This window comes from Phalacrocorax carbo, chromosome 6, assembly GCF_963921805.1.
Source record: "Phalacrocorax carbo chromosome 6, bPhaCar2.1, whole genome shotgun sequence".
Lineage (NCBI taxonomy): Eukaryota > Metazoa > Chordata > Aves > Suliformes > Phalacrocoracidae > Phalacrocorax > Phalacrocorax carbo.
This window is the reverse complement of record NC_087518.1, coordinates 55864306-56096354: the sequence shown is the minus strand read 5'-3', so window position 1 is coordinate 56096354 and position 232049 is coordinate 55864306. Positions and strand designations below refer to the sequence as shown.

Here is a 232049-nt window from a genome sequence, read left to right as displayed (position 1 = left end):
CTCCTTATACAGTGCTGCGAATTGTGGGTTTTAGGGGTTCTGCGCTGCAACTGTGAAATGCGAAAGGTGAAGGGAGGACTGTGGGGGGGCTGATCAGCTGGTGTGAGATCCAGCTCTGGAAGACTTGCAGTTCGTTTTAGTGGGGTTCATTCCCTCGCTTTACAGCAGGGTAAGTTCATTTAGCATATTTTGCTCTTTTAAAATGTTTGCATGATCTGCTCCTGCAGCCCTTATTCTCCTAATGGTGCGGTTTTCTAGCGAGCAGATTACGGAACCACCCCTCTGCGTGATGAGACATGGGAAGCCCGAAGTGCAGGTTATAAAATCCAGGGCCTGGCTAGTGCCACACTTGAGGCAGGAGTTAAAGGGCCGCTTTTGTTCATATACGGTGTGGGTGTTACAGGCGCGCTACGCGTGCAGTACAGTCACACGGATATGTAATTTTTCAGGGAACTGCTACTTACGTTGGTTTGAAGATGGGTGTCACTCAAGTGTGACAGCGGGGGTGCCGGGGAACGCGCGTGCAGCTGCCGCGTGTCCGTGAGCAGAGTCTTCTGGTCCTCGTCCTCCCTCCACGCGGTCACCCGACCTGTAAACCTGACGGTTTCTCAGCGAGCGCCTGGGGTAGTGACGTGTTCGGTGCTAGATGTAAGTAGAAGCCAAACAAAAGCGTTTCACTGCGTTTTTACACTTTTACTGTCAACAAATATTGTACAGACAAGTTTAGATACAGCTGAGCGTGGCGGCCAGGTGGTGAATTCCAAAACAGCTCAAGTTTTGAATGCCTTCGGGGAGAGAACGTGACTGAGCAGAAGAGAGGCGGCTGTAATTTCTCAGGCAAAGCTGCCAGAGATGAGCTTCTGAGATACTTGGCCATTTATTTCATTGAAATATTTACGTCTAATTTAATAAAAAGTTGACTCTCAACCGCTTCTGCAGCTAACTCTATGACACTGGGCGACACCCCTTCACAATTCTAAAGCCCCAAAAAATCAGGCGCGCTTTTTATGGTTTCTTTTATGAGAAGTAGCTTTCTTACTGAAGGCTGCGGGAGGGTATTTTGCCAGAGAATTAACCAGTGACAAGGAGGAGAAAAAAAAAAATCCAAAACACAAACCCTGTTGCAGGTTTCCCTTTGGTCGCATCTGTAGCACAGCTTTACACTAACCAGCGTAGTACGGATGTTTGATGCTGCTTTCTCAGCTCCCCGTTTCATTTTTCCAAATGTCAGTACGACTCCCTCGGTTAGCCAAATGTCATCTGTGTCCCACAGGGTAAAGCATAATTACGTATTTAAAAAGTGGGGAGGTGAGGAAAAGAGTGGCTGCTTTGCCTTTTCCTCTATTGGAGAAGTACTTGAAATTCCTCACATTCTTCCTCTGTTAACAGTATGTTTACTTTTCATCACTGGGTTATTAGGATTAACAAAAGTCATTGCTTCAAGCTCATTTAATTTGAATTTAGTGAAAGCAAACTGCCTCCTGCAGACTGTAGGAAACATTCTTCTGCCACAGAAACGTATTAATTTGCAAAAAGCAGCCACCAAAAAATACGTGAGACCTGAGGACCACTTCCACCCCAACGTGTTCAGCATCATCGCCCTGCATGTGCTGCGTTCTAATGAAGTACCTTATGTTGCAAATTCCAGGCCGGTTTGAATAATCTGACAGTCTAATTCACATCTCAGCCTCTGTCAAACATTTGCTTTCAATGGTAAGAAGCTTTTTCTGTATATCCTTTCCAGAGCATGGGGTTGCAGACTGCCTGCACCCCTTCGCAGTGTCATTTACCCAAGGAATTAGACGCAGCTTTCTAGTTCACTGCTGCAGCTGTAGTAGAGCTTGGTTTAATTTTCCAAGAATCTAAGCTTTTCAGAATTCTGAGTTTCCACAGAAACCTCTTGCATTTGCTGTATTTAAGTCTGTTGCCTACCACAATGCTCTACTAAGAGTAGTTAGGTAAATATTTCTTTATTAAATGATTAATTCCATAAATAAATTCTTTTAATTCATTGAATATAAAATTAAAATCATTTACAACTTATTCCAGTATTACAGGGGATGGAAGGGGGGGAAAAAAACCCTCAAAGGAAAACAAACCAAAAAAAAGCTACAGTTTGATAAATAAAATACTCAGCTTTAAAACAACTGATTTCTGTTTGCCATTAAACTACAGTTGGTACATAATAGCTGCCACTGTGAACACCCCACAAGTGCCCACCTCAGGAAGGAATGTAACTTCCAACTTGGTTGGGAAAGGGTGGGAGGAGATGGAGGGAGGGGGAAAGAAGCATAGTGTTAAATTGAACAGGATAGGAAAAAAAAAGTTTTCTTAACCAGAACAAAACATTTAGCTGATCACTTACAAACAGAAAACAGTATATAATTAGATAAGGTGCTCCAAAAAGAAGCAGTGAAGTTGCTCCAGTACTATGAAGCTTTAAGTATGCTTAAATCTCTGTTGCATTAGTGTCCAGTTGCACAGTGCACTCTCGTAACATCTCACCGTTGCCCTCAAATGGGCAGGGCACCATTTCCAGAGGTCCTTCCTCCATGGCTGGTTACTTCAAACTCCTCTTTGGCATCCCACCCCCAACACATCTCAGTCCCTAAATTTGTGAATGTCATTGACTAGTCTGTAGTAGGGATAGGCTTCGTTTGCATGCGGACAGTTGTAGTTGCATCGGCAGGACTGGATCATCATGACGTTCTTGGTGAAGGTTTCTCCATCATCGCAGCGGAACCTGATCTTGACAGTCCTGGTCTGCTGAGGCGTGCAGCACCTGCCATCCACGCAGGAGCCACAGTACTTGGGGCGGTACTTCTTCACGCTGGAACATCCGGCGTAAGTAAACTTCACTGGGGATGGGGACTTCTTAGTCTTGGTACATTTTTTCCCCTTCTGTAAAGGAGAGGCAATAATATCATTAGTAGGAGGTTCCTTCTCCAAACTTTACCCTCTACCCAAAGCACTTTGGAAAGAGGAGGAGCGCCAGAAGAGTCTGTATTTACCTTTAGGGAGGCATAGCTAGGCTCGCCACATGGCCTCACTTCACATATCCTGGTCTCTTTGATGAGCTTGCAGTCGGGATTGTCGTTGGTAACCCTTGTAGAGATGCCAGTTCCACATGTCTTTGAGCACTGAGACCACGAGGTTGTTTGCACGATGCATTTGGGACTCTCAAAAGCTCTGCTTTGTGGCTCGGATCCAAAAACTGGAAGAGAAGAGGAGGGCTTAGCCTAACTACGTCGTCTCACTGGGTTTCTTTCTTTCCGTCAGGGTCTAAGGAGTCGTAGAGCCATCCTCCCACCCCCTCCCCGTAACTGTCACCACCACGCCAATCAGCCCGTACTCACCAGGTAGCATTTTCAGGCCTCCTTTCACAATGGCAATTAGCTCGTTGTTCCTGGTTAGCTCGCCTTCGGAATCATCCAGACCGAACTCTTTGCTGAAGAAGCCTTCCAGCTCGTCCAGCGCATCCTTGCGTTCGTCGCAGACCCACTCCTCACAGCACTGCCCGGGGACTTTGACCAGCCTGGGGCTGGGACAGCCCAGGTTGGGCAGGGAGAGCTCTTGCGGGCAGAGCGGGATGCAGCCCACAGCTCCATCTATGCACGTACACTGGTGTTTACAGTTCGGCTGGAAGCTTTCGCCGTTCTGGTAGATTTTGGAGTTATATTCGCACGGTCTGCCCTCGGACTGCGCTGCAGAGATCAACAGGGAGGGAAAGGAGGGGGTCAGCGGCGGGAATCGCTCGTTCAAGCGCAGGTTATTTGCTGGTCTGTTAAATTCAATTTACGGCGAGGCTCCCTACAATCCCCCGGAGACGCGGGGCCCGAACAATAAGTTAGTCAGGAATCACTTTTCCTTATGTGCGTTTAGCGCAGCTCAGACATACTGAATCGCATTCCAGACTGCTGAAGTCATGTGCCTTTCTGCCAAGCTACCAACAACAAAGCATAACCATACATGGACTCGAAATTACTAAACTCGGGCGCCGCGGGGAGCGGGGTTTTCTCCCGGGGGAGGCGGGGGGCGAGCCGCTTACCTCTGCAGATGCCCCTCAGCGCGGCGGGGCTGGCGCCGAAGTTGCACTCCAGCCCCTTGGTGTGGTCGCAGGGCTGCGTCCGGCTGCAGTCCTCGTTCAGCTGCTTGGCGCAGACCTTGCAGCAGCCGCAGCCGTCCGGCACCAGCCCCACGCCCGGGGCGCACTGCGGCACGGCCGCCGGGCACTGGCAGACGGCGGGACACGGCGAGCCCAGAGCCTGCGGAGCGGAGCAGAGCGGCGGCCGCTAAGCGCCGGGAGGGGAGCGGGGCGACGCGCCGCCGCCTCCCGCCCCTCTCCGGGCAGCGCCGCGGCACTTACCAGGCGGGCCAGGCAGAGGAGGGCGGCCGCCAGAGCGGGGCGGGTGCCCGCGGAGCCCATCTCTAGCGGCGACGGGAGCGAGGGACGGCGAAAGGAGCGGAGCGGAGCGGGGCCGGCGCGGTCTGAGGCGGCGAACGGCCGCGACCCGCCTTATATAGGGGCGCGGGGCCGCCGCGTGCGCTGCGGCGCTGACGTCGCGCGTTCCGGGCCGCGGCCGCTTCCAGCGCTCGCGGCATCCCAGGAATGCGGCTGGCGCGCGGCGCGGCCGCCCCGCCCCGCCCCGTCTCTCGCCCGGCACCGGCGGCGGCACCGGGGGGTCCCGCCGCCCCCCCCCCCCCGCGGCCTTCCCCCCCCCTCCCTCCTCCCCGCCCCCCCCCCCCCCACCGTTATCCTCCCGATGGATGTAAGAGAAGGCGCTCGGTGCGCCGGAGGCCGCCCTGCGGGAGACCCGGCCCCGGGCCGCCCCCCGCGCTGCCGGCAGCTCGCATCGGTCCCACCGCCCACCCCCCGCCAGCTGCTGCGGCACCGAGCGTGGCTCCGCTTCGCCGGGCTGCGCCCCGCTCGGTACCCACGGAGCAACCCGGCCGTGCCGCCGCGGGGTTTTGCCGTTACCGCCGCTGGTCGGGGGCGAAACCAGACATTTTGCATCACCGCCCAGGCCGGGCGCCGGGCCGGGCGCGGCGTGCTCAGGCCGGGAGCGCGGTCCCGAGAAACCCGGGGCCCGCAGCACCCGGCCCTGCCTCAGCCCCGCTCCCCCGCGGGCTTCGTGTCCCCCCACTCAAAGTTGGGCGTCCTCAAGGAGCGTTTCCTTGTTGAAGCTTAAGATTTGGGGTCGGGAAGGGGAGTTTAAGCTTCTGTTGTGGCGTCTTTTCTTTTCGTGCCTCTAAGTATTTCCAGATGGGGATTTAGACACCAGACGTAACAATATTTCCATATTTGGTATAGCAGTAGCCTGCATTTTTCACATTTTTCTGCTCTGTTATCCAACCACAAAGCATTCTTGACAGCTTCAGATGTTGTTAAATATAGCCTTAACTTCTGTTCCCAGGGCAGGAAATTCTTTGGAATTCCTGTTTTTTCACGCAATCTGTCTATCATGATTTAGGAGAATTGCGCTGGAGGAGCCAACTGGCGTTATACTGCAGTTCGCTCCTTTATTGAAAAAAGCCCAGCAGTTGAGCCTGCTACCCAACGGCGTTGCAATAAGTCCCCATTCCAGGGATTTTTCTTTGCAAATTAGGTTATTGTTCCTAACACAAGTCTGGGTTGGGGTTTTTTGGGGGGTTTATTTTTTATTATTATTCTTTACCGTCGCCTTCAAGGCTGGAAGGCGGAGGAGCGGATTTGGAGGAGATGCAAAACTTTGCAAAAAAAAAAAAAAAAAAACAACAAAAACAAAAAAAAACCCCTCCAAAACCCTTGAAAAGAGAAGGGGGAGGGGGAGAGGGAGACAGTGGAGAGGGAGGGGATGCGAAGAGGAGGGGGATGCGATTAACCTGTCCGCGTCGCCTTTCCATGCAGTGAGTGTCTGGGCGCGCCGCTCCTCACGGACGGGCATTTCGGGAGGGGAGGCGGGGGCAGCCCCGCCGCTCGGAGGAGCGAAGCCCAGACGTCTCGTCGCCTGCCCGGTGCCACGGCCGAAAGGGTTACAGAAAGGACCGTTTCCCGGGAGCCGCGCACATGGCCGCGGGTAAGTGCTGCCGCCGGCGCTGCTCCCGCCGCGCCGGGGCCGGGGGACGCGGGGGACGCGGGGGACGCGGGGGACGCCGTGCGCCTCCTGCCCGCGCCGGGCTGGTTTCGTACAGCTCGATACCGGCAGGAATAATAAGGCAGCCTTGTTAAGGAGCCGCAGAAAGGGGGGGTGGGGGGGTGTTGTTGCGTTGGGAGCGTTGCTCCTGGACGTGGCTTTGGCCGGAGGGGTGCGGCGGGGGGACGCGGCCTGCCAGGGAGGCGCGGGCGACGCCGGACGGGGCGCGCACAATGGGGCCCCTGTCCTCGGCCCGGCCGGGCGGCTGCAGCAGCAGCCTGAAGCCTTAACGGCGGGCTTTTCCAAAAACATACACCGTTTTGTTTCGCCCCTCCGCCGTGCATCCCTCCCGGAGCGGCTCCAGCCCCGGGCTCATGGAGACAGCCCGGTTTTGTCGCGACAGCGGCACCGGGGGAAAGCGGCGGCGGGGCGGGACGCGGCAGGGGGATGTCGCGACCCGCCGTGAGGCGGGGGGCAGCGCCAGGGGTGTCCCCGTCGGAGGGACACCGCTGCCGCTCCCGGCCCGGGCTGCGGAGCCCAGCCCCCTCCTCCTCCTCCTCCTCCTCCTCCTCCTCCTCCTCCTCCTCCAGGGATGTCCCCGCGTTCCCCGTGCCCAGCCCCGCCATCCCTCCTGCCGGCGGTGGCCAGCGTGCCCAGGCCCGGCCCGACGGAGGCCTCCCGTTGTGGGTTTCTTCCCCGCCCCCCGCAATTTAAGCTCTTCGTGTTTTTCTTGTCATTCATGTAAATTAGATCCACGGTTTACTTTGTGGTGGTTTTTGTGGTTCGGGAAAGGTGATGGGATGGAAGCTCCGGGCCCTCTTTGCCCAGAACTTGCCCTACAGAAGGCGGCAGTGGTTTTCTTCATCACTCGTATGCCTCAAAATTTGACCAGAAAGGACAATAGCTGCAAGGGAAATTCAGGCTTCTGTTACATGCGGCTATCTCCCGAGACTGCCAGTACGTACCATTTAGTGCCATTTCTGATGACAGGAGTTATTTTATGTGTCCATTAAGAATTGGACGGAGACCACCGGCGAACTTAGATGGTTGCCAGTACTGGTAGTAACGACTTTCCATCCCTACTGATTTGGCCGAGCCCCAGCTGGTGACGAGGAGCAGCGAGGCACGGTCCCATTCCCAGACTCCGAGCTATCCGGTATGCCGGGCTTCCCTTGGTTTTGTAGATGTATGTTTTTATCTGTTGTACTTTAGTTTTAAAACTCTTACCAGTGGTTTTTAGATGGAGAATCTGACTGGTGCTTTTTTCCCCAGGATGACTTCTTTACATGGCAGCATTGTGATCAGGAGGAACAAGTTTGTGATTCAACACACCTCGATTAATGAACATTTTGAAAATTTTTCGAAAATTTTTCAAAAATTTTGAAAAAAAGCAGAAGGAGCTGGCGCACCAATGCGCAGTTAAACTGGCCAGTTTTGCTTTTCAGGGATTTATGCAAACACTTGTTTATTTAATTCCATCTAATTTAAGGACAGGCACCGAGCGTTTCGCTTTGATCTATGACTTTCACAACATCCAGCAAATGCCACAGGAAAAGTCAATGAATAGCGCCTTTTCTCACTTGGGTTTGTGTCTTACCACACATTCACACAACTTTGGTGGGAAACTGTAACCGAACCTACCTTTGCTCAAAAAAAAAGGTCACTTCGAAAGCTTTGAAGCACCTTTTAACAGACCTGTCCTTAATTTCAAGTAGTTGACAACACTTGAGATGGGTTGAGTTTCTCTGGAGTTCAGGTTAGACTGTGACCCTTTCATAGGCTTTCCCTGCACACGTTTCCCTGTCACAAGCCGTGACCCAGCATTTACCTTCCAGGCTGTGCCTACACCTCCCGGATGCACGTCAGGAAACAGGGAAAAGTTTGGAATATCTTCCTTTTTAGATTTTGTTCAGTGTAATGTGCTGTTCCAGACCTTTGTTGTGCTAAGTGAACTGGGAAACACTCCCTGCTTCACGTCATGAAGAGTATTTCACTGGCTTCTTGCTTTTTGTGCCATAGGCAATCGCTGTCTGTCAGGTAAAGTCTGCTGGGAGCTTGGCTAATGCAAAGCAGGGGTTTGAAACAGTTGGCTTACGCAGCAGGTATTACACATTTACTGAGTATATCCTGTCATTTTCACAGGCCTGCGTCTCTCTGGGGAAAGGACTTTCCAGCAAAACAAATCAAGAAAAAAAAAAATAATAACTGAGTGGTTTATCTTCCCTCCGCCCAGCGTCAGCTCTCGTGGCCATGCGTAGGGACCGCGGAGCAGCGTGAAGTGCCGTGTAGGACGGAGGCTCCTCCGGGTGCCGGTGTTCCCACTGATAGTAAGTATCCAGCACCAAACCAGAGCACACCAGAGGTTTGCAGCCACATGAATTCTGGGGAAAGATCTTACTAAGCCCAGTGTCCAGCCTTTATTTGTACTGTGTTAGTCTCCTCTTTCTCATTCTCTTTTTCCTCTGCCCATCCTTTGCCGCGCGTTTCCTCCATCCCTCCTCCTCTCTCCTCTCGTTTTCCCTGTTCCAGCCTTTTTCCCTGTGGCCTTTCCTCTTCTAATGTTTACCTACCTTGGGCTGGGCCTCTCCTGCAGCCCCTGCCAGGCCGCTGGTTCCTGCTGCACTAAATCAGTCCTCCCAGAGTCAATGGCTCCTCTCAGTCACTCACAGGAGGTGCAAATCCAGAGGGGCAAATTAAGCATAGCGACGCGCAGGCAGAGCGGCCGAGTAGCCAGAAGGCTTCAGCAGCTAAATTTCAAGTGGGTTCAGATTTTTTTTTCCTTACTTTGATTTGCTCAGAGTTTATGCTGAATTCTCTGAGCATGGCATTTCCTATTTGTTTTCTTCCTCTTCCCTCCTACCCTCCTTTTAGCCGTGCTCGTGCCTGACAGTTTTTATATAGTCTGTGCCTTGTCTGTGGTTTCTAATATTTGGGGCGTTTTTGCTTTGCAGCATTTGTGCACTGAGAGGCACTTTGCTTTGTAGGCATGCTGCATTTTCCTCTGGCTGCTGTCAAGGTGTCGCAGAGGTTCCTGTTGTGTGAAAGTGGAAGGGGGACTTGTGAGCCGCCTCACTCTGCAGGGAAACAGGAGGGAATTTGGCAGTAATATTCAGTCATGCTCATTGCTGCTTTGGTGTGTGAACTGCACTGCTACACAGATAGACCTTACACAGCCACGAGGGACGCAGCAGCACAACAGAGGCAAGAAGCATCCCTGCCGGTGCTCAGCGCGCTCCTGTTGACCGGCTGACCGGCAGTACGTGCTGCCCGGCTTTCTCACCCCAAGCCGGATGCAGAAATGCAAAGCAGTTACAGCCAACTCCTGCTTAGTTCTTCTTTCCCAGTCAGAGACTCAAAATACCTTAGTCACAGTCATTCAGGATCTGGCATTAACTTTATTTTAGTACCAGCCACTGCAGTTTCCCCAGTAAGACAGGTGGATTACTCAGTATATACTCACCTACTCTCGTGCATGTGTACTTCAACACTAGGCTACATTCAGAGGGTGCAGTTTGCATCAGCCACATCCCTATAGCTGAAGTTTGCAATGAAGACTATTACAGGCTTCAGCTTTCCATACCACAAAAACAAACAAACAAACAAACAAAAAAAAGAACAGGTGGTCCTAGCTAGCACCTGGCTGCACCTGGATTTCTTAGTCGTGTCTGTTATCCCATGCAGTGATGTAGCTTGCAGATGATAGCAATATAGCCTGAAATCTCTTTATATATTCTAGAAAAAAAAAAAATCACAGCCATGTCTCCTGAGTTCCCTGAAGGAGGCTGGGGCATCATCAGCATACTTGTCGTCTTTCTCAGTGTCAGCTGAGATGGTCTCGGACAGGGATCCCACCCCAGAGAGTTCATCATCCCAAATGACCTCAGTAGAGACTTCTTTAAACCCTGCTTCTCAGGGTGCAGCATTTCCCCGTGGAGCAGTGCCTGCAAACTGTCATCTGTTAAGATGAAGTGAGCAAGTTCAAGGGAAAATTGCTCGTGATGGCAAGGAGTTACTGGAGCTAGCTGAACCTGATTGCAATCAGTCAGGTTGTGCCTGAGAAATCCTTGATCAAAGCCCACTCCAGGCTGTGGTCCATAATGGTTGTCAGCTGCTGTCCGCCTCAGCCTACAGCGTAACCACACCTTGGAGGCAACTGTTCCTGCTTTTGTCTGTGTTGTGGGGCTGTGTGCCCCGGAACGTGCTTCCTTCGGTATGTTCAGGTTTGTTGCTTGTTTCTTTTCTTTTTTCTACATTTGAAATACATGGCAAACTCTTGTTTCTCCAGAAGTGGTTTGTTTCATTATAGCTAATAATCACAGCTATGTTTCCTTGAGGTTAGTCTGTGTCAAAGCTAAGGGAACCCTCTGCCTTCCTTTGGGTGCTTTCCCTTCCTGCTGTTTGTGATCTGATGGAACAGTTTCTTGTCGCTGATATAGGGACGTTCAAAGGGCTTGCCTAGCCTTTGGTTTTAAGAACACATTTTTATGGCTATTTTCTTGAAAAAAAAAGAAAAAAAAAGTTTTGATTAATATCCTTTTTTGTTTTTTCCTTTTGCTTGCAAATAGAAGGGGAGGCCTGATCTGGCAGGGTGCTGAACATGCTCTGCCACACAGTGAATTCTGTCACTTACTGTGCTTTCCAGGCTAGCTGCTGGAAATGTCACAGGATTAATTTCAGAATCCCTTGAGGTCCCTGTTGGCTTTGTCCAGAATCATTACTCATTCTCTGCTACGTACACAAGCTTATTAAAACACGGTGAGACCTTAGTTGTGTTTGCTGCATTACTGTTTATTTCCATTCTGTTCCATCTGGGCTCTCACCCTTTGCTTTCCAGTATGTTACATGAGCACCTTGCAGTGGCAGCTGGCTGAGTTCTCTTGTGCATGGTTATTTTATGGCACACATGAGCTAACCGACGCAAGGAAGCCAGCCACGACCTCCTCCAGGGCTGCTCTGCTGCTGGAGATCAGTCACTTGCACCCTTCCTTGGCTTGTGCCCCTTGCTTCTAGTCTGTGATAGAGTAGTGCGAGAATCAATAGCAGACAAATAAGTAGACACGATGTCATCCTTGCAGATAGGGAGGACTTGCAGGCAGCCAATAGATCGTGTATGTGCTTTAAGAATGTTTGTGGAGACGGAGTTACAATCCAAGAATGCGCAAATAGCTGCCCATCCCAGTCTTGTGTGCCTGCAACTGGGGAGAAGTGCTAACCCATCTCTAGGCTTGGTTAGCGTCCAATCTGAAAGATGTCTTGCGCTGTGGAGCTGGTTGGGGTGATTTTTCTGGGGGAGTGAAGAAGAAACTATGTGAATGGAATCTCTTCCTCACCTTATCTCTGCTGGGGGCTAAAATAAAACCGGAGGGAGCCAGGTGGTGAGCGCTGGCGGGCCGCTCTGCGAAAGGGTCTTTGCGTGGGCTCCGTCCAGCAGCCCGGAGCAAGGAGCCCAGCGGCTTGCGCTGCCCCACGGGGAGAAGGACATCTCTGAGTCAGCCAGGAAGCCTGTCTGCTGCCTGCTGTTTTCCCAGGGACTGATGTTCTCGGGAAGTAAAAGGTTAGCAGGGGCTATCAGCAGACTACTTTGGTGCGGAGACTTTTTTACGATTGCATTAACATATCTTTTCCTGTTGTTGTACAGAAATTATGACTCCTAGTGTCAATGTTGAGATGAAAGCAGGAGCTCTTTTGCATAGGGCAAGCATGAAAAGCTAGCTGTTATGTTAATCATAAAAGAAAATTAGTGCTGGCTGGCGGCTATTTACTTTCATATAAATTTGCTTTTGTGTTGTTATTCTTTTAACTCTCTGCACTCGTCTGTGTCCTTTTGTACGCAGCCAACCACGTGTCTGTCGCTGTCCTGTCTTACTGCCTAACCTCGGGTCTGCTTCTGAAACCCCACGAGCTCAGCTTTTAGACCTACGGGATAATTTGCATCCGAGCAGAAAAATGGGAGATAGGATGGGTCTTTCAGGTGAGCGGTGTGTGATAACACGACAATGTTTGTAACCCGTTGAGAGGAGAGCCTCTGGTTTCGAGGAGCGGGCTTTTTCAGGATGTACCCATACAATGTTTAACAGTGCCATGTCAAAATAAAAATCACTGATTAAAAGTGCTCCTTTCTTGTGCTGCTAAAAACACTTCTAGATTATACATGCTGAAAACAGTAAATATTTAAGGTACAGGTTTACTTTTCTTGGTTTATAGAGGGCTCAGTGGGCCTGACAGAGCAGCTAGACAGATGTGTTTATAGCGAGCTCCCCAGGCGGGTACAATGCTGCAGTGTTCGGCCTGCGAGCACCGCAGGGGCATGCTTAAAAAAATAAGTGTGTTCCATTTACATTGGGGGAAAAAAATCCTGAGAATGTTTCTATTAATATTAGCTGGTGTAAAACCCCAAATTCTACATTTCAGGCCTTACATATTTCAAAAATAGAGGCCTAGATGGTGGTTGGTGAGGATGTGGGGTAAGAAACGTTTCCTCGCTTACGTAGCCGGTGAAAGGGACGGTTAAGGCGGCAGTTCTTGCAGAAGCAGGGGGTTGTGGCTGAAATGTCCCCAGTGAAGGTCGGGTGTGAAATGAGCAGCAAACCCTGCGCACAGGGAAGCGTGAGTGGGAGGGGGCGCAGGCCAGCGTGCAATGCCTGTGGTTTTCCCCAGACGAGGAGCGGGGGGCTCAGGACCAGGGCCGAGAGCCTGGACGTTATCAGCAGGCGTGTTCCCAAAAGGTGAGAGGGACCAGATGCTGTGGGGAAATGAAAATGTGCAGAGCCCTCCCCACGCAAAAGGATGCACACACCTCCCACGCCTGCGAGGTGCTGACGGGGAAACCCACTTCCACGTTCAGGGGGATTTTGTACACATTAGCCTTGATCTTGGCTGAAGTCTTATCTGAGCACTACCTTCTGATCTCAATTATACTGATGTTAAAGCTGATTTATGTGGTCAAAATTACTGGCATGAATTCATTAGCGCACATCAATTAACTGAAACAACGGACATTTGAGCTTCTGGAGAGCTCCTAAGGAATGGGTGGCTGCATCTGCCTCTCTCTGATTTCCTCAGAAGTTATACTTGGCTGAGAAGTAAGTTTATTTTGATTATCTGATTAAACAGCTGGCAGCTTTTTAACCCTTGAAGGAAAAAGATTAATTTTTAAACAGGGATTTTTGGGCTGACTAACTTCTCAGGAAAGTTTTCTGTTGAAGAAAAGTAGAGTTAGGGAGTGGAAGCCTGTATTAGGGCTGGCTAAGCACTCTGTGATCAAATATGGTCATATATAAAAAATGTAATAATCTTCTCAGTGTGTGAATAAAGCTAGGAGTCCTTGCGAGGTTGTGTCGCTTTCCCACCAGCTTCACCCGCAGATGGACGTCTTTCCCCGGCTGCAGGTGACTTGCCATCCTGGTGACAAGGGGGGATGGGGCCATCCCATGGGTAGCCGCTCAGCTCAGGACAGCGTCATCCTGGTAAAAGCAGCTCAGCACCTCTCCTTACTGGGCCCTTCCAGCACAGGGGCGCTGGGCTGCCTTCGCCCTCGAGCCCTGCCTGCAGCTTCCTTGTCTGCCAGCTCCTTTTCTGACAGGTACTACTTTGGCCTTGTTCCTCTACCCACGGAGGAGCTAGCTGGTTTTCATCCAGAGAAGGACAGAGAAGGCTACTAAGGCACGGTGAGGGATTGTTTCAGCTGAATTCTGCTTATCTGTGGGAAGGGAGGTGTTTGCCTGGCAGCTCGGCCGTAACCTGCTCCTGGAATTGCCTGGCCACAGGCCCCCCTGTTGCACCTGGGAGCATCACGGAGCAAGGGTTCCGAGAGAAGGAGGATCGTATAGTGAGCAACAGCGCTAGGGGCCATTGCACACCCAGAAGGAGAAGCGGCAGAATAATGCAGCTCTTTCTTAGCAAGCTGAATCACAGGCCGTGATTCAATATGTCCCGCTCGCACCTCTTTACTGCGCGTTAGTTGTGAGCACTGATTCAAGCAAGCCCAGGCATCTTAGACCCAAACTGAGATTCATTGATTCCAGCAGCAGCACTGGCCTGAGGCGCCCTGCTCTGCCGTGGCTGCTCCCCGGCGCCCCATTCCCCTGCATTTATGACCTCCTTTTTGCTGTTAGAGTGGCACACGGGTCTGCAGTAAAACAAAGGCTCCAGCCCGGGTCTCCCAGGGGTAGCAAACCAGCCCATTAACCCACCGTGCGACCTGGCAAGGACTTGTGACTCTCTCTGGATTTTATGGCAGGATACCCTTGCCTGAGTGTTGTGCATTTAGGAGGCTACACAGTTGATGCACAGTCAGCTCCTGAAGGGCAGCTGGCATGATGACAGTAGACTTAAAAAATGAATGCATTGTCAGCTTCAGTCTGGATGTCACCATCATTTTAATGCTAATGGACTCTTTCCTCAGCCAGCCTCCTGTCTGAATGGGGAGCACAGAAACATCCCGATATTTATGGGATTTTAACTAGATTAGTTACAAACCTATAAAGCAAAGAAAGAGACAGTTCATCCACTATTGGGGAGGGGAGTGTTAAAAATGCCACCTCAGATAAAATATTATGGGAGTTGAGTAACTGTAAATAAGAACCTCGCCTATGAAATAGCTTCTTATGTGAGCTTGGGATGAGGGCCAAGAGAACGTCTAGGGCTTGGGGAAATTTATTAGCCCAGATCAACAGGATTTCTGGGACTCAGGAGATGGGGTGGCAAAGAATTTGCCTGTTGGAGTCTGCACTTCCTCCATTCATGCCTGCAGCAGGAGTTTCACTTATAAAACCTTCAAGATGGTTCATTTGCATTTTTTGAATTTTCTTGGTTCTCATTAGCAGCTGCAGTTCTGTCCTGGGACTTGGGAGAGCTTGCTCCAAGCTCTGGGTTTCCACAGCCTGCCAGTGTGGTCTTGGACAAGTCATTCATCTCCCTGTGCTTCAATGCCCCTCTGTAGAAAGGAGATAAACACTATTTCCTGACTCACGGGGATGTCAGGAGGGTGTGCCAAAGACGAGGTGGCACTCAGATACCTGAAGTACGAGTGAGAGTACTATGGGTGCCTACGGATTGCAGGAGCACGTATGGAGCAGCTACAGTGGGCAAGCTGACCCCTCACAGGGGGAGGAGTGGCATTTTGGTGGGGGGTGATGGGTCTTCCCTTTGATCCCGGTCATTTTAGTCACTGCGTCATTCTCCTTACTCAGACACTTTATGTTATACCCTTGCCAGTGCAAGGTGGCTGCCCTGATAGGGTCACTGGTGTCCTGATGATACTAGGATCATCTTGGCTATGCATTCCCTTAGAAAAGGGGCACACGCGCATCAATAGCACACAACTTGGGGAACCCGCCGCCTTTTGTCTGCCCCGCTTTTCCTCTCTCTCATTTCCATTCGCACCCTTCTGCTGCTCCTTATGCTATTCCTTACCTGTATGCAGCTTTCTGTCCAGGTTCTTTTAGCGCATGTCTCTGCTTCTGCAATCACTTCGGTATTTCTGCCTCCACCTCCATCCTCACTCCCACATTTTGTCCACGTTTTATTTTTCTTATCTTGTTTTTGGAACCCATCTTAGCCTCTTCTATGTATTTCCCTTCTCCTCCCTTTAGTTCCAAGAGCTTTTCAGTAAACAGCATCCCTCTTCTATTCTGACTCATTGCCCGCTGACAGTGGAAAGATTTCATCATGAAAGCGATGCAAAGATCTCCCAGTTTAGAGTGCGGCGTAGGTTAGGATGACCTCGCTCTGCCTGGTAAGCGAAGAGCCACGGGGTCCAATTCCTCAGCCGATGTTTATTTGCCAATTTATCTGACGTGCAGTTGTTCTTCGTTCCCACACCAGTATACGTACCTGTGTGGGCTGGGGGGATGCTGTATCGTGCCCCGTATCATCCCGCTCCTGTATGATGGCCGAGAGTACCTCAGCGGCTATTGGTAATGTACTTAGCTGAAGTGTGGGAAAACTCTCAGACTTGAACTTCGCTTTGTATTTTCATGCCATATGAAACTCGTTGAATGTTTGTCCTTCCCTTCACGTGGCTGCTGCCTGCTCTTGTATTGCATTGACATATGTGAAATCTATTTGGTTCCTGTTTTAATATGCTGCTTACAGTATAAATACAAAAGCAGACAGTGCTTCTGAAGAGAAATAAATGTAATTGTGGTGGTGGTTGTTGTTATAAATAGTGCAAAGAATTTAGAAGCTATTTAGTCTTTTGGGCAGGAATCACAAGTGTTGCGTGTAATATAAACTTAAGGCTCTCGTATTTAGCTATAGAAGTCTTCCCAGTTGTGATTGGCCCGGTTCACTCATTGCCGCTTGGCTTCCGTGCAGGATGAGGATGCTCCGCTCTCGCCGGGAACGAGGCTTAGCCTCCAGAAATGTGGTGTGCTAGATCGTATGCCCGACCTGTACATGCATATAGCGCTGTTATTCACGCAAATCCAGCATTTGCATGTGCAGCCGGCCCGCTTGCATAAAGAGCCGCGGTATTTCCACACACAGATTTTTGAGGTTGGTTCCTAAAATCAGCGCTGCATTTTTCCTCTGCTGGAGTGAAATGCAAATATTTATTTATTGACAGAGCTGGAGCTGATCATTCTCCCTGTCCAGCTCTGAGCTGTCTGTTCCTTCAGATGAAAACAAATAGTATTCTCATTTCTTTTTAGAATGCATTTGTTCATAACTGGGCTAAAAACAATTGCTGCCTGCTCTCTGCCAGCCCCGGTAGAGTGCTATATATATTTGTGTGTGTATGTATATCAAAAGGGGCTGAACGCCCAGAAATTCTCTTGGCAGCCCTGCTGTCTGGTTAGAAAAGGAAGTGAGCTACAAAATTTGAACATTCAGTTCTGAGACTTGAAAGCTTTCTGGATTTTATTACTGACTCAACAGGGTTTTCATTATGTATGTGGCCAAGAGGGGAGGTTTACGCAAGAGAACATATTGTAGTTGAATATGTTTGTAATTTTACACATTGTTAAATAATTGAGATAACTAGAAGTCTCCTAAATGGACAAAATAAATTAAGTGTTAGGAGCAGTGTCACTGTGGCACGGACAAGTCAATACAAAAGAGTGGCTGCCCCCCCATCCAAAAGCTGATTTCCAGTGCAGAGGGGTCCTGGTCCAGATGATTAGTGACGTTTTGCTGTTGATGTCAATGGGAGCCATCTTTCCCTCAGCATATCTGGAAGCCTCTTGCTGCCTGTCAGTCTCTTCTCTCCTACTCCAGATGATAGCATCCTCAGCTTTTTTCTTTTCTTTTTGCTTTTTAGTAACTCAGTGCTATTTAAACAGCAGTTTGAGGCTACGTTTCTTCTGCTCTCATTTTCATGTTAGTTTTAGGAAGGAAAATATTTTGAGAAGCAGATTATCATGCAAAGAGAGAAGGTGTGGGATGCATGGGCTAAGCCGTCAATACAGACCAAGGCTGTGTCCTGCTGTCCTGCTCGCCTCCAGCAGCAGGGGATGTGCTGTCGGATCACACCCTGCGGCGGGTCAGCTCTGCCGCAAACCAGCTTGACAGCAAAGTGAATTCCAGTCCCACAGACAACATGCTCCCAGCTAATTTTGCACTTGTTCATGTGATGGGTATTTATTCTTCATTGTCTTAAAAAGGTACTTATTTTTAAACCTCTGTGGTCTCTGGTGCCGTACAGTCTTAGTGCATGTGTTCTCACGAAACTACTGCCAGCGGGAAATGCTATCTATATGTGCCTTTGCATTTGACACGTGGAAAGCCAAGGCACAGGGAAGATGTAAGATCACTGGATAATTCAGGCTGGAATTCAGAACCCAGTCTGAACCTCTCTCAGTCCCATGGATGCCCAGCGTCTCTCCAGTGCACACCACTACGAGCAGCCTGGCTCTGCCTTCTACCCCGCAGGTGCCGGGGGCTGCTCTTGGGCCCCCCAGAGCCCTCCCCTGCCCAGGGTCACCAATCCCCCTTCCCTCAGCCCAGCAGGCTGATGGCCGTCTTTGCTGCTGGCTCGTGCCCGGTGTCTCTGCAGGGAGCCTGCGGCTTCACCGATCTTCAGTATCGATCTTCACCGATACTGCAGCCACCGAGAGTGGGGAGAGAATCTTTGGTTTCTTTTAGTGGGCACGGTGATGGTGCTCGAAGCTGCGCCGTGGCTGCGCTGCGGTCGTGCCGCTGCCTGCGACAGCAAACTCCAGGGCCACTAGAATGTGCTTGCCTTTGGTTTTGGTCTTTTTAAAAAATTATATAGCGTTAGGGCATGTGACACCTCTGACATTGTAAATCAAGCTGGGTAGCCTCTCATTTTTGCCTTTGATTTGTTCCATTCGTCCCATTGTCTGTCTTCACGGAGAAACATCTACTTTTACTGTTCTTGCAAAAGATAATGTGTGAAGTGGTGTTTGTTGCAGGAACAGCCGATCTGTGGCACTGAACCGCATGCAGGTCAGCCGAGTTCAAAGGTGGTTCCTTGCCAGTGCTACCTAATTAGCCTCACTGAGGGTAAACACATATGCAGAACAGATCCACTTTTAATGTGGGAAATGCAACGTGCACCTGCCCAGCCGTGCGTACCAAACAGAGGAGTTCACCGGCTTTTTTCCGCTTGCCCTCTGTTGCTGCGCTGGGCGACCGGTGGCAGGGCTGTGCGGCAGTCGGGATGCTCGCTGATCCTGCGCCCGCAGCGGGAGGTGGGAGAGCAGGGACTGCGCTGCGGGGCTTGCTGGGGACACAGCGGGGGGCCCGGGAAGGTAACTGGGAGCCCCTGCAGGGCTCCCTCCCTCCCTCGCTGTCCTCAGCTCCCGGAGGTGTGTGGAACATGCCCGGTCCCTCCCGGTCTTGAGAAGGTTTTCATTTGTGGCTGCTAGACTCAAGACTCTGGGCTGGTCCTACTTTATAGTATAATGTTTTTATAACATTGTTATGTTGGCTTTCTTATTAAATGCATTTTTTTAGTCACTTTCACCTGCTAGTTCGCCCTCTATTTTTGAGTCCATTGGATCAATTTCAGCCAACCATGAGAAGAAAGTATTTGTCTCTGAGGGATTAAGGCAGAGGCAGAGCCCAGGAAGGCAAGCGGTGGGGGGAGAAGGGATACCCTGCCGATGCCCTGGGAGAGCCGCCGCCTGAGCACAGCTCTGGTTAGAGGCCGGAGGAAGAATCTGTGGTGGGGAGGCTGAGGGAGAGGCCGTGAACACCCTGACCACAGAAAGTGCCTCCTTGGCGCTCGTATGGTCTTCAGACACCGGAAAGTCCAACCGCAAGGCACAAGTCCATAGGAAATGAGGTCTCATTAGTTCCACTGCCCACAACTTGCTCATGGCTCCACCAGCGCTTCCAAGCGTTCAGTTTGGTTCAAAGGCTACTGGAAACTGGGCAGGCGTCTTCCCTGAGTCACCCTGCCTTTTCACCTCCCTGAGGTCGAGGTGCTTTGCAGGCCAGGGCGCTGCTAGAGGAGGCGATGTCCAGCTGTCCATCGTCATACAGGCATTCAAGCTGCGCCTGGTGTGCTGGCACGCTGAAATCCATCTGGATCTTCTTCGTGTTTTTTGCCAGAGATTTTACTAACCAGAAAAAGGTGGCATTATAAGACGGCTGTACCAGCTTGTTATTCATATCCTCTCCCTGGCTGAGAAAGAGCCAGAGAGCGTGTTTTTAACGTAGCCCATGGTCAGATGGTGTGGGGATTGCTGGAAGCCTGGGATGGTCTGGCAGAGAAATAATTTCCCCTTTTAAAACCACTGAACAGTCCTTGTTCCTCCACACTCCAGCTGGTTAGCTTGGCCGTGCAGCCCGGGCATGGAGACGTGGCCGGATCCACTCCTGATGCCTCCCAGCACCCCTGGGTGAGCTCTTGCTGCCGTGGGCGAGGGATGGGCTCTGCCCTGCCTTTGGCTGCCAGAGAAGAGGGGCTGGGGGCCCGAAGGGATGTCCTTTCCTCATCCCTTGCTGGCAGCTTTGCAGCTTATTTGCAGTGCAAAGAAATTGGGGGTGGGTGGGGAGGGTGTTAACGTTTCGGAGGGAGGGTGTGCGTTCGCACCGGGAGCAGAGGCAGCAGGGCTGGGCAGGGGAGAGGGTCGGTGGCGCTGCCCAGCGTTGGTGCTGCCCCTTGGGGCTGGGTTCCTGCTGGGGCGTTTGCTGCCGCTCCATCGTGTTGTCCAGAGGGGAGCAATGGGAGGTGGTAACGCAGCGCCTGGGAGAGGCCGTGTGGCACAACACACGGTTTAAAAGAAAAAATAGCCCTTCAAGAGCATCACTAGGGGAAAATTACCTGAATGCTCAGGCAGCTGCTATTCAGTACATGCTAACGGCAGCTCAGATTTTGTGGAGCTGAAAGCACTGCCAAGCCTTTTCCTCCTGCCTGTGTAGTGCTGCGCCTCTACCTCCCATCTCCCCCCTCCCCCGAAACACAACAGCCCTCTGACACAGAGTTTTCCAAATGCGATACATTTCTCTAAAATTGCTTGCAAATGTTGCTAGCAAGAAGCTGCCCTACTCATTTTGCCAGTGGCCCTGCATGGCCAGCGGCACCGTGGGTGAGCGTGGCGAGGCTGTGGGTACAGCCCTGGCTTGGCCGGCGGGGAGCTGCCGGCCATCATAAACACCGCATCCCCCAAAAGGCGGGGTGTTGCTGGGGAGGCACCATCAACGCCCTTCCCAGCACCGCCGGAGCCATCCTTTCTGGTTGGCCACCTCACTGCTGGTTTGAGCGCGGCGCCCAGCTAAAACGGGCAGCCAGCAGCTCGATGGCCAGCCGCAGCCCGGAAACGGCACATCTGGAAAGGGCGTTTGAGCTGCTCTTAGGGGTGAACCTGTACGTGTCCCAGGGCTGAGCCAGCACACCCCTGCTTGCAGGAGGGGTCCCCGCGCTCCCTGAGGATGGGGCGGTTTGGGAGGCAAGCAAGCAGAGATAACTCGAGTGAATCTGCAGAGCTCAGAGGAATTAGAGTGAAATGCCAATGCCATGCTGCGATGCTCCTGCCCTGTATCCTTTCCTCCTGCCTCTGTAAATAGGCTCCTTCTTAAACAGGAGAGGAAGGCAGAGCTTTGATACCAAACCTAGTCCATTAAAAACAAAGTGATGAAGGAGAGATTTACCTTCTCTGAGCCCACCTGTCAGTGTTTGCAGTTTTACTATCATATTTTCCAACATCTTCCCAGTGTTTTTCTCTCCTCTGTTGCCATAGACAGAGGCAGAGGAAACTTGCCTGTGCAGAGGAAAAAGTGAATCAGGCTTTCTCAGATGTTCTAATAAACAGCCTGAAAAAGCTTTACGCATTGATCCCATGCCACTTTAGTCATCAGAGGTCTTATTTACAACAGTAGCTTGCTTAAAAAGAAAACAAAGCAAAACACTGTAGACCTTCTGTAAGTACAGATCACCTGGCTGCCTGAAGAAAAAATCTCCAAAGAAAATCGTAAGAAGGATAAAAACAATATTAAAAAAAAACCCAAACAAACCATGAACATTGTCTTTTAGAGAAGAACGTGCCATTTAAAAATGCTAAATGAATGTAACAGCCCGAGCACCCTTTGCATATCACCTGGCCTCATTCCATGATGCTCATAAATATTTGAACCCTTTGGTGCATTAATCCTTTACAGCAAAGCTGTTAGCCTAGAAGGGCTGCAGCCAACTGAAACCTCACAGGATAGGCTGGTAGTTCACATATAGGGATTTTAGGAGTTCACTATTTTTTTTGTTAATTATTATGTTTTGCAAACGGGGACGAGTGGTGGGGGGACGAGGGGGATGCGCAGGAAGCAGTGGTGCCGTTGCGTAGCTGCCTGTCCTCGGCAGGCCCTCGCACGGCTCCTACCACCCTCACAAACTGCACGTGGAATTTCTCGTTTACTTCCACTGTTTGAAGGCAAAAATTACAACAGCTTCACTGGAGAGGACGGAGGAGATGGGATCCCATAGCCACAACAACAGCGTAGCAAGGGTGGGTTAAGCAGCCCCGGAGTGATTTGGAGCAGTGCTAAGGCTGCTCTGAATTATTCAGGCTATTAACAAATTGTAGGAGTTGCCGTCCTGGAGTGCGCTGGGGTCCAGCCAAAACCCTCTCATGTCCAGCGAGTTGCTGGCAGGTTCCCTGCCCGGCGATGGCACAGGACCCCCCTGCAGCAGAGCGTCGCCCTGGCGTGGGGCAGGGTCATCTACATTGACCACGTTGGCTTTCCCTGAAACTCCGTGATGGGGAGGGTGACGTGGGTATTTTTTGAAACAGTTTTTGTTCTAGTTGGTGGAAACACAAAGGTTAGAAGCCAAATGGAAATGGAAATGTAGCATCTCTCAAAAAAAGGAAAAAATAAAGGTAAGAGGATGAGGCGATTACAGCATGTTTGGAATCAGCCGTCACACTGAAAAGATCCAGCATGAGGCTCGGAGTTCATCCAGAGTAGAGAGGAGCAGAATTATATGCAAGTGTTTCATTTCATTAGGAAAATCAGCATCTAATCTATGTGGGTAATTGTAAACTTTGTTTCCACTTGAGTCCTGCTTTTTAAAATTTATTTGTTTGTTTGCCATCATACACATTGTGTTAGTTAAATAAAAGTATTTAAGTCAAAGAAAATATGACGCAGAAGATTCAGGGTGCCATTTGATAAACAATGGGCTGCAAGTTGTCAAAAAAAGAAAAAAAAAAAAAAAGAAAAAAAAAAGGCAAGTCTGGCACATGCTGAATCCGTTCCTTTCTGTGCAGGAAGAAAAATAACAATTTATTTCCCATACAGCCGAACTCTTTCACAATCTGCATTGCTCAGAGCTCGAGTAATGGCCATCAGCAGCAGGGACGTTCGTCTGTCGGGACGCTCATTGCAAGCAAAGGTAGGTCCAGCAGTAGGCTGCCAAGCTCTCGGTGGCCCTGCGGCTGAGAGAGGGCGTTAGAAGCGATATTGTCTGCACCTGGAGGCAGGGTTAATTAGTTTGCCCTGCCAGGTAGCAGTGGGCAGCGTCTGAAACACAGTGAAGGCTTTTCTGTTTGGGCCAGGTAGCCTGCATACAGTGCTGGTTTGGCCAGAGGTTGCTTAAGTGCCCCCGATGCCTAAAATGAGTTCTTTCACAGCATTACCGATTACCGACTCAAGATGGTGATACAAACAGTGCAAAGTTTGGATCTCATCTTTCTGGCTCGTGTTGGCTGACGAGTTAATCTTAAAATAGCCATTATCTAATGGGGAAAATCCCACAGATCTAGACAAGTGAATTATAAAAATAGCCACCCTCACTGGTAAGAGTCCCAAAGTCATTTCTGAACCATGCTGTGGCTCAGAGCTGTGCACGTGTACCTGTTATCAAAAAAAGGAGCAAAAGGCTGGCAGGAATACCCCTTTAATCTGCCTGGCATCAGTAAATACCTGCAGGTCAGCAGAAGATGTATTTATAGTTGTAACCACATGAAGCGAGAAAGGCTATGCTTGCCCTGTATTTTTCCATGAAAGAGGTGAAGTAACTCAAGGTTTGTGAATAGATCACTGTTCCTGGACCTTCTTTCTTGACCCTGATTCCCTTTATATAACAGTCTTCTGTTCCTCCTGTGGATATGGGTTTTTTTTTTTGCCGGGAAAGTTATTTTTGGAATGATGGTTTACAGCTGATGTTAAAGCATGCAGTAAGGCTTTTATATATATATATTCTGTGTGCTCACACTTACTTTATGTGATTGCAACCAAAATTCAGCCCATTTTCTTTCAGTTTTCTCTCCATGATTGCACCTGCTTTTGTTTCCTTCCCGTTATTAAGTTTTCCAAACATATTGTTGGGCATCAAGGACTCAATTCAAAGTCCAGAGCTGCAATAATATCTATCCCGTTCGTGCAAAAGTACTGATGTCTTAGTAAGTTGTCACATCATGTCATCTACCTAGGCCTTTCTTCTGAGGGGGGAAGCTAGCGAGCTATTTTAACATATTCATGTACACTCAGAAAGACAAGGTAATGAATGAATGAATGTATATTTAGGACCTACTCTGCTCCCCCTTAAACCCAAGAGGGGAGGGGTAGAGCAGGGAAAGAGAATTCTTTCTACTCAGTGCGTGGAAACCTAAATCTGGCCTTCCTACAATTAAAGACCAGCAATCCCAGCCTTAAAATACTTATGTACTGGAACAGCTGAAATTTTACCAGGTGGTGACTTCACAGCATGAGGCCACATCGTTATTACGTAAGAGTACTCTGGCTATCTTCATTTTCAGATACTTTCAAAACGCAGGGATGAAAATACATTCTGGCAGAAGGATGGAGACAGGAAACCTTTGCTGGGAGGGTGCTGTTGAATAGAGGCATGTTTTCTTTGCATCATTTCTCTACTTCTTGAAAAAAACAAAAATCTAACAAAGCTAATTTTTGCTGAGGGAACAGATACAAGGTCTTCTTGCAGAGGTTCTTCTTTTTTACTGTAAATGATACTCAGACTGGGATGCTTGCCAGTATTATTATGCTCCTAAAATCTTGTTTTGGCATACAATCAGGTTGGCCTTGCCTTTTGGAAGTATCGAGCATGTAGGTTTTCCAAATCCAATGTGGGCTTCTGAAGCCTTAAAAATCTTTAAAATTCTTAACTTCTGCTTAAATTCACTTAAGGCCTGAGCCTGCAAATGAAATGCGTGGAAGGCTCCACCTTGCTCCTAGTCAGAGGAATGCCTCTTTTGAACAAAATCAGGTTCGGTAACCCACGTTTGGAAAAGCCCTGGAAGCTGATGGCGTCGGTGCCTTGTCCTGGGGATGAATAGTGCTGGGGCTTGTATTGGTTTTCTTCAAGGGATATTTTTACCCTTGTTTTGTTTCCCGATTCAAGAGCTTTTTTGTGAATGAGATAATCTGTTATTTTCAAAACTACGACTAGGTACTTTTTAGACTGCTGATTTGATGCCATTTTTGGTACCCATTATGTCTTTCCTGTAACTCATTCCCAGATCTGAACAGATACTCTCCAACATGTGGTAAAGTAATTTTGTCTCTGAAGTGTATATAGATCATTACAGACTGCATCCCAGAGCAGGTGTCCATGGATGGGGATGACCATTTTCCATCTGTTTGTTTTATTCCCTGGCTTATTTGTCACTATTAAATGATTGCTGCAGTGACAGAACTCCCCAAGTATGCATTACTGAATTTCTATTTCAGCCGGGAAGCAAGATGATAGCCCTTTGGCATGCACACAGCCAAGGAAAGACAAATATGAACAAAGTGGGGCTTTCAGTTCCCGTATCTTTGCAAGATATTTTTTTTTTTTTTAATAACCTTGTAAGGCTTAGTAATGAGCCTCCGCCAGCGCAGGCTCAGCTGCAAAGCCATCGAGGTCAGAGGCGAAACTAAGCGGAAAGCGGGGCAGAAGAGGGGCGGCCAGGAGAGCTCTGCAGGTGACAGCGTGCCCAGGGACCGGGCAGGGGGGTGGACGCGGGCTGCGTGCGGGCGCAGGAGCTGCCTCCCGTGCTGCCAGGGCCTCCCCTGCCAGCGTGCCGGGCTGCGAGCGCAGCTAGCTCCGGGCCTGCGCTGGGGACAGGGAGAAGCAGGGATGGTGAACCGCATTCAAAGGCCAGGTGAAGGCAGTGAGCACAAGCTCAGAAGACCAGTTAAGTTCAGCTCAATGTGTTTATTACGCTAGAATGATCAGGCACAATTACCAAGCACTACTACTTTCTGGGTTACCAGTACTGAGACTGTTAATAGCATAAGCTTTACTTATAAAGTCTATTTTTATTCCATTGCTCAGTTCCATTTAACTATTATTATTCCACAGTCTTAAATAAATCCCATCAGAAACTGAAGTGCTGCTATAAAAACACGGCGTTACTAGGGGCACGTCCTGATCCCTTGTCCCTAAAAGCATTCAGTGCGCCCTGAGTGTCGGTAAGAAAGAAGCAAGTTACCAAAACAGATATCAGATTTAAAGAGTAGGCTTTCAACTGACACATCACTGAAATGATGGGGCTACAGGTTACAACAAGTCTAGGCAGGCCACCGGCTCGGCTGGCAAAGCGCTCCCCAGGAGCCGTGGGTCAGCGCAGCGTTAGGGCTGGGAGATCAAAGAACACAGGGGCAGGAGCCAGGCTGCTCTTATTTTTAGGGTCCTGACTCAGCACAGCCTGGAACGATAATGGCTGGGAGGTTTCCCATTGGCAGCTACTGGCTCCCAGTGGAAGAGTTGGCTGCTCCCCGTGGGCAGGGGCTGCCCTCCCGGGGGCCATGGCTGTGGCTTGTTTTGAGTCAGGAGCAAAGCAGCTCAGAGGAGCGTGACCTCTCCCGCATCCTGGTGCACCTCCGATGCCTGGGGTGATGGAGCTGGTGCTGCAGAATGGTGGGAACTGTTGGCCTCTGATGCCTGATGTATTTATGCTTTCCAGTGTTTTTATAACTCTCTTATAAATCTTAGGTTTTAAGAAATTTCAGTGTAAAGGTTGATCTCTGTGCAGCCACTTTCTTTGTGACCCTCTTCCATGCGCCAATGAGTGTGAAAGCTGACGGGGGATCCCCCGAGGTGGGTGCATGAGGTGGCAGGAGGGCTCTGGACCTGGGGGCTGGCATCGAGAGCAGCCATCTCACGCTGGTGGCCAGCACGCACCTCTGCCAGGAGAGCAGGGAAACGAAGGAGATGTGTGCCCTGGCACGCCATGTGTTAGAAACGAACGGCACTGGGGGAAAATTCACTGGGAAAGGTGTTTGCACAAAACACCTAGAAGCCTTTCAGGCATTTTTTGAGGTGGGGACAGGAAGGTATTGGGGAAAAAACTGTGGGTTGGAAATGTATTTCCAACTATTTTTAAAGTAAACAAATTCCTTTTGAAGTTGTGGGCTTGTTGCATAAATTGTGCATTTGACAGAGTAAGTGGTGGGATGTTATGGTAATTACTAATGTCCCTTGAATATTTGGTTAACCACTATATATAATCCCACAGGCAGTAGCCTTTCCAGGGAGAATTTAGATCTACCCTTTGGACAGGATTAACTGTTACTCTCTTGTTTCAGCAACTTTTCAATTATTTCATTCCAGCACAAGGAGTTTTCCATTTTGGGAAAAAAAAAAAAGGTGTCCTTTTGACATCTGACTTTTAAAAACAAGGTCCATCCTGTACCTGTGCGTGCTGAGCTGTGAGGTGACTGCCTGGGCACCGGGCGGGAGGGGTGGGAAGGCTGTCCCAGCTGAAGACCCTCGTTCTATTGCAGAAATGGATTTGACTTCTTTCCTCCTTAGACTCAGTCACACAGAAAATGCATTAGTGCAATGCTGAACTCTGTTTCGGGTCAGATTCTTGCAGAGACGTTAACACTCGAGAAGGTACCCATCCCTAACCCGCCCCTCCTACTGGCATCTGAAACACACCCACCCTGTCCCCGCAGTTTTTCTTCCACCTGTAACTTTATCCTCACCTTCTCAGTTCATCCTAGGAAAGCCTCCCTTGGTTCACACCCTGGAGCCTGCACGAACCGGGCTGCGGAGGCTTGAGGCAGAAAGGTGATCCGCGCTCCCCAGGCTCAGTTTTTCGCTGCCGGGAATGACATATCCTTGGGCTACCACCCTTGCAGGGCAAGTGAAAAAAACTGCTTGAAGAAACAAGCAAATGCGCTTAGGTGATCCCCTAAATCAGAGTTTTTCTTTGGTGTGTTAAAGTACAGGCACACCTGTGCTTTCAGAAGAGCTTCTACTCTGGGTCAGGTTGCCTAGGTTGGGTCTCTAAATGGTACCAGTACCTCTCTGCTTGGCTTCACAGCATGCTTTTATACATTTTATTTGTATCCAGTTGTTCTTATCCATTTTCAGCTCCTCTTTTTCTGGTTGGGATGCCTGTCTTGTTCCTCATTACTGAGGCAATCTTACAGTACTCTAGCCAGAGGTACGCGATGGCGTGGCTTGGATGAGCTTCCACTGAGCCCTCTTCCCACACTGCCTCGCTCGCTTTCCTACTGCTGGTGCTTCTTCCCCCATAGTCCATCTTCATGGCAGTTCATCTCGTACACGCACTCAGGCATCACCGGCACAGCTCCTCGCTGCTGCTCTGACACGAGAGGAGAAAACGTAATCTGTAATTGCTATCTCTGATACCTTGTTTTTCAAGGCATTAACTGCAAATAAAATAACACGTTACAGCCACTTACCAACAGAAATCTATATAAGCAAGTTAAATTAAGACCTTAGCTCAATGGAGTACAATTTGAAGCTTAGGCAAATGTCAGCCATAAGCCTTTGTACTCTTCTGTATAAAACAAGTCTGGGTCTAGTTTCCAAAAATTGTTTTAAATACGAATTAAATACATATTTCACTAGGGATAGGCCTTTTTATAACATGCAGATGTTACAAGAGCAAGCTTTAACAAGCTCTCAAATGTAAAAACCGTGACAAAAGCTCTGGTGCCTTTTCAGATCTAGAAACAGGGTAGCAGTATGGTGTGAGGCATTTCAGTATTCAGATATCTGCAACAGAAATCCAGTAGCGCAAATATTTCAAAATGTGTATAATTTCTTAATTAATTTTCCATCTTCACATGCTCACTTGAAGGCTTCCAGCTTTGGCTTTTTTAGTTGGCCCACGAGTCAGTCAGCTGAAATGATACATACTGCTAATCTTGCTCTGCAGAATTAACTGGGCAGAGGAACAGTGTCATTCCTAATCAGGGCGAGTAAACATTTATCAAATACTAGAAATTAATATTGCCAAATCCACTCATTTTCATACTATTTGGAAATAGAAATGGCCCTTCCTCTGGTAAATTGGCAGCGCCCAGAAACTTGCTAGGTTCTTTAAGGAAAATTCTCATATTGGAGATGGCACAAGTTTCCTGGCCAGAGAACTTAATAATCCAAATTTAAGCAAGACCAAGACCTGAGTGTTTCTGACAGAAGTGGGAACCAGAGGCACAGACAACATTTTTGGGGTCTGGTCACTGGCTCTGGATGGGGATTGTGGCGGCCACCATCTGAGCAGGGCAGCTGCGGGGAGTGTTTTGTCCCTCCTCAGCCTTCCCGGGTGCGCAGGGACCCGTCCCGTCCCCCCAACCAGCTCTCGGAGCACTCCCTGCAAGCGCCTGGGAGAAGGGTTAAGTTATACCGCAATGTTACGTAACTTCATGAGAAGGTAACACAAACCACCGGGCATTTCTTTGTTTGCTTTGTGAGCAGGTTGGTGAGAGTGAGTTTGAGGAAGGATTTGAAAGAGAAGACGTGGTAAGCTGAGCAGAAATAGCAGAACATTTCCTTATGGAGAGGTGGTGCAGAAGAAAGAGAAGAAAACATCAGTCTGGGTGAGCCTTAAAGGAGCACCAGGGATGTGTATATAAGAGATGGTATTAGAGTCTGATGAGACAAGGGCTGGATTTTCAAAGGAGGAGCAAGGAGTAGATCTGCAGATGTTAAAAACATTTATACTGAGGCCAGAAGGACCTAGGGCAGCTCCCACCGGCTTTGGGCTTGCTCTGAGAAGCCCAAACCTGATGAAGGAGCATGAAGAGCTATGGTTTTGAGGGATCCCAGAGTTGGGCAACTTCAAAAAGCAACGTTATGAGCCAGCGGAGTGGGGTGGCCATGTGCCAGGGTGGCAGAAGGGATGCTCCACTGCAGTCATGACCAGGTCAGCCCAGACTTCTCACTAGAGCTGTTGAGAACGAAAGATTGGAGCCTAGACACATTTTGGGAGGACAGAAGAAGTAAGGAAATGGAGGAGTCAAAAGTCATCCGACTATGAGTGCTTGAGTGGAAGCTTGAGACCACGGGCACAAATGGGGTGGGAGGAAGGGGGTTAGGAGGAATGTGAGGATTCAGTCTGTCGTACACGAGTACATCAGTGCTGCCTACCTGCTCTCACTCCTGCCATCACCTGGAAACCCTCCAGGACACAGACATCTCCGTGACAATTGGCACTCAGCTGCGTCCTCGCTGGCCTGGCCAGGTGGGATGAGGCCATTAGGGATGTGGGTAGCCGGCTGCCCCAGGGGCGGCTGCTGCTGCTGCTGCGGCCAGAGCACGGTGCCAGGAGCTGGGGACAGCTGCTTCCCGCTACTGCTCGCATGAGCTTAGTGGACTTTGGGTTCTGTCTGCCAACCTGTAGCCTTTCATCAGCTCCAAATCCAGTCATAAATCTTAAAATGTATTACGTGTCTCATATGGAAGCAATCCTATACCACTCTTTCTACATATTTCTAACTTTTCTACATATTTCTAACTTATTTTCTTACAAATAACAAGTTTACAGTGAGTGCTGGCATTCAGGCACATGTGTAAGGGAATTAGTCTCAACAGCTGCCCACAAAACCCAGCTGTGAAGGTGCTGCATCATTTAGAAGTGACATCCACTCTTTTTAACAGGAGGCAATCCCATGCACGCCCAGACACCGTGCTCGCAGCTCTTTGTCAGGGTACGCTGGATGCTCAAAAGTTATGATTACTCAACAGAAAATAATTCAACAATTTCAAAGCAGCTCTTGATTCTGGGTTGGGTAAAGGAAGCTCATTTACATTTAAATACCCTTAAGCCCCTGAAAGAGTTTGAATTTTTCATTATGTTTGGAAAATAGCTTGTGGTTCTTTTCTATGTCTCAAATGTTCTTCTCTTATTTACAACTGGCCCTTGTCATTTCACTGCAAGGCTTCTCATTCATGAGCTGGTCCTTTGCGTGTCCCTTTTTCTTTCCTAAGCTGGTCTCCTGTTTCAGAAGTCTACATCTTCTCATATTCAGCTGCGTCAGGCATTTCTATAAACTCCTTCACTGAGCTATGGTATGTGAAAAACATCACAGATTTTCCTAGACCTTTCCAAGACCTTCTTATCTCCATCACTTTTTCCTGTTTTGGTGCTGCTTGTCGTAGACTGCAAAGTAGCAGTTCGTGGGTGGAGTGTTTATCGTGGCGTATCATTTGCGATACGTTACTTAAAACTGATGTTTGCGTTTGCCAGGGTGATTCTGCGTTAACAGGTTTTTATTATGAAAAGCATAGCTGACCTTTAAAGTCCAAAGGCCGTATTTATGAATGACTCGGCCCGCTCTCAGTGCGGCCGAAGATTACAGTACGCAAACAAAAGCCGAAGCATACTCCTCCCATGTAACTTTTTGAGAAAGCAGTATTTGCCTCTGGCATTCACCGAGGGAGCTTTCCCTTTGTGTGCAAGAGGAAAATGGGACAGGCTACAATAAAAGGCATTGTTGGTCCCAGCATGCAAAGAATGATGATCCAAGCCCTGAAATAATAGAAAAGTGTCGGGAGGGAATTTGGTTCACAAACATGTCAGGATAGCTGCGGGCTTACTCAAGTTTTGATTCAAGCTTCTCATTCTTCTTAAATTCTTTCCAGGCCAAAATGGATTAAATAGTTGCTAATCTTCAATCATCCAGCGTTTCCCTGGGATCAGTGTTCGAGGATGGCCCCACCGTGCTGCTGTTCCAGCCTCTGGTTCCTTAATGACAGTAAACCTCAGGGAATCGCAAAGTATGTGCTTTTGTGCTATGATTAGGATCTGCCTCTTCATTTTCCATCGTTAAGGTCTCTGCAAGAGGGGGCTTCTTGCTTTGGGTCCTGGAGAGTATCTGTCACGACAGTCAGCGAGTATCACCAAGTATTGCACCCGACACGTACATAACAGGTTATAAGCTATCAGCTTTACGGAGCTGGTTTCCAGAGCAGAATATTGCCTGACAGCTGTGCTTACAAATCACTGCAAATACGAGAAGAAAACCGGTCTTGCTGTGACATAACTAGACAGATACTGCCAGCCCTGGACTTTAAAAAAGAAAAAAAAAAAATTAAAATTATGTCTTTTTTCTTCTCTTGCTAGTCTTATGGGGATGTTGTCCAACTGAACTGACAACAAAATGATAATAATAATAATAATAATAATAAAACATTCCCACATAGATATTATTTTTTTTCTTAAAACTCTTTTTTTTTAAATAGAGTCTCTTAAGAAGTTCACAACATGTTTTTTTCCCCCTCTTCCTCCTTATCCCTACTGAAAAGCCCTAGGAGCTAATGCCAGGCAAGAATTTGCGGTAGCAGCCAAATGTAAAAACTATGTAATTTATGTCCTGTGGCCCTATCAAATATAATTACAAACCGTGTTCAGAGCACTGCAAATTACACATCACTTCACCAGTGTGGGCGATGGCACGTTGCCTATTGTGATAGATGATCCCACACCTAGAACTGACTGGCAGCTTTTATAAAATAGCGAGGCATCCCTTTTGTGCCTGGCTGATGAAGGACAGATGGTCTTTTTATCCTTCAAGGAGAATTCCCATCAGGCTTTATTTGCAATAGTTTACGTGCATATTAATTATTTGTATTAAAAGAGAATTAATAGACATGGTGAACTATAATGTATTGAGAGGAAGTGAAATTTTTAACTATATTTCTTGCCTCGACAATAGTACCGGCTGTTCAATATTTTTTCTTTCTCTGATTATAGAGATAATTTTCATTAGCTTTAAGGCGCCCTTGTGCTTCTCTGGCAGTGTAAATTCATTTATACCTGCCTTTAAGGCCTCTCTGCCCTTCCAAAGCAGGATAAATGAGAATCAAAGTGCTATTAAAGAGACCAAAAAAAGCAAGTTAATACCCTTTAATGTTAATGATACTTGTTTTAACTTTCCTCTTCCTTAGAAGTTCACATGTAAATTGGAAGGTTACGGATGGCTCAAGGGGGATGACGGATTCTCTCTTACCCTTTCTTTTCTCCCTTGATATATCCCATAGCTTATTAGTTCTTTGGTGATTATAGCTGAATCCTGCTCAGCTAATCTTGCAGCTTAATTAAGATGATCTAACCATTTTGTGCAAACACAAGGTGATTTATACAGCACAATGTCTTGGGCATTGTGGTCTTGAGCTGCTGGGCTAAGTGGGAGGCTATTTTACCTTTGTCTTTTTAGAGCCCTTGCTCTTGGATCCACAGGTGCTTAATGGTTTTTCCCACTTTAATTCATAATAAAGTGATAATCATGATGAGAAAATAAGAGGCCTGTGCTTTTAGTGGCTTTTCTCTTCGGTATGTTTTGCACAGCTTCACTAATTGCATTAGATTCAGACCTGCATTATTGAAGGCTTCTGAAAAAGCCAAATATTTTGGTTAAGGACAATTAGGAGGAGTTCCTGGAAACTGTTTGCATTGCTCAAGCTCAGCTGTCTATTAGTTACTTTTATTTATACAGCACCAAAAACGTGCCAGGAAAATGAAAAATGTAAAGTTCTATGAGAAATTTTTGCTATATTTTTCCTTACAAGGGAAGTAAAAATCTGCTCTTTCCTCTTAGAATCCAGACCTGCCTCGGTGCACAAAGGATGGATGAACACCATAATGACAAAATACATAAAAGATAGGGCTTCACTTCCAGGAGAATCAGACCAGTGCATGGATGCCAAAATGAAACCGCTCTCCGCTCCATTTTGAACGCTGTCAGTGGCGTACGGAGCCAGTGACGTGCCTGCCTAGAAAGGCGGCTACCTGCTCGTGCGGGTGAGCCTTCAAAGGCGGCACCGGCGGGCGCTCCGCGTGCACCGTCCCGCACGCGGTTAGCCAGCACTGCGTCTCGGCCGGCGGCCCGTGCTGCCTCTCACTGTCTATAAATGCTGCTCCAAACGCGGCCGGCAATGCAGAGCCTGGCGGCGAGAGTGGTGGCTAGAGAGGATGCGGGGAAATTTGCTGCGAGTAAAACAAAGTAGACGATGGACGAGTAGGCGGGGGGCAATTCTTAATGGAAAATGCCCTGGGCAGGGGAGGGTGGGCTGCAAAGTTAAATGGGAGGTGGAAAACACTGAAAATGGAGTGGAAGAGGGAAGACATTGCCTAGAAGGGTCCTGTGAAAATCCCTGTATGGCAGCAGGGGCTGGCGGCCATCGCGGTGCATCCGTCGGGCTCAGGGAGGATCGCTCACTGGCGGAGCCGGGTGCAAGCAAAGATTGAGGTGGTTTTTTTTAAAAAAAAAAGAAACGTCCAGTGCCAGCAACAGCAGCAGGCCTGACTGTAATGAGCTTAATGAATGTGGCACAAGGGATGTTTCAGGTAGAAGGAGAAATGTGGGATTTCTTGTGTGTGTAATTAGGGCACTTGGCAGCTGGGTAAGCTTTAATTGCCATCCAGAGCTCCTGATCTTGCCAAAGAATGAAGAGAGTGAAGAGAGCTATTGATTTCCATCTGGGCAAACAATTTACTTCTTAGTGCTCATCAGCCTGATGTGTATCTTCATTCCCTGTCACTGCTGCGTGCAAGTTAAAGCTGCTTTCATCGGCAGATTTCAGGTGGGGGTTCAGCTGAATATGTGGCTAGAATTGCAAGGCGTTAATGGTAAAAACTGCCTGCCTTACCACGCTGTCAGTGCACAATGTGCTGTTAGTTTTGGAAAATCTCCACATCTCTAGGTCCTTATATAAAGCGTCTCTTTGCTGTAGCATCCAGTTGCCTCCCAAAAATAAAATGGGCACAGAAGGAGCCTTCTTCTCTCTGCTCAACAGGAGCAAGGCAATGTTTATTTTATATGATGCATGTTTGTTTATAAATGTGGTGTTACTGAGCAGAGGACAAGATCAAAGAAGTGGATTTTGCATTTCACTTTGAAGGCACAAATGTCCATAGTCAACATGATCTCTTTTGGGACCGGCTTCCAAATTTCATGGGCTAAATGCCACATTTTTGCCCTCTCGTTGGCAGTTTATTGTTCCAGGGGCACATAGACGGTGCAGGTCATGATCGTGAAAGAGAGACACAATGAGAAAACTCATATGCGGACACAAAGTGTAGCAATTTAATTAGAAAAAAAATTAAGTGGTATTTTGGGGGAAAAGGTTGAGAAGAGGGGGGAGGTAGAATTACCTTTGCAAAGCTATCAAAAACCAGACTTGCTGTAATTTACAATATGCAAATAGCATCATTAGGCACAAACAGATTTTTATAAAACTAATCAATCTAACATTGTGCAGGTAATGGAGATTGGCGTGGCCATGCAGGGTAGACGTGTGTATGGTTTTCTGAAATTAAAAAAATAAAGGTTAGAATAATGAATTCCCTTCTGCTGAGGAATGGATAATTAGTCAAATGGTAATATTCAGCAAATGCAACTTAATCATGTAGGAAATTCCATCCTATGGTGCCCCAGGGGCATTGGACACTACGCAGTAAAAATAATCATGGTCAATAGTAAAAATGGTTAGATGTACCCAATTCTAACAGAATTATTCATACACCAAATGGGAAGAAACATAAACACAGAGAGGGCTGGTTTTCCTTTTGCTCATGTTTTGATCTCGAGTGACTTTACTGGAATGACTCTGCACTGACAGCAATGATAGGGTGGAATCAGCCTCTAGGTTTCTAAATATTGAATAAGTGTGGTAAACTGAAGTGATGGCTTATAAATTAAAATGAAGGAAGTATGTGACTAATGTCTAAAAAGGAATCATCTAAAAGTAATATTGTCTAATAAGTTTTATATTGAAAAGTGACTTTTTCTGACTTAACAGGAAAGAAATGCCTAACAGGGATTAATATGGTCGGTGACTAGTCATATCTCAATTTTTTTGTTTGTCTTTGTTTAAGAAAGACTTAACTCTGTGAAGTAGGAAAAAAAAAATTCCAAATTCAAACAGGCCTTCTTGGAAACAGTGATTTATTTCCCGTTGACTTTAATAACTAATCCCATTAAAATAGCCTGTAGTGGAAAGCAAACCTTATATGTGGACAAGATAGCAGAGGTTAAAAAAGGCAAGTTTTAGATTCACACTTTCCGTTTAAAATAGGAAAATGATGCATTTTCGGTTGGTTGATTGGTTAGAGCTTGAATTCCATCTTGTGCTATTAGAGTATTTTTAAATCATGATGTCACTGCTGTGTTACTTTTTTATGTGTGTGTGTATATATCTCCCTTTCTAATCAGGAGATGACAATATACACAGCAAAAGTCACCTGGTACCTCGGACAGCTGTTAAAATACAACAGTTATTGATAGATCCCCGTTGTTTTTCAGTGTTCGATTATAGTCTCGTTTTTATACGCAGAGCAGTTCTACTCTTTGTCACCAAATACTTCCCACATGACACTGTCTTGTCATCTTCACTGCTTCTGGAGAGACTTTGAGAAATGACTCATGGTGTGGTATGCCCTACTTAGGATACTTGAGATGGTGCTTTTTCCGAGGTGCTTCCCCAAGCCTTTGACTGTCAGGTCTTGAAAGAAGAATACCCGTAAGTGGAATGTCTGAAACTATTAGTTATCTTTAAAAATATGTCTTTCTCTTGTGAAAAGTAAATAAATGAATGCTTTTCCCTCTGCTGTGAGAAGAGTTGTTTAAAATTACTTGTAGCTGAAAGGAATAAATAAGTATATAGTTCCACTCCCACCATTAACACATCTGTTCAAGTGAGCAGACAATTATACTTTAGAGCTATCTATCCTGTAAAACTATGACCATAATCATTAAATAATTATATTTTATCTAGATGCACAATAAAATTTCTTGCATCCTCACTTACTGTGCTCATTTCCATATGGTATTTCTTCTCTGATCCTGAATGGAATAAGATGATGAGCATTTTGAGGCACTAGTCTCTATGTATTTATAGCCGTAAGGAGTAGAACTGCCAAAATGCATGAAATATACTTTTCTGTTACTGCTTTCAGGGAAATCAATACAAGAGCTATCTGCTTTCAGTGTTGATTTTGTCTTTGCAGTTGTATCGTGAAAGGCATAACTGCTCCTCCTCACTTGACTTCACAAGCACATTTCAAACAGAACTGAATTTATGTGGTCAGCAAAGCTATCAGCAAACATAGTGAGTATGTGAACTGACTTCTCCTAGCAGTTTATTAAGACAACATTCATTCCTTTCCAGTAACGTGACCAGCAGTGTTTGTATGTCTGCCTAAAATGAAAGCGGTTGGATTTCCACCGAATATTAACTTGCTATCAAATGTAGAAAGATAGAGGTTTTGAAATATCAACAAATCAGACAAAAGAGTGAGCATCAGTGCAGAACAGTAATTTATAGGTCATCATCACAAGTCCTCAGGATTTTGGGGAAAAAAAGGGTTGCAACCATCGGTTTCAAGGCAACCCAAGAAAATGTGAATGAAATCTTTTACTGGTTAACGAGGCATAGTTCCCTGGAGCTGAAGACAGGTGTGTGATTTCCATGGTACTAAATGGGATGAGCTGATTTTTGGTAGAAATCCTGCTAATCAAGCAAAAAGATAGGAGGGTTTGTATTATATACAGAACGTTGCTGTTGTTTATAACAGCAGTAATTCAGTTTGATCTACCTTTTTGCTCCTTGTGTTTGGAATATGCTGAGGTGCAAGTCTTCATTATGAGTTGTGCCAATGTGTGGGAGAATTCAGATGAATCCTGTGAAACCTGAGCACTGGGCCAACAGCAACTTCATGAAGGTCAACAAGGAGAACTGCAGAGATTTGCAAAACGGTGGATCTCTACAAAATAGGAACCAACCGACCAGGAGCCGTGTGGAAAAGGATCTGAGGGTTACTATGGGCTCCAGATTCACAGTCTGCCACAGCATGCTGGGCTGCACTAGGAGGATCATGGCTCTCAAACTGGGGGAAATTATTATCCCCCTCTACTTGATACTGGTGAGGCCATATCTGGAATACTGTGTCCAGTTTGGGGCTCCCTGGTGAAAAGAGAGATTGAGAAACTGGAGATTGCCCTGCAGAGGACTACCAAGGTAATTAGGGGTCTGAAGCACGTGGCATGGAAGGAGAGATTTAGGGAGCTAGGCTTGTTTGGTTTGGAAAAGAGAAGTTTAAGGATGAACTAATAGCAACCTACAGGTGCCTGAAAGCAGTTACAAATACAAGGGAGACAAATTCTTCTCAATAGATGCAGAGGATAAATCAGGTAGAAATTACACCTTGAGAGGTTTGAATTGAACATCAAGAAAAGCTTTTGTACTACAAGGGTACGTGATCCTATCACCCAATACACGGAGGTAGGCCCTGATCTTACTGGTGTTCAGAAAGCAGACCTTGAAGTCCTATAAATGCTTCAGCTCAGCAGAATTCCTCAGAATCAAATGTTACATGGTATGAAGGGTGCCTCATCTCTTGCTAGTTCATCTGCTGACGGCAGTGCCCTGTGCTGCCTCTGGTCCCTGGCGTGCAGTGGCACTACTTGTCGGGGAAATTGCGGGGAGTAGTTCTGTCCCTTTCTGAACTGCACCTTAACTGCTCTACTTCTCCATTCTTTTTCAGCTGGTGAGTTAGAGGCATCCAGAAACCTCTTGATTATGTGATAAGGAACAGCACAAGTTCAAACAGATCACCCACTGCTTCCTCAAGCCTTCCAAGCAGTGTCACTCCCTCCGTACTACCTGCTTCCTATGGAAGCACCTACATGTTTTTCCCCTATAGAGGGGCAAACAGCTATCAAACATTTCCCTTTGAAGAAAAGATCATTTCACATCTATTCTGTGATGAATTACAGCAAGAGTTATTGCCACCAGCCTGGATACATCAATCTGTGCATCTTCTCATGTTTTATAGCTTCTTAACTCTGACACTTAGGACAGCATATTAATAAACTCAGCAAAAAAAAGCCAATTGGAAATCTTTCCCTTTCTTAGCTTAATTTGTGATGTATTAATCTGTCTGTTTGTCTCTAGCACTAATCTTAGTGCCAAGGAAGCTGGCCAAAGAACTGCTCGCTCTTTGCAGGCGCACAAGGGAAACCACGAAGTTGTTGACTCGTGTGCATACATATACATATATGGATGTGTGAGTATGTCTCCCTATCTCCATATTCTCTTTCTTGTGGATACAAAAGCTAATTCCACTTTAACAAATTTCACGTAAACATACAGTTTCATAGTTGCATTTGCAGGTTATTAACCAGGTCAACAGCAGAAATGCACCAAGCATTTACAAATCAAGGCAAAAGGTGCCCAAGTGATAAGAAAGGCTGGGAATTCATTCTTGAGTAGCTGCCTCCTGGAAGGAATGGGAAATGCAAACTAAGAGAAGCAAGGAATGCTACAGCCAAATGTCATTGCATCTTACTGCTGAGCTTGCAAGGGCTTTTCAGGCAATGAACAGGAAGGACAGCCTGCCTCACCTGCGGGGTGCTGCCAACTGGTCAGCTGGCTACAGAGAAAAGCTAAAGGGAGACTTAGGATAAACATTAAAAAGCAACTCAAGTTACACTGCAAAGGGCTTGGGTCCTTTAGAAAATATTAACCTGCACCGATCAGCATTTTTAAGCTTTTGCTTTTTTAAGGAATAAAGGTATAGTTTTGATGGAAGACTTGAAGGGGAGGAAAAAACCAGCATGTGCATTACTCCTCTTGTATCAGTGCAGTCCAGTTTAGCAGCCATGATTTACCAAAGACTTTACCCCCCACCTCCCTCAGGCAGCCTTTTTGTGCTGCCCACGGGGGCACCAGCAGCACCTCACCACAGCTGATTTTGGACTCATGAGACACCTGGAACAATAGCTGTGTAAGTGCGAATAGCATGAGCCACCCTCTCTTCTACTGCTGGAGCTGATGCTTTCTTGCCAAGCTGATAAAATAGCACAATTCATTAAAAATGCTGTCTGATAGCAGGAAAACTCTTATTGTCTCTTTTTCCCAGGGCAGCCACAGCAAGAACAATTCACAAGGCTCTTATCCTAGCCTGGTCCCCTCTTTCTCTCCTGGCTGGCATAGTATTTCTGGCATATTTCTGGGAAGTATGTCCATCAGGGAAACAAATGGTGTCTTTCCATTCTTTTCTGTAAAGAGAGATGTCAACTATTGTAATTCAGCATAAATTTCCATAGAGTACTAATCTCGTTTTTCAGTCGTGGACATCTGATCCTGTGGCACCTAACCCATGGGGTTTTTTTTAATTCAACAAGTGACTTTTCCCCTGCACAGAGAGAAGGGCAGAAATGGATGGAAGGCATGGTGAAGGTGAGGAGGTAGAAGCACAGGAGGCAAATAGTCCGAGTCCTGCAGCATTCTCCCCAGTGATCTGTTTGCTCAGCCAAGTGAATCCAAAAGTTGATCCTGGTTGTACTAGTGCAACCTATTGTAACAAAACGCGTGGGAAGACTATAAATGTGAGGAATGTCCTGCGCCTCTGCGTGCTGTCCAGGATCTTTGGTGCCATGTGTCATGGCAACAATGCTGTCAAAGCTGACTCTTAAAGAATCACCCTTTGACAGCTTTGTCTCCTAACAACTGCGTAGCTGTCAGCTCATGGGAATTCCTCTTTCTCCGGAGGATGCAGAATGCCAGCTGAGAAACGCCAGTTCATTATCCCATAGCAGACAAAACAAATATTGTGTTTCCCCTGAACCAGCTATATATAGAATTAATCTGACCCTGGTAAGACTTTGTGAGATAGCTCGGGTTCAACTCAGGCAAGGGCAAATGCTGCTCCCCAAAAGGATTTCTCTACAGGCTGGCAGATGCACTTGTTGAGTTACGTCTCCTCTCCCAGGAGTGATCTGTTACATAAAGAATAGATGGTGAGCTATATCTGTTCAGCATTTGGGAAATACAGAAACAATTGGGAGCTTGTCCGTGCAGTGGGGTGAAGTTAAGCGAAGTAACTTGTTGCCTAATGTCTTTAGCGCCTCTAAATGAGGAGCCCAGACAATTATTTAGTAAAAATACTGATTCACTGATTCACTGTGCTTTTTGTATTACAGTACTAGAGCAGAAATTGAAAACTTCTGTCAACTATCTGGGTGAGAACCCCTTTGAGTCACTTTTTGTGTAGCTAAAGCATGATTAAAGTCACATTTTTCTCTTCTATGGCTATGTGTAAGACCTGATCCTGTAGCTTCACTAAAAGAATGACCTGTTGATCATAATGGGAGCTTTTCCTGCAGAGCAGTGTTTTCTTCTATTATTAATGGCATTTGGCTGTGCAGTAGTTGCACAGTTTTCTATTAGAGGTGAAGAAATAATTCAAATTTGTATTCCTTTTAAAAAGCGACGCTCACTGTCTCTCCATCTTTCTGGTGCGGATTCCCATCATCACAGCAGGACGTGCTGGTGACTGAATGGCTCAGTTGCCGTCTTGTCCTGGCTTTTCACCGTCTTGAGTTTCAAGCAGCATTTCATTAATAGTGTGAGAGGTGTCCATTAAGGCTTTAGAGCCAGCGGTGTTGTTCCAGCATCTGCAAGCGATGCTAAGTGTGTTCAAACTTTGCAGCCGTCTAGCAGTCAGCCCGTGTGGTATGCATTTGTATTTGGTGGTGATCCAAATTCTCCTTTGTTGTGGTCACACAAACTGTTCAACAGCAGTGACCAGCCGTCACCTTCAGTCACCCAGTAGTGCACATAAAGGTTGTGCATTTGTTATCAGGGACATCAGACTCACCGTTAGGTAGCTGTTTTCACTAAAATTATCAATAATTTTCAGTGTAAAAAAGATAATAGGATCATAGGACTGGAAGGGAACTCTTCTCATCACATCCTTCCTCCCCACCTCTGGCTTTCTGCTCCTGGCAGACATTTCTTTAACTTCTGCTTTAAAAAAAAACTGTTATGGAGGCTGCACGCTCTTCCCAGGCAACCTTTTTTTCTGCTCCTTATTGTTAGAAAATTTTCCATACTTTTCCTTGCAATAGTTTAAGTCTGTTGCTTGCCTTCTACCTTGTGGAAATTGTTCCCTTCATCTTTGTAGCTGCAGACTGCCGGCAAGTCACAGCTGTATTAAAAAAAAAAAAAAATCATATCGATCTACTGCTGGTGATTTTGTCAAATAGATGAAATTTCACTCTGTGTATTGATGACTTTTCTGTCACAACTTTTAAACTGTATCTCCCTTTTCAGTATCTATTCCTTTCTCCTGAAAGCGAATGTGCTATTTACATATGCTTCCTCAAGTACATTTTGCAAAGCAATTTTCTTCTCACTGTCACTGCCAGCAGGTGACTCTGTGTAGCGTCAGTCACAAACCACCTGGGTTTGCATCCTTTTCTGTATTTTCTGTATGAAACATTTTCTCCTTTCTAAATACAGCTTTCTTTGAGAGTGCTTAACCAGTCTGCAGTCCATCTTCTGTTGGAAGCATGGTTTTCATCATCCTGCATTAATTCTGTAGTGTGACACAGCTTTTTTTCTTTGCTGGGGGGCAGCTTTGCCCTTTCACACTCGTTGCTCCAGCAGGACAAAATTACAGGAAAATACTCACTATAGGGCAAGGTAGACAATAAATATTATGTTGATGACTGTAACTGACCCATTTTGTATTACTGCATATGATGAATTTTACCATCACTCCCACAAGACCGCGTGAACACAAGCTATTATGTAATGTTAATTTGTGAGTAAACTGATATTTCGTTAATCTTATTAAAAATACGCACAGTTTTGCTGTGGCTGCATCTGTTCCTGGATTGTTAATCACGCCTTTCTTTTCAACATGAATAATAGAACAATCACAATCAGTAAACAGATCTTAGTTTGTATTTAAACTGCACCATTTTATACATGTATGGAAATACAGATGACTTTTTTTTACTGTAGTCGTTACTTCTACAACCTTGTCTAAATAGCTAACATTGGTACTTCCAAAACGCATTGTATTCGTAGCATACCACTGTCTTGTACCACTGCACCTCATAAAGAGACCCTCCTTCCTCCAGCCTTGTCTCCCGTAATGTGGAAACGTATTGAGAAGCTGTCAGAAGTGATACCTGGACAGGTCCCAGGGAGCTGCCGTGGCCACCTGAGGTCAGCCTGCGCCGGTGGCAATGCCTCTGGGGCAAACCTCACTGTCCTATCCTATCATGTGCATACAAGGAAGATGGCTGCGTGGCATCATCTCACATCTCATATTCCTGTCATCTCAGTAAGCTCTACAAAGTGTCATCAGTTATAGCCATAAAGTATTTATGGATGTAAAAAAAAATCTGTATTGACTAGAACTTTCCGATCCATTGGCTGGAAGAACAACTATATTCAATACCTTTTCAGAGAGTAACCCTGGCAATTTTTTAAATTACAGAAGGATAGTAGCACTTTTTCTTCTGGCTAAAAGTCACGCTAGCAAAAAGCAAACCAAAGCATGCCAATGGCCATATCCCAAACCTGTAATAAGTAAAAATAGGCTTTAACGACATCACACAGTATACCAGAGATGGTATAATACCATTTATAGTGGTTTCTCAAGAATTTGAAATGTCCCACATGGCAGAAACTCTATTACCTGTCCATTTGTTCTAAGGAGAATAATACTAGCACATAATTCAGTGAATGACAGTTATTCAAGTAACTGTACCTATGTATGCTACGTAAAGGCAGCCGTTACCAGATATTTGGAGAACATGTGGAAAATGCTGATGAAAATCTAATCAGCTGCCATTTCGGAAACACACTTTTCTATTTCCTTTGTGCTATTAATTAACCATATTCCCAAATGCTGAATGTGTGCTGATGTCTGTGACAGCATGGCCAAGGCAGCTGCTTGGGTTTTGTCTGAGCACAAAAGGGGGAACACGGAGCTAAATGCTGGTGGGGTCCCCACTGTGACTAGAGGGAAGACCACTGCCAGTAAAAGAAGAGCTGGAAGGAAAATTCATATTCCTCCTCTCTTCCTGTCTGCTCCGGTGAGCAGAGACCTCGGAGGTACCGGGGAGGGTGGCAACAGGAGCAGCGCAGCCCGGGGCTGGTGCTGTGGATGTCACCCACGGCGCGAGGTCTGGCCCAAAGCCTCATTTGCCTCCACACTTTGAAGCCAGTGGTGTGTGCTGGGAAGGGCTGGCCCTGCTTGGGATAACCCCCAGTCAGGATAAAACCTGGGGAAAATGAAATGGGGGTAAGTAAGGTTTCTTTTAGGGAAAAGAGTGGAAAATGCTCATTGTTTCAGTCCCCGGTGTGCCTTCAAAACGCTGGTGTCCCTTCCACCCTGCAGAGGTGGAAACTTTGACAGTGTAAAGGAGTGGAAGAAGGTGGACATGCTCTGCTGGCGAGTGGCCCTGTAGAAAGCCATGATGAGGGATTAGGAAGTGGTTGGGTTTGTTTCCTTTGCATTTGTATTTGGAACTGCCTTCATCATGGGATATTCTTCCTTTGGCTGCACAGACAAACTGCACAGCCTCTCGCTCTGCCGCCGGGGAAGCAGCAGGCGGCTGCAAAGGGCGTGCAGGCAGCCGGGCCATGCGCCCTGGAGCAGGAGGGGCAGGAGCCCTCCCCGCACCCTCGCCCAGCTGCAATGAGCGCGGGGATGCGGAGAGCCGCAGGTGTTTGAATTCTGTCAGCGCAGTTGCATGGTTATACATAACTACGTGAAATTACTACGTGAAACCACGCTGCCCCTCAAACCACGGCAGACACGGGCCGCCCCAGCGCCCTGCCCACAGGTAAGGCCTGGGGCGAGCGCCGGGGACGCCCCACGGACAACAGAGGCCCCACCGCCTCTCCCCGGCCGGGCCGCGCTGCCCCTCAGAGACCGCCCCAGCCCCTCAGGGCTGAGAGGAGGGCGCTGCCGTTCCCGCCCAGCCGCCCAGGTAAGCGGCGCCCTGCGGGAGGAGCGGCCAATAGCGCTGCCCGGCGGCCGCCGCCAGCCAATGGGAGCGCGCTTGGCGGCGGCCCCATGGAAATGTGCCTGGTGGGGAGCCAATGGGGCGCGGCCGGGCCGCGGGCGGTGCTTTATCAGCTGCCAGGGCCGGCGGCGGCGGCGGCCGCCCGTCCCTCCTTCCTTCCCTCCCTCCCTCCTTCCTTCCCTCCCTCGGCGCCCCGCCGCGCAGCATGGCCGGGCTGGGCGGCGGCTCCGCCGCCTTCGGGCGCTGCACGCACGCCGTGGTGCGGGCGCTGCCCGAGTCGCTGTGCCGGCAGGCGCTGCGCAGCGCGGCGGGCCCCGAGGTGGACTTCGCCCGCGCGGAGCGGGAGCACCAGCTCTACGTGGGCGTGCTGAGGGGCAAGCTGGGGCTGCAGGTGCTGGAGCTGCCGGCCGACGAGAGCCTCCCCGACTGCGTCTTCGTGGAGGATGCGGCCGTGGTCTGCGAGGAGACGGCGCTCCTCACCCGCCCGGGCGCGCCTAGCCGCAGGAAGGAGGTACGGTGCGGGGTAGTGGCCGTGCCGGGGCCGGGGGAGCGGTGTCCTGCGCCGCGCAGGTGGGCTGGGGGCGGCCGCGCCGTCGGGCGGGTCCCCGGAGCCGCGGGGCGGGTTGGGGGGGAGCGGCGGGGAGCCCTGAGGGAGCGGCAGCCCTCCTCGGAGGGACCGGCGCGGCGGCTCCGGGCCGGCCTCCTGCCCGCCGGGCAGCGCCCGGTGCCGCGGAGCCCGGCTGCGCCGGGGTTGGTCGGAGAGCGGTGTCCTCCTGCTCCTGGAAACAAGTGGACGGTGTAAGGCCATGACTCATCCTTTCTGGGGCGTGCGGGCTCCCCCTCCGTGCGGGCCGGCCCGGCTCGGTCCTGCGGGGTGCATCGCCAGCCGGCTGTGCGGGTTTGTGGCCGTGCTGCAGCGCTGCTCAGCCCAAACCCCTCTTCGTTACATGTCCAACTTGAGCCCTGTCCCAGGCAGCGCATTGCCGGTACCTGCGGTAACCGTACCCGCTGGCCTGCGCACAAGGGCTGGGGTTCGTTTTGGTGCGCTCAGTGATAGCCTCAATGCCCTTGAACCTGATGCCGCCACCGCGGGCTCTGTGGGCTTGAGGTGTGTGGATGTGCTGGGGATGTGGGCCGTCTCGTTGGAGAGAGGTGTGAAGGATGCGCAGCTGCAGGAGCCTTACTTTATATATTCTTAGGACTCCTAATATGCTCAGCCCATTCATAAACTAGTGCATGCATTGAAGTGCCACCCAATTATCTGCTCAACGAGCTGTGAGTAGTAAATTAAACAAACCTACCCTGTCTGAAGCTGCAAAAACTACTGCACAGGCAACCTGCCTTCCTGTAAGCAGGTTTTACCGTAATCCTCTTCCCATCTCTTCTGGTTCCCATCTTCTCTGTGGTACCATATCTTGTCTTGTGATCCTCAAGCACGTGCCATTTTGCCTGTGGGACAGGGCTGGACCACTCTGTGGTAATACCAGTAGCTGCTCTCGGCCGTTGAGTGCAATTGATGAGTGTCTCCACTTTGTATTTTCTATATAGTGCCCTTCTTTTAGCAATAACAAAGTTTACTTGAATTTCATCCAACAGTGTAACAGTCTGAGATACTGCACAGACCTTGTGTGCTTCCTTGCATATACCCATGTGTATTTACTCTTTGAAGCACATCTGAATGCTCTTAAAGGTGACAGCATCAGTGGGAAGTGTGTTTGCCACATGCTGCTCTCGGAAGCAGCTGTTTTTCAGCCAGAGTCCAAGTGAGTTTTCACTGGTCCTGCCTGTGACTCGCTGGTATGTAGCTATGCGACTCCCATTGCCATTTACACAATTTCCCCTTTAGGAGAAATATCTCAGTTATTGCACTTTGTGCAAATTCCATAACTGAGATGTTTTTCCTAAAGGGTAAATTGTGCAAATTCACAAGTGTGTGTGTGGAATCTGCTGTGGCTCAATATGCATTTTTTTTGTATCCCCCATCTTGATGTTTCAAATTGTGCCAACGCACAGTGAATTACAAGAGACTAGATACGACAGCAGAGCTGAATGTACGACTGCCTGTAACTATTTGCTGTACCATTTGAGGTGCCATAAGGAAATAAAAAAGCATAAAATGAGGGAGCAAAGCATGTGGGGTACTCTCTACAAAGAAGCAGGCTAATTTTATCTCCTCCTTCCTTCAGTGTCTCTAGTTGTTCTGGCTCAGCAAATGTAGCGGACAAAGACACAACCCAAGGCTGCAGGAGTAATGGAGGAGAGTTAGTGATGTGTGAGGCAGAGAGAAGGGGTTTGCTGGACCCTTGAGGAAAGGAGTGTAGGGTGTGAGTACCTGACACATTAGCCTTCTCCTGGGGTTAAAAACCAGATTACTTGTATCCTGCCTGTTATAAGTACCAGTCAGGTAAAGCAAAGCTTTTTTCTTTTGACAAAAAAACCCCACAAGATGTCACATTTACTTTTGTAATCCTAAATTTGTTAAATTTTTTAAAACCATAATTAGATGTTATTTCCCAGCATCCACAAAAATTAAAAAGATTTTTGCTGCTGGGTAGCGTATGGCAACAATTTATCATTGAATGACACAATTTATTGTCAGTTTGAGAAAAATGCAAAATCTATTCTGTTTATATTCTGGGGTTTTTTGCTTGGCCTGTGCCTGCTGACCAGGTTTCTTACTGATCAGCACTCCTTATTTTGCATGAAGTAGTGGTTCAGAAGTGATTGGAAGTAAAGCCTGAACATAGTAAATTTTTACTAGAAACAGCAGAACAGATTTACTTCTTGTCATGGGTGACTAGTCCAGGCAGAGTCATGAATCAAGCAGAGAGAAAAGCCTTTGAAGCATAATTTGAACCTTATTAGTTTCCTTGAATGATGGAGCAATCCCTCCTGTGAGGCTTCTGTGAAGTGAAAAAAAAAATAATAATTGAACAAACATCCTCTTAAAGCCATAACAATGCATGACACTACAGTGTAGCGCTTGTCTGAATGTGTAACTCTTCATTCTTTACAACAATTCTTCCTCCTGGGAGCATCATTACAGCAGCGCTTTGCGGAGAGGGAGAGAAGACGCATGTTTCTGCAGGATGGTGCCTGGTGCTCCTGGTCCTCTCCCCTCTGAGGCATCCCCTGGGGCAGCGTCCCCTCCTCAGCATGGCGACTGAGTCAGTTGTGTTTAGTTATTGTTTGAGTAACTTGTGACCAGGACGGTATCTTGAAAACAGTAAGATTGGTAAGGCTTTAAAAAGCAGAAATGACTAGTAGTACATGACTGCTTTGCCCAGAGCTCTGGTTGCTGTGGTGGAGGGCTTGGCATGTGCCTTGGACATCTTGGCAAACATCTATGATAACCTTGCTTTCATAAAGAGCCCCCCAAGAAGCAGCAGTGCTTCCTGTAGCTTCTTGAGTGGGTGTTTCCTATTGTAGCCAGTGCTGCTCTGTTCTTGCTGCCTCCAGCCCTGGTTCTGGAGGTACCAGCTGCAGGTGCTTAGGGTAGCCACAAGCCTCAGGGCCTGGACTGCCTGACTTGAGGGAGTCCAGTGCCTGCTCCTGACCCTTCTGCTCATTCTGGTGGATGGCTCTTGGCAGCCTCCCAAGGTCTTTTGTGAGGTTTATGTTCAATCTCTGAATTCCCCATAGAGATAATATCTGGAGACTGGTGGCAGGTAAAGTTGCTGCAGGGTCTGTCCTTGCATCTGCCCTCTTAAATGTCTTTATCAGTGACCTGGAGGTGATGGGGGCATCTGTATAGAGCTGTGAACAGCCCCAAACTGGGGCAAGGGTGAGAGGCAATACCCATTAGGTCTGGGCTGCTGTTCAGAAGGACCTTGTTGGCTGAAGGAAGGAGCTGACCCATAGGGATCTTATGGTGTTGAACTGGGACAAATGCAAAGTCCTGCCCCAGGGAAAGAAGGATCCCTAGGTGTGACTGAGTGGGTGGGGGACAGCTCTGCAGAAAAACCTGGGGGGGTGTGTGGTGGGCATCATGGTGGCCATGAGCCAGCAGTGCATCCCTGCAGTAAAGAAGGCCAACAGGGTCCTGGGCTGTATTAATAAGAGCAGAACCAGTAGACTGATAGAAGTGACTACCCTCTCTGCTTGGCACTTGCAGACCAAATCTTATCAAGAACATGGAACCAGGCTGTTCAGTTGTGTGGCAGGAGGGCAAGAGGCAACAGACATGAACTGAAGCATGAGGTTTTATTGGGATATAAGGAGAAGGTTTTTTAGTGGGGATAGCCAAGCAGTGGAGCAAGGGCCTGGAGAAGCTGTGCAGTTGTTATCCTTGGAGGTTGTCAAGGCCCAGCTGGATAAAGCAACCTGGCCATCTATGAGAACAGACCTTGCCTTGAGTGGGGGGGTTGGCCTAGAAACCTCCTGAGGTCCCTTCCAACCCAATTATCCTGTGAGCATGAAACATTGTATGTTAGGATACATGGAGTCAGGCATTTGTCAGCTGAACTGCCATGAACGAGATAGCGGACAGTCATTAAATCTGGATGGCTTCTGGTGTGGTTGATCCACTTCTAGAACATCAGAAGGATGAAGCCCTGTGAAATCAGTTTCTTCTTGCAGCCTTCAAAAGACTGTACTCCTACCTCAGCTGGCTTGGTCAGCCTGGTATGAAAGTGAACCAAGGCTGTTGTAGTGCATTGTCACTCTTATAATCAACTGGGTGACAGAGATGGAAGGAGGGTAGATGCAGTCTGTGTACAGCACCAGTTTCTCAAAGTGCAACCTCTTATTTTTTTATGTAATGTAAGCGCAAACCCATGAATATTTTAGCAGTACAGTTGGTGTATGCTTGGCTTAACCCAGTTAACATAAAGCCCAGCTCCTGAGCATGCACTCCTGACCTGAACCTCCCAGGAAGGCAGGACTCAGCCAGGCTTGTCTTGCTGATCCCTTAACTGTTTAATGGACTTCTGTACAGAATGGGCAGGAGCAGTGGGGGAAGGGAGGAATGCAGGGAAACAGGGTTGTAGGGTGCCATTTCTGCAAAGAATTAAGAGGGAGAGTGTGTCCATGAAACATGCCAAGAGGAGTGTGTAGGTCAGGCTCTGAAGCCTGGTTGGACCGGTGAAAGTTGAAGGGCACAGGGGGTGTCAAGGTCCATCCCAAAGACAACAGCCTGGTTGAATACGCAGCTGGAGCAGAGCTGTTTCAGGTGTGGTGTGCCTCCTGATAAACTGCCAGATGTGTGAACTGATCAGCACTGTCTCCATCTTCCATTTCATGCTACTGAAAACCCATAATGCAATATTTAAGAACTGATGCAGCATGTTCTTTCACTGACTAGACTCCTTATTAAGAAGGCTTGTCATCAATTACTGTAACACTGTATGCAGCAGGCAAATTTCTGCAGTAGCTTGTAATAGCATTGATTGAGCTTTCAGGCTTTACAGATACTGTTGCTTACCCCTCCAGTACCATTGGATTCTTTACTGGTTGTCTGTCTGGAGCAAAACAAAATAAAATGTGGGGTTATGTCTGTTCTTGCTCCAAGTTATTGTAGGGAGAAAAAAGAATCGAATTAAATTTGGTCACGTTCAGTCAGTACTGGGAAAGAGCCCAGTATTTTTTTAGTAAAGTTAAAAATTAGTCATGCATTTAGTGATTTGTTTGCAAGAGTCAGACTTATTTGAAGGCATTATCTTTGTTATCAGCTTCTGAACTTACTTTAAAATTCATAGTTTCTGGGGAGTTTTGGGTTTGGGAGAAAGGTAAAGGCTTTTGAAGTAAGCCAGAGGTAGATAGCTAATGCAGATAAGCTGGTGTTTTGTTTAGCTATGTGCAGTCACCAGTGTACTTGATGTTCAAATTGAGTAACTCCAATGGAAATGTTGTGATCACTGATCAGATTGCCATTTCCAGCACCTTTTGTTCCAGCACTATGTTCTCAGTTGTTTATTCCTCTAGTATAAACTCTTATGTCACCTTCTGAACACAACAGGGTTAGTTGAGAAGAGCCCTCATCAGCACATTGCTCTTACTGCCTAAGTTGTCTTAATGTGCTTGGGATAGCACAAAGCATCATTTCCACCATTTCTATGCTTATGCAGACAGATGGAAACCCAAAAGCTCAGCAAAATGCACCCACCAGTGACCTGGCTTCTTCTCAGCTGCTGCACAGGGAAGGGAGGATAGCTGGTGCTGGGAAAGCTTCAGGAGCTGCTGCAGAAGCTATCACTGTGCTTCCTTCCTTGGTTGTCCAGAGGGAACTTCCATGCAAGAGTATTGTCATTCTCCACCTGCCCTCCCAAGACCCAGTGGGGACAACTTCTGGGGCTGTATTCCTGTGATGGAAGAAAAGCAGTCCTTCAGTGGTGAGAATGGAATGAGCTGTAGAGGAGTATGTATGTTTGTCAAATCCTATCCTCTCAACAAGCATTGGAGAAGCCTCCTAATTGCTTTTTGAGCATCTCTGGGTACCTCTTCACAAATCTGCTTGCTGGGTGGCAGGACTTTGTCTGCAGCAGTGCTTCTGCAGAGCTTCTGGCTGTGCTGGACCAAGTAACCTGCACCTCAGTGTTGAGCACCTTCACCTGCTCAGCTGCCACCCACGTACAGCTCCTGCAGGGCTGTACAGATGTGTATGAACTAGAGCTTGCACCCTGTGCTGGGCTGCAGTCCCAGCTGCAGCTTACTGCTTGCAGGAATGATTCTCAGGCTGGCTGGTAGAGGCTTCTGAGAAAATAGAAGGCAAAAGGAGTCTATGCAATACGCGTATAACTTACTAGACTCGGGTAACAGCACATATCTAGTGCTAAATGCTAGACACTTATTAGGCTGACCAGAGAGGTGATAGAGTCGCCATCCCTGGGGTTATTTAAGATGTGTAGATGTGGCACTTCAGGGCATGGTTTAGGAGACGTGGTAGTGTTGGGTTGGTGGTTGGACTTGATTCTAGAGGTCTTTTCCAACCTTAAGGATTCTATGATTCTATTTCTTCCACTCCCCCTGTAGGCCTAGACAATTCTGTAGGATAATGATGTCTATTGTAAGTAAAAGAAAAGCTAGGTTCAGGAGAAACAGATTCCAGGCTCTGCTAGCTCCTGAGCTTAATTAGGTTATGGGTTTTTATTTTATAATACATGTGAGTACAAAAGAATGTGTATTTGTTGTCTAATCACTTAAATGAGCATCTCCCTGCACAACTGGCAAATATCTGTCTCATTTCCATGGAGGATTAGTGCTTGCTGATTACTAGAGAGGCAAGAGATTAAACATTTTATTACCACTTTAAATAATTCATTGTTCTTTAAACTGTCGTAACAAATTGTGGAGGTCTTGTACATTTGCACTGACCCCTTTGCGTGTCCTTATTGTGCTTTGCCCTTGATGTTACAGACAACTTTGGTGTTCTGCCTAGAAAGCTTATGATGTTACCACTCAAAGCACAGATGTTACCACTGTCATTGCTTAGTGCTTAAAACAGCAGGTGAGTAAACATGGACAAAAGCTTTACATGGAGGTTGATTTTAAAATTAGGAATGGCACTAGGTACCTTTCCACCCTCTTGTAAATTGTTTTTTTTCTTAAATACATTTCCCCACTGAGCCATATACATGCTCCTTCACCCTGTCCTTCCTTTTCACCATCTTGTGAGGCTAACCTCAAAATTAGAATTGAAGTGTGCTAGATACTGTCAGTGTATTGTTTTGAGTATGACTGAAAACAAGTTAAGAGGTACCAGTCAGACTTCAGATAAGATGTATACCTGAGTTTTAACATGGGTTTTGGTTGTCTTTTGCAGAGCATATAAATGTCAGAACTGAATGTAGTGATCTTCCACAGCATGTGTGGCTTGGAGGCTTTCTCCAGGAGCAAATGGGTGATGCCCATCATGGGGTACAGACGGCAACAGAGTAACTCTTGTCAGACTGGCATCAGTGTTTTCTTTAATATATTTCATTACCTTTCACTTTCAATGTTTCGGCGTTAGCATGTAAATTAACTGAAAAGCATGCAGTAGAGGAGAAAAGCTTCTTAAACTTCTCAATACCATTTAAAAAACAATCCTTTGGACAGTATCAGGTAGACCTGTGTCAGTAGGCATGAGAAGGGATGTTTAGCCTCCTAAAGCAGACTATTTCAAAAGCCGTTTGGTTTGTTTCTGTGGCTCTGCCCCTTCCACCTGCTTGGCAGTTTGAGTGCTGCCTCATGGTTTGGGTAGATGGTTCTTTGGTCTTGAGGTTCATTGCCGATGTAGCTCTGACCCTACATTAATAGGACTGACACTTTGGGTGAATTGGCTATGCCAAAAACTGTTGGTTTTTTAAATTTTCAATGTTGCTTCTGTGATCGCAGATTCAATGGAAATGTTAGGAAGTAGCTTCTAGTCAGATCAATATAAGTGGGCTGTATTCATTGTATTTGGTTTCTATCTATAGAACTGTAAAACAATCTTTAAGGACAGTCTAGGAGCAGCTTGGGTTTCATGCTTTTTTAGCAGAGGCAATATTTAGACCATGTTATTAAATTGCGATGTCAAGTTTCTCAGAAATATCTAAGTTGCTGACCAGAAGATTAAAAAAGGCAGGACCTAAATTAAATGCCTGTTTCTTTTAATCTCCTGTGGACACTTATTATTGTGCAAGCCTGATGTCAGCTTTTGTACCTTGTTAATCAGTGTTCCTTTAGCTGTGATAAATAGCCCTTGGTGAGCTTATGGTTCAGTGCAAATGCTAAGTGGTTAAAGATTCCAAAGGACTGTAAGCATTTCCTCAAAACAGTGAAAAGAGCCCTTTTTGCTGCTTTGACTTATACATATGGCTTGGAATTACCTGCTCCTTCCCCAAGAGATTTCTGCCCAGACTTTCAAATTGAATCTAAATCACTTTCTTTGGTAACTGCCTCACTTAGAAGCATTGTAAAAACTAGTTTACCACAGTCACTGCTGGAATTTTGGTGTTGAGATTGAAAGGTGGGCTTGTAACATACCCAATGTAGGATGCCTGATAAATTTTTTTTAATCCTATGCTCCCTACAAGCCTGCAACACCCTACACTCTCTGCAAATGAGAGGGCTGGTGTGCAGGCTGCAGTGCTGTCTTGCTTGTCGTGGGATCTGACAGCATCTCCTGAGTAGCAGAGCATGTGATGCAGAAGAGCTCCTGCATGCTCTCCTTCTGCCTGTTGGACTCTGAGATGCTCCTGTATGGAGAGGGAAGTGCCCAGCTGAGGTTTCCCATGCAGTACCAAATGGCACAAGCAGCAGCTCCTCCCAGTGCCATGCCAGGACACCCACATGCACAGAAGAAGCATATATCTTAATTTTCCCTCCTACATGCTTCTATTTGCAAACTCGCCTCCAGTCCCATGTCTCTCCACCTGGGCCTGTCTCTTGCCATCCGTGTCTCCAGGTTGGCCTCCCATAGCCCCTGTGTGCTGGTCCCCTGAGCCAGGACCCTAAAGTCCCCTGCCCACCACGCTCCTGTGCAGAGCACAGGCTGTAGTGCTGCAGAGCTGCACCGTACTTCCCATGGGAAGAATGGGAGCTGGGGAGGCATCTCCGCTGGCAGGGCCTACCTCTGACAGCACCTCTGAAGGGCTCTGCTGTGGTTGAGGGTAAGTGCAGCTGTTTGGTAATAGTGTGTGGAGGTGCCTGTCTGTCGCTTCATTGATGTTCTCGAAACTTGATTAAATTCCCTTTCCACTAAACTCTTCAGTAACTAATGCATTATAGGTTTGTATAGCAATCTAGTATTTCCCCTGAACGGTGTGATGCCAGGTCTTTTAGCTGATATGGAACTTTTGTTGTAAAGCACTCTGTCTTGAGACAAGATGTATAATGCTCATTTCAAGGTCCTTTACTCCACTTTCTAAGAGACATGTCTCATGTTTTTAAACAAGTTATTTGTCTAGCTGTGTGTATAACCCAGTGGAACGGATATTCTTTAATCTTTTATTCCTGTTATCTTTTAAATGTTTGTGTTTCTTTGCAGGCCCTTCTGGCAGTTGGCTTTATAAGAACAGTACTTTCCATGTTCTGGTGCCGAGTTCATTGTGCTCACTCGTTGCCCCAGTGCTGCATCTTGCCAAGCTTCCTCCAGTTCTAGGGTCCTGATTATTTTATACAAAACTCCTAATGCTGCATGTAAACAAGTGTGATTCCCTTGATGCTAATTCAAGAACTCAGCTCTGGCAGAGGACAGGCTGGTTTGTTGTAAAACATAATTACTTCTGATGTAGAAATAGAAGTGTGGCAGGGGCAAGAACCTCTGGTTTGTTACTATTTGTCCCAAGACAGGCGTGATCAACAAGGCCGGTTACCCTTAAACTTGCTGCCTCCAATTGTCTGTCTTGGTGAGGTGACAAGGGCATGTAACTCTTCAGCCAGCATGATTGGTCTAAACACTGACTTTTATTAAAAACTTTAATTTCTGCTTATATGACTGCTTATAATTCCCTTGCTGGTTTCTCTGGAGTGACCCTACAACAGGCACTCAGCCTCCTCTGCAGACACAGCATGACTCCAGCAAGGATGCTGTGGGAAGTGACTGTATAGCAAATCTTAACTCGCAATACTCAGCTCATATTGAGTATTTTGTGAGCTTAGCAGCTCAGATTAGCCCATGCAAACAGTATCTATGCTTCTGTGTTGTTCAGTTTTCAGATAATTTATTGTTTTATAAAATGTCTCCTGGATCAGAAATGTAGACCTGATTATTAAATGTCTAACCTGAAACACAGGTCACCTATATAGTCTTCACTGCCTGTGAGTTATCCCAGTACATACAGACATCTGTGTAGAAGTTGTTGCTTATGGCAGGCTTGCAGAGGTTGGTGGCTGCAGAGAATGTGTTCCTACCAGGAAACTATTGTCAGTAATTACTGATCATTAATTGCTTTTTTAAAAAAAATTTTTTTACAAGAGCATATGTTTAATTAATCAAGTTTATGGTATAAGAGTGTCACTCCTGGTATCAGATCTGGGCAGTTGCAGTTCTAGGGTGAAGATAGATGATGCACCCACAGCATGAGGTGACAATACCTTTTCTTGCTGCCTATTTTGTAGCAGTATTAGGAATTTTTCTTTCAGGAAAAACTAAATGGTTTATGGCTGAGATGTACAGGTCTTGCATTCATCTGAGGCCACTGATCACATACAAGCCAGCTGACCACACTGTAATGTGCCATTTTTCTGTCATTTTGAGTCAATAGCAAAACCAAAGTATTTAAAAAATAGCTTGTTCAAGACTTGCAGAACTCACTTTCATTTCAGTAGAGATTCAGTATTTGGCAATATCGTTTAAAAAATAATTGTGATAATTTGTTTCTGGAAGGCTTATGTATGTTAATAGTAAAGGAACTGGCTATCCATGTCTGTCTCTGGATGCCAACCAAAGTTCTCTGGCAAGATGAAATCGTCTGTCTCAGCTCAGTCCCAGCTGGCCACTGAAGCAAACTGAAACAAGACTGCCACATAATTGGACCCTATTGGCAGCACTGTGATTGATTTTTGGATTTCTTTTCTCTTTTTTCTGAGGCTTAATGCAAGAGCTGTCAGGGAAGCTGAATCCCATACCTCACAGAAAGGGTGATCTTACAGGGCAAGAATCCTGCTTGTGCGTATGTCTATGCACTTCAGTATGGTCGATGTCCTTTGAGTGGCAAGCCAGAGGCCATGGAGGTGGTCATCTCCATGCAAACCCAAGCTAAAAAGGCAAAAGTTGGAGATTGAGCTAGCTTTTAGCCTGCTGTCCAGAAATAGAAACCTGTGTTTTTTAAAATACTCTAAATCTTTATCAGTAAACTCCAGACCATGACTCTCTGAAAAGGTGAGAGACACTTAGCAAGAAGCTAAATTGTACTTAAAACAGTATTACTAGGTTGTGTTGTATGGTATATAAACTTCCTGAGCAACAGCTTTTTTATTCAGAAAGATTAGCTATTCTTTTCTCATAAATCTATGTTCATAAACATGTTTTACATTCAGTATTTTTAAATTAAATTTTGAAAATACTTTCTTTTCAAAATAGGTAGAAGTAGTAAAATATCAAGCCCTCCAAAATGTACTTGATTTCCGGATTAGATTGACATAGCATGGAAAGTTATACTAATTGTAGACCACTCAAACACTTATTTTTCAAGTTGTGCCATTAATTTTAGATGTTCTAAAGTAAGATGATATTCTAATATTGTATGTGAAGTCCCATCCTAAGTTATTAAGCAATTATTGAAAAATGAAGAAACAAGAATTACTGATAGAAAAAATAATATGCATTCTGTGAAACACAGAAAAGTGTGTATCTTCTGTAAAGTGACGAATCAAGTATCTCATGTCTTTCCAACACTGTACAGAGGAGAAGTGGCGTGGCTTTTGCCAGTCACTAGGTACTCACTGAAGTTTGATGTGCTAGTTCATGGCTTGGTGTCTGTTACAAGCCTCTGATGGGAAAGTAAAGTGTAATAGCAGGAGCTGAAGTGAGCAGTGCTGTTGAGAGGCAAATAGAAACTGATAGAACCAATAGATACTGATGGCGGATGGTATGAACTGGATACCCATATTTTTCCAGTAAACACTGAAGTCTTCTACAAGTTTATCTGTTTGCAAGGTGATATGGGGCGACTCCTGTAGCCACATGTATTCAGAAACTTCCAAATGTGGTGCTTTCCCGGAGTAGAGGGTGTTAGAGGAAGAGGCAGCGGTGGCAGCACAGGGTTGTGATAAACTCTTTTCCATATTCTTCTTGGCTGCAGCAGCTCAAAATGTGTGCAAAGAACAACTGGTTTTAGTGTAGTTTCTAGAAGAAATCTGGCAGATACTACTCTGCTGTTGGCCTTACTGATCTTCATTCAACAATTCTTGATCCCTTTTGTTGTCTGAAAAGCAGATTCATTGCCCAGTGTGCAATGAGTCAGTAATCACACTCTTGATCTGAAATGGTTTTAAGGAAGGAAACTGTCTGAAAGGTAAAACCCCACCAATGCAAGAAAAGTAGTCAGGGCAGAAGCTGGGATAGAAGAGGCATGCTGTCAAAGCCAGTATGAAGGAAAGGCAAGGGTGTGACCTGACAGTATGTAGGGGAGAGCCCTTGTCAGCACTTTATGCATTGTGCTGGATGCCGTGTCTTCACTGATGCTGGAATGTCCAACTGTGAAACTCTGATCCGTATGAAACAGAGCTTCAGTAGTGCCATACAGCAATCTCTTATTTTTGACCCTTCTTGTTTCTGTTAATCCTCCTCTTGTTCTGGGATGTGACCTTATTGTCACACAGTAAAACAACCAGCTTGCATTGACCACAGGGATCTGGATTAGGGCAGTTTCTTGTAGATGAACATTTTCAAAACTCTCTTAAGTGCTGTGTACCTCCAGTAGTGCTGAACGGCCATTTTTTGTCTGGGCTTAAGCTGATTATTCATCTGGACCTGAAATGCTGTGTAGGTTTTGGTTACCTATTCTGGAGATGCAGGGTAAGCAGAAAAAGGTAGGGGTGGACAGGAAGACCTTGCTGTGGTGCAGGACTGCTGTGTGAAGTGATGCTAATTAGATAAAAGCCTTCAGCTCAAAGTTATTTTGGGCAAGCGAGCAGAGAAATAGGAGAGCTCTACAATGTCTCAAATGGTATGGAGAAAATGAACTGGGAATGATAGTATGAAACTTGATGACATACAGAGAAATACCCAGGCAGCAAATTCAAGCAAAAGGAAGTACTTTGTCATGTAACGCACAACTGAACTGTCAGATTCATTGCCAGGGTGTTGCGGGGGCCAAAAGTACAGCTGGGTGTCAGCTAATGGAAGAGATCCATCAATAGCTGTTTAACACTTTGATCCAGATGCAATATCTGGCTTTGGAAGTATGTACGCTGCTTCCTATAATAAGCTGGGGAAAAATGTACTGGAGACGGCAGCACTGTATACTTGTCTTCTTTCTGTTGTTCTTTCCTTAAGCTGCCAGTGCCGTCCACTGTTGGAGTCAGACTACTTGGATATACAGGTCTCTGTGACCCACTTAAGCCCTTCATGTATTATGAATAAGCTGTAATACTGATAGCTGTTTAGCAGACTCATAATGAGTCCCTTGCTGTGATCCTGAAGGTCACGAGTTGTCCAAGCATTGCCATTGGGAGGCAGCTGCCCTGCCTTAACCTTGCAGAGATCTTGCTGGTGTTTCCATCCCACTGGGCAATGGGAACCTGCGTTCAGGCTTAATCAGGGTGTTTGATGGCATAAGATGGGCCACTGCTAGCACCAGAAATAGGTGCTCTGAGGTCAGATGTTGAGTTACTTGTCCTTTTCTGCCTCAGTATATCTATCCTAGAGCAGATGGTAAAAAATTGAATGGCTCCACTATTAAGACGGAGTTATTTTATGTCAACAGTATAATAGGAATTTTTTTCCCCCTTTAGCAAGTCAGATTAACCCTAAGAAACAGTGCACACTTTGTAAAGCAGAGATTTCTCATTGGGAAATGTTGTTTCTAGTTTTTCCACATCAGCTGTGAAAACATATTGCCATCCAAGCTTTGCAAAATGATTCTTAGAAAGGCCTAGCAATGAATACTTGGCATACAGAGGTTTGATGTATCGAGAGCCAGGCTTGATGTTATGGAAGAGTGTCCTAGAAGAGCCTTTGCAGAAAGGTGCTGGGGGAAGACAGTCTCCTCTGGGGTCTATGTTGTTGTGGGACAGTTGATGGCAGCTAATAACCTGCTGGTTTTGCTGTGGAGATGGACAGGCTTTTCCCAAATAGCCTGATATAGATTGAGTGAGCCTGAAAACATCAGCCTTGGTGATAGGAAATAGTTGTTCATTTTCAGAGTGTAAGGAGCCTTTTGGAAAAGGCGCTGTTCTTTTCTGCCCTTATACCCCTGCTTCACAACTGAAAACTTGCAAAGCAAAACTGCTGGTCTTTTTATGCCTGCAAACAGCAGAAGTGGGAGCTATTTCTAGGTGGGTTTGATGAATGGCAGGCTGCCAGGAGCAGCATCCATCTTGTTACTGAGATAATACCATGAGCAGCCTAAAAGCCTTCTCTGACAGAAGAGCATCAACCCAGCTGTGCGTTGCACAGGGCTGACTGGAGAGGTTTTACAGGAGCAGGATGAGAACTGGTGTGGCCACGGTTGGATGGCAAGCACTCTTCTGGCTGTGTTTCCAGAAGTCCTCTCAGCTGTCAGCCCATTGCATGGAAGCCTGGTGTGTGCCCATGGCATTGGTGATGCCCTGATCAAACGGGCTGTGAGAGCCTGGGTGTTACAGCCTGCCAGGCAGGGAAAAAGGGCTCTTGTGCTGCATCTCTGTTTGCTTTGGTGCCAGTTACTTGGCTGTAGTAACACTCCCAATAGGTTTGCCTGACCCAGTAGCTGGAGCTGTGGCAGCCTGGATTGCTGGGGCACTGTGTCCTGTCCATGCAGGATGACTGTAGAGTAGCAAAAGTAAATGCCAGGGAAGGTGAAACTAATACAAAGAAGGCCAACTGCTATCCAGGCTCTGACAAAGGCAGCTGGGTTTGTGGCACCAGTGGAAAAACACTCCTATGACAGTCCCCTCTGCTAGCTGTGAGCGTGTCCTGTCCCTCCTGGGGCTTGCTGATTCATGTCCTGGCTTTGATATTTCCCGAGCATGGCTCTATCTTTCTCACTTCTCCATCCTTAGGGGAACCTTGGCACAGATGTCAGCAGTCACCAGAAGCCGCCAAAAGCTTTTGTGCAGTTGAAATGTGCTCTGTCTGTGCTTCATCTTGAGAACTAAAGGCACTGCTTGTAATTCTGCACCAGGCTTCTTCAATTTTAACCTAGTTTCCACTTTGCTTCACTTCCTTACCCTCTTTACAAGATTGCTGCACGCAACCAGAAGCCTAATGGGAGCTCCTAAAGGTCTGCCAGCCCTCCGATGTGCAGCAGTATTCCCAAAACTTTTAACAAATGGGTTTGTATTCTCCAGGATGGAATGTAAACAAAGGGCTCCTAATAAAACAATATGTAAGGTCTTACTCAGATGTATGCAAATCCTGAGACCATGTCTAAAAATAGTGCCCTGTTTTGCATTCTTGAAAGCAGATTCACCGCATACCTACATCTGCCCTGAAGTGCTATGCTGGTAACGAACTGGACTTCTCAGGAGTGGGACAAAAATACTGAAAACCCATTTTAATTTTATTAGCTGTACAAAATACATATTGACAGTCATGTTAAACATTTTAAACACATGGAATGGACTGCAGCCTTGGTACTAGCCGGATGCATCCAGTATGGGGAAGGGCCTTGAGGTGTCCATCGGGGAAGTGCAAGTGTTGGCTGCCTGCTCTGAAGCTGGTGGGATCTGGAGCAGGGAGGAGTGTGGAGGAGCTGGGTGTAGATCTAGCTGATGATTTCAGTCCAGGAAGAATTGAAAGGATAAAGACAGGCAATTGCTGTGCATTCTATATGTTAGGATTCAAGGAGAGGGATTTTTAGCTTTAAAGCTTGTGCCTGTGACACAAGTATGTAAGTAGCTGGGGCTCAATCCTGTAAGGGGCCAGTGCTTAGCGCAGAGCTTGTAATCAGTCGTCTTAGTTTAAAGCACTTAAACTCTTTCCTGCCCTGTGTCTGCTTATTTACCATCTTTCTGAGCTGATCTCATGACCATGTTTTTCAAGAGTGGAAAGTCTGACGCAATGTAACATTTGTCAAGATGATATGGCTTTAGCTTTAAAATTTTTACCCTTAAGTACTGACTAGCAGATTTCAGTCTGTAGTGTGATGCATGTGAAAGCATGTGGTTAATAGCACAATAGAACTTGCATTCATAGTAATATTAAATATACCCTGCAATGAGTTTTAAGAACAAGATGTGAAGCATGGATCTTTAAAGAACTCTTAATCTTTGTGCCTTGCTTTCTGCATGCTCCTCCAGGGCTGGGAAAGATCTCTTCATTGTTGATGCATAAAGCATCTGACATGCCTCCCATATGCGTTGACTGCTCTCGTAATGAGATTTTCTGTAGGTTTTCCCCTTTGTGCCTAGTAGAAAGTAGATGTGTTCATTTAGCTTTTGGGGAAGGTGCTCCAGAGGAGATGAGGAGGTGGCTGCCGTCAACACCCACTTTCTTTGTCATGCGTACCCTGTCTGGTGCAAAGCATTAACCCCAGCCCTGCACAGACACTGGTGTAGGTGATAACTCCTGTAGATGAGATCAGCAGCAGAATCTTTTTAAAGTATTTTAACATGCCTGAATAACTGCTCACACCGCTGTATGTGTCCTCTGACCCCTGGCCAAAGCCCTGAATGGGAAGTACAGGCTCAGCGGCTCTGAAAGGCAGGCTCTTTCCTCCTGAACCTATGTGTGATTTAAGAGCCCAACTCAGCTATAGGTACTTGTACTGAGAAGTTTGGGCTTCTGTTTCTAAATTCATCCTTAAAACTTGAGTTGCCTACATGCTAGCAGTGGGGGTTATGTTTTTTACAAAAGGTGTTCTTGACCCCCCCCTTCCCCTGCTTTTGCTGCTTTAAGAAAAGTAAGCATGAGGCAGAGAAGTGTGCCGTTGCATGCGGCAGGTAGGAAAGGTGTGTTTGAATGTATCCTAAGCTGTGACTGCAGGTTCTACCAGCAGAGGCTGTAGGAAGCTGTGTTTCAGTGAACATCTAGAAGAACATCTGAGGGTGGTAACCCCTGTTGAAAGGAGCTGGGGCCCTCCACAGTGTCCAGTGTGGTCCTTACTTCATGCTGGTGGCATAGGCGTGCGTTCAGGCTCTCCTATGAGACCTGGCGTGAGGAGAGGGGCTTTGAGTGCATCTGTATGTGGCCCAAATTCTGAATTTCCAGCAAGGCTTTTTCCCAAGCTGATCTATCAGTGGGAATTGTAATGACCCAGCAGTGATGCCGAGAAGGATGCTCCCTGAAGTACAGGTGTGAGCTGTAGCTGCCTACAAGGGGCTCTAGCAGCCTACAAGTATCTCAACTATTTACTGGGAGACTTTAGTCTCACTGAGAAATGGCCTTGCCCAGCTGTAGGGCAAGCTTGCATGGTAACTCAGTAGAAGAGACCAGAAAACGTGGAAACTCTGGTTTCCTCAGTCCGTCATGAATTGTACTTTTAGGAACACACATGAAAGATCTGTAGGTCTTGCCTGAGGCTCATATGCAGAGTTTTCAGCAGCTAGGTCATCTTGATAGAAATGCTGGAAGTACCCCAGGACTCGTGGAAAACCTAATTCAGTGTAGTTGGAAGGTCAGTCATTTGTTCTTTCCATAACACTTGCTTCTCTGGAGTATACTGCTCTGATGCCCTACTGTGGTGGTGTCTTACCAAGTTGTTTTCTGGGAAGCAAATTTTTTGGTGTTACCTTCAGCACTGTAGTTTCCAAATCCAGTTAATCTCAGTGGAAACAGTCTTTTAGCATGGAAGCCAACGAGACACCCACAGCAGCAGAGGGAAGAGCTGAGTTATTTTAAAATTCTAAAAATTAAAAAGTGGGTTTTTTCACTTGCATTCCTGGGTCTTGGCCTGAACCAAGGAGTGGAGGTGCCAAAATACTGCGAGAGTGTCTGTTGTTGCAGTATGTCTGGCCGAACCAGAAGCAGGAAATTCTTGTGAGAGTCTGTCTCATGAGATTGCCAGCCAGCTCTGAGTCTTGCTGGTTGCGTGTTGTGAGTGTGAGCTGGTGAGGTGGGAATGTGATTGAGAGAGAAATATTTGAAGGTGGGTAACATGGTTCGTTAGAAGTGATAGCGGAGTATGTGTGCATGGAGGTGGTGGGTTTCTGTTTTGAACGTAAAAGCAAGAAGGGAATACATGAAGCAAACTTGCATCACCCTCCTTCTTCCAGCAGAGGAGGAAATAGGGAAAACTCACTCTGTGGGTTGAGTGCTCCTCTGCCAGAGCTGGTCCGCCTCTGTGCTCTGCCTTTGGGTCTCCCTCTGGTTTGAAGGGGGCCAACTCCAGCCCCCTGGTTCACAACATCCTTTTTAAAACTTGTAGGTCAGGAATTTTTTCTTACCCTAGACTAGACTCTGCTCTAAAACTTTCCATGTTGTCGTGTGCAGAGCTGCCTTGGCAGGAGCAGGGATGCAGGCGCTGCAGTAAGAGCCCTGGTGCTTTAACCCCCGCTGTCCAGTAGACTTATTCCACCTTGGCTCCATTTCAAGGCTATTTAAAAGGCTGTAGCCAGTCTATGCTGCCGTTTTCAGCATTATTGCTCCTGGTGGAGCTGTAACAGTGGGAAACTTTAAAGGAAAAGGACATAATGGAAACTGATTAGAGAAGTAGAGAAAGTCTCTGGCTATAATAAAGCATTGCCTCAAGGAGGGAGGGGGGCGGGTAAGGTGAGGCCTTAAAAGGCATGTATTCGATCACAGCAGGGCAGGAAATAGCTTTAGGTTTTTTTCTTCGGTCCATTCATAACCTGGTTTGTACCTCATTAACTTTCTGTTAGTGCTTTTTTCTTCTGAAATCCAGGGTAGCTTATTCCCACTGAAGTCAATGTGAAGAGTCATTCAGCACCGACTGCATGAATCCTCTTGTGCAGATTAAACAAGAGAAGCTCCCGGTGTTGCTGTCATCCTAAAGGGATGAGAGGCACGTTGAGGATGTGCTGATGATGCATGCTTTATTTACTCCACTTCCGTGGAGCTACAGTAAGCTTCCCAGAGGTGCCTTTTTTCAGGGCACTTGCACCATTTTTCTGTAGCACATTGAACGTGCAAATGACAATCCCTGTGAAACAGTGCACTTTTGCCACTAGTTTCATTAAGCCTGTTAGATTGTTAGAAGTGCTTGGTTTATGAAGGAATTGCCATAAGTTGTGTGGCTTAATGTGCCTTGATTGTTTAAGGTCTTGGAGATTTTTCTTTCAGCTGTTCCTTGCTTACCTTACAAACGCTGGTTTTGCAAACTCTTGTTCTGCAGTGCTAAGATTGGATTCCAGGTATTTTAAACTGTGCTTCATTATATCCTTTAGGAAAGACAGCTGGGGTTTTGTCTTGCTGATGAAGCCTAATTTGAATGACTTTCCTCATCAAGCCCATTTAATTAAAGATTCAGTACATTCTGTGTAGTGTAACAGTGAAAATGCAGAAGTGTCCCTGGGCAACCAGCTGCCAAGAGGGAGGGATTAGCTATGGCAGAGGGGGTAGGATGTTGTGGGATTAAACTTCAGTGAGCAAGATATAGGTTCAATACTAGGGGAAAATGGGAGGGGTAGTGGAGTGTTAGAATAGGTTGTGTGGCTGTCCAGGGGCTTTCCAGTCCTGGAGAATAGGGTAGGTGTGCATCTGTGGGATGCACTTATCCTGCCTGTGCGTAGGAGGGTAGACCTCTCACTGTCCTCTGCTGCCCTCTGAGGAGGTTTAGTGTAGACAGCAGAAAAGAAAGAGGATCAACTCTGGCAACCTTTTGCAAAGCCTGTATGGTTTCACAGAATCACAGAAGATAGGGGTTGGAAGGGACCTCTGGAGATCATCTTGTCCAACCCCCTGCTTGAGCAGGCACTCCCAGAGTAGGGGGCACAGGACCACGTCCAGGCGGGGTGTGAATGTCTCCAGGGAAGGGACCCCACAGCCTCTCTGGGCAGCCTGTGCCACTGCTCTGGCACCCTCACATAAAGAAGTTTTTTCTCATGCTTAGGTGGAACTTCCTGCGTTCCAACTTGTGCCCATTGCCATCACCCATTGGCCTGTTGTTGCGCACTATTGAAAAGAGCCTAGTCCCATCATCCTGACACCCTCCCTTTAGATATTTATAGGTATTTATTAAATCCCCCCTCAGTCTTTTCCAGGCTAAACAAACCCAAGTCTCTCAGCCTTTCCTCATAAGGGAGATGCTTCAGCCCCTGATCATCTTGGTAGCTCTCTGCTGGACTTGCTCAAGCAGTTCCCTGTCCTTCTTAAACTGGGGGGCCCCAAAACTGGACACAGTACTCCCAATGTGGTCTCACTAGGGTAGAGTAGAGGGGGAGGATAACCTCTCTCAACCTGCTGGCCACACTCGTTTTAATGCACGCCAGGACACCGTTGGCCGCCTTGGCCACAAGGGCACATTGCTGGCTCAGGGTCAGCTTGCTGCCCACCAGCACTCCCAGGTCCTTCTCAGCAGAGCTGCTTTCCAGTAGTTCAGGCCCCAGCCTGTACTGGTGCATGGGGTTGTTCCTCCCCTGGTGCAGGACCCTGCACTTGCTTTTGTTGAATTTCATCAGGTTCCCCTGGGCCCAGCTCTCCAGCCTGTCCAGGTCTCGCTGGATGGCAGCATAGACTTGTGGTGTATCAGCCACTCCTCCCAGCTTGGTATCATCAGTGAACTTGCTGAGGTTACACTCTATCCCATCACCCAGGTCATTGATGAATGTGTTGAACAGGACTGGACCCAGCACCCTGGGGAACACCGCTAGTGACAGGCCTCCATCCAGACTCTGCTCCATTGATCACAACCCTCTGGGTTCTGTTGTTGAGCTGGTTTGCAGTTATTTGGGTCTCATTAGGGAATGAGGAAACAGCAACCCAGAACATGGAGAATGGAAATCCATGAAACGATGCAACAGTTTTGACAGGAGCACTGTTCATACCCCTGCTGCTTGACTTAGTTTTTGTCCCTGTATCACCACTGTGCGTGTGGGGGGGCAGAGGAGTGGTTTCTCAAGTAGCTGTTCAGCAACAAATGCTTCCAAAGACCCACAAAAAACCACATTTTGTGCCAGTATCCTTGGTGGTGGTCGGCTCTCCACTGGGGAAGTGCTGCTGTGATTCCCCCAAGGGTTTCTTTAACTGGGTAGGGTATTCTGTGCTCAAGGCAACAAAACAGTGCAGGTTCTAATCTAGCATGAGTTTTGTGGCTTCCACTTGCTTGGTTCCTTAGCATTTGAAGGCATTTAGTTTCTCTGTCCACTGCAGCCACCAGTTGGTGGCCAGGCTCCCCCTTGCCAGCTCTGTTCCAGCAGAGCTGTGCCCTGGCACTGCTGTGCCATGTGCCGGGACCCCAGGTGGTAGCAAAGCACTGGTGGGAGCCAGGAGTTCCCCTGCACCCAAAGGGGCTCCCAGGAGCACCCGTAGCTTCCCTTGGCTGAGCAGAGATGCACCATTTTCTGTCCATCCGCAGCACATAATGAAGCCCCTGAGCTGCAGAGGTGTGGGAAGCAGTCATTAATTTCTGTAAGAGCACTTGAAAGCTGTTTTATGTGCCAAGTGTTTGTTGATGTGGCTCTAGATTTCAGCTGCAAGTGGGAATGGAGAGATGCAATTACATCTTGTTCTGTAATCTGAGCCTTTCACAGGTGCCTCTGTCAGGGCTCCTCTCCTCTCAGTATTTCCACATTTTTTGGGATGTGTACCTGCACATGAGATTTATTAGGTTGATCTGTCTGTTTTTGCAGTTAATCCAGAGGGGTCCCAAGGCACTGTAGTCTGCATGGCTTCCTGCATAACCGGGCTTTGTGTGGCATCGTCCCCCTCTGCTGAGCCAGACTGCATCCGAACACATTCACAAACCTGAATACTGCAGGGCCTGTTTCTGCAGTCCTGTTACCTTAGTGAAATTCCTTAGAAATAATCGTGTGGAGGGACGATACAAGTGGTGAGCTCCTGTGCTCTGCTAGGCACAAGTCCCTTTTGCAGGATAGCTTGATATGCACCAGGATTGAAGTGTAGAAATACTCTGCTCAATACATGGAAATAAAGGAGTATTCTGGGTTTGGGTTTGCTTCCTGTTGGATCCACGGTCTAGAGCAGCTCTGCTGTACCTGGTTTCTCTGGCTGAGCTGAGGGTGTGCACAGGTTCTTCAGGGGCCTTAGGATCTTTTGGACACTGGGTGACAGTGTACAGTTTGCTCCACACTGTTTTTCATGCTGTAGTAGTTGGTATGTGGGGTCTGATTTGCTGTAGGATGAGCCCCAGTAACTCTGACAGAGGGCAACGCGTGAGCTTGTCCAAACACAGCAATTCTTTTTTTTCCTCAAGGAAAAACCATGTAGCATTTCTTAGCCAACACTGAAAATACTGTGTTGGAAAGTTTAACCCTCCATATGTTTTAACTGAGATTTTCTTGTGTCCCAGGCACAAGCGCTGCTCTGGGTGCTGCTCCCCAGCAGAGCAGGAGGTGAAAAATTAGGTATCTGAGACTTTGCAGGACATGATCTGAACTTACGGATTTTACTAAGAGTACCTGGCACTCAGAGGTAGGAAGAAGTGTCCTAAATGATGACCCTAGCTAACTCTGAAATAGCATGGTGTTCTTGCTGCCCATCTTTCTCTTTCATTCTTCTTCCTGACTCTATTCCAGGACATCTTGTGGAAAAAGGAAAAGTAATTTCCCTTAGAACTGGCTATTTTTCTTGTTCCCATAGATGTTCCCCAAGTTAAATGGGAAAACAAAGTATGCAGTATTTCTGCTGCAGTTAAATATTGGTGAAGATTAAGATGCATTAAAAGACTGAGGAAACTCATGGGACAGGAATAAAAATAAACAAAACCCAGAAAATTAAAAAAATGTTCAAGTGCATGAATAGCCCTTTATCTTTCTACCTTCCTGCCTGACTTCCAATAAAATTTTTCAGCATCTTGATGCAAGCGTTCCAGTTTCACTGAGCTGGGGACAAGGAAGTGCTGTACAGTAACAGTTATGGGGGGAAAATGTTCTGTGCTGTGTTGGTCTTGGACTTCCTCGGAGTATTTTTGTTCCAGATGTTAAACTGTTATTTTTTTCAGAAGCCTTGTTAAGTTGCCAGAACATTAGATTTTTTGAAGGATTTTCCGAACCCCAGCTGATTATCACAACACATGAGAATCCAAACTTGTGCTTGGCTTTGCTGTGCTGCAGCAGCTGCAGAAAATCTGTGCAAAGGCACAGGTTCCTAGCGCCATCATCAAATGCCCTTATAGGGTAAAACAGGGAGTGAGGGAATTCTGCTCTGCTGCCTCATACAACATGGGGATTCACGTCAGCCATTGAATAACATCGAGTTCCCCAAAGCAGAAATATCACTACACGCGCTCTGCGGCCGAGGCCGTAGCAGAGCTCCCAGAACAGCTGCAGCAGAGCAACTCTGGGTTGGAAAAAATGACATCTCATCTGCCTCCATCTAGGCAAAGGATAGCCTGCTCAGAGCAGAGGCAACATCAGTCCCCGGTGTATTTTGTTTCTAGATATAACGGTGCTTTTTTTAGCTGGTGGTATGTGATGATGCTGGTTGTACATGGCACAGACCACATGTTGCTGCTTGATTCAAGGCAAACGCCGGATCCCCCTCCTGCCTGTGGCTCCCTCCCCAACCAAGGCGCCTGTGCCCCAGCTCCCTGCGGCCCCACTGCTCACATTCTTTTCAGCCCTTTGATCTAATCCTCATGGAAATAGATGGAAAAGCCTCCTAGGCTCTGGTTTGTCTATTGAGTGTTGTCAATAGGAAGCTTATTTTTACAAAAGCAATAAATGTATAAGCACCTTCTACTTTGTACCTGCTCCTCTCCTTACCTGCCTAATTTGTGTTTTTGTGCCTTTACAGAAACGCTCAGCTATGGTGTTTTTTCACTTAATGCATCTTCCTGACACTTGCTGTACCTCCCCTGCTGCCTTCGTTTTGCTTTGAAGGGTCATCAGCCCATACGAGCGGAAACCTGTGACTATCCTAGTATTAAAGACACTGTGGAGCTCAATGTGTTCAAATTCCTTTCCCTGACCACAGCCCTCTTTTCAGAGGCAAAGCCTGCCAGCCGACTCGGGTGCCCTGCTCTTCCGTGCCAAAGAAAGCTACTTATTTAGCCAAGCATATCTGCTTTACCTGGAAGAGGGCTGCTCGAGGCTGCCGGAGCGAGACTCCTGCCTGCAATGGGAGAGATCCCCAGGCTTCTGGTGGCTGGGCAGCACAGGGCTGCCAGGGCGTGTTGCTGAAATGGTAAACAGATTTAGCATGCTGCAGCTTTTCATTGTCTTGGGTCTGTGCCTGGTCTGTAAGGACCGTGGCGTTCTTTCCCGGGAGCGATGTGGGGTCAGAGCACTTGCATGGTGCCTGCATGGAGCTAAGGGTGGGTCTTCCACTGGGTGCCACTGAATCATTCCCCACCTCCAGAGAGAGCTGGAGGACAAGACGTACTGAAAAGATGGCAAAGAAAGGTAGCTAAGATGTCTGTATTTTCAAATGGGGTTTCATTCAGCAGGTACCAAGCGATCAGTGGCTTGAGGCAGTTAAAGGAAAAAGGAAAGAGTGTCAGCTCTCTTCTGCTGTGAATGTTGATGTCTCAGGGAAGAGGTGATGAAAAACAGGTCAAAATGAAAGGTATGAATAGACCCAATGGTTAAATCACCATAAAATAGTGAAAAGCTTTTCAGACCTCTAGAGCTGAAGTTTGTGCCAGAGATCCAAAGGGACTCTTTACTGTAATGACATTTATATGAGGCTGGGATGCTGGGAAGGGGCTGTCCTTGTCTCCTGGGACTCAGGAGGGATTTCACTCTGGTGTCTGTTGTGCCACAGGAGAAGCTCTAGTCAGGATTCACTGTTGTAGCTGAAAGGGAAGGGTCTGCGACATATCTGCTGTCACTTGATGCCCTTGCTATGGAGGACTAATCACAGCAGTGCTTTTCTGGTTCTGTTTATTTTTTAAATAGGATTTGGTAAAGGATTTTCTCAAGACTGTTTTTGTGTATGAAGATACCCACATAGAGAGTATAGAAGAAACTCTTCCAAAGCAAAATCTGAAGCTTGGAGTGAAACTGGTCCATGAAGGCAGACATTTAGCTGTAGAAATACAAACAAGCTTGTCAGTTGTGGCAGCTTGGTGCTCAGCTAGGCTTTGGAGGGCGATAAAGAGAGTATAGCAGTGTGTCGGGATGGATATTTGCTCTCTTGTGCTGCTTCCTGCTATTCTCCTCTGACTCACAGATTGCACAGGCATCTCTTAAATATTTTAAATACCAGTGGGCCTTGCAGCAGTAGGTGGGAGATTAAGCCCATCTTTTAATTGGTGTGACTTTGGATAGACTGTCTCCATTAGTGTCCTCCAGGCTCTTCCTTTTCCCATTTCAGAGCAACGGAACTGGAAGAAGTCATTCCTTATTTACACAAACTGATGGATTTTAGCAGTTTCCTTTGAAATGTGCCATTATCCTAATTAAGTGAAAACCACCAAAAAATCTTGGTTATTATAAAATCAAGATGTTGCAGTCCAATTGTATTTCCAGACTCGGGCGAGCTGCTGGAATGCATGCAGTTTAACTTTCCTCTATGATATAATAGTTTAAAAGAGATCAGGGTACATTTTACCATAGTGTCTAGCAATGTGAGTTTATTCAGACTTTTGGCAGGCAGTTCTGCACACTCTTGCTAAAACTGTGAATCATCCATTGTTGGCTGATTGCACTCTAGTTGCTAAGAGATCTGTCAAGTGCATACTGAGGCTTAATTCTACATTTGCTCTAAGAAGGGCTAAATGTATTAAATTGGAACATGTCACATCCTTCCTAAACAAGTAATTAAGGCGCTGCTATGAGCCTGTCTGATGGGGAGAAGAGAAGGAGCAGGGAACAGCTGGAAGATTTAACTTGGGTTGAGGTGGGTCTCCTCTGTCTGGGAACACTAGACTTATTGCATGTTAGATTTTCACAACCTGATGCATAGTGGAAATAGAAAGGGGAGGGAGACATTAAAAAAATAGAATTTGCAAAAGGACTTGTTTTTCAGTGTCCTTATATAAACCTCTTAAAATGATCTAATGCTCTTTCACAAAGTGTAATTTTTAGTAATGGAAAGACAATACGTCAGTGTTTCCCAAGCTGCCTTGCCCCCCGCCCCCTCCCAAGTGAACTCTACCGTTCACACTGCTCCTCCCCAGTTATCCCATCGCTCGGACGTGCTGCGATACGTATTGCAGATGCTGCGTGCTTTCATTCAAGATCATACCGTTTAATGTTCCTGTTCACTAAGTACACCAGCAGAAGTGGCGAGTAAGTGGTACTGTAAGATATCTTTAAGCACCTTGTCTGTCCTAAATAGCCACAAGCTTTTCCAGGGAGGCCTTTTACTACCCGCAAAGCGAAAATTGATCCATTTGTTGGTAGTAAACCGAGTACGTCATCTGTTTCTGTGAGCGTACTCCTGCCTGCGTGGGGATGTGTGGCAGCAGTTAAAAAAGTTCTTTAGTCAAGATTTTCAGACTCATCTGTTCCTAAAATTACATCATTTGCACTGGCATTAGCCACTGTCTGAAAAGCGCCTTAGTTTCTCACGAGGCTCTGTATCTTCTTCCCTTTCACTGATCAAGGAGGAGAAGTTGTGAAGTCACAGTTTGTCCATCAGTGTTTTCTGGTGCCCGGACTAGCAGTAGGCTCCGGGGTTCGGCCTTCCCCCATCACCTTCTCCCAGACCCACGCTGTCAGCTTTGCGGGTGGGCTGCTTGCTGCCGAGCCGTGGGTGCCCTCTGCTTGGGCTGCAAGGAAGAGGAGGAGTTTAACATGATCCTTGCGAAGTTATCTAAATGATAAATTATCTTCCTTTTAAAAATAAAAACACTATCCCTGCATCAACCGTGGCTCCTGGTTTGGATTCAGCTTCTATGTGCTGTATTTTGTCAGAGCTTGTTACTGAATTTCTATTCCTTGTGTAGGTCTTTGCAGATGTGATTGAAGGCCTTTATAATCCTCTCTTTGATCAGTGAAACAGATTGAACTTTCTGAATGCTACTTTGATTGAGGCTTTAGAAATTATGCCTTCCTCCTGGTGGCTCCTCTCCGAGCCCTTGGTGACTGTTGGACGCTCTCTGTGCAGCGGGTGTGGTGCTGGAGAGCAGCTGTGGCAACGGCACACGCTGGGATGGTGGATCTCTCTGCCCCTACACGGAGTTCCCCTGTTTGCCCATCAGAAGGTCTCTCTTTGGCTGCAGGATTGCGGTTAGAGCCCATGTGTAGATGATGATCCTTTGTGGTGGCTCAATTTACAAAACTAGACAGATGGCCCATCCTCTGGCTGTGGCCTGAGGCCCTCGTGCCAGCCGTGCAGCCTTCACGGTGGCCATATGGCCGGCTGCGCTGGTCGCTTGCACCTCTTGTGCCGTCCTCCCTGCCTGTGACCTGGTTTGCTCGTGGCTTAACAGTCCGGTCGCTGACCAGTGATAATTGTGTGCCCTCAGGCTATTTGTGTGAAGCTTGAGTGACCTTGCACTGGGCAGTTTTTGTTTGAAACACACCTGTTCAGCAATGATTTCCATCCTCATCAGGTCTCAAGGTGTGTGAAAACAATTTATTTGCATGCTAGCAGCAGTATCTACTTGTCTACATCTTAACCTGGTGCATCAATGCTATTGCCGCTATTGGCTGGAGTTACCCAGTCTGGATGAAAATCCAAAGCTGTGTCAGACTAGGCAAGATTAACTTGCCGTAAACACATGCTGATTGGTATTAATTATTTTATCTTTCAATTCCCTACCACTCCCCTATCAGTCATTCTGCAAATTTTTCTGGCGTCCCCATTAGGCTGTGAAGGATTATGAGCACTACAGAACTCCTCCTTAGGTGAAAATCACCCTGACCTGCTGTTTTAAAAGCGCTTTTTAAAAACTGCTGTTTAATGTCCTTCTGTGTTATGGTTGGGGTGAAAATTACTTTCTAATACAATCTGAACATTTAACTGGCTTTTTCCCCATGTAGAGCAGAAATATTTATTCTATACTTTTACCTTTTTGGTGTGAACACTGAAAATTTCACCCTTTCCAGGTAGTAATGAATCAGCACCACTGTTGCTATTCCTGTTGTTCCTAAGGTAGGGAAGCAAAGGAGAAATAAAAAGGTCCTCGCGCATCTTGATTCTGCTATCCAGAGATTTTTCACTAGGTCCTTTTGCTTTTTATAAGTTCTCTTGATTTCTCATATATTGCACTAAAACTTACTAATAATTGTTTTGGCTTTTGTATCTAATTTAATTTCCCCTCTACACCAATTAACTTATCCATTATCTTTGATCCTAAATCTAGTACAGTGTTCTTTCTCACATGTGAGAGCAGGCTTTCTGGACATTTAGCAACATTTTCTTAAAGCTGCTCCAGGGCATCACTTATTTTTAGCATGAAAATTATCTGCTTAATGATTTGGCTCAACTATTTCAGCTTTGTGAAAGTAAGGCTTTTGAAAACTATTAATTCTGTGTTCATTATGTAACTGCTTTTACTTATTAGGGACATCCATTTTGTCTATGAAATCTGTCACTTTTTTGGTGCATTTTTAGCTTCACCGCTTTATCTGTAACTGAAAGAGTGTGGAGTGTTATATGTATTCTGAATAAATTATCACGCCTTTATAAATTAATATCCGCTAACTGTGCATTAGGCTTTTCAGGAGCATCGTCCTTCTGGTCACTGTCACAAGTGGTCTCTGAAGGAGAAGCTGTATTTCTTCCTTTAGAGCGAGGTGAGTATTGAAAAGACTTGTATTCCAGTGCGTTGGAGATTTGCTTCCTACCTTCGCCCTCTTTTCAGCCCGTTACTCTGCTGAAGTGGAAGACGAATGTGGAACAGGCCAAACAAAGTATCATATTCCCCCTGCCCTGACCTTGTGGACTGTATTAATTTCTGCAGCTTCTCTTCACTGCTGTGTAACTACAGTTACAACTTTCTGTCACTAGCCAGAACAGGTAGAAAAACAGACTTTCTACCTTTCCCCTTGAGCACTTACCACTTGTAGGACATCAAAAGTATTCAGCAGTCGGTAGAGACAAGTTTTAAAAACAACGCTAACATGTACAAAGAATCCAGCAGTCATTTTCCCAGGTTTCCACTTTATTGCTTGACCCACAGATCGGTAAGCAGGTGCAGTGTGGAGTTAACATCAGCCAGCGGAAGACCCTTCCTACTAAAGAAGCTAAAAAACTTGCTGTTTTTTATGCTCGTTTCTGGTCTTCCTAACTGTAACCCAGTGAATGAGGAGCTCTTGAGCTGTCTTCCTTACATGGGGGTATATAACTAGCAAGTTTTAGGGCATCTTCATTTCCTCCAGGATGCTTGAAGGAGATGCACTAAAGGCTGGATGTTTCAGTCAAAGGCAGTTCTTAGGCCAGGTGCTCCTGGCTATTTCCCCCATGCTTGCTACATGGTGCAGGCATTGTTTCCCTCCTCCCAAGCTGGATGACATGGCATGCCCACAGCTGAGTCCTGTTGGTAGGGCTGGGGCTTCCCTGGCTGGGGCTGTGCTCCTTGGGGAGGCTCAGCTACCCTATGCAGCAGTGACCTCCTCCCTGGTGGGGCAGGAGCTCCCAGCAGCTGAAACCAAAAGCAGCTGCCAAGGAAATATGCAGTTCAGCTCCTTAGTGGCAGGAGTGCATTAAGTCATTTTCATTTAACTTTTCCACAAATTACTCCTGCTCCAGCCCAAGGCTCGCCTTTTGTTTGCAGCAGGTCCTGCAGGTACCCATGGGCTCTGGCATCGCCTTTGTCTGGGAGCGCTGCAGTTACAAGCTGTCAGGTTACTTCCACACCTCCGGTGGTGTTGATAGCATCTGGTGAGGTAATAGTTTCCATTTAGTTATAATTTTATAAATTTCAGTATTTACCTTTATTTCTGTATGGCAGTGAAGTTATGTAGAACTGCGCAGAGAAAGGAAAAGCCATTAGGCTGACTATAAAGTAATACTGGAGTCTGCTGTATCATTGACTCTTGGCTGTTATTCCAGCAGACGTGCTCCCTATTCCCACGTGAGTCTGGAAATGGGCTGCTGTTGCCTTGCATCCATCAGTCGCGCTGCTGCCGTTAGCTCTGTGTGGTGGTGGGTTTGGGCCAGGCTCCTGCGAGGCAGGTATTGCTCTGAGCAGGGGATTTGTTGGGAGGATGTTGGCATCACCACGTCCTCTAAGGTGGTGCCTCATGCACGCAGAGCTGGCAGCGGGCAGGAGGGCAGAGCTCGGGTGCGCGGGCACGTAACCCCTTGGGAGCATCGCTGCTGCTCTGCGAAGGGCGCTGGCTTGGATGCGGTGAAACACGGGCATGGGTTGCCTCAGATACAGGAGGCGTAATTAAGAATTGTAGGTCATCAAATCCAATTAGCCCAGTACAGCGCAGCTGGGAAGAGTTCTTACTGGATTTACTCCTCCTTCAGAGTAGCTCTTATTAAATAATATGTGAAGCGAAACCCTAATTTCTAAGGTGCATTTAAAAGCCTGCGGAGAGAGATTTCCCTTGCCAAAGTAACTGTTCCTAAGACAAAGTAGTAAGATACCAAAGAAGCTGTGTCTCCAGCACAGTGCCTGATGGGTGGGATTGGTGAGCGAGTGAAGGGGAGACGGCTCTGTTTGCAAAAGCATGTCGGTTGGGTTAGGAGTCTCACATCTGAAGTGTCTTTCTACTAGAAGAGCTTTAATTAAGTAGAATTTTTGAACGGTACTTTTTTACTTAGCTGTTATTTTGCTTTTCATTTTTCCCCTCTGTCCCTGTGTGTTACAAGTGTGTTGGATTCCCTTTGTTTAAATCCATTTGTATTTTATTCATGTGCAGGGGAAGATGTTTACACAGTAGCAAAGTGCAGTAGTAAGAGTTGCACACATGGCAAAGAAATATTTCTTTCGAAAATGTAACACCACCATCACCACCCCCAATTTCATTGCACTTTCTAGCTGAACACAATATTTAGCTCTCTTGAAGAATATGGTCTCAGGATATGTGAAAGTGTGTAGCAGCTTGTTTGGCAGGGAAAGGAGCAACACAACAAACCACGTTGCAACTGTTAGTGCTCTTAAAGTGCTTAACTTGTAGGCATGCTGACGTGTGTATTTCTGCATTTACTGTATGAAATGTCAAGGGACATTTTGGGTGGGAGGGGTTCTGGCTTCAGTGGGGCCAGGATTTCATCCTCTGCCGCCTGCCTAGAGCTCAGGACCTGTGTTCAGGTTTGACTCAAATTCCCACCCGCAACTACATGTTCTCCTGGCAAATCTGTGTGGAGTTATATTGATGATACTTGCAGGTGGTCAAAGCAGCACTGTCATTTCAAACCTCAGAGGACTATGACTTGAACTTAATCACTCCTAAGCAATTTCATTTTAAAAAAAAACCCTAGTATTCTAATCTAGGTTTTGGTTTTAAACTTGATCAGTACTCATCTATCATTGAGTATTAAAATGATGTGTGTTGCTGTGCTGCATCTTCAGAAAATGTTTTAAATCCTTTATCCTTGTGCCTGTATTGCAGAAATTGTTGGGGGGGGGGGTGGAAATGTCAATGCACTGAAACTCCTATAGACTTCAAGGTAATTAAATGCAAACAGGACTTTAAAGGACTTGCTTCAGCTTGTACTTAATATTTGTTGCATAGATAAGGGCTTTGGAGATCAGAGTTAGTACACGTGCCCTTTTTGTCTGGGTGAAACATCACTGCACGAAAGGCAGGTGGCTATTGCCTTTTCCCAAGCATTTACATGTCTGTCATAAACAAGAAATTCACAATTTCAGTGATGTTGGTGCTTGATCATGGGGCGTTCGGGTGCCTTTCACAGCAGTTATGATGGTGAGGTTTTGGAGCAGTTTTGGGAAGGCTCCTGTGCTCCATCCTCAGAGCTGAGGGCACGGTTCTGCATCTGGTGTGTCATTGTCCCCTCTTGGGCAGTAGGACTCTGTGCTGTGACATGGGAGGTTTAATCGCCATAAACTTCTCGTTCTATGGCTCTGGTCTAGTAATTTTACTGAGCAACAGTCTCCTGAGTCCCTCAAGACTTCAGCGAGGGGAAGCAGGGCATGAGCAGGCTGGTTTACAAGTAGAAGCTGTGTTTTCTTAGGATCATGTTAATGTAACGTACATTACAATGAAGGTAGTCTGACTACACTTGTTGATGTTTTAAAATGAAATATTGGCTGTGAGTTTTATGGCTTAAAAATGCAAAAGGTGAGAAGAGAGCTTGTACTGCAATCCTTCTGTCACTAGAGGCACAGGAGGGTGAGGGATGTCCTGGCAAAGCAGCCTGAGAGGTGGCATCATCCCTTTCTGTGCTTGCAGAGCGTGCAGCGAGAGTGTGGCAGGGATAGAGGCTCTTCTCTGCCCAGCACTGCAGGCAGCTGCCTGAACGCTTGGTGAGCTTGCAAGGAACAGCAGGGCACTGCATATACAAAAGTTTCTACCTCTTAAAAATGTGCAGAGAGACTGCACCAACTGCTGTATCTTTCATGTGCTCTTTGTGTTTTAGTGCTCACTGCTATATTTGGAGGAAAAGGACCTGGGGGTGTTGGTTGACACCCAGCTGAGCGTGAGCCGGCAGTGTGCTCAGGTGAGGTGACCAAGAGGGCCAATGGTATCCTGGCTTGTATCAGGAATAGCGTGGCCAGCAGGAGCAGGGCGGTGATCGTGCCCCTGTGCTCGGCACTGGTGAGGCCGCACCTCGAGTACTGTGTGCAGCTTTGGGCCCCTCACTACAAGAAGGACATGGAGGTGCTGGAGCATGTCCAGAGAACGGCAACGAAGCTGGTGAAGGGTCTAGAGAACAAGTCTGATGAGGAGCGGCTGAGGGAGCTGGGGTTGTTTAGTCTAGAGAAGAGGAGGCTGAGGGGAGACCGTATTGCTCTACAACTACCTGAAAGGAGGCTGTAGCGAGGCAGGGATCGGTCTCTTCTCCCAAGTGACAAACGATAGGATGAGAGGAAATGGCCTTAAGCTGCACCAGGGGAAGTTTAGGTTGGACATTAGAAAAAAATTCTTCACCGAAAGGGTTGTCAAGCACTGGAACAGGCTGCCCAGGGAGGTGGTTGAGTCTCCATTCCTGGAGGTATTTAGAAGAAGGGTAGACGTGGTGCTTGAGGATATGGTTTAGTGGTGGGCTTGGCAGTGATGGGTTGGCGGTTGGACTCGATAATCTTAAGGGTCTTTTCCAACCTTAACGATCCTATGATTCTATGATTCTCATTTCTTCCTTACGACTGCAAGCGTCAAATGAGACATTGGTGCAGAAACAGGACTAGCAAAGCTGGCTCTTTCTTCACCTTTGTCAGTTTGAGTTCGAGGAACAGTAACCAGAGATGGATAATTGCTTACGCTTACTGCATATTTTTCTTCAAGCTTAAGAATTTATTAAAACTTGTCAGGACAGTATTAGACTGCCAAAGGTAATTTTCAGGTTGAAATGTCCCATCTAGCACTGTGATGGCCGATTTGGTCAATTGATGACTCCCAGTTTGCTTATTTGTATTGACATGTATTTTTGACTATGTAAAACTGTTGGTGTGTCTTCAAGGATTTAATCCCATTTCATGTGTACCAGCAAACTTCTGTAATCCTACTGGGATGACACTTTTCTTACCCGGCAGTGGAAACCTTACTGAAACTAGCTGGGAGATGGAAAATAATCCAAATTTACATTTTCTACCATTATTGTTGTTATATATGTCTAGACACTTCAGGGTACTCTTGCAGGATGTGTTAGCTTTGCTAAAATAAGACAGACAAGTCAACTTCTCTGAAAGCATGAATGAAACCTATTATTAGAGGGGAAAAAATGCTGGGTTAGTATAACCTCTGCCTGTAGGGCCCTTGTTATAAAATAACATGGGAGCAACCAGATGCTCCTCAGTGAAAGGCCAGTTATTGAGTGAATTCAATGTGAAGAAAAATATTCTTTTTGCCTGTTATGATGGTTGTTGCTCCTCAAGCTGGGCTGGCATCTGCATGAGCAATTGCTTCTCCTTTGTTCTCATCATCAGCATGGGGCAGTGGGGACCTGGTGGCAATGACTGGATCTTGTCCATGGCTGTCCATGAGACAGACTAGATGGGGCCAAATCTTCCCAGTGATGGTCCTCAGCCATTTGTGCCACTGAAATCTTCAGGTTGGTTCCCACATGCCTCGGAGAGGCAATGGGAAGAGTTAAGAGCTGAGTGGTAATGATAGCTCCTGGGGTCCTGCTGTGACAGCTTGGGGTGGGAGCTGCTTTTCTGCAGTATTGGGTTAGTTAATATAGAATTGAAGCTTCTAAATCCCCTTCCAAGAAGGAGATTGAGATTGACATGCTTTTCAGTGCTTGAAATTACAGAATTTTGAGTTGTTTTGGCACAATGACATGTGCACACAGCAAGATCAGAAGGCAACAGCAGGTGTGCCAGCAGCTCGACAATTAACTGAGGAATCTAAGCAAATTCCATTTCATGCAAAATAACACTCCTGAAGGGTGTTTCAAAGTTTTTGATATTTATCTTGGTTGGTAGAAGTAAGATTTGGTGGAGGGAGAATGAAATGGGTTGCTGAACTGCAAACTCAACTGAAAATTCAGACCATACCAAGCTTGACTGGGTGCTGGGGAAGGGGGGAGGTGCTCGTACCATTTACCACTATGTTCCTGTTCAAGAAGTTACAAATCCCCAAATACCCCAGTTGAGGTATAATTATTTTTCACTTCTTTAGTGTAGGTTTTCCTTTGAAGAGAGTTCCCTACCTTAAAATAAGCGGAGTATTATCCTTGCCAAAGATCTTTCAGCCTCTTTAGAATAGGGCATTTAGATTACCAGGGACAAAGTGAGTATCTTGAATGCTCTGTGTCAAGGCATGAACAAACGGCACAGAAACAGTAGTACAGTACAGAGTGAAACCTGACAACTCGGAGTTAAAGGAAAGGAATGCTACTGTATGGTTCGATTGTGATCAACTTATCTTCAAGTGGGTTTATTAGCAATTTAATGGAATATTGGTTATTCAAGAGCCATAATAGCCCCGGCTGAAATGTCCCTTCTGCGCAGTTTTCCCATACCCTGTGGAATGAGCAGAATGTGACAGTCGAGCTTTCAACAGGCTTCATGAATTTTAAATACCTTTCAGCTGTGAAATGGGGCACATGGCGTGTGGTCAAGAGTGGACAAGGAGCTGGCAGCCACTGGAGGTATTATGGGATATTGAGTGTCTGGGAGATAATGAATGCTTGGCTTATCCAGGTGCATTCTTGGCCCACTGTGCATGTCCAGGCAGAATGGAATATATTTCTCTGTCCAATGCTTAACAATTGATCATTTTGTAATTGTAAGCAGAAAGTATTTAGAACGTTACTTTCTCAGCATGCCTGCATCCGACTTAAATTTCATGTCATCATCTTTATCCGGCAAAATCTTCACTGTTTTTCTGTACCAATGCATTCATGCTGCTTAAACTTTTCCACTAACCTGATTGTATGCCTAGTGGATATTAGTGAGACTTTTCTTCTAGCGACTTTAAATCTCCATCATTTTGATCATCCTTTTTCTTTTCTGTGAATTTTTTATACCTGATTGAAATTATTTCCACTTGCTGTAGGTTGAAATTTCAGCCAACTTCTTGTAGCAAGTGAGCAGGTTGTTCGTTCCTGTTTTGTGGGAAATGATGTCCCTGTACTTTAAATGCTAAGTGGTGGAAGAGAGGAAGGGGAAACTCGGGCATGATTTACTGCTGGTAAGCCATGTAGAGTTGTTCTCATGTGCTTTTGTTCTGCTTAGCTATTAAAACTCAACATGCTCCAAGGACACCCAGATTAATTGTTTTTTAACTGCGTGTACCCAAAGAAAAGGTTGCTGCTTGACCTCCTGAGACTGACCAAGCTGGCGCTCCCCTCCTGCACTGCCAAGAACATTTTCTGGGACAAGAAGCCCTGGACGCCACCTGCCTCTTTCTGCTCCTCTTCCATATGCCAGTCCCTGTCTGTGCTGCCCCTGGTCCAGCTCTTTCCATGCTTCCCCTTCCCCATTAATCCCTAGTGGTGCTGTACTCGCCCTGACCTCGGGTCACTCTCTAGGGGCAATGGACATTCAGCACCAGGTATGTTGGCTCTAGGCCACGCCATTTATGACTATTTCAGTAGTAGGGCAGTAAGTGGGTTTGGATCCATAATTAGCAGCGAGGGCAATAATGAATGGAGTAATTGCCCGTGTAACAGTTTCTGAACTCCATCGTTCATAAACTACCCAAAATGCCCCCAAAGCTGCTCCTGCTTGGTGCGAGCTTTGGGTAAGGGTAAAACTGTCTCAGAGCCGCAAGCTGAAAGCATTGCTGTGGGATCCTGCATATCAGGAGCAAATAATAAGTTATCTTCTGCTTGGGGACATGGCTTGGGCATCCTTCGGTGTTCTTTCTTGGCCCTCTGTGGCCTTGTTTGACGAAAAATGGTTGAGGATGAGCAGTGCTGAGTACATGCCGGACAGCACATCTGGCCAAGCAGGGTGGAAGGAGCGCTGCGTGTCCCAGCAGAGAGTGGAGTTGGTGGGCACTCTTGCACAGCCACTGAAGCACTGCAAGTCTGACTGATGCTACAGTGCAACTGCCCTGTCATCTGGGTAAGTACCTGGGCCTGGAGCTGCATGTTGGCAGAGTGCTGCAAGGTAGGATCAACTGAAACTCCCAGAAAGGGTTGTCTTGGTATTCTGACGTAACGCTCTGCTTTCCACATGTCATGATGCACAGCCTAGTTTGAAGAAGTCATGCTTGCATCATTCTGAACTGAGCAGTCTGCAGTTTGTCTGGGTGTCTTGGGAGCAGCATATCCACCCACACCATCCAGGAGCGTGCTGCTGAGCAGCTGGCCAGGCTGCTGCCAGTCTTCACCCTCTCTCCTCTTCCTGAGAGAGGCAATGGGGTGGATACAAAGGCCCTGTGTGGGTTGAAAGGGGGGATTGATTGCCAAAGCAAACTGTGGTCTGTCAGCTGGCAGGGGCAGGAATGGCAGGTACAGGGCATCCTTACCAGGCTGGGCTGGCAGCTGTTTGTGCGACAGAGCTGACCTTACTTGTCTTGCACTTCACACACAGTGTGATCTGAATTGAATAGCAGTGCAGGAATGTCTTGTTCTTCCCCCATTTCCCTGCTGACCTCTCAAGAGCCTGGGCCTTTTCTGGTATCAATACTGGGAGCAGGAGTCAAACTCTGCCACAACCCACGTCCCACCAATTCCTGAGATCACTCTAAATGTGTATCTGACCTGCTTAAAGCAAGAAAACAACCAGTAGAGGGGTTTTATTCTCAAAAACCTCAAAGCTATTACAGTGCTGCCTTATTTTCTTTGAAGCCTTTGCAATCCCAGAAGGGCAATGCTTATTGTCAAGAGGAGACAGACTTTCCTCATCTCCAAATGGAGCAGGTTCAGACAGGCAAGAACCTGGATTGTGACCAACACTGCTATCTGGTTTTGCAAAACTGAAGTCTACCCTTTCCTGGCCCTGGATTTGTCCACCTCTATTTATAGCCTTCACTCAGAGCCTTGCTGAAAAATGCATTATATATTGACAGTGGCACTTTGTGAACTCGAAGCTAATGGCTCCAGAAATAGTCACCTCGGAGATACCATAGTCTAACTTCTGCATATATTAAGTCTGACATTTGCTGTGCACGGCTATAAATGACAGTTTAAAACACAATGAAGTGGAGACTGAAACACAATAATTGTGATTTACCATGCCAGAGAAATTGGTAGTGGATGTAAAATTTCAGGAGACAGTGCAGTAGTGTGTCTTGGGCTGAGAACCCTTTTTGTTAGGGCTGTGGTCAGTCTCTGGAGAAGCAAGCTGTTAGCACTTAGAGCTGAGCTCTGCTGGTTTAGAAACTTCATTTAATCTCTGGGTCACTGGATGGTCTTTCTGTTCTCTGAATCTCTCTGCGTCCTTTCATTCAAAACAGGTCTGCAGACATCTTCCCCCTTTCACCCAGAGCTCGGAGGTGAATGTGGCTGGGTAATTGCAGTCATTAGGGGATGCCTGATTTGGTACCATCCACAACAACTGCTGAGCCCCAGCTGTGACCCTGCCCATGGGGCATTTGGGAGCCTCAGTGGCACCTTGCTGTGGCCCTGCCACCCAGCCCTGGCACCCGGGGGAAAAGCTGCCCTGCTCTTGGCAGGGGTGAGCCCGTGGCTTACAAAATCACTTCCCCGTTTCCACTGTCTTTTGAAAAGATCACTTCCTTCTTACTGTCAATAACGTAAATCCCGTAACATGGTTAGTGCACAGAAGACCAGTAAATAATTTAGGAAGCAGCCTCCGTTTAGAGTGCATAAAATACTTAATGTAGAGGAGGAAAAATCCCCCCACATCAGTTACAGTAATTGCTGGAAGGCACCAGTCCGGAGGGTAATGAGCTCCATTTTTAAAGCACAAGGAAATTAGATTCTTATAAATGTCAAACGCAGTTATTGTCCTCTTTCCTTGAAACAGAGCTGAGCTGGCTGGAGCCCATTGTCTCTCAATCAGCTTTGCTGTGGATTAGACACATCCCGTCTCACACCAGGAATGTGCTTATTAGAAAAAATATCACTACACAAAGCATAGACGCTTTAACACTCAACTGATGTACTAATGGGTACATTTACAATAAAACCCAATATCATGTTACAAACCTGGAGCTGACCTGAGATAATACGATACAGAAATCTTAAAGGATACAGATGAGTGTTTTCTTTGTGTGCTCTGATTCTGACTACCTGGGGTTTTAGTTTTCAAATAAAGGCGATAAAGTGATGGAAGGTGACTTTTCCTTTGGCTACTTATGAAAAAAAGGAAGCAGTAAGTCTTCTCCATAGTGAATATACTTACAGTCAGGTCATTTCCAAATACTTTGTGTATTTTACTGGTGTCTCCTGGGTAACTGTGGCTTCACAGAGGACTTTCTCCATCCACCTTTTTTCAGTTCTCTCCTGGAAAAGAAAACAAGAGGTGGTTATTTGTTCATACATCAAAGCCAGCTCTGTGAATTAGTCTTTCATTCATTATGAAATCTCACCAGTATGTTTTAAGACTCCATGCTTCAGAAAAACAGATAACAGTTGTTTGGGAAGGATAAAATATGAGGAGGATAGAGGCCTTTGTAAAATCAAACCCATCACTTGTCCCTCCTTAGCTAGAGATTGTGTCTAGCTTTCTCTCCGGGGAAGGAGCTCTGCTGGGAGGTGGCACAAGCCTTCCTGATGTGAGAAGGCTTAAGGATGGAGCCAAGCTCTCGATTCCCTTTCGCAGTGATGAGACACTTGAACTATTTGTGTGGACTGTTACCACATACTAACCTGAACTCTGAATGATGCAGTACGCTATTTCCAAGATGGTCATGTGTCAAACATGTACCATGGACACGCTATGGTGGAGAACCTACTCAGAACTGGCACAGGATGGCTTTAAAGATGACATGGTGGCGGTAATGTGAGTCTGTGCTCATCCCCCATGCAGGGAACTCAGGTATATGCAAAAGCAGCTGGGCTCTTCATTTTTGTTTTTGTTTTTTTTTTTTTCCAGAATCCTGTATTTATAAGTTTGGGTTTTTTTCAGTTGCCTTTTTAATAATGTCAAGTCTTCCCTCTGATCTTGTCTGTCTTGCTTTGTGCTCCTCTTTGAATTTCTGCTTCTGCTGAATGAAGTTCCTGGTGTTGCCCATAGAAAACAAACAGTAACTTGAGACTTCTATTTTGTACAAGCAATGGATATTGAAAGATATTCCTAGCATATGTCACCAGATGTGTGAACAGCACTTTCCAATTAAAACTCCAGGAATTTCTACTGGTTGTTTAAAACCCTGTGCAAAACATTGAACCGTAGGCTTGAATCCATTAACACCCATCATGGAAAAAAGATCCAGCTATTTATATGGCAGTCATTTTATTTAAATTTGGGTTCATCAGCTAAAATGAGCTCAACTGGTGGGGAAAAACATCTTGAGCGTCTTATAAATATCTTCGAAGCCTGGAACAATCACGAAGCAAATCAAACTAGTTTTCTGTGCTTTTGGACAACTTTATAGTTCTGATAACTGTCCTTAATGTCTGTGTTACAGCTGCATCAACTCCTATAAATTAAACTAAACAAACAATTCAAGGCATCTCTGATGTAACCTCGTGGTTAAATGGTAATCAGCAGCTGGTGATTAAAACATACGTATGACTCAAATCACAAATCCAAAGTCAGCATTACCTTCCACTATTCGCATTAGCTAGGCACTTAATCGGTATTCTAGTACAAGTGTAATTAACTGGCCATTCTGGCCTGGGGATGTGACGTGCTGCTGCCTCCCTCCCTGCCTCTCCCCTGGAAGCTCTGCAGCCCTTTGCAACTGCCTGCGAGTTGCTTCTCGGGACAGTGCAAGCGTCTTGTGTGGTTTCAATGCTCAGGTGAAAAAGCAGGTTTCCCACCTGCTGAAGGGAACCTCTGCAACTAGTGTTTGTTGCTCTGGTCACAAGCACGTCTTCTCGCAGGCAGATCCACCTTCAGGCTTTCGTACCACCTCAGCCCTCCTCACCCACCCAAGGTGCAGGCTGCTTTTCTGTTCCCTTCAGAAATTTAAGTAGTTTATTAAACCGTTAACAGACACAAATTTTCTAGCTAGTGTGCGTAGCTTGCTTGCAATATTCGTTGCTCAATTCCTGGCCCTGTTAGGTCTGCACGCAGCCTGGCGACACATGGAGGGACATTCATGTCTTCTCTGTGGGCTGCCCAGGTTTTACATGTTACCCCTCTCAGATGGTCTGTGGTCCAGAGAAGCTCTTGCTTTTGGCTCTCCCTGCAGAAAGGGGGTAGGGTGGTCCTCCGCCACCGCAACATCCGCAGCTCTGCTGATGCTCCAGACTGGTGGGGACATAGTATCAGGGAGGAGAGCAGGAGCAGAGTGGGTGCTCGGCCAGGGCAGCTGCTGGCTAGGCTGCTTCTGCAAGCCCAGACAGTGCCCCTGGGAGCACCTGATCGGCAGCATGTCTGCTGAAAGGGCTTTCTTGGTGTTTTGGTTTTGGAAGCTGCTGGAAGGGTGAATTAACTGGTGATAGGTGACCACACAACAGGCTGGGTAATCCTGTTTTTTTCCTGTGGTTTGGCCTTCTGCCTTAAATAGCCCCATCTGATGGATATATTTATTTATTCTAACTGCCTGTGGCTGGTGTACTCATGCGTCAGGGTGTTCTTACGCCCAGGCGTGAGTTTCCTTGTCTGCTTCACACTGGCACAAAACAGTGAGTCTACGTGCTCTTGGATTGGGAACCTTTTTATATAATGCCACAACTAAATTACTCCATATTAAGCAATAGTTTTCTTCTTTGGGTCTAGTGGCTCTTAAGCACGTAGCACCTGCACAGTAAAAACCACTGGGCTTCAGAGGCAAAAGAAATCATTCTGCTATCGGCACACGGATGTTATGAAATGTTGCTGGTTTTGTATAATAGTTTTCCAATATTAACTCAGCTGTTTCCCATTTATTTTTAAAACATCACATGGGTCCAGTCCTTCTTATAAATCTAATTTTAAAGATCACTGGAGAAAGAGCAACAAGACCAAGAAAGATGAAGCCTTACTACTAATCCTGGAGACTCTTGAGTGCCAAGAGTCACTCTTAGCCTGAAGTCATTTTAGCATCAAGTGAAGGACAGGAGTGAAAAGAAGTGTTAATAATTGTAAAGGGCATGCTGCAGGCTCGCTTCAGTCTGCGTGCCAAAGCCTTAAATGGGATTTTGCATGGGGAGGATGAGTTCCTTAGTCTCGGGAAGCTCACAGGTACTGCGTTGCAGTGTAAGCCATTAGCATTCTCCAGATGGCAGAAAGGCCTGCCTTCATCCCATTCAACTTTAAACTGAGGCACCTACTTTAGCACCGTGCTTGTCCAAGGTTCTTTCTGTAAAGTGACTGGAGAGCAAGGATGTGCTGAAGAGGCGCCTCCAGAGGGCAGACGGGTCTTGGATGAGATGATGCCCACAGTGTATCTGTTATAGACCTACATCAGCTGTCCTGGCAGCCCATGGAGACCTGCGCTTGCCTTTTAGGTCTGGGCTTTGGGGTTAAGGGGATGACTCACAAATGCCACATAGCCGAGTCATGAAAAAGTGAGCTTAGGTGGATCACGTCTGCCCCCTCCCTTATTCCTGAAGCCAGCCACCACCCTTAGGCAGGCATGACAGCCAAAGCATGTGCTGTTATTGCTCTGAGGCTGCTACAGCAAGGGTGAAGGACTAATCGCCATCACATCTCCTCTCTGCTGTGACAGGTATAGTTTGGCAGAGCCCAAGAGTAGGGCTGCAAGGGTTGCTTCTGTTGGTACGTGGTCACCTGCCTTAGCTTCCTGTGTTTCTTCTAGAAATGCTTAATTTATCACATTAAATGGATGAATGATCTGTGGGATGTGCAAAAATTAGAGCTAACAGGTCTTCACTGCATCATGCATGTTTGTTAATGCTTGCTGGACACCTCTGGTTAGCTATGGTGAGGAGGTTTCACCAAACACAAAGATGCCGCTGTGTGGGGTCAGGTTCACAGGTTTCTGTGGATGAGCTCATATTTGTATCGACATTCTGTAAGCTGTAGTCATAAGCTTTTGGTGAGTGTTTGGTGGCGTGTAGGTGCTTCTTTTGCCTTGCAAGGGACTAAGACAATGGTGCTTGAACATAGCAAGTGTTAGCCCCTCTTATGGATGGACGATGACGTGAGCCTCTGTAGGAACAGGTTCTGCTCTAGGCATCCTCAGCAGCCCTCACTGGGAAAGATGAAACTTACTGAAGCTGCATTCCCCACTCCTCTTATGAGTTCCTTTTAGCAGGAAATGGGCTCGGCAGCCCTGGGCTCCCCGCCATGCGTGAGGCTCTCTGCAGCCAGCAGCCAGCCACATAACATGCAGACATGAAAGGTCTTGTAATTCTGTAGCAAGGTAGCTCAAAAGTACAAGGACAACTAGTGCTCAGTAAACTCGCAAAACTATAAAGAAAATGAATATTTAATGATTTTGGGATTTTCTTTCTCCCCATGACTGAGGAGGGGCCCAGGGTAGAGCTGCCACCTCCATGGCTGGTAGAGCCGTGTCTTGTGTTTGAGCAGCGTAGCCTGAGAGAACGTTGCTCCTGCTGGTCCTTTTTCCTGCTCAAGTCCAAGGGACGTGATTTGCAAGAGAGGGTATTACTGTGCAGAGGGACCGGACTTAACACGTTTTGGATCCCTCATCCATCTCCTCTGGACACTGCATTGTTCCTGTGTGCAAAGGCAAGAGCCATTAGACACCCGATCCCCTCCAGACCACAAAGGCCTCTGGAGAGAGTTGAGGAACTGCGTTGGGCAGGGACATAAAGGGCCCTGCTATCCATCTTGCTAAAGGACTTTAATTCTTATTAACGATATGTATTTCTGGTAGGCTTTTTAAGTTTTTCAGTGATACAATATGTTCTAAACAACTTTCTTTTGAACAGGTTGAAGCCATGAAGAGAGTATTGGAAAGCCTCAACCTCAATATAGTAGAGATGGTAGATGAAAATGCAACCTTGGATGGTGGAGATGTCTTATTTACAGGTATAGTGGTGGTGAATTTGCTGTTTACATATTCTGACTGCCTAGAACACAGCATGTTATCTGTCATCTGCGTAATAAACTGTCGTTTGTGCGGTTTGTTAAATCAGTTGTTTACTAAATGTCACGAAGGTAGCTGAGATGAATTTTCAATGCAACCCTCAATGTCCTGCCTAATGCCTGAATAAATGAAGCAGCAGTACACACAGTACAAAGAGCAGCACTGTGCATACAAATTTTATTTTAGCTTGTAAAGTGCCAATAAGAGGAATGCTTTCAGTAGTCAACTGCCTGTAGTTGTTTCATATTTCTCATTACAAGCAGCTACGTTCACCAGGCTCATTTTCAGAACTTGTAAAAAGCTTGATGCAGGCGATTGTCACTAGTTCAATGAATCAAATGCAAAAAATGCATTTTTAGTTTATGGAGAAAGTGGTGGAGTTGCCTGCCAGATGTCATGTGCTAGACAACTTATACACATGGTTGACTTCAAAGATGAAGATACTGGCTGTGTTCTTTATGCCATTAAACCCGTTAGGCATTTTCTCACATTGGCTGCACACATGCTTGCTCCCTGCCTGTACTGAATAAGCCTGTTTATTTTGATCAGCTTCACAGTAGACTGGCTGCTTGCCTTAGTTCACCAAGGGGAAAGAAGGGTCTCAAAAGCGGCAAACTGGGAAGGGAGGCCTTTCTAATGCAGTGCAGATCCAGCACTGATTTCCTCTGGAGCTGGAGGATGCCGGTGGCTGCAGAGCTGCCTTCCAGACCAGAGGAAATCTCAGAGGGAGGGGGAAATGGTCAATCAGTGCTGTACTAATCCAGCCCAGCTGTTCTTTTTCCTGACTCAATGACCATTGCAGAGCTTTAGAAGAGGAAGCTATTTATGCTTCTGGTGAAACGTGACTTCTGGAAAAAGATAATTACTCTAAATTATCAGCTCACAATTGCAGGTTGCATTCTTCTAAGCTGAATTTTCGGTTTTACTATTCAACTTGAGAAAAGAAAGAAAGAAAATGATACCCGTGAAAGATTGCTTCAGAACGTCTAAAGCTAGTCTGTTTTTAAAATGTGTTGTTTTGATGATGGAGCTGATGTGATTTTTTTGGATGGCTTAAAAAAATAAAAGCTGTAACTGTTTGGCCCTTTGATTTTTTTCATTGCAGGCAGAGAATTTTTTGTGGGTCTTTCCAGGCGGACAAATCAACGTGGTGCAGAAATTCTGGCTGACACATTTAAGGTTTGTGGATTAATTCATGCTATGGGAAATATAAGCTATCACCCACTGAACCAATTTAAGAGTTATGCTGGCTGAGTCATTTGTCATATTCAAGTGCTTTATTTAGGACTTATTTAAAAACTAAAAAAACCACAAGTTACTGAAGAGGTTTGAGCGTCCTGTAAAGTGACCAATGCTGAAGTTGGATCTGAAATGTGAGATCTCTGCATAAAAGTAATTTCGATAGTGGGAGGCTGTTATTATTTGAGAGCATATCAACACTCACGTTCTTAATGTTCTCATGTATCGGCAACATGTTCTTATTGCTGGTCCCTGGAGATTTTTCATGCACATAGTGTTTAATTACACATTTTAATGTATTTCTTTACAGTTGCAACAATAGTAATATTTGAAACATGTTCTGGATCTTACTTCAGTACCAGGCAAGACGAGGTAGTCCAGAGGGGTATGTCATACTTAAACAGTTGACACTGTGCCCTGGGATACGTTGCTATTGTTAATTTGCAGAGTGTAAAATGAATTATGGAATGTCTTAATATGATTATGGAACGAGGACAATTTAAAAATACTAATAGCAACCATTCTTTGCTCCCATACAGGATTACGCTGTCTCCACAGTCCCTGTTCATGACTCTCTGCATCTGAAGAGCTTTTGCAGCATGGCTGGACCAAACTTGATTGCTATTGGATCAAGTGAAGCTGCACAGAAAGCCCTCAAGGTAAAGCACGTAGAAAATTTTCTAAACGGCAAACTTGTTTTTTTAATTTTTGATCTTTGCTCAAGGGTGCAGGAATTTTTAAAAATAGATATAAATCAATGAAAGAGGAAATCAGTACATGTCGTGCATGTGCAAACCATAAAGAATGCTTCTATCAGGCAGGAGGACAGTGATATCCTTTTAGCTTCAGCTATCTTCAGGAAATAAATGGATTATGCAGGTTATTACTTACAGCTTTGTTGACTAAAAAGGTGGTAATTTGGTGACAGGAAGGAGGAAGGAAGGAGGTATCATCAGAGCAGCAGGAGATATTTACTTCCGATGTTGCCATGAGGAAATGAGGCTTTTAAAATTGCCAGAGGGGAAGTAAAAGTTCTGGCATGCAGGAGGAGGGAGAGCTATCGCAAAGATGACCTGTGTACAGGTTTTGCCATGTAGACTTTCTGGATAAGATCGGTAAGTAACTCCAGCAACACGAACCAGAGTCCAGGACTCCCCATCCCTCCTTCCTCCATCACCTGGCTGTGAAGTCAGGTTCCCTCCTGGTCACGGTTTTTCCTCTCTGGTCCCATGAGGGTCTCGTAACAGTGTGGCTTTACCAGAAAGGAGGGAGACTAGTCACACCCCAGCCTTGCTGATAATTTGAGTCTCTGAACATTTGCCTTTAAAGTGGGAGGTGTGGGTTTGAGCCCTTGGCCTAAGAGGCCTTGTGAATCTGGGTCTCTCTTTGCTGACAGACTTAAAAACCAGTAATCAGTTGTGTAGCAGGTCAACACTGTACTACCACCATCATCCTCAGTGGGAGATATTTATTGCTCCTGTGGTTTGCACTGGACTCAGTGGCTTTCCTGCCTGCTGGGTGTGTTCAGAGCAAATCTACCAAATTAAGCTTTTTTCAGAGATGTGGGTGCAGAGACGTGTGAGGCCATGAGTATCGTTATGCACATAGGCAACGAGACAGCTTACGCGAGAGGTCAGCATCTCTGCTCCTGCACAGCCGCAGGCACTGATGCTCTGCGGCAGAAGCTTTGGCTGGGGCACCAGAACAGTGAAGCACAACTGAGATTTTACCTGAAGTGAAGCTTTGAGGGTGTTTGTGCCTCTTGATAAATTAGGACCTAGCATCCTGCATGGCTTGGCAGGTAAGCCAGAACATGTCTGAAAACATTACTTCTAGGTGTTCTATGCATTTTTATCAGGACTTGCCTTCAAAGGTTCAACTGAAATCTACTTTTCAGTGATGGCAGCAAGTCCCAAATTTTCACCTTATGATTATGCTGATTTTTTTTTGCCAATAAATAAGAACCTAAGTGCAGGCTTTACTCTTTGGCTTTGCAGAAGCCTCCTTGAGGCAACAAGATCACCAATGCATGGAAGAAGCCAGCTGTGTGTCCCTTATAGTAAATGAGGAGGGGTGGAGATAGCTTTGCTTAACTAGTGAGAAAGCTCTCTGAAATCGGCTCAATTTAAATGCAACTTACATGACCTGACTTGTATCTCTTGCTCCGATTTTAAAGTATGAATTATTTTAAAGAACAGCACTGCTATCGGTGCCCAAGGCTACTGATCCGAATCTGTGCCAGGCAGAACATTTACAGCCAAAATAGTATGTAACTCTGAAATCAACATCCCTGGCCCCCAAAAAGCTTAGGAACTCATCCTGCACGTCCTGTACACTTCCTCGGCTTCAGTAAGGTAGTGGTATTTATTACTTTAAAGTATCCTTAAGTATTTGCAAGATGGAGGCCTGAGAGGCTTCTTGTCCTTACTGCATGCTACGATATTTCATTGTATATTTGCTTTTCAGATCTTATACATTTTCTTTATGGGCATAATCCTCGGACTTTTCATTTCGCAGCAGCATCATTTTTACTATCAGAGCTCAGCAGAGATTTGGTGTGTTTTATTTTTTTCTTCTTTATCTTGTGTCAGTTCAAGATTTAAAATGTCTCAGTCCCCAGCTAAGATAACAACATTTCAAATCTCAGAATCTCCCCTGCTGGACATGGGTTGAATTATGGAGGCCAGGAAAGTGCAGTCCTGGCTGGCGTAGACTTGCAGCATGGCAGCAATTAAGAGAATAGGATAGCAGCCTGATTGCGCTGCATGACTTGAGGGGAGCTCTTAAACAAGAGGATGGTCCCTTGGCTTCCCACATAGTTTGGAGTGGCTTTAAGTTTGCTCGTTTATGTGAACAAGCTGTCGAAGTTACTCACTTATTAGGAATCGCTACATGAAGCTCTGGGAGCACATTCCCAGCTTATCAGCCATGTCTTCTCAAGGACAAATGGTTTTGATTGTAAAGGTCTGATGTTCCTGATGCTGTGAGATTGATTTAGTCTGGGATGGAAAGTGCCCTGCATGTTTCCCTGTGAAATATGCACTACCCCAAGTATTCAGGCTCAAACTTGAAATGCATCGTGAGCAGCAGCCTGATGAAGTTTGCAGATATCCAGACAGCCTTGACTCTACACAAACTTGTACAGAGTGTTTATAAACATGAGCAAAATTCAAGTACAATGCTGGTTGCTCAGAGCTGCAATTTGAACTCAATCCAGGACTGATCTGAGAACTCATCAGTTTGATTAAATCATTTTGCACAGCTCGGCTAATCATGTTGCAGTGCATCAATTTAGCTATTGTAGCCAAAAATATTTTTTGGATAAGCTGATTAAATGTTGCTGGTAACTAGCTGTCAAGTAAATACCAGCATTATTCAAGGTACAGTAAAAAACAGATACATTTTTAAAACAAAATGGTAATTAACAAGATAATCTAGCAGTCTCTAATTGTTGGTGGATGTCTTTTAAAAAATAAGTCAACTCTATCAGTGTTCTATGTGTTTCTCTGCATTGGAGAATTTAGCAGCACATCTACATGTGTGTGACGGGGTGTTTGCTCACACCCTGCCAGCTGAGGTTAGGGACTCTGGCCCGGAGCAGCAGTTTTGTGCCATAGCATGTGCCTTTCTCGCACTCCCAGCAAGCTGACAGGTTACATCAGGCAACCAAGTTGCAGTCAGAGCGACGTGTGATGTTACCTAGAGTGTGTTTCTTGATCAGCGTATTGGATCCAACTCCGCTCTCATCCTGGGGAACCTCTAGCTGTTCTTCCTGTAGCCTAAACATCTTCAGAGATTTATTGGAAAACAAAGAAGTAAAGCATCTTTCTCCAAAATGACGGAGCTGGCAGTGCTGCTTATCACTAGCTTCCTCTAACATTTGAATTCTTGCTTTTTGACCTCAGTCATTTCTTTGTATTTGTGCATTGGCCTCCAAAGGGAAAAAAATCAGCTGCTAATCGGCTTCTTGCAGTCTTGTGGAAATGTAACTGCAACAGGATGAGGCACCGACACTCAGAATTAAAAGCTGCTGTCTGGATTTCACCAGACTGACTGAGCAGTTCTGTGAGCTGCTCCTCTCGTTACCCATCGCAGTCCGTGTGGCAGTACGGTTCCCTGAGCTTCTACAGAGTCATTTGCCTGGCACAGCCCAGCATGCGACTCCTTTATTGTGATAGCTTGTTATTTTAAACCTCTCCTTTGTTGTTGCCATTTTTCATGTCTGCTTTGGAAACGCAATCATACAAGCAAGATGATTAAGCTCTCTTTAACCATCTCTGGTAATTGAGTTGTTTTCATTCTGTAGCGTGTCTTGTTAGGCAACAAGTGAACTGCTATGTCATGCTATGCTAGCATCTTATATTTAAAATAGGATTTATCTTCCTACTAACAATCTTGTTTGAAAGAGAAATTTTTCTTAATTGTTCTTACTGATGCAAGTCCTGTATCCTTACAATACTTTAAAAATAGAAAAAGAAATTGCGTCTGGTGCTCACATATGGCAGAGTGCAATTGATCATGAGTTTAGTGCTGTGTGTGTAATGTGAAGCGCTGCAAGTGAGCTAGGAAATGAGTGCACAGAGTTTAGGATTATAAAGCACATGCTAGAAGTAGATAATAAATCAGAAGTGACATTTTAACCATGAAATCCTCTTCTGGCTCTGGCAAGTATAGCATATTTGAGCTACAGCTGAAAAGTGGCACTCGAGGAAGCTGGGAGGGGGAGAGAGAGAGACAAATTAACTGCAGAAACTACTGGGGCCTGTAGTGGCTATCACATCTGAAACTTTAACTTCCCTCCGCTGTTTTCAGCATGCATTTAATTCCTTCTTGTAGTTAAACCCGTTCATAATTCCGTACATGTAACTCCGTAGTTGAGCATTGGCCATGGCTGTTGAGCCAGATTATTTTTCTGTTCTCTCAGTGAAGCCAGGACTTCCTCCAAACTTGTCACCCCTGGGCTCTGATCCTGCACTGCTGGAGTTGTGGACCTTCACTGTGAGTGAATGAAGACGAATTCAGGTTGTGATGGTGCCGGCCCCAGCGTCGGGAGGTGATGGGGCAGCGCTGCGGGTGAATGCCCTGCACTGCTTTTTCCACAATGAGGGAAAGCCCTGGGGCCTTGCTGGGACAGCAGATGAGCAGTAACTCACCTGGGACATAATCCAGTTCAGGTTGCAGCAGCAAAGGCAAATGCTAGGCAAGGTGACAATGGGGACCATGACACAGCATCTGGTACACACTCCTTTCTGTACTCTCTCGCTCTGTACTAAATCCTGAAAGGCCATATTTCTGTCCGTTGGCTGTTGGTGTTGGTCAGTACAGAGCAGATCCCCTCTGCTTTCTGTGATAAGTAAAGACTTGGACAGTGGCAGATGATGGTGGACACACTCCTTGGTTTAAGCAGCTTTGTCTGTGGTCAAACCATTCTCTGCCACCCTTTGGATAGATCTGAGGGTTACACGTGCTGTTCCCAGCTTTGGCAAGCTCATCTATTCCCTTGCAAGCGGTACGTGTTGTACTTGTAGCAAGTGCCTGCTAATGAAGTTGTTCTCTCCCCTGCTGGGAAACGAGGGTTGCCCTTTGGGTAGTCTCTGATGTTGGGCAGTCTCCGAAGGACCAACCCCAGGGTGTCCCCATGAGACTGGTAGAGAAAGCCTCCAGCTGACCCTGCTGGTCCAGGGTAATGCTGGGTGCCTGGTGGTTGCTGATGGGTCTCAGAAGGGAGCAGAGGACTTGGAAGGTGGGAAACTGGTCATGGTGCCTAGGGGTGAGGGCTGTGACATGGAGAGCACTCATCCCACTGTATAGAATCATAGAATAGTTTGGGTTGTAAGGGACATTTAAAGGTTACCTAGTCCAACCCCTCTGCAATGAGCAGGGACATCTTCAACTCGATCAGGTTTCTCAGAGCCCCGGCCAACCTGACCATGAGTTTCCCTGGATGGACATCTACCACCTCTCTGGGCAACCGTGATGGATGCACTCAACCCCTTACCCAAACCAGCAGGAGTTTGGTGCAGGCTCCAAAGGAGGCAAAGGCCTGAGCTGTAGCTGGGCCAAGAACTCCTCTAGTTTCAATCTGTTCTCTGAAAACCTGCGAAGGAGCAGAGTGAGGCAGAGAGCATCAATGCATATGAGCTTGGAACACCAATCATGCAATTAACATGTGAAGAGCGGGTGGCTTTTCCAAGACCCATTCATCAAGGAACAAAGTTGTGGGTACAAGGAGTCTCACACCTACCTTTCCATTGCATGTGATTTGACTGCAAGGCAACTACTTTATTCCATAAATATGACAGCCTGAGTGAGCCTTCTTTGAACTCTCCCTGCTAGGCAGCGTGACTGCATGGCGGCGATCTCCCTTTGAGCTGAGACACCTCTTAAGGTTGCTCCTCGAAGCAGAGACCTTTTACCAATGGCAGGTCTTTGGATAAGTCTAATTTGAGCTCTCCCTGAGTTGCAGCTGGACTGCACACCAGGTGACTCTTCCCTTGAGCAGGGACACCTCTCAAGGTGTGAGATTCCTCACCTGAGACAAGATCTTCTCTGCACAAGGCAGAGAGGTCCCTTACAACAGATCCTCAGTAAGTGACTGATAGCATGCTGAATTAATACTGATGAAAGTTTACTAATCTCTGTGGCTATTAAATATTAATTACTATAAACTTTGTCTAGATAATTCCATTAGCCATAAACCATTGTCCAAGTCTGAGACTAAGATTGGACCTAGCCGCACCTAAGCTCCATCAGGAGTTTAGAAAGTAAGGTGGTCCACTCTGAACCTCATGACTCAATGGGAGGGTATTCCTTACCCTTTGCGTCTCTGGTCTCTGTGTGAATCATTCTAACTCAACTTTAACTCAATTTTCCTTTGTATGGTTCTTTTATGCAGTAATTAATAAGGTGAACTTTGCTATCAAAGTTACTGAACCTTGGCAAACTCCTGTTAAACTTTGTTAAATTCCATCAAATTCATTGAACTCAGTCAAATTATTATTTTACCTCAATAAAAGATATTGCTGCTTCTCTTTTGAGTGGGGTGCATTCCACGCATTTGTGACAGCAACCTGTTCCAGTTTTTCACCACCCTCTTCATAAAAAATTTCTTCCTTTATATCTAGCTTAAATCTACCCTTTTTTTAGTTTAAAACTGTTACCCCTCGTCCTATCACAACAGGCCCTGCTAAAAAGTTTGTCCCCATCTTTCTCGTAAGCCCCTTTAAGTACTGAAAGTGGCAACAAGGTCTCCCTGGAGCCTTCTCTTCTCCAGGCTGAACAATCCCAGTGCACGCAGCCTTTCTTATGGCTTAAGCCTAATCCCTGTGGCTGCTCTATCTGGGGTATTCTCTCCAAGATCTGGGATAACGGAGTACTTCCCCGTTTCAAGTGAAACGCCTGGGATTTCACCTGATTGTCTTAGAGGAATGGATGCTAATTACAGAGGCAGCATGGCTGTGGCAGAGTGGTGTAGCCAGGAGCGGTGCGAGGCAGAGCAGGTAACGTAGCTGAGCTTGTAAACCCTTGCGTCCCCTGGACAGACCTGCCTCAGCGGGACCCGGAGCAGCAGTGACATCTGCACTTCTGAGCTCGTCCTTGGTGTTCTGGGCTCCAACCTCATTAGTCAATGGGATTTCGTTATGGTCAGGAGCATATTGGAATATGTACAGTAGTGCAATACCATGACTTCAGCAGATGCCTTTCTTATTTTCCCCTGCTTTTGATAAAAAGTTGGACTGGATTGCTCTGCCTTGTTCTTGACTCTCCCATTCAATATCTTCTACTGGGAGTAGAACTGCTCATTCATCCCTTAAATTATTCCCTGAAGGATGCAATTGCAAATGCAGCCCCAAACGCTGGTTTGACAGAGGTCAAGGGAGGCTTATCGAAACCACATCTTAAGGATGAAATAGAAAAGAGTCTCTTGGGCAACTAGGCTCTTGGTCTGCATCCAGAGCTATGATCACAGCAGTGCTTTTAAAGATTTGGGCGCAAGGAGTTGTTCTAGCATTGGCAGTTGCCCCCATTCCTGTGATTAAATGCCTTTTGTTCTTATTCCATCTCATATAACTGAAGTCTCTGCAGTGTGCCAGCTCTAAAAAGCTGAGTACTGTTTCCCTGCAAGAGAGCAGGGATGGAGCGCCTACATAAAAAGCTAAGGCGTTCCCAGCTCTGCCACAGAAGCGCCTCCAGAACAGGCACCGAAGGGGAAACTTCATCTATCCAGTGTTCTTAGAAAGCAGCCCGTATGCCTGGGCAGCGTGGAAAGGCTCAGCTAAATCTGCTCTTCCTATTGTCTGTGTAGTGTCTGTCTTTCCTAGTAATGCACGAGTTTGCATGCAAAAATTATCTCTTCTTCCTTAAGAATTCATCATTTGTGCCTCTGCTTATTCCCTACATGAAGTCATAACCCTCTATTTACGATATCACAATGGGTTGCTGTGGAAATGATTACTAATATTAATAACCCAAAGAGGATGACATCAGTTAGGGAATTAGCAGAAAGTGCAGATGAATGCTGACTTTTCTGTAATGCAGCAAGAAAGAAAGGTTAGTGAAACCCAGAGAACAATTGACAGCTTGCCCATATAAGTAAAAATTTAAAAAATGAGACTTTGCTCCCAACCTTATAGATAGGAAAATTAGTCAATTTATAAAATTGTGTGCACTTTCCTTTAGCTTCTTCTGATTTTCCATTACTTTATGAATTAGGGGTGTACGGCATCTCAGAGGACGCAGGTGTTCACTGAGTACCAGATGACCTGCTACTATAAAAAGGCAACTAGTTGTGTTTTTCTTTTTAATTAAGAAGTTTGCTGTCTTAGTACACATACTGTGCTTAACTGAGCATCAGTGCTGTTCAGTTTGCATGTGTGCAGAAGAATCTAGTCTTTTGGGAGACACAGACTCAAGAGTATATATTTATAGAATAGAGACCGTTGTATTAGTCTATTTTCTTTTGGTTTTTTAAAGGGCGAGGAAGTATCCCTTTCAATACATCATATTTGCCGTCACCAGTACGGCTGTCCGCCCCGGGAGCTGGGTCAGAGGCTGAGATGTCATTTGACTTACGTAAATGGGGACTCATGTTGCTATTCCTTTGCTGCTTTTTTTTTTTTCCCTTTGACTATTCTCTCCCTGGGTTCCTGTTCCAAAAGACAGGATGTTCGTCCTCTCACCTTCTTGACTGAAAGCAGCAACACACGTAAGCCCCTTCCTTTTCCTCCACTCCTCAGGCCATGGCTTCCCTTTTGCAGCAGTGCTTGGGCTGAGCTGGCAGGCAGGTGACAGCGTGGCTGTGACACAAGGTGGTTCAGAGGGGCAGAGCAGCGCGGGCGTGCATGCGAACGGCACGTGGTACCCATCACATCTGCGGTGATGCAAAAGGTGTCCTGCACCAGGAAAAGCTGAGGAGCAGGGCGGGAGAGGTTGTTTAAAGAGCTCTGCCTTCTGGAAAACATGACTGAGAGGGTGCAGCAGGGAGGAAAAGCCCAGAGTCCAGCTGCTGAGAGTGTGGGTGGTAGGTGGAAATTAAAGTAATGCTCTGGCTGTGTATGGGGTAAGAAATTCGGCGTATTTACCATGGCAGACTGGGGCATTGCTGGTTTCAAATAGGTCTAGAATGCAGTTGGCATCCGTAGGGTCTATCCTGTCTTGTCCTTACCCTATCTTTGGCAGATTTTTTGGTACCTGACAAGAAGCCTTGGATTATTCTACTGTGATTTATGCTGCTCAGGGTGGCCGTCTTGTTCCGCTCCTGCTGTTGTCTCTCCTGCCAGTCTGCATTTCAGGGGTGACACTCCTCATAGATCTTGACATTCAAGAAGGTTGCTGCCTTTTCCAGCTCTGCTGTTGTCTCCCCTCTGGTCAGCCTGGCCAGCCGTTACGGTCGCTGTTGTCACTGCTGCATTTCAGGGAAACGCTGAGAAGCCATTGCGTAGCGTGGTTTGTATGGCAGGCTGGGTCCCCGCACCCAGGCGCGTAGCACCGTGGCATAGCTCTCCAGCCCCGCTCTTCCCTGCGTTTTCTTGTGTTGAACCCTAAGGCTGCTGCTTTCCCTCTCTAGTGCCAATTGTTTCTCCAAATACGAAAAAGCGAGGAAAGAACTTAATAGAGACAGGGCAATAAAGCAATGAATGAAATTCAGTGTAGGTAGGTGTAAAATTATGTGCAGCAAGGGACAGGGAGAATGACAGTGTGAACATCACATGAAATAATACGCTCTGACTGATCGTTACCACAGAAATAAGATCCTGGGCTTGTTGAAATTGCCAGCCCAGGTGAAAGCCTAATGAATAACAGCATTATGCCACTGATTAAAGCTGCGGTGCATCTACATGTTGGCTGTTGTGTACACGCTGCGTGCATGATCCCTTCATTCCAAAAAAGATAGAGTAGCTGGAAAGATTCAGAAGAGTGCAATAAGGATGGACAGGTACCTTGAACAGCTTGCCTGAAGAGACAAACTAAGCAAGCTGTGACTATAACCTAAAAAAGAGACAACTACGAGGTGATGATAGATGCCTATGAAATCAGGTGTGATGTGGAAATGGTGACTGGGGATCAATTCATTTCGCTGCCTCTCCCAGTGCAAGAACCAGGGGAGCTCTAAAGGCAAGGGGCAAGTTCAAAAAAGAAATGTCACCTCCAGTCCCTGTCTTAGGATCCAGTAGTGGGATATCATCACCTCTGACGAGGGGCTGGAGACCCACATCATCCAGCACTAAAAAAGAAGCACTTCCAAGTTCTACAGGCATTTAAAAATGGCAGGTTTGGTAATCAGAGGCGTTTTCCAGGTAGTGAGCAATAATCTACCTTTCCCAGTCCTCCCTCCAGACGGCAATGTACTGGCCAGGTGCCTGTCCTTATCTTTTGCCGTAAGTGTGTAAGAGCATAAATGTGCTGTCGTTCCCAGACGAGTGGTCCTTCCTCCAAGCGGAAGAGAAGCACGCTGTCCTCCAGACTCCCAGCCGACCTGGTGGGGTGTGACTTGCATATTGCAGAGTTGTTATTCTCATCAGGGTTAGTGGCCCTGCACCACAGGAGACTTAATTTTCACCGTTGCAGGCAAAGTCTTGATGTAGCTTCATCTTTTCTCACAACTTTCAATCTCTTGGATTAAAATCTTCCAACTTGCACTGTACCCCAGGCCAAATGTTACTTAAGCGTCAGAGTGAACCAGGCCAAACGCTGATGAAGGAAGACATGGGATGGAAGAAATGTTTTCAATAGTTTTAAGAATATTGTGACTCGAAGGATTTTAGGACAAGGTAACTGAAATCTGGTGAGGGAATGATCCTGTGGGTCTCGGGTTACATGTGTTTGACTTGGGCTTAAGTTTGTTTTTTCTTCTAAATGTTGGGGGCTAGGGGAGCAGATGCTGATCAAAACAAAAATCAGACCTTGAAAATCTGCACTTCTGCTTCTCTGTCGACATGACATGGGCGTTTTTAAGTGCACTGTTCATTGCCACGTTAGCAAGAAGAACGTTCACTGTATGCTTGCTTTTGCTTGTGGGGTGTTGGAGATCCAAATGTGCGTTGCAGGTGTGGTGGGTTTGGTCGCTCTCTGTGCCGCAGCAGTCTGGATGCACATAGGTCCCAGGTGGCAGCAGGGCTCAGACAAGGGCCATCTTCATGGAGGGGGAAAATCTGTAACTAGGCTTGGCCTGGTTTAAAAGCACATGTGGTCATCTTAACTCTGTCAGTGATAATAGGGCCTAAACGCTTATGCATTTTTCCTTCACGCATAATGCTGCTTCATATTTAGGATTATTTAGCTTATCCATTACCTCAGTTGTTGGAGAACACACTGTAAAAAAACTATAGAAAAGGCATTTTAGGCTATGCGAATGACTTCAACATAAGGAAAGCATGACTAAGGGCTGAGAGAATGTGCAATGAAAATCACCCAATTCAGGCTGAAGAAAATTCCCAGAAAAACCAGGCATGCGGGAAATGCCTTGGTCTTAACGTGGCTGGTCGTACAATGTTTGTGGGCAGAAAGCCAGCCCTCCGCAAATGCATTGTGCGAGTGCTATAGTCTTTGTAAACTTGTCATTTCCAAAAAATACGTATTTTTGGGGTGTATCTGATTGAAAATACAATCAAAGGACCTTGTTTTTATCTCCTCCTCTGCCCTGGGGTCCTGTCTGGCCAGGCACATGTGCTCAATGCCTTTACATAATAGAAAGATGGAAAACCCCATGGGACTTTAAAATAACGTGATGGCAGCGTATCAGTGCATTTCTGCTGCATGCAGAGCCTCCCTGCCAGGCAGGTTTGGGGTGTTACTGCCGGGGTGCTTTCTCAAGAAAGGCGACTTTGAAATTTTACTTCAGCATGCAGGCGTAGTTATAACAGGCATGAAAGCTTGCAAATACAATTTCCTTATCTTAAAATCTGAGGAAGAGAGTAATCCTGTATTGTCAAACCTCCAGTTACTAATAAATGCTTTCTGGCGGTGGTGTTCGAGCTAGCAGAGATCCCATTTCCCCTGTCACAGCTGGGTACTCAAACCCCCACGCTGTCCCACTCATTTTTGGTTTTTACCTCATTTGATTCTGAATTAACTCAGCCACCACTTCTGTCCTTTTTAATCACGAAGACAATCCTCCTAACCTGCCTTCCTATCATGTCCCGGGCTTCCTGAAGCTGGCTCATGCTCGTGCACAGCTAGAGCCCTGCCACTTGTTCTTCATTTCTGCCTGATGCTGGTGTTCTCGCTTCGGCATTTTGCTGGAGTGAATGAATAGGAGATGTGTCCGTACCCTTCTGCTAAGAATTCATTCGTAATTTCATATGGAAATGCTACACAGTGATTCACAATGTGTTTCTGATGAAAGAGCGGTTCCTACAGAGAGCCTACGATACCAGGATTCTGTTGCCAGCAAGGACGGAGAAAGCACAACTGTTGGGGAGCCGAGCGAAATCCCGGTGCGGTGGATTTTTCCTCTACTGACACATGTATTCTGGTGCAGATTTAATAAATATGTTTCCTTAATCCAGACTTAAAAAGATTACGTAGGGAAGAAAAGAGAAGCTGCAGGTAGAGGACAAGTCTGTTGGCTCTGGTTACCAGGGAGAAGAGTTGCACTGGGTGCAAGCATGTCACCTGCTGCTAGACGTCTGCAGCATCAAGGAAAGCGTAATAAAATACATCTTGGCAACATAAGAGAAACAAAATTATAAATAGGGAAGTCAACAGCTGTAAACACAGTAATAAAAATACATCCGGTGAAGTAAAGGTGCAAGGGTTTTTCCCCAGAAAAACACATTAACCTTTTATGGAGGTAGATGTGACCTTGGGAACTCAGGAAAGTTTCAAGACTTCAGAAGGAACAAGAAACGACAATCTGATAACACTTCCTCAAGAATGTATGGCATTCTTCGTTGTGAGTTTCATGCTGTCTGCGGGATGTGGATGACTCAGGCTACAACACGAAAAATGCATCCAGGCCTATAAAGGAATTGCTTACTGTAGGTGTGCAGAAGCGCGAGTTGCTTTGTTGCTTCCCAGCACCTTGTAGATCCCCATTATAATTCAGTTCTATATAATATCATTTAATGAACGAAGAGCAGTACAAATGAACAAATAATTTAAACGTGGATTTAACTGTGCCTAAAATCAAAATCTTCTCTCTGCGACGTGATGTAAATCTGTGGGGCTCCCCTGAGAAGGGAATTTAGTTGAAAAATTTTGTTATCAGAATACCGGTTTAGTCTTTAAATAATATTAGTGTGGGTATTTTTAAGGTGGAAAAAGAAGCCTTTTCTTCCTGTTTGCATCTTTGCAATGTATGTGGGAACATAGCAGGGCTACGAGAGAAACTGGAACACTTGACTTTGCTTAGGCTTTTGGTAGAGCTGAAGTTTTTTATTTTGAGGTTTGTTCGCTTCTGTGTTTTTCTAGGTCTCTGTCAGGGTGAAGCTGAGGTAAAGCTGGAACGGTACAATGGGGAGTCAGGCGTCTCGTCTCCAGGCTTTTCCCATCTCTATTAAAAAGTTGAGCCTGATCCAAAACATGGAATCTCAGGCTGCTCGTGTGCTGAAAGTCTCTGTCTCTGAAATTCCAGCCAGGATCCAAATTTGTGTATGAGCCCTATATTTATAAACCAAACCTCTGAAACCCACCAGCTCTGCTGTTCTGAGGAGGTTATTGTGTTGTCCCCTTGGGAACGAGGATTAGCACAGACGTGCCTGCTCGCTCCCCAGCACAGGTGCCTAGTGAAAGAGTGACTGCTTGGAAAGCAGAAAAGAGGTCCTTGAAAAGAATTAAGATTGGGCTGATATCCAAACGGGGAACTGTTCCCATCCTGTTTGCGTTAATTCACGCTCATTTTATAAATATTGAATGATGGCTGCTTTTTTTGAAGGTGCTGAGCACCTATAGTTTCCATCAATGCAAGCAGTTTTGCATACTCAATGCGCATTCCTCAAGGAAAAGACCCCATGGGCGATGCTTACTGAGTGCCCTGCTTAATCCTGCCGCTCGCAGGAACCATTTCACAAAGGTTTTCTGCTGCTCATTTCAGTTAGGGTTAGTAGATTCTTCTTGAAGGACAGAGATGAAAAGGGATCGCCTTACTTGCTGCATAGCGAAATGGCTCTTGGCTGACTTGGCAATCACAATTAGCTGGTTTTTGAAGGCTCCGTTCTCCCATTTGTCTGGGGCTGCTGATGTGTTTGGTCTAAATGACTGCGCTTTGTGTCCCCCGGCAGACCATGCAACAGATGAGTGACCACCGCTACGACAAGCTGACAGTGCCCGACGATGCCGCAGCAAACTGCATCTACTTAAACATTCCCAGCAAAGGCCACGTCCTGCTGCACCGAGCCCCCGAGGAGTACCCGGAGAGCGCGAAGGTGAGGGCCGCGCTGAGGGTGCCTGGGAGACCCCCAGCATCCCCGCCTCGCCGGGAAGTCGGTGGGAATTGAAACCGGGTGCTTTCCAGCATGGGCTGTTGCATTCTATCATGGAAATACCGGATGGCAAAAGGCGGGAGGCCTGGGCTCTGTTCTTATCTGCACTACTGGTTTAATTACCTTGTCTCTTGTGCCCCTGGTGCTGCTTCTGCATAACTGGATGTAGCAACCGTTCCCCTGACTAGCATTGATGTGCGTGGCTCCCATAGCCAGGCCATGTACACTGCAAATGTTAGCATTGATTACAAATGATGAGATGGCTTAGCACGTGCTGATAAATCCATGCCTGTTCATTCTGTAAATACTTAGAGGAGAGGGAAAAAAGAGAGAGGCATAAAATGTAATGATTTCTGTTCCGTTTTCTTCCCTAAACAGGTATTTGAAAAACTGAAGGACCACATGCTGATCCCAATAGCCAACACAGAACTGGAGAAAGTAGACGGCGCACTCACCTGTTGCTCTGTGCTTATTAACAAAACTTCAGAGTTATGAGTTTACAGACGAGTCCCTTCCTTGTAACTGGCAATAATGTTACACACAAGGTAGACGAATCTGTATCCACACTTTTATTGTTTTTATTGACAATCTACTGTACCACTGTGCTACTAACCCTTGTTTACAGATTTTTTGCTTTGTGTATTTTTATTATGTCCTTGCAGATGGTATTTGAGGTGGATGTACCGTTTGTTGGGGGGCACATAACTCTGAAGTATGTTAGTCCCATGGGCTAGCGGAAGACAATTATAACAGCTAACCCCTAGCTTTAGTGATTTAACATATCTGTGTGAAAAATTTCATGAAAACCAACTAATGCTAAGCATTTCAAGCACCTCTGTTGTTTTTACACTGTTCCCTTTTCCTGTCTTTTTTTCTCTTGCTTCCTTGCTCTGCATCTTTTTGTCCTTCCTCGGTCCTCTTTACTTTCAGAGATGCAAAGTGTCGGGGGACAGAAGAAAACTCAGTGGGCTCATGAACTTGGTGTCTTGTGTGGTAGGGAAGCTTTCCGTGCGCTAGCTGGAACGGTGGGCAACAGGCTGTGCTCGCTGTCTCGGCCACATCACACTGCTGCTGCTGGGCAGAGTTGTGGCTGGAATCCGTTTCAGACACCAGGTAGCAGCTTTGGAAAAAGCTTCCTGCGACGGGAACGTTCAAGGGCAATGCCTGCCTGGGAAGCTCGAGTGACAGAAAAAGAGAGAGCAGGGCAGCTGCACAAGCTACATCCTGCAAGTTCAGGTCCCAGTTTGCTGCTAATGCCATGACTTCTGATTTGGTGAGAATGGAAGAAGAGTTCTTAAAAAGGTCAGATCCCAGAGAGCACCCGGACCACAAAAATGAAAGACTGAGATGCTTCGGAAAAAGTTAAAGCTACAAAAGTAATCTAAAATGGGGGGGGGGTGGGCATGTGATTCACTTTGCTTACTTTTTTTATTTATTTCTGTCTCTCCATTTTCTCCTCTTTTGGAGGCCACTTACTAGGAAAATTCAAAAGAAAAGGGTGATAGAAGGAGTTGAAGGACAGCTATTCCTGGACTATGCTCGTGAATAAGGGAAGCTATTTTTCCCTGAAAGATTGGCATTTGTACTTTATCTGCCCTTGGGGCAGTTTTCCTTGGAACAATACCCATCTTATTTTTTTTAATTGCATGAATGTTAACTGTGGTATTCAGTTAAAACAAATACAATTTTTGTAGCAAATTCCACAACATGTTTACCCACTGAGTCATGCTTTTTTTTTTTGCCACAGTAAAGTGAAGCATACCCCATTGTATTCACATGCTTCTTGTTAAATCATTTGTAAACTAAGGATGAAGAAATTCCCAAACAGAGGCAGTAGTGGGAACTCTCCGGAGACTGACAAATAGTCTGAACACGTTATCAACTTCCTAGACATCTCCTCCACCTTTCCTGAACTACTTGTGGCGCGTTGCTAAGGTACAGTAGGAAGCAAGCAGGGGTGGCTCAGGCAGTGTGGTCTGCAGGAAAGCAAACAGCATGAGCCGAGCACACACGTAGATATCCTTCAGAAACCTGTGTGCTTTTTTGCGCAGTCGTAAGGGAGGAAACACAAGTACTCATATCCGTAGGTACTCCTCAGCGTATCTCTCACTTCGTCGCAGTGGCTAATGAGGAGGAAACCTCCTGGCAGCTACCAGAACACATCTGATGTTTTGTGGGCACACAATGTTGTGATGCCACGAGGTATCATGAGGGAGAGAGCAATGAGGAGCGAATATAATGTGTGTGAAAAGAGAGCATGTCCTGAAGGGAGTCTTTAGCCAGCCAAACAGCAAGGGCTGATTTTATGGCTGTGTGCTGTCCCAAAGGGTTCTCCTAATGTTTCCCCTTGGTCTCCTCCATGCCCATGCGCCAGCATTTAAGCCTGACCCAGGTGGTTAGGCTCTAAGGATGTAATTGTCGCAGTGGGGAATCTCTTTTTCTACCTTCCCTTGGTGCTTTTTAAATATCTGATAAAGAATCTTGCGTTTTAAGATGACTTGACGTTAAACAAAGATTTTGTGCCAAAAAGTGACTCTGCAGTATTTAACTGGGACCTTCTAGAGGCAGGCTGTACACTGTGCAGCCATGGGAGCTGTTGCAGAAAGGCGGACAGAATTGCCCCTAACCTGTCTGTGCACCTCCTGGGGCCTGCCCCCATCCATGTCCTTCAGTCCCTCTTCCCTCCGCTCACTAGGGAGCCAAAGCATCCAGCTACACTGGGGCAGCATTAGGCTGTGGGATTTCTATTAAATTTATCTCTCAAACTCTCTGTTATGGTGGGTTTTTTTCCTTCCACCCACTCTCACCTTTCACCTCAGAGTCACCTCAGTCTCTCTTTTCCACAGACTCTCGTTTATGGCACAATGAGGACTCTTCTTTTTTTAACCCCAAGTGGTTTTGCCTTCTGTTGCCTCAGTTCTCCTACTTGAGTCTTCTTTTTTCTGTACTCCTCCTGCCTCATCGCTGTTCACTCCAAAGTATCCCAACCCACAGTGGACTATTCTAAACTCACTCCCTCCTCAAGTAGGTGCGGGAGGGAGGAGAAACTGAGGGGTCCACTTTGGCTCTGAGCAACTTCTTTCAAGCTGGAAGGATGACTGCCAACAGGAGCTATAGATCCAGAGAGGGACAAGGGTGACTCCTTTTCTTTAGGATTACTCCGAGAGAAACATTTGTGGTAGAAGTTGTTGATATCTTGTGTCCCTGAAAGCAACAGAATAGGTGACAATGAATTCCCCTGGCTCCCCCAGGGAGGGAGAGGGGCAGCTGGGATTTCAGAGCTGAGAAATGTGTATGCTGACAGAGACATTGGTCTTTCACCTGTTGCCGTTCAGATTTCCTTGCCTTCAGGGCTGCGTTTCCATATACAGAAAGAGCAAGGGAGTGGCTGAGGGACCTGAATTCCCTCAGGTGATGATTTCAAGTTGTATTCAAACTGTCTAACTCCAGGCGTGGCATTTAGGTGCCCTAAATCACACCTGCTTTCTCTCTGTTGGTCTCAGTAGGTATCGCAGCCTCCTCGCGTAGATGCTCTAAATCGCATCTTAGCCCGATGCCAGAAGTTACCTAAGCTGGTTAGTGGGATTGCTCTCCTCTCTGCTTTTAGCGTTACTCTTTATTCTGGCATTATAAAGCAGAAACATTAAGAGCACTTCAGTTTGTGCATTTGCAGTATGGTACTAAGAACTAAAATCATGCCAAGTGCTGCTGCTTCTTGCTGTTTGCTATTTTTTCTGTTGCCCAAACGAAGAATTCGGTTGTGAGGACATTTCTGCTGTGATACATATGCATCAAATGGGCATCCTGTACATCTCATCACTAGAACATTTCTCAGATGCCTGATATAAATCATCATCCTTGATTAATATAAATAATAAAACCCCGAACCAAAAAAGGAGACGAGACACGGAACACTAATAGCTGCCCACATAAAACACTTGATAACGACTGGCTGTATGACACAGCAGGCTGGTGCACAAGTCCTTGTGGTTCGTAGCTCAGCAAAGGGGCTTGAATTACTCATCAAAGGGTTTTGTTTTTTCCTTTGAGCAATCGGTTTAGCTCCGCTCAAATGAGAGAGCTACCACGTGCATTATAGATCTTCCATGGATGTTATCTTTGCCAAGAGTTTAGGGAGAGCTGTGATATGTGGGTTTCTTTCTTCACCAGGATGTGAATACAGTGTCTCTCTCCGCAGTGAAAATGTGAATGCATACTGTACCTTACAAGATAAACTTGAATTCTTCCATTTCTGCGTTTTTGTCTTTTCCACGCTAATATACTCCTTTTCGGTCTTAAATAGATGCCACTGTATGAAGCTATGCTCTGATTTTTATGGTGATTTCGTGTGATAGGTACAGAGCTCATAGGTGACACTATGTCCAGTTTTAAAAACACAAAGTCAGCGCACAGAGTGCTGTTTGTTCACAGCACATTGGAGATGAAATATGGGGGAAAAATGAGCTTTTGGTTTTGTTCAGCTTCTTACACATTATATCAGTAAGTTGGAGCCAAATTATGGTAGAAAACGTTAACATTTACATGGAACCATTTGGGAGAAATAATTTACTATTTAAGATTCTCTATTTTTGCTTTTATCAATAAGGAAGCTGAAAAGATAAGACTGCTTCAAGAATGGTATTTGTTAAGTGATTGTGAACAAGGTGTCATTGGACCTCATGTATTTTCAGAAGAGTTTTAACTGGATGTATGTAACTTGTATAGAGTTGCATGTGAATCGTGTTAGTCACTGGTTTACATTGTATTGTTCTGCAGTGCACAAATATGACTACTGAACGCAGAAGTGTTACATTTCATTAAACTTAAAATCTCGTCGCAGTATATAGCTCCCCACTTTTTGTGCCAAAAACATCAATACATTCCATAATCTGTTCTAATAGAGGTTTGCACTTTGATTTTTTTTTTGTGACTTGCAGTTTCAATACTATATATCCCCATCACAAAGGAATAAAATGTCAGTTGTACTGTGCACTGTGTAGTTTTTGCCTCTTGTTTTGAAACTGAAAGCATATGCATTTAACGTCGTACTGTTTCATGCCATCTTTTTGTTTGGAAGCTTGTTACACACCTAGAAATAAAGCCAGTTACAGAAACTAGTGGTAAAACCTTTAGGTCTGTTAGAAGAAATCTCGACTCTTTAAAAACAAATTGTGATTTTAGACTCTATGTTTAAGAATAACGTAGAGAGGGGATGTTGCCTGCGTGTCCTAGATACAACGGTTGTGACTAAATTTGATTGTGTCCAAGAAAACTAACCAGATGTTACTGTAGGATAGTATTTATGTATTTCCTGTATTTACTGTAAGTTACAAAAGGTGAAACTACAAAGGCTTAGTGGCATGACCATTATGGTTGTCTTATTCATGTAGCTCTTGTGTGTTTTCTTCGCCAGCATGTCAAGAGAGGTGACTACATTTCAGACATTGCTTCGTGGTAACGTGACAGATGGTCGCATGTTTTGTCTCTGAATGCCGCTTGTTGTGTGCCACAAATAGCACGTGTGGGGCTAATCGCTGCGTGTACCCTTGTGCTCTAATATCATGAGGTTATGATATTTAGGATTAACGATCTCAGGAGAGACAAGGCAGTTCGTCCAGGCTTCGTGGATATGCATGTAAGTGCTCGTGGGCCTTCAGTGCCACCTTGTGGAAATCCAAGAGTCACTTGTTCAAGGCCTCGATTATCGTTCCTTCAACTTTGTAAGAAACACAACATAATTAACAGTCCTGTAGTTCATCACTTCCAAACTGAACACCTTTGCTAGTAATGGGGCTTTAAACAAACCATAACTAATACTCTTCTTGCTGGAGAAGCAGGGACGAGGAAGGATTTCATTAGGGCTGATCTAAATACAGCCTTTGTACTAATTTAACTACACTGGTTAAAAGTATGATTTCTATACGAATATATTTACATCAGTGCTACGTCTAATGTGGATACATTTATCTTGGTGTAATTACTATAGTAAACTACTGCATTTATGTGCATCTTTGTGTACCCACATCCACAGGAGAGAGTTGGTACTTTACAAATCCAATTTACTTGAATTTGTTTCTAAATGGCAATAATTAAAAACAACACAAGCTGTACAAGCCACTCGCACTTGCCACATTAAGAAGCACCTCACAGAATATCAAAACCTTCAAAAGCAAAAGCATAATAGTAATTTAAAAAGGAGCGCCCTTTGCAAAATTTAGCTGTAGGATATTACTTCAGCCAGTAAGGATGTCTGCACTTGGGTGTACGACTTTGTTCCCTGCTGTAAGGACATCCTGACAGAAGAGCATCAGTCATGGTCTCCTGCATCATAAAGTCCAGACAGTCTGATGCTGTCAACACCCTCAGCCCCAGAAACTCGCGAGCTGTAAGTTGATTCCCATGGGTTTGTAGTTGAATTTGCCCTCGGTAGCTGCAGATATCCATTCAATTCAGGTAAGGTCCTTGATCTCAGTCTGGATCTGTAACAGAACCAAACTCTCTTTCCCTTCTCTCTGCCTGGCAGCTTTCCTCCTGCTCCCCAGGGAGTTGTGATTGTAGAGCCCTGCCGCACTCACAGGGGCTGGGGGCGTCCTGCCAGCTCCAAAAATGGGTTGTCCTGAGGCAGGAGCCAGACCCTTGAGCGAGGACCAGGAGGCAGAATGGGCTGGAAGCACACAAAGCTCCCCCTGCTCTGCAGTAAGGACAGGCTGCCTGGAGAGGGGTTCATCAGGGAGGGCAGAGGGGGAAGAAAACCTGGAGCCAGTCACTGCTCTGAAAAGCCGACTGACCTCTTCTCACAAACTGTGTTGACAGCGTTACAACATTTTCTAGGACCAATATTGAGAAGGATTTGAACAGCTCTGGGTTGGAAGCCATTTCCAACTCTTATTTGGAAATTTAATCTAGAAATTTATTCTAGATGGACATTACATATGTATGTACTCATAAAACAAACACAGTGTCCAAAATCTTCCCAGCTACCTTGAAAGACATTATCTGTACCTCGCTATTCATTGAGGCTCACTACTTAGTACTGACCTGATGCTAACCTCCTGGAAGGGGTTTCATGCTGAGAGTAGTCTTCTCCCAGCCGCCTGGACCATTAAATCCTGTTAGGGTTTATCTGCATTAAGTCTGCTAAAATATATTATGTTCTTGTATTCTCTAACCACATGCTCTTTTCCCAATTGCTGAAGTTAATTCATTTCAGTTTCTCTCATACATGGCTCAGCAATCCAGAAGCCTAACTAACCCTCCAGGCATTGCGTGGCTTTGAACTGCGCCTCTCACTGAGCAAGGTTATTAACAAATACTCTAAAATCCACAATGCACGACAGCTATTTTTATCAGCAGTATTGTACAAAGCTAACAAAGTCTACGTATAATTCACCTTGAAGAGGAGGAGCTGGGACTGGGAAGATGCCTGTCTCTGTCTCAGAAATGCCACAATCAGCTCGCTGGAAGCACCAGAGAATCTGAAACCTCTCCGTGACTGTGCGTGCCTAGCACAGATGAGGGAAGATCAGCGTGGGCACCTGGACTTGAAAAAACAATGGCCTGCCCTGTAGCCCTCAGAGCAGAAAACAGAAGATAAATAATTGTTTACTTTATATTTCAGATGTTTAATCTAGAGATACACAGGCAGCTTTGAGGAATTCAAATGTGCTACAGCAAACAAAGGCTTCTTGGGGTGGGAATAACACCACAGAAGGATTTGGGCTGTGAGCAGAGGTGTGCTGCCAGGTTACCAACAATCAGCTCCGCAGGGCTGGATGGTGAGAGCACATCTGAAGGAGCTTTCACTGGGCAGAAGCATCCCTCACAGCAGTGGCAGGGAGCAGAGCTGGGTGGGTGTTTTCTGCTAACCCGTTTGGAGACTGGCTGTGATTTAAACACCCAGCTCTACAGAAGTCAGCCCTGTCACCAGGTAAGAACAGTGACTAGGCCTTTATTTTTTTAAATGTTCTGGGCAGGACCAATGTGTTTATTGGAAAGCTGGGAACGCTAGCACTGTAAAATAGGTATCATTGCAGTTAATATTTGAAGTATGATCACCTTAACAAGGTGTATCAAGCAAAAAGACTTTGCAAAATACAGTAAAACTGGTTGTTTTGCCTTACTGGCAGCAAAACTCAGTACTGATTGCCTCTACTACACACTTACACGTTTAACTGCTGGAAACAAAGTTTTCAAGACTGCAGCGGTAGCCTGAGTTTTACCTTTGGCAGCTGAAAAAAATACCGATTAAGTAAATGTTGTCTTCTGTCCTTTCTCTAAGAGTTTGCTCCTGTGCAGGGCAGTGCCGGGAGAAGCCGGGACTGGCGGCGGCAGCAGCATCCCCCGAAGGGGCAACAGCACCCTCCAGTGCCCAGCCCAGGAGCATGGGGCTGCCCGGCCACGGGAGGAGTAACACAGGGCTGCGAGCGCTCGCTTGCTTGTGGCTCGGCTTCCTCCCGGCCCTGCGGCAGCCTTGGAAGTCAGCCGTTCGCAGCAGCAGGGTTCTGAGACCTGTCAGTCCCCAAAATCTCTCGTAAATCCCCATGTTCTCCTACCATAGAATCATAGAATGGTTTGGGTTGGAAGGGACCTTTAGAGCCCATCCAGTCCCACCCCCCTGCGGTGAGCAGGGACGTCTTCAACTAGACCAGGTTGCTCAGAGCCCCAACCAACCTGGCCTTGGATTGTCTCTAGGGATGGGGCCTCCACAACCTCTCTGGGCAACCCGTTCCAGCGCTTCACCACCCTCTTTGTAAAAATTTTTTTATTTATATCCAGTTTAATTCTCCCCTCCTTTAGTTTAAAACCATCACCCCTTGCGCTGTCACAACAGGACTTGCTAAAGCGATTGCCCCCATCCTTCCTATAGTCCCTCTTTAACTACTGAAAGGCCACAATAAGGTCTCCCCGCAGCCTTCTCTTCTCCAGGCTGAACAACCCCAGTGCTCTCAGTCTGTCCTCACAGCAGAGGTGCTCCAGCCCTCGGATCATTTCTGTGCTCTCCTCTGGACCTGCTCCAGCAGGTCCATGTCCCTTCTGTGCTGAGGGCTCCAGAGCTGGACGTAGCACTGCAGGTGAGGTCTTCCCAGAGCAGAGCAGAGGGGCAGAATCACCTCCCTCGGCCTGCTGGCCACGCTGCTGGGGATGCAGCCCAGGATGCAGTTGGCCTTCCGGGCTGCAGGTGTACACCGTTGGCTCAAATCAGCCATTTAACTCAAGAACACCGTAACGAGTCCACCACCACCGAGGTAACCCGCAATTCTTCCCGCACGGCATCACAGAGCGCCGGTAGCCCTAAGGGCTCCAGGCCCCGAGGCGCCCGGTTATAACGGTGAGGGGGGCAACAGGTCCTCGGGCGGCGGCTGCCCCGGGGAAGGGCAGGGCTTAACCCGCGAAGGGAGCCCCGCAGCCGAAGGGGCTGACCGCAGGAAGGAATCCTCCGCCCCGGGCGGCTTCCCCGGCCAGGCCGCACCGAGCACCGCCTGCCTCAGGCCGGCAGAGGCGGGCCCGCCGCCTCCCTCACCTCAGGCTGCGGCGGAGACACACCGTCGCCTCACGGGCAGGCGTGGGCGGTGCCCCTCCGCGCACGCGCCACTGGACAGGGCCACGCTCCCTTTCCTGCGTGCCCATTGGTGGGTTGGGCGTGCGTGGGCGGGGATCTGGCGTGCGTGGGCGGGGCACGGGCCGGAAGCGCTTCCCTGAGCGCTTTCCCCCAGCAGCAGCAGTGGCGGCGGCGGAGCATTCCGCGATGGAAGGCCTGGGCCCGGGCCCAGGCTCGGGCTCGGAGCCGGGAGCTGCGGGGCGGCTGCTGACGGAGGACGAGATGGCCGAGGTGAAGAAGGATGTAAGTGGTGGGGCGGGCCGGGAGGCCGGAGCGCGCGAGGCCGGGGCGCAGGGCGGTGGGGCGGGGTGGGGCCAGGCCGGGGCCCGGGCGGGGGAAGCGGAAGCCCTGTCAGAGCGGGGAGGTGGCGGAGGCGGGGGGGACCGGGACCCTGCCGGGGCTCCCCGCCGCCTTCCCGCAGGGCGGGGGCGGGCCTGGCCCTAAGCTCGGGGGGCGCTTCCCGCTGTGCGGCTGGTAACGACGCGCCCCGGGGCCAAGCATTCACCGGGAAGCTCGGCTTTTCTTGTTTTCCCCTCAGCAGCTGCTCCCGCGCCGCCTTTTGAGGCCAGCGCGACAGGGGTTTGCTTTTCGTGGTGTCTCTGTACCGACGTGAGGCGGGGGGGAGCAGAGGCACGAGTAATTGGCACCGAATCCAAAGGTTGGCTGCAAATGTACGTGCTTCTCTTGGCGTTAATAAGTTTCTCTCTTATAGACCGTGAATATTTGGATTAAATATCGGTAACTTTTTTTTAGAGGCTTTTTGTTATATATTTTCCTGATTTGCCCCCCATATTTATTCACTTGTGTCTGGAATCTGAGGGAAGACTTCATCCTGATTCGGTCTGGATTTACTTATCTCTTGGCTAAACTGGGAAGCAAGCAATGTGCTAAACCAAACTCAACGAGTGATTGATTAACATAAAAAAGGAAAATCACAGTTCATCAATTATTTATTGACCACCCATGCTTCTGTTTTGTAATTTGCAGTGTCTTATGTTGACTTATTTGGAGGTTTTTTTTAATGTCCCTTTAAAGTACAATAAATGTTTGGTGTTCGGTTTTGGTTTCTTATCAGCTTTATGTGTGCATAATCTTAAGTGCTTTGTCATAGTTTTGTGAGGCATGGGTTTCAAGTTATTACTTGCTTCTGTGGAGCTACAGGGTAATACTGCAAGAGTTACCATGCAGTAGTTACACCAAAAAAGGATTAAGAACTACTTAAATCAGGCTATATATGTAACATGATATGTATGTTAATCTCTTGGTGACTGAATTCATGACTGCATCTCACAGATGTCACTTCAACCCTCAATCTTACTGCGCCTCCAATAGTAATTGGAGGATTTAATGGAAATCTAATACCTAGAAAAAAATAACATTAGTGTTATAATCAAAATACAATCCAGTAAATTCAATTTCAGAGCTTCTTCTCTCAGATTTTAAATGTTGTGGTTTCATGATACAAAGTGCTGGTTTATTGTCAACTCGGCTGTTTCAAAGCTGTTGAAGTAACTTTGGTAGGATCACTTCCAACAGAAGTGCTGTGTTACCAGAAGTTCTGTGTTTATTATGTGACAGCGTACCTCAGAAAGCCAACTTGCAAGGAAAACTTGTTTTCAGGAGGAATTATAAAGGTTGGAGTCTTACATTTGAGAGCTGTGAAGGAGACAGTGAGCCGTACAAAAATAATCAATACAAAGCAAAGTATATATAAAGTTTCTGTCTAATGTGTTTACTCTTTGTGTCCCTCATAAACTGTTAACCTACAAGGATAGTACAGAGGGGAATTCAGAACTGATACACTTCATATAGTGAAAGATTCACTACAGGAAGATGTTAGTCAAAACACAATAGTCTTTCTATTCAACAACTCACTCGATTCTTTTAAAGTTGAAATGTTGACTGTCTTACATTTCAGAGTGTGTAGATTGATCCTTCTGGTGGTAGGATGAGATTTCTATGAGAACTGAGGAAATCTGTATCACCTCCTACATTCGTAACCATTCAGGCATGGGCTTGTTGCAGTAATAGAACCATAGAATGCCCTGAGCTGGAAGGGACCCACAAGGATCATCGAGTCCAACTCCTGTCCCTGCACAGGACAGCCCCAAATTCACACCGTGTCTCTGAGGGCGTTGGCCAAGTGCTTCCTGAATATCATCAGTCTTGGTGCCGTGATGCCTCCCTGGGGAGCCTGTTCCAGGGCTCCACCACCCTCTGGGGGAAGAACCTTTCCCTAATACCCAACCTAACCCTCCCCTGGCCCATCTCCCTGCCATTCCCTCGGGTCCTGGCGTTGGTCACCAGAGAGAAGAGATCAGCTCCTGCCCCTCCTCCTCCCCTTGTGAGGAAGCTGCAGATGTCGTTGAGGTCAGTTGGACACTCAAGATGCATTCCGGAGCCGCCTAAGTTGATATAAGCTCTACCATTGCACTCTTCTGCTCTTACCGTAGTTGTTCCGCCACGACTAGTGGCGATGTGACTGCACATTACACTTGATCGGGCAACTAATCTGGCTGTGGGAGGGGAAACAAAAGCACCAATACAGTTTCTTGACTGGATCTTCTCATCCACCAAGGAAGGGGTAGGAACACACAGGGGGTGAGCATTCCTTGCACTTAAATTGGCTGCCATGCAGCTGCACCCTTACGTTTTCAGTTTTACATTGTATTCGATCTAGTGGTGACAGTCTGCAGCCAAAGGCCTTCCTTTCTCTTCCATGTGTGTTCATCTGGTGTTTTCTTTAAAACTGTGTAACCACAGGCTGTTTGTTGACAGCGAGTATTTGTTGGATCCTAAGAGCAACTAGAAGAACACATTCATCCTCTGCTGTACTTAGTGGAGCAGTCCAGGAAGCTTTTTCTTCAAGAGCTAGTGGTGCTTTCCTTAGCACCAGCATGCCAGACAGTATTTTGCTGTTTGAAATATGTTTAAAGTGTGTCTCTTATATCTAGCTTTTTCCTCTGCTTCTATTTACTGAGCTAGTAAATGTCTATAAGCAAACAGTCATTTTCAAATTTTAATTTTTAAATGCTGCTCTTAGGGAATCTAATCTCAAAAAGCAGGAGGATATTTGAAAACTTTCTTCAGGAAAGAAGTTTTGTTTCTTTCCATCCTTTCACGTGACTTGTATGTAAAGATGCTTTTCCTTCTGGCACTCAAATATTTTTTATTTTGTCATTTTTTGAATCAAATGAGACTTGGGGGCGTTAGTTTTTCCACATCAGTAATATTCAGCTAGTGGGTATCTGACTTCTTGTGTAATTCTGCACAGTGAAAAATGCTGGTGGGAGGAAACTGCCAATTTTGTAGTATTACATAAAACGAGAGCTTGTTTTTCAAGCACAGGGATGTCGTTTGTGACTCTGATCTTCACAGAGCAGCAGATACTGAAATCAGAGAGTTGTAGCACATGCATTAATTCTGTTTTGATGTTGGTATCAAGCAGGCTAGTTATTGTGCAGATTGAACGTACATTTTGGTGATGTTTGTGCTTGGATGTACCCTCTGAACAAGGTGGAGGGAGATTTTTTTTTTTATAACTGTAAAATAAATTGGTCGATATAGGAGAGGGCACTTGATCTTCCAAGGAGGAAATCAAAGTGGTAACATGGCAGTCTTTAATTCTGACATTGCTCCTATAAAATTACCTCCAAAATAAATTGGTAGGTTAGAATTGAGTATGGTTACAAAAGGTAGGATGTTTCTGCGGAAGATCTCGGAGGGAACGTGATCGGATACTGGGCGTTACAGTTCCTGAAGATGCAAAGTGGCACTGCTGCTGAAGTGCTCAAGGCAGATGTGTCTGCCTCATCATACCCAGCGTTAATAGACTGCGCGCTGGGGTCTTGAGACCACGGATGGAGTTCCCTCCTGCGGGCAGATTGTTCCACCTCTTTCTTTTTGCTGGTTATGGAGAGGGCTTAAGCAACCAGTTTATGCTTGTAAGCTGAAGTTACGCTGCAGCAGGTAGAGCCATTTTGCTTTTGCCGGAGTCGTCAGATGAGGACAAAAAGCAGTCAGTAAAGTTGTTGAGAGTAGGTACATCTGTGGATGAAAGGGCATGTATTTTGGATGCCAGTGATCTGCTGAACTTGTAAGTAGTGGTATTTATTTAATGAACCTTTTAAACTGTGAGTGTATTCATGCCATTGCTCTGAGACTGCTTTTACTCGATGTACAGAAAACATCAATAACTGCAGTACTTTGGAGTTGTGCCTCATGGGTGCAGACAGTATGGAAATGTGGTGATTGGGTAGTCAGCGAGAGTGAGTGTGTCTAGACGAAGTGAGTAGGTGCTGTTGTGTTTTGTTGGTGTGATTTCTTCTCATTTTTACTTGGTGAATGTTCTGAAATGTGATAACCACAGACTTGATATAACTAAGATTTGCAGTAAGAGTTCACCTTGTGAACATGCATTAAAACTCCTGAGTTCACTCAAAAAAAGGTAATGAAAAGGATAAATAAATTAGATAATGTTTTTTTTTAAAAAATCTTTTTTACATTAAGAAAAAATTCTGGTAGGTAACACAGTGGCAGCTTTAAAAGTTATTTCCTTAACCTGTATCAAAATCACATAGATTTCAAATACAGGCTTTTAAATAAATTGAAAGATTGGCTAATACTAGTTTTGTTTTGTTTTTCAGGCCTTAGAAAGGATGCGTCCTTACCTCTGTGATAAAATCATAGCTGAGAGACACTTTGATTACCTACGTTCAAAGAAAATACTCACTAGAGAGGACACAGAAGAAATTTCTTCTCGATCTTCCAGTAGGAAAAAAACTGGGAAGTTATTGGACTACTTAGCAGAAAACCCAAAGGGACTAGATGCTTTGATCGAATCTATCAGACGAGAAAGAACACAAAACTTCCTGTTACAAAAGATAACTGATGTAGTGTTGAAAGTCAAAAACGAAAAACTTGAAGCTCTCAAAGGTGAGAAGTTCGTAATAATATTTTGTAAGACATGAGTTTTATTCTGAGGGTCTGCAAAACGAAACTCCAACAGTTCTTTAACTCGTGTTTCTTAGGACGGGTTGGGTTTGGTGTTCTTTGGCTGTGGTTTTTTGTTTCCTCTAGTGTTTGGGACAACATTCTTGGAAATATCACCAGTTTGGCTTTAAGATCCTAGTGCATGTGTCCTGGCTTTGCCTTTTTCCGATCTGAACACATCATAAATAATAATTGCAAAAAAACTCTATCATGTGTTGTTATGATGGATAAGCCTGTCTTCATGTTTCAGTTTTGTTTTCTGTGAGGTTCTTATTTCAGAACTCAAAATAGGTGGTTATCTTCCACCTTGTATTTCCCTTGAAGTCACTTACTGCAGTGGCAGGATGCTCTGGTTTTGTTCATCTCCGCGCCTCAGCAGCAGATAAGCTGGCAAATGCAACCTGAGGGGAATCCTCCTGCATGTCTTCAATGCCAAAACTTAAAATGAGAGACTCCAAATGTATGCATGTGTTGCTTCATACAGGTAGAGAGGTTTTGTTGATGCACAAAGTTTGAAGTGACTATATGTACTCATATTTGAAGGCAGATAAAGTAAATATAAGCCTTCTAAACCAAAAGCCTTACTTCCCCTTCCAACACCCATCAAAAGAGAAATACAGAAGGAAGTAGTACATTTTAACCCAAGAGGTGAAAGACCTGAAGTTTTCTCTGGCTTCGGGTAAAACAGCCTTCAAATGCAGTGCACTCTGGAGTAAAACCATGTAGCTGAAGCGTTTAAAAGTTTGAAGAACCATGTGAGAAAAATCTTATCAAAAGGTAGGTCAAAGGGCTAAAGTAACTGCCTGACACTAAGCTTAAATTCAGTAGCTGATGCAGAGATATGAAGAAATCATTCGCATCAGCCTAGATAACCTGCATGTATTTTCTTCTTTTCATTTGACATGGATATTGGGATGTCCCAGGTGAGATGAGAGGTTAGTCTGTTAAAAATGCAGGCAATTGATCTTGGACAATGTTAGTGATATTAAATCAGAGCACAGTTTTAAGAATGTACGATATTGTCACTAACTCCAGTCTCTGTTTTTTGTCTTAGGTCTAAGCTGCAGCACCTGTATGACCTCACTGTATGGAGGAACAAATAATCTTTCTAGATCATATTCTGATGAATCTAATTTTTTTGATAAAACAAAAGACAAAGAATCTACCCAGATCCATCATCCAGAAGAAGATTATAGCACCGCCGCATTTGTGTCTGCTGTCTCTCTTCATTCAATGAATTTACCGATAGCAGAGATGGGAAATGCAGAGAGTGCTGTTTTCTCAGCCACCCTTCCAGGGCCTGGAGACCCCGGGGCACCGCCTCTCCCCGCCGAGCTCCAGGCAGAGCAGCAAGAACCGTGTACTAGTTCTAGTGACAATTGCTTTTTGCCTTTAAGATCGCGTTCTCTTCAACCACAGTGAACATTGTGACTTTTGGCTGTTCATCCAAATGGTACTGAAACTTTGTGTGATGTCTTATAAAGGTTAAAAAGATGTTTTCAAACTGCTAACTAGCAAAAACAATCTATGTTACTTACTGTTTTTAAGGAGGGGTTGGGGTTTTTTTTTTGTAATTGGGTGACTCTGGAGCTGCTTGATTTATGTTCTTTAGGGAGCTTTTTTTCAAAAGGTCATGTATTATACCAGCAAAGGTTTGTTTTTTAAACCAATGTATTTAAGATTTGCATTTAGTTGCAGGTATTTAAGCTGCAGTTATAGAACAAATGGATTTTTTGATTATTACCAAAACTAACAAGCCTGTTTCTCTTAAAGTTTCTGTGACGGGTGAATTGGGAAAGATGGTTAGGAAAAAGTATTGAGTATTGAAAAATAACAATCAGAACTAAAAGCTTAAGCTCACGTACCCACAAGCTTTTAACTCATTTCCCAAATTAAGCATTTCTCTGCAGGGTAAATTCTGCCCTCTGTGTATGTGTGTGCAGCTCCGTTTGCAAGAAGAAACCCAATCTGGCCAAATCTGTAGCTATACTTATTTGCAAGAAGTTTTCTTAATTGTCTGAACTTTGTTCTCTGTCCTACCAGTAAATCAAAAGGCACTCGGTATCGCAGTGATTTCAGTTAGCAAATATACTTCCACAAGTCTTAGCATGTTATTCTTGTATATTAGTTAGAGATTTCTGATTTGAGATGCACTTTAAGTATAAATTCTCATCAATACTGGAAAAGGAATGTAAACTGCTGTAACAGCATCGTGTGAGCTGTAAGATAATATTGTTGTATAATGCTGTTAAGGAGCAAAGCTTGTGTGTTTTGTCCCAGTAGGTAAGTGGAGGAGGAGTCCTGTCGCAACAAGTGTCCGTAACTGAAGGACTCTTGGAAATGTTGCACTTCAGAGACCTACTCTTCAAAGCAGACAAGTTTACATTTCAAATTGTTTGGAGTCAAATGCATTTTAAACTATTTCAACATGGGAAGGTTCTCATTTCTTGACACAATGTAACATGCTGTATTCCACTCGTACTCTACTCCTGAGCTGTCATCTGCTTTTTATGAAGTCGGCCTAGAACCACTTTAAAATTACTAGGCAAAGGCAGGCGCTTCCTTGGAAACGTGTACGGTTGTGTTCTGTAGTACTACACTTTAAAGTGACGGGATGTTTTCAGTATGTCAGAGGATAGGTTTGTATTTAACGTTTTAAATTATTTTGGCCCTCGTGCAGTTCTGTAGCCATGTAATTCCACTCAAATTCAAACCCAGGTAATATTCCTAAACTGTGTTCCCCTTTTGTGGAGACAGGCCATCTGCAGGACCGCAATATAGTCTCTACATTTTTTTGTGTTTATTCTGGTTTTGAAAGTAGCTTAAAATGAACTGCAATGTTCGGTTATGCCCCATACTTAGTATAGGAATAGCTGACATTCGGTAGAGGTGTGGGCTTCTCTTCAGTATTTATAAAGATCCTTGTTTTTCTCGTGTACATCAAAGGTCATAGACTGTCAGGATGGTGAAAATGCTTTTCAACAAAACTGCTTGGTTTAGAAGGCACTCTAGAAGTTAAGTGCCTAGATATGCAAGCAAAATTTTGCTCTCTAACAGAAATTAGGGTTTCAATCCCTCTCTTCCATTAACTTGGGCTGCAGTTGCACATGCTCAGGATGTCTCCAAATTGATTTGTCTAAATGCCTGCTGTAACCATGTAGAGCTGTGGTTAGGTTTGTGTCCCTTCTTGGATTCTTGTAGGTGGACGAGAGCGAGCAGGCTTGGCCTTAACTGAAGAAGAGCATTAGCTCAGGGTGAGGACGGCCTCGCAGCTGTAAATCCAAACGCGCGAGCCATGCTGCCTGCCCCGCTGCGTAGCCTGCAGCACGCCTGCCTGTGCAGGGACCGCTCCCGCAGTGGAGCCTGTTAACCTGAGACTTTAAATGAATGTATTATCTTACCAAGTGTTTATAACATGCCTTTTAAAAAAAAAAATTGAAATATTTTTATCACAATTTTTGGAATAAATTCTTTTGTATAATTACCTGTTTTCCTGTCTGCCTCTCATTATTAAATTGTTGTAAGAGCAGTTCATGCCAGTATCTAGGCGTGTGGTTTTGGTTTTGTGTGTGCAGGAGGCTTTTGTTCTCATTGTCTTGCTGGAGAGGTTTGTCTTTGGTGGAAAGACTGACTTAATACAAAACACCTGTGCCTGTAGGACTGCGTTCAAGAGCAGCGCATAGGGAAAACGCACACGTGAAATGAAGACCTGCGCTGCTTAACTATACTTTCTGTGGTTCGTGACTAGTATTGCTAACCTGATTCTTGCTTTTTTTTTTTTTAAATGACTGGACTGCTCAACTTCTTAAAGATGGGGGAAGTGCTGCTTCCAGCCATGCATATATTGACTTTGTTCTTAATTTAAGATTTGTAATTTTTTTTTATTTTTAATAGTTGGGGAGAAACAAAACCTTCTGAGCGCTGGGGAGTATGACTCAAAAAAGGACTTGCAAATGTTGCAGGGACCGTGGAGCCTCACTTCAGTGGTTGTTTTCATCGTACTTTGTGTGTGGGGGTTCTTTCAAAATAATTATTATGGTACTGATTATTGGGGATCAGCTGGACCCAGTTTAGTATCTTTGCAGTTAAGGAATCGATCATGTTATAACCAAAGCCCCTTCCTTAGACTTTATTCTGCTTCCTTGGTAGTGCAAGTAACCTCAACAGCACCAGTAAGTATTTTAGCTGATGCAAACCCAGATACACGGTCCTTGTTGATGAGAGAAGCCTAGTACAAACTTATTCCAACAGCTTTGAACAATCTGTTTTGGTAAAGGTGGCCGAGGTGGCTGCCGAAGCTATCGCTGGGTAGGCGACGTTCAAAGCGAACGCTCGGAGGAGAACGCCTTTTCTCTCCGCTTGGGCCTGCAGGTGTACAAAAGGAGAAACGGAGGCTGTCTCAGTTTCATGTCTGACTCTCTCTGGTCACTCAGAGGGGGAAAATCTCCCCGAGTCACTGGGGTGAGCCCCGCGGCGCAGGCACAAAGGTCAGATTGTTCCATTCCTCCTCTTCCTCCGCCGCCGCCTCCTCCTCCGGAGGGATCCCCTTCGCCACGCGCGAACTGCCCCCCACGCCCACACCCAGGCCCGGAGCCCCGCCGCGGCTTTCCCGTGGGGGCCCCGCGGGCCCTGCCGGCGCGGCGGCAGGCCGGAACCCTCGGCGCGGGGCCCGGTTTCCGTGCGGGCGGCTCGGACCGGCGGCGGCAGGCCCCGCCATGGCGGCGGAGGGAGGCGATCCGCTGGGCTATTTCGCGGCCTACGGCAGCTCCAGCTCCGACTCGGAGGCCGAGGAGCCCCAGCCCGAGGAGCGGCAGGCGGGGGGCGGCGCGGCGGCGGCGGCGGGGGGCAGCCCGGGGCGGCGGCCGCGGCTGCCTCCGCCCGACGAGCTCTTCCGTAGGGTGTCGCAGCCGCCCGCCTTCCTCTACAACCCGCTCAACAAGCAGATCGACTGGGAGAGCCGCGTCCTGCGGGCGCCCGAGGAGGTGCGGGGCCGGGGGGCGGCGGGGAGGGCCGTGCAGCCGCCCCGGCCCGGTGTGACGGGTGCCCTGCTCTCTCCCGCAGCCCCCCAAGGAGTTCAAGGTGTGGAAAACCAACGCCGTGCCCCCGCCGGAGACCTACAGCCCGCCCGAGAAGAAGCCCCCGCCGCCCCCGGCCATCGACATGGCGATAAAGTGGTCCAATATCTACGAGGACAACGGCGACGACGCGCCCCGGCAAGCCAGCAAAGCCAGGTTCCTGCCGGATGAGGAGCAGGAGCCGCCCGAGTCGGGTGAGGCCCTGGCGAAGGCGGCGGTGCTTTGCTCGGAGCGGGGAGGCGAGCTGGGAGGGAGGGAGGGAGGGAGGGAGGGAGGGAGGGAGGGAGGGAGGGTGGGTGGCCTCTGTGAGGGGCCTGTGACTGGAGCCCTCCCTGCCCGGGACGGCGGGGAAGCTCTGGCCTCTTGTGCATCGGTCGTGCTGCTGAAGGCTGCGGGGATGGTTGGGCCTAAGCGCGGGTCTTCTGGGTTTCCTAGGGTCAGCATAGACTCTCACGCAACCCCGCTGCTCCCCTTCCGCTGTCATTAGCAGAAGCAATGTTTAAAGAGTCTGCAGAGCTGTAGTTAAACTAACAGCTTCAGTCACAGTACTGCTAAAACAGAAAGTGGAGTGAGAGCTTCTTCAAACACTGCTGCCTTGCCTTAGGGGTAGATGCAGGACAGATTATTTTTATAATGTTTACAAAACTTGGGGGCCAAGAGGGGAGTTAAATAAAGCTTCCATGTGGCAGATTACTGATGAAAATATTTACTGTCCTCTGCTTTTAATCATGGTACAAGCTGTAATGGTAATCTAGGAAGTACAGAAGTACTTGACAGGAGGGAAGAATTAGTTATTTTAAAACTTGCTGGAGAAAGAGTAGCCAGTAACAACCAGGAGAATAAAAGCAGAAGGAGAAATTCTGGGCTTTCAGAACACACGATAGTGTCTTGGTTCACTGGTAAAGTTGTCAGCAGACCTTTTCCAAAGGAAGGTGTTATTGCTGTCTTGCTCCTGTTTTCTGGGTGTTCCTTCCCCAGGGACAGTTTTCCTTTGCATGCTTCCTGCCCCCCCCGCCCCTTCGCATTTCTCTTAGTCAATCTTCATCCAAAGAATAAGAAGATAAACTGAACTGTTAATTGACCTTGGCATTATTTCCTGCATTTTAAATGTGATTTTCTAGCTTTTTGTCTTATCTATTCAAATAATTAGGTTTTTAGAACAGGTACTGTACAGTAGCATAGTAAGGCTTCTTAGTTATCCTCAACAGTCTGTGGTAGTAATGACAAGTAATCATTCCTATTCTGTCCACATATTCTCCGCATGCCAAAGATGAGGATGTTGTCGGTTAAAACTACTGTGTCTTTTTTCCACGCACCTCAGATGTGGTTAAGGCAGCTGTTCTGAGACGAGGATGGTGTTTAGGGCAAAAATACTGGCTTTGCTGACTTTGATTAACTCTGTCTTTTATTTAAAGATGATGAAAAAGATGATGAACCAGCTTCTGCTAAGAAACGTAAACTAGACTCCGGGGAGCAGGCAAAGAAGAAGAAGGTATAAGCAGGGTGTCCTGGATTTAGCCATGAGAATTTCAACGAACGTGGATTCCCCTGCTGGAATGGGAAACAAATACATGTTTACCGAATTTCTCTCTCCTCTTGGGTAGGGAATTCTATTTCTGTAGTATGCTTGCCTTTTGGAAAGCACAAAATTAAATGGACAGTGTCGTGATAGAAACTCGTCTACTGAACAAAATTTAAACCTGTTTATTTAAAAGAGGGATTTGGAAGAGGGATCCGTTGTGATGGATGCTTGTGCTCATGCACGTTACAGGACTTCATGGTATTTTGTTTATCAAGAAACCTGGTAACGTGAGCTTTTCTGGACTGACTTTTCCATTGTGTCAAACCCTTTTATAAAGGAGTATATACTAAAGATTCTTTAAGTAGTGTCCTGTGATATGTTTGCATAACATTGTTTTGAAATGTATGTAAAGACTGCAAATAGGTCACTGGAATAAAACTACATGTGAAAACACCTGCGGTATAAATATTGCATTGCATGCTTGGTGAATAGGAGGGATGAATTCTGTACCGTATGCATTTCGGGGATGTATTTCTTAGGACACAACAGATTCCTCAGGGTTTTGTTTCTAATAAATATACAGCTGCAAGCTGAAAAAATACATGGACCTAGTAACAGAGTTTAATATTTGATAATTAGTTTTGATGTTCTGTGGCCTGCATCAGTGAAACATGAGACTAAGCGATGCAGGAACAATTGAAGCATTTAACATATTCTTCCTAAAACTTGAAAATAGAATCTAGATATTTATGTGGAAAAATATTGCGACAAAGCTGTGATAGTCTTTACTGCCAGATTGTATTTATTCCAGTACAGACAGTCAGTGATCTCAAAGTGCTCATCAGGGTATGGTGCATTTGTGATATGCTGCTGCATGGATTTTTGGGTCTGAATATGAAAAAGTACCAGCAAAACTGGGTTGGAGGGAGGGTTGCTCTAGGTTTGTTTTCAAATAAAGCTTCTGTGCCTTCGGAAATCTGCAGTGAGATTAGGCCTACTAATAGAAGTTTGTATAATTAAAGTATTCACGCAATTCATAATTTTTATTTTCCTTCTGTCTTGGACTAGCTTTAATTTAGCAGAACAGATTCTGTATGCATATGTGCTAATATGATGTTAATATTTTTAAAAGTGATTTTCTAAAAAATTCTTTTGAACCTCAATATATAGAAAAATGTATTCATTTTTAGTGAGTATATGAGGTTAGCCACGGGCTATGCAGTTCTAGGCTTGGCAGTGCGATAATGCTTCCTCTGGATCCTTCTCTTCCCGCAGACTCTGCAACCGCTCCTAGCCAGTTTCACAGGCTGTCGGGCCAAACCCGTGATACATTCCACCCCTTCTATGCTGCCAGTCTGGAAAGCATTCAAAAAATGGTCCTTGTGCACAGCTGAGGGTTCCCTGTGCCCCAGCTCTCCTAGCGCGAGCCCTGACACCTGATGCTGTCGTAGCAAGCTCCGCGGTGAGGGACGGCGTCGCAGGCAAAGCCGATGTGGTGCCAGGTCTGCGTACGGTTTCTCAAAATGCTCCTTCGCCTCGGGTTGCGATGGCTGGGCTAGAGCAGGGGCTCGGCCGGCAGGGACCAGAGCAGAGCTGGCTTCTGGGTTGCGAGGGGAAACCTCCCGTGCCCTTAATGGTGACCCTGCTGGGTTCCAGCTGGGATGAGGACCCCTTCACAGCAGGCATACTTACCCCCCTCTGAAATGGAGCCTTCACTAGGTGGGCAGCCAGTGGAGTGTGACAGTTCAGGAGCTGTGGATATCTGCGTTTCACTGAGTTGAGAGACCTTAAATGCCTGTGTTTTGCTTTGTCTAGAATGCTAATGTAAATTCTCCCTTCTTCTAGTAATCGCACATGAAACTTCCACTAAAAATTACCATCTAATGCAGACCGGTTCCCTTCCAGGAACAGCTGTCGCCATGCAGTAATGCAGCCTTACATCATCCGCTTCAGGATGTGGGTTGTCACAAGCTGGTCTCCAGGTCCTGTTCGTCTGGGGCCAAACAGTTTCTGTGAGCCTCACTTACAAAGAAATGAAGGACATTTGCCTTGAAGTGCAGACCATGAAGCCTCTGAACAAAAAGTCTCACTCTAATTTCTTTTTTTTTTTCCTTGTATCTGCTGTCCTACTATTGCTACTTTGAATGTGTTAATCTTCAGTGTGTGTGGTAGAAAAAAAAGACCGCTTGTGCTCTGTTTTTAACAGGAATGTGTTGCTAGCATAGCTGGCATAGAGACCTGAGTGCAGGGAACAGCAGCAAGCTCCTGTTCAGATATGAAAATGAGATGATCGGCCACTTTCCCAAAGGTTCAGTTTTCGTCCAGGCAGCGAGCTGCAGATTACGGTATGACTAGCAAGACACTTTTTGAGAAATCTGCCTCTGCTATCCTGTATGTACAGAATTTATTCCAGAGTTATGTGGGATGAATGGTACCATTTCTTGAAATCTGAGGGATTTGACATGAAGTGCACTGTTCAATGACCGCCTAGTTCTCAAGTCTTACGATAGTTCTGTTTGCTACTGAAGTGCTCCTTGAAGGGCGTTACAGCTGAAGGTTAATGTCACCAGCTCTGGCAATAGGATGCATTCCCACTGCCATGACCAAGGAGGCTTTTGTCCTTGTATTGTTTGCTCTGCTATTCTGCGGGGCAGCTGAGGAAGTTACCAGGCTAATCGCTCCTTTTGTTTTCAGTTAATATGATATACATGGTATCCAGTTGTCTTGAAGTTAATGCCATCTGATACTTGGTTTCCAAGGAGAAAACCAGCATGGCTAATCTGGGAGAAGAATGACTAATTGTATTATTTACAGGTTGAGGAAATCTTCATTGTAAGCAGTGACTGTGGCATCTTCCCTATTCAGGAGAAATGGCAAAAGCAACTATGCTGCTTTTTGTCAGTAAGACCTCTGAAACAAGGCTGTGAGAAAACTTCAGCTCCAGGCAGGCTATCTGGGTGGACTGGATCTGCTGCTGGAAGGTTTTTGGTAGGGATGCTTCAGTGCATCATCTTCGGGAGAAGATGATGCAAGAAGTGCTAGTGCTGCAGCTTCTGAAGCAAGTCAGATTTGACATGCAGGACACACAGCAAAGCCCGGAGCAGGGCGGGGACTGACCTTTCTGAGTTCAGAGGTAACAGACAGCATGTGCATTTTGTTGTAAGTAAATGAGATTGCATAAAAGAAACGTTACGTTTGCATGATCAGTGACTTGTGATGCAAACAACTACAGAACTCTCAGTAGTGCAAGAAGAGTCCTAACTGTGGTGAGAAAATGGCTGGAAGGGTGCGAAATGTTTCTGGTGATCAGCTTTGATAGTGTGGTACCTACTGAGCACTACTTGTTTCTGCAGGGGGAAAAAAAACCACCGGTGTCTCTAGCTGGTACAAAGAGGCTGTTTGGAAATGGCTGGATTGAGCTAGATAGAAGGTAGCTACTAGCCAGGAGAGGAAGAAAAGGAGAGACATCCCACTGATTTTGCCAAGGATCTGTAAGATCTTACTCAGATACCACAAAGTGCTTCTAAGAAAAATGGGCAATAGGCTAAATTATAAATGCTCATCTGGAGTTGGGCTTCTAGATCAAGGTTACTGTTAACGTGTTCATGGCATTCATAGCCACGAAGCTGTAAAACCACCAGCCATCATTCAGGTTCGTCAATAAGTCGCTAGACAGAGCACTACTGGAAAAGATGCAGTCACAATAAGCCTTGGAATTATAGGAGTGCATCCAACAGTCCCCTAAAGGGGATTCAAGTCTTCTCTGTCCCCTTTTTGAGTGATTTGAAGTGACAGATTTACAAAACAAGAAAAATGGATAATGGAGTGCTGAAAGCAGGCAGATCAGGTAAGTGTGAAGAAATGAGCAATAAGATTTTCTCATTTGTTTTGAAAGTAGAAGAGGGAAAGACTCTGGAAAAGCTGAAGGTCAAAGCTTGATGGAACAAGAAATAGACTTGCAGGTTTCCTTCAGGTTTGGGCAGCTAATAATGAAGAACTGGCTACTCTGTGCATCAGGATCAGTGAAATGCGTGAGTGAACGCTTACTAAACTTAAACTGATAGCTCAGATGTTCAAGCAGTCTCTAGAGAACAGTTTATCCTGGATTGCCTTTCAAGAGGAGACAGTGACAGCGAACATACACCCCCGCTGACAAATGGGGAAAATTGGCTCTGAAAACGAGCCGTCTATTGACTCATCACTGCACTGTTCTTAGGATGAATCAAATGTGATGATGTTCATTATGCATTACAGAAAAAGAAGGAAGTAAAGATGCATACAAGTTTGATCTGAGAAAATTCTCTTAAAAACTTGGCATGATTAGGAAAACGGTGGCTGGAAGGCAATTAATTTGCGATTAACACATTGTGTTGCCTCCAGATGCTGGCACAATAGCAGCTACATTACTTGGATTTCCAAGAAATTCAGGACGATCTGGAAAAGAAGAATTCACATGAGTATAAAAGTACAGCTGTTGAGGATAATGGCTTTCCTGGCACACAGTGCTTCCTCCCAGAAATGCTAATGGAGAGGTTGTTGCAAGGCATCCCTCGTTAGTCTGCTATTCCTATGCGACAGCTTGATGCATACTAACGCTATTGAAGAACTGATTCATTTACAAATGGTGTGTGATAAGCTTAAGGCTGCCAATCCAAAACTGAGTCCAGGGACGTGCAGTGTGTTCCACAAAGGGTAATTTGTTGTGAACCTGTAATCAGCGCAGCAGGAGGACTTTTTATCAACGGAGAGAAACGGAAGCTGCACGGTGCTGGCTGGCTCTTTCTTTCTCTGGTGACAGGAAACTCATTTGCCAGCTTGCTAATCTTGCAAAATCACGGCAGAGTTTGGATGAAAAGATGTAACGCTTTCGGTCACCAGCAGGATGCAATTTGGGTTTTCTTTTCAGGCTTGAAAGGCTCTCGTGCCTGTTCCTGTCTTAGCTTGCTGATTTTTTCCAAACACCTTTGACTAGTGGTCACAGACACTTGTGCTTTTGCTTTGGGTCTGGGTTTGATGTGAGAACAACACGGGACTGTCTTAAAAGTGTGGAAGCTGATTACAGCTGAGGTGTGTGTTCTTCAAGGATAAATGGCTGTACCAGTTGAAGGGGACCCCTGGCAGTGGCTACAGCTGTGGAGCATTTCCATTTTGAGAGAAAATGCATAAGGACACCCACAATTACTCAGTAGAATGGAAAATACTGAAAGGCTGCTTTCAGGATAGCTGGAAACCCCCCAGCACCATCAGGCCTGGGCACAAGCATGGTTGTACCGGTGCCCTACGAAGGTGAGCTTGTTGGGAGGTGAATTGCTGTAGCAGCAACAGAGTGGAAATGGCTGCCCAGGCGTGCTCAGGAGGAGATGCCAACTCCTCTCTCTATAATTCACAGGAAGGCAAACATTACAGAGGAAAAAACTTCTCAAAAAGAAGACTAGTATGGGATGTGCTCAGAAAAACCTTGAGCAAACGGAGGCATCTTGCTAAGAAATCCGATTCCATTACTGCCAGGGCTTTTTCTGGATGTCTTGACTAAGGTGAAGTTTCAAGGAGGATGCAACGAGGTGACAATTAGCAAGGCAGTGTGCGGCTGTCTCAAAATGTCAAGACTGAAACAAAAGCGGGATTTCTGTAGAGTAAAAGGCTGGCATAATACGGAAAATTGCTGAAAGAAATACAGCCCTCTCATTGCACAGGAGGCTTCCCATGGGACATGGGAATTTCAGGGAATGGTTCTGTTCCTGAGACAAATGTGTTGGTAGCAGTGTACTGCTTTCTAAAAGCTTGTAAGTCATATAATTAGGAACCAAGAAATAGTGGGAATAACAGAGGGACAGAGATTCTCGTGAGCTAGTTCTTCATGCGGAGAGTATCAGAGACCAAAGGGAGTGACCTCATATTCAGAGGAGTCCACAGAATTTGTGTCGCTGATAGAAATGTGCAAAGATCAGTTGGACCTGGAAGGTGGAGTTGCACCAGAGATTGGACTGGGTTTGTGCTGCTGGTTCCTTTGAACTATTTTCTTCAGGGCACTTCTGAAAAAAGCAGGAATTTTCAGGGAAGCCAGGACCTGTGGAGTTAGATTGACAGAAGAATGCAATGAATTCAATGAATGGAGATAAGCGTTTGTGGTCCTTATCAAATAATTTTATCAGTGCTTTTCATTTAGAAGATGAAGTGCTTTTCATCTTTAGAATGCTTTCGTCTTGGTAGCTTCAAAAGATAAATCCCACCTTTGCTTCGCTGTAGCTGCGAGCAACAACGCAAGTACTCTGTGTTTTGCTGCCTTCTGACAAGGTCAAGGTATTCTTTGGAGCAAACATTGCTTTCCCATCCCTTTGCTTAACTTCCCCCACCATCTGTTTTTTGCTGTAGATGGATTGATATGAAAACAAATACAGGATTAATACAGGGAAGTGTAGTGGGGAGTTAAAGCTAAACCACAGGAGGTGATTAACAGGCTCTCCTCAAACCAACCCAATGAACCAAACGCCGCCCACAGCAGCCGGCTCCCAGCTGTTCCCCAGTAACTGGGGAGCCTTTCTGTAGGGAAGCAGAACACAGTCCAGTTTTGTTAAACAAGTAACTTTCTCTGACACAGGGTGGTAAGAGATGCCTTGTGGAACCAGACCAGGTAATGTGAGGGACTCATTTCACTTCTTTGGTAGGAAGGATCACAACTACTTAATAAAGACCTCAAGAAGGGTTTACAAAAACCACATTTCTGTTAGGCTTCTGGTCTAGACAAAGTGTCACTTTCTGTTGTAATTAGAAGATGCTTAAGAGAAGTGCACAGATCCCTTCTTTAGGACTGACAAAATGGCATTTTCTGAGACTAAGAGCTTATATATTTTCTGAAATGTTTTAGAGAGTTGTATTATTTAATGTAGTTATAAGGCTGGCAATGGTAAAGGCTTGTTCGAAAACATACTGTTATGATAGTCAGGAATACTGATTTTTATATAAGATCTAAGGGTTTGCTTACCATTAGTGACCTGTCAAATGACTTGTTCTCACAGGAATCTTTGTGCATGTCTCTTGGATAGTTGTAAATAAGCCATATCTCTCTGACAGTTTAAATAAGCCATGTCACTGTGATCTTTGACACTGTAATGAAATACTGCTTACATCTTACAAACTTAAATTTTTCAGAGTATCTCTATAAAGCAACATATAGACAACACAGAGTTATAGGCTATAGAATTATTCTATAACATTAATAGATTCCTTATATTATTTCCCCACAGAAGCATAATTGACAACTCAAGCTGGTAATACGAAAATAAGTAGAATCCTTGTCATTAAGTGATTCCAGTGCTGATGAAAAGGGAGGCTTACCTGACACAGATTGTATATATCTAAATTCAGGCCTCCTTGAATGGTCGAGAGATGGTGGCAATTAAATTCTGGTCCCCACCCCCCTGCTGGGGATCCCGCATTTCCCTGCCTTTTCTCAGCTTTTTTGGGACAGCTTCAGCACACAGTAGCTGTTGAGGCAGTAAAGTATCAGGTAGCTGGCAGAAACATGCACTGCTACATCGGCAAAATTATCCAACAGACCACTGGACAAATGAAGCCCTGCAATATTTCAGCTCTTCTATGCTACATTTGCTGGCTTTTCAGTTGTGCTGCTCCAGCAGAGGGTGCTTTTGTTAGCTGCTGGCATAATGCCTGTTTGAATTTGTCCTACTTTAAACTATAGACCCAATTTTCTTTGATTCAGCCTAACACCTGATTAAATGGCTCTTGAAAGAGTACACATCTATTTGGTTGCTTTCTTAATTTCTTGCTCTAGATTTTTTTTAGTATTACGAAGGCTTTTTGAACTGGTTTTGCACTGTAAATTTCAAATACTGTTTGAATGCTCTCTGGGGAAAGTTGCCATAATCTTATCTCTTTCAAAAGAATTCTTACATTCTGCAAAAGCCCCATAGATTTCAATAGCATTCCACGGATACTAATCTGAAAAGCTATCACATTTAGTAACAGCACTAATTCCCAGGAAACTCTGTAGGATTTTCCATCAGTGCTGTGTTTATATCCCAGATTGTGCATGTACACTTGAACATTAAGAACCTTAAGTAAAAGCTGTTGGGAAATTGGCTCTCCTGGTACTTGGGAAATAATCCACTTCAGAAGGTCAGTTCCACCTCGAACATTTGTTTGGTTTTCTCAATTATATTGTTTATGGGTTTTATTTGTTAAATAAGCAGCTCTTCTGTTTTTACTGCAGAATAAGCAGGTTTACTGACCCTCCTGGTTAAAGCTACAGGGGTGTTGGGAAGCTATATGAGATATAACCACTTCACTTCTGTTTCTGATATCATGCTAAAGGATGCTCTTTAATCTGTGGCTACATGTACATTAGTAAGTCGTTTGGCACGACAGGAGAGTCCCTGTAAAGTGAGCTGGTCAGTACTGTGGGCTAGCTCGGCTTTGCTCCGGTAGACTCAATGCCCAGCAGCAGTCCAAGGGCATTAAATGCACTCCTGGAGTGCATCTCCTGGTTTGAGTTTCATCCAAAAGGAATCCAGTTAGTGCACTCTGAAAACCAAAGCAGAGTCTGCCAGGCTGATAGGGAGAGTCACTTCAAAAGCAGCCTCCTGATCCAAACCGAAATACTTCTGCAGTCACACCCTGCCTGTGCAAGGAGCGCTGCACACCCAGAACCTTGCTGGGAGAAGCACAACTGCATGCAAATCGGCTTCCAGTTTTGTGCTCTTGGTAGCATGCCAATATTGCCTTCTAAACTTGAGCTTTTTCACCACCTTCGATTTTTTTTTTTCCTATTAATTGAATTACTGGTTCTTATATTAAGTAGAAGGGGTGGTGGAGAAAGAGCGCGAGAGTAAGTGGCAGCACTGATCATCGCTTATCTGCTGTTCCCAGACTGGTAATATTTCTCCTTAGAGATGCCACATTCGTTCCTGCAAGAACCTATACGTGTGTATGAAGCTCAGCTATGTGTGCATCCCACTATGGGCAATGGAGAGTCTGTTGTATATGAAGCTAATCACACACGTGAATTTACACCGCGAGGGGCCATAGCACTGAGCCTCTGATTCTTGATAGGGGCTGAAGCCTTGTTGTGCACCTAGCAGTAGAATAAGGAAAAGTGATTTGTGTTTTTTTTTTTTTTACTCCTAGAAAGAATGGATCCCTTTCCCCTCCCTACGCTTTCTTCTCATGAAAGCGTAACTGACATCTGAATTTAGCAAGCTTACAAAAACTTTTTTATTATTATTTCAGTATAGTTGTCTTAAAAGATTAATTTCTCCCTGAGGACATTTGGGCAAGGTGGAGAGAGAGATTGATTATTTCCAGATGCTCTTTGCTGTCAGGCAAAGAAAAATTCTCTTCAGCTTAACATTTGTGAATGTATTTTGAAAATATATTTTTTTGTATGCAAATCAGACAAGGACAACGCAAGCCAGTATGACAGGCATCTTAAAAGTGCCTGAGATCATAGCTTTGCATTGTCATAGCTGCATTAATAAGATGGGCCTTGCCCCCGCTGACTGGGCTAAAAGCCTTTGCAGCTTCCCTCACTGTATCTCCTACGGACAAGCAGAAGAGATGGGATGTATTTTCATGCAGAGTGTTTTGCAGTGGACAAATGACTCAGCAGTGCTTGCTGAATCAGAGAGATAAAAATACATCATTCATCTTTTATCTGATGCTGTGGGTACGTTTCCTGATGGGCTTCCTAAATATCACACGCTAACTGTTGGCAAGACTTGGCACAGGGAATGACAAGTGGTCTGACTTTGGGTTTCTGGGGAGTATCCCAAATTGCAGAAGCAGGGAGAGCTGATGTCTCGCATGTTACCTGAGAAGAAAGCCGTTCAGAGAGAGCGAGCGTGCATTCTCATCCTGCTCACCGTGCGCTCTGTCTCGCTCCCTGCGGAGCACGAGCAGCACTGCAGTATCGCCGGCTGCTCTTGCCTCTGCACAAGAAATCGACGCTTACTTTGGCGTTGGCTCTCTCGCCTGGCAGTAGTCTCTAACACTACAACATGAGGACTTAATGGTGAAAGCTGAGACTCTACCAGTTATGCAGGAGACCCTGATACCTGGGAAGAGCAGCTTCTTCTTCAGTTGGTGCTGATCTCTAAGGCAACAGCAGCCACGGTGCTGAGCACGGGAAGTAACGGGGCTCACGTCTGTCAATGGCAAAGGAAATGCCTCCCTGGGAAGCAGTCCTTCCTAATGTCCACCCGTAACAACTGTTGTCCTTCTCAAATGATGTGTGGAACCAGAAATGCCACTGGAGACCAGGAGGTTTTTGTGAGTCACAAGCTGGTTTCCGCTGGGTGGGCAGAGGAGGTGGGGGCAGCCAGTGGGACCGACTGTGCATGTTGCCTGCTTGTGCACGTGGCGTCCTGGAGACACTGGTTTCTGTCAAAATGATCAGTAATCCTGTCTCCATTCAGAGGCTGCTGAATGTTAAAACTGTTTTAACTAAATGATTATCAAAAAGACTGACAAACTCATTATGGATATCTAGAGAGGGCTCTGCTCCTGTGCACGGCAAAGCTCAGGCCCCGGGCGCGTTATGGGCAAAGCCCTTCCAAGGCCAAAGAGGTGTGTGAGGGCCACAACGGATCTGAGCTCTAGAAACAGTAAAGGCCCACCTCAGGAGATGAATCTTCTATGGAGCTGTGTCACGGCACTTGTCCCAAAACCCTGCAGTAAGCTCAGCTGTGACAGGGTAAATGAGGGTAAGGAAGTGATGAGGGGAAGAGAGGACGTGAAACTAGGGGCATCGTTCTCTGGGGTTGTTCAGGTAAAGCAGGTAAATACCTAAGGGTCTTCATTAAGCCCATTTGCTTTTTAGAAAGGAAAAAAATGCTGGTTTAGAGCATTAATTCATTTGTTGTGTTTCAGGAACAGACAAAGTAGAGGGGGAAGGTGACTCAGTCAAATTTTTGGAGTGTCTTCTATGAGGGCAGGACTGGGGAAGAAAATGAAAGTTACAGTTTTTGCCCTTAAAGAAGGAAACTGTGCTGTGCAAAAGAGGGCTTTGAATCCTGAGACAAAGTGCATTTCATGACTTCTAGGTGTTAAAGCTCTGAGACTTGATACTGTAGGTAACAAAGCACCAGCTTTACTGCATTGGTAGTGTTGCTGAAATGAACCGTCAGTTTTGGGGTGGTTTATAGAGCAACGTAGGAGGTAGTCTTTAGTGGTTTCTTAGGGTGTTTCTTTCCCCTAAATACTTAGTAGTGAACATGTACAAAGATCTGGAGAAGCTCTGTGTGTGTGTGTGTGTGTGTGTGTGTCCCCAAGGTTTTCCTTTCACAGCCTGCAGGCTTTGACCTGCCAGTAGCTGCCCAGGCAGGGTCCTGTCTGTCACAGAACCTTGTAACAGGGTCTTAGTGCATAATTTAGCCTATGCTATCTGGTGAATTATGTGCCTAATTAGGATGTGCTATTTGGGGATACATCTTCCAAAGGGATGCTAAAATTGGCAGCTTTACAGTTTGACCTGATTTTTTTCTTTGTTGCTGGTCGTAAACCACTATGCAGTTAAAACCTGTTGTGTTGTGCTTGGTTGGTTGGTTTCTATTTTGAGAAGGAGGGGGATAATTTTAGTTCTTCAGAACTAAAAATTAGATCAAAATCTTGGCAACTGTTCAAGATAAATGAGCAATGTTGCAATAAAGGGGTTTCTGTCACCTTGGAAACACAGTTTCAAAAAGCCAGTTGGAGTAATTTTAGTTTCAGACTTCCCTCTGCCCATGTCCCTCCCATGCAAATTCTGTTTTTACACTCAGTATATCCTGTTTGGCTGTGTTCCTCTTCTATATAAACAGGGGAATTTGCCAGACAAAAGTGGAAGAACACTGAAAATGACCTTGCCCATGATGTTTCAGAGCAGAAACTGGTGTTTGGAAACACACATGGTTAAACCCATCCACAAATAGACTTTAAAATTCAGTCATTTTAGATCTTACAGCTCAATGTAAAAAACCCAGAAGTTTAACCTTAAATACTTGTTTTTTAAATATTGTTGAGTCTTTTTGTTCTGGAGAAGAATATGGTATTTAGGAAACAAATTTTAGCAATGCAAAGGAACGTTGGTGGGGGTTAAACAAGGAAAAATCTACTTTGAAAACTGGATATAATCCAGCAAATATTCTAGATATTTAGATATCTAGACCCCGACTAAATGGGGGTCTTTCAGGATCCCCATCATTGTGATATCTATCTGAAATTCGTTGTATTAAAGTGCTGTGGGCCTTTGTTGTGGGTGTTACACAGATTATGCAGTGGCACGGCTGGAAACTCAAGTAATTAGAGAAGAGATTAGGATAAAGTAGTGCTTCTATCCACTGAAGAATGTAAATATTTTGAATATTTTCAATAGCTCACACTTCTCAATAACAGATCTCACCTGAAGAGTGCCCTTCTTGTGAGGGCCCGCTAGAGAACACACAGAAGCCTTTGTAGCCTTTCCTGTCTATTTGAAATCAGCTGAGATACGTGGACTTTCCACTCCCACTCAGAAAATATTTCAAAGTGAAAAGTAAATTGTTTTTCCATTATTTGAAAGATTAAATTGCATTTAAATATATATTTTATTGTCCAGGCAATACTACTGGAAACTCAGAAGAACCCATGCAGGACTGGCTGACAGCCCTTGTGTGAGCATCCAGTGTCACCTCTGCCGGCTGGGCTCCTACCAGCTGGGCGGTCTGTCAGGCTGGGTAGGAGGAGATGCCACCTAGGACCATGTGCCATAGTCTGAGCAGCCACAGAAGACCAGCAGGACATTGCACTGATACATGACATGAGACATGACGAGGTAGAATAGCAGACTAACATTTGGGTTAAATATTTGGAAACGCTTCCTAACCACATGCTTGGTCAGGCTGTTGGGAGAATAGTAGAACTGTATAACTTGAGATACTTAAACTGAGATTGGTCTGAATATGAGCGAACGAGGAGACACGTGATTAAGGGAGCACAAATCAAACCATCCTATGATAAAAAAAAAAAAAAAAAAAAATTATAAATCTATTTTTTCACCTTTGTTTTCTTGGATTCTCTTGTGTCTCCCAGGGGTGACTGAATGTTATGATGGACATTAATAATGAGAAGAAGCTTGACCATGCCGCCTTCCGATCAGCTGCTGCGCTTTTGTCATTCCTTGTTACCACAGGAGTGAGCTAGTGTTGGGAGCAAGCTGTCAGCAGATGGTAGGCAGCAACCCTGGCAAGTTTGTAAATGAGGGACTTTCCCTGCTGGAGCCAGCAGGATCAAGTACTAGTCTTCTCCTTGCTGCATTGTGCTTTACAAGTCAAGAACGCTCATCAGGTCAAAACATGTGCCCCATAGTGCCTGGCCTAAACAGGAAAACTTTTTTCTCCTGTGAAACGCAGTTTTATTCTTTTCTACTTGATAGGCGCACTCCAGGAGATGCAAAAGAAGCTCCATACTACTCTGTGTAGCTATACAAAAATGCTTTTCTAGTTTTCAGTCGCTGTACAGAAGCGATGTTGTTCAGACTCTGCAGACAAGCTAAGTATGAGCACGCTAATGCATGCACAGACTTCATTGTCATAGTTTCTTACTATTAACTTCTCTGATCGCTCCCTTTGGCGCACACACAACGGAGAGAAAGAAGAGAATATTTCATATATGAAATTCCACAGATCTCTCAGCAGCCTGAGGTGATATGCTGGGTTTCTCTGGCTTTTTTTTTTCCCCCATTTTTTTGGCTTTGTAACATACAGGATGACTATAATGAAATTATCATATATGCACACATATAAAGTTGTTTGAGAAATAAAATTATTTAGCTTGCATAAAAGAGAAAAATGGACTAGATCCTTTCAACATGTGAAAGTCATTGGCAGATTCTGCCTACAGAAACAACATCTTTGCTTAAAATTTAAGATTATAGGAACACATCTTTAAGGCATTCTTGTGATTATCTTAAAAACTTTGAGCACAGCACACTATATACAGTTCTTAAAAAGGACCAGTCTTCCAATTTAAGGACCTTTCCACTTCTCTTTTTAAATACTGCCTTTCCTTTTACAGCATTTAGAAGTCCTCTATATTTTGCGCTGACTTGAAACTCAGAGTTTTGAGGCTGATGCTTTAAAAAAAAAAAAAAAGCTATTTCTAACAATAGAAGTGGAAGAAAGGAACTTTAAGAAAGTTCCTTAAGAAAGTGGATTCCCCTAAGTACATGCTCATTAAATATGTTCCCCCAGTCCGGCATTTTGTTGACTGGCAACGAGAAGCCATTCAAGATATTCTTCTTCCAGTGTTTAAGTTTTGCAGGGTTTTTAACAAACAAATTTTGCATATGCGGCAGGCTTTAGGACCCTGTGCATAATGGGACTTATGGTGGATGTACCTTGCAACATCTCCCGCTCTCTGTTGTGTGGCCTGGCAGACCCTTGGCTCTGCTAAGGGTCCGTCAGTGGGTACAGCACTCCCGTACAATATTAACAGGGTCTGCTACAGGACACAGCTCAAAAACCTTACTGCTCCAGCTAGGTAGGGAATGATATTCAGAAATGTCACATTTTATCAAAGTTGGGATCAATAGCCAAATACTGTGAGAATGTACTGAATGATGGCGGACGCTTTGTGAAGGCATGAGGCCGAGGAGGAGGGCGGACCACAGGCCGCCTCACAGGCGAGAGCGCCTCACCCACAGGCGTGGGTGAGAGCTCTTCTTCTTCCCTGCCCTCCTGGGGCAGAAACGGCAAATGTGGTCCTGGCCTAAGGAGACAGGACAAAATAGACAGATAAATGCTTATGTAGTGATTTCAGTTCCTTTGTAGAGGATCTCCTAATGTTTTGAGTATAAACTTGAATCTGTTTTTCTTTTGCTTGAACTTACTACACTCTTTGTTGGTGTTTACTTTCACTTCAACCAAGGTGGAGGGTCACTGATCTGCTGGTTTTGTCTCCATGTTAGGAGAAGGTAATGGTGATGATGGTCATGATACTGGCTATTTTTATTATATGGGTAATGCTTTGGCTTCTTCGTATCCAAAATACTTCAGTATTTTTAGCATATCTTCACTGAGACCGGCACCCTACCATAGCACTGGCATGCCGTATGATTGCAGGCAGAGGTGGTAATGACAGCCCTGAAGTTCAATGACATGTTTTGAAAAGCTCATAGGGATGTTAGCCTGCGTTCTCTAAAAACACAAATACCAACTTAAAAAAATAAGTGCAAGACGCTAAAAAAAGAGCATGAATTACTGTCTTATTTCTGTTGAAACAAAGCACAGAAGGCAGAGCTGTGAATGCTCCTGTTACTTAACTTAGCTGATAGCTACGAGCAGAAGTATTTCCGTCAGAGTACTCATTTGAGTAACTCTCGGTTAACCATACACGGTTCTTAAAATCCTCTCCTGTTTAATTTTAATTACAGCTTAACACGACAAGTAGACCATGCCACTGGGAGCAACAGGCTCAGCACGTTGCAGGCAGCCAGGGTAGCAAACACCTAACCTGGTACCCACATAACCTACCGTCTACCATCCAACCTGATGCTACAAGTCACGTCTCCAGAGCCCAGGAGACCCACGCCACAGGAGTCAGAGAGGAACTGGTGGTGGCCACGGCTTCTCAGAGGTCCGTTACCTCTTTGCGAGAAGGCACCGAGTTTGGTTGGCCATGGCCAAGCAACAGCAATGCAGGTGCGGGGCACTGGGTGTAAGATCTTGACAGCGGTGCCTCTTACAGCAGTTTTGGGTTAGGGAGGTTTCTGGTAAGGATGCGCTCTAGAAGGGAGTCAGTGGCCTGAGCCAAACACTTGACTGCTCTTGGTGTCTCTAAAATTTGCTTTTACAAAAGGCAACCCCAACTGCAAATGGTTCTGGAGACCAGGGAGCAGATGGTGGAGCTGTTTGGGTAATGAACACCTTCAGCTTTGTCCAGCCTGTTGTCTAGCAACCTCCTCAGGTTTAGAATATAAATGGTTTATTGTCCCATTGGTTTGTCTTCCTAAGAAGATAACCAGATGTATGCTGGACCCCCTGGGCCTCTGGGGAGCCACAGCTGGCCAGTTCAAAATAGGGTTGGGGGTAACAAAGGTATGGATGACTGTACTGGTGTCTGCATCTGAGAGAGCTCAGTCATTTGGCAGGCTGGGGATAATGTGCACGGCTATTAGCTGCCTGATAGAGTTTCATGGGACTCTTATTTCAGTCCATTTCGATGTCAGGAAGGCAGACACTTTCAATAAAAAGAATGCTCATAGATTTTATTGGGGCATTCAAATGCTTCCAGTTCCCAGCTGTCATCAGCTCTGCTTTAGTCATATAGTTGTCACTTTATCCTCCTGTCTGTGACAGGTCTTGAGAGGAGAAAGATACTGATTTGCTAAGCTTTAATGAAAAGAATACTCACGTTTCCAGACACTTCTAGTTTTACTCATATGAATGAATCCCACTGAAGTAAACTAAAGCGTATCTTTACACAGTTACGTCCTAAATTAATATGTAACTTTTATTTCAGGAGCAGGTCTTAGATGCTATGAGGGATGCAATTTTCCAAAATCAGAGCAGAGCAGTTCAAAACCAGCCCCTGAGTTTGTACAGAAACAAAAGCCTGTGTACTTAGGAAAGCACAGCTTCTTCACAGTGTCTGCTGAGGCAGGGATGACCTCAGAAACTGTCAGCAAGGTTGTAAAGGTTATCTGTCAGTCTTTTATTAGGAACTATTTATCTGCGTAATTTCCTCATTCAGCTGTATCAGTGCCCAAACATTGCATCTACGCATCAGCTTCTTCACCAGGGATATCCTTCTCATCAATGCATTTCTTCTTCCAACTTCAGTTTGATTTTTTTGCTTGTGCAGTCGTTTACAGTTCTCAGGTCATCAACTCAGAAAAGATTAAGTAACTGGCAAAATCTCAGTCTGTTAATGAAAAAAACTTTTAAAGACATTTCTCCTTGTACCTTCAGAAGAATACTGCTTTTTATTTGTTTAAAGTCACACTGTTTAACCAGTCCTAAGTATTTGCCAGTCTCCTAATAAGAAGCCTCTTCAAGTCGATGCAAGCTCTAGTTCCATCCTCTTGAAGTAGCTTTTACTTTTTGCAGAAGGCCAAGTAAAAGGACTCATGCTCAGCACTGTGTGCTTTGCAGCTCCGGGACAAAACAGGCTGAGCTGGAAACAAAAGCTCGGCTTTGACTCTTACTCCACTGGCTCAAGTTAGTTCCAGCCAGAACCTTAATGTTATTTTATCTGCAGGTTTGTGTTTTTTTGTGTGTGTGTGTGATCAATGCCAACTCTGTTGGGCAAATACAGGATGCATAGGGATTTAAAAAAAAAATCCAGCTGCCAACAAGAAAAAGTGCTTTGTAACCACAGTTTGGAATGGAAACAATTTTCTAAGATACAGATCAAACTGTGTTTGTAGACCCAACTATTGGCAGCTTTTCACTGAGCTATTTCCTGTGTGCCTGTTGCATAGAGGAATAATCTAAATGCTTAAACTAACATTTAAAACCATAGCGAACATGAAGAAAATACTGTGTGAAGCGGCACAGAACACACAAGGATGTTGAATTTTCTTTTGTTTCCGTAGCTAATACTCATGCGAGAAGGCAGTACTGCACGCTGAATATTCGTCCTGCAGTTCTTTGCAGGATTTGGTCCTTACTCTGGCTAGTACCTACCTTCTACTAATATTGTTTTAACTGCTAAAAGAAAATATCCAAGTAACAAAAACTTCCAAAAATACCACCTAAATAAGAGGAACCTGCTAAAAATTACATAGAGTTACTTTAAGTGTAGTAAGTTATTATTCATTAGGGAACTAACGCAGATAATCTAAGGCATGGGTGGGAGGAGGAATCTGATTTCCCATTAGAACAGGCAGGAAATCTGCAGGTATGACGATGACAATCAAGGTAAGTGTAGACTTGTTCTGTTTACTCAGCTTGAAATGGTTGCAACAACTTTTTCTTGCAGAAAGGGCCTAGAGTTCATCTCCTAGCTGTTTTGAATCTTTTCAGTGCTTTTTAATGGGGGGAGACCCCCTCTTCCAGACTTCAGATGCATGCCCTTTGCTTTAGGCAGGCATTTGCTCGTGGCACGCCTGACCTTCTGAGAGGGTCAGTAAGGTCAGTGCAGGTGAGCTGTGGTGCCCATGCAGAATTTTACCGCTGGTAAATTGTACCGCTAGTGTTCTGCTCGGCTGGAGTTCATTCCTTCTTATCCAAGCCATGTCTCAGCTAGGAAGGACGGCAGCTCTCACATGAGGAAAGGTTTTGAGTCAGGAGAGTAATTTAGTTTGGACGGGACCTCTGGAGGTCCTCTGCTCAGCCCCAGCACAGAGCAGGAGCTGCGTAGGTGAGCTTGCGCAGGACCAGCCAAGTTTTCAGTGTCCAAGATGGCATTTCCACAGATATTCTGGGCAACCTGTTTCAACATCCGCCCGTGAGATGAACAAAAAAATGCCATCAAATATGTTTATACCTTTCTTCTTTGACTGTATCCTTACAGATCACGGTTCTGGAAGGCGCAGTTAAAAGGCTTAGCTTTACATACTTAGTCCAGCCTGAAAATCAGCATTTTTGTTGGGGGTGAAAGCTTAACCACTCAGACAGGTAAGATTGGCTTAGAGGAGGTGGCACCAGCTTTCCCTTTAGTTGGGCCCGTAGGTAATGCAGATAATGTAACTGTGAGTTAATCTGCTGGCAGTAGAGGCATTAATTGTGCACAGTGAGTGCACTGTCAGAGAAGCACTGACAGTTTTGTTTGTATGCATTTCTCGCATGCTACTTTGCCTGAGATGCTGTTCCTAACCCAGCCCGCAGCGCTGTGGCGGCCTGTCTGCCCGGGCAGGATCCGATGCCCGCAGGGACCGAGGACTTGCAGCTCCTCACCTGCACAGCAGGGATCGTCGGATCGTCCCAGCCGCTGCTTGCTCGTCTGTCATTTTACCCAACCAAAAGCATTCCAGAACGGTTTTACATCTTGCTCTGAAACTCGTACATAGATATTTCCCAATATGTGTATTTAAAGGAATGCAAATGGTTTAAAAAGGCAGGATGGCAAAATGGCATTTCAAGTTGCTGCAACGTGACATATGATAACTATCATGAACTTTATTTTAGGTTAAGAGAAACCATAATGACTTTGTAATTATTTTTTTTACATTGCATTTTTACAGGTATTTCTGGGTTACTACTGTTGGTGTTTCACATGTAAAGATTCAAAAATTGAACCTAATTTTGTTCTTCAAAAATATTTAGTTTCAAGCAATCAAATAATTAAATCCCCCTCAAAACTTGGTGACAGAGGAAATCTGTGAATGCGTGCCATGTTCGCGAGCAGCAGTAGTTTTCTCCAGAACCGAAGGAGCGCTTCAGGGAACCCAGTATTTGGGGGTTTGTTATGTACCGAGGCAGCGCGCGCTTGGCATGCAGAATGCGTGGAATGCCTGCCTGCCCCCGGCTGCCGTCGGCGGGGAGGCGACGTCCAACCCACCCTGAACACCATGGCTCCTTCGCTCTCGCCCTGCGCAAGATAGGTGCGTCGCAGGTCAAAGCTGCAAAATATACTCCTGAAGTTGGTGGTAATGAAATGTAGACCCACGTAGATGTTAACCAGTGAAGACTGCCTGAGTATGTTATCTCGGTAAAAAAGCAATGTCATGCCATTTCCCAAGGCTGGTTTTGAAGGGCTGTGCGCTCGCTAATGGAACTCATGTGCGATGCAGCTGAGCAACACATGCACCAAAACCAAATTTTTGCCCGCTTCAGCAGCCTCAGTACGTGATTTGCTCTGTCCTAACGCCATTTGCCTTTCACCTATGTGGTCTTTTGGCTGGAATACTAAAGGCTGCTGACACCAAGGCCAACTTCATCCCCCCTTTGCCGGCATTACTCTGCTGAGGAGCGTGCAAAGGCTTTTGGAGAGAGAGAGTCGCTGCTCCCTCCACTGCTGGGCTGCAGGGAAACGGTCTAGAAACCTGTGGGGAAAAGATCTAAAAACCTGTGGGGATGCACAAATCACAGAAGGTAGGGGTTGGAACGGACCTTTGGAGATCACCCTGTCCCAACCCCTGCTGGAGCAGGCACCCCCAGAGCAGGGGCACAGGGCCGCGTCCAGGTGGGGTGTGAATGTCTCCAGGGAAGGGACCCCACAGCCTCCCCGGGCAGCCTGTGCCGCTGCTCCTGCACCTGCACAGGGAAGGGGTTTTTTCTTATATTTAAGTGAAATTTCCCACATTCCAGCTTGTGCCCATCGCCCCTTGGCCTGTCACTGGGCACCACTGAAAAGGGAAGCAGAACAAACTGCACAGCCTAAGGACAGAGGGGAAAAATAAGTTTGCAGCTTTCAGATTTGCTTCTTTGGGGCCAAAAAAGAAAACCAGCACAGGAAAAGAAGTGTGTTTAACGCCGCGCATCTTTTGGTCTTTGGCGAGAAACGCTCTGCACGTACTCAGAGGCGCAGGAGGACAACTCGGGTATCGGTGGGGCGGCCGTGCCCGGGCCGGGCAGACCCCGGGTCCCCTCGGGCAGCGCGGGCGGCCCCCCTCGCACCGCACCGCACCGCACCGCACCGCACCGCACGGCGGGGAGCGGCTTCCCTGCGCTGGGCCGGGGTGGGGATCCCCCTCCGCGCTGGGCGGGCCGGGCCGGGCCGGGCGGCGGCGGGCATGCGCAGTGCGGGGCGCCCTCTCACCCCGCTCAGCTATGCCAAGTATGTGCGCGGCGGAGCCGGGGCCGGGCGTGCGGGGCCAGGCCGCCATGGGGCAGCGCGGCCCGGGGCTGCTGCCGCCGCCGCCGCCGCGAAGGGGGGCCGCCGGCTCCCGCCGGCCGGGTGGCAGCGCCCGCTGAGGGCGGCGGGGAGGAGGCAGCACCGGCGGGAGGCATGGCTGACCCGCTCCGCAGGACGCTCTCCAAGCTGCGGGGCAGGAGGTCCCAGCGAGGGGCGGCGGCGGGGGGCGCCGGGTACCGCCACGGCGGGGTCTGCGCCCCGCAGGGTAAGTGTCCGCCGGGCTCCGGGCCGCCGCCCGTGGGTGCCCGTCTGCCCTCCCGGTCGGGTCCCCGCGGGGCGCGGAGCCCCGGGGCTGCGCCGTGCCCGCTCTCCCGCGGGGGGCCGGGCGGGGGGCGCCGGCCCCGGTGCCGCCGCCGGGCGGGGCGGGGGGCTTTGCCCGGGGGTGGGCTCCGTCCCTCTCCCTCCCGGGGCGCCGTTCACGTGCTAAAGCAGCGGCTCCGCTTCCAGGCGCCGACTTCTGCGTTCCCCTCGGAGCGGGAGAGAGCCCCGCGGGTCCGTGGAACGGGGCTTAAAAAAAACCCCAAACCCCACAAAAATCAGCCTGTCGCGGTTCTGAAAGGTCGGGATTCTCTCTGCGGAGTCACGAGGCTGCTCGTTGCAGCGTGCGCTTTAGGTTTGAACGTGTCAGGGTAGAGCGGGACGGGTCGCGGCGCCGGGCGCTGCCGCAGCCCGAAGCGGCCGTTGCGGGAGCCCCGGCTTTGCGACCCTCAGCCCCCGCGGCAAGTGCGGGCGAGGGGCCGGGCGCTGGCTTGGGGAGTGTTTGAAGCCCATCATCCCTGTTTAAAAGCTGACTTTATTTTCGTTGATCGGTGCCAGCGTATATAAAGTGTAAGTAAACAAAAACAGAGCCCTAAAACCGGTAGGGTTTTAGGTGGAGGTTAAACGCCGTGAGGTTAAATCAGTCGTTTACTCATATTTGGAAGAGTTTCTGTCTCTTTTCCTGATCTTGTGTAAGCTTCAGATTGGTTGCGAGCAGAGTTCAGGCACCTCAGCAACTCTAAATTTAGGTCTTGAATCAATCCTCAGCGGTAGCATCCCCACATCCGTAAGTACCCTCCTTCTGGGGAATAAAAATTCCTCATTAAAGTAAGAGGTTCTTGAACTAAGACCACTACTTTATGTGACTCCCTTCATGTTTTCTTATCGTATGACTGTCATTCTTTGGCTTTTGTTTGCTGCTTGTGGCTTGGGTTATTTTAAAAATTTTTTTAAAGGTGCACTTGAAAGCTTGCAAATCATTTTTTACTCTAGCTGTTGTCCCATTTAAATGCAGAATTATTATATTTGATAGTTTTACTAGGAAACTTAGTGAAAGAACATGTGTTTGAATAGCTACTCTTACGACCAGAAGAACTCTGAGTTATTTTGATCCGTATGTGGAGAGGCTGGAAAAAGCTGTCCCCTCTTCATTACAACCTGAAAAGCAGCGCGCGGGATCGTGTTGGAATGGCTTCTACGCCGACGTAATAAGCAGAATATCAATTTTGACCTCCGTTGAGCTGAAACGTTGAGGGTCTGGTTCTGAGAATACATGTGTTGCTGCCACAATATTTTAACTTTAGTGGTTTATTTAAATTTTTTTGTCAATAGAGTGGAAGGTGAAGAAAATGCCTGACTTCATGGTTTTTTTATTATTCAACACCATATTGAAGCCTTTTGGGAAGGAACGGTTGTCTTGTTTCGTATTTGTGTGGAGGCCTAATGTGTGGAGGTGTAATATATATATTTAGAATATTTTAAATATATTAAAATACTAATAAAGTGCAGGCAGCGTTCTTCTGAATGAACCTTTGCTCTAGAACAGAAAGCATGTGCCTGACCTGTATGTCTCTGAAAGCTTTGTATTTACTTAAATCTGGCTCGTTACTATAACAGCTAACGACGTTTAAAACTTGCCATGTTACACTGAACCAGTGGCTGTGCAGATACTTGCGGGTGAAACGGTTTGTTACTAAAATAAACACAGGCATAAGGGCTTTCAGGATCAGGGCCAAGTTCGAATAAAGGGGAAGCAGTGCTTGGAAATACTGCTGTCGATTGCAAAAACTGCAGTTGGAAGATTTAGACATAAGTGTGCCGTTTGGATGGGATTTACCGAACATTTACAGTCGGCGACCTCTGGCAGCACCTTGGCTAGTTCGGAGATGGAGAAGGGGTAGTTCTGAATATGTGTGATAGGCGGCGTGTCTCTGCAAGCGAAGGGTTATTGGAGTACGCTGGAGGTGCTTGATTATGAGTGTTTCTGCAGTTGGCTTTTGCAGGTGGTTTGTTACTGAGATACCTGGACGGATGTTGAAAACAAAGCTGAGTTTGCTCTGTGCGTTTGCTGCTGCTGGGACCGAAGGGCAGCCTGAGGCTGACGCCAGATGTGTCGCTGGGTGTATATTTAGGCGCACTGTGCTTCTTGGGAGCCCGCTGTTTCGGGAATTGTAGGCTGTCTTACCCTATGTGGAAAGGCCTGCATTTCTGCAGTGAAGCAGGAAGCGGCAGATATTTTTGTTTGTGGAAATACAGCTCTCGGATGCTCCGTCTATTTATGTCACCGGAGCAGGGACTGCTCCTTGGGCTGTCCATGCAGGAGTGGAGGGCTTTTGAGGTGGTTGTCTCCGGCCGGAGGATGCCCGCCCAAGCAGTCCCTGCTGCAAACTGACTTCTTGGAAACGTAGGCATAGCCTTATGCCCGCTGCAGATTAGTTCCCTGTCCTTTTGGTTAGCTCTTGCTTGAAATAGTAGTGGAATTGTGTAAATGGGAATCTTTACAATGACACGCTTACATTTCCAGGCTATGAGTGGGGGAAGGAATACGGTTGCTGCCAAATCACTGAAGCTGTGCCAGAGATCTGCATCCTCACGTTTTCCTCAGATTCTGTTAATTGACTGACTGAGGCCCCGGTGTAGCAAAGCACTTCAGCGGAGATGTGCACAGGCTTCAAAATGAGCACGGTTTATTTTGTTAGTTCTTTGAACCAAGTTAATTCTTCAAATCGCAAACAGTGCTCGTATTGCAGCTTAGCTAAAAAAGTAAACCTCACTTTAAAAAAAAAAAAAAAGCAGCACACCAAATGATGGCTCTTTCATCAAATGAAATGGCGGTGTTTCAGATCTTATCAAGGATCTCTTCTGTCATTAACCTACAAACCTAAAAGGAGCGTTGAAGGGAGGGTGTTCAAGTGAGTCTTTTTCCTGTCTCCCTGTCTAAAGCGAACGTAGCTGGGTTTGCAGGGCTGCTCCTTGAGTCCTCCAGAGAGGTGTCTGTATTTCAATATCTGTTATTGGTGTGTAAATAATCTTTTGCTGAGAGTAATGTTCAAACAGTATCAAATAGCTGCTCCCACCTGGAATTTCCAGTTGCAGAGGGCTTCTCATGGAAACAAGTTGTCTGTTTTATGAGAACCCGGTTACCCCCATCCAGTCTTAGCAGCTGTGCAAGCCCTGTCTGGGTTCTGTTGCCCCTCTGCAGAGGAGCATGAAGGTTATCTGACCTCCGTTTTTAATTTGGATGTATTTGTGGCTTTCCTTCCAGTCCTAACGAAGGGATGGGTGCTTGCTCGGGGGTGAGGCGCTCACTCCTTGGGCTGCTGGGGTGCCCTGCAGCCTGCCGGGGGTATGGCACCGCTGCTGAGTGGGCTGCTTGGACGTGCTCTGACAAGGGGCTCAAGTGCAGGTGGCTTTTTCGATGCATAATTAAATGTTTGGCTGTTGCTTTAAAGAAATTGTGGCAAGTTCTGGGAGCAGTCAGTGGAATTTGCTTAGGTGTTGCATGAAATTTTTGTTGTGTAATGAGATACTTAAAAGCTTTTCTACATTTCTTCTTCCTCCTTCCCTCCCTTCATGATGGTGTGTTTTGTTTTATTCCCCACGAATCAGGAGATGCTTCTGTCTTAATTATAGGTTGAAGCTGGTAAGGAGAGTCCTGTCTGGAGGGTTTTTGTGCAAGACATATCCTTATCCTTATTTTGTCTCTAAATCTAGAAGTGAATCTATGTGGGGTTTTTGTAGCCATTTAAGCTACACGTTATGAAACCAGGAGCCATTTCTTCACTGGCATAAGTAAACTGTGGAAATACTACATAGCAACTTTCCAAACCAATGGTGCCTGAACGTAGCTGGACAAAAAGCAGCCATTTCTGTCGAAGTTTGCCTGACCTTTCGGCAGGGCTGTCTCACTGCCATATATCTAAATGACATGGTGTTAAAAATACAGCCAAACAAGCTTGACTCATTATTAATTTTGCACACATTCTGCTTTGACAGGCTGAAATCTAGTTTTATGATCACATGATCTTATCTTCTGTCCTTTCGGATGAGATCTTATGCTAATGTCATACGACAGCATGTGTGTTCATCTGTCGAAAGCAAAACAATGTTCTAAACACTTGTCTTCCCCTCTCTTTGCCTTTCTTTCTGGGAACAGGTTTAATAGAAAATGTTTACATAGCTTCGAGAAGCAGGAAGGAGCCCAAGTTCCCCCAGGCCAGCGAGGTCCCCGAGCACAGGCCGCAGGTGAACAGCATTACTGTGTCTAAGAAACGCAGCTGGCTGCAGCAGAGCACACACCGTCCTCCTCCTCCAGAAGAAGAAAACACCTGTAAGGAAACGCACAGGGCTGTTATTCCGGTACCTAAATCCCCCATCCTGCTGCCCGAACCTGCAGTGCCGTGGGTTCCTTCCACGTCACCGGTGGGGTGGGAGCGCCCCACGCGAAGCTGCGCTCCTGTCGGTGCCCTGCCAAGCACCGCGAGCCCTGCTGCGCCGAGGAGTGCTGCTCCGGACCTCAGTGAGGATAATGATGCAGATGATGAAGGAGAAATATGGTACAACCCGATCCCTGAAGATGATGAGCCTGACTTGCCGAGGGTCCGCCCTTCTGCTGTGAATAGCCCTGTTCCTGGGGGGTCCCCGGCGGTTTGGTACAAAACCCCTCCTGGGGGTGACTCGGGGATGACCATGGGTCCCCACGAGGGTCTGCCACGCTCCATGGAGAGCGCGGGGGACAGTCGGATGGCTCAGCCCAGCGAAGCGAGTCAGGCCGATGCCGTGCATCCTGGGGAGCATGTGCAGCAGCACTGGCAGAGGTGTGCCTGCAAGGCTCCCAGCGTGCCAGCAGCAGAGGACAATCCTGCCTTTAAGTGCACTTCAACAGGTAAGAGGGTTCAGGAACATAGACTCATAGAATCACAGAATCGTTTAGGTTGGAAAAGAGCTTTAAGATCATCAAGTCCAACCATTAACCCAGCACTGCCAAGTCTACCACTAAACCATGTCCCAAAGCACCACTACCTGTCTTTTGAACACCCCCAGGGATGGTGACTCCACCACCTCTCTGGGCAGCCTGTTCCAATGCTTGACAACCTTCCAGTGAAGAAATGTTTCCTAATATCCAATCTAAACCTCCCCTGATGCAACTTGAGGCCACTTCCTCTTGTCCTATTGCTTGTTTCTTGGGAGAAGAGACCGACCCCCACCTCACTACAACCTCCTTTCAGGTAGTTGCAGAGAGCGATAAGGTCTCCCCTCAGCCTCCTCTTCTCCTGGCTAAACGACCCCAGCTCCCTCAGCCGCTCCTCATCAGACTTAACATAAAAGTATTATGTCCTCTATTTTATTTTAGAGGAATAATAAACTGTACTTATGTCTTTTTTCTCTTTCTCCTCCTTTTACCTTTAGCAGGCAAATTTCCAGTGGAAATGCATGGTGTGTTCATAAAAAATGACTCAAATTGTGAGACTGATGCCTACTAAATGTTGAGCTGCACAGTGGTTTCTCAGTCAGTTTGTTCATGGCATGTCTAGGTGTGGTTGTCCTTTGTGCTCCTTGGCCCCCACCTTGCTGAAGACAAGGTTGTACAAAGCGAACTTGCTAAAGCCTGGTAATGTGAGGACACACTGGGTTTCCTTTGTTAGTTAGTGTCTAACTCTGGCCTTGGATTCCAGCCTCGAAGCTACTTAATGTCTGCAGAAGTTTCTTTGACTTGCTGTCTGGGACTTTTTAATAAAGACTTTTTGGAAGACCATATAAACGCCATTCATCACATCGCTTTCTGTAATTGCTTTCTTGTTGACTGTCTCAGGCTAATCTAATAGACTGGAGAGGAGTGGTTTTCACTTTCAGAAGCCTGGCTCTTTGTTCCTTGTTATCTTTGGCTGAGTGTTTGATAGTCTCATTTCCATAATTCCATTAGTGTGTGAATTCACCATCTTATTGAAGATTTTTCCCAGTGTATTAAAAAGCCCAGACAAAACCCGAACAGAAATAAAACCACACCAAACAAAAGTAAGCAGGAAAAAACCTCCAACCCTTTCCAGAAAGCATTATTTTTAATTGCTGATGTGTCTTACATTATCTTGACCTTAACTCCAGTATGCTGTTGAGAGTTAGAAACTTATTGTAAAGTTCAGGAGACAGGGAATTCTGGGTTCCCCTCTGTCTCCAAAGTTTGCACTTTCTTTGCACTGATATTTAAGAGCCTATATTCCTGCCCAGCTCAGCCCAGAGGACCTGAAACACCGGCATCGGAACCCGGGTGCGTGTTGCCCTCCGGAGGAGACCCCAATCCAGGTTGCCCCTGTCCCACCTCGCCATCCCGGCAGGCTTCTGGCCCCGCATGCCAGGAGCTGCTGCGTCTGGATTCCCAGTGCAGGGATTGCTTCTGGGAATGGGGCTTGTTTTCAAAGGCACCAAAGCAACTGCTGTAAACAGCGGAAGAAAAAACACTCTGTCTTCTCTTCTGGGAGCTCACATTTTGTTCTTTTTTGTGGAAATGCTTCAGATACAACAGTATTTTTAGTTGCAAAGTGTGTTAAAGATATCAGGCATTTATTTAGAAATAGCTGGCTTTATAGCTGCATTGGATACTTAGACCAGTTATATTTGCTTGCGAGAGAGATGAAATATGTTCTTAGGTAGATTTTTGTCCTCGTTGGAGCTCTGGGTGCTTTGGAGAGGTCAGTAAGCATGGTTATTTAGGAAAGCCATGTGTGTCCCCTGCAAACTGTTTGACCCCCATTTAGGTGGTTAGTCTCTCAGTATATAGGTGACTATTTCTTTTTTTTGAAAAAAATCCCTTATATAAGAAGAAAAAGGTAAAAATTCTTTTCATACTGAAGAAACATTTACTTCTGAAAGCAAAGTTGCCCATTTAAAAGTGTCTCACGAAACCAGGAGAAAGAGTGCTGTGAATTTCCCGATTGATTAGTTATGTGTTGAGTTAATGAAGCTACTTTAAGTGCCTCTCTCCTTTTGCATGTATTGAATAGTGATTGCATTGAATAGGTCGATTGATGAAGTGGATCCCTGCTGCTCAGTAATTAGCTTTATTACGGAGAAGTGGCTTAGTTCTTCTCTTTAATCCAGTTAAGGTGTCTACAGTTATTTTCAGTCAAATTTAAAATGACAGCTCATCCATACCAAATTGCTGCATGAAGGGCAACGTGGCCAATTTAACTTTGTGTTAGGACCTTGTTTGAATTATGCAACTGCTATGAAATAGGTGTCTGTGTTCTTGGAGAGCTGGGTACGTTAAGCAGTAACTCCCGACAAATAAGCTATTACTGCTTTGGAGAGAAGTCTGCTGACCTTTCTTATTGATCTGATTTTATATATGTCAATATTGGTTAGCATTAGACTCAAAATACTAGATTTTGAGAACCATAGACAGATAAAAGTGGGGCATTATAAAAGCCGACAAAATATATAGTTGCTCATTTTGTCATTTGTTGTATTCTTCTTTGGATAGTGGAACCAATTTTAAAACTTTAAATGTTGCTGCTTTATTCAGATTTCCAACTTTGTAGAGAGAAAATGGTTGTGGATATTTTTTTTTGTTATTTTTTTGAGAGAGTCTTCATTAGACTGAAGACGAAGGAAAAAAAAAAGAAAATGCAGTTATTGGGAGTCTTTCCAAACACAGCAGCAAATAAATGTTTTCTGTAAATGCTATCCTGTGATGATCCTGTAAATGGATCATAGTTGCAGCAATGCTGATTTGCCCCATAGTGTTAATTCACACCATTAGTTCCTGGTGTTAATCTGGTTACTTTCTACAGTAAATGCCATTTTATGTTAATAGGATTTGTCAGGTAGTCCCTTAGTGAATAATTATAGCCATGCTGGCATTTAAAAAGAAACCGATTAAAAATAAGATGCTTCTATAGCAGGGCTTGGGTAAATAATTCATGCATTTTGTTTATAACAAGTACGCAAAAGGTAAAAATAAGAAGATAACTTGGTTCCGAGTCGGTAATGTAAAAACATAGCACCAGCTCGTGCTCTTAGGTCTGTGAGAGAAGAGTTTAACTGGAAAGGACCTGGAGGCTGTTTTTGATTTGATGTCTCTTTGCACAGGCAAAATGGTTATGAAAGGAAAAGAGGAATTTTTAAATAAACGCAATACAAAAAATTCTATATATAGGTTTTTGCATATATAAAATGTTAAAGTAAGTTTTCTTTACAGTTGTTTAGGGTTGAACTCTGTATGTTTTCAGATGTATCACCTGCAAAATGTTGAAGAAAAACACCCCTTTAATGTTGGCTCCCATGATAGATTTATGTCGTGGAACTCTGAATACTGACTTCTGAAGAATTTGTAATATTTTTGCTCAGGGGGAGGATTACTGTTGGGATTAGTGCCCCCCTCATCAGTGGAAACGTCTCACGTGTGTCTGTATCTCAGAGACGTTGTGGTAGGACTTGCACATTGTAGGTTGCCAGGATCTGGACTGTGCTTGTGCTACTGAAAATGTATGTGTGTTAGTTGTCTGGATGGAAAATCCTGGTAGGGATTACCATAAAGAGATTTCTTTTCAACGCTGTAAGAAGTGCAGGTTGATATCATACTCCCACTTAACCCCAGTGCATGCCAACTGGAGCTTGGCTTAAATCACGTTAAAACTACAGTGCTCTTTCTCCACTTAGACCGTGCCCGCTATCCTGGTTTCCAAATACATCTTTGGGGGCCAATGCAGGCAGATATTTTGCATGCTTAGAAGTTGCAAATAAGCTTCCAGTAATATTCATAGGATTTGCTGCCCAGTGTACTCTATCGACCAATTTCGTTCCACAAGTTGCAAATACTATTTGCTTAATTTTCGTTGTGTTTTTTTTTTTTTTTTGGGGGGGGGGGGGGGGAGGGTTTGGAAGACACTTTGTGATTTAACTGTTTTCCAAGTGCAAGGAGCTTTGGTTTCATGAGGCAGAAAAGCATTCCTGCAACTGATTCACGTAACATTCGAGATACCAAAATGGTCTGGTATGTGGTAGAAAGGTTTCTCTGCTCTCTCTTTTTCCTGCAGAGCTGAAGCCAGTTTGTTGGTGGGCTTTTGGGGAGTTGGTGCATGTGCTTCTGAAGATCGAGGGCTTATTCATGCATGTGTCTCTGATCCAGGGGGTGACAATGCCATAAAGACCTGCTGGTGAAAGAGGCAAAAAGTTGTAGCAGCTGTGGAGTGGAAGCAGTTAATTTAAAATAGCTATTGCCTTTTTCAGTTTCTGATTTGTACGAAGTAACTGTTTATATCCTCTGACTGGGGACGTAGGGGCAAAGGTGCTTTTCATGCCATGAAAGACACGGTGAGGGGAGGAAATCTTCGTGAGAGCAGCCCAAGCAGGCAGTGCTTGGCACCAGCGCGGTGCTGCCGCCTGGGTGGTGGTGCGACGCCAGCGCCTGCATAGAGCCGGCTGTGGTGTGCGTGCATCGCGGAATCATTAATATTTAAAACAACTGCGACAAACTCATGTTTATTTGTAGACAGCGAACTCTCTAAGTCTGGTCAGAGATCTAAAGTGCTGTTACCCGTGCTTGTTCCTCCCTCTGATGAGGTACTGCTGTCGAGGATGCTCTGAGGATCGCTGCCATGACGAAGAGCAGGCACTGGCCAGCCGCTTCACCTCTCAGCGTACAGGCAGCCTCAGGAGGTGACTTGTAATCACTTCCAGTCTTAATTAACGGACTATTTAAAGCAATTTGTTTTATATCTTCTGCTCCTGTAAAAATGATCCCTGGGTTGATGGGTTTGTCACAGCGTAATTAATGTCAGTAAGCATAGTATTTGAAGAAAACAAACTATGTTACAGAGTTCTTAGTGGTGTGTTGTTGTTGTTATTGTTTTTTGGTGGTTTTTTTTTTTTACACCCTGTTAATAATTTCTCCATTCCTTGGCTCTGAAGCATTATGTGGGATGGAACTCCGAGGCTTTGTTGGTCAAAACAGTAATTTTTATAGGGGTAAAATAGACAACTATTTTTTTTTTCTATAGGCTAAGAGGAGATTCTTCCATTTATTTAGGTAATGGAGATGTTACATAGAAATAATTCCATTCTATATGAATTTTTAAAAGTTATTTTTAGGTTTTTTTTGAAGGATTTTTTTCCCAGTTGCTGATGTGGATAGAGGTGACGCTTTCTTATATTTTAACTGAAGTTGCTTGGATTTGATATAGCATGAGTTCTTCTCTTAATGACATTTGCAGTTCTATTCTGAAGTTTTCGATCAGAACAGGTCTGGAACTGTCTGAGGATGAAAAAGCGAAGTGAGCCTGCACCTGAATAAGGTCACAGCCTCTGACACCAGTAGAGCTGTCCCGTTTCTTCAGTTGAGGATGCAGATCAGTATTTCTTGTGGCATCTAGCACAGAAAAACAATTTGCTACAAGAACAGTTTTGAGATATTTGGGCTTTTCTGTTCTGACTTGCTGCTTTTTCATTTTTTAAATAATTTTCCTAATAAGCCGTGGGGTTGATTTAAAAATAATAAAAGAAAAAGAATGAAAAATCTAGGCAGAAGGGAGACTTTGGTTTTGAAAGTTATAACCCCTCAGTGTAAGCTGTATTTTTTTTTTCTCTTTTTAAAATGAAATGACTTACAGCTTCAACACTAACGTCATTATTCTAGAGATGGTTTCAATGCTAGATGTACTGTGCTGCTTAAGTAGGTTGGGAGAATGGTAGGAAAAATTAAATTACCTGTCAGCTCTGATTTCATCAGAACTCAGCATTTCCATTAGCTATGAGAGTGGGCATTTGATATTTCAATTGCTTGCTGTAATAAGGAACTGATAGTTTTCTAACTTACTCATTCACCTCAACTTGTTGTCCCAAAAGTAAAGTTCAGGTTTTCTGATGAACTTTAAAATAACTCAGAAAGCCTACCTGAAGTGACGAGGAATGTTATGTATAGAACAGGGTAATCATGTACGCCTGTGAAGCAGCATGCGCTGCTGGCAGTCAGTATGACAGTGATATATGTGCCCAAGCACATGTAAACAGTGTTAAGCAGGGTCAGACAAGCGTTTTCACTATGCTAAATCATTGCCTGTGTCTGGCAGGGGCTGTGTGGCAAGTGCTTGAGATACTTTGGGTCCTCTCGTGCCTTGGGGCAGCGTCGTGTAGGGGTACGGTCTGTCAGCGCTCCCCTGCTCGACCGAGGGACAGTGGGGATTGCTCCATGGATGGATGGCTGGGGTGGGAGAGGGGGGGTCTGGGGCTGTGAAGGCCTGTGTTCCCGTGGGCTGTTCATGTCTCTCTAGTTGTGTCTCTTTGGCTATGAAAAGGCTTTATCCTTTCACGCAGCTGTATGGCGGAGGAAAGTGAGAGGTGGCTTTACTAGTCAAGCTGAACCAGTAGCCGATGGAAGCAGTCGCTTAAGATCCCAAGTCACTTTGACTTGGACTGCATTGTCCTTCAAAAGCTATATTTTTTTTCTGTCGTACTCATCCTGCTAAAGCTTCCAGGAAGCATAAGCATATCATAGAACAGCCTGGTTTGGGAAGGACCTTGAAAGATCATCTGGTCCACCCTTTGGTGGGAGAGGAAGCCTAGATGAGATTACCTAGCACCCTGTACAGCTCCGTCTTGAAAACCTCCAGTGGTGGGGACTGTACTGTGTCCGTGGGGAGGTTGTTCCAGTGACTGATCTCACTGTAAAAAATGAATATGTTGTATATATACACATACATATATTAGTTGCATGGTATCAAACTAACCGTCCCCTTGCTTGCCTTGGTAATCATTTAAGCAACAGGTGCCTCTTTATGTTTCATCTCCTGCCATCCTTCTGTAAGGATATTTCTGAAGTTTAACTGTTCAGATGGGATGCGTGGGGACAGGGGCAGAGAGCAGCCTGTTGGCAGCACAGCCGCGTAACGTGGTAACAGGAACGAGGTGCAGCTCAGTTCCTCTGGCACCCTTGTGAGAAAGCTGTACCGCATGGGTAGGCTGGGAAGTGAAGTGTTACCAGACTCTGCTGCAACTCCTTTTGCAGCTTGTTCAGGGCTGTATCATGTACAGTCTTTAAAATTGCGTGCATGGCTCTGCACATTGCTGGCTTTAGTGGAACAACATGTGGCTCAGTGCTGATGGGAATACCACCCTGCATAATACTCCACTGTTAAACTTCTTCCAGCCACATCTTCCATTTTAACTGTTTGGTGCTGAACGCAGCAGAAGCTGGACACATAAAAGTCAGAGTGTTAGGTTGACTCTTCAGTTTTAATGAGCTGGGGGTAAGTTTAATTTGCTGGCCTGCTTTTCCAAGCCTGTGCCAGAGACTTTTGACAGAAAGGGAAGATTAATGTTAGCGGGCTGAAGTATGGCACTGATTGCTATAGAGCGCTCCAGGCCAGCCCACCAGTGGGACCGTGCTGTGATTTGCAGTACAAGGGAAGGCTTTGTCCGCTTTTATCAAACACCACATTTCTAACTAACTGCTTGCCAGAAAAGCACAGCAGGCATGCTAGAAATAGCCCTTCCCCTGCGAGGGAGCTACTTCCATGAGATGCCGGGCTAAATGAATTTTCCTCTGTCCTTCTGGAAAACAGATTCTATGCATTATTCTTCATAAATGAGACTTTCTTTTATAAAGATACTCTTTTAAGCAACTATCTGCAGAAGTTATTAAAGCCAAACTTCTGCTGGGAATAGAACCAGTCTTTGTAAGGTTTTTTGGGGGGAGGGAAAACCCAAAACCACAATAAATCACTTTGGTCAAAGACCAGATCGCCCGATTTAACTGTTTATGCTATGTGAAGTATAAGAAATAAGTTAAATGGTGAAAATTAATTTGGATAAACAGGGGCTTGTAAAAATCACTAGCTGAATGGTGATTTGGGCTTGAAGTGATTAGTTTAGAATTAAAGCAGTAAGCCTTTGAGAAATCGGTAAGAGAAACCTCTGTAAAGTATGATTTGCTGAGTATCTCATGAAAACAACGCTTCTTTCCTTCTTTCTATATGCTGTAAATAGACTCTCCCTTTCCCCAGCTAGCAAGGGCAGATGGCAGATGGATATAGGTGTTTGAGTCTGTGTGAGCGGCGCAGGCTACCTGCACCACGCAGGGTTAGCGTGTTTCAGGGCTCCATAATACTCTAGTCTGCACGGACAAGGCTACCTGAGTCCTGTTGGGAGCTGCGAAAATTTGCAAAGTGAAGAGTGAATCGGGTGGTTATTACTAGCAAGAACCACTGTTGGTTTCTCAAGGGATAGAACCTGACTCTAAGTGAAAGTACTCATCCAATTTTATTAATATCTCACATTCTGGCCTCGGTTCCCCTCTTGCACGCTTCATTAACTCGTGTAAATTCATTGCCTTTCCTACAGTCATTACTGCCTCATGCTGGTGAAAGTGAGAAGAGCTCGAGCTATAACTTGGTTATTTGGATTTCCTCGAGTATTGGAGCATGAGGTGAACCGCAGGTTCCTGCCTGTGTGCAGCACTGGCTTATGTCTGATCGTGTTCCTTAATTAGTTGTCTTTTACTGCTAAATTGAGGGAATCGTCATCTTTTTCTTCCTCCCTCTTTAACATCAGTGCCTGCTGTTAGGGATTTTTTTTTTTTTTTTTGGTACCTTGAAAGGTGGGTAATGTTCCACGAGAGTGTCACTTGGGAACTGTGTAACTTTAAGCCCAGTTGTGCTTTAAGTCCTGGTTGTGCCAGGAAAGATGGGAAATTGCTGGCAGGAATGAGGCAGTACAGGGTGCAGCTTTTGGAAGGAATAAATCTTTGTTGTGTTCTTCCTCCTCTGTCCTGCGGCAGAAAGGAGGAGCTGAGAGAAACGGAAGAAAAGGTGTGAGACACTGCCTGCGTCTGCACAGGAGGGATTTAGGGCTCTTTGGGGTAATACAGGGACATGCACAAGAGCATAGCCATATTCTTCACAGAGGTGAGTGTCTTTCCTCTAGACCTAAGAGGAGTGGGCAGTGCTGATGTGTTGGTTTCATAGACGAGGGTGCATTTGCCATATTCCAGTATTTCCCCATTTAAGACTGGTTTTGTTGCACCTGCGCCCCAGGAATGCCGCCGTGTCTGCTTGTTTGGAGGGTACAGCACAAATGGATCGAGCTGAATGCAGCGGGTGAGATAGCTCGTTTGTTTTTGTGTAGTTAAAGGCCCTTTCATCTCCATAAAGCAGAACAAATCTGGCTTTTGACTCTGAACTGCCAAATTTGGCTGAGTGAGTCAGTAGAGCACAGCTTTCTGAATGCTGGTGAACACCTGACTGATGAATGAATGACGGTTGTCTGAATGAATTGCGTTTGTCAAGTTATGACAAACCAACATGGTTTCCCCGAGTTCAAGATTTTTTTTTTTCATTGCTGCAAACTGGAGTTACTGAGTGGTTTGAAAATGATTTTTCCTTCTCTTTCCTTCTAAAGGATCTGGAGTTGTACTTGCACACAAGGCTGATATACCCTCAACAGAAGTTTCTCCTCCAAGTCCCAGCCCTCTGAAAAAAAGCGGATCAATCAATTGGCCTTTCCCTGATAGAATTAAATCTCCCAGGACTGTGAGGAAGCTTTCCATGAAAATGAAAAAGCTGCCAGAGCTGAGCAGGAAACTGAGTGTCAAGGGAACTTCAAGCCATACTAGTTCAGATAACCCTCCTTCCCTGCTGAAAGGTAGCTGCCGGGATACAAGCCATACAGTGTCTTTGCCATCTTCTGGAAACTCAACCACAGCTGCCAGCAGGAATGTGATAAGCCGCTACCATCTCGACAGCAGCGTGTCATCACAACACACCTACAAAAAGAAAAGCTCGAGGAACTCCAGATCCTTCAACAAAGGTGGTTACCTCAGTGATGGTGACTCTCCTGAACTTATAACAAAATCAGGTAAACATGGGCATGAAACCAAGTGTGGGAAAGGAAAGGAGAACCTTCCAAGTAACAGTGGTAAGAGTGAAATAGACATCGATGCTTTCAGACACTATAACTTTTCTGACCAACCCAAGTGCTCTCAGTACATCTCTGGACTCATGAGCATTCATTTTTATGGTGCTGAAGACTTAAAACCACCAAGAATAGACTCAAAAGAAGTCTTTTGTGCAATACAGGTTGACTCAGTAAACAAAGCAAGAACAGCCCTGCTTACATGTAGGACAACATTTCTAGATATGGACCACACGTTCAACATAGAAATTGAAAATGCTCAGCACTTAAAGCTGGTGGTGTTCAGCTGGGAGCCCACCCCGCGGAAAAATCGGGTGTGCTGTCATGGAACCGTGGCTCTCCCCACTCTCTTCCGAGTGACAAAGACACATCAGCTGGCTGTCAAATTGGAACCGAGGGGACTTATTTACGTCAAGCTCTCGCTCATGGAGCAGTGGGAGAACTCTCTTGATGGTCTCGAGGCAGATCGGGAGCCTGTGATATTCGGGGTAGATGCTCGAAAAGTTGTAGAGAAAGAAAATGCAGGCTTGATGGTGCCGCTTTTGATGCAGAAATGTATTCTGGAGATTGAAAAAAGAGGCTGTCAGGTACTGTGCATATTTTAATCTGTTTTGTTAATATTTCTGTGTTGGGATAGCTGCTGTTGCAGCGTGTGAGCAGTGAGTGGGAAGGGGGAAATTAAAAACACCTTTACGTGTCGCTTTTTTTGCTTTGCTGCTCCTGTTTGGTGAACATTAGTCATTGTAATGTGGGAAGAATAACAGGACTGTGTGAAATCAACGCTTCCAGCTTGGCCTTGGTAGAGGAGATGTACGCTTGCTCACAGGAGGTGCTCACCGTAGTGCTTTAGGACTAGGGATGGTCAAATGAACCTGCAGCCCCCAGCATGTAGCTGAGCTGAGAACTTGAAAATGCCTGATTCCTGAGACACAGATCACTCCCTAAGGACACACTGTATCTAAATGTAAAAAGGAGTTTAATGTTCCCTCCTACCTGATATCACGTGCAGTGGCACAAAGTGATGAGGGCAGGTCTTTTGACAAAACTTCACTTGTGTGCAGTCTCAAGCCAACATGCCAAAGGCTTGTCTCTGCCATCACTTTGTCTGCAGCAGTAAGGTAAGGAGGAGACCCCGAGGGGCCGAATTAGTTGTTTCCCCATGCCGCTGCTCCTTGCCCTTCTTCGGGTTGTTTTCAAAATTCAGACAGGAGATGAATGCTGTAAGACAGCAGCGCCCAGGGGCTTCTCTTTGTCCTGATACAGCTTATTGGTTGATGGAACCTAATAGGCAAAAATACGTGTGGGAAATGAGGTATGGAAACGAATCCCCAGCTACAGATGCTAGACAAGAAGTCTGTTAGGAAGGAAGATGCACAGTCCTAAGGACGGATGTCCCCAGTGGCAGTGAATTTGAAACTGGTGGGAGGACTCCTGCGTGCTGTTCCACAGCATGGGTGAGCCCTCAGTTTCTTGCTCACCTGCTCTTGCTCAGGTGGAATTGAGAAGTAATCACACCTAGCACTGTTACTGTTTTAAATTGCTGACAGCTTGGACGTAGTTCCAGGTGTTATGAGATCAACTCTGCTATTTATAACCTAGGTCATAAAATACAGGCAGAAATGGTATTTCCGTGTAATAAACTGAACTATGTAATTATTTTGCTGGAAGTCACTACTGATAACAACTGCATGATTTTTATTGTGAATGCTTCTCCTAACATGACGCAAATCAGTGGAAAAGAGAAGTTTTATTCTTTCCAATGTATGTGTCTCATGGTTTCAGCATTTTATTTTGGGCTTGTTAGCACCTAGTCATGCAAATGAGATTGGGTAATCAAGGCAACGCTGGTAATGAAGCGATTGGCATCTGAATTGTCTGAAAGTACCTGGTGCTTCTGAGCATGAAATCTGATTTGTGTGTTTGCACAGGGAGAACCAAAAATGCAAAATATACTGTTAACTTCTTGTTTTAACCACGTGCTTGGCTGACGTTTGACTTTCCTACAGACTGTTCTCGTAGTGTGTCTTCTCCACCTGGATTTCAGACGTGGCATTAGAAAACTTCAGAGTTTAAAAGAAATTGTCGTAGGCAAATACTAGATCATATTCAGTCTTGAGAAAGAGGGAGTACAAATTCCAGTGTGTAACTTTCCATTTATTTAAACAGGAATTAATATATGGCCAGACAATTAATCTTCTTCCCAAACCTGGATTCTCATGGTCTAAGTCAGTGCAGTCGAAGTCAGGGGATTGGGGATTTTTTTTCCTATTGAGTCCATGGTGGTTTTGGACTAGCTATTTACTGCTCAGCATACCTGCCTCTGAAGTTCATGATAATAAAGTAAAATTAATATATTTAAGATTTAGTGCCTTAATATCATAGGAGTACTTTGTATAAATGGTGTCGATGAAAATGAAAAGTAAATGATGATAAAATGCAAAATTTGAGTGCATGAAAGCACAGGATTGAATTAGTAATTCAGTCCAAGAGTGCTGTGGGTTTCATTTTTATCACCTTGAGCATGTTAAATAAGCCCTGCTTTGCATAAAACTTTTAATATAATTTGAAACATGTGCAAGTCAGCATCTTGTTATCTTTAAAACATAATCTTATAGAGGTAATAATGGAGTACTCGTAATTCTTTCAAAACCCTAGTATCAAATATACTTTAAATTTTGTTTACTATCTAGCTTGCGCTGTATTTCTTTGTTTCCTAAGTTTGCAGAAAAGTGAAGCACTAAATTATTCCAATTTAAAAGTCATGTTCTGTCAGTAAAATACTGCTTGGGGTGTTCACTGTTGTGGAAAACGTTAGTGTTGTTAGCTTACCGTTTAACAGTCACAGCTGTCTCTCTTGCATGATGTTTGATAACATACATTATCATTTGATGTTAACAGTTTGTGCTGTTTGAGTTTTCTTGAAGTTTATTTCCAAAGTATTGCCTGAACGTTTGGTCGCACCTCCTGGATGAGACAAAGCATAAGGTCAGTTATGAGCCCCCTCTGCAGGCAGAGAACTGATGCGAGGCCGTTGTTCTTGCTCCTAGGTGGTAGGCCTGTATCGGCTATGTGGCTCAGCAGCGGTTAAGAAAGAGCTTCGAGAAGCATTTGAGAGGGACAGCAAGGCTGTTACTCTTTGTGAAAGCCAATACCCAGATATTAATGTCATAACAGGTAATATATTTACTTTTCTTTTCATATAGAATTGTGCTATGTTTGTAACGTCCCTTTTTAAAAGGTGAAATTGTGCTCTGAACTAGTTTTCTTCTGTCCTTTAACCAGCTGTTTACTGCTGCTTTGTATTGTTAAAGGTTAGGTGAGAATGAGTGCGGTAACCGTGGGGATGTGTAAATACCAAGGGGCAGTGATTTGGAGGGAGGAGGATACAGAAAGAGCTGCTTCCAGTAACTGCTGTACCAATTACAGAGGGAGGTGGAAGACTGAAAGGAGCCGAGGTTCCCCGAAGCAGGTTAAACCTCTGCTGTTGGTTTGCATTGGAGCGGATCTTGAAAAACTGGGTTGTGAACCCAGACGTGCTGTGCTGGTTGCTCTAGAGCGTGTGATCCAAGGGCCATCTTGGATCGACCCATTATCTTCCCTTTTTGTTGGAGATCGCAGGATTTTTGGAAACAGATTTCCCTTCACCTTGTGCAGGCTGGTTAGAGCTGCAGGAAAGTGCCTTCCTTGATCATCTGCTTCTTTTAAAACATAGCTTTCTCCCGCTCACTGGAGCAGCCCTTTACTTGCTGTCACGCAGCAAGCTCCTGGCAAAGGTGAGGACGGGGAGCGCGGCACCAGCAGGTCTTGGGAAGCCCGTCTGCATCAGCTCTTTACAGGAGTTGCACAGCACAACTGAAGCTAGTTGTTGAGGGTTTTTTGTTTGTTTGTTTGCTTAAAAGTGGAATGGTTTTATAACTATTGATACTTGTTATGTAAACCAAAGTCGCTCTAATTTCAGGCATCACTGAGTAAACCAATTGCTCTAGGAAATTAGGCAGGAGCATTTGTTCCCTACATATCCGGGGATGGAAAATGTAACAACAGTATCGGGGTATAAATCTTCTGTGCCAAAGCCCTTTCTGTAACATCCAACATCCAGCTGTATGGGACAATTCTGCCCTGTTTGGTGGTTTACCTCATTTCAGTGCATTGGGAATGAATTTTGTTCATTACCACTTCGTAATTATACAAGGTGGTATCAGCGGTTATTACTCGGTGATATTTACTGGGTTGAGTAAACCTTTTGGTTCAGAATGTCCAGCCAGTCGGTTCAATGTACTTGGGTTGGCTGGTTTCGGTGTTGGGGTCAGAGTTGCTCACAAGCACCGGTGTTCCCAGCAGCAGAAACTTGTGTTTGTGTTTCACCCTGATGGGGTACGCCCTTTGTAAAGAGGAGGCATGGAGTAGAAATAATAATATAAAAAGACTTCTTAAACTGGATAATTTTCTTCTCTTTACAAATAAATTAACGAGGAAAGACTGGTGATAAATTCTAAGAGCAGATTGTTCCCTGAAATTATTGAAGTCCTGTTTTCTTCCCAATTTTGTGAATTAACTCAGACAGGGAGGGGCGGGAACCCCTTCTGTTGCTTTCTGCCAAACAGCAGGAACTATATGATATTGACTTGTTAGCAGGCAAATGGCAAACTCCCATTTGGTTAATGCAAGCTTCTGGCAAATCTCAGGGTTGGGTGGGTTTTTTTGTTGGGTTTTTTGTGGGTTTTTTTGGGGGGTGGGGTTGTTTTGTTTTTCTTTTTTAGATTTTGGAATAATAAAAATGGCGTTGCACTCCCACAGTACAAGTAATCATTACAATAAAACAGTATTTGCAGAAACAGTTCAGGAATATCATGGGAAAGGGTATAGGAACTCAATTCTCATCCATATGCCAAAGAACCGGTAACATTTCATAAGCATTTTGATTTTCCTGACTACGTGGTACACTCAGAACCAACCAGAACTGGCTGAAACCGAAGTCTGAACTGCGGGAGAGCTCAGTACTGATGCAAAGCCCTGGCAGGGGAACGGCACAGTCATGACTGATGTTTCCATCACAAGCTTATGATCCATTGATTAAACAGAAAATTGTACTTTGATTTTTCAATATACATTGCTGCAAGCCTCATTGGTGATGGTGAACCGGTGGCTCTGCGGGTCCTGCTGGACTCTTGGTCCTATTTTGGTTTGTACTACTGAAGGGTAATTTTTTGTACCCGGAATGTGTATTTTAAGAGTGAAAAGGCTACAGCCTTGGTCTCTCTCTTACAAAAGACTACTGGGTATGCTTTTTTTGTATGTGTTACGTTGCAAGAGCTGACTTACATCCTGCCTTCCTTACAAGGAAAAAATAGTTTTAAGAAATTACATTAAAAAAAAAATTCCCCTGCTTCCCTGCAGCTGTGCTGTGTGATTGCCTTTATTAGAGTTGTTTTGAAAGGACTGAGTGCAGGGGTCCTGTGTGAGTTAGGGGGAACAGGGAGGGAAGGGGTGTTCGTACCCATAACTGCTGCTGGCTAAACTGCATCCCACTAACTGTAAACAGCGTGGTCGGGGCTGAAAGGGGAACCTGCCGTTTTTGCTGTCAGACCTGTGCTGGGAATAAAAGAGCCTGCAAAACCTCTCTCGCATATGCTTAGGGAGCTGGGTTGAGGAGAAATGTTGCCCCTGATGTGTTACTGCTCTGTTTGCAGTGCTGAGGCTGATGCACATGATTCATGCTTTTATAAGCCAAAACATGTGTTCCATAAAATATGAATCCTCAGCATAAATCTTGGCTGATTTGAAGAGAAGTGCCGCCTTGTGTCCTTTTTGAAATTCGAGTAGCGCTGCTTTTCCAAAAGATTAAAAAGATTATTTTTTTTTTTTCCCTGACAGCTCTGTAAAGACTACAGAGTGAACGTTTAATGATTAAATCTTGCCTGAGAAATGCTCTCGGGATTGGCACAGGCTTACACACAACTAAGTGTGCTCGTGGCTCCAGCCGAGGCGTGCAGCCAGCTTTCGGAACTGACCGATACTCATGTTGTTGCCTCATGTCTGTTCGCATCCACGTGAATTCATATCTCTGCATAAAGGATGCAATACTGTTAACAGTTCAGTGGGTTAGAAAAATGAGGAATTAGTGAAGTGGATGGCAATTTCTGCTCGCTGTCTAAATTTGTTGTGTGTGGTTGTGTCAAGGAGAATGTGCTAGTGGGCTGGCAGCAGCGGGAGCAGAGATTCGTGGAAAAAAAAATAACAGCAGCCTCTTACAGGGCCAGTTTAGCTGAGTGAATAGCGGAAGGATTTAGAAAGGTCAAGGGGCATTCATGGCTCCCAAACTATCCTGTTATTCAGGGTTAAACAGGAGAAAGTCCTCTGGCAGGTAGTGGTTCTATGACTGTGGATGTTGTTACAGGAATTCCTCCTAAATGATTATTAATAGATGGTTGTGAGGGTTTTCAACAGTATAAGCTGATTGGATTATGACATACCGTATCTTACTGTAAGCTGATTCTGATTTCAGCTCACCCCACACCCCCCCCCCCCCCCCCAAAATAAGCACAGTTGAAACAGCTGATAGAAGTCAGCATCTCTTGCTAGTGTTTTGCTTTCAGAAAAAGGAAAACATCCCAAACCATGATGTACAGCACCAGCTTCAGCCACCTCTGTCTCATAGATACTGTAACCAGCTAATCCGTGTAAGGAACACGGGCCTCTAAAATGTGGGGAGGAAGAAAAATTTGCTGGGGAGGGGGGAATAAGACTAAGTCATTCAACAAAAACTAGCTGCTTAAGTGGAGCATTTAAAAAAGTAGCATATTGTTTTTAAAACAAACAAAAAAAAACCCCAAACCACCAGAGGGAATATGTGTTCAGGAAAATATGTGGGTGGGTTGTTTGCATTTGGGGTTTTTTTTTTCCGTATTCCAGTTGGGAGGCTCCCATTTTAAGCACAGGGTGAGCTGTTAGGTGCTGTGTCGTGGTCTGCAGAGACAGAAGCTTTGCCTGGCTGCCCCGTGCCTTATGCTGGGCAGGGAAATGGTCTGGCAGCTCGGGGGGGTGATGCTTGTGCAACACGGCTTGAGTAGCTGCATTACTGCTAGGTGCAGTATTCTTTTGAAAATAAAAATATCTTATACAGGTAGAAGCCAGCTTCTTGCATTCTGCGCGTGAGCATGGCTATGAAGGGTTAAATGTTAACTTTTGTTCCCTGTATTTTTTTAGAAACAACCTCATAACAAAGCTCACTGCCATACAGTTCAGTTTACAGCTAGGTTATAACAATTGAGTTCATAAAAACTGTTGCTTGGTTAAATAGCACGGTGTGATGGTATTTGCTGTGATTTGGGATTTTACAAGGCTGTGAGGAGTGCATACTAGAAAATCTCTACCTTTCCAGCTTTGCCTTTTCAGAGGATGGGCTGCTTTGTTAATTACAGTACCCGCTTGCAAAAAGGTTTTTTGTGGGGTTTTTGGGGTGGTGGTTTTTTGGGTTTGTTTGTTTTGTTTGTTTTTTGTCAGTTGTGCTGGATACGCTGCTCCTGGAGAGCATCCTGCTGTATCCTCTCCAGGGGGCTGCTGTTAAAATTCTTAATCTTCTGGGTTTTTTAAAATTATTGTTACAATCACTGAAAACTCACTCAAACTGAAGTATCGGCCAGCCTCTAAAGCTGCTGCAAATGCGCAATTCTTTGTTTGTTTGCACCTCTGGAAGGAACAGGGGTTAAGGAGGCGCTTGCCTGGCTGTTGCATCCCCTAGAAGCAGCCTCTCCTCTAGCACATCTCCAGCTTCCGAACGGGCGCAGTACGACTCCGCAGCTGGGAGGGCTCAGTGCGTGGGTATCTTAGCCAGTGTCTCCTGTGGATGGGAATTATAGTTGTCACAGCAGAAGCAAGCGGTGTGCTGGGGGGAGAGAGGACCCAGAGGCGGGGGGGAGTTGGTGTTTCCCTCCTGAGGACGTCTGCCTGGTCTGTGCCTTGGTAGGTGAGAAAATGCCGTGCGCTTTGCTGAGCGTGGCGCTGGTGCTGAGGTGTTTGCTCTTAATTTCATAGCTGAAAATACATTTGTGGTGGGGTGGTCCCTGGCTGGTCACCGGGTGCCCGCCAAAGCCGCTCTGTCGCTTCCCTCCTCAGCTGGGCAGGGGGCAGAAAATGTAACGAAAAGGCCCCTGGGTTGAGATAAGGACAGGGAGAGATCACCCAGCAGTTAATGTTGCGGGCAAAACAGACTCAACTTGAGGGAATTAGTTTAATGTATTACCAATCAAATCAGAGTAACGTAATGAGAAATAAAAACTAAATGTTAAAGCACCTTCCCCCCACCTCTCCCTTCTTCCCAGGCTTAACTTCAATCCCAAATCCCCTACCTCCTCTCCTCCAGCAGCACAGGGGGACGAGGAATTGGGGTTGTGGTCAGTTCATCACGTGATGTGTCTCTGCTGCTCCTTCCTCCTCAGGGGGAGGGCTCCTCACACTCCTCCCCTGCTCCAGTGTGGGTCCCTTCCCCGGGGTGCAGTCCTTCAGGAACAGACTGCTCCAGCGTGGGTCCCCCATGGGGGCCACAGGTCCTGCCAGGAGCCTGCTCCAGCGTGGGCTTCCCACAGGGTCACAGCCTCCTTCGGGCATCCACCTGCTCCAGCGTGGGGTCCTCCAGGGGCTGAAGGCGGGCATCTGCTCCACCACTAACCTCCATGGGCTGCAGGGGCACAGCCTGCCTCACCATGGTCTTCACCACAGGCTGCAGGGGAATCTCAGCTCTGGCACCTGGAGCACCTTCTGCCCCTCCTTCTTCACTGACCCTGCTGTCTGAAGGGTTGTTCCCCTCACGTATTCTCACTTCTCTCTCCAGATGCAGTTTCTGTGTGCGCAGCAGCTTTCCCCCTTCTTAACTATGTTATCCCAGCGGCGGTACCACCGTCGCTGATGGGCTCAGCCTTGGCTGGCGGCGGGTCCATCCTGGAGCCGGCTGGCATTGGCTCTGTTGGACATGGGGGAAGCTTCTAGCAGCTTCTCACAGAAGCCACCCCTGTAGCCCCCCTGCTGCCAAAACCTTGCCACGCAAACACTGAACAGAAAAATTAATTGCCAGTCATGTATGAAGGAGGAGGTGTCATCAGGCTGTGAGGACTTTGGTCTTTGCAGTTGCCCCTCTGCTTGGGCAGGAGGTGGACTGCCAAGAGCCCTTTTCTTGTCTCTCTGTCTCTCTCTCTCTCTGTCTCCCCACCCCCCCCGATCAGGAGGGGGATCCCAGGCGGAGCTGCTCCTGGGGTACCTGCATGCACCCTTCTTTTCTGACTGTGATGCACCTTCCTGCCCTGTTTCAGTCCTTAGTTGCCCACGAGCTGCCTTGTGTGGGCTTGGAGAAGCTGTCAGAACTGTGAGGACAAGAGTGCTGGTGCTCCTGACCTCCCCAAAACATGGGAAAGTGAATCATAGAATGCCCTGAGCTGGAAGGGACCCGCAAGGACCTTCGAGTCCAACTCCCGTCCCTGAACAGGACAGCCCCAAATTCACACCGTGTCTCTGAGGGCCATGTCCAAGTGCTTCCTGAATATCACCAGTCTTGGTGCCGCGATGCCTCCCTGGGGAGCCTGTTCCAGGGCTCCACCACCCTCTGGGGGAAGAGCCTTTCCCTAATACCCAACCTAACCCTCCCCTGGCACATCTCCCTGCCATTCCCTCGGATCCTATCTGCAGCTTGTTAAAGGCAACTGTTCTTGTGTCTCTTGTGAAGGTGTCCTAAAGGATTACCTGCGAGAGCTACCCTCTCCCCTGATAACCAAGCAGCTCTACGAAGCAGTGTTGGATGCCATGGTGAAAAATCCCTTGAAAATGACAGCAAGTGGTTGTGAAAATGACCCGAGTGACTCTGAGCACACAGCAGCCCTTCTGGATTGCCTGCCAGATGTTGAGAAGGTGAGTGGCATTAGCAGGTTCAAGTAAATGGCACGCTTCAGAAAATAGAGAACATTGTCACACTAGTTATAAAATGTGTCAAAATGTGTACGCCTGTTTCCTGACTTAAGGGTCCGCTTGGGTTTTTGATGTTCTGCAGCTTTGAAAATAATTCCATGCTGTGATTAACATGTGATTTGCATTGCTGGATTTATTCGAGTTTGCATTTTGTGTTGTCTTTGTAAAACTGAATGAAAAGCTGTGAGCGCTACTTTTACATTGTTAGATGTGAGATTATTCCCGTGTGGTGTCCTGCTCCATTTCTGTGGCGCGCTCTGATCTGTACGTTGTAATTATATGGGCAAATGGTTTCCTCGTTCCGAAGCATATGCAAAAAAGCTTTGGCTTCCCGTGCTGTGCAGTGTAATAGTGCTGTGTGCTGTTACCTGCCAGATTCACCTCTGCAGAAAACCAGTCAGCCTGTGGGGGAGAGCGAGCAAGTAGCCTGCACAGTGCCTCTGAGTTACCTGGAAGCTCGTTGCGATGCTGAGGTCATATTGAGGGTTTCTTTATTTTTTAATATGCGGGGATCAGCTATACTGCTTCTGCAGCTTCTCTCCCCTCCCTGATGTCCCCTTTCCACTGTGAGAAAACTCATCCATGTAAAATGGAGATCAGGTAAGAAACAAGCTGAATTTTACCAGAAAGTCTGTCTTAACTAGGCTGCTCTGTGATAGTCTAATACAGCTTTTCTAATTCATCATTTAGATGTTCCACTGACGGGTGTTGGTGGAAGAACTATAGCTATCAGCCTTGATCTTCTCCCTCTAGAGCAGCTACGTTAGGATGTCAACACCACCTTCATTTAGTGTTTTGTTTCCTGAGCAGTATTTTGTTCTTTCAGGCTACCCTGAAGATGCTGTTGGATCACCTGAAACTGGTGGCTTCTTACCACGAAGTAAATAAGATGACGTGCCAGAATTTAGCTGTATGTTTTGGGCCCGTGTTACTGAGCCAGAGACAGGAGACCACCAACCATAACAACAGAGTCTTCACAGACTCTGAAGAGCTTGCTAGCGCCCTGGACTTCAAAAAACACATAGAGGTTCTTCACTACTTACTCCAGCTGTGGCCAGGTACTGTTTCATGAGTCTGATCAAGGGAAAATGTCAAACCATTGCTGTATGTTTTTACTGTGTGACTATGGTAATTCACAGGATGACTGAGCAACATCGGAATTCTTAAAACACATTCTTAAAATTAATGGCATCACCTATTAATCTAAAGAAATCATGACAATTTTATAACCTATTCTTTGTTTAATGGCAAGTTTGTTGGTTTAGTTGTTTTCTTACCAGGTGGCAGAGTTTGAGTATAATGTAAGAAGCAGTGAAGAGTGTTTTCTGGGAGTAAAGACACTAGAAAAAGCAAACCCGGTGACAGTAAGGTTTCTACATCTGAATTCGGGGGGGTTTGGGGTGGTGTTTTTTTGTTGTTGTTTGGTTTTGTTTTCTTCAGCTCTCCTGCTTTAACCATTCAGGATTATCTGTGTACGGAATTCATTAGTTGTTTGGTCTCCAAGATACCTGAAGGGTTACTTTATTTCTGCCCTTGCAATTTGGCAGAGTTGGGAACGCCCTTACAGTAAGAGCTGTGCAACTTCTAGTTGTTTTTGCAGAGCTTGGCGTAAGGAGAAATGTTTTTAAAACAAAACACAACAAAAAACCTAAATCAAACAAACAACAAAACCCAAAGCAAAACACCCTAAGTACCTTTTGGCTTCCACTTCCAAACTTAAGAAGTAATATTGGTTCACACAATTTGGGGTCAATTCTCAATAAGAAGGGAGGTGAAATCCTTCTTTCTAATGGACTACTAAAGTAGACGTAAAGGTAACTATTTCTGCTAAGATCTGCCTTTCAAATGGGAAATAATTGCACGGCGTTCACATCTCCCCTGGTATTCAGAGAGGTATGAGCCAGTGAAGACAGTCAGGATGACATCTGGAGCCCTGGGTTTCAGCCTGTGGTGAATTCCCGTGCCTTGCTGCTGCTGAACCGCAGCCTTCTCTTGTGCAAGCACTGCCCGCAGTCAGGAGCAGACCAAGGTATTGCAGCTTTTCAGTTAAACAGGGAGACTTTGAGGGTAATACTGTGAAACAACTTAACGCTGGATTAGTTTTGTTTTCAGGTAGTCTTTGGCCAAGCAGTTGTTGAAAGCTACCTAACCATGCAGAAGGCGGGTCTGTTGTGCTGTGCTGTGGTATCTTCCTTTTTCACAGTGGTCTGGCTAACAGTGTGGAGAACTGATCTGTTTGGTAATCTGAATAATTTAATACCCACTTCTCAAATTTGAGCAGTGTAAACCCTTAAATTCTTGAGGCTAAGAGAAGATTCAGCTCATCTGAACAGCTTCCCAGTTGTTCCCTTTTAGAACACAATAATTGCTCATGGGAAACTGCTGAATTTCTCCATCAATTGAAACATGAAATGGAATTCTAGTTAATCTAAATGAATAATATGTCTGGGTTTGTTTCTGAATTTATTTTATTTTTACTTGAAGAAGAAGAGGTCTGCTTTGTTTTATGGGAGACTTGGGGTCACCTGGGAAATGTGGAGGGTCATGAAGGGCCTGGCCTGGCAATATGGAATTACAGATGCTGTGGCTGCGTTTGAGCCAACCAGGTGGACTCATTTAAAGAGTGTTTGGGAAAAGTTTTTTTTGTTTGGGGGTTTGGTGTTGTGTCCGTCCCCCCACCCTCCCATCATCTTCCCCTATTGAAACATTATCAAGGGAAATTGCCATTCCTAGCTAGGTTGTGTTTGAAGCATTTTATTCTGGAGGGCCCAGGAAGAGCTCCTGATATGTAAGCACGGGTCAGCAAAGACCTATATCTGCCAGATTCTATACAACAATTAAAAAAAAAAGTGTCTGGATTTTTGTCTGTTGGTAGATACGAGGTATAAATGAATGTGCCCTAGCAGGCGAAGTGCAGGGTAGGCACATGAACGTGTAGTCTTTGTCTTAGTAATTCATAATAAATTATGTAAGACGTATGGTCTTGCTGTTAATTAAAGGGGGTTTTATGATTACAAAAGGAGTATAGGATTCTACGCTGTATCATCACTATGCAGGTCATCTTAAACAGTAATACTTGTTTTTATCTAGAGACTTTTTTAAATTTGTAAGGTGGGTTTTGGGGGGGGGGTCTGTTTTGTTTTGGTTTTTATTTTGGGTTTTATTTTAATTATGAGAGAAAGAATTTTTGGGGAAGGTTTAACCCTTTCTTGGATAAAACTATGAAATATACAGGACAAGTGAAGCAAATGCAAAAGGAGAGAGGTGACTGTAAGCACCAGCACAGTGTAATTGCCAGGTTTGTGGACGGCCCACTGAGTTCTTCCGAGTGCCCGAATATTTCTTGTGGTATATCAGGTACTGATTATTATAAAGAATATCCTGGGTGAGACAGTGATTTCAGCCATTGTGAGTTGCTACTTCAATCCTCTTACAACAGTTCCCACCCAGGGAGTATCGCTAGGCTCCTTCCTGCCGCCACAAACCTTGTTGGCGAGAGCTGCTGTCAGTCTGGGCGTGCTGGTGCTGTGCGGGCCGTCGTGGTCAGCGAGCCCCTCTGCCTGCCTGTATCTCTTAGCCATGGGAAAGGCGAGTTTGGAAAAAAGGTCAGTGTAGGCAAGTAATGTACTGGAGGAAAAAGACCCCAAACCCCAACAAGTATAGTCTCTGTTGTGTTGTCTGATTCCCCCAAATCTGACTTATAATAGTTTGCTCCTCGCATTAGGGATTGCTAGCCACTCTGCTCTGATTTTGAGCGGGCGAGTTGCTTCCCAGCTGCTCAGGCGCTGAAGGGATGTCACTGGCTGGGCAGCTTGAAGAGCTGCTTGTGCGTGATGTCAATGGCAGCGCTTTTTACATTTTTTCCATACTCTGCTGACCTGATAGTGGCCGTGCCCTGCAGTCACCTCCAGTGACAGCTGACCCTGCGGCTGTAACAAGTACACGCTGACCACGCTCTGGGTTGGCACCACTGGCAAGCTGCCGGCTGTTGGCTCCGCTCACTGCAGCCTCACGGAAACCTTCTCTGCCTGAAAATAAGAGCAAGAGGAGAGGGTAGTTTGACGTATGGTGTCGCTTCATGATGGGCTTGAGGCGACTGAGGACGCTTCTGCTCCCTTGTCAGCTGCAGCTGGGCAGCCCCGAAGCTGCTGACCACCAAAAATGAAAAGCAGCTTTCAGTCAGGTCGGTGAGCCAGCACAGGAGAGAGGGGAAATGTGGGCAGAGGAAGGAGACCAAGAGCTGTTTGGGCAAAAAATACCACGCAGGAGCTTATCATAAAAACCTGGGGATGCTTATGGCATGGCTGCTGCAGGAAACAGAAGCAGGTAGGTGTAGCTCTGCCTATAGGAGTGTGCGTTACTGTAAAGGGGGCAGGAGTAGGGTAAGTAGTAGAGTTTTGCTTCACCTTGAAGAGAAGGCTGAACGCTGTCCCTCGGCTTGCAAGAGCTGTGCAGGACATTGTGCTAAAGGGAGGTAAAACACGAATGCAGACGTGAACAGGCAAACACCATACAGTGTAAACAGAACAGTTGGACCCGATGGAAGGATCGCAGTCTGGTCCTTTACATTTAATCTCCTGTAGATTGAGACAGCTTGATAATCAACATGTTGTGCAATACTTCAATTTCCGTATTTTTTCAGCTGAAAACAAATACTCCTTGTTTGGTTAGACCATGTAGTACTGGCAAGTTATTGTTAACCCGTGGCTCTTCGTCGGTAAGAGGTGGGGGAAAAAAGCAGTGATAGGTATTGCATGTTACTGTGCAAGACGTAAAGTAAGACTGAAATCCCCTGGAGGTACCGTTAATACAGACCCAGAAAGAGAAGCACTGGGCACATCTCGGGACTGAGCATTTGTGCTTGCATGTGAGGGGTCTAAGGAGTGGGTGAGATTGTGAACCGCGCAGGTTTGTGTGCACCACGTTTTCAGTGGCGCACAGGAATAGACAGTCTCTGCTTCCAATGACAAGAGGTAATGGTCTGTTTAAAACAAAAAAGTTTTGCAGCTCAGACGTCTGATAGGCACAGGTCAGTAAAAATGTTTGTGCTGTTTACCGTAGGAAGCCGGTAACAGTGGAGGAGACTGTTAGTAACTTGTGCTGTATAACCGTGAGCTCAGGTAACATGACCATCAAACCTATTCGAGTGTTCGGCTGACATGGGGTTGTGGCTGCTTAGAAAAATAATGCATAATGCAAATGAGCTTCTTTTAATAGCGCAGAACACTAGGGCAAAAGAGAAACACAAGAGTTCAACTCTTGGTGCGTCTTGAGCTTCTCTTGGTGTTTCTCTGTGGTGGTATTTTTGTTGTGTTTAACCTCTTTTGCTGTGCCTGCTTTCTGTTACTCTTTTAGCCTGGACGAAGCGTGTGAGCTGAGCTGTTTGCTTTTCTTTGACCCAGAGCCAGATGGTGATTAACTCATGCCGTGAATTTAATTGGTGCTCTGGGAGTTTCTACTTTTAGATAGGCTTTTCTCCGTCGCAGTTTGAATCTGGCATGAACCTTCAAAACTGAGCTTTTACAGTAGTTTTTCTCATTATTTTCTATCAAACAGAAGCAGAAAATGTAGTGGTGGAATGTGTTGGCTGTAAGCTTGCATGTATTCATGCATGCTGTTAGCGTGTGACATCGAGGGAGGAGAGTGGGCATCTGTCGTGGACTTCTCTTGTTGCAGTACGGCTTCAGCCCTGACTCTGGTTTAACTTCTCCTCTCTTCTAGTGCATCACTCGCTTGCCAAAGAACCCGCACATCTGAATGCATTTCCTGAGCACCCATCCTCCCTGAATTACCTGAGGCCCAAGAGGCAGAGACCTCAGATGCTGAATCTGAGCGGTACCGAGATGTCTGGGGTACTCAGACCAAGGCCAGCAGGTCTAGACAGCCCATCGAGCAACCGCTACGCTGGAGACTGGAGTAGTTGTGGGGAGAACTACTTCTTAAACCCAAAAGACTGCCTGAGTGAAGCAGACTATGATGACGTCCCTTCGGAAGGCACAGAGAGCGGGGATGACGGCAGCAAAGCCGAGGAGTCGGATGCGCTGGTAGGACACCCGCAGCCCATCCCCAGAGAGCACGCGTTCGAGAGCTATTTGACGATGCAAGCAATAGACTCTGCGGTGGATCACAGAGCAAACCTCAAAGACCTGCAGGAAAGTATTGATACTCTCATAGGAAACCTGGAAAGGGAACTCAACAAAAACAAGCTCAATATGAGTTATTAAATCCCGTCTTGTGTGACGCCTCCTCCTAGTGCCTCCGTGCCCCTCACCGGGCTTCCCACAGCCGTGCGAGGAGTGATGGTGCCCTTGAATGCCTTGCGGTAAGGCCACGGCCCACGTGCGTTAACGAATTTTAAGCCATTCCGTTACACTTCTGCCTTTTTGTTAGAAGGTATTGGTCTGATTCTGGTGTTGGAGACAACCTTAAGAGACCGTGAGGTGATTCCACATAGTGGCATTTCTCCCTAAAAATATGATGCACTTAGGTGGTCTGGGCAATACCTGGCAGAAGATAAAGCGACATCCCTGCTGTCGGCGGCAGCAGAACTCCTCGTTCCTGAAACCCTAGCACCGGTACAGATGTTCCTCTCGGAAGAGGATGAACGCTGCTTGGCCTGAGTTTTGCAGCATGGACTTCAGATAGACTTGTTTTACTATATATGCAATGGCTGCTATGACAAATGCTTTATATATATATAATATTTATATATATAGTTTTAATTGTACAAATATTAATGTATTCCTGTATTAACACTTTTCAATAATTATTTAAACAAGCAAAATTTAAATATTTTTCTAACCTTGTTTGTAAATACCTATGTATAAATGTGCATGTGTCTGTAGCCACCTTTGGAAAGGAGAAATGTCTCAGAGATCGGAAACGTCCCCGTTTCTAGGAAGATGTGTTCAGGGGTGCCGGGAGGAAGTTACCCCTTGGGTAACACAGCCTTTGATTTATGCACAGAAACACTGCCAGAGAGAAGGCAGGGTCAATGATTAATATAAATGACCCTGTGTGTTGCAGGGGCATCGGTTCGCGGGTGCCGACTGTTAAATCTCTCGCACACCCACCACCCTTTCTCTGTTTTTCTTTTTTTTCTTCTTTTTCTTTTTTGGGGTTCCCCCCCATCATGTCTTTTTCATGTATAAAGAAGATCTGGAAAACAGTTACTTTTCAAAAAATACTTCTGGTTTGTCCTTGTAGCCTGTTCCTTTATTCTTGATGTTTCAATACTTTTTTTTTTCCTCTCCAGAGTTTCATCTGTTTTTGTTCAGGTACGTATGGCTGCTGGGAGTTAGATGTGCTTGAGCCCTCTCTGAAGGGCTGTGGCGCTGGAGGCGCAAGGCTCTGCGCAAAGGCAGTTACTTTTTTCTCTTGAGTATTATTTTTTCCCCTCCAATTAATCTCCCAAAACCAGTAACCTGAGTTGTTACGTGAGGTTGAATGGGTTGAGTGATGTTACTCCTGGGGAGTTTGGGTGGGGTGGCAGTTCCCTGTCACCTTATTAGACTCAGCTCTCACCAGCTTCTCAGGTCATCTTTTGTCTTTAGTAATTTATGGTGAGCAATTAAACATTTCATGTTAAGGAAACACATTCTTGGTTTAATTAAAAATAGTTAACAAAACGCATACAGATGTTTTGAGAGTCCCTCTAACCCAAAGGGGATCAGAGTCATTCCTTGTCCTTCGCAGGTCGCCCCCAGTGAGGAAGGGGGGATTTGGGCAGGTGGGGGCGAGAGGGTTACGTGTTTTGAGGGGTCAGACACTGTCAGCAGGGTAGAACTTAATTCCCTTCACCTTTTTGGTACAATGTTGGCACCTCGCCATGGCTGTCCATTCCCCCTGTGGGTAAGTGCTTTCCTGCTAACCCGTACTTCCTTATATTGCTTAATTAAAGAGTTATTTATTTATGGTAGCAAGGAGTTAAGAATTGCTATGGCAAACTTCACCCCTCTTTTCTAAGGAATTATTTTAGCATGGTTTCAAATGGTTTATTCAATCTCATTAATTTATTTTTTCTAAGTGTTAAAAGATGCGAAACAATTATTGCAATATAATGATAATGTATGAAAATGTAAATTTAACCTGAAGCATTTATCAACAAATCGATGTATTTTTTTAAACTTTTATACCTACAGAATGTGCATACTTTTTAAGCTATAAATTTAAATTCTAAATAAAATTTGAATTAAGGACAAAATTTGACTAAGCCTAGCTAGTGATTATTTAAGCCTGCCTAAGTTGATGCCATCCATTTGCAGTGGCTGCACATGTGAATTACTTCAATACAGACATTTAGCTTTTCAGAAGATGTTTTGTTCTGTTGTCATTTCTAGATTGACCCAACATTTCAGTTATGGAATTAAACAGAAAACCAAAGCAGGACTCAATTTAAATCCAAAAGGACTCACACTTCAAGGACGTTGTCAAACCGGTGTTGTGGCAGCATTTCTCCTTCTGTTGCAGGACGCTGATGTGTTTGAACATAGCCTGGCTTCTGCACTGGGTGTGTGGATGCATTAGCACTAGTTGGAAGGTGTTTGCATTAGAAGTTGTTTGATAAATGATATATTAAGTTTTCATTGTCTAATAATCTAGGTGATGCAAGTGAGCACCTTTCTGAAGAAGTGTAAGCTTTTTCTAGAGGAGGGTTCTGTAACTCAGTGCAGCACTGCGCTGCCTTGTCAGCTTTAATGTTTTAACCTTACAACAAGGGAAATTAATGACTTGATAAACTGTATTAATGTTAATATTATTAATTAAAATATAGTAAAGTGTTGGCACTCAAATGAAACATTTGCTGTTAATCTAGTTAAAAAGTTTGTAGAACATGTTTCGTACCTTAGAAAACCTCATTTAACGAGACATTTTGCAAGTGGTATTTTTGTTATATGTTGTCCCTTATATATATTCCTATAGTTGTTATATTTCATATAATTATTTATATAATCTGGTCAAGTTGCGTCCTCCTTATGATTGTTACAGACCCTTAGGGAACAGGAGTAGTGTGGGAATTACCCTAATCTAGAAACACTAAATTGGGAGATGAGAACAACCTGCTTCTACCAAAGTAATAATGAACATTTTTATACAACAGAGCAGCCTCGGGCTGTGCAGAGCTGCTGTTGAACCCCGTGGGCACAGCCAAGGAGCTTCTCTTACTGTCCTAACCTTTGTCGTTGGCTGCTTGGTGTAACTGGGTTTGACATCAGGAGCAGGTCCTGTTCTGCAGGGGCTCCTACCGCTGCTAGAAGAGGTTAAAAGCAGAGGGCAGAGCCTGCGGCGGAGTTCAGAGAGCAGGTGTCCTTGGACTGTATGGACTTCCTGCAGGTGCGACCTCCGCTTCCCAGGTAAGGAAAAATGGATGCCGATGCTTTTACAGAAACAGTTCCAAGACTTGCACCGAAGTCGCATACAAATTGTTATACCCACGTATGGGGCAGTGATGGCCCCGTGCTGGGCTGGGGAGCAACCAAGAATCATAGCGTGTGGTCCCAGGGAAAAGCAGAGATGCGTCTGCAGGTCTGCACGACTCTCTGCTGCCAAGGTTGGGGATATGATACGCTGAGGTGGGTTCAGGAATGGACATGGCCCATTTGTAGAGTTTTAATTCATTGCTGTTCGTTTAAACAGGATTGTCCAAACGCTGCTTGGGCTGTGTGGCTGATCCAGCTGACGCTGAATCGCTTCTCCCCCTTTTTCAGCTTCCCAAAGTGGCTTATTACAGGAGCGTGCAAGAGGTGGGTAGGGATGGTGTGGGATGTGGAGTAGAGGGGGTGTCAGCATGACCTCGGGCTGGCTTAAGCTGCTGGGGACCTGCATCCTCAGAAACTTCAGATCTTTAAATCTGTCTTTTCCAACTGCATAACGTGTGTGTATGTTTATTAATGCACCAGGAGGAGATGTAGCTGCAGCTTTCAGATGTGCTCTAAAAATAGAGGGAAACATCCCCAACAGAAGTAGATATTCAGGGTGTTTACAGAATAAATCTATAAATCTGATAAGCCAGACACACATCTGGTATTTCTGCTGCCAGATCTTAACCCCTTCACCTTCCCTGTCCCAAGGTATAGGGTTTTCTTAACAGTAAAAATTTATTTTGATATAAGTAGTCTTTATCTCGGATTCTGGAGCTAACAACAGTTGAAAGATGGTTATTTGGGGTGAGGAGAGGGCTGGGGTTACACTTCAGCGTAGCTATGATATGTTTATTTTAAAATGTCGTCCCGCACAACGAATTAACTGTTTGCTTTCTGTTTGACTTTTTAGAGCCACGCAGGAAACCCTATAATTTGTCTTAACAACAAAATTTGCTAGGCAGAATTACCCTGTGGAACAGCCTGACATGAGATAATGCAAAGCCGACCCTACAGGTACTTGAACGTTTAGGATTGCCTTAGAGAGGATAAAAGATCGTGATGGGATGTATAATCTCATGCCTCTGGTGTTATTTGGGAACAGAGATGAGGAGGAAAATGGCGCTCAGGAAGGCTACTCCCTTTCCGTAGCGGGGTTCCCGCAGCTCCCCTGCTGTGGGGAGGGAGGGGGCCTGACCAGCAGCGCCCTGATCCGCTGCCTCCTTGTCCTTGCTGTTAGGAAAATCCAGCTGAAATCCAGCTGTCTTCTGGAGTATTTTGTTAATCAAAAGTGCCTCTGTGGCGGGGAACAAGGCTCACGTTGAGGCTGCCACCTCTTCTGGGTTGCACCTATAGTGGAGGGGAGACGGCCAGGCTTTCCAGGTCATCCACGACCACATGGTTGGCTTTAATGTATACATAATTCACAGCCCTGTTAATCAGAAATCTGTGGAAGTGGTGGTGTTCTAACAAAGTCCAGGCCTGATAACAGAGGTGAGCTTTATAGATGCTTGTGGTATATTTACATATCTGTAAGGAGCAGGCTGTTAGCTAAATATTGATTTAGCAGAGGAGCTGTGTTTTCTTCCTGTTTGAGCTCTGACTGCAAACACCGTGCTGCAGGTGGTAGGGACGGGCTTGTTGAGTTTTCCTTGGTTTTAATTTAGATTTAGTTTAATGTGAGGGGCAAGGAATATTACTGTAATATTTAAACTTCAAGCTAACAACAACAAAAAAAAGACTATTTTTCAAACCAAGTCCTATCTAGTGGCACCAAACCTCTCTTAAATCTGACCAAAGTTCAATCGAAGTGATAATAGTGTGTGATGGGGAGATCCTGGCTGTAGAAAACTGGAGGGGCATGTTTTCAACACTGCTTAAAACCAATTTGCAGCATTTATTTCAGGACACAGGAGGCTCACACTGCTCCTGTTTCATATTTGGCTGCGCTTTACCCTGACGAAGCAGAGCTCCGGGGCTGGCTATCACTTGTCACCCGAAGATCCTCTCTGCAAATCCCCCGTGTGTCAGTTGTCTTTTGTGCTTTAGTGTCTACTGTGACCATATGGACATTTGTTTGACAGGAGTCCGTGACCCTCAAACAGTTTGGTGAGTCATGGAAAGAGTGAACTCACCCGTATAGAGTGTAATCTGTCCTCCTCTGATAGATTTAATTTCCGCTTGACAGGCTCTGCTCAGTTACGTCGTGTCTGACCTGGCTATTGAAACCGAGCGAGCAGCAGAACACCGCTTATGAGAGCCGTCTCTGTGGATGGAGGGTGAACATTAATATTCATGAGCTGTTACTCATTTACACGAGTGAATATTAACACTTCAGTATAACACTGTTTGATCTCTCAAGAATAATTGTCTTTTGACAGAAATGCCCACACTCAACAGCCGCAGTGTGCTTGGTAAAACCTGTTTGTTCTAAATAATACTGATTTCTTCAAGAGAACAACACATTTAAATGGCTTTGGTTTTCTGTTTATAAGCATTTGCCAGGCTTAAGTAACCATCTGATGATGGCAAGTAGAAGTGGTTCAGCCTGCGAAGTCTGAAGGGTTTATGAATAGTGTGGTCAGATCTATGCTTTTGGTTCAGCAGCCCCTGAAATTTGTTTAGTAATTTGTGTGGTCCTCCCTTAGCGTATCAGTGTATGGATTCAGCAGAGGTGCCAGGGTCTCCCCTATCATTTAAGTGTAGTAAGTAATAAATAGACTTTATAGCATGGGAGTATTTGTTGTGGCTGCATTTAAGGGAACAGAACCGGGTTGCTGCTGTTGAGGAAGCGTCGTTGACTGTTCCCTGCGTAAGCAGTAGCATTATGTGATGCCTTTTGAGCGGTGTGGCAATCTTCTTGGGACAGATCCTCTTGTAGCAGTGATGGCCACCTCTCTTCCCTGCTGTAATACACGTGACTGCACCTGCTCCTTGGGGAAACAGTTGCTGCGGGAGTTGTAGTGGGCCAAGTAAAGCTAGCTAATGATGAAATCATCTTCCGTGTAAAAAATACCTTCGGTCCTACGCTCCATGAGCTGCAGGGCTCACTGATTTATAAGAGCAATTCAGAGTCTGGTTTTGATCTTTAAATCCCTTAGGTGAGAGTGGAGCCTGTGCATGAGGAATTGTTCCTTCCATCTCCTGTGTTACTATGACTGTTGTGGTCATCGGAGGTACCCATGAGCCTGCACGCCTCGCCTTCTCCCTTCCACGGCAGCTCGGGGATGTGGGGCTGCGCAAGTCTCAGGTGAGCATTCTTCGCTCTGGAGTGCTGTCTGCCACCAGATCTCCAGAGCAGGAAATGTCCTGGGCATCTCAAAAAACCCCTACTGCTTGTCCCTAAGTTTTCAAGAGGAGTGAATACTTTGGGGGTGAGGGAGGAGGTGCTTGCTGGAGCTGAGTAGCAGAATTTGGATGGCCTATGTGAATGTGACTGCTGGAGTAGAATAGCTTCCCTGCTGGTGGGAGCAGGGGGATGTAGGTTGGAGGCGTGAATACTGGCACATTGGTTTGACCGGCTGAGTTGTGGTTTAAGATTTTTACAGCTTATAGAGTCCTGACAGACAGAGCTGAGAAAACTGTTATTTAAACAGATAGAATATCCATTATAACGGTATTAATCAAAGGTAGTGGGGAAGTGTGCCTGAAAGTTGTTCTCTAACCACATTGTAAGTAAACAAATGGAAAAAGTTAACGAAACAATAATCTCTAACTGCAAGATGCTTTATTTCCAAAGCTGAACACGTTCTGCTGAAATAAAGAGGTCCTGAAATAAAAAGCTCGCTGGTTCTAAAGGTGATAACAGGCTCTAAGCATCTGATGAGGAAAGTATTTCTTCTCCCTTTACTAGTCCTAAATCTGTTAGTATCTGCTTCGCTGGGTCCAGAAACACAGTAAAGTCTGCATTTTCTTGCTCCTCCATCTCTTCTTTTGTTTTCTGTAGGGTGGTCATACTCTGAAGGGAAAGCACATACCAGCAATAACGCACTGTTAAGCTTCGAAACCTGTATGCAACCCCATTGCTTTCCAGTGGATAGTATCAGTGCTATCACAGATTAATGAAAATAGGCATCACCTAAAGCTACATTAATGGAATTGTTACCTCCTTGGTTGATTAGTTGGTGTTATTAACCCTTTTACCAAAGAATAAAGAATGGAAGGCTGGAGTCTCTCCTGCTTGAAGGAGCAATGTTTATAGGGAAGTTGCCAAAATGTAACTTTTTGAAAGAGCAACTGGTGTAAAAAGAAAAGCAAAGTCCTAGCTGTTACACGCTGTAGGCTCTAATGCTCTTGCAGGTGTTTCACGTGAGCGAGAACTGAACTCATGTGAACTAGGACCATCTATTCCACTCCTAAGAACTGTAAATAAGAAATAAGGAGCTGCTAAGCTATTCTGATTATGTCCATCCTGGTATTTGAAAATACTGTGGGAAATCCTGCCTACCAAAACAGGTGCATTTGAAAGAACCAAAGAAACAAAGAAAGTTTTCTTAATTCTAAGTGTAACATACTGTTTTCTCCCTTTGTGCCGCCAGCTCCATTTCAATTCTGTTTTGGTTTGAAACTCTTGATACTCTTGAAACTCCTGTTCACGGTACTTCAGATATTTGATTTCTCTTTCAAAATAATCAAGTACGTTGGCATGCTGTTAACACAAGGACAAACAAAGGTCGTTACACGCCCAAAGACACAGAATTATTGCTGATGATCTGAACAGTATTATTATTTTATCTATATTGGGAATATAGATATCTCTATTTGTCCAAATAATTTGCAGCAAAACAATATGAAGATGTGGATTGAAACCAGTTGATTTTGGATACAAATATGCATGGGGTTAAATAATTTTTATTACACTAACTATGAGTAGAAAATCCTTCAGGAACCTGTACTGAAATAATGAAACCTGTTTTAGGTTAGTGATTTCACTAAATCAGGCCAAATGCTCACTGACCCAATTTCAGGCACAAAGAAACCATAAAATACCATACGTCAGTATTACACTATGCATTTATCTGGGCCTCTGTGTTTTAGTTTTCATTAGTCTCTTCAACAGCCTAGTATTTCTCAGTGAATACTTCAGTTAGAATGAACGTTATCTAAATACTAGTGACTGCTCCTGGGTTCATAATTCGGTGCCCTAAAGAGTGTAGTTCCAAAACACATGTAATTTGGGCAGAAGCAACGTGCTTCCTCATGTTACAGCACTTAGGTAGCTCCTGCCTTGCTTTGGAGAAGCTCCTTTTACTAAAATGAGGCTGCTGACCCAACATTAAATTGCTGCGTACTGTAGCTCTGCACGCAGCAAACCTTTATGGGGTCTTCATAAACTATTTAAGTGCATACGTAACTTAAAACTGGGATAGGATGAGAAGACAACTTTGTGATGTAAAAATAACAGACTAGGTAGCAGGCAAGACTGCTAGGCTGGATGAGATGAAAACACTAGCTTGATCTTTGGCTGGGAGGCAGGGGGAAAAGAAAAACAGAAAATTATGTGGAAATAAAGAGAAATTAAAACTGCTTCCATTGTTCCCATGGCCCTTTGGTACAGACAGTCCTTGTTTCAAAAGAGAACAGATGAGTGGTAATGTTAGTTTGCAAAATGTGCTTTAACTAAGCTAGAACCAGACACTAAGATGTGTAAATCGAAGTACCAAGTTTATGGGGAAAAAATAGATGGATACAAAGGTGTAAAGAAAGAAACTCAGTGTATTTGCATTACTATGCACTATATAACATTGTTTTAATGCATGAAACCAGGTGTCATTTTATGCATGTGGCAAAAAATGCTGAACTCTTTACACTATGTTTTCATATAGCCAGGTTGGAGCAGTGAAATTCTGCCAGCTGTCACCCAGCTTTCCTTTAGGTGCCTCCTATCTGAGCTCTGTGCAAAGCCAGCTTTGCTACAGGTGATCTTTGGAGAATCTGGCCATGCTGATCTCAGATTAATTGCCATCCATTTGAAGGCAAGTTTTTCCAGGCAGGCCTGTTTCTGTGTCAGAGTTTTCAGGATAAAGTGTCACAGAGATTAATAAAAATTCTTACCAACCTCATTCTTCAAAGGGTGGCTTAGTGTCTGACAGATTTCCAAAACATGCAGTGCCCCAAGATCATCAGAAACAGCTAAAAAATGCTGCGTTGCTGAAAGATATTTGACAACAAAACCCATATAAACAATCTAAATTCCAACAGTAACACATACCCCCACCCAAACACAAGCTACAGAGGGTTCATTTTTGTGGTGGTCTTTTTGGTTTATTGTTCACTGCAGCAAAGAGGGTGGTGAAGTGCTGGAACGGGTTGCCCAGAGAGGCTGTGGAGGCCCCATCCCTAGGGACAATCCAAGGCCAGGCAGGACAGGGCTCTGAGCAACCTGGTCTAGCTGAAGATGTCCCTGCTCACCGCAGGGGGGTGGGACTGGATGGGATCTAAAGGTGTCTTCCAGCCCAAACCGTTCTATGATTCTAAAAATGCAGCCTTACTGCTCTCATATTTTCTTAACAAATGAAATCCCCTTTTAAGTTTATACTTTTTCAAACTCCTTTTTTTTTAATTTCCAGTTGCTTTATGCCATGGTAGTACACTTAAAACTGAGGTATGTGTTTTTATATATGCAGTACAGTGTTAAATTAGTGGAAGTACGTACTTATCTATTATATGAGATAGTCTGTAACAAGATTAGGGTGCCTTGGAGTCATGGGCCGGTTTGCAAACAGGGTGGCACAGCAAAGTGCAATCACCATCAACATACGTGAGGCAATCCGGGGGCTGATGAAAGTGATCTTTGATTTGGAGATGTTCTGGAAATTAGATGGCTCATAAGTTTTCTTTAGTAAGTCCCAAACTTCTATATTTCCATCATCTCTGCCAATGAAGAAAACTCCTGGTCTTGTTAAGGACCATCGTCCCACAGTGTATCTTCCTGCAGAGCAGCTTGACTGAAGGATCGCTCCATTCTTAATTTTTTTTTGAGAACAAATAAAAGATAAACACAACAATCAAACAGTACTATCCATTCACTACTTCAAATCTCCTATCATTTAAGAACAATCACAATTTAAATGATCCTATGACAAAAATTATACCAATGGCAAAATTGGCATCACCTCCTGCAGATAAAGAGGAGAATTTGGGGGAAGTAAAAACCTGATATCTCGCTTCCAGTCTTTTAAGGTAATCTGTCTATCTGCTGTTACAGTCTGTGGTCTTGAGATCTTGCTAGGTGCAGCTAACCTGGATTCTTACATGAGTGGAACTGTAAAAACCCCCCATGTTTCTTTGTCTTCAGATGATGAAAAGACTGCATCCTAAACATGAGTTCTTCAGACCTCTTTAGCACGCTTTGCCTTTACCCTTTGGTTCCCCTAGCAGCAGAAATAATTTGTTGAAAAGCTACAGTTTTTACAAGGTTGGAATTGGAGAATGTAATTTCATTTTTTTCTGTAAACAGCAATTTTACAAAGCTGTTTCTAAAATAGCTTTCTGATGTGAAGAAAAAGGAAAAGCTTTTCTTATACCAAATTTATGTCTAAACTATGAAGTTTTGTGACTTACAAACTGTCTGAAAATACAGGTTCTGAGGCTATTATAGTTCTGTCTTGTATATCTATCAATTATGTTACAGCTGTTTTAAAGTAACTTACTGTAACCCCTTCTTTCCAAATGGCAAAATTCCGTCCTCCAAGGCTTAGAATGATGTCTTTAAAAAATGGAGATCTCTGGAGAGTGTTGATAGTTTCAGTGTGGATGGTGTATTTCTGAGCGTGCTTCTGACCTAATGGAATAAAAAAGGCAGTTGCTTGTAACTAGTGCTTTAGTGATCGTCTTCACAACAGGAGTTACGTGGGGGGAAACAGGAGTGCAGGATCCAGCATAGGCTTCAAAGACACTAGCCTCATTTTTTTGCTCCCAAGGTATAGGAATTGGAATTGTGCAAATATAATCACTGTGAAGTGTGACTTCCATGGTCTCTGCCAATAGGTACGTAGTGATGCACCTGTGGAACTGGAGGGGTCTTTTGCTATTCTGTCATGATAGCTGAACTGCTTACGCTCCTGAGGCTGTACTGCTGAATCCTGGTGTTGTCAGTGACATAGACTATTTAAGCTTCTTGCTCATCTGCTATAAAAGTCAGAGTATAGATGCAAATATTTTCAAGTTAGCAATATGTTAAGGTTTAAACAGGTATTGGGAAACTTGTACTTACTAACTGGTTTTGCCGAATCACTGCCAATTTCCATTTTCCAGTCCGAATAAATAATTTCTCCATCCTGTGATGCCAGAAAAGTAAAATAAATGCATTTAATATTAAATATGCTCTGAGTAAATTAAGTTTGCAGCCAATGACTGAAAAACACTAAAATTTTGGATCACCATTTTTCAGTTATGTATCACCAAAACAGCTTTACTTACCATGACGTATGTAGGCAGTCCTTCCTGCAGAATTAGGTGCTCGATTTTTACAGTTCATGCTTTGCTACAGTATTTGGGGAAAGCGTGACCAGAAGCAAAAAGGTAGCTAGAAGCCAAATTTTAATTCTACATGAACTCCCAAAACTGGGAAATACTTTGGGATTTTAGGTGGGTAGAGGGCTCTGAATAGCTGGCACTTCCTAAAGTAGAGATAAGTTGGGGGGTAAATTGTAGTATAAATATTTTCACCTGACATTTGGGGAAATGCTAAAACAATATTACTAACTTTATGGGTTCTGGAATAAGGAAATACTGTTTGGTTCTTGATGACCGGTAGTTAAGTTGGACATATTTTGGAAATGTCTTCTAATCCTGCCCTTTGAGTAAGGGTTCACAGTCTAACAAATATTGGGGATTTATTATTATTTTAAGCATGTAGCTAAATGTATTGAAAGGGGAATAGAATGTGGCATGTCCAGAAAGATCTTTTTAGTTAACACCTGAAGAAAACATGTAAGTCCATCCATTTGTGAAAACTCTTATTATTTAATTGTTCAGTCTTTTGGATATCTTGGATTAATACTTTAATTAGTAATCTATTATTTTCACTTACTTCAGTTCCAACAAAAAAGTCAGTGGAGATATTTTCTAGCACTTTCAGATTTTTGCTTGAAGGAGTACTCATCTCTGTATATGGGCTCTCTTTGGTGGGTACTTCTAGTGTGTTCAGAGATTGCACCTTCTCTGGTAAACAGTACAGATACATCAATTTATTATACACCAGAATTAATCAGACCAAGCAAATCCTTTGGCTTATAAAGGTAGTTCATGTGTAAAGAGGAGAGATGAAGAAGGACTGCCAAGAAAGCAGCAGTTTTGCAGGTTAACTGTTTCCTGGTGAAATCTCCCCGTTGCTGCAGCTGAAGTCAGTGCTTTCCATACCCAGACAGCTACGCAGGGTAGCGGCATTGCATTCTTCATTGGTTTCACGCAGCATCCGTGTCTCTGTGGGAGATGCCCTTACGCATCCCCATTAGCTGCTGCAACAGTGAGCTACCTTTTCTGCTCCCAGGAATGGCACAGCCTGCCTCCAGTCTGTGCTGTGACAGTGTGTGCTAGAGCAGCGACGCCACAGCAGCTCGCCTGCCGGAAAGGCATTTTCTGGCATGGTTTGCAGTCAGTCTCTTGGGTAGCCCAAATCTTGGGCTACCATACAAAGTATCATAATAAGAACTAAACTACTATGGAATGTGAAGTGCTAACTTCACGTTCTGCAACAAAGAGTGACACCTCTATCCAAAGCACTACAGAAATACCCACAATATATACTGTTACTCCAGAATTATTTTTCTAAAAATAGTATCCTGTAAGGGCTGAAAAGGACATCCTGCTTCAGGGGTAAAGAGACTAGGTGGGGGACTTACATGGGCTATTAAGTGAAACCTGGCAGAGTTACTGTGGATACGGAACCGCTCTTCTTGTATTCAATACCTGTCCGTATCTTTGTAGTCTATACACGTATGTCACACTTTGAATACCAGTATATTTATGAAACCTTTTTCCCCAGATGCACTTAGCTATACAACATTTTGTTGCTCAGCTTTCATTATGTATATACTGAAATATAAGCTTATTATAAAACATTTTCCCCAATAAGGTGTAATAAAAATATTACCTGGGGTTTTATAATGATAATGCAGTTCCCTTAAACTTATTCTGACGGGACCATACTCTGTGTTGGTATCACTTTCGTCCAGGTTTATCTGTTCAGAAAAAAAGCATTTGCTAACTCATTTTGTCAGATCTTTGAAGTACAAGACTAAATGACTTTCTGCTGTAATGGAACAGGTCTTTCAGTTTGCAGTGGTTTGTAATACTCCATGAACAGTATTTGCTGCCTCACGTGCGAGCACAGAGAAAATGCAAACCTGAGGTTTCTCTTGTGTTATCCTTTTCCTGTAAGGATTTTGCCATGTTTCTAGCAAAAAACAGCTCCAGTGGTCATGCTTGTTCAACAACTGTACCAGCTGCAGCTATTCTGTGCAGCACAGATCAGCAGGTCCAAAAATCACTATTTTTTTCTTTGTTTTTACCTAACAGATTATTTTCAGCCTCGCTTTTTTCCCCAAACGGCTATGACCATTTTCATCAGACAGACTGACAGGTTGCCAGTAATTATAGTTCTGTTGACCATGACCATGTTTCTCAGTTTGGGACCCACTGAGACAGACAGCATAGCAGGTGAAAAGGCTTGACAGCAGCACACACTATTAATACGACTACTTTTGCACCTACTGCAATGTTTAAGAAGCAGTCATGCTGTTTCTTGTGAGTTAGCTTCACAAAAATGTGTTTTATTGAAGTTTCGGAGGAACATTGAAGTCTCTCGTTTCATAATCAGAAGGAAATTCACAAGGAAGACAAGTTCTGGCCATATCTACAGTTTGGCTTGATCCTTCTCTTCTATATTTGTGTACAGTACCTTTATGAGAGGTTTCCAGCAGAGATCTAGGTGCTTAAAAGTGTCTGGAACATCAGGGGGCATAGAAAAAATTTCTTCCTCTCTTACTTTCTCAGATGAAGGTTGTTCAGGAAGTTTGGTGGCTGGAATATCCCAAAATAATATTGAGCTGCAAAATGATTGTATAATATTAGTCCCTGTTTCAAAGTCAGTTTTCCACACATTTTAAAGTTTGTGGGGTTTTTTTAGCCTTTCATCTTCAAACTTTACATAGCAACAGAGATGCTGAAAAGCAGACAAATGCTAGTTACTTAATCGCTTCCTTTGTAAGCGATGGCACATATTCCTTTATTCACCATTTAATCAGTTGTTAACCATACCAAAGCAGTTAGATAGCATTCATACACTTTGCTTATGCAAAGTTACTGGGTGAAGTTGCTGGCACTACTGGGGTGAAATTCCTGGAGGCTGAGAGGACTGGGCAGAAACCTGTAGCAGGTAATCTAGTAATCCAAATGGAACCTCACTCCCAATTCTTGTGTGTAGCAGCTTATTTGCTGACATTCAAGGCAAATGATCCCACTCACTTGCATCTGTCATTTCATTGGAGTTTTCAGCCCTCTGATTGTTCCTGTTGCTCTACTCTGGACATTCATTCACAGATTTGATATAGACAATGATAATTTTCCTCATTGCTGACGTGTCTTCCCCATGTCTAACAGGAGTTGCTCAGGGACCCGTGCTCTTCGAGGATGACATTAGCTGGACTTCCCTGCTCTTACTCTAGGTGAATACTTTTAATTCAGAGCCCTGGTGTATGAGTAGTTTAAATTATTTCTTCCACATGCATCGCTTGCACTACACTGCAAACTTATTAGCAATTGTATTTGCACTCATTCTTCTAACTTAATTCTTTGAAGCCTTCTCTGTATTTGATTAGGGAAAATAACTTTTTATCATTACCAAATGTTGCTCTCTGACTCTCCTTTTGATGGCAAATATCTGATTGAGCCCAGCCATGCAGCCTTGAAGCCTTAAGCCTTTTGCCATCATGAAAGCTAAACATTTATTTCCACTTTTTGCATTCTGCCCCCTTGCCAGTCTTTCCCACAGGATAATATTTAGTCATAACCATCACAACTATTCAGTCCACAAAAGAGGAGAATAATTCTGCCAGCCAAGTCTCCAAGTTTAAATATAGTTTACAGTATTTCTGTGGCCTCAAAGACTTCAACAGCTTCTTGTGCAAGTCAATGTAAGTGTGGGGGTGTGGCTCTCCAGCCCAATGCATGCGTGATCAACACTCTTCCTAACGTATACACAGAATATAAACGTATACATGTGAGGTTTTTCACTTAATGAACCCTTAATGCCATTGCTGTAAAGAGCTTAACTGGCCAAAAACTTGATGTGCTTCTCTTCTGTACAAAGAATCTCAGCTATTCAGGATAGGAATCCGGAAGTGTGCTAGTTAAATCATGGAGTATGCTCCATAAAGCTTTCCAAAGGAAACTAGAAGACATATCATAGCGTATGTATTGTATATACCAATCAGGGGAGCAGGTTACAAGCTGCACGCAAATTTCAGCTCTGTTTTCAAAAGCAGCATCCATTTGGTTGTCCTAAAAATAACAGTAATAATTATTACAAGGGGAGAAGATGATGAGAGACAAAAATCATATAACAAAAAATTATATAACAAAAAGTATGTCTCAGTACATGTTGCTAAATACTGACAAAGTGATTCCTTTGTCAGTGTTATTTATCAAGCCCCGGTTTCCTGTATCTGTTATCCCAGATGAACATGAAAACAGCTTTCTGAGCCTAAACCTTGGCAAAAAAAACCTAACCCCACCCAAACAACAAAAACCACAACAGAATTGTGCTATCCAGTCCCTTTCTTCATGTTTTACATCTGGTACCAGTTAGTATCCATGGGTACTACTGTAGCATAACTTCATAATGAACAGTTGTGACAGCTTTCTTTTTATGATGTATGTTCACCCTTTTCCTCACTTTTCTGGTAATGTTGCTAACGACTGCAGTATCTATGAAATCTTAAAAATTCGTTTTAAAAAACTATCGATATGTTAATTTGCATAAACCTTTTAAAGATCTCTGCTTCCTTCCTCTTGACCTGCTTTTCCACTGTCATTGTTTTGCATTTCACTAGGTTTGCATTTCAAATTACTTTGGGCAACCATTTGCAGTACTTCGACAGTAAGTGAGCTTCCAGTACTCCTGTAATAGTTTTGGATCATAGAATCATAGAATCATTAAGGTTGGAAAAGACCCTTAAGATCATCCTTTAACTACGTAGGCCCTAAGTACTATGGAGCTTTAAAACAGTCACAGAAAATGTAAGTTTTGAGTACACAGGCAGCACCTAAAGAATTAAGGTAACTACAATAACACCATTCTTGGTTGCCTAGATATTTGCGTAATTGTAATTATTTCTCTGAATTCTTGGTGGCAGGCTACATTGCTCAAAGTAGAAGTTCAACATATTTTAGATATGGAAGGCTGCTTATAATTTTGAATTACAATTTTTAGTAAAGCTACAGAATTTTTTTCCAGTATGAGCAGATTCCTATCAGATTGAGAACACAGGACAGTTGTAAAGCACAACGAACAGGACAAGTGGCACCAGATTACTTAATATTTAGAAAATGCAGTGAGAAATAATGAAGGCTATTACAAATAATTGACTATTTAGTATTTTATCTTGAGTTTACACTATTATTTCTGCAGTAGTAGACTAGGAAAACAATAAAAAGAAGAAAAGTGAATTTTTAAACTCACCTGAAAATAATCTGGCAGCCAATGTATATCTGTTACTGGTTTTTTATGACTGTACTGTATGGAAGAGACTGCGCAGTATCTCACTAGAGGTGGCTCTGTGCAACTCTGCTGGACTTGTGGAAGCGATGGCTAGAAATGTTTTAAAAAGAGATATCTTAGTGTATTTTCCAAATACAATAGTAGACCTGTCAAAGACAGACGGTTACTTTACATACTGTTTATGCTTCTTCACATATTTCAGACCAGTTTATAGAACTTTTTAGGGGTCTAAAACATTCCCTTTGGAAAAAAAAAAATGGAAAGCATCGAAACAGGCCTTCAGACATGAAGCTCTAAAAAGAATTCCGACATGCCTCCACAGGCACGCACACATCCACTTTGTTATTAGTTCCTCCTCTGCTCTTAGGTCTCCCTTCTGCTTATCCCCTTTATAGTTTCCTTCCACTGGAATCTGCTTCTCATCTTCCAAGCTACCTTTTTTCTGGCCATAAACTTCCTGAATAATTTTCAATATTGTACTCAGCAACAAATGCTACATGTATTGATAGGCTTCATAAGGTAAGAGTTGGTTCCCATTAAAGGACTGTCTTATTGAAGCCTAAGTCTGCACAAAATCCAGTAAAGCTATTAAGCTCGACTAATCAGGCAGAAATTGTATTGTGATAATGGGTTTATTTCATGAACACATCAGGTTTCCTAATCTTTCTTTTCTCTCATTGCAAAGATTATCTAATCCTCTGTTTTGAGCCAGGATACCTTCACCCCTTTTTCCCTACAGACATAGAGATGTACTGCAATATATTTAGAATGGAAGCATTCACCATATTAACAGCTGTTATCTTGATTCCATCAGCAACAGTTTTTGCATTTTGCAGCTTTTCCTCATGGTGAGAAATATCCCAAAGTACAACCTACAATGAGAAATTAGTATATTAGGAATTATTTAATCCTGTATATCAATAGGCATTTTTTTCAAATACAATTCATGGAGATTTGAGTAAAAATAAGAAATTCACTCTCTGCATTAGAACTTATGAAGTCTTTAAAGATTTGCCTCTTCAGTCTGATGCAATTAGCTGAAAGACTACACTTGCCTCAGGAATAAAAAAAAAAAAGTAATGGCTCAGCTATGGAATAACCAGGCATAACTTCAGGACAGGACCAGAGAATTTCTGAGACTCTGTGACATCTATCCTGTGACCCTATGTGGTGTTATGGATGTTGAGTAACACCTCTTCACCCTTATTTTTATACTGTAAGAAAATACAGAAATATCTAATTTTATTCTTAAACAAAGAACTAACACCTGTCCATTGATGCAGCCACCAGCAACGACATTTGGATCACTTGGACTGAACTGAAAGCAGTAAACATCTTCAGGACACTCCAACATTAACTAGAAAGAAGAAAAACAAAATAGTTGAGAAATACAGTCACGCTGATTGTTTGTTCTCTTGTTATTTAAATACTTGGCATATTTAAAAGTCCTGATTAAATACCTGAGGGTGGGTAGGGTCAAAAAAACTCCAAAAAAGTATTACTGACTGCTGCAGCAATGATTTATCAGAAAGGTTAACTCGCTCTTCATAAGAAAGCTGCTCTCTTGCTGACACTGCTATAATCCCTGATTGAGAGAGAAAATGAATTTTCTCAGAAGACTGAATTCAAGTTTAAACATGCAGTTAATTATTCCAAGTGACTTATATTTATACCCTCTGAATACAGTGCAAAAAAAGCAAAAAAAAAACAACAAAAACAAACCAAAACCCCAAACCCCCAGCCATGTATTTATATTTTCCTTTTTACAGAACTTTGAGGAAATGATTTTTGTTGCTTCAAATTGAATTATTTAACAATGCGTTGTAGAACCTAAGCGTCAGGATATAATGCAACTTTTTTTGCTGCTACTCCTTAATGGTATAATACTGCACCTGAAATGATGTGACAGGCATATAGTCCTGGTCACCCATCATGAAATAAAATCTTTTGTAGCTGAATTAATTTTCTACACAGTCTGCAGTGTCAGCTATTAGTATGCTGTGCAGCTAGGATATTTATATAGAACTTTATTGCTCTACACAGCCAGGCTTAAAGACACCATTATCTACGGCAGGGAGCAGGAGGAGACATTCAGTATGCCTCGTGATGCTCCCTGGCACTCAGCAGAGCCACGTCCCATTGTGGCTGTACCATTCCTCACAAGTATTAGGGATGCTACAAGAACCAGCCGTGGGGAGAACAATGGTATGCAGAGCCACCTGAAGGGAGAAATTTCCCTTTCCTATGATCTCCACCTATACATCACTGTGAGGGACTTTGCATGGCCTGTCTGAACTCTACAAAGAATTTGTCTGTCTCATTTTTCACTTCATCTCAAATCAGCAATTCAGACAGATGTACTAAATCAGTTTTGATTTGTTTTTAAATTTAAAAGCTGTTAATTTTATGAAAGGTGCATATTTTATAGCTGTCATAAAATACATGTCAATCAAGTCTCAAATCAGTATTTTAATCGCATTACCATAAATGGTTGGATGCCAGCAAACGCAGCTAATAGTTCTGTCCTTGAGATAGCGCAGATCTGTAAATGATTGGTATGCTTTAAGACAAACATCTGGCTTGCCACTAGAACGGCTTTCATCTCCTGCTAGGGCCTTCCAGTCATCAAAAAAAACATCCATAATTTCATTTTGCTGCAACGCAATCTCCATTCTGTTTTGTGACAAGAACAGTTAATGCTTTCAGTAATCCAGATGTGACTACTCAGTGGTCAAATCAGTGAAAAGACAAATATTTCTGTAAAGAGGCAGCTTTTGTTTCACACAAAATTATGACCATGTTCCTCAGCGATGTATCACTGTAAAGAAACCCTCTTCCATTTAAATATAAATAACTAATTGTACCAAGGATTTAACTCTAGTTCTGTGTGGATCAAGTATAGTGCAATTGTCCAATTCTTGTGCAAAAGGTGCCAGTAGGTGGGACTTGTCCTACGACTAAGGGCTGTAGGACAGCGCCTTTGCAGAAGCCTCTGCTTGATTTGGCAGTGTTTCAGTGATCAGCTTTGCAGCTTGCTCGAAAAGACTCATCATGATCAACTTTAACAGTTCCAATATCTATTTAAACCAACACTCATATTTATAGGGCATAGACTTCATGCTAATTTTAATAGAAACAAATATTAAGTTCCTATTTGTTAATATGAAAATAGTAAGCAAGAGGAAAAAAACCCCAAACTAAAAAAGTATCTAGAAACCAAAAAAATAATCAGTATTTGACCAGACCAATGGTCTGTTCAGACAAGAGTTCTTGCTTGTATTCTACGTTATTTCAGGTAGCCTTTAATGTGTATTGCTGCAGTAAATTTTACCTTAAATGTACTGATGTAAGGAATTCTTTCAGCTTCTCAGATGACAGACTCTCTTCTTTCTCTTCATTTGACAACTGTCTAGGAAAGTACTGCGTGGCTGCATTTTTTGGATAGGCCCTAACCAATTGGAATAAATTTGCATGCGAGTAAGTATAGAAACAATTTCAAAGACAGAAACCCATGTAATGTGTAAAATTAAAAGCTAAGTATATACAGTTTTTCTAGAAACTCTTTGGAAAAGAGTGAAAGAAGAAAGATGCAAACAGAGCATCCAATTCTGTTCTCTTAATCAGTTTGTAACTGAGTAACTCCAGAAGAGTGGAGTTAATTTACATAACTTTAATTGAGATCAGAAACAGTGTGTAGCTTAATTAATAAGCTGCTAAGCGCTTTCTCACACTTACCATTTTGTCTGAGTACTAGCTTCTCTTACTTTTGGAACCATTTGTATGCCTATATCTTTTTCAAGCATTTTAATACTGAAAGTTTTGTCTTGATAGGAGGTGCATTCAATGTAACTGTCTTTTACATGTGAAGCATTCTTATCAGTAAATAATATTGGTGCACCAAACTTCCTGCGTGCTCGAGAAATCATATACTTGATCTGAAAAAGAGAAATGTCTGTACTTAGCAGAGGAGAAAGTTTTTGGAGAGTTTGTTCTGTGAAATGGCAGCATTCATCTAATTGTAGAATTAGTTTTATTGATGATTTCTGTGCTGAGCTTACTTATATTTCTGCATTTTAAAATTCTGAAGTGCTTCTATAAATAACCTACATATGGAATAGAAGACAGGTTTGTATTTCTAAAACAAGAAGTTGCCTTTAGGTACCATTTCGGATTACTGCTAGTAGGATAAAGGAATTACATTTTCTAATTCATGTAATATCAAAACTGCACCTTTAATTAAAGAGCTGATTTGCAGGAGGTTTTATGTAATACTGCATTAGAATTCCAAGACCTAACTTTTCAGCCCTTCCCTCTTAGTGCTATTCTCAGCTTTGGGTGAGGTATTTCAGCTTCCCTTATAGTACCTAGGGAGAGTAAAGTAACCCAAAGAGGATCCACAAAAATCTGAGTGAGGATTTTCCTTATACGGAGAACTAGGAAGGAAGAAGGGATGTGGGCTTGACTTGTACCCACAAAGAGAGGTAGGCACTTGATCTCAGGCAGTAGAAAGGTATTGTTTTGTCTTGGATTCATAGCTAGGTACTTTTCCCCAGCACCTCCCACAGACTGGGAAAGGAATGTAGGCTGAGAATACTTCTGAGTGGACCTTGCCAGCAAGGTAGAATACAGACTATTTGGACTGTAAGTGTGGATTAAATTTAGTGACTGAATTAGCTTTAGGACAGTCAGACATCTTTTTAAGTATAAGCAACATGTCCAGTTGCTGAGAACTATCAAAACTTAGCCAGTCTTCCTTGAACAGGGATTTAGGTATTGAGTAAAAATCACTGATGGGCAGCTAAATGCTTGGAGATGCCCCACACATCACAAGTTAGGTGACAGCTATGAGTGGATCTACTTTTTGGATGTATCATTTTCTCATCATAATCTGTAGATGTAGTTAATCAAATATGTCCTTCTGTAAAGTCAGCTTGTAATACCTGTAGTGAGTCATGTTTATTCCGAGATAGAGACCCTTTAAAAGTGTTGCATGTTACTTAAATGCCATCCATGTAATGAAACACGTTTACTGGGCTCCATGGAAACAGAACTTCTAGATCCCTAGAATATAATTACAAGGACTCAGTTTGTAACTGAGTCATTGAGTAAACTGAGCAAAACGTGGCAGAGATGCTAATGACCAAAGGTGATCAGGACTTTTGAACTTACAGCATAAAAAGTAGATATGTCCAGTGCAGTCTCAGATGCCTCATTTGCAGGTTTTAAAGAGAACAGAGTTGTTAAAATTAAAAAAAAAAAAACAACAAACCACACACTTTGTGCAGCACTTTCAGTTTTTGTTAAAAGTTGAGCTATTTATCTTTTTTTTGTTTTCTTGAAAGACCCCAAGCAAAGCTAGGATTGCAACTTTCAATTTCCTGACTTTTTTTTTAAGGAACCTAAAATTAATTTGTTTTTAGATATTTATTCGATTGACTAACATCTGTTGATTCTGACCTTTGTAACAGTGTCTTTAACAGATTCCTCTTCAACTTCCTTTTCACTGCCAAGAGAAACCCAAGGTTTGTGGACAGGAGGCTTATAAGGATGGACTTCCAGAGTGTCTTCTCCCTTGTCTTCTCCCTTGTCTTCTCCCTTGTCTTCTCCCTTGTCTTCTCCCTTGTCTTCTCCCTTGTCTTCTCCCTTGTCTTCTCCCTTGTCTTCTCCCTTGTCTTCTGCAGTTTCTGGAGGCTGTGACATCAAACAGTGAGAAATGGTACTTTTTCAAATATTTTTTACTGAAATATAAGTATGAACTAGAAACCCAGCTTTCAGGCTTTATTTACAGATTGTTTACTTTTGCCCCAACGCAGTAAGTCTGGCTATACTGTACCCCTGGGTACGATTGGGTTAGGTCCCGTTCCTTCATTTGTGCATTAGAATTTTCCAATAACGTTACATATTTAATATTTAACTACTAAAGAAAGACTGTTGTCTTGAAAGCAAATCACTGTTACATAAAAAGAATTTCCAGTGATTTTCTACATTAGGCCCTCCTGCCTGGAACTGCAATTTGTTTTTCTATTGCTACTTCTCCTGATGCTGGGTGACAAACTCATGATGAAAAATTCTATAATCTCCCCATAAACCTTCCCCTATGATGCAATGCACAAGGGGAAATCTTTTGTGCATCTAGTATTATTTTAGAACTCAAGAACATTGTAAAGGATGATCTGAAGAATGTATACATACATATTGTGAAAAATAAGTATAATATTTCTGTGAAGATGCCCAATATATTACAGTCTTCTATTTTTATCTCCTAGAAAGCTGGGTCTTGGCAGAGGAAATTAACGCTTACGATAAAAATGCAGCAATGGGGGTTATACTGGCCTTCTGAAGTAAAATACAAAAATTGAATTCAATATTTCTCAGTACAAAAGATATTTTCACAGTGATACACGTATTCTTCCATGATCACATTAACCTTTAGAGAAACATTATGGCATGCCAAGTATGTCAGGTGCTTATGAATATGATACCATTCCTGAAGTATATGTTTGAGACAAGATTCTGAAATACTCATAGATAGAACAATGCTGTGGTATACTTGGATTTTCTTACCTTCAAAAGGTTTTCCTTGGCTTCCTCAGAAGCAACAAAGTAAAAGTTCTGTCCATACTGGAACTTTGCATCAAAAACTACCAAAAGTTCTTCCCCTGGATATTCCTAGTTTAATTAAAACAGTTAGTGAAAAACTGAAAGCAATTAACATACAAAACAGAGATGACCCTGTGGCTGGCAAAGCTACCACTTGTGCAAATTCAGTATCTTTGGTTAATCTTGTGGTCTTAAGAGAGAATTTCATGTGCTAATTGAAAATAACAGATGGATTTTATTTCATAATAAAAATAAGTCAGAGACAAAACTAATCTTTTTATGCAGAGAATTAAACAGAAAAGAAACTGTTTTAATGATTCTCAATAAATAGGCCATGAATTAGGGGAAGCCAAAATATGTGAAGTTCTGCCAGTTCACAGAATCAAAACTAATAATATTTATGTTACTTTTAGCATATTTTCAATCTAAAGTTAGTAAAAAAAATGTGCATGGTGAGCCATGAAAAACTTTGAGCTGACAGTGGTCCGTGACCTTTGGATGTTACAGCATTAGTGTATTTACACAGAGTCAAACAAGGACAGACCGTATAATTAAAAGAATATATTAGCTGAGAACATGAAGTCTTAAAGTGAGAACAAAATAAGCTACATACTAGGACAATTTGTTTGACAGGGTGGAAATCAGAAATTGTAGCTCTTGTTTTCAGGTCCTGAATGATGTCCTCTTTTTTAATAAGTTTGAAACAATTTTCTTCTGTGACATCTTCATCAACTCGGCAATTAAAAATTTCTTGGGTCTTTGTGGTGAACACTAAAGGAAAGATTTCTGGGTGGCCTATGAAAGAAAGCAAAATTGCTTGATAAACAAATTCAGTGGGTTGTTTAAACATAAGCTTATACTTTAATAACTCTGGCTCTTTACAGTTTCCTAGCAGAATGCCTTTGTGGCTCTCAGCTTAGTTTTTGGTGTTTTGGAAGGCATGGAATACAGATTGTTACATTTTATTAATCTTGGAAAAGACTCTACCTGACATTTCCTATTTAATGAATATGTTATTCCAAGTATGCGGGGTTTTTTTTCCCCTCTCTATCAACAGGTGATTAAGAGTTTTAATGACAAGACATTTAATGGACTGTTTTTAATGCATTAAGGACGCAACTGCATGGCTCTGATTTAAGAGAGCCCTTGAATAAACATACTCTAGTCCTTCCCCGTAAAGCGGTGCCATATTAAGCCAATGTTTAATCTAGATGAGGCTTCAATACCCTCCTGAATCAGGATGCTTTTCTGAGTTTGGACTTTCATCTTCCTCTCATTGAGTTCAGAGTGCAGTCGGGTCTATTTCTCAGTAAGCGAGACAAAAGCAAGGTCACTAAGATTCAAGCCAGATTTTTATTTTCAGCTTTGCTGGAGAATATATAGCTGTTGTTTTCTACACCCATGACCTCTGTTAGGTTCATTCATATTAATTCAGAACAAGGTATTTCTTATCCTAGCTCTGGCACTGTTACCTTCATTGGTTTTAGTGAGGCTGGGTGCAGTTAGGTGATCCGTCAACTGCGCTTTGCACACACTCTATCTGAATATAATAGACAGTGTTTCTTATTAAGTGTGTGTCAGCTGTACTTACCTAACACCGGTCCTTCGCATATTGCATGCTCTGCCTTCCAGCTTCCATAACAGCTCTCAGTGATTAAGATCATTATAGGCCCAGCTAGTTGAATCCTGTCACCTAAGAGATTCTTTTCTTCCTGTGCAATACTGCCACGCTAGCAGGCTCATGCTCTATGGCTCAGCTGCCATAGTAAAAGCGTTTTTCATGAACGCCACTATACTTTTGTCTGAGGAGGCTAGCAGATGTTCACTCTGAATGTTCATCTTTTTGATAAACTGGAAAGTGTAAAAGGTTTAGGGACATGTATTCATGGGTTTTTATGTACTGAAATGGGCTGGCTTTAGTGATAATAGCTGATATTTTCTTTCATCTTTGTTTCATTCTCTTTCCTTAGTTTGAGTTACTTAATATTTTATCTTAATTCCCAGCACCTGTGATATTTCTCCCTTTGTGTATGCCTTAAACTGAAGTTGATATATCTAAAATGATGATATTGACCAGCTGGCTCAGCATGTTTTGAGAAGCCATCTCTAACATAAGCCAACAAGAACTGAAAAAACAATAAATCCTCCTTAATCGCTATCATTCAGGAAGATAAATCTCTGCATAAGTCTATCACGTAATACATAATGTTTGATGAATCTGACATTTATCCTTTAAAATCTTTCGGTGCTGCTCCTCCACTGCATCCGCTCTGCTCTAGTCATCCACTAAAATTAATGACATGCACGACGCTTCTGGTGCATCCTGCACTATACCAAGCATGATTTACTTAGCAGTCACTCATTTTATAGCACACACAATCCATTTGTAGCATGTGCAGTCTATTAGTTCACTGCTTCACAAGTTGTAGTCAATATTGCATGACTTTCATTTTTGATATCTCGGAGAGTTCCAGGATTTCTGTGTGGATGCTTCCAAAAAATACAAAATCTGGTCCAAACTCTCTGTTGGTAACACAAGGCCAAGCCTGGTCTCGTTTATCTTCTGGAGCCCCTGTGCTTGCCTTTTTGACATCTGCTCTCTGTAGCTAATGAAGCCAAGACCTAGAGTTTTCTTTGCTTATCAATTTGGTTATGAGACCAGGCTCAGAAAAAGTGTTTATTCCAGGGTAATTTGAAACATTTAATCCTTTTAAGGAACCGCAAAAGTTGATCTGCAGGACTCCCAGGTCACCCTAGCCAAGGGCTTGAGGCCTCATTAGGGTGTCATTAGGAAGCAGACTCAAATAGTACAAACTGCAACGCTACAGGTGTACTTTACGTTTCAATATATTGGAGCAAAAAGATTAGACCTCCTTTTGCAAATTAAATTTCATAGGACAGAAAGAGGATAGAAACCTAGAACTGCACACCAAACAGAATGCCGTTTCCACCCTCTGCCATACCCAGCTGGCTCACAGGACAGAATGGACAGCAGAGCAAGGGAGCAAGGAATTTGCACATATCACAGTCCTCAGAGTTGGTTATGTGGTTAGTGCAATGAGGAGGGCTAGAACCTACAGAAAATGTAGAAACAATTTGCTGATTCGTATGTGATTTTTTTCAGGATATTATTCCTACAGCTCAAATAAAGTAAACCTGAACAATTAGATTTTTTTCATATGCATGAAAAATCCTGAGGGAGGAGTTGTTTATTCAAGATGCTTGTATGTATGATATTATTTTTTAAAATGCTGAATTGTGCATACAGCATGTCCACAAACGCTAATGCTAAAAAAGTCCTTTCAAAGAGATGTAGGTTTCAATGTCAAATGAAACAATACAAACATTCATTAAAATTAAGCAAAAATACAATAGACATCACTATGAGAGGCTGCAGAGAGGGACAGATAGTCTAAGTGTATTTTCTATACACTTATATTGCTGTAAGTCCAAGTTAAAAACAAAGTAATGATCAGAATTAAATATGTATATCTTTTAGTCTAAAGCCCTGAAATTCTGTATTATAGAATGCTATAACAGATTCTATAAGATAAGGAGCTGATTCTGGAATTCCTACTATTATGAACATTTTTACTGAATGCTTTATTCCAGTAACAAGTATGTAGTATCTAATCAGAGGTTTCACATTGTTTTTCTAACAGTAAATTGTAATCATATCATTTTTAACAGTCAACAGCTCTTAGTGCTACGAGAACTTCACAAAGGACCAAGAAACGCTAAGAAAAGCAAAGAACGCTTGCAGGTCTTACGCTAAGGAGATACCATGAATACAGTTGCAATCCTGCACAGAGAGTGGCTGCATATAGTAGCATTATTTTCCTGCTTTTAGCAACAGGTTTCTAGCAATGGTTCCGCTATTACGGCTCTAACCTTATTTGCCACTAGGTGGAGGTAAAATTCTGTCTTATTGACAAAACGAAGTCTATCCAGGAACACCGAATTTTTTTTTTTTTTAATGAAGTAACACTTTCAACATCTGAGGGGTCACCTATTGTCCATCTTCATTAATTGCAGCTTAGCCATTTCAGTGATGCTAATCAGAGTGCAATCTTCACTTCCACCCGTGTGCTCATAGGATTATGTAGGAAAACAATTTAGGATTCCTTTAAAAATTACCTAGTTTGTATATTCCTAGTTTGCCACATTGTTTTTGCTTTTAGCAATAAAAGCTGTACTGTGGGAAGCCAATTAAGAAGATAACCCTTTGGGCTGTTCCTGTAAACCGTAGATAAATTTTACATTGACATCACTTTAAGTTATATCTGAGGAAGAATTGCGCAAATTAGGTCAGAAGAAAAATCCAACCAGAAATGTGGAAAAAAAAAACCAACCAACAAACCCCAAAACATTAAAAAGTTATTTGGTCTTTAAGAAAAAATAATATATTTCAATTCAAGTCATTCCATATTTTAGCTCTTAACTATGGCCACACTTAAAGCTGGACTTTTCTTGCACATAAGCCAAAAGAAATGGCAGATTTTTTTCCCCTACAAAGGAAAAGCTGTTAATCAACATCTGTTTATGATTAAAAACCACAAGTGACAGGCTAAAATCATCATCTCACCACATTTAATAATGATTTGACAAAGATCAAAGATTAAAAAAATAAAAATACCTCAAGCTTTTCTTTCAGTTGCTTAACTATTACTAAATGCAAACATTTTGCACCCTCTAATTCTGTTGTGATGCTTTTTATTTCCTCTGATCCCAGCTCCTCTCAACCTAAAATAAAAACATCTTCTACAAATCCATGCCTGTTTCAGCATTCCTTGCTGCACTGCCTGCCACGCAGGGTGGTTCTGTAATCACTACTGTAGTAGCTGCATTTCTTCATACTTTCTAATTTTTCTCATTCACAAAAAATCTTTCATTTTCATTCCCTGGCATTTGTAACATTGAAGCTTCAAAATGCTTAAAGTATTCAAAACTCTTACTTTAAAGCCCAGTCATTATAGCACTTACCTATACCAGCCATGGAAAGATCAACTTCATCTTTTTTACCTGAAATGTACATGATGTTATCAGTAATTTTTCTTCCTAACAAAGTAACTATAAATATACAGTACTTTCCTTGTTAGGGCAATATTTTAAAATCTCTATATATACTTAAAACTAAACTATTAAGAGGAAACATAAAATATTTTCTATTCAGTTCAAATTTAACACAAGAAATGAGTGAAGCCTTTTAAAATTGGGCTGTGTCTTAAGGAGATGTTAGCATATTTTGAAACTACGGAGATTTAAAACTCATTTTTTATTTTGAGCAGGTGGTCTGCATAAGAGAAAAGCTGGAAGAAATCTGTCATCTTGTAGTGGGTGCTGCAGCGTCCATGGTTGAAAACAGCACTGACTGCTCCCTGATAGCACCTGCTTGGGGCAGTTACCATGCAAATCGTGTCATGGGAAGAGGAGATAAATGGGCAAGGCTCGCTGACATCAGACAGCAGCAGAAGTGGCAGGTGCGCAGGTAGGAGCAGACGTTAGTCCCCTCTGACGGTGGTGAGGTGGGCAGGCTTGCTCTGGGTGGCAGGGTGCTGCAGGAGCTGGGCTTTCGTCAGCTCCTGAGAGAGGGTCTGCAGACCTCACGGCGAGGGGTGACAGAAAGAGATTAGCACTGATGTGCAGAATATTCTCTGCAGCACAACAGCTATTAATCAGCTGGGGGGAGAAGGTGATTAAAAGGCAAAAGCAGCTTCAGAAAGGTGGCAGTCACGGCAGGGAAAAAAATCCATGAAACAAAACAAATAAAACCCAAGCAAGAGTACATTCCCACCTTTTCTGAGAATGTGCACGAGTCACTGGAAAAAAATATTCGTATATAGCAAAGGCTCATTAGCCTCACACTTCATTAACTATACTCTTTATAAATGACACAAATGAGAGAGCATCTTGGCACATCTCAGAAAAAAATGCAATAAAATGCACTGGAACATCAATTTGTGAGACACTGGTATATTTTCAAGCTCTGTTATTGTACCTTTACAGTGTGATCCTGAGCACCTGACCTCCTGCCTCTGGGGGCACCTGTCTCTGCCTGATGCTGTCTCCCTGGGCTGTTAGCTTTTGTGAACCTCCCCACTTAATAGATATTAAGCCTCCTAATTTCCTATTCAATACTGTTATTATGACACCACAAACTATTAAATCTACCACAAACTAACAAGCCAAAGTGTAAATATTGCAATGTAGCTTTGTTATGTTCCATATATTGGTTACAAAACCATGACAGGTAATTGTAGATCTCAGTTATTTATATAAAACGGCATATTCTACTTTATCTCATGTTTACTTAAATGCATGGGCCCAAAATAATTAAGGTAGCTGTCATGTGAGACCAGATTACTGCTTGTTTCATTGCTGCTGTACCTTACATACCAAGCTGTGTTTGTTTTCCTTTTGAGGATTCCTTAGATTTGGTTTTGCCTTTCTGTTTCTTTGCCAAGGTTTTTGGACCTTTCGAGGAGGTCTTGCCGGATATGAGATTTTCTGACATTTTTTTGAGATGTCTCTAGAGAAAGATACATATAATCAATAAACTTTAAACAGACAATGGAATGCACTATGTATGAGTGAAAATTTGGTCCCTGAGTTCATGGAGTTTGTCATTGTAGTAATATTGTCATACATAGCCAAAGGTATGTTCCATAATTTTAAATCATAAACTGTATTTTGGTATGGTATGTAGTAGATGGGAATACTACTTCTGTCCAGGGTGATTAAGTATGGAAACTGATTATCCAAAACAGTGAAAGGTTAAATCAGGATAGGGGCTTGCCTTACAGAAAGCTAGGAACCTGAGCTACAGCAGGAATAGCGCAGGTGAAAATTCGCTGGTTGTAAATATTTTTCCCAATGTCCTTAAGTGTGAATAATTACTCAGCTGCACAAAGCATGTCTGTGCTTTTCTATTTCCAGTTCATTTTTCAGTGTAGCTCTGCAGAGGACAAACTTGAAAAGAAGTTGTATGTGTAATGACATGTAGCAACCACGCAGCTGGAGATGATGCTGTACAGAGGCAACTCTTGTTTCATTTACTCTCCTTCTTCCCAACATCTAGAGTAAGGATGAGAACAGCAGCGTAGAAAAGGCTCGGTTCCCTTGCACAGAAGGAAACGCAATACAGCCTGCCCGCTGTACAGACTGGACAGCACGGCGCCATGAAATACAGTGCCAGCACCATCATGTGGAAGGTACACACATAGCACCTGACAGAACAGCTAAATTGGGATGGTCCAAATTCCGTTAGAGGTATCGAAAATTGTTTGACATTTTTATTGAACGGCTAAAGGCATTCAACTGGGATCAGGTCAATGGGTCTCTCAGTTTGTTTGTGTCCTCCTGCTTCCATGTTCCCACTTTTTCTTAAGACCGTAAACTGACTGGGAGAGGAACCATTTTTTAAACGCCTACAAAGCACCTACAGTATTTGGATGCTATTACAATTTTAACATTAATAAGAGGAAAGCAGATGCACTTACACGACAGAAAGAGACGGCACCTTCAAGAACCGTGCCATGACAGGGCTGTTTCTGATGAACTCTTACAGGAGCTACAGCCTGTCTGCCTCCACATGCAAACAGCCCATTTACTGTCAAGATGCTTAAGGTGAAAAGGTGAGTTTATAAAATAAGTGTTCTATCTCAAAACTTCCCCAGTGAAAGGCCTAAAATAGTGTGAGCGTTAAAACAAACACGCTGTGGGCTGTGCATTTGCGATTTCAGCGATGTCCTGGCTTTGGGACAGCCTTTCATTCCCAGCCTGACAAACAGTGTTTCTCTGTTTTGTAACACAGCTCTCTAATGCTCCAGAAGCAAGCAATATAATTTTAGTTTCCAATCTGAATTTTAGTTTGGAGATGGCCACTGACAGCAAGATACAGGTCATGGATTACAGCCTCATGTAGCCTGGTATAGCCTGGGCTTGGGATCTCTGTTAACTTCCCAGGAATTCAAGGTAAATTTTGCTGTTGACTTTAGTGGGAGCAGTGTCTGACACTCTTATTACGCTGATGCATTTTTCTCTTTCGCTCCAATCAAAACAGAAAAATATACTCTATAAATCCTCAGGCTTTCTATCGTATGAGATCTTGCAGGTCACAAGGGAGAAGCTGCATCCATGGGATGTTAGTGCATTTCTCTGTTGTTTGATCATTATGGCAAATACAGTCCCCTTCATTAATCCATCTGTAGCAATTTAATCTTCTGCTTTTTCCAAAAAGCAATGATAATCCCAATGCAAAACAGAATAATGTTTCAGAATTCTGAAATTTTTGCCTTGCAAGGGATGATTGATTTTTTTGAAGATTAAAAAAACCCACAAGTTATGTATAATTAATGTAAGGAGAAAGTCAGGCGTTTCTTCTGCCCTCATTTTCAGTCTTTGTCTCAAATACAGAACTACAAACATTGACAATATATTTCTGTCTAACAGAACAATATGCTGAACAATATACTTAGTTTATAGTTCTGAAATGCTTAAGGCTACCTAACTTAGAGTGCATGTCAGTTCAGATGGTTACAGGAGGCTAATTTTCCCCTATTTAAACCAACCAAAAAAAAAGTGCAAAGCTATTTCTTATCCATCTTCCTGTATATTTTATGTAAAAACATTGTGACCCAATTTATAAATGGGTTCTGTGACTACTCTAATTCGAAACCAGCCTCGATGCCTCTGGATAAAAGTGACAGCCCTCCAGGATAGGAGAGGCCAGCTGTTTTAGAAATTAGTTGAAGGACAATATGAGCCATCTCATATATATTGCAGTCACATTGTCTCACTTTACCATGTCCTAATTATACACTGAAACAAAGCCAGTTTGGAAATTTTGAGTTCTGCTGAGTAACCTAAACCCTAAGTCACATGAATAGAGGAAAGACTGAGAGGGCGGAGATAAGTCACATGTTTATGTCCAGTACAGTAACTTGCAAGTAAAAACATCCCTTTTCCTTCAACTGACTTCAAGTATATTATACCTGTAAAAACAGTGCTGGTGAAGGCAGTGTGGGTGGCTGAGTGTACGCACATGCATATGTTAATACAAAAAGTAACCCTGTTTAAGGGTTGCAGATGAATACAGCCATCAGTAGGACTGTTCATGGCTCTGTCTGCGAGGCACAGAACCTCACCAGCTGGAAAGCAGATAGAAAAGTGCAAAGTAATTATCTCCTTTTACAATGCCTCTAATACCGTATTGCCTCTGCCCCCTCGTCATCCTGCGGGCATGTGATTGTCAGTGGTTAGGAAACGTGTCAGGCCTCCAAAGAAAGCAAAGGCAGACTTCTAAAAACTTCCCTGGAAGCCTAATCAAGGCCACAGCCGTTTACGAAGTACGTATGCACAGTTGTTTTTTTACACAGGATTACGCTACTAACCCCCAGGTGCTCCCTGTAGGAAATGAACACACACTGAGAACTTTAAAATAGCTACTGAAGGGAAATCTTTTGCACTCCTCCTCTTCCAAAAAAGAAATAAAGGATCAAAAATGGTTTGGGTTTTTTTTTCACTCCCAAATTTTTACACAAAGTACCAAATCCAATCATGAAAACGATGAAAAAAAAATGCTGTCTGTATTAGCGGACTGCCTGAAAATATGACAAAAATGATAATTTCTTTAACCTGTGGTTAGTCCTTATCCTCTGAGGGATATTTCTATGTTGCTTATTTAGACAGGACTCTAATATGCATATTTATCCAGAAATATACAAATGTATTCTGCTTTTCCATTAATGTTTATATAAATTCATCACTATGATTGAGAAGAGAGGTTGGAAACAACATTTAAATTAACATAATTTAAAAAATTTAGAAGTGCAAAACCTACAAAAAAAAAAGAATAGCTCTTGAAAAGAAATTGTCATAAACATTGCCATATTATTTTTTTTTTTAAAAAGGAGGTAAGATATTATATTAAAACTTCATTAAATGTGCTCAGTCTAATTTTTCAGCAATTTTTCAGTGGAACACAGTTTTACATTATTTAATTGGTAAAGCCCAAGTAAATATTTGACAACTTGGACATTTTGTAGCCTAGTTTATTTATAGGTGGCTGTACTATTTTGAACATTAGGCTCGAGAAGAAGTAAGATCAGAGTGTTCTCCTAACCATTTAATGTACTGAAACATTTACAGTTATAAAACAAATCCGCTAAGTTGCTAGGTACTGCGAAAGGGGAAAGTTAATTAGCTCTCAGCACTACAAAAGATGCTGTCTGAATGGAGGACACAGAATGATTCATTAGTTACCTAATCGAATGATTTCAGGTCAAGCCTGTGTACATTACCAATTTAGCACTGTAATTTACTACAACTTGGAATGACAGAAGCATTGCATGCGCTACCATTTAACAAAAAAGCTACAAGAAAATTATCAAAAACATGTGCTACTTGCTGCTTTGTTGTTGTGTCATTATCAAGCTAAAAATCACATTTCTCTCTATAAACATTCAGGAACTTTTTAAAAATACCTTCTTTAAAATGACCCCATCTCTCCAGAAATTCATATACGATGTTCCCTTTGATTAAATTTATCCTACTTTGCTCTACACAAAGAGCAAACAATATAAACATCTAAAGTTTCCATTACTGATAATGCTTGTGCTTATTTGGACACAACCTCGCTGTCTAAGTTGTAGGGAGTAAAGCTGAAGTTTTGGCAACTGCCAGATCATTTCAGCATGTGAGTATTCCTATTTGAATGTACCTGACTTCACACATACAACTTTTCATTAAATTAGACCTACTTGAACCGGGTGTAGATTTTGTTATTTGGTAGAAACCAGCAGAGGTAGTTACAGGCTCCGGGATGATGATAAGTACAATACATGTAAAATTAGGTTAAGAATTAATTAGAAAGGCATAGAGAACAAAATGGAAAACTTCATTAAAACATTGGATAATACTGTGTTCTGTTGCTCTTCTTTCTTCCATTCAAAGACAGAGAGAATAGAATTGGAAACGGTGTAACGTGGATGGCTGACTGAAGACACGGAACATATTTTGTACTAGAAATAAACTAGGACTCTTTTCAGCCTGGACTGAAGGAGGATACGATAGAAGTTAATAAGATCATGAGTGGCATGGAGAAAGTGACCAGGGAATGCTTATTCATGGTCTTTCGTAATACAACATCTAGTTGGCATCACATGAGCTTACCAAGTGACAGACCCAAAGCAAGCAAAAGGAATACAGAAGTATTTCATTGCACAAGAGGTAGCTGAATTACGGGGCACGCTGCCTGTGGACAGGATAGCTGCCAAGCGTGCACAATGTCAACAAGTAACAGGGCAAACGATGGATGAAAAATTGAGGGCTACAAAAATAGTGATAATACCTCCAGCTATAAAAATTAAGCCATAAATCCAACAAAAAACGGTGTGAAGAGTGGAAGCATGGCTTTATTATAATCTTGCCCAGCCCCTCACTGGCCCACACAGAACTTAAGGTGTGAGCCAGTACATCTGGTCTATGTTATTAAAGTTTATTAACAATTTGATTGGTACTTCAATAGTTAAGTTGTCGTAACATGATCCTGTCAGGAAGCAAACAGATAAACGTTGGCTTGTTATGACTTTTGAACCAGAAACGTTATATTGTAAAGATTCACGCTAGGTAAGGCTTTATCCTTTTTTTTTTTAAGCAAGGGTAAGAAAAATAATCCTCTCATCTTTGAAAGGGGAGGGCTGGGCTGCGGGGCAGACGGAGGCGCTCAGCCTGGGGCGGGGGGGCGAGTTCGCCGGCCGCTTCCCGGAGCGCCGGGGCCCGGCGGGGTCGGCACGGCCCCGCTCCCGGCGGCGAGGGGCGTCTGCAGCTCCCCGGCCTCCGGCCCCGCCGGGCCCGGCCCGGCCCGGCCCTTGCCCTGCCCTCCCGCCGGCCGGCCGGGGGCGGAGGCCGAGCCCGCCGGCGGTTACCCGCTGAACGAGGCGGCCGGGCTGCTCTCGGCCGCACGGAACAGGCCCAACAGGTACTCCCCGGCGGCTACTGCCCTACTCCCAAACCGGCCGTTTATCCACCCGCTTCCACCAGGGCCGCGGGGCCGCTTCGTCGCGTTACCGGGTCCCCTTCGCCCCCGCCGGCCGCCCCTACCTGCGCGGCGCCCCAGCCCCACGGCGTCCCGGGCGCCGCGCCGTTGTCAGGGCAACGAGGCGGGCGAGGATTGACACTTCCGACAGACAATCAGCGCTCTGCTTTTTAAACCCGCCCCCGCGAGGGGAAGCTGCTATTGGGGGGTTCCGCTCGAGGAGGCGGGTTTTCAGGTTAAAAACTACAAGTCCCGGCATGCTGTGCGCGGGAGGCTTATGGCCGTCTGGGCGAGTGGGGCGCAGAGCATGATGGGGTCTGTAGGCGGCAGCGAGTCCCCCCGCGCCAGCACCTCGCCATCAGCTGCCAGGTAGCGCTGGGGCCTCTCCAGCTGGGAAGGAGGGTTAGGTGATTCGATGGGATCTGATAATATGAAGATTTGTGTTCCATATCTTTCATATTTTTGATACATAAAAATAATTGTTTGCTTTGCTGCAATGTAAATCACAGGAGCCCCGGAGCACCTTTTTCCCTCAGTGCTTGTGTTGCACCCAATGCTGGTCCTTGGTGGCACTCCAAGGAGCACCCACCCTCCTCACGGTAGGCAGGAAGGATCCACGCTGTCTTCTCTCTACAGCCAGTAAGTTGCCTGTCTTAAAATGCCTGCTACTCTCCTTGTTTTTTACCTCGTCCTTATTTCACCTCCTCGTTTTACACCAGTGCTCCCGTGGGTACTTGCAGCAGGAATTAGGCAGGTGGTGACTGGGCGCAGTTACCGTAACCGGGGCTTTATCCCGGGCACTACCTCCCATCAGGCAGCAACACCAAAGTGAACATTTCTGCAGGGCAGTGAAACCGGCCAAGACCCAGGACAGGAGACTGATTTCTTTGAAGTCTGGTTAATAACCTTAATGGCTTAATTGCATATAAGTGGAATGACTTAAACGCATCAGTCATTTCGCTTTGTTCCCCGCACCGCTGGCTGCCCTTCATAACTACACTTCTGTGACCAGAAAGGGTTTTTTTATTATAGATGGGACACATCTAATTATAACATAAGCATTACCTTTTTCCTTGTGATGCAGGAGCCTAAATTAATAAACTGGAGATGGCATTGCCATCCTAAAGAAAGTATATTGAGTGTAGAGAGCCATCAGTCACGTGCAGAAGGCGGCCGCGTGTGCCTGTGTGCATAGGTCAGCCCAGCCCAGCCCAGCATCGCAGAGCATCACACAGCCCAGCCCAGCATCGCGCAGCCCAGCACAGCCAGTACAGCATCACACAGCCCAGCCCAGCATCACGCAGCCCAGCACAGCCAGTAGAGCATCACACAGCCCAACCAAGCACAGCACAGCCCAGCCCAGCACAGCATCACACAGCCCAACCAAGCAGAGCACAGCCCAGCACAGCCAGTACAGCATCACACAGCCCAGCACAGCCAGTACAGCATCACACAGCCCAGCACAGCCCAGTACAGCATCACACAGCCCAGCCCAGAAGAGCACAGCCAGTACAGCATCACACAGCCCAGCACAGCCAGTACAGCATCACACAGCCCAACCAAGCAGAGCACAGCCCAGTACAGCATCACACAGCCCAGCACAGCATCACACAGCCCAGCACAGCCAGTACAGCATCACACAGCCCAGCACAGCCAGTACAGCATCACGCAGCCCAGCACAGCCAGTAGAGCATCACACAGCCCAACCAAGCCCAGCCCAGCCCAGCCCAGTACAGCATCACACAGCCCAACCAAGCAGAGCACAACCCAGTACAGCATCACACAGCCCAGCACAGCATCACACAGCCCAGCCCAGCAGAGCCCAGCCCGGCCCAGCATCACACAGCCCAGCATCGCAGAGCATCACACAACCCAGTACAGCATCACACAGCCCAGCATCGCCCAGCCCAGCCCAGCCCCAGAGGCCCGGGGGGGATGGTGGGGGCCGGCGGAGCCCCCCAGCCCTGCCCCCCGCGGAGCCGCGCGGGCCGGGAGGGCGCGGGGGCGGGGGCGGGGGCGGGGTAGCGGGAGCGGGGGCGGGCGCGGCGGGTGGCGGCCGGCAGCGTCCCCCGGGCACGGCGCTCCCACGGCAGCCCCCGCGGCACCGGCAGCCCCGCGCCGCGCCGCGCCGCCAGGGCGGGCGGGAGGGAGGCGGGGGAGCAGCCGGACCTCGGCGGCCGGAGGGCGGCCCAGCTGGCAGCGGCGCCGGAGGCTTTTACTTAAAAGCACGAAGCGGTGCGGGGGGTGCGTGGGGCGAACCGGGGGGGTGCGTCCCCGGCCTCCAGCTTTGCCTTCGGGGCGCCGCGGTGAACCGGTGCAAGCCCCGAGCGGCGGTAAGTGCGTTTGCTGACGCTTGTAACGGCTGGGCAGGGCGGGCAGGGGCCGGGGGGGGGCCGGGGACCCCCCGAGCCGGGCCCCGCTGCGTGACCCCCTGGGCTGCGGAGCCCGTTCGCGCAACCAGGGCGTCTCTGCGCAGGCTGAGGAGAAAATACATCCTGCGTGTGATGGAACGTCTTCTCAAGCCGATACCGTGAGGTCAAGAAGTGTGTATGTGTGTGTGTATGTATATATACTTTAAATCAAGCACCTACATTGACAGGAATATCGCAGTATCAGAGTAGGGCTTAACTTAGAAACGACTGATCAGCTGTAAGAAAGATGAGTGGAAACTGTGGCACACTGTATCCCGCCGGACAATGGAGACCTGATAAAACAGGAGCTGAATTTTTTTTTTTTTAAGCCTATTTATGGGGCTATTCTTAGTGTTAAACTGCTGATTCAAAACTTTCCTTGCCCTCTCTGACACCTGGGGAAAGTGAAGGTCTTGATTTATGTCTGAAAACAGACTTGTGTTCTGGTGTGTGCAACGGCTGCCTGAGGAGAGCGGATGCAATCTATGCGTTTTTAAAAACTAATCTTGGTAGTTTGTTTTTTTTGTTTGTTTGTTTGAGTTATATAAGAAACTTTTCTTCTGCAAATTAAAAATAATTTGTCTAATATAGCACATCTTTAAATTCATTCAAAACCTAGCCTGTCTCCTCTTTTCTTAACTTCAACAGTCTTTTATCTGAAATAAGTATTCCTGGCTACCTCTGAAGTACTTTATAAAGCATTTATAAAATGTTTGGGAGTCAATAAAGTTAGTAACAGATTAACATCTAAATATGTTGAATACTCTAGAGAGTAACATCTCACACTGTTTATAAGGTTCCCTTCTAATCTTTCCCCTCCTACTCATCTAAAATACGAGCCTTTCTGGCTAATCACGACGCGTGACTACAATTACCTTTTGGCCTTTTTGTCTGGTTCATGACCATCATCGGTTTGCTTTCAGTCTTTTATGGCTGAAGAAATAGATACAATCTTGCTAAATGACAAGTCAACGCGCTCAGGTAATTTATCTGAATTGCAATTTGGTATGCTGGGTCTCCATTTCCAAGAGCAAATGATGGTACTACTAATGTCTAAGAAAAATGCTCTCTGTCTAGAAAATGCTGTTTCTTTCAAGGACTGGACAGCAGGCTGACAGCAGGGGAAAATACTAGCTGCAGAAGTAGATAAGTTTTCCAGAAGAGTAAACATTCATGAGAGGCTTTTGGTGCTCTTCTGGACACAGAAGGAAATGAGTCAGGATGTCTTGCATAGATGATGTTGTTGGAGAGTGAGAGAGGAAGAGGTTTTTAGCAAGTGACTCCATAATTCCAAAGGGACAGAAATTCCACTATTAAATAAATGTCCTGACAGCCTGTCTGCAAATTGAAGAGCTTGCCCAAACTTCTGTTTGGATTCTGCAGAACATGTGCAATACTATGAGCAAGGTCCTAAACTCAGTGTAAGGTGCAAGTGCCTTTCACAGGTGAACGCCTTTGGAGTCCAGGTTGTCAGCACAGACTGATCTGATGCTACTGTATTCATGCTTGCATGTTTTCCAACTGATGTGGACCTCTCTTCATTTCAGAAATGGAAAACCCTGAAGTGGCTGTGAGCAGCTGCAGTGCTCATGATGATGAAAATCTTTGCAGCTACAAACGACATCTGTCAGTATCACAGGAGGGGCTTTTGGAAGACCAGCTCAGAAGGAAGTTAAAATTCTTCTTTATGAACCCTTGTGAGAAATTCTGGGCTCGGGGCAGGAAACCTTGGAAACTCGGGATTCAGCTACTCAAAATAGCAATGGTTACTATTCAGGTGAGTAACAAGGGTAGCAGGGACTCTTCTTGGCCCATGGGGATTCAGATAAGGAGTGCAGGTGACAAATGCTATTCCTGGTGTGGTGCAGACACAGGGAGAGGATAGACTGCAAAACTATTTTAGTTGTATATGTGTAGCTTAGATCTCAGATGGCATAATTTTCTCCTAAAACTGTTGACTGAAAGGTAGTTTTCCTAAGAGCAGAGAAGAAAGGAACCATGTTTAAGGGCTCTAATCTACTTTTTACTTTACTTTTTTTTTTCCTTTCCCTATATTTTTGTGCCCCAAAGGATTACACATCTGTTCCTCCCAATACCTTCTTCATTCTGAGTGTGCTTCTGTTTGAGGGAAGGACGAGTCACTTGTGTTTCAATATCACAGTGATAACAACTGAAATTGGTAGCTTTTTCATGATGTTTGCTTATATCTTGTGTATGGTTTTCAATCTCCTGTATTGAAAAAACCCAGAATTTTTTCCCCACTCTTCCTCTCAACCAGCCTTGCACTACAGATTTCATATAACATGTTTATCTGCTGCCTCAGATGCAACTGTTTGTCTCAGAGGTCTGTGGTTAAGGAGGAAGAAGGTGTCTCATAAAATCTTTCTAACGCCTCAGATGATGATCCTTCAGAGTTGCCCACATGTGATTTACATTTCTGGTGGTGTCAGTGCTATGATAATACAAGTATGGAGAAGAGTGTTTTCCACAGTTGCATGAATGATGGGACAATCTGCAGGAATAATAATTCTTCTGCTAGACATCTGGCAGTATGTTTGTATCCCTTACTTACCGCTTTAGTTTGAAATATATCATCACCCTCTGATTGTCATCTGTCCCATTTTGCAAATAACAATAAAATTAGATGGTGGAAGAACCTAAATAAGAAAGACGCTAATGCTGATTTAGCCTTTTCAGAGAAAATCTGCCAGTAGGTAATTCAATCTTAGCACTGTTGATTTGCTGGTGCCTAGCACACTGAGCTCGCCCACAGAGCATTTTAGTATCTCTGTAACTGAGTTATCCTTATCAAAACCTATATATCCAGTTTGCATTGTGACAATAAAACTAATCTGTAGACTACTGAGTCAAGACTTATCTCTGATTAGTTTCTTCACAATACTCCTGACTCTAGGTTTCCAAACAACAGCCACTGAAGAGAATTGCAAGCTCCCACAAACAATACATCACATTCTTCTAGAAACCTTTTCCAGCCTGGATAGTAGCTAGCAGGGTTTTATGCTAACTTTTCATTAACAATGGCAATAGTTTTTTTTAACAGCTTCAGAGGTTATCCTGTTACAAGCACAGTTTTGATAGTTATTCTTGAAGCACCTCTCACCCAAACCTGAGGGAGGGATGTTTGTTTTCCTGAGTTGTCCTCAATTTGCCTTTTCTGCACTGGAGTAAGGACTTCGGAGTGGGGCCTGGTTAAGTTCTGTCCTGCCTTTTTGGCTGAGGTACACTGATATTCCCCAAGGCAAGTCATATTAATGTCAGGCTGAACTAACAAAGCACGTGTAACACTATATGGGTAGCTTGAATTTGAAATGGTATCCTTTTCTTTGTAAAAATGCAAGTCCTTGGCCAAGACGCTGGTAAACATGTTAAAGGAACATTCTTGAAACCCATTGTTTCCTAAAGCCAAACTTTCTTTTAACCAGCTGTGAAATGGAGTAGCCTGCTTGTAAGTGCTGTGTCGGTCAGCGTGATGAAAGAGTGGCTGTTTGCAGGACAGGATTCGCATGTTAATCCAGAAGCCAACTTTGTCTTTGAACAGGAAATATGTCTTTTTCAGCTGGTGGTTTTTGGATTGAGCAACCAAATGGTGGTTGCCTTCAAAGAAGAGAATACTGTTGCATTCAAACATCTCTTCTTGAAAGGATACATGGACAGAATGGATGATACCTATGCTGTATACACACAAACAGATGTCTATGACCAGATATTCTTCGCAATAAACCAGGTAAGGATTGTCGCTGCAATGTATACAATACATATGCTCTTTACCTTTGTACTTTTTTCTTCTTCCACCTTCCCTGATGGTGTCTGAAATTGCCAGTTGCTTAAGACTAGAATTTTGACTTGTTCAGGTTTTCCGTCATTGCCAGAGCATTGGACTTGTGGCGACAATCTTAAAGCTAATCAATATATTAATTCTGCACTAAATACAGGCCTTGTATTTGAGCCAGAGTGCTTTGAAAATAACGAAGTAGGCCTTCTAGTAAGGACTGTAAAGAGAAAAAATAATAAGCAAAAAGGTATTTAGATCCAAATCCTGCACTAATTGTTTTTGTCAAATACCTTAAAGTATTTGAGGACTCATCTGTAGTGTGGTGTAGGTTTCCCAGTTCTTTAGGTGACCTTTTAAATAAAAAAGATGGGTTATGGCACAGATCCACACTCTTCTAAATTTTTTTTTCCAGACACTAAGAGTTTTGGTGCCGTCTAAGTTAGTTTGTCTGTTTGTTCTGAATGTTAGTACCTACAGCTGCCCAACATTTCTATTGGAAACCATGCTTATGAGAAGAGGGGAGCAGAAGAGACAGCTCTGGCCGTGTGTCAGCAGTTCTACAAGCGAGGAATCATCTGTCCTGGAAATGACACCTTTGATATAGACCCAGAGATTGTGACAGGTAATGAAACTAAGCTATTGTTCTGTGGGAGGAGGGACCCTACCTGTATGATGAATTCTTGTAAACATCCAGTATTGTATAGACCTATCAAATGATCTGTGTTGAACTTACTACCAGCCAAAACTGGCAAGAAAACTACTGTGTAACTAACCTCTAGCCCTCACCTCCAAGGTAATAGTCCTTTATGTCTACTGCCACAAAACAAGTGATGAGCCGTTAGCACTGATGACCATCTAATACAAGTGTTTCAGGCTAATTTCAGGAGCCTCCCCTATGACTTCAGGACGAATAACTTGGCTGGTTCAGGGAAGCCGATATATTTGTCAGCTAACTTCCCAAATGACTCCTCGCTTAAGCGTGCTATCTTGCCTGGTGTACTCAACAGCTCTTTCCAGCCTTGGGAGTGGGAAAGGCAGATTACAGCTAAAGAGCATGATAACCCGTAAGATATTGTTGTGAGTACTTATCCATTGCAGACTGCTTGTACATTGAGCCAATGACGCCGTTGGACAACAAAACAGTGGGAAAGCACAATTTGAATTTCACTCTGGATTTCCACAGGTGAGGAGGAATCTGCCCCTCCTGTATTGGGGTATTCATGCATTTTCCCTGTGAAAAGCTAACACAAAGCTCTCTTGCAGACTGGTGACAGTGCAGCTCATGTTCAATCTGAAGGCAATCAACCTCCAGACCGTTCGTCACCACGAGCTCCCTGACTGTTACGATTTCACTCTGACGGTACATGGAAGCCTGCCCTCTGTCTTTCTGTTCAAAACGAGAAATCGTCCTTGCTAGTTTACCGTGTGCAGTCAGTGCAGATGTTTTCTGAATAGCGTTGGGCACCACTGACTGGTCCCCAGGGGTGTCTGGATTGCTGTGTGTCATGGCTTAGTGTACCCTGTAAATAACCGCTGGTTGTGACTGTGGGAGGTTAAGCTTTGAGTGCTGGTGATGTGGTCCTGAAGCACTTGCTTGGCTTACAGCCTTTTGTTCTCTAATCCATCTGAAGTATAACGAAAGCATAAACCTCTTCCCTTTAGAGAGATGCTTCTAGGAAAGGTCATTTTCAGATCATTGAGGAATAAAGCTGTAGTTTAAAAGAATTTCACCTAGTATCTATTTGATCAAGCAATTTATGGCAAATACATGGTTTGCCAGATTTGTCTTTCACTTTGACAGCATTTATTTGAATAAACTAGAATTACCTTAAGCCTAAACAAGTTTCATAACTTCTCCCCTAGGAGAATTATTCTGACTCATTATGCAAGCTTAGCAATACAGTGTACTTCACATGTAATGGTTTAACTAAGACATGCTCTTTTTTTTTTTTTTTTCTTGTTAATACAGATAGTGTTTGATAATAAAGCACACAGTGGAAGAATTAAAATAAGTCTAGACAATGACATAGCGATCAGGGAATGTAAAGACTGGCATGTTTCTGGATCAAGTAAGTGACATAAATGTGTTCAAATATTCATGCTAAACTTTTGCCACAGTAGCACAATGTTTGTTAACCTATTTCTTTGTTAAAAGATGAGGCACTATTTACATACATTCTCTAGTGGGTGCGCTCTAAATCCTGATATTCTGAGAAACTGTTGTTCTTCAGCCTCTGATCTGAAATCTGGGAACGCAGCCACATCAATACTTTCCATAGCAGTTCTCAAACCTTGCACCATTGACACTGTCAAACCAAAATTTTTGCTTCTGGCTTTGGCTACTGAACTTAATGCGCCTCATTGCTTAAGGTAGGGCTGTGAACTGTTATTCTAGCATCAGGCGACAGAAGGACATGCGATAGCGGTGGAAAGTTGAAATGGATTCACTCTTATTTCAGGACTTGGCACCAGGAAAGATAAGGAAGCACTGTTGCTAAGGCTTGCTACAGTGGAATGGCTAGAAGCACTTCTTACTGCTGATTAAGTGTTGTTTGGTGTGTATTTGGGTGTAACTGAGATGCACAGTAGGGTTAAATAATATCTTAAATAGTTACTCGCAAGAGCACCCTTTGTTGGCAGCTACTGGGTCTGATCAAAATACTGTCTGAGATCTTTTTTGATTAGAGAAGGTAAACTCTTCGAAAGGCAGACGCTTTCCAGGACTCTCAATTCCACTTATATTTAAATTTTTTTCCTGAAGTAAGCAATAGGATGAATCAGGTCCATTTTTTCTACTTGGCCACTTTCCCCTTTGCAAAGCCTGCATTAGGAAATGAAGAGCTGGTAGTGAAAAAAGAGACTTTAAAAAAAGATTCAGATGGGAATTAATTTTGGGGAATTTAATGAAATGCATCACAGAGTACAAAACACCACTTACGCAAACTCATTCCACTGAACGCTCTTTATCAACTAGCTTTGCTAGCTGCTGTGTTATAAATGCACAGCAGATGGCATGCTGCCTCTCACAGATTGCTAGTGCAGCCGTACAACATGGTTTTGATGTTGGCTTCTGTAATAATCCATGTTTGATATCTGTGTAGATTGCCCCATAACAGTTTTCAAAATCATCTCCTGGAGTACCCTGTATTTTTTTCTGAAAGCCAAGGAGAAATACAAATGTAATGATTGCAATTGGACGATAAAAGTTGTTGGTGTTCTGGACAACACTGCAAAACCAGCTTAAATGGCAACAGTACATGTGTTAGTGGCTTTGGTATAAGCGAGAAGGAGGTGGGATTTTTGTGAGCAGTGCAGTTTGTGAAGTCAACTAGAAGTTCAGCATCCCATTTTGGAGAATTGCTGCATCTTCTTGCAAATTTAGCATTAATTTATTTCAAATTTTTCTCAATCACTCTTTTAGCATTAAAAATCTAATCCTTACACTGTCTCATCTAGTTTCACCTGTATGATAGGTATAAAAACCAAAAAGAGGTCTAGCAGTAGATTTGGTGCAAAAGTTGACCATAGTTGAGCAAGAATATGAACTTTAGTAACATAAGAGATGGAGAACTCATGTCTAGCTCAATGTCGGCCTTGGCTAGCTGAGCAGCAGTGCAAATTATCTGCACTGCCCTAGGACAGAAAAGCTATCTGATAGTTAAATACAGGTCTGGAAGAGAAGATACATACTGTGAAGTTCCTGGGATTTTTTTTTTTTTTTTACAAGTTCTGTCACTCCAAGGCCATTCCAGTGCTTGTGAAATGGACAACTCCCAGCTCTAATTCTGTGGGGCTGTAAAAGCACTCATGCTCTGGTATATTTTTGATGTGGTATCAACCTTCCTAAATTAACTGAAGTGGTATCTGTGGCACAGATGCACTTGTGTCTCTCATGAAAATATGTCAGATAAACTTTTGTGGGAAAATGCTAAGATTTTTCTTAATTCAGCTGTATAAGCATAGTTAACATCCAAACTTGATTCTTAATTCAATACTCAAGATATTCAACAAGCTGAAATGCACCTGATGATAAACATGTACGTTTTTGTTCTTGCAGTACAGAAGAACACTCATTACATGATGATCTTTGATGCTTTTGTTATATTGACTTGTTTGGCCTCATTGATCCTTTGCACACGATCAGTGGTGAAAGGAATTCAGCTCCAAAGGGTGGGTATAACTCGTTCCTTGGAAAGTTTTCATGGCTTGTGTAAGTATGATTAACTTTTTTCTTTCCTCCTTTCCCCTAGGAGTTTGTAAGCTTTTTCCTATATTATTATAAGAAAGAAGTATCTTTCAGCGATCAAATGGAATTTGTCAATGGATGGTACATCCTGATTATGGTCAGTGATGTCTTAACTATTGTTGGATCAACTCTAAAGATGGAGATACAAGCCAAGGTAAGCTTTTTACACTGTCAGGTGGAAGTAAAACTGATTGTTTCTGTCCCAGCTAGGTTTAAATCTCTAGGAGGACTTTAGACTGGCTATACTTGATTCTGAGCGGCGCAAAATTTTAAAACTCTTGTCTTCTCCTCTGGAATTATAACTGAGATGTTCTTCTCAGTTGTGAAACTTAAAACCTCCAGATATCACTAGATATTATAGTTCTAATTATCTTTGCTCCTTTGTGACTCCAAGGAATAAAATGAACTTCACCTCTGAAAGTTTTAGACTGTTGACTTTCTCCCTTCCCCATTTGGGACCACTTATATTTGCTTATTTGATGGATTTTATTTTTTCAATTTAGCATTTAACTTTCTGTTCCCCATTTAACAAGTGTTTAACTAGCACAGAAACTCTCTCCTTAAACATCACTTTACTGCTTTCCCAGCTTCTGGTTTCCAGCATGTACATAACAGTCAGCCACAGCCAGGTTCTAGGCCTTAGGTTTCTAAAATTAACTTGATATAGAAAACAAAAATATTTTGGAAACGTATTATGTGCAGCCAGAATTAGGGAAGAAAAATTACTACAATATGCTATCCTGAAGCACTCTAATATTCAGATAATGTTGTTTTTCACCAAATCTGTAGCAGACTTTGAAGTGTGACATTGCAACACAGCAGACTTTGGACAGTAATGATAAAAGGATGGGCCTGAAATCCATCTGGTGACAGCTTGACTATCATAAATGCCCTGTACAAATTGCCCTATCTTACCTTAGGAACTATAAAATCAGTTCTTAGGAGTAGAATGAAGCTATGAGGAAGCTGGCTAAGATAGCTCCATCCTGCTTTGGGAGAAGTGAAGACGAGAACAAGATTGGAGTAAGACCTTACATTTGGGATTCTGGTACCTTGTCTAGATAAATACATATCTATTTATATATGTATCTTTTCTAAGACAGTATTTTGCTAAAACTCTTCTCTACAGGTATATTTCACTTCATCTTGCAAGCCTTGTGGACTATAATAACAAGATCTTGTTCCATGTTATTGTGTGAAAGTTAATGGCTGAATAACAAATTCACATTAAAGTAGCCTAAATTTGGTTTTTGTCAAGCTGTAGATTAATTATGCTAATATAAAAGGTTAGCCAACTCTTAGAAGAATAAGAACAGAAAACAGTGAAACTTCTTATTCATGTAAGCTGTCATGATCCATTTCAGAATAGAGCTGCAGTTCAGGGAACAGGATATATACTGCCTTGGATGAAAACAGGCCAGTATGTATAGGTGAAAAGTTCTGGTTAGAATGAATTAGAAGCTAATTAGTTTTCTCCTTGATAACTTCCTACACCTCACAGTTCCCAGCTACCTAACAGGATCTTCCTTAGCGTTCATCTGAGCTCTGCTGACAAGTCATGCTGTTTTTTAAAAACTGCCTTGCCGGCATACTGGAAGAACCTTCTTTGGTCTGCGGTTCTAAAGTCACGTCAGCACTGTCCATTGGGATGCAGTGGAGAGATTCCCAAGCTGCTCTGGTGAATCTGTCAGTGAAGATTCCAGAAGCAGTTGCTGCAGGTCTAGAAGCAGCATGAAAATGCTTGCAGTGCCGCTCTGCAGGTCTTGGTGAGCCAGGCACGGAGCGGGTGTCTCTGCACCTGCAGAGCAGCTGCGCTCTTGGCCTTGCAAATGAAACTTGTCCTGTCAAAGTCTGTTCTCCAAACGGCCATATGTAAAACCATGTGAAATGAGTTACACTTGAAAGTGCCCTTGCTCTTTGGTGGGACTTCTGCTCTCTAATGCACACTAACGGGAGAAATTGCTGAGGAAAGCAGTGTTTCTTAACAGATCTTTTTAGTAATAAAAGTTGCAATTTAGTTGTTATAATAGTTGATTTCTTTTTTCTTTTTTCTTGTCTTTTCAGAGTCTGACAAGTTATGATGTCTGTAGCATACTCCTAGGAACATCCACTATGCTTGTGTGGCTTGGAGTCATTCGCTACCTAGGTTTCTTTCAGAAGTATAATGTAAGGATCTTCTGGGATCTTCGTGCTGTTGGTATTTATTCTGTTTGTTGCTATAAGAGGACTGGAAGAAAAGCCTGGTTGAATTCTAACTGTTTGCATTGCTTTGTGCAGCTCCTCATCCTAACACTGCGAGCAGCATTACCCAACGTAATGAGGTTCTGCTGTTGTGCTGCTATGATCTACCTGGGCTATTGTTTCTGTGGCTGGATTGTACTGGGACCATACCATGTGAAGGTAATATACTTAACATGAAAAAGGACAACTTGAATAACAGAATGGATTCCAAACACATGAGAGAGATTTCTACTGGTGTCTTCTAAGACTCCATGCCGCGGCTTCCCTTAATATAAAAATAGTGCATCTTCAACATGATGCTGCTCTGTTTGAGGAGTCTGATTTCCATGACTCAGTCAGACTTTCCTCAAGTTATAAAAGCTCTGAGTCAGAAGTGGAAGCTGCCGTGACTCCCAATCACATGCTGGTGTTTTGAGAAATCATTTTCATTTTGCAGAACACTGCTGTCAGACTAAAGCTTTGGAGACTTTATCCGTATCCCTTTTAAAAGTGAAATTGGCTTATCTGCTCCTGTAGGAGTTTACAGGTGAATTAATTGAATGTTTCTGTACAGGAGGTGACAAACTTTGCTCATTCCTCAAATGTTTTACTGTTTACACCTTGTCATACCCTGGGCGTACAAAGAGATCTGAGGCAGCCGGTCAGCAGCTGTGTATATTCTTTATGTTATGTACAGTCTTTGGAGCCAAGTAAAGCAGTGACAGATGTCCTTGTCCTCTTCCCTCCTCTCTAGTTTCGCTCTCTGAACATGGTTTCCGAATGTCTTTTTTCACTGATCAATGGAGATGACATGTTTGCAACCTTTGCAAAAATGCAGCAGAAGAGTTACTTGGTTTGGCTGTTCAGTAGGATCTACCTCTACTCCTTTATCAGCCTGTTCATCTATATGGTGCTGAGTCTCTTCATTGCGCTCATTACAGATACATATGAAACTGTCAAGGTAAGCATGAACTCTTACTCTTCATTCGGAATAAAAATGCCACACTGGTGTTATCAAGACTCTCGTCTCCATCAATATTTTGACTTGCCGTGCACGCCAATTTAAAGCACAAATATAACGGCCACTTTTGAGGGTGCAGAGCGATGACAGGAGGTTTTTAGTCCTTCCCTACTTCAGTTTTCTTACAAGCCTATCTGATTTCCTGCCCCAATGGATGTTAAATATCTACAAAAAAAGCAGTAGTTTCATATTCAGTTCTCTGAATCTTCTAAATTCTGGCTTAAGCAATGTCTGAAAAGTGGTCTGGGGAGGATTTGGGTTATTGTGTGGTTTTGCTCTGCTAAAGGTTTAACTAAATATCAATTTTTAGCACTACCAGCAAGATGGCTTTCCAGAGACAGAACTGCAGAGGTTCATATCACAGTGCACAGACTTACCAAACTCCGGCAGGTACAGGTTAGAGGATGAGAGTTCTGTATCTCTCTTCGGTTGTTGTAACGGTACGTACCTATGTTAAAATTATACATTGAAGTATATGCAAAAGCAACACACCACAAAATGCCCCTGGTATAATGTTTATGAAGAGTACTTAAATTTGGGGAGTGTCAAAAACCCCCACAAAAATCCTGAACTATTCCTAATGCTCTAGAATGGAGCACTTCAGTGAAATGTCTGCGGCCAACAAACTCCTAAGGAGAGGTGAGGAAACTTTAAAATTAAGAATTACTTATCATATGAAAAATAACACAGAAAGATAATATATACAGTAGCTGAGGAACCTTGCATGTATAATGCACAAGCATTAACACTTCCTGTACTTATCGCAATAGTCAGAACTTGCTGAACTCATTCAGTGTCATCATTTTAAGGATACATCGTACATTAAGGTGTCCTAACTTAAATGATAGCAGGCATGAAAGCTGGGGAGAAAATCAGCCTGCCAGGGTTGTAAGATAGCATGTGGTTGAAGATATTATCACAGCACTTGGAAAAGGATTGCCTAACTTCCACTATGTAGAGCTTAACGCTTCAGTTATTTGAAGTTTTGTTTCTTCAGGAGTACTGATTGCAGGTTACGTGGTTTATATTTAACCTGGCTGGTAGCAACTCTTGAATCTTGCTTGATAAAGGGTCCCTTGGTGGGGGAGCCTTAAATTATTTGCAGCTTGATTAAAAAGATCAAAGGCATTTGTAGCCCCTTGGTGTTGGGCTTTTCTGGTGTGCTATATTGTTATATGCCAGGTAGAATATATTTTGGGTGGGGGCAGAGAAGGGGATGTCTGTTGGAGCAGGGGGAGAGCAGAGCCTGCAGTCAGAGACTCCAAAGCAGAGAGCCACCGTTCCAACCAAGTGCCTTTCTTGAAATGAAAGTGTGGGATGAAGCAGAGCAGGGTGTCTTACTCCTGAGTAAAGGGCACTGAAATGTTAATATTTCCTTTTCTGCACATACCTCTCAGTTGAACCAGGCAAGAAAGCCAATGTGAGGTGGGACAGGGTGGGGATGTAATACTTCTCCCACTGACTTGGAGGTGGGGATGAGGACTCTAGAAGAGCATTCGGAAAGGAAAACTTGGTTACTCTCAACCAACTTTTCATCAGGAGCATCAGGCAGTCAGCAGTGCCCTGGACTCAGAGCCACAGGCATTTAAGTGCCAGGTTTCAGAGCCTGGTTTCCTGAACTGATTACTTACTTTTTAATGATTTTATCCTGGTCCAAAATGTCTTGATCCACATGCATGCCTTATGCTATGCACATTGCTGTTACAAACTGGAAATCGTGTGTGTCTTTCACTAGAAGCTAGACCAGGAGCTGACGCTGCAGTTACCAGCAAATACTGGACATCGCTCCTTTAGCTCAGTACTGCAGCTTTCTGGTTTTACTTTGAAACAAATAATCAGTAGAAATAAGTATCTCGAGTGGGATGTTGAGTTATCAGTTTTATGGCTTCTGCTCTCCAAACAGTCATATAGTCCTACAGGACACACAACGCTTCCCTTAATTCTTTCACATGTTTCATGGTGGTTCATAGCAGTTTCTTATCAGTGTATGTCAAACTGGAAACTAAATAGTTCAGATGCATTTTTAAGGCTCCTTGTACAATGAAACTGTTATTTTGATGCATGCATCTGACAACTTTTTCCCCCTCTCCTGTACAGGTCCTAGTGAACATATTTAACGGATTGTAGCAGTGTATCATGGAGGCTTTAAAGCAGCACACGTTGCAAGAACTGGACATTGGAGCTGGTGGAAAACCTTATACCTAAAGCCTGGATTTGCTTTTCTCAAAAAATAGTGTAAGCTTGTGGCAGAAGCTTGTGATAAACTTACAGTCTTTCTGATTACGCACTCATTGCTAGTTCAGGAGTTTTGGGGGTTTGGTTTTTTATTAGATTTGTTCTATTTGTTTCCTCACTTAAATTGTGCTAGAATGCAAAGGGCATTAAAAAGCTGTCTGTGTTCAGAGACTTGGCTAGATTATGTGAGTAGACTAGAAATGCAGTAGCTTTCAACTATAAGTAGAAATAGCGCTGGACTGCAACTTTGAACACCAACCTAGTCCTCAGTACCGCAGGCATTATCTAGCTATGGCTGACCCGGCACAGAATGAATGAAGGCTCACTCTAGAGCCCTCAGCATTTTTTGTTTATCTACACTCATAGTAAAAATAAAATAAAACTATGAAATTTAGTGTAATTTGTTTCTGGAGGCTTACAGTGAATTGATGCACAAGCCATTCAGATATGGTTGAGAGCATAAACTAAATATTTCTGTAAACATAAATACCACTTAATGTAAGTGGCAGACTCTTCTCAGAGAGGCCAGGGATATGCCAGGCCAGAAGTCTGAGGAGTGAGTTGAGTGGAGAAATGCAGACGATCTCCTATAGCTGGTGCTGGGTAGGCTCAGTTACAGTCTTCAGCTTTCCAGTGTGCTGACCCTATGTTTTTAAAGGAAAAGTCAGACAAAAGCACTTTCAAAATATCTATTTTTTTAATTAGAAATCTTCCTCTGGTACACAAGTCTGTAAACCTTAAGTCTAAACTAAGTTAAATACATATGTATTTAATAGATAAGTCTCTGAGAGTCATATCTGTCAATGCTTTAGAAACTGGATGTTTCCTTCCAACCTACTAATCTAGTACTGTCAGCGGCTGCGTGAAACATTAGATCTTAGAAAAGTTCCGTTTTGACAACTTAGTTCATACACTTTGTTGACTGCGATACCGTTTAATGGATGCCTTATTTTCCAGAGTCTATTCAGTCTGGGAGCAGAATAGAAAACCACAGGGAAGCGTATTTTAGATAACTTTCATTTGTGAGCAACAGTCCCGTAGATATGTGTGACAATGTATAATGCTGTGCACAAAGGTGGAGGACACTAAACACATTCTGTCTGAATGTTTACACATTGTAAATGTGCTACAATAAACACTTCCAGCTGCAGTATTCGGGTGTGTCAGTATTAATCTTAAGAGTAAGTATGTTGCCAGATTAATATAGGAGCTTTTTTTTTATAGCAATATGCAATTTGTGGCACGAAACAGTGTGTGGAGTCTGTGAACTTGCATCGCCTGTAGTCAGGATAGTTCCTGTGTACTCTGGTGAGGACCTGTTCCCAGTTTGATCCTGTTTAACAGCTTTTCAGAGTTTGCCACGGAAATAAATAAGCAAGTATTAAACCTTACACAAAAATGCCATTGTACATTACATGAAGTTCAAATTCAGCAAAGGCAAACCAAATACAAGGCGTAGACAGAACATTAGATTATTCACAGTATCTGTATTGAGGACCTTGTCTTCCACCAGTCACCAAAGGTTGAAGACTTTTGAAGCTTTTCCAGGAGATTAAAGGCAATCTTGCCTCAAAGCAAATTTTAAGTGACCATATTTTCTTTTGATTCATTAAACTCCTTATGGGTCTTCAACAGCACACAATATATAATGTGCACATCACTATTGTATAACATAGCTTGCACAAGGAATTCTGACAAGGATGGCAAGCACTTTTAAGATCACTGAAAAGCAGAGGGCTCATTTCATAGCAAGGCTTTTTCATGCAGTTAAGAGAAAGCAAAGGTTAACAACTTGCTCAAAATGCAGGTGTATTTTGTAAACAGCTATGGAATACTTTGCTTGCCAATAAGGTTATACAGCAAGTAGTAGTCTGATTTTGTTTGGAAATGGGGCAGAGCATATGCTTCATCATTGTAAATATGAAATTGGCAACAAATTCCAACAAAATTTGACAGAGCTCTAAAATGTAAAATTCTTACAAAGTTTTATAGAGGCAGGGAGAAATCATGTTAATATAATCCTGCAGTGTGAGCATAAGGCATGTAAAGCTACAATGGGTGAGCCCAGAGCAGGAAAAGACACTGTATATAGATTCTTTCAATTCCTAATAGGAGAAATCTTCCTCTGAAGAATAGTCTCTGTTGCCTGAAGAGCAAACTCCACAGTGAAGCCTGTTTTGCAGTGAAATCCCTGTTAGAGTCTTTAAGTAATGACTTGTGCTCAGCTAAAAAGTCAGTCAACTGAGGCATAGAAATTCATTGGAAAACCGTGCTCTGTGACTTCTGCTGGACGACACAGCTTTTAATTTAGCATTGCTGGCAGCTGTGTGGGTTTGGGGAAGGAAGAGTTGATGACAGGCAGCTTGCTTTCCAACAGTAACGAGGAGGGCCACAGTGTGAAGCCAGAGGGGAAGGGCTACCTTAAATTAGGAGAAGGATGGGTAAAGC

General features: G+C 44.6%; 7 protein-coding genes and 2 long non-coding RNA genes across 15 annotated transcripts; 7 read left to right on the top strand and 2 right to left on the bottom strand.

The window, feature by feature from the left end:
* Positions 1 to 1954: 1954 nt before the first annotated feature.
* Positions 1955 to 4582, bottom strand: CCN1 (cellular communication network factor 1). The gene is made up of 5 exons (XM_064455444.1): positions 4367 to 4582; positions 4049 to 4265; positions 3357 to 3704; positions 3012 to 3214; positions 1955 to 2901 (listed from the first exon to the last, which is right to left on the bottom strand). The coding sequence occupies exons 1-5, from the start codon at positions 4424 to 4426 to the stop codon at positions 2602 to 2604; spliced, it is 1128 nt and encodes a 375-aa protein (XP_064311514.1). The 5' UTR covers positions 4427 to 4582; the 3' UTR covers positions 1955 to 2601.
* Positions 4583 to 4778: 196 nt separating this feature from the next.
* On the top strand, positions 4779 to 12679 carry LOC135313967 (uncharacterized). Of its 4 annotated transcripts, none has more exons than XR_010373475.1 (5): positions 4779 to 5606; positions 5888 to 6056; positions 7386 to 8150; positions 8256 to 8440; positions 11948 to 12679. It is a non-coding gene; the product is annotated as an uncharacterized LOC135313967 (long non-coding RNA). The 4 variants fall into 4 exon arrangements; XR_010373472.1 differs by lacking the exon at positions 11948 to 12679 and adding an exon at positions 9098 to 11261; XR_010373473.1 differs by lacking the exon at positions 11948 to 12679 and adding an exon at positions 9065 to 11261.
* A 20599-nt stretch (positions 12680 to 33278) lies between these two features.
* LOC135313966 (uncharacterized) lies at positions 33279 to 42359 on the top strand. The gene is made up of 4 exons (XR_010373471.1): positions 33279 to 33520; positions 36055 to 36240; positions 36728 to 36828; positions 38264 to 42359. It is a non-coding gene; the product is annotated as an uncharacterized LOC135313966 (long non-coding RNA).
* Positions 42360 to 44640: 2281 nt separating this feature from the next.
* Positions 44641 to 109877, top strand: DDAH1 (dimethylarginine dimethylaminohydrolase 1). Its single transcript, XM_064455443.1, has 6 exons — positions 44641 to 45060; positions 88570 to 88669; positions 89833 to 89906; positions 90506 to 90625; positions 104687 to 104830; positions 105266 to 109877. Exons 1-6 carry the CDS (start codon positions 44755 to 44757, stop codon positions 105380 to 105382), a joined length of 861 nt encoding a protein of 286 aa, XP_064311513.1. The 5' UTR covers positions 44641 to 44754; the 3' UTR covers positions 105383 to 109877.
* Positions 109878 to 114558: 4681 nt separating this feature from the next.
* BCL10 (BCL10 immune signaling adaptor) lies at positions 114559 to 122961 on the top strand. Its single transcript, XM_064455441.1, has 3 exons — positions 114559 to 114728; positions 119132 to 119420; positions 120532 to 122961. Exons 1-3 carry the CDS (start codon positions 114633 to 114635, stop codon positions 120897 to 120899), a joined length of 753 nt encoding a protein of 250 aa, XP_064311511.1. The 5' UTR covers positions 114559 to 114632; the 3' UTR covers positions 120900 to 122961.
* Positions 122962 to 123971: 1010 nt separating this feature from the next.
* C6H1orf52 (chromosome 6 C1orf52 homolog) lies at positions 123972 to 126527 on the top strand. The gene is made up of 3 exons (XM_064455442.1): positions 123972 to 124459; positions 124539 to 124746; positions 125968 to 126527. Exons 1-3 carry the CDS (start codon positions 124193 to 124195, stop codon positions 126048 to 126050), a joined length of 558 nt encoding a protein of 185 aa, XP_064311512.1. The 5' UTR covers positions 123972 to 124192; the 3' UTR covers positions 126051 to 126527.
* Positions 126528 to 146728: 20201 nt separating this feature from the next.
* Positions 146729 to 180164, top strand: SYDE2 (synapse defective Rho GTPase homolog 2). The gene is made up of 7 exons (XM_064455440.1): positions 146729 to 147048; positions 151258 to 151986; positions 161490 to 162589; positions 165050 to 165176; positions 171718 to 171899; positions 172783 to 173014; positions 177678 to 180164. The coding sequence occupies exons 1-7, from the start codon at positions 146937 to 146939 to the stop codon at positions 178178 to 178180; spliced, it is 2985 nt and encodes a 994-aa protein (XP_064311510.1). The 5' UTR covers positions 146729 to 146936; the 3' UTR covers positions 178181 to 180164.
* Positions 180165 to 185027: 4863 nt separating this feature from the next.
* DNAI3 (dynein axonemal intermediate chain 3) lies at positions 185028 to 208176 on the bottom strand. Of its 2 annotated transcripts, XM_064455439.1 has the most exons (22): positions 208035 to 208176; positions 206622 to 206660; positions 202252 to 202433; positions 201603 to 201707; positions 200496 to 200729; positions 198774 to 198973; positions 198370 to 198486; positions 197521 to 197711; positions 196499 to 196623; positions 196306 to 196395; positions 195821 to 195910; positions 195000 to 195128; positions 193746 to 193819; positions 192219 to 192366; positions 191412 to 191499; positions 190350 to 190480; positions 189531 to 189594; positions 188968 to 189098; positions 188076 to 188280; positions 187374 to 187465; positions 185830 to 185963; positions 185028 to 185273 (listed from the first exon to the last, which is right to left on the bottom strand). In XM_064455439.1, exons 1-22 carry the CDS (start codon positions 208150 to 208152, stop codon positions 185267 to 185269), a joined length of 2694 nt encoding a protein of 897 aa, XP_064311509.1. In that variant the 5' UTR covers positions 208153 to 208176; the 3' UTR covers positions 185028 to 185266. The 2 variants fall into 2 exon arrangements, with proteins under 2 accessions (XP_064311509.1, XP_064311508.1); XM_064455438.1 differs by lacking the exon at positions 185028 to 185273 and having other exon boundaries at positions 185469 to 185963.
* Positions 208177 to 214215: 6039 nt separating this feature from the next.
* MCOLN3 (mucolipin TRP cation channel 3) lies at positions 214216 to 230961 on the top strand. 3 transcript variants are annotated; one of them, XM_064455435.1, is made up of 14 exons: positions 214216 to 214314; positions 217634 to 217863; positions 219664 to 219831; positions 220348 to 220501; positions 220978 to 221062; positions 221143 to 221239; positions 221849 to 221948; positions 223937 to 224049; positions 224130 to 224279; positions 226190 to 226291; positions 226403 to 226525; positions 227100 to 227306; positions 227677 to 227806; positions 229464 to 230961. In XM_064455435.1, exons 2-14 carry the CDS (start codon positions 217636 to 217638, stop codon positions 229481 to 229483), a joined length of 1677 nt encoding a protein of 558 aa, XP_064311505.1. In that variant the 5' UTR covers positions 214216 to 214314; positions 217634 to 217635; the 3' UTR covers positions 229484 to 230961. The 3 variants fall into 3 exon arrangements, with proteins under 3 accessions (XP_064311505.1, XP_064311504.1, XP_064311506.1); XM_064455434.1 differs by lacking the exon at positions 214216 to 214314 and adding an exon at positions 215934 to 216008; XM_064455436.1 differs by lacking the exons at positions 214216 to 214314; positions 227677 to 227806; positions 229464 to 230961 and adding an exon at positions 215934 to 216008 and having other exon boundaries at positions 226190 to 226322; positions 227100 to 227300.
* Positions 230962 to 232049: the final 1088 nt, after the last annotated feature.

Bases quoted from the DNA above. Each gene is read 5' to 3' on its own strand.
- CCN1 (XM_064455444.1), bottom strand. From the start codon at position 4,426: ATGGGCTCCGCGGGCACCCGCCCCGCTCTGGCGGCCGCCCTCCTCTGC. The intron at 4,266-4,366 runs GTAAGTGCCGCG...TCCGCTCCGCAG, and splicing joins TCCTCTGCCTGGCCCGCCTG to GCTCTGGGCTCGCCGTGTCC. The intron at 2,902-3,011 runs GTAAATACAGAC...TCTCCTTTACAG, and splicing joins CTAGCTATGCCTCCCTAAAG to AAGGGGAAAAAATGTACCAA.
- DDAH1 (XM_064455443.1), top strand. From the start codon at position 44,755: ATGGCCGGGCTGGGCGGCGGCTCCGCCGCCTTCGGGCGCTGCACGCAC. The intron at 45,061-88,569 runs GTACGGTGCGGG...TCTTTTGAACAG, and splicing joins CGCCTAGCCGCAGGAAGGAG to GTTGAAGCCATGAAGAGAGT. The intron at 89,907-90,505 runs GTTTGTGGATTA...GCTCCCATACAG, and splicing joins TTCTGGCTGACACATTTAAG to GATTACGCTGTCTCCACAGT.
- BCL10 (XM_064455441.1), top strand. From the start codon at position 114,633: ATGGAAGGCCTGGGCCCGGGCCCAGGCTCGGGCTCGGAGCCGGGAGCT. The intron at 114,729-119,131 runs GTAAGTGGTGGG...TTTGTTTTTCAG, and splicing joins TGGCCGAGGTGAAGAAGGAT to GCCTTAGAAAGGATGCGTCC. The intron at 119,421-120,531 runs GTGAGAAGTTCG...TTTTTGTCTTAG, and splicing joins AAAACTTGAAGCTCTCAAAG to GTCTAAGCTGCAGCACCTGT.
- C6H1orf52 (XM_064455442.1), top strand. From the start codon at position 124,193: ATGGCGGCGGAGGGAGGCGATCCGCTGGGCTATTTCGCGGCCTACGGC. The intron at 124,460-124,538 runs GTGCGGGGCCGG...TCTCTCCCGCAG, and splicing joins TCCTGCGGGCGCCCGAGGAG to CCCCCCAAGGAGTTCAAGGT. The intron at 124,747-125,967 runs GTGAGGCCCTGG...TTTTATTTAAAG, and splicing joins GCAGGAGCCGCCCGAGTCGG to ATGATGAAAAAGATGATGAA.
- SYDE2 (XM_064455440.1), top strand. From the start codon at position 146,937: ATGGCTGACCCGCTCCGCAGGACGCTCTCCAAGCTGCGGGGCAGGAGG. The intron at 165,177-171,717 runs GTAATATATTTA...TCTCTTGTGAAG, and splicing joins AGATATTAATGTCATAACAG to GTGTCCTAAAGGATTACCTG. The intron at 173,015-177,677 runs GTACTGTTTCAT...CCTCTCTTCTAG, and splicing joins CTTACTCCAGCTGTGGCCAG to TGCATCACTCGCTTGCCAAA.
- DNAI3 (XM_064455438.1), bottom strand. From the start codon at position 208,152: ATGTCAGAAAATCTCATATCCGGCAAGACCTCCTCGAAAGGTCCAAAA. The intron at 191,500-192,218 runs GTACTGTACACA...TTTTCTGAACAG, and splicing joins GCTGGAAACCTCTCATAAAG to ATAAACCTGGACGAAAGTGA. The intron at 187,466-188,075 runs GTATGTTGATGG...AATATCTTTCAG, and splicing joins CAGCCCCCGGATTGCCTCAC to CAACGCAGCATTTTTTAGCT.
- MCOLN3 (XM_064455435.1), top strand. From the start codon at position 217,636: ATGGAAAACCCTGAAGTGGCTGTGAGCAGCTGCAGTGCTCATGATGAT. The intron at 221,949-223,936 runs GTAAGTGACATA...TTGTTCTTGCAG, and splicing joins CTGGCATGTTTCTGGATCAA to TACAGAAGAACACTCATTAC. The intron at 224,280-226,189 runs GTAAGCTTTTTA...TTGTCTTTTCAG, and splicing joins AGATGGAGATACAAGCCAAG to AGTCTGACAAGTTATGATGT.